General features: G+C 60.9%; 14 protein-coding genes across 33 annotated transcripts in view; 5 read left to right on the forward strand and 9 right to left on the reverse strand.

The window, feature by feature from the left end:
• The first annotated feature begins 8,751 nt into the window (after nucleotides 1-8,751).
• On the forward strand, nucleotides 8,752-18,320 carry RHPN1 (rhophilin Rho GTPase binding protein 1). 4 transcript variants are annotated; one of them, XM_030876268.2, is made up of 15 exons: nucleotides 8,752-8,930; nucleotides 11,843-11,958; nucleotides 12,969-13,097; nucleotides 13,442-13,517; nucleotides 14,129-14,206; nucleotides 14,517-14,641; nucleotides 14,741-14,907; nucleotides 15,149-15,342; nucleotides 15,688-15,844; nucleotides 15,919-16,032; nucleotides 16,379-16,573; nucleotides 16,939-17,015; nucleotides 17,228-17,374; nucleotides 17,473-17,634; nucleotides 18,003-18,320. In XM_030876268.2, exons 1-15 carry the CDS (start codon nucleotides 8,850-8,852, stop codon nucleotides 18,165-18,167), a joined length of 1,983 nt encoding a protein of 660 aa, XP_030732128.1. In that variant the 5' UTR covers nucleotides 8,752-8,849; the 3' UTR covers nucleotides 18,168-18,320. The 4 variants fall into 4 exon arrangements, with proteins under 4 accessions (XP_030732128.1, XP_060143240.1, XP_060143239.1 ...); XM_060287257.1 differs by having other exon boundaries at nucleotides 14,592-14,641; XM_060287256.1 differs by having other exon boundaries at nucleotides 13,032-13,097.
• A 38,901-nt stretch (nucleotides 18,321-57,221) lies between these two features.
• Nucleotides 57,222-58,513, reverse strand: MAFA (MAF bZIP transcription factor A). The gene has a single exon (XM_030876226.2). The coding sequence runs from the start codon at nucleotides 58,281-58,283 to the stop codon at nucleotides 57,258-57,260; it is 1,026 nt and encodes a 341-aa protein (XP_030732086.2). The 5' UTR covers nucleotides 58,284-58,513; the 3' UTR covers nucleotides 57,222-57,257.
• A 7,584-nt stretch (nucleotides 58,514-66,097) lies between these two features.
• ZC3H3 (zinc finger CCCH-type containing 3) lies at nucleotides 66,098-147,581 on the reverse strand. Its single transcript, XM_030876055.2, has 12 exons — nucleotides 147,482-147,581; nucleotides 144,751-146,068; nucleotides 143,396-143,592; nucleotides 118,125-118,278; nucleotides 93,470-93,657; nucleotides 87,965-88,007; nucleotides 87,729-87,890; nucleotides 87,577-87,646; nucleotides 85,579-85,710; nucleotides 68,947-69,131; nucleotides 67,971-68,359; nucleotides 66,098-66,272 (listed from the first exon to the last, which is right to left on the reverse strand). The coding sequence occupies exons 1-12, from the start codon at nucleotides 147,567-147,569 to the stop codon at nucleotides 66,241-66,243; spliced, it is 2,958 nt and encodes a 985-aa protein (XP_030731915.2). The 5' UTR covers nucleotides 147,570-147,581; the 3' UTR covers nucleotides 66,098-66,240.
• A 6,959-nt stretch (nucleotides 147,582-154,540) lies between these two features.
• Nucleotides 154,541-159,665, forward strand: GSDMD (gasdermin D). Of its 2 annotated transcripts, XM_030876148.3 has the most exons (12): nucleotides 154,541-154,772; nucleotides 154,923-155,016; nucleotides 156,056-156,315; nucleotides 156,499-156,691; nucleotides 157,357-157,525; nucleotides 157,641-157,743; nucleotides 157,985-158,038; nucleotides 158,336-158,407; nucleotides 158,532-158,707; nucleotides 158,850-158,991; nucleotides 159,087-159,160; nucleotides 159,291-159,665. In XM_030876148.3, the coding sequence occupies exons 3-12, from the start codon at nucleotides 156,099-156,101 to the stop codon at nucleotides 159,528-159,530; spliced, it is 1,440 nt and encodes a 479-aa protein (XP_030732008.2). In that variant the 5' UTR covers nucleotides 154,541-154,772; nucleotides 154,923-155,016; nucleotides 156,056-156,098; the 3' UTR covers nucleotides 159,531-159,665. The 2 variants fall into 2 exon arrangements, with proteins under 2 accessions (XP_030732008.2, XP_030732007.2); XM_030876147.3 differs by lacking the exon at nucleotides 154,541-154,772 and having other exon boundaries at nucleotides 154,884-155,016; nucleotides 156,095-156,315.
• A 2,882-nt stretch (nucleotides 159,666-162,547) lies between these two features.
• MROH6 (maestro heat like repeat family member 6) lies at nucleotides 162,548-167,938 on the reverse strand. Its single transcript, XM_060287278.1, is given in 14 exon segments — nucleotides 162,548-163,664; nucleotides 163,799-163,864; nucleotides 163,976-164,078; nucleotides 164,335-164,454; nucleotides 164,706-164,873; nucleotides 165,044-165,217; nucleotides 165,278-165,421; nucleotides 165,531-165,645; nucleotides 165,760-165,897; nucleotides 165,983-166,167; nucleotides 166,353-166,470; nucleotides 167,056-167,210; nucleotides 167,380-167,532; nucleotides 167,687-167,938. Coding segments are annotated over 14 exon segments (2,133 nt in total). The 3' UTR covers nucleotides 162,548-163,422.
• Nucleotides 167,939-169,642: 1,704 nt separating this feature from the next.
• Nucleotides 169,643-173,096, reverse strand: NAPRT (nicotinate phosphoribosyltransferase). Its single transcript, XM_030876173.3, has 13 exons — nucleotides 172,816-173,096; nucleotides 172,599-172,726; nucleotides 172,437-172,519; nucleotides 172,052-172,182; nucleotides 171,829-171,944; nucleotides 171,373-171,569; nucleotides 171,156-171,296; nucleotides 170,778-170,862; nucleotides 170,610-170,690; nucleotides 170,413-170,515; nucleotides 170,173-170,327; nucleotides 169,963-170,070; nucleotides 169,643-169,876 (listed from the first exon to the last, which is right to left on the reverse strand). The coding sequence occupies exons 1-13, from the start codon at nucleotides 173,039-173,041 to the stop codon at nucleotides 169,790-169,792; spliced, it is 1,641 nt and encodes a 546-aa protein (XP_030732033.2). The 5' UTR covers nucleotides 173,042-173,096; the 3' UTR covers nucleotides 169,643-169,789.
• A 1,188-nt stretch (nucleotides 173,097-174,284) lies between these two features.
• EEF1D (eukaryotic translation elongation factor 1 delta) lies at nucleotides 174,285-188,815 on the reverse strand. Of its 5 annotated transcripts, none has more exons than XM_060287253.2 (10): nucleotides 188,675-188,796; nucleotides 184,998-185,011; nucleotides 181,504-182,585; nucleotides 179,500-179,620; nucleotides 179,035-179,106; nucleotides 175,396-175,495; nucleotides 175,217-175,317; nucleotides 174,844-175,062; nucleotides 174,507-174,701; nucleotides 174,285-174,382 (listed from the first exon to the last, which is right to left on the reverse strand). In XM_060287253.2, exons 3-10 carry the CDS (start codon nucleotides 182,583-182,585, stop codon nucleotides 174,344-174,346), a joined length of 1,929 nt encoding a protein of 642 aa, XP_060143236.1. In that variant the 5' UTR covers nucleotides 184,998-185,011; nucleotides 188,675-188,796; the 3' UTR covers nucleotides 174,285-174,343. The 5 variants fall into 5 exon arrangements, with proteins under 5 accessions (XP_060143236.1, XP_060143235.1, XP_060143237.1 ...); XM_060287252.2 differs by lacking the exon at nucleotides 188,675-188,796 and adding an exon at nucleotides 186,197-188,478; XM_060287254.2 differs by lacking the exon at nucleotides 188,675-188,796 and adding an exon at nucleotides 185,164-185,265.
• Nucleotides 188,816-189,210: 395 nt separating this feature from the next.
• On the forward strand, nucleotides 189,211-194,193 carry TIGD5 (tigger transposable element derived 5). Its single transcript, XM_030876188.2, has one exon. It carries the CDS (start codon nucleotides 189,211-189,213, stop codon nucleotides 191,137-191,139), a length of 1,929 nt encoding a protein of 642 aa, XP_030732048.2. The 3' UTR covers nucleotides 191,140-194,193.
• On the reverse strand, nucleotides 193,101-199,201 carry PYCR3 (pyrroline-5-carboxylate reductase 3). Its single transcript, XM_030876240.2, has 6 exons — nucleotides 199,052-199,201; nucleotides 197,456-197,520; nucleotides 196,828-197,007; nucleotides 196,291-196,503; nucleotides 195,870-195,962; nucleotides 193,101-195,676 (listed from the first exon to the last, which is right to left on the reverse strand). The coding sequence occupies exons 1-6, from the start codon at nucleotides 199,149-199,151 to the stop codon at nucleotides 195,494-195,496; spliced, it is 834 nt and encodes a 277-aa protein (XP_030732100.1). The 5' UTR covers nucleotides 199,152-199,201; the 3' UTR covers nucleotides 193,101-195,493.
• Nucleotides 199,202-199,920: 719 nt separating this feature from the next.
• GFUS (GDP-L-fucose synthase) lies at nucleotides 199,921-206,463 on the reverse strand. 4 transcript variants are annotated; one of them, XM_030876230.2, is made up of 11 exons: nucleotides 206,356-206,463; nucleotides 205,171-205,327; nucleotides 204,741-204,855; nucleotides 203,527-203,655; nucleotides 203,380-203,453; nucleotides 203,049-203,182; nucleotides 202,864-202,928; nucleotides 202,434-202,500; nucleotides 202,196-202,275; nucleotides 201,886-201,985; nucleotides 199,921-201,711 (listed from the first exon to the last, which is right to left on the reverse strand). In XM_030876230.2, the coding sequence occupies exons 2-11, from the start codon at nucleotides 205,314-205,316 to the stop codon at nucleotides 201,656-201,658; spliced, it is 966 nt and encodes a 321-aa protein (XP_030732090.1). In that variant the 5' UTR covers nucleotides 205,317-205,327; nucleotides 206,356-206,463; the 3' UTR covers nucleotides 199,921-201,655. The 4 variants fall into 4 exon arrangements, with proteins under 4 accessions (XP_030732090.1, XP_030732089.1, XP_060143258.1 ...); XM_030876229.2 differs by having other exon boundaries at nucleotides 206,345-206,456; XM_060287275.2 differs by lacking the exon at nucleotides 205,171-205,327 and having other exon boundaries at nucleotides 206,345-206,460.
• A 15,259-nt stretch (nucleotides 206,464-221,722) lies between these two features.
• ZNF623 (zinc finger protein 623) lies at nucleotides 221,723-244,406 on the forward strand. Of its 3 annotated transcripts, XM_060287261.2 has the most exons (4): nucleotides 221,724-222,378; nucleotides 229,796-231,109; nucleotides 242,909-243,028; nucleotides 243,298-244,406. In XM_060287261.2, the coding sequence occupies exons 2-4, from the start codon at nucleotides 229,883-229,885 to the stop codon at nucleotides 243,349-243,351; spliced, it is 1,401 nt and encodes a 466-aa protein (XP_060143244.1). In that variant the 5' UTR covers nucleotides 221,724-222,378; nucleotides 229,796-229,882; the 3' UTR covers nucleotides 243,352-244,406. The 3 variants fall into 3 exon arrangements, with proteins under 3 accessions (XP_060143243.1, XP_060143244.1, XP_030732059.1); XM_060287260.1 differs by having other exon boundaries at nucleotides 221,723-222,378; nucleotides 242,909-244,406; XM_030876199.3 differs by lacking the exons at nucleotides 242,909-243,028; nucleotides 243,298-244,406 and having other exon boundaries at nucleotides 221,729-222,378; nucleotides 229,796-233,932.
• Nucleotides 244,407-244,415: 9 nt separating this feature from the next.
• CCDC166 (coiled-coil domain containing 166) lies at nucleotides 244,416-251,474 on the reverse strand. 7 transcript variants are annotated; one of them, XR_009559531.1, is made up of 4 exons: nucleotides 250,322-251,474; nucleotides 249,264-250,230; nucleotides 248,973-249,095; nucleotides 248,003-248,333 (listed from the first exon to the last, which is right to left on the reverse strand). XR_009559531.1 is itself a non-coding variant. In XM_030876269.2 (2 exons), the coding sequence occupies exons 1-2, from the start codon at nucleotides 250,760-250,762 to the stop codon at nucleotides 249,334-249,336; spliced, it is 1,338 nt and encodes a 445-aa protein (XP_030732129.1). In that variant the 5' UTR covers nucleotides 250,763-251,474; the 3' UTR covers nucleotides 248,003-249,333. The 7 variants fall into 7 exon arrangements, 1 of the variants encoding a protein (XP_030732129.1); XR_009559532.1 differs by lacking the exons at nucleotides 248,003-248,333; nucleotides 248,973-249,095 and adding an exon at nucleotides 244,416-245,595; XR_009559530.1 differs by lacking the exon at nucleotides 248,003-248,333 and adding an exon at nucleotides 244,416-245,595 and having other exon boundaries at nucleotides 248,973-250,230.
• Nucleotides 251,475-259,774: 8,300 nt separating this feature from the next.
• MAPK15 (mitogen-activated protein kinase 15) lies at nucleotides 259,775-266,354 on the forward strand. The gene is given in 17 exon segments (XM_060287081.2): nucleotides 259,775-259,976; nucleotides 260,263-260,348; nucleotides 261,543-261,641; nucleotides 261,940-261,969; nucleotides 262,076-262,166; nucleotides 263,056-263,186; nucleotides 263,290-263,419; nucleotides 263,422-263,452; nucleotides 263,638-263,721; nucleotides 263,723-263,775; nucleotides 264,493-264,556; nucleotides 264,831-264,968; nucleotides 265,086-265,191; nucleotides 265,316-265,493; nucleotides 265,608-265,741; nucleotides 265,830-265,966; nucleotides 266,080-266,354. Coding segments are annotated over 17 exon segments (1,869 nt in total). The 3' UTR covers nucleotides 266,255-266,354.
• Nucleotides 266,355-268,464: 2,110 nt separating this feature from the next.
• The window catches only part of FAM83H (family with sequence similarity 83 member H), a 9,753-nt gene continuing 5,912 nt past the window's right edge, over nucleotides 268,465-272,305 (reverse strand). The window contains exon 5 of the mRNA XM_030876038.2: nucleotides 268,465-272,305. This exon is cut by the window's right edge and continues 9 nt beyond it. Coding sequence (XP_030731898.1) covers nucleotides 269,578-272,305 — 2,728 coding nt within the window. The 3' untranslated portion in view covers nucleotides 268,465-269,577.

A 272,305-nucleotide genomic window follows, 5' to 3' on the forward strand; every position in this document is an offset into this window, starting at 1 on the left:
AAAAACAGGACATTAACAGTAAATGAAAGATTCAAACCTGGTCTTTCCCACATCTTCCCTGATGTTTTTGGTTTGGCTCCTTCGGGTTTTCTAGGTTCATCTGGTCAGTATTCTCCCTCTTCCTTTAACGAAAAACAAATTTTAATGCAAATCCCTAGGGAGGAAATGTAAAGCCAACACTGAAACGATGTCTGTGTCTGGAAGAAACACAAGCTGCACAGAAAGGCGACAGGTCACCCCGCCCTCTCCCTCTCCAGCCTGACGCCAGACTCCCTGCTCGACACCACCTGGGCCATGTCTGTGTGCACACACTCTTCCCATTCCATTTTCCACTAGTGCAGGGATGGGGTCAATTAGACTAGGGCATTTCAAGAGGTGAGCCAGCTCGTTAATAAAAATCACAATCCGGGCTTCCCTGGTGGCGCAGTGGTTGAGAGTCCGCCTGCCGAGGTAGAGGACATGGGTTCGTGCCCCGGTCCGGGAAGATCCCACATGCCGCGGAGCGGCTGGGCTCGTGAGCCATGGCCGCTGAGCCTGCGTCCGGAGCCTGTGCTCCACAACGGGAGAGGCCACAGCAGTGAGAGGCCCGCGTACCGCAAAAAAAAAAAAAAAAAAAAAAATCACAATCCACTAAGCAAAGGCCCCTTCTTCCCAAAAACATTCAGTCACCTTGTGAGGGCAACCTCACCCTTCACCGAGAATGGCTTCAAATCGGACATTTGACCATCTCCCATAGCCTCTTCTTTACCTGTAATCGCGTGTCTCCAACTGTGAGAAAACAGAGCTGAGACGCATCAAAGAGGACCCCAGGTAAGGAGCAGGTCAGGCGGAAAGGAGGTGAGCCTGGGCCCATGTGCAGGGACATTCTATGGCCTGTCATGCCTGTGGCTGGTGGTCCCACTGGCTGAGTCTACATCTAAAACAGGTCAACAGCTAACTCACATCAACCCACGACTAAGAGAAGAGCAAAGGCCCACCGTTCACAAGGTCTCTATAGAACAGGCGCACCAGGAGATGCGTGTCACTCTTGACCTCATTACTACAGAAACAGTCTCCAAGAACAGCTTCAGGGCTTCCCTGGTGGCGCAGTGGTTGAGAGTCCGCCTGCCGATGCAGGTGACACGGGTTCGTGCCCCGGTCCGGGAAGATCCCACATGCCGCGGAGCAACTAGGCCCGTGAGCCATGGCCGCTGAGCCTGCGCGTCCAGAGCCTGTGCTCCGCAACGGGAGAAGCCACAACAGTGAGAGGCCCGCGTACCGCAAAAAAAAAAAAAAAAAAAACAGCTTCAGTTAACAGGTCCCGAGCATTTTGCCGCATTTTATGTATCATCTTCTTTACATTTTGAAACGTCACAATTAACTATCTTGAAGGCAGGCAACAGCTGCACTGAAAATAGCCTGTTTGCCAATTCCAACTGAGTACTTATGGCTTTAGATGCATCAGACCAAAAGGAAAAAGGAAAAGAAAGCTGTAAACTCGTGGTGTTAACGAGATGAACGCCAGCAGGTGGTAAAGACAAAGAAGGCAGATCAGAACTCAGGCAATGGGGCGGGCGGCTCCACGAGGAGGGCAACCCAGGCCCTAAGGCGGATATTCGGGTTCCAGGGCGGCCTCCGGCGGGGACTGGAGCCCGGGCACCGAGGGATTTGCGTGCGTCCGCGCCGGTCCACGCCCATTTCCTAGGGAGCTGGTCAGGCACAGGAGGCCCCGCGGGCCACGCTGGATCGTGCGGAGAAGGGGAGACTGGGGAAAACGTCCCCCTGGAGAAGGGGAGACTGGGGAAAACGTCCCCCTCCGGGCCCCACCCGCCGCGCGTTCCGGAAGTCCCACCTGTGGCTCCTCGAAGCCTCGGGTCCGCAGCGAGCGCACCGTCTACCGACGCGCCATCTCCTGCCGTCAGGTCCGCGCGTGCGCGGCGCCGTCACCACCACGTGCCGCGCCTCGGCGCCGCGGGGGCCGCCGGGAAGGAAGGAGGCGCAAGCGTGGGGCGGGGCTCCTGCGCGGCAAGGCAGGTGGGGGTCTGGGGCGCGAACTCCCAGTCGCAGGCGGCGCGGGAGGTGGGGGGCGCAGAGCTGGGCCCTGGCAGGGTGGGTAGGAGCGACGAGGGGGCAGCCCAGGGTCAAGGGCCCCGCGGGAGATCTTGGCCCAGGTGTGTGAGCGTGCATGTGTGAGCGTGCACGTGCACCTGCGTGCGCGGGCTGGGATTGGGGAAGGACCGACGGGGCGTGGATGTGATGGTGCAGGCGGAGGGGGGGCGGGGACTGTCAGGTTAGGAAAGACAGCGTGCTCCCATTGCATTTAGAGGGATGAGTGACCCTCAGTGGGCAGGACAGTTCTTGGGGCAGAGAGGCCTGCGGGAGACGCAGTGCCTGTTTTCCTGGGAGACGGCAATGAGGTCGGCCAGCGGAGGATGGTGGAGGTGGGGACAAGAGGAGTTGAGGATGACACCCAGGGTTCCAGTTTGCATGGTTGCGTGGGTGGGGCTGTCCTCTGACCCTAAAACCCCATCACAGGAAAACCGTCTAAAAACATACCTCTGGTGAAAACAGAGGAGGCTATTACAAACATGCTCCTTACTTTACAATTTGGTTGTTGTTTTATAAGTTCTGGTGCTTTTGTTTGACGTTATTAAAGATGCCATTTTCCTGCCTTCTTAACAAATGGACGTTAGGTAAATGGCTGTTTTCCTGCTTTGGTGAATAATGGCCAGACGGAAGCCTTCTGTCGTGTCGACGGCCTCTCACTGCCAGCCCAGTGTGTGCTGCGGAAGCTTTGCATAAAGATGGCATCGAATCTACAATTGCGCCTGGATTTGCTGGAGCCCCACGGAGGCTGAACTCATTTTGTTCAGAACGCCACGGAACGATAACCAAAAAAGGATACCATGAAGGCAACATCTATCATATGCTTCTTTAAAAACCCCATTGTCAGCATCAGTGACAATGGCATTACCGCTCAGTCACTGAGATTAAAAATTAGTCATACGTGGAAAATAGAAACAGGTTTTCAGGGAAAAGGAAGCTTTGGTTCCACTGAATTATGCCTTTTTTTTGCTTGGTAAATAAAGGATGCATATTTTCCAGTGATATATATTTTCGAGGTTAGCTATGTCTAGGTGGTCCCAGATTTGGGGTAAGAGCCTTGTTGTCAGTTGACTGACTGGGCAGGTGTCAAAAACACTTTATAGGGCTTCCCTGGTGGCGCAGTGGTTGGGAGTCCGCCTGCCGGTGCGGGGGGCGCGAGTTCGTGCCCCAGTCCGGGGGGATCCTGCGTGCCGCGGAGCGGCTGGGCCCGTGGGCCGTGGCCGCTGGGCCTGTGCGTCCGGAGCCTGTGCTCCGCGGCGGGAGGGGCCGCGGCGGTGGGAGGCCCGCGTACCACGAAGAAAAAAAAACAAAACACTTTATAACTTATATCCAAAACCGTCTGGCAACAAGGTATTCAGTTGTGACATCAGAGTTACCGCCATCCAGAATCTGAATCTTTCTGGATTGGGTCACGAATGAGTCCTTGGAATGACGGGTGTTTTCCTTCTCTTAGGTGTCGCAGCCCATCAGTGAGGCTGAGTGTGCAAAGCGTCACTCGGCTGCCTGCGGCCTCTCACCCCCTTAAACCCTGGTGAAACCGAGCCCTCTGCCTTCCGGGCAGCCACATGCCAGCTGGGGCCCCCGCCCCACCGGGAAGCCCCACCCCCCTGTCCTTAGCCATCCTCCTCCTTGCCTCCTGTGACCTCCAGCACCCCTCCTCGGCCCACTCTCAGCGGGGGCCTTGCTTCCTATGTCATCGACACATAGAAACAGCGCACAGGGAGTGTCCGCACCCTCCCAGCCCCACGTGTGCCCTGCCTGTGTCTGCCATCCCTCTGCCTCCTCCTGTCGCTGTGGTTGGACTGTTCGAACCTCTGTTGAAGGCTCTCAGCCCTCCCCTGACCCCACAAGCACATGTCCCACCAGTTCTCTGCCCCCCGCCTCCTGCCAAGCAGAACTCCCCAGACGTGTGTCCACTTCCCGTCCTCTGGCTCACTTTTGATCCCCGTTAAGGCAGCCTTCTGTCCCCACACCCCACTGAGATGGCCCCCAGCAAGGTCTCCAACACCCACCACCACCTTCCCTGGCCTTATCCCGCTGACCATCAGCAATGTGGGATGATGCCTCATTCACGGGTGCTCCTCGGACCGTGTCCGTCCCCAGGTTTCTGGGGGGCATCTGGCCCAGCTGCTCCTCCTCTTCCTGGCACTGCCATGAACTGCCAAGCTGTCTGCCCATGGCTGCCCCACCACACGTGGCCCTGCCTGCAGCCCGCTCCCCACCTGGCCTCACCTGGCCTCCACTCCTCCAGAGCCCAGGGTGGTCCTTCGGCAGCAGGATTTTCTGCAGAAGGTCGTGGGGAGGCCTCAGTGGGGGAGAACATGCAGGTGCCTTCAGCCGTCTGCCAGGGATCAGACCAGTAAACACCACACTCTGGGGAGCCCTGGGCATCCTCACCTCGCACTGTTCAAAGGATAAAGCTAGTTCCCCAAAGTGGCCAGAAAAATGTCCATGGAGCCAGGCCACGATGCCAAACTTACAAGGACAATGATTTGTACCCACCCCCTTTCCTTGGACCTCATTCCCGAAAAGCGCCATTTCCCCAGAAGCCACCGTCCTTGCTTGGAGACAGACCTCTCCCTCCCTCCCCACGTGCACCTCTGCGTCCAGGAGGGGCGAGAGCACAGACGTGGCTCGGGAAGGGTCCAGAGTGTGGTGGGTACTCAGGGCCCACAGGGCCCCTCCCACCAGGGCCCTGGGCTGGGCGCCCTGAAGAAGCCTCTTCTAAGGCACTCTCTCTGCTCCCAGGTGGCTTTTCCAGGTGCCCTCTGCAGCCAATGCTCTCAGTGGCTCTTTTTTTTTTTTTTTTTTTCCCCAAATGACTGTCAACTTGCCTTCAAATAAGAATAAACATGTGTGTCTGTTCCCTGGGCCTTTGACAGCCCTGAGCTGGCCCCGTGACTTGGGTGGGATTGATGGCCCGTCTCACTGAGAAGCCAGGCGCATCTTCTACTAAAGGTGGTTTCCAAATGATGAATGGCTTTCTCACGAACACAAAATTGTTGATTGTGTTTACAAACGATTCCTTTTTCACGTTCCGTTGATTCTTCTCCAGCGTCGGTCCCTCAGTGACACCCGCACGGCTGATGCATTGGTGGCTATTACCTCCATTGATTAAGGCTTCCTGTGGTCCCGCAGTGCCTGGTACGCCCTTTGTCACAGACAAGCGGCTTGCACACAGCAGTATATCATGCTCCCTTCGGGCTTCACGGTTATTTATTCTTCAATTTATGTTGTGTACCCTGTAAGTACAGGCGCACACCAAAACTCCAAAATCTTAGCATGCCACAACAGTGAGCGAATACAGGAGTAAAGGAATTCTTTGCCAATCCCGTGCCTCCAGAGCCTGACTCCTCTGCCCCTCATTCTGAAAAAATGCAAATGTAAATAAACAGTGTCAGCACTGTCCCTAATTGAGACTTGGGACCAGAGAGAAGGTCGACGGAAGTGCCGCCACTTTTCACCAAGTCATTCAGCATTTAGCACGGAACCAAAAGACCCCAGACCCAAATTCTTCAGCACCTCCTGGGGACGAGGCAGCCGTCAAAATGGCCCAATCCAGGCCAGGTGGGAATTTTCTAGAATCAGCTGCTTTCTCTAGGTTTCTCTGTCCCACCTCCTCCTCCTGATGGCATTTTTGGCTCACCCGGGGCATTCCCCACGGTCAGTCCCTACCAGGAAACGGGCTGTGTGCAGAGAAGGTGCTGGACGCTGCAAGGGTCCTGGCTTCTCTCCGGCCACTGGGTCTTGGGCAAGCCGGTGACACTCCAGATGGCCAGGCCCTCCTCTGGAACTTGCAGAGGCTCAGAACAGAGCCCAACTTTCCTCCCAACTCGAAAACCTGGGTGTTCACGTTCGCATCGATAGCCTATCTGGCTCATAGTTGCAAAGTGTCGATCAGTATAAAAGTGTAAGTCAGAGCCCATCGGCACTTACCGTGTACTGCCGTGGAGAGAAATTTACCTTCTCACAGTGCGGGAGGCTAAGTCCAGGATCAAGGTGCCAGCTTATTCAGCTCCTTGTAAAGACTCTCTTCCTGGTTTGCAGATGGACACCTTCTCACTGTGTCCTCACGTGGCTAAGACAGCAAACTCTGGTGTCTCTCTTTCTTTTTTTTTGGCCATGCCACTCAGCTTGTGGGATCTTAGTTCCCTGACGAGGGGTCGAACCCAGGCCCCCGGCAGTGAAAGCAGGGAGTCCTAACCACTGGACTGCCAGGGAATTCCCTGGTGTCTTTTTCTCTTACAAGGACACTAATCGCATCATGGGGTCCCCACCCTCATGACCTCATCTAACCCTCATCACCGCCCAAAAGCCCCACCTCCAAATCCTATCACGTTGGAGGTTAGGGATTCAACATAGGAATTTGGAAGGTGGAGAAAATTCAGTCCATAACGTAGCTTAACACTAGCTACCTTACCAAATTATCTAATTAGTTCTAATAGGGTTTCTTTTTGGTTGAATTTCTTGGGATTTTAAATTATGCAATCATGTCATTTGCATATAATTTTGTCTTCTTTCCCCTAGTATTTAGTTTCCCTGCATTATTTCCTTAACTAAAAGTTACAAACTACTCCTCCTGTGGGGCTCTCCCAGGGGCCCTCTGAGGATCCCCCCTGCCCAACTGGCCACAACTACATCCTGAGCCCATGCGTGTAGGCCTATGGATGGCTAAAGGAATGGGACTAAGATGACCACTGTGGGTCACTGTGTCCTGCCGATGTTTGGGGCTGGACAGTGACTGTGCAGGTGTGCCCTGGCGTCACGGGCATTTATTTATTTATATATTTTTAATGTCTCTTTTCTTGCTTTGCATTTTTGAAGATGATCTGGGTTTTTAAAATTTTATTTATTTTTAATTTTGGCTGTGCACAGGCTTTCTCTAGCTGCGGCGAGCGGGGGCTACTCTTCATTGCGGTGAGCAGGCTTCTCATTGCAGTGGCTTCTCTTGTTGCGGAGCACGGGCTCTAGCCGCATGGGCTTCAGTAGTTGTGGCATGTGGGCTCAGTAGTTGTGGCTCGCGGGCTCTGGAGCGCAGGCTCAGTAGTTGTAGCGCACGGGCTTAGTTGCTCCGCGGCACGTGGGATCTTCCCGGACCAGGGCTTGAACCTGTGTCCTTCGCATTGGTGGGCAGATTCTTTAACCACTGCGCCACCAGGGAAGCCTTCTAGTTATTTTTTAGGTAATGTGAAGTTAGTGTTCTTTCTTCTATTTCAAACCTTGTTTAGAAATATCTTCTCACTTCCAATGGTTACCTTTTATTTTGGATGTTTTTTGTTGTCCATTTCTAGACATCCACTCTTCCAAAACTAAGCTTTGGGATTGCTTTGTTATAGAAGGTGCAGAGTTTCACCAACCTTAGCTCTACAAGACCCGATTAGCCAAACAGGAGCCTCCTCCAGTGCCCTACCGCCCTCCCCAGGGGCGACCTCTTGTAACTCTTTGAGCTGCCGATTTGGTATTGAATTCCACAGTTCCGAACAACATACTTCTGCATCCGGAACTCTGTTTTCTAACTGAGGCCTTACCTACTGACTTTGCCTCAGGAGGATGAAGCTTCAGCTTCTCTCACCCACTTCTTCACTCTTCCCCTCTCCCCTCTTCCTAACAGAAACTCGTTATAATGGTCCTGAGGTCAAGATGCCAGGACATCCTGAAATACACAGCTGAGTCAGGTTATATTCTGTGGTTACTTTTTATTTTCCCAGGAGTTAACAATTACCTTATTTTGGAGTTGTTATTGTTGCAGATGGCCAGGGTGGGCCAAAGAGCTTAGTTTACAGGATTTAGCACTGGGGAACTGCTGGATCAGGCGCACACGTTTGGAGAGAAGGAGCCTAGGGCTCTGCACGGAGGGGAGATGGTGAGGACGGACAAGCTGGAACTTTATCGGAACTTGATAAACTAGAGCTACTTATTACTCTGGTGTTCCTGCCCCTACAAACGGTGTGTTCTTAGGTGAGGTGAGCCCCACATGAAATTTGAATGCATTGCAGAGTCACCATAACTAGAGAAATTATGAAAGGACCTGGACAGAGGCACATCGCTGGGGCAACCCTGCAGGGAGAGCAGGTTACGGAAAGAGTCCAATTCTGGAAGCAGGCTGGTCCTGGAGGCAAGTCAGGTAAGATGATACTGGAAGCAGGTTGTGGAGGTGGGTTCTGGAGGAGGATTCTGGGGTGTGGGCTCCAGAGGAAGGTTCTGGAAGCGGGTTCTGGAGGTGTGACAATGGACGGCCGACCATGGCACCTCACTGGAGCCAGGCCGGAGCCTGGGTACCCGCGCGGAGACAGGAAAGCGGACCTTAAGAGCTGCACGGGCGCTCGCGCTAGCAAAACCGTTAACCCCATTGCGGATGTTTTCGGACTAGCCCCGCGGAGGCCCCCCAGCCGGTGCGGGTGAAACCCGCGCAGCCCGGGGCCCTGCGCGGCGCAGTGTTTTTCCCTTATCCGCCGGCCGGCGGTTGCCAGGGGCGACCGCATTCCCCCGGGGCTCCGCGGGCGCGGGAGGGCGGGGCCTAGCCTCGGACCCACCTCCTTCGCACCCTGGTTGGCCAAGGCTGCTGTCCGTCGGAGTCTCCGTTGCCGCCGATTGGGCAGCGGAAAGTTTCGCACGCTCGGCGCCCAGCGCCCCGCCCCGCCCCTCCAGCCGACTGGGCCACGCCTCCCACCCGCTCCGGGAGAGGGCAGTGTGGGATCCCGTGCGCCCGGGGTTCCTGCGCCAGCGTTGGCTTTCGGGCGGCGCGGCCCGAACGGCGGGCGGCAATGGTCCCTGAGGGGAGGCCGGACGGTGCGGGCGCCGGCGAGGAGAGCGCCCGGCTGCAGGCGGCGGGCAGCGTCCGCAAGGTGGGAGTGCCCCAGGGCGGGGGGCGCCGGGAGGTGGGGTTGCCGGACCCGACGTGCTCCTGTCGCCATCTGACTCCGGCGGGCGCGGGACTGCCGGGTCGGCGCTGGCTTCTCCCGTCCGAGCGCGCCGCTAGACTCCGGGGCGAACCCCGCATCTCGCTCGCCCCTAGAGGCAAGGTGGGCTTATCGCTGGGGAAGCTGGGGCCCGGTGCGGAGCCAGGGCCCAGCTGTCTGCCTTTGCTGGGCTCCTCTCTAGCCCGTTTGGGGACCCCTCCTGTGCCGAACAGGAAAAGGTGGGAGTGCAAGTCCACCTCTTGGTTTTCTCCAACGCTTCAGGACCCCCTTCTGTGACAGGTGTTGGGCTCTGGTCAGTGACAGCCCGTGGCCCTAGTGTTTGTTCCTGGTGCCCATCATTCCTCCTTTTCTAGCTTTGCCCTCTCTCTCCTAGGGCTGTTCAGCTTTGCCCTGGGCACCCAGCTCTGTGTTTAATGAAACTTTTAGCAACAGGTGGCTGAAGCCTCGTGGGTACAGGAAATGGCTGGAGGATTGCCCAGCTAGGTGGTTTGTCCCTCCTCACCTACCCGCACCTCTGCCCCCTCCTGAAATCCCTGACCCCACGCGCTGTGGACTGTGGACCATTTCCAGGACGACTGGGGAAGCTCTGGAAGGGAGGGGGTGTGGAGACATTCAAGTCTGTGCCTGGGAAGGAGAGGGTGCTCTGGCTGCCTCCCTCTGCAGCCCGGGAGCCCAGTTGTCCCCAGGTGGTCAGCAAGAGGCTGCCCCAGTGTTTATGCCAGGCCTTGGGCATCCATGTCCCCAAGGGTTTTCAGTCAGGTGCCACCAAGCATAGGTGGCACCTGCACCCACAAGGGTGTGAGGCCTGGCCCTGCTGACCATCTTGCTGATTGTTCCCAGGCCTGTGCTGGCATAGTTGCCCCCACACGTAGCCAGTTCTGGACACTGCCCATGCCATTTCCTCCTGCGCTTCTGGGGGATCCGCTAGACCCATGCCATCAGGGCCATTGCAGGGAGGGTGTGGGGGGTTGCCCCTCTTCTCCGTCGGAGTGGAGGTTCTTCCACAGGTGGGCGAGCTGGCACATCCCTTTACCACCTGGTGCGGAAATGGGGGCGAGTGTGGCTCTCAGCCCGCCCAGCACTGCGGACTGGGCCGTAGGCACACCTCCTATCCAGGTCACACAGCCAACCTGCCTTCTGGAGGGAGCGTTAGGGTCACAAGGCCATGGGGGTGCTGGCTGCGGAGCTCAGAGGGGACCCTGGCTCAGAGGCCGTGGTCTCCCGCCTCCAACACATCTCTCCGGGAGCACTTGACATTGGAGACAAACGAACTGTGTTGATGGGGACAGCCCTGCGGGGCTGGAGGTCTCTGCCCGGCACGTGGACCACCCCTCCCCAGGCAGACAGCTGTGCTGCTCACCCAGAACCCTTAGAACCTGCTGGAGCTTTGCAGTTGGACCTTCAGAGGGATAGGGATGTAGCTTCGGCTGTGGCCTGCCCCTCTGTCCCCAAATTCTCAGGCCTCCTGGAGGGGAGACTGCTCACATCCTCTGCTCATTCCCTTTTGCACCAAGTGGGTATGGGAGGCACTACGGAGAAGAGGCGCAGGCTAGTGGGAAGACAGACACTCAACAAGCAGAGCGGAGAGAGGAGAGCCGTGTTTTGTCTTGTTCCATCCTGGTGCCACCCTGACACCAGCCCCCTTCCCATCTACAGATGAGGGCCTGCCCAGGGTCCCACAGCAGGGAGTCCTCCAAGTTGATTGCTCTTTCTCCCATTGTTCAATGTGGACAAGTCCCCTCTCCCCAGTTACCTTGAAGCCTTCTATCCTTCAAGTCCCAGAAGAATGCCTCCTCCTGCAGGAAGTCTTCCCTGATTGATCTCTCCTGAGAATACTGGAGTGTGGATGAGATGTTGGGCCATAATCCAAGGTGGCTATGCACCAGGAGCCTTGTCTGTGCAAGGGCGTGAGGCCTTCTTTAGGGTGCCCCCTGCACAGGGCTGGGACAAACTAGAGCCCCCAGAAGGTGGGAAACTGCCCTGTGTGTGACAGTGGGGGCATGCTTCCTCAGATTTGCGGAAGACAGTGGCCATTGTAGGGAGGCCAGCGTCAGCCCCGCATGAATAAAACTTCCCCTGTCTGTGCCATCAGGGCAGGGTCCTGGGAGGCACCGTGTTCTCGTCCCTGCTCCGTTTGGGGGCCAGGTGATCACCTGAGCCTGAGAGGACGTTGCCCAAGGAAGTACGTTCTGAGAAATCCTTCCCAAACTCTTGGGCTGGTGACCGACCCAGACGGGAGGGTCCTTAAATGGCCAGGAGGAGGTGTGGCAGCTGCGGCTGCACCACTCCCACTGGGGCCCTGAAGCCCCTCCCCTCACCAGAGGAAGCCTCTCACCCTCGGAACCTGCCGCAGGGCTCCCTGCTTGGGGCCCGGGACGTGGGCAGGCTGGCAGGTGGCCCATATGCAGTACAGAACCCGCGCAGAGGCACTTCGGATGGTGGCCGTTGGGAGGCCTGGCCTGCTGCCTGTGAGCAGAGGGACCCTGGGCCTGCGGTTTGGGACGGAGCCCGGCAATGTTCAGCGTGGCCCAGGGGAGCCTCCTCTCCGTTAGCGCCCCAGCGGGAGCCGGCTGGGCATCCCCTCCAATTAAACGTGTGTGGCCTGGCATAATTGTGTGGGCGGGATGGGTCGTGGGGGTTACAGAAGGAATTCAAAAGTGCAGGAGGATGTGTGGTGAGTAATTGGCCATCTCCCGGTGGGAGCTCCAGGCTGGGCTGCTGAGACCCAGAGCCACACTGGACAGGCCCAGATTCTTCCCGGGGCCCCAGTCCCAGCCACATCCCCCCCTGCCATGTCCTTGCTGGCCCGGCCCCCGTAACCTGTGGCCTCTCGGCAGGGCTGTGACCTCCTGGCAAATTCGCAGCACGGCTGCCTGCAGAGCCGCAGGGCCCAGATCCACCAGCAGATCAACAGGGAGCTGAGGATGAGGACGGGCGCCGAGAACCTGTACAGGTGCGTGCTGGCTGCCTGGGACACCTGCCGCCGGCCGACCCGTGGGAAAACAGTGCCGTGTTCCCCGAGGCCCCTGCGAGGCAGGTGCATCCCGGGGCAGGGCAGTGACCCAGGTGGGTGCCTGGTCTTGTGGTCCACATGTGATTCCGTGACCGTGGCCTCCCATTCAGGCTCCTGAGAGGCAGGGCTGGGCCTCCCACTGGGGTCTGGGGCAGTCATGCCGCTCAGCTGAGACCCTCACAGGTGACTCAGGCCCCCACCTTGGTGGCCCAAACTGGCAAGGGCAGGCTCAGGGCCAGCCGAGTTCTGTTCCGTGCGGGACTGGAGCAGGGCTTGAGGGGATGTCCCCACTGCTGTGCAGTGTGGGAGCCTTTGAGATGCACATGGTGACCAGCAGCTGTGTGCTGACCTTCACACACGCCAGTTCTACTGGTGATGGCCCGAGGCCCAGGGAGGAGGCCTGGCCTGCTTGAGTGCAGACTACCAGTGAGTGCAGAACCAGCCCCAGGGCGGGGCTCGGCTGGGCCTGGGCCACTCCTTTTCCTTAGCAGCCCTGGCCCCCTGTCCCTCCCATCTGTAGGGCCAGCCCTGCCTTCCTGGACCTGTGGCCCCACTGGCAGGCACAGAGAGGGTCTGATCCCCGCCCCTCCAGGGAAGTTGGCTTCCATTCGCTGTGGAGGGCAGGCTGAGCTGTGTCCTGGGGGGCGCGAGAGGTGGCGGAGGACACTTACACCCTGGAAGCTCAGGGACCAAGGAGACGTGCTTGGGCCAGAGTCACGACATACCCGCGTGGACAGGAGTCTGCATGAACCATGGGGGCTTGCAGAGAAGGAGGAGGTCATCTGGCGGGCCCTGGACCCCACTGCTGCCCCCCAAGGGGGCTGGGCCCGTCAGCACATCACCGTGGGAGCAGGCTCCAGAGCTCAGGCTAGGGCAGGGGCTGCAGCGAAGCCCAGGGGCGTGGGGCCGCCTGCAGGGCTAGGGCTTCACCTCAGCCTGGCCTCCCCTAGAGCCACCAGCAATGCCCGGGTGAGGGAGACTGTGGCCCTGGAGCTGAGCTACGTCAACTCCAGCCTGCAGCTGCTGAAGGAGGAGTTGGAGGGGCTCGATGGCAACGTGGACGCCGACCAGCCCCAGAGGTGTGTGTGCACGCGTGTGCAAGGACACGGACTGGCCCCAGATGTGCGTGTGTGCATGTGTGCAAGGACGCAGGCTGGCCCCAGAGATGCATATGTGCAAGGATGCGGAGCGGCCCCAGAGGTGCGTGTGCATGCGTGCGCAGAACAGCACCCACCACGTGTGTGTGTGGGAGGATGTGATCCAGGACAGGGCGTGGTGGGACGTGTGTGGTGTGCAAGGACATGTACCATAATCAGAGGAGAGGCGTGTCCCGTGGGGCGGGAGTGGTAGCGGGTGGACTGCGTGGCCACTGGGGACAGCAGAGTCCAGCCTTAGAGCCCAGACTCGATGCTTCTGGTTCTAGCGAAGGTATCACTGTCCCCATGATCCCCCTGGGGCTGAAGGAGACCAAGCAGCTAGACTGGGCCACGCCCCTGAAGGTGAGTGCTGGCCTGTGCACCCTGGGCTCGGAGGGGTCTTTGGGGCTTCCTAGTCCAGCCGTCTCACAGAGATGAAGACTCTGAGGCCCAGAGAGGAGAGGGGTCTGCCCTGGAGCCACTTGGCCTCCCCAGGCTATGGGGGATTTGGATTGGGTGGGCTTTGCAGACAGGCACGCACCCTGGGATGGGTGTCAGCAGAACTGGAGGCCCCAAGACGGCTGCAGGGTCCTGACTCTCACTCTGAGGGTCCCTCTGGCGGGGGCCACCTCTTCCAGTCAGAGCCTGTGCTGAGAAAACCCGCTGGTTCCTGGGGCCTTGTTGGGGCTCGTGAGCCCGGCTGCCCTGGCTAGCTCGCCACTCCGGCCAGGCCGGCAGAAAGGTGCCTCGCCTCTCGGCCTCAGTGTCCTTGCCTGTCAAGTGGCAGGTAGCACTTGCCTCGTGGGGTTAATGAGGGAATTCAAGTAGAAACATCACCAAGTCTCCAGGCCCCATATCTGTGGTGGGGGGCACCCATGTCAGTGTGTAGACCAGGGCCTCCCCTCGCTTCGGGTCTTCACCCGCGTCGGGCTGGGAGACTTCAGGGAAGCCCAGCGCCTGTCCCTTCGAATCAGGAGCTGATCTCAGGGCACTTTGGAGAGGACAGTGCTTCCTACGAGGCTGAAATCCGGGAGCTGGAGGACCTGCGGCAGGTGGGTGGGTGCCTCCCAGTCCATAGGTGAGAAGACACAGGCTCGGTGCTGCTGGCCCTTTGGGAATGGCTACTCTGTGCCTGTCCCCACCCCAGGGACCCTGCCTGGGTCTCTTGCCCCAATGCCCTGCACAGTCTCCTGGAGTGGCACGTGGTCCACAGCAGCCCCCAGGAGGGCAGGTGTGACCGTGTCTACCCCTAGGCCCTTGGATGCTCTCCTGGGGCTGTGGCATTCAAGGGGATTCCCAGGGCGGTGTGCATGCCATGAGGTGGGCTGGGGCCGTGGGACCCTGCTGACTTCCACCCGGCAGGCCGCGCGGACCCCTAGCCGGAGCGAGGCGGGCCTGGAGCTGCTCACGGCCTACTACAATCAGCTGTGTTTCCAGGAGGCGCGCTTTGTCACCCCTGCCAGGAGCCTGGGGCTGCTGTTCCACTGGTAGGGGCGGGGCGGGGCGGGGCGGGGCGGGGGGCGGCGGCCGCTTCTGAGACCCTGGCTTCTCGTGAGGGCTCTGCCCAGCCTGACCCGACCCTGCAGGTATGACTCGCTGACGGGGGTTCCGGCCCAGCAGCGGGCCCTGGCCTTCGAGAAGGGCAGCGTGCTCTTCAACATCGGCGCCCTCCACACCCAGATCGGGGCTCGCCAGGACCGCTCCTGCCCCGAGGGCACCAGCTGTGCTGTGGAGGCCTTTCAGAGGGCTGCGGGTGAGAGCCGCCCAGGGCTGGCCCCCCAGCTGTGCCTGCGTGGTCCTGGCTTCCAGGCGTGAGGGGCAGAGCCTTCTCTGTGGCCAGAGCTAGGGGCCCAGTACGATGGCCCCCTAGCCCGAGGGGTCACACGCACAGGCCCTCTGTGGGGCGCAGAGGATGTTCCCCAACCAGGGCCGAGCACACGGGGTGGGGGTGGGGTGGCCCCGCCGTGCCACCCTGAGCCCCCTCCCCTCCGCAGGGGCCTTCAGCCTCCTGAGGGAGAACTTCTCCCACGCACCCAGCCCCGACATGAGCCCCGCCTCACTCTGCATGCTGGAGCAGCTCATGACCGCCCAGGCCCAGGAGTGCGTCTTCGAGGGCCTCTTGCTGCAGGCCCCCGTGGCTCCGCGTGACTGCCTGGCCCAGCTCCACCTGGCTCAGGAGGCCGCCCAGGTGAGGGCGGGGAGCCCGGCCAAGCTGCGGTGTCTCAGTGAGCAGCAGGGCCTGGGTCGAGGGTGCCGGCCGGAGCTTAGGAGCAGAGCCAGGATCTGGGCGGGGGGCGGGTACAGGGCCTCCTGTAGGGCCCCAGAGCCGGCTGTCAACCCCGAAGTCCTGAGTCCCCGCCTCTGGGGCAACACCAATCAGGGCAGGAACCGGGGCCCTGCCCCTGAGCTCAGCCTGGCATGGGGCAGGGCCGCTGGGACTTTGGTCGAAGCCAAGCCCCAGGGTGGGGAGAGGTGGGGGCCCAGGCCGCTGGGCTCGCGGGAGGCCCCACCATCCTGCCGTGTGCGCCAGCAGGTGGCGGCCGAGTACCGGCTGGTGCATCAGACCATGGCCCAGCCGCCCGTCCAGGACTACGTGCCCTTCCCCTGGACCACCCTGGTGCACGTGAAGGCCGAGTACTTCCGCGCCCTGGCCCACTACCACGCGGCCTTGGCCCTGTGTGACGGCGCCCGTGAGTGCCCCGCCCCGCATGCCCGTGTGCCGGCAGGGCCCCGCCGGCGCCTCACCGCCCTCTCTGACCCACAGCGGTGGCGGAGGCGGAGCTTCCAGCCCTCGAGCAGATCTTCCTCGGGCTCCCGGCCTCGTCTGAGCCCCGGGGCCCCGCCCTGCCCCAGGAGCAGGAGGACCGCCGGAAGCTGGGTGAGGCGGCTGAGGGAGGGGCGGGGCGCTGGGGCCTCCGCGGGCGTGAATGACCCACTCCACCCTGTCATCCCCAGCCCTGATGCCCCGGCGCTGGCGGGTGGGGTCCCCAGCTCGCCCGGAGCAGGGGCCCCAGCAGTGCGGGCGGCGTCGGGAGGGGGCGGGGGCAGGGGGGACGAGCCACACACGGCGGCAGTTCTTTCACGGCTCAGACCTGCCGTCGGGCCCTCAGGATGAGCCCAGAAGCCCTCGCTTGCCCTCCTCTCGCAGCACCTGGTGGTGGGGGAGCTGGGGCCCAGCCTGGAAGGGCCAGGCAGGCAGCGTGTGACAGCTCTGTCCCGTGCAGGCAAGGCCCACCTCAAGCGGGCCATCCTGGGTCAGGAGGAGGCCCTGCGGCTGCATGCCGTGTGCCGGGCCCTGCGCAGGGTGGACCTGCTGCAGGTCGTGCTGGCCCAGGCGCTGCGGCGCTCTCTGGCCAAGTACTCGGAACTCGACCTCGAGGACGACTTCTGTGAGGCCGCCGAGGCCCCTGACGTTCGGCGTGAGCAGCCAGGCCCCTTGGGTGGGTGTGTCCTGGCCCCAGGGGGGCGGGGGGCGGGGGGCGGAGGCCTCCTGGCGAGCAACAGCCATTTGCCACAGAGCTATGGGCCCTGGAAGGAGGAGCGGGGCACTTGGCGGGGGAGCCGTGACGGCAGCTCCACGCCCCCCTCTCCCTGCACCTGGGACCCCCAAGAACCACCCCGCGGGGCTCCTCCTGCTGGTGGCCCACAGAGGGGCCGGTGTGCACGGGCTGCATTCGGGTCACCCACTCCCGCTCTGGCCGAGCCGCACCCGGCTGCTTCCCAGGGTTCTGGGGCCGAGAGCCTTGGGCTCAGCCACGCCCTCCCTCCCCCTTCTCCCTTTCAGCTAAGACGCAGCGGAGGCCGGAGGGCAGGGCGCCCAGCTTCTCCCGGGTGAAGGTGGCTGACATCTTCCATCGTCTGGTGAGCACCTCCCAGGCCACCCCCACCTCGGCTCTGCCCTGCGTTCTCAGGCAGGCCCTCGATGGCGGCCCAACCCTGCCCGGCCCCCTTGCAGACCCTGCTGGTTTCTGTCCCCAAATGTGGAGATCGGGGCGAGGGTGCTCCAGGCCGGGGCTCCCCCGAGGGCAGCAGCCCAGCCAGGCCTCTGACCTCTGACCTCTGGCCGCCCCCAGGGGCCCCTGTCCGTGTTCTCAGCCAGGAACCGCTGGCGGCTGGCAGGGCCCATCCACGTGGCCCGAGGAGAGGGCGGCTTCGGCTTCACGCTGCGGGGCGACGCGCCCGTCCTCATCGCGGCTGTCGTTCCAGGGGGCCGGGCCGCGGTAAGGGGCCCCGCCCCGGGGCTGACTGCGGGAAGGGGGAAGATGGGACTGGCCAGAGGTGGAGGGGTGCCCGCGGGACTCTCCCCGCCTCCCTGCAGGCGGCCGGCCTGAAGGAGGGTGACTACATCGTGTCAGTGAACGGGCAGCCGTGCAGGTGGTGGAAGCATGCAGATGTGGTAGCCCAGCTGAAGGGCGTGGGCGACGAGGGCGTGAGCCTGCAGGTGCTGACGCTGCTGCCTGGTGCCGAGCCGCCTGGCTCGGTGAGCCCCGGGGCCCTGGGGGGGTGGTCCCTAACTCCTTGTCCCGCCCCGGCCCTGGGCCTTCCGCCAAGCCCCCAACATCCGCAGATGCCAGGAGGGCACTCGGGTGACCTTCCAGGCAGCAGCCGCCTATGCTGCGGCCTCCACCTGGTAGCAGCTCCTGCCCTTGACAAGGCCCCAGCCCACCCCTCAGCTGGCCTCCACCCTCCTGGAGGCCCCGGGGTGCCCTGCTGCATGGCCGCCCTCCCAGGGACCCCGCCATGTGCCCCCTGAATACCACCCAGCTCGTCCCTGTCGCACTCACCAGGCTGGCCACAAGCAGGCCAGGCCAGGGTGCCGACCGATACCCATTTCCATCCCGAACACAGGGGGACCGCCGGCCAGCCCTGGGGGCGCTTCTGAGGAGCCAGAAGGAGTGTGGCTGGGAGACACCAGGGCCCGCACAAGCCAGCCCCAGGCCCCTCCTTGGCTGGAACCGCAAGGCCAAGAGGGGCAAGGCTGGAAGGAGGCTGTCCCCAGCCCCACACCCCTGAGCCGGGCTGCCCAGGCCGGCAGCGAGGGGCCAGCTCTCCCCACACCCCAGCCCCAGCACAGGCTCCAGCTGACTGGGGGTGAGGACCCCATGCACGCCTTCCTGACCCCAGAGCACCTTCGGGCCAGTCTGCTGCCCCACCCAGTGCCCAGAGCTGCCCATTAAAGACGTTGTGACATGAGGTGTGTCCGAGCCCAGTGATGTGGGCCAGGTGCTGCCCCCCCATACGGGAAGTGTCACAGTCGCCTCTGGACCCCAACTCCCAAGTGCCAGGAGGCTGCCCCTGGGCTGCCCTGTCCTCCTGCGCCCCGGGTGCCCACTTGAGGGCAGCTTCCCGGGTGGGCGTGTCCGGCTGCCCTTCTTGGATCCTGAAGGAGCCGTCCCCAGAGAGCCAGGCAGGCTGGGGTGACGTGTTGCCAGCGGGTCCCTGCAGCCCAGATGCCCCCTGCCCCCCGTGCTGGGCTCCTGAGGCCCCTCAGCTGAGCTCTCCCCATCCCCCCGCCCCCCCAGCATGCCATATCTTGTCCACACCCTCCCTCAGGACTGGCTGCGCCCCAAGCCAAGCTTCTGTTTGGCCCCCAGTGATTCCTTCTGGGCACCCCTCCCGCTGGCCCACCTGGCGCCCAGCAGGCTGGAGAAGGCTCAGCTGCCTTCCCGCCCTGCCCCTCCCTCCACACAGCAGCCTGGAGTGCCCACAGCACTGCCTCCCATCTGGTCGGGGTCCCAGCCAAGGCCAACTACTGCAACACCTTTTACTGTCGCTCCGTGGACAGAGCGGGGACCCATCCCTGCTTCCGTCCCTCCTGTCCCCTCATCCTGACCCCTTCTGCGTCGAGGGCCTAGATCTGATCCCAGCCCTGCACCTGCAGTCCAGTCCTTTACCAAGCTGCCAGCCAGGCCCATCTCCCGCCCTCACTTCCCATCTGGCCAAGCTCCACCCGCCCTCACCCTGTCTCCGCCCTCACCCCGCCAGGCCCCACCCCATCCTGCCAGGCTCGGCCCCACCTGTCCTCACCCTGCAGTCGAGCCTGGGCGTCCGAGGCCCCTGCTCCAGCCTCGGGCAGGTGTCTGTGGGGCCGTTTCATCCTCCTGCACCTGAGCCCAGCACTGAGGGGTGCCCCCAGCCCACTCTAGCCCCCTTGGACTCCTCCCCAGCCCCTTTGGCACTGAACTGGGCTCTTCAGACCGTGAGCCTTCAGTGTTCCCCCCCAGCCATGCGTACTGGTGGACGGCCCCCAGAGACCACGGCGGCCACACTCTCCTGGGTCCCGCGGTGGTGTGGCTCAGGATCTGGCCCCAAAAAGAGGAGTGAGAGGTGGGACAGGGTGCCGCCTGCAGCCCTAGGCAGGGTTGGGGGGGGGGCAGGGGTCCCCGTGGCCACCAGGGGGCAGCCGCTGCCCGCTTAAGTGCAGTGCAGGTTTGGGGAAGGGCGAGCAGCAGACGCAGGAGAGCAAGGAAGCCCCCCTGCAGACCAAGGCCCAGCCACCCCCGTCTCCGGGCATCATCCCTGTCCCCTCTGTGAGGTCCCCAGGCAGGAGCAACCCTGTGGGGGGGCCAGGCAGCCCTGGCCCCTGCCATCCACCACCTTCTTTAGCATTACTGGGGCAGGGGAGTGAGTGGGCGGGGGGGGGGGGGGCGGTGAGAGTGTGAGGGAATGGGTAAGTGGGTGTGATGAGGGCATGCAGCTTTCGGAGTGGGATGGCAGGGCTGCGCCACCTGCCGGAGCCTAGGGACAGGGCATCCAGGTGCGTCCCTCCCCGACCCACCTGCCCCTCCTGGGAGAATGCCCCTCTCAGCAGAACCGGCCAAGGTCACCTCCGCACTTACTAATTTGATTAATAAAACCGTGCATCAAGGAAGCATTACCCGCTAATCGGGGACGACAGGGCTGGCAGGTCCTGTCCAGGACTCAGCAACTTGCCTGCTTCCAGCAGCCGATCTGGACCCAAGAGGGGCTGGGACTGGGCACGGAGCTGCCACCTGCTTCTCGCCCCAGGCAGGTGGGGAGGGCCCCTTGCCAAGGACCAGACCCTCCCCATGCGGACAGCCGGTGGTGCACGCCCCACCAGGGCCTTCCCAGCCCCTCCCTTGCCCTGCACAAGTGGCCTGCCTCCCGGCCCTCAGGCAAGCCAGGGCCTTTGCTCCCCTGGGCCAGGTGGGGCTGGGCATCGAGGGGAACTCCAGCTCTCCAGGAAGCAATGAACCCACTTTCCAGATGGGAAAGTAGGTGCTGAGCGTGGGGCACAGACCAACTGGCATCCCACAGGGCCAGCGGAGGCTCTGCCCACACGTTTCAGCTGTTCCTGGACGCCGAGAGTACTGCCACCCTGTGTCCAGCACACCTCAGCACACAGCATACGGCACACGGCCCACCCAGTCTCCCTGGCATCTCCCTAGTGTCCCTGGACGGCTGAGTTGGCCACAGGCGGAGTCCTGGGCTGGCTCCAGGAGGCCTTGGGGATGAGGTCATGGACACGACTCTGGGCCTGGCAGGACCCCCGGCGGTCAGTCGTGGCCTGACCCCCACCATGAGGGCAATACTGCACCCCCGTGGGGGCAGGACTCAGAACAAGCTGGCAGTGGCCTGTCTGGCACCCGAGGGTGAGTCCCGCTACACACATCAGCCTGGGGTTGTGTGAGCGCCTGGCCCAGCCCAGGAGTGAAGCAGGCGGCTGAGGGGCTTCTCCGTGTGTGCCAGGGGACTGTCCAGGCTGGGAGAGGGGCTATGCCCTGAGGGCCCACCTGGGCTGAGTCCTCTCCCCAGTGGCAGCGGGCTGCCCTGACGGGCTGGCGCGTGGGGATCCGCACACAGTGGGGCTGGGGGTGAGAAGGCGCACGCCTGCCCGGCCCATCCACTCTGCCCTGATGTGTCTAGGGGCTCCGGCCCTTCCCAGATGCCTGCCCCGTAACAGCGCCCCAGCCCCATTCTGCCCTGTGCTCTCTGCCCCCTCAGTTCCAAGCTGGGATGTGCTCAGCCTTCCTCAGATGTGGCCACGTCTCAGGTCGGTCACGGCTCTAAATCCCCCACTTTCCGGTCCAGCCACATCCCGTTGTCGCGATGCCCCGGATGGGCCGTGAGCCACAGACAGGGACGGCGCCGGCTCCTCCACAAGCTCCACAAATACCTGGGAAGGTGCAGCCGCCTGGTGCGAGTGTCCCGTGCATGTGCCACCCGGGGAGGGAGGGTGAGGGCCGGGAGCTTCCGAGGCGGCAGCGGGACACTGTCCTTGTCCCCGTGCCCAGCGCGGGGAGGGCCCGGGAGGACTTGGGAGAGCGTGGGGCTGAGGGCGTGCGCTGAGCAGCGTGCACGCGGAGCTCCCCGGCACGCGCCCGGGCCGCCCTGGCCGCCGCCCCCGCCCCACGCAGGGACGTCTCATTTTCCAGAGCGGTCTCGCGCTGCGCGGGGAGGTTGGGCTGAGTGCACGCTGTGATCGTTTTGCTTTGCCAACAGAAAACTGCCGCGAGGGGAAAAGGCAAACTCCCTTTCGCTTGGGTCAGCAGTGAGCGCAGCAGATTAATGTGAGGAGAGGCGTGGGCGCGGAAGGAAGGGAGCCCCGAGGCGGCGGCGGGAGGGCCAGGGAGGGGGTGGGGCGCAGGGGTCACAGGGGAGGGCCAGGTGGAGGACAGGTGTCAGGGCCGCCGGCTGGGGGGACTCGTCCTGGCTTCGCTCTTCACCCGTACCCCCTCGATTCACTTCTCCCAGGGCTCCCACCGCACCCCACCCCCACCCGCACCCAGCCCAGGCCCATCCACCTCCGCCCCAATCCCCCAAAAGGCAGGCTTGGCCCAGGAGCCTCCAGAACAGGACCTGGATCGATGGCACACTCCAGCCGGAACCCCACTAACCATGACCACGAGGTGGTTCCCAGCCTTCACCCCACTGGACACCAGCCCCTGGGGTGAGCCCACGGGAGGTAGCACTCGGGGACCCAGGGCCAGTGTGAGAGGCGGTGCGGCTCACCAAAGCTGCACTGCCGCCGCGGGGGTGGGGGCCGCCAGGGTGGTCCCAGGGCCCTCCGACCCCCGCTCCGACCCCGAGCTCCTGGTGGGGCCGAGTCCCCGAGGCCCTGCTGAGAAGGCTGGGTTAGAGGTCTGCCGGCCCTCATGGAGGCCGGGAGGTAGGGCTCCAGCGTTGGGGTGTCCCGTAGGGACCCAAGCCCGAGAAGCCCGAGGCACACGGCTCCCAGCATCCCGAGACAGAGCTTTTGTTGGAGAAGCTGAACTTGCTGCCTGACCGCAGAGGGCTCAACGGTGGCCCCCAAAAGATACAGCCACCCAGAACCTGCGAACGTGCCCTTGTGTGGAAAAAGGATCTTTGCAGATGTATTCAAGTTACGGATCTTGGGATGAGATCATCCTGATTACCCGGTGGGCCCTGAATCCACTGACACGTTTCCCAGTAAGAGACAGAAGAGGAGAGGCCGTGTGAAGACACGGGCAGAGACTGGAGTGCTGAGACAGCAGCCTAGGAGCACCTGGGGACACCAGAGCGGAAGGGACCAAGAAGGGTCCTCCCCTCCAGCCTGCGAGAGAGCACGGCCCTGCCGACACTTCCATCTCAGACTTTTGGCCTCCAGAACTGGGAGAGAACGAGTTTCCGGTGTTTTAAGCTTCCGAGTTTAGGGTAATTGGTTAGAACAGCAGCAGGAAGCCGATAAGCCGACCTCACACAAGTCCCCATGTTTCTGGGCCTCAGTTTGTCCTTCCGTAGGATGGACAACAGGGCCTCAGGTGTTGGATTAGAGGGGTGGGCTCAGCCCAGCTGTCCAGGAGAAGCATCTCCCACTTCTGGAAAGCCCGCCCCACCCCCAGATTCTGAAGCACGTGGCTGGGGCACTCGGTCACAATGGCCTGAACATCTGCATTTCGGGACTGTCCAGCTAGAGGCGGACCGAGTGGATGAGGCAGCCACAGACATCCCCCACCCTGCTCACCTCCCTCAGCCTCAGAGTCCTGGGGGCTCAGAGCCTTCTGTGGCTGGCTCCCAGGTGGCTGTGTGCCTTTGAGGCATCTCACCACCCCTCAGATGGGCCATGGGTCCTGAGTGCTGCCTCCTGGGGGCTCAGCCCCAGGGGGAGGTGGGAGACCGTTCTCTCGGTGGCTGGTGAGGCCCTGCACAGGGCCGTGGGGTCGCTCAGAGCCCGTGTGAAGCAGCCCGGCCACGCCCCTGGCTGTGTGTGTTAGGGGGCTCTGAGGCCTGGGGGGCTGCCCAGGCTCAGCCAGCACCCCATCCACCCCCCCCACCAGGGCCAGGCACCCTAGCAAGCTTTGCCCTCTTCCCTGTGGCCGGGGTCTGTGCGTTCAGCTGTCGTGCAGGTGAGTTTACCTCACCGAGCTCCTGGGGGGGCGACGGACCCAAATATAGTTGCCCCCAGGCTCGACTGGGGCCGTCCCAGGAAGTGGAGTGGAGGTGACTTGGGTCAGGGTCAGTAGTCGGTGTGGCCGCCGAGGGAACGGGCAGTGCACGGGTTTAGAGGACACTGAACCCCGCCCCCGCCACGAGCCCCCATCTCCCAGCACCAGGGGTGAGGGTCTCCCCGGGCAACCTCGGCCACCCCTTCTGTGGCCGCGTGCCTCCTGGTGCGAGGGAAAGGAGAGCCGCCCTGCCCCTGCGGGGCAGCCCCGAAACACCCCTCCCCTCCCTGCACCTGCCACGACAGAGCCACCTCTTCAGGGGGTGCTCCTGGAACCCCTCGGCGGAATCCCGGCCAAACATCTCTGCCTGGCCAGTCTCCTGGGACAGAGGGTCCCTGGGCTCATAGCCCAGGAGGGACAGGGGAGGAGTGGAGGGGACCAGAGCACACCCAGCACTCTGCTCTGACGGCTGGGAGAAGTCCTGTGCCTCTGGCCTGATGCATCGCTCTCTGCTGACTCTGGGCCGCCAGCCCTGCCCCGCCCCCCGCAGCTGTGCCAGTGTCTGGAAGCCTCCTCTGCTTGCTCCAGTGCAGCTTAAGCTCATGAGAACCCCCACTATGGCCCTCCCCCTCCTCCCCTCCCCCTTCCTCCCTTCCCCAGCCTCCCCTCCCCAGGGCCTGCACTCTCTCAGTGGCACCTAGCTCCGGGGCCAGGTGCGCATGGTCCTCACCTGCCCCTGAGTGGAGTTGAGGCAGGATGTGTGCGAAGGAGGGCAGGTGGGCTCCCAGAGGGGGCGGGGAAGGACGAGACAGAACTGCCCAGCTGAAGCCCAAGGCCCCACTTGGAAGGGGCTGTCCCTGGGGCGCCCTGTCCCAGCCTGCGAAGAACGCATCGCTGGGTCTCAGTTTCCCTACCTGAGAGCTCAGAGCCCTGCTGCGGCGGGGTGGGGGGCAGCGACGTCTGGGAGTCCTGCGTCCCTCCCGGAGCGGACGTGCCCGCCGTGACTCCCTCCTCTCCGGACGCTGACTGTGGACTGAGCCGGGGTGGGGGTGAGCCCAGCCACCACGCGCTCACACACACACAGCCACTCCTCCCAGGCCATGCAGACCGCGAGGCCGGCTCCAGGTCCCGCACGCTTGGCCCAGGGCACCACCAGGGAGCGCAGGAGGAAGCACCGGGCCGGGAGGGCGGGGTCAGCCCCGGAAAGGCAGGAAGGACCCTCCTCACTTCCTGGATCCCCTCCGAGGCTCCTGGGCCTTCAGAGGAGCAGAGAGGAGCCGGCCTCCGCCCACCTGCTGCCCCTCCCCTCCCTTCCCCTCCCCTCCCCTCCCCTCCCCTCCTCCCCCTGCCAAGACTCCCCTTTGCCACCTTCGCCTGCTCCACTTGCCCCATTGCTCCAGCCAACGTTCGGACCAGTAACAGCTCCAGCACCGTGGCCGCTGCCGGCCAGTAGCAGCACGTCCACCCCCACCCCGTCCCCACGGCCGTCAGCACCGTCACCTCCACACTGTCCCCGGCATCCACACATCATGTCCCCCGTACTGCGTCTCCGTCACTTGACCAGCAACACCATCACCGCCGTGGCCGACAGCCACATCAGTGTCACCGCTGACTCGGTCTTAATTCCCTCAACGGCCACGACACGCCACCTTTACAAGTCCCTGGCCAGGCTCTCCTTCACCATCGTCCCTTCTTCTGGACAGAGGACCTCGGGTTGGGGCCAGTCAGTGCTGGCATGATGACGACAGGGTCCAGAGCGCGCCTAGGATCAGCTCAGGAGGGCCGCCAGAACCCCGCTCAGCTTGCATCACTGAGCTGCGCTCTAGGCACTAAGAGGTGAAGCCAGGCCCCGGCCCTGGGGGGCTGACCACTGATGGGGCTGAGACACGCATCTCAGGGCGGCGGCAGCGACAAGCGCAGGGAACTTTGGGAGCCCAAGGGGCCTTCACCCCCCCCTTGCCCAGTTTCAGGTTGGTCCCTGGGGACAGGGGGGATGAGGAGAGCCTAGAAGGGGCAGGAGGCAGCTTGGCAGAGAGAGGCAGGGCCGAGGTGCCTGGGGTGGGGCTGGGGGCCGGGACTCACCCCACCAGGTGGGCCCCTGCCTGGGGGAGGGCGTAACTCCAGGACTGCACCCCACTCCCGGAGGGCCCCCGGCGGCCTGAACACTGAGGACCAGGGCTCACAGGTCCAGGAGCACATCTGTGAGGCCATGTGGCGGCGCTGGGCCGGGTGTGCTGGGGCTGTGGTTCCAGGAGCACATCTGTGAGGCCATGTGGCGGCGCTGGGCCGGGTGTGCTGGGGCTGTGGTTCCAGGAGCACATCTGTGAGGCCATGTGGCGGCGCTGGGCCGGGTGTGCTGGGGCTGTGGGTCCAGGAGCACATCTGTGAGGCCATGTGGCAGCGCTGGGCCGGGTGTGCTGGGGCTGTGGGTCCAGGAGCACATCTGTGAGGCCATGTGGTGGCGCTGGGCCGGATGTGGTGGGGCTGTGGTTCCAGGAGGACGAGCAGGTTTGGGTGGGTCAGCTCAAGGTGGACCCACTGGACTTGGGCTGCCAGTGGGCACAAGGAGCGTGTCCAGGGAGCCGCTGGGCATGGTCTGGGGCTGGAGGGAGAGGGTGGGTTGTGGGGGAGCCCTGGAGGGTTACCTGAAGCCCTGGGAGAGGGTGGTGGGGCTGGAGGAGTGGGGGACAGCCTGGAGACCCCATAAGAGAAGGCTGGTGGGAGAATCTCGAGGGGGAGGTCAGAGGGGAGCAGTGCCCCAGAGAGCAGAGGCGGAGCGGCTGAGGGGAGGAGAGGAAGAAGAGGAAGTAGTCAGCTCCCTCCCTGCCCCCAGCCCAGCCAGGCCAGCCCTGCTGAGGGGTGGTGGCTGGAGCGACAGGCCCTGGGGGCCCTGAGGTCTCTCTGGAGGATGCAGGTGGGCATGGAGTCCAGGAGGGGCAGGGGCCCCTGCTGGTCAGGCAGCCCAGACCAGGCTGGGGTAGGCCCCCGGTATTGGGGTGGGAGGGGGGCCTGAGCTGGTGGGAGGAGGATGGACAGAGGCCTGGGCAGGTCCCTGTCAAGGTCAGCCCCTCTGGGGCCAGAGGTCTCACCTTACCTTGACCAAGAGGAAGGCCTCAGCAGGCCACCCCTTCTGGGAGTGGGGGCTCCTGCCTCAGTTTCCCCCCTTGTCTCACACACTATCTCTGTCCTGATGCGGGCTGTGCCCTCTCCTCAGCAGCCTGTGGCCTGCAGGGGGTCCTGAGGGCCGAGGCCCACCCTGGGAGAGGGCCCCGCAGGGCGGCCTCCCCAGGCCCATGCATAATGCAGTATTTACCTGGGGATGATTGGCAGGCCCCCAGGCTCCACGCTCCCCTCCCCCTCGGCCCCTGGACGGGTGAGCCAGACGTGCATTAAGACAAGAGTGACTTATCGAGCTGTCAGGGGGAACGTTTTAAGACAGAATTATAGGGGAGAGGAAAAAGATTTTTACCAAATTAATGAAAAATCAATCTGGCCTCAAAAATCCATTAGCCTTCATAATGCGTCGGTTACAGGCCGAGCCGCACGGTCCGACATGGCTGTTAAATACTGCGGCCACCACCCCCATTCGTTACCCCACGGTGCTTACTGCTGAGAAGACACCTGCCTCCCCGTCCCCCAGGCATTCAGACTCGCCTGGTCCAGGGCTCCTACCTCAGGGCCCCTCGGAGGCCCCAGCCCTGGACCCCAGTGTCCAGCTGAGTCGGCCAGGGGCTCCCCCGGCAGACCCAGGGGTCCCCGCACACTGAGCAAGGGAGCAGTACGGTGAAGGTGGGGTAGACAGGAAGGGGGATGCTGCCCGGGGGGTGTGCTGTGATGTCGGTGTCCACGCAACTGGCCGCGTGGGCAGAAGACTGGCTGTGGTCTCGGCAGGGCTGCCCGCGGTCTGTGGCCGTGAGGGTCAGTGTGGCTGGCGATGGTACTGCTGGCTGTGGAGACAGGCTGGTGCTGCCGTGGTGACCGTGCTGAGCTGGGTGGTGGGAGGTGCCAGGCCCGTGAGGGGGAGTGGGGAGCTGTGGGAGGGGCCGGAGGCCCTGCGCTCTGTCACTCCACGGAGGCCTCAGGGGCCAGGGGTCGGGACAGCAGGAGGGTCCTGGCTGACCCCAGACCCGGGTACTGCCAAGGAGACTCCTTCCCCACTGAGAGGAGGGGACCGTGCTGTCCGAGGTCCTCCATGCCCGACAGGTGGCCTGCACCGGGCCAGGAGGCTGGGCTGCTTGACTTTACATTAAATCGGCACATCTCTCCTTCTCTCCCCTCTCTCCTGGAGCCCTGCCTTAAAACTCTCCTGCTCCGCCAGCTGCATCCGTCAGCGGCCCGTCTCCCTCTGATCCCTCTAAGGAGGTGCAGTCAGCACCCCTCCTGTCACCTTGTCACCCACCCCCCTGGAGGGGCTCCCTCGGGCCCGGCCTCAGGCGGGCAGCACCCCGGGGAAAGCCCAGGGCCTAGAGGGCTGCCCCCTCACCTGGCGCTTCTCCCCGGGACCCCTGCCTGACCTGCTCTAGTGACGGCCACGTGGCCTCGCCCACCGTGTGCCCACACCCCACCCAGACCCTGGTGTCTAGTCATTCCGAGCTGCCACCCCCCTGAGTCTTCCTGGGGCTCTGCTCGCCTCACTTGTTCACCATTCATTCATTTGCACGGCTCCGGAGCCTGTCCTGCGGTGCCGCCCGGCCGGTCCCCGCTGCCCAGACGGGGCTCAGTCCCGGTGCCTGCCCCTGAGAGGGGGTGGGTTACGGGAGGCCAGGCAGGTAAGGGGAGGGCCCACGGGTGTGGGGCAGGAGGCCAGCCCCGGGGTGGGTTTGGGGCAGATGCGGTGCTGGCCCGGGGATTGGCCCTAACGGTGGGTGCTGGGCGCAGCAGAGGGTGGTGCCGGGGGCCGGCCCGGGGCGGGGTGCAGCCCCGGGGGGCTGAGGCCGCTGGAGGAGCCCCTCAGGGCCTGCGAGCCCACCTCCCCACCCTGGGCCTTGCTGCAGGAGATGGCCCACGGGGAGCGGCACGCTCAGGGGGCCTCCCCGCTGCCTGGCTGTGGGGACCCTGGCCCAGAGGGGTGGCTGCCCCGGGCCCTGAGCAGGCGGGGCAGCGGGCCCAGTGGGCTCCGGGCCTGACTCCGCTGCCCGCCTGCCCCTCACCCGCCCGGCTGGAGCCAGACAGTCGCGCTGTGGCCGGCTGTGATGTTGTGGATCAAATCCCAATTCATTAGCGGTGCTGGCCGGGGCGGGAGGGTAATTGTGGGCAGGGGCCGAGACCCTGTCTGCAGTTTTCCGGGTGGCCTGGCCGCCTGGCTCCAGAGGCTCCCAGACCCCACCAAGGGGACCCACTTCCAATAATCGGTCGGGGATGGCGCGTGCCAACCGTGAACCCCTCAGACAGTGCGGCGAGCGGCCCAAGGTGACCTGAGCCTGGTCCCGCCTCTGAGGGGCGCCCAGGAGCGAGCGGTGGGGGCCCAGGTCCCGGCCCAGCCCTTTCTCTGTCCTGGTGTGTCCGTTGCCCCCCTTGTATTGGTCTCTCCTCGGGGTCTCGGCTCCCTTCTGCTCCTTCCATTCCTGGCCTGTCTCCCAGGTGCCCCTCTCGTTCTGGTTCTCGTGCATGCATGCCCTCTCCGTCCGGGCACCTGTCACTTCTCTGCCTGCACCCTCATACCTGGGCAGGTCTGGGATGCCCAGGACCAGCCAATGCAGGAGGGAGCCAGGCCCTCCAGGTCAGAGGGCCCCTCAGTACAGGCTGGCAGTGTGCCTGCTAGGGTTCAGAGGTCACAGCCAAGTTCCCACTTTGGCTGGGTCGAGGGTCTCCCTGCCAGGTAAGGACAGTGTGTCGGGGTGTCTTGAGCCTGCACAGGGCCAGGGGCTGGCCCGCTGAGGCCACGGGAACTCTAGCTCCCCACCGCCGGCCAGGCCTCAGCTCTGCCCACTGGGATGATGCCAGGGCAGCATCCAGATGCCCCGGCCTGGGCTTCCCTGGTGGCGCCGTGGTTGAGAGTCTGCCTGTTAATGCAGGGGACGCAGGTTCGTGCCCCGGTCCGGGAAGATCCCGCATGCCGCGGAGCGGCTGGGCCCGTGAGCCACAAGTACTGAGCCTGCGCGTCTGGAGCCTGTGCTCCGCAACAAGAGAGGCCGCAGCAGTGAGAGGCCCGCGCACGGTGATGAAGAGTGGCCCCCGCTCGCCACAACTGGAGAAAGCCCTCACACAGAAACGAAGACCCAACACAGCAAAAATAAAAATAAATTAATTAATAAACTCCTACCCCAACTTCTAAAAAAAAAAAAAGATGCCCCGGCCTGAGGGTCAACCAAGCAGAGGCTGGTGGCACGAGGAAGGGAGTGTCTGCACCTCTACGCCCACCCCCTGACCACGCTGCATGGGCGGCCCCCCGCCTCCCCTGGGGCCCAGCCAGGCCAGCATCTGTCTGATCTGACATCCTGAGCGGGGCATGGATCTGCTGACCCAGGCCAGCCTGCCGCATCCGTCCCATCAATAGCAGGTCATCCGGTGCTGTGCTGCTCTCAGCCCTCCAGGGAGCCTCGGCAGGACGATGGCCGGGCCCTGCAGCCTCAGTGGGGCAGGCCCTGAGAGCGAGGTGGGCAGGTGGGCAGTCACCTGGAGGCTCCTGGGCCTCTCCACCTGCCCGTCTCCCTGGTGGCCTCCAAGCCCCAGCAGAGTGGGCCCCCAAAGCTGCCTGGGGGCCTCCACGAGGCCTCACGCCCAGGACTCCTGCAGGGCTTTCAGGACAGCTGACCCCTCACTTCTGAGGCATGGCCTGCTGGGTGGAAGGGACAGGCACTGGGAGGAATTCCTGGGCCAGACTACTCTCAGTTTGGAGAACTTTCTACGAGGCAAAGCTGTCTCAGATAGTGGGGGGCCGTGGAAGGCTGAGCTCCCCGTCACAGAGCTGTTCACGAGGAGGCCTAGTGGCCCTGACGGCAGGCAGCCAGGCCCTGTCTGGTCAGAGGCTCCACCACCCACTGTCCCCAAGAAAGCGGGCCCGAGCTCCCCACGCAGCGTTCACACCACGTCGTCCTGCACTTCTGTGAGCACCCTGACCCGCCAGACAGGGCTTCCTGCCCAAAGAACAGGGGCTCCAAGAGGAGATTAGCCAGCTGGGGGCAAACCTGGCTCGAGAAGGCTTGGCAGCCTGGCCCACCAACGGGCCGAGGGCCAGTGAGGAGTGGGTCATGGCCGGGCAGCGGAGCAGTTGGTCAGAGGCAGTGGAGGGTGGGCAACCTGAATCAGCAGCCCAGGGCCCCTCTACCACCGGGACCACCACCCCTGGTCCTTCAACCCACAGTCTCCATGGTGACTGAGCGACCTTCTGTCTGCAGGCACTGGTCCTCCAAGCCCTGGACCATGACACAGCCTCTCAGGTTCATGGGGCAGGGCTTGGACTTCTGTTGTAGTGCCCAGAGAGGTTCAGAGACCTGTCCAGTGTCACATAGCATTTGGGCAGAGTCGGTGGACCTAGACACTCACCTCTGGGCCTGTTCAGAGCAGTTTGTCAGGGTCTGACTGGGAGCCCCGAAGGGCAAACCCACCTTCTGTCTGCCAGTGCATCCCCTGCCATGGGCGATGTGCACAGTGGGGGTGAGAGGAAGCAGGGCGGGGCCCCTGCACTCTCTGCCCTGGAGGGAGGTTGTGTGAGGGCATCCAGCTGCGCCCCGCCCCCCCCCCCCCCCCGTGGCTGACTTGGGAGGGGGGCTGGGTTCACCTGCTCTTGGAACCGGTGTTTATGAATATTCCTAAAGAGGAAAAATCAATCAATTATCCCGGAATGTGGCCATTTCTCTAACTGGGAGAACATGCAGTTTTATACACCTTGGAAGAGACGCCGGGGTGGATGGATGGCGGAGCGAGCTACCCTTTAAATCCTCTCTGGGCTGGCAGCTGCGCGGCCGGCCTCCGCAGGCAGCCTGCCATCTCCCCGCCCGGCAGCAGCCACACTGCCAGGTCAGCAGCCCTCACCTCCCGCTCGGCAGGACGGCAGCTGTGAGCCCTGGGGTGGCCAGACTGGCCAGCCTGGGACAGAACCTCTCCTTACGGGCAATCTCAAGGGCCCCTGCCCAGGTCGCCTCCCAGGCCTGAGGGCCCCCCACCTACACTGTAGGCACAGCTTGTGGCCAACGCGGGGATCTGTGAGGAGCGCCCCGCGGGGTCGGGCCTGCCCTTTCCCAGCCGGGCATCCAGATGGTCTTGTGCTGAGGCGAGCGGCCAGCCTGCCCTGTGCAGGCAGAAGGGGGCGGGTTAAACGCAGAGTTGAGAAACTCCAACAGACCAGCTAAAAGCTGCCCTGCTTCCTATCATCACCGCCCTAACCAGTGTCAACGAGAAAGTGCCCCTCCCTCTGGAGGACCCTCCCCTGCCCCCCTGCCCTGCTTCCTTCAGTCCCAGCGCTGGTCCCCAGCTCTGCTCACCGGGACAGCCTGGGGTGCCCTCCTGAGCCTGGGCTTCTCCTTGGGGGGCCCCAGGCCCAAGCTGGCCTGGAACACCAGCCTCCCCAGCCCCCCCTCGTCCCTGCCCCCTCGGCCACTGCCACCCCACCCACGACAGTCCTCAAAGGAGGGCCTGGCTAGCATGGGAATAGAAGGAATACGTGAAATTTATGTTAAGTATATTATTTTAACATGGTAAAAAAAATCTGTATAAAATCTTAGCATTTTTATAAGCACAGTTCAGTGGCATTAAGCACATTTATATTGTGGTACAACTTCCACCACCTTCCAGCTCCAGAACTTTCTCATCTCCCCAAACTGAGATTCTGCCCCGCTTAAAGTCCCCCAACCCCTCCCCCAGCCCCTGGCCCCCTCCCGGAGAGCGGACACATCCCCCAGGCTCGGCGGCGTCATGGCGTGTGTGCCCGCAGCTCTGGAGGAGGGCAGGTATCCTGCCCAGGGAGTGGCAGGCCTCACCCAGGGCAGGGAGGCGGGGGAAGCCAAGGGAGACCCCGTGGGTGGAGGGTCTGATGGAGCAGGCACGGGGGAGGGGAGGCGGCAGCGGTAACGGTAACTACCGTCCAGCAGCAAATTGATGTCTCCAGGCGGCCAGAGGCGGAGAGGGTTTTTAATGGTCCCTCAAGCCCTCGGTCAGCCGGCAGCGCTGAGCTCAGCATTCCCCCGTGAGGCTGGGAGGGGGAACTGGCCGCCAAAGAACTCAAGGAGCGGCGGGCAGAGCCCTGTCCTGTGGGTCTTCAGACCGCAGTTCTGACCCCTGCCTGCCATGCCGGAACTGCCCTGCCCTTGGGGGCCCTGTTGGGGGGCAGGGACAGATCGGAAGCTCCCCCAGCATCCTCCATCCTGTGTGTCAAGGGACCCATTAGGTGCTGACAGCTGCTTCCCCGTCTGCCCACCTCGGTGCGGGGCCTCGGCCCCCAAACCCCATCAATCATGGACCCTGGGGTCTGCAGCCCCCTCCACCTTGGTCTGGGCCGGGGGCCCTCAGTAGGACTGTTCGTTCGGGAAGGGCACCGTGGAGGGCTTGGGAGCATGTAGCGGGGAGGTAGCTCCCAAGCCAGGAGGGGCAGTAGTACAGCCAAGCCCCGGGTGGCTGGTGGCCAGACCAGGTGCCTGGCCTGGAGCGTCCGGGTCAGACCGGTCACAGCCCCGCCCCTAGCGGCCCGTCCTCTGGAGGGGGCCTGAGGCTGACAATGCTGGGTCTCTGGGCCTCTGGGCCTCTGTTTGCCCATCACCTGGGCTAGAGGGTGCATGGGAGGCCAGTCAGCCCCCAGGAGGGTCCAGCCGCTGGTCTCATTGGGCTGAGCCACCGCCGGCATGGGTGCTGGGCCAGGGAGAAGGAAGCCACCGGGAACGCCTGGCAGCTCCTTCCCTCTTCCAGAGGCTGCGTGCAGGCCTGGATGCAGGTGATGGCCTGCTCAGGCACACCAGCTGCCCCGGTCAGGACCGCCCAGCAGGCTGTGGTTTATTTATATGACGAGGTTTATTTATTTATAGGGTTCCCACTGGGCAGTGTCCAGCCATGACTGGGGACTCCCAGCTGCCAGAGGGGCCTGAGCCCTGAGATACTCAAGGCCCCACTGCAGAGAGGCCCACTGCAAAGGTGGCTGGTGTCCACCCCCAGCACGGGGAAGCAGTCCCCAAGGGGCCTCCCGCCTCCTTCTGGTGGGGAAGCAGCGGTCACGCAGGTGAGGGTCACCAAGGGGTGTCAGGTCACAGCCGGGCTGGACCGCGATTATGACAACAGTCCTCCAAGACCACGTTTCTGGAGCGCCCACGCCCTGGACCGGCTCTCGGCTTCTTGGTGCCCTGCTGGTCATGACTGTGGGAGGCCGGTGGGGATGACTGGGCCTGGGGCGGTGTGGGCCCTGCCAGGCTCTGGGGTCACAAGGCTTCCCTCCTGCCTGTCCCGTGCTCCCTCCCCAGGGTCTTCAGGTGAAGCCCAGGACCCAGGGGCATGTGCATTTTACACAGGCAATGAATACTTCTTAGTGTCAGTAGTCCCCAAATCGAGCATGGGGCGCACTTATAACTCGAATTGTTAAGCTGTTGTTGATCTGAAATCTGACTGTAACGGGGCCTCTTGGGTTTTTATTTGCTAAATCTGGCTGCCCTCCAAACACCGGCCAGGCAGCTGTCTGGGACCCCCCTGAGGACAGAAGCAGCCCCACCCCCGCAGAAAAGGGCCCTGAGGGCCGGCTGGCCAGACCTGTCCCTGCCCTGCTTCCTCATATTTCAGCCTCCACTTGCCCTGTGCCCACACCCCTGCGCCTGGATTAATTGGGGAAGGACAATGTTTATATTAACCATTCATTTATCGACGTCTGCTTGCTGGGTCAATGGCCAAATTTATTGTCTCACAAGATGGGCCTCACTGAGCCGTGTACGCACCTCCCCCCGCAGCCCTGGGTGGACAGACACTGTCAATCACAGACAGCTGACCTTGGCCCTGCCAGGCTCTGCTGGGGGCTGGGGGTCTCCCGGGAGAGGCTGCAGGAACAGGGAGGAGAGCAGGTGGGGGGGTTCACCCCCAGACCCCACCATCGCTGTGGCCCCTTAATCAGCTGCACCCTCCCTCATGGATGGGGGTGGCACTGCCCAGAGGCCAGGGCTCTGACCCAGGCATGGAGAGTTCAGAAGCTCAAGAGGATGGGGGACATCAGACCACAAGCCCAGTGGGCACTGCCCAGTGATGCGAGGCCCGAGGCATCAGTGCGTAATTACACGTGGCACCTCGTGCCCAGAGCCTGCGGGGAGGGCCCAGGGCGGGGACGGGGCAGAGGAGCCAGGGGTGCAGAAGGCCTGAGAGCTGGCCACCCATCCTGCTGCCCGGCTGTGTAGACGGCTGGTGTAGACACCTGGGTCAGCGCTGAGGTCCTGTGCAGAGAGACTGGGGTGTGTGCAGGCCTCAGGGACGCCTGCGCCTCCAGGCCCGGCCCGCCACTGGCTGAGGGGGAGGGCGAGGCCCGCTCTTGTCCTCCCTCTGTCTGCAGAGTCCTGCGGGGCCTACAGACTGGGCTGTTCTGGGCAGGGGACCTGCCAACTCCAGGGTCCGGAGCAGGAGGGGCAACAGGCGGGGGACCAGGGGCCAGCAGAGCCCAAGGAGGCTGTTCAGCTCAGGCTTCGGCAGGGCCGTGAGCGGTGAGAAGGTGAGTTCTGGTGTCTTTGAAGGACGATCACGTGGGTATGAGAGAGCGGGGCCTGGCGCTGGCGGTGGGGTCTGCACACTTCCGGGGCAAGGAGCTGGCTGGGGGTGGGGGAGAGGCGATGCTGTGGAGCTGCTCCTGCCGGAGGTGTCCTCCTGGGGCGCAGCCCGCACGAGCCCCTTCCAGGTCCTCCCCTTTCCCCCCACCCCCTGCACTGTGCCGCCAAGGGGAGCTGGCGGGTGGACTCATTTGTGGGCAGCGGGTGGCTGACGGGCCTGGGACAGCCTGGCGCTGATGAAGATGCCCCTGGAGTTACGGCCTCCTGGAAACAGGGGTGATCCATCGGTCAGCTCAGCTCGTCCAGGGAGCAGGGCCCAGAGGCGGGAGAGACGGGGATTGGGTCCGTCCCCTTGGGGTAGGTGGATCCCAGCCCCTCAGAGAGGCCCCTAGCCCTCCATCCCTTCCAATGGGGACAGGGTCATACCAGGCCCACATCTTTTTTCTGTTTTCTTTGATAGATAGATAGATCGATCGATCGATCGATAGATAGATAGGTGTAGATGTAAAATTAATAGACTTTTTTGGGTTCCAGTGGTTAAGACTTGGCGCTTTCACTGCCGTGGCCCAGGTTCAACCTGTGGATGGGGAACTAAACCCCACAAGCTGCGCGGCCAAAAAAAAAAAAAAAAAGCATGTTTTTGAGCATTTTTATATTTATGGAAAACTGAGCAGGCAGCACAGCGTTGCCACATCCACCCTCAACCCCTTCCCAACGCGTTGCGTTAGTTAGTGTGACACTTGATGAGCCAACGTTGATACGTTATTATTATTGACTAAAGGCCATAGCTTTCCTTCGGGTTCCCTTCGGTGGGGCATTGTACGTTCTGTGACGTGTACCCACCACTACAATGTCATACAGAAGAGCTTCCCTGCCCTAGAAACCCCCTGTGCTCCCCCTGTTCTTCCCCCCTCACCACACACACCCCTGGCAAACGCTGGTCCTTTTACTGTCTCTATACTAGTTTTCCCTTTTCCCAAATAGTCATAGAGACAGAATCACACAGTATGTAAGCTTTTCAGATTGGCCTCTTTCATTTAGTGATATGCACTTAAGGTTCCTCATGCCTCTTCATGGTTGGTAGCCCATTTCTTTCTTTTTCTTTTTCTTTTTTTTGGTAGCTTTGAAGAAATCTCTCTCTCTCTCTTTTTTTAATTGAAGTGTAGTTGGTTTACAATATCATGTTAGTTTTAGGGGTACAGCAAAGTGATTCAGTTTCATACACACACACACACAGAGCTATATATCAATATATAGATTCTTTTCCAGATTCTTTGCCCTTATAGGTTATTACAAAATATTGAGTACAGTTCCCTGTGCTACACAGTCGGTGCTTGTTGGTTATCCACTTTCTACGTAGTAGTGTGTGGATGTCAATCCCAACCTCCTAATTTATCCCTCCTGATAGTTCATTTCCTTTTAGCACTAATATTCCATCGCTTGGATGGACCACAGCTTATCCACTCACCTACTAAAGGACATCTTGGCTACTTCCAGGTTTGGGCAATTGTGAATAAAGCTGCCATAAACATCCAGGTGCAGGTTTTGTGTAAACATAGGTTTTCAGCTACTTTGGGTGAATGCCAAGGAGCAGCAACCCTGGATCCTGTGGTAAGGGTATGTTAGTTTTATAAGAAACCACTAAACTGCCTTCCAAGTGGCTGCACTATTTCGCGTCCCGTCCAGCAATGGATGGGAGGTCCAGTTGCTCCACACCCTCGCCAGCACTTCCGGCGGTGTTTTCTCCATGTTTCCAAATAATCTGTGAACGTGGCTCTCTTGATCTTTCAGCTTTAGTCGTCCCCAGTCCCTTCCTCCTCAAAACCAGGGTCTCCAGCCCCTGATTTGTTCACATCCTCATCATTGCCAGCTGTGGTTAGAGCACCGTTTCTGGTTGGTCATTACTGTGGCAGTGTAGATCTGTCCACGGCTGACACTGTGTGTCCTACAGCCCACAGGATCCTGGAGCCAGTCCCCCTCCCCCTCCCCACCCGCCCCCTCCTCCCTGAGGCTCAGTGCCCTCCCTACGTGGCTTCCCCCCACCCCTGTCTGCAGGGTGCCCGCGGCCTGGGATGACCTTGCCACTCCTGTGGCTGCTTCCCTGGGCCTCTCTCCTATGCCGGGGCCCCCTTTCTGGGGACCCATGTCTTCCCCCTCCCTGGCTTTCTCTCAAGCTGCTGTCTGCTCACTTCCCCAGGGACACTGCAAGGCAAACCTCTGGGGTCTTTGCACACCTTAAATTGTCCTGATTCTACAACCCACCTCAAGAGGCAGCCGGCCCAGGATTCTGGTTGCAAGTCGGCTGTGAGGGGACGCTCTGCTGTCTTCTGACTCTTCCCCTTTCTGCTTTTCTTCTCTGTATGTGACCTGGGCCACCCCCTCCCCCAGTCTTTTAGGAGATTCTCTTTGTCCTCAGGTTGGGGAGTTTCATAATGATGTTTGGCCTCTTTCCACCAGGTGTCAGAGCAAGAGCTCATGGTCCAGGAGTGGGACGTGTTCCACCATCCACAGGCCATGACGGGCAGCATCCCTCCTCCGTGTTCTGGGAGTCGAGCGACGGGCACCGTGGGACCCACTGGGGAAGACCCCACCTTTCCACACAGAAGAGGGGTGCCCCCCTCCCCAGGCTGCTGTGCCCCCTGCCTGCCCCCAGCAGCTTCAGCTGCACTGCTGCTCCACCACTCACGGCCTAGCAGGGGCCAAGGGAGGCTGAGGTATAGGTGGGCAGCCAACTGGATGCCCAGGCAGGGCAGGGGCTGGGAACCTGGTGTCCTGGTTGGCAAAGGGGAGGCTAGGACAGGCTGGAGGCTCTGGGGGTGTCCCCACCCCCCAGGCTGAGGTCACCTTCCAATCTCAGCCAGCTGCATTATTCATGTCGCGGTGGAGTGGCCTGAAACCCAACCCCACAGCTCCAGTTCCCTCCGCAGAGCCCAGAGCCCGACGGGAGGGCCGGGAGGGCTGGCCCACTGAGGATGCTGTCCATCACTGCCCACCAAGGGGGGCCATCACTGGCCAGGGCAGGTGAGGTGAGCAAGGGAGAGGGCAGAGGGGGTGGCGGCACTGCTTACAGTCACCTGGCCGGGGCCCTGTCCTCTCCATTCCCTGGCTAGCCTCTGGCCTCTCTGCCCTGGCTGCAGGTCACCTGTGAGGTCATTTCAGTGCCACCTCCTCAGGAAGCCCTCCCTCCCAAACACTGTCCCTCCTCCTTCCAAGGCCCTTGTGATCAGCCATGTGATCCTGGGCCCTAGGAGGCCCTCCCCAGACTCCTGAAGGCAAATTCTGGGTGGGTCCTTGGCCCCTGGGCTGTTCTGCCACCCTGCCCGCGACCCCTCATCCATGGATGTCCCCCCCAGCAAGATCGCCTCTCCTTTCCAGCCCAGCTTGCCCCCTCCCACCCCAGCCCAGGGTCTGGCCTCCTACATGCTTGGCCTGATGCCAGGTGTCCCCAGCGGAGTAGGTGGCAGGATCTCTGGGGCATCTGTAAAATGCAGATTCCCAGGCCTGCCCTCGGGCCTTGGGATCCCCAGGGTGGGATGGGGAGTATGCACCTTGGACTGCTCCCGGTGCTGGGTGGGCACTGTGGAGGGGGCCGCCATCAACCACACGAGGTCGGGGACCCCTACAGAACTAAAGCCTCCGGAGGACAGGAACGTGTGGCCCTTCTCAGCCTTTGAGGACCTCAGCCCCACCAACACGGGTTATTTACGACAAATGTATTCCACTTTGGTTAAATAGATTTGATTAGGAAAACACCTTAATTTCATTGTTTTGAGAAACATAGCAAATGCAGGTTGGAATGAAATTTATTCGTTTTAATAAAAGTGCACGGAGCCTAGTGGATTTTTTCTCTTTTGGGGGTGGGGGGCCTAGTGGTTTTTAAAAGAAGGCCACAGGCCGGAGCCTGTCCCAGGTCCTCACACCAGCCGTTTGCCTCCGGGCTAAGCATCCCATGCCCTACCCCACGCTCACTCCCGTAATTCCTGGCTGGCCACTCCTTCCAGGAGCCTTGTCTGAGGTGCCCCGTCGCAGGCTGCAGGACACCCCGCTCAGGACCAGGCGCAGGAAGAAGTCCTCAGACCCTCCAGACCCTTCTGCAGCCTGACCCCAGTGACCTCACCCCGCTGCCCACAGTGATCCCTGGGCTGCAGCACCACAGCACCATCTCCTCCAGGGCCTGGGAGGCGCTGCCCCTCTGGGGATCCCTGCCACACTCCAGGCCCCGCCCCTGGCCGCCCCTCCCCCACCCCTTTGCCTGCTGCACCGGACTCAAGGCGGCGGGAGGGCAGGGGGCCCCCTTCAGCGTGGGGACCCAGCAGCCTGGCCTGGCCTCCCCGCAGGGCTGGACAGGAAGCATGCTCCTCTCACAGCAGCCCTTCACACACCTGCCTTCACTCCAGGGCGGTCTCAGTTATTCACAAGAGAGCCAGCTCCTGGGACCTCCACCTCCTTCCCGGAAGCCTCTTCAGCCCCAGGGGACAAGGCCGGAGGTGAGGCTGCGGGGGGGGGGAGCAGACCCTGGGCTCCGGGAACGCCGGCCGCTAGCTCTGCCCTGCCTGCTGCCTGCCGGGGAGCTGCGAACTCCTCCTCGGTCTCCAGCACCCGCCCCCACCAAACTGGGGGCCTCACAGGTGCTCACAGGCTGGCTGCAAGAGTCAGGGGACCTGCTTCCCCTGGGCCCCTAGAGCCACCACACGGGGGCAAGGCCACTGTCCGGGGACTCCCACCCTGTCCTGTGGATGTCCCGGGCAGTCATGTGCTTTGAGGCTGTGTGCCCCCCACTGCCCCCATACTCATCCTCATCCTGGGAGTAGCCGGCCTGGAAGAAGCTAAGATGGACCCAGAGGGCCCACCAACCATGCCCTGAGGGTGCCCTTTAAGCTCCGTCCTTGGCGTAGGGCTCTCCGTGGGGAAAAGCCCCCAGGAAAACCGGGGTGTTTTTCACTTTCTGACAAGGAGACAAGGGTGACTGGGGTTCAGTTCAGCTGGGCCACGGGAGCTTCTTTTTGTTGCTGCATCTCCTCTTCTTTTATCTTAAGAACGTCTATTTTCTGCCTTACCTGTGGGTTTCCTGCACAATACCTCAAATCGTTATACGGCCCCACGCCCTCCTTACCCCCAGCCTGCGTGGAGAGTGAACAGCTCACCTGGGCCGCAGGGTCAGCTCCGGGCAGGTGCCATGGCACAGAGGCAGTGAGAGCCCATGGGGGGATGCGAGAGCCAGTGAGAGCCTGTTGGGGAACGCGAGGGACAGTTAGGGCGCGTGGGAGGGGTCACAAGGGCTGGTCCCCGGGCCGCCCGCCCCGCCCTGGGAGCCCCGGCCGCGCACGCGCACTGGCGGCCCGGCCTGGCGCCGAGCAGCTGCGAGGAGACAGCTGCGCCCGCCCGCGCGTTCCCACCTCGCCCCGCCGGGGCGCGTCGGGACAGCCCCGGGCACCGGCGGTGGCAGCTCGGCGTGTCACCTCTCCTGCCACCCGCGCGGCGCAGCGGGCACGCGGCCCCTCCAGATGCGCAGGGCCCAGGGCCCCAGCACGCTTCCTCGGCGGAGGCGCGGGTCCGCCCGGGGCGGCACCATCTGACGCCCCCCTCACCTATCCGCCCACCCCGCCCGCTGCCATCTGTCTGCCGTGGAGCCGCGCCAGGCCAGGGGCCAGGGCCCGGAGAGCGCCCCAGCCCCTCCTCACGTCCAGCCGTCCCCCGTCCCCACGCCGGGCTGGAATGCAGAGCCCCTGCTCGTCCCGGATGACGCCCCTGGGGCCGAGGGCGAAGCAGGGGAGGGAGGGTGTCGAGAGGTACGGGTGCCCGGACCTCTACCCTCTACGTGGAGCCAGAAGAAGAGCTACTGGGATCCTCCTTCCCGGGAGTCTCCACTGCGGGGCTCCTCAGCTTCAAGCACTGGCCTGCTCTGGCCCTCACCGCGCCCCGGGCCCTGCCCACCCCCACCCCCCGGCCCCCAACCCCCTGCTGCCCGGCTCCGGCTCTCCAAGCGCCCCCATCAGGTTCCTCAGGTTGGAACCTAGTTTGCAACCGCCGACATCTGCAGCCCCAGAGCAGCAAGGAGCCTGGAGGCGACTTCCTCCTCCACTGGTTCACTCTGCATGGCCCCTACTCAGGACCGCTAGCAGTGGGGGCTCCCCTTGCCCCCGTGGCCATGCCTCCTCTCTCCTCGCCAGGGAATCAGGCTGATCAGCAAAGAACCACAAGGGGGGCCAGCCCCATATCCCTGGAGGGAGGCCTGTCATCACCACCCACTTTACAGATGAGGAAACTGAGGCTTAGAGGGAGTGTGGCCATCCTTTGGCCGTTCCACCCTCCTCACCTGCCCATTGGCTCCTTCAGGGAGAGGAGGGGTGTGGTCCTCCTGTGGCGGGGAGGGTGGAATCCCCCAAGCCTTACTGCAGTGGAACACAGGCATTGTGAGCTGCACAGGGATGCCAGGAAGTCCCTCAGAGGTACCCCAATCCCTGGGCTCCCCACCCACCCCCAGCCTCCCCTCTCTCCCCCTTTTTCATCAGCCTTCCTACTCTCTACCGCCTCTCTACTCACCCCCATGACCCAGTGGGGAAGGGGCTTCAAATGTATGGGGGCCTGGCCACAGTCACCTGCCTGTTAGGCCACTGTGTCCACGTCCCCTGTAGGTCTGTGGCTGCTTGGGGTGAAGGGAGGGAGAGCCAGAGTCCAGAGGACCCCAGGTGGTCACAGATGGGCCAGGAGTCTGGAGAGGGGCAAGGGCCCTGCCGTGAGGTATGGGCACGCTGCCCTCATGGCCAGGAGCCACGGTCAGTGCTGGTGGCTGGAAGCCCTAGGACACATCTTCCCTGGGAAAGCCATCTCGAGAGGGAGGGGGCTCTCTGTCACTGGATGAGCTAGTCCTTTGGGCTCTCCTCTGGGCAGGGGTGCTGAGGGGGAAAGAGTGGCCAGGGGCTGATCCGTCTAAGGTGGTTGGAGAGGGACAAGAGCGGCCATGGGGGCTGTCTTGAGGGTGAGGGCCTCAGGGTGGGGGCCAGGCTGGGAGACTCCAGCTGGGAGAGAGCCAGCCCTGCGGGGAGGAGCACCACTGCCAAGGTTGCCCTTCACCCTCCTCCAGCCTCCATCGAGCGGCTAATTAGCATCCTGACCACCCAATTAATTAGGCTGTGCGGGCTTAATTATGACGGAGTGCCCGGTGGGGGCGGGGCGGCACCATCAGCCCACAGCCCCAGGCCCCCAGGAGCTGAGGTTTATTGACCAGAAAAGACATATGAGGAGACCCTGGCCATGTGCAGCAGGGTGGGGTGCGGGGTGAGTGGAGGGGTAGGGGAGGGAGGCGGGAGTCCCGAGTGTGTGTGTGGGGGTAGGGGGCACTCCCATATCCTTAGCCCGGTTCCTGCCCAGGTCCCTGGGGGCGAGTCCTCCCCTTTCCACATCTCTGGCCCCCAAGTTTCTACCCATACCTGCCTTGCCTGAAGACAGCAGTTACCTGAAGTTATCCCAGGCAGGGTGGGTGTGTGGCCTGGAGCCCCCAGAGTGGAGGCCACACCCCTGCCCAGCCCTCTTCTCTTGGGGCCTGGAGCAGGCGTGTGCCCTGGGCCAGCCGGGACACCTGGTGTGCTCACCCCAGATCTGTCTGCTAGGCTGTTCAGCTCATCATGTGTTCTGCCAGACCGCCAACCAGAGTGGCAAGGCTCCAGGCCCTCCCAGACGACCCCAGCCCCAGAGACTCCTCCCGGTTTACTGTTCTGTGGGCAGAGATAGTCAACTTGGCATTGAGTTTTCCTCAGAAATACAAGAGGTTGTGTGTTGTCTCCCAGCTAGATGGCCGTGACTCTAGCGAGGCCCACAGTAGGCACTGATAGCGCCTAATGAGGTGGTGATAGTGATGCTGGTGGTGCTGGTGTGTTATCTCCCAGCTGGATGGCCGTGACTCTAGCGAGGCCCACGGTAGGCACTGATAGCGCCTAATGAAGTGGTGGTAGTGATGCTGGTGGTGCTGGTGTGTTATCTCCCAGCTGGATGGCCGTGACTCTAGCGAGGCCCACGGTAGGCACTGATAGCGCCTAATGAAGTGGTGGTAGTGATGCTGGTGGTGCTGGTGTGTTATCTCCCAGCTGGATGGCCGTGACTCTAGCGAGGCCCACGGTAGGCACTGATAGCGCCTAATGAGGTGGTGATAGTGATGATGGTGGTGCTGGTGTGTTGTCTCCCAGCTGGATGACCATGACTCTAGCGAGGCCCACGGTAGGCACTGATAGCGCCTAATGAGGTGGTGATAGTGATGATGGTGGTGCTGGTGTGTTGTCTCCCAGCTAGATGACCATGACTCTAGCGAGGCCCACGGTAGGCACTGATAGCGCCTAATGAGGTGGTGATAGTGATGATGGTGGTGCTGGTGTGTTGTCTCCCAGCTGGATGACCATGACTCTAGCGAGGCCCACGGTAGGCACTGATAGCGCCTAATGAGGTGGTGATAGTGATGATGGTGGTGCTGGTGGTGCTGGTGGTGGTGAAGGTGAGGTGAGGGGACCTGCCTTGGGACGTTTCTCACAGGCTTGAGTGGCATGTGTCCTGAACACAGCCTGGCGAGGCTGAAGGAGGACGCCCTCATCTAGGAAGGGCAGTGCAGGGTGTGGGCCCCAGGGGCCTGGGAAGATGTTTGGTAGAGGCTGGAGGTCCTCAACAGAGACTCAGTGGGCTCTGGGGTTCCTCTGTCTCCTGATGTCACCATTTGTGTGGGGAAACCCAGGGTAGAGCTCTGCCTGATCTCTGACCTCTATCCCAGATGGCTTATCCCAGGCACACAGTAAGGCCACACTGTTGAGGACCCCAGTGCCTTCTGCCCAGCTGGGCCTCGTAGGTGACAGAGACCTGGAGGCACAGGCATGGGGAGGAGAGAGACTGGCAGTGCTGGGTCTGGGTGGGGGCAGCGGCTAGAACCCTGGGGGTGTCCAGGGCCTCTGAGGAGGGTCTGAGGGGTTGGCAGCAGCTCCCTAACATGTGGGGCTGGGGCAGGGTCCCCAGGTGTCTGCCCGGCATGACCCTGCAGTGACCGAGGCTCCCCCAGTGTGTGCCTGCGCCCCCCATGCAGCCAGAGTGGGCCTGGAAATCGCTGCTGGAAGGTCACACCCCAGCAGATTCAGAAGCCCACCAGCCACGCCGTACAGCCAGGAGGCCCCACAAGGCCCTGCGGGGAAGCAGGGAGGCCAAGTGAGCCCCAGACGGGGGCCCGGGGCGCCCTGGCGAGGGAGAGAGGGGGTGCGCTGTCTTGAGGCGTGCAGCCTCATCCTGGCTCTAGTCGGGGTGCCCTGGGCCCCTGGCCCACCCTGGGAGGGAGGCCCCACCAACCCTGGGGAGCTGAGAGCCTGGCGTTCCCCAGACAAGCGAGGCCAAGGAGGACCCCTGCACCGAGGGGTCAAGGGCTGGAGGTCGGTCCCAGGCAGAGGGCAGAGCTGTCCCGGCTGAGAGGGCCAAAGGCTGGTACGCCCCCGCCTGCCCATCCCTGCAGCCATGGTGGGCGCTGGGAGTCAGATACAATTACTCACTCCGTGCATCATAATTACCGCAAATAGCCCATTAAAGGAAATTACCATCAATATGATATTAGCAGACAGCGGGGAAATGAAGAAAGAAAAGTGCTTATTCTCCCATTGTCCCCCTAATGGGGACAGGGGATGGGGAGGCAGTGACACCCCCCTTCACTGACCTGCAGCCACGAGGGAGCCTGCAGGCCCAGGGCCGAGGCCTCACACCTGCCCAGCTGCCAGAGGCTCTGCCCGCCCCCTCCCAAAGGCAGCTGCAGCCGGACCTGGCTGGCTCAGGCCGTCCTCCACGGGCCTCCCCAAGCCCTTTGCTAGGGCCCTCCCACTCTCCCACCTTGGGGAAAGCCCTGCAATCGGAAGGGTCTGAGCTCTGCGCAGCCTGGCTCAGTGTGGAAACACCAGGGCCCCGTCAAGTCCTGGGAGCCCAGACTTCTGTTAGACATGGCGGTGAGGGCAGGGGTGTCACCTCTTGGTGTCTCCCAAAAAGTGACCAGAATGACAGAGAAACAATAGAGAGAGAGGTGGTCCGTGGGACCAAGAGCACAGCAGAGCCAAGAAAGCCGGAGAAGGGACGCCCAGCAGGAGAGAAGCCAGAGGTTCTGCTCTGGGCCTGGGGCACCATCTGTGGTCAGAGCCACTGGCCGCCCTGTGGCCTCTGACAGCCACAGGGGACCAGAGACCTGCTGTTGGGGAAGCTGACTGTGGGCACGGATCGGGGTGGTGGTGGTGGTGGGGCGTGTGGTGAGAGGACATCTCTGTTTGCAGAGCACTGAGTGTCCCCTGTCTTGGCAAGCAGAAGGGACGTGATGACTGATGGCCAGGAGGCCACCTGTACCCAGGAGGTACTTGCAGGATGAAGGACCCCATCAGCGGACACAGAGCAGAGAACTGGCCAGTGGGGGGTGGCCTGACCCCGTCCTGGGCTCACTCTGGTGGTAGCAGGTGAAGCGCGGACTTCAGTCTTGGGGAGAGATGGCGGTGGGCGGGGGTCGCAGACGGACAGTGGCTCAGGGCGCCCTCAACGCTCAGAAGAGGGCGGGGATCGAGAGGGAGGGTCTCAGCACTTTTTTTTTTTTTTTTGCGGTACACGGGCCTCTCACTGCCATGGCCCCCCCCACCGCGGAGCACAAGCTCCGGACGCGCAGGCCCAGCGGCCATGGCTCACGGGCCCAGCCGCTCCGCGGCATGTGGGATCTTCCCGGACCGGGGCACGAACCCACGTCCCCTGCATCGGCAGGCGGACTCCCAACCACTGCGCCACCAGGGAAGCCCGGGTCTCAGCACTTCTTGAGCAACCCAGGCTACCTGGAGGGAAGCAGGAGCCAGAGAACAGCTTAGGGGGCAGCCGTGTGTGGGCAAGGTGATCTCTGTACGGAGAAGGAACAAGGGGCTGGAGGGGGGCCTTACAAGGTCAGTCCATCTCGCCACCCCTCTTTCCTTCGTTTTCTCCTTTCAACACCTATTTATTAAGCACCCCCTCTGTGCCAGGCACTGGTGTCAGCTCTAGGAAGCCAAGAGTGGAGTCACACAGACCCCGCCCTCCTGAAGCAGATATTCTGTGGTCAAGAGAGACAGTAAATCGAGCAGTAGGTATATTAGAAGGTGACAGGAGTCCAGAGAGACGCAAGCGTGGGAGAGGAGAGGGGAGCATTGGGCGCCCCAGTGATGATACAGGTTTCTCGAAAATGCAAGTGCAAGATTTGAGGAGGGCTCTGAAAAGAGGAGAGAAGGGGAGAGATGTGAGAAGGTTCTGGTGGGAGAATAATAGTTTGGAGTTGCCCTGTAGCTTTCTACAGCATCCATGTACCTATCCAGCCACCCACCCACCCACCCAGCCATCCATCCACCCATCCATCCATCCCCCATCCACCCACCCATCCATCCATCCCCCATCCACCCAGCCATCCATCTATCCATTCATCTATCCCCCATCCATTCATCACTGTATTCGTCCACGCATCATCAACCATCCATAGATCCTTCTATCCAGCCACCATCCTTCCATCTTGTCACCCGCCCATCTCTCCTTCCATCTTCCTAGTCACCCATCCAGTTTTCTGTCTGTCCGTCCAGCCAGCCAGCCTACTCATATTTATCAAATGTCTTCTCACTCCAGGTGGCCAGTCCTGACTCCAGGTTCCAGCTGCTACCCCAATAGTGGTCTGGATTGTGGTGGTAGGAGTCTTGGGGTCTAGACCTGGACCCTGGATTGTGGGCCTGTGGCTAAAAGTCATGCTTTCCTGGATCATAATCTCGACATGGCCCTAAGTGCCCTGTCCATGCACCAGATTTTCTGAACTCAGCTTAATTCAGCTCCCCAAACTCAGTAGGAAGTGCTGAGAGATGGGAACGGGACTGTCCCCCAAGAATAACCCCTGGTGCACAGGTCTGGACAACGGCAGTGGAGGGACAGACCTAGATTGGAGGTGGAGGAAATCTGAGGGGCGGACGGCTGGGCACCTCTGCGTGTCCCTCCTATGCTTCTTCCTTCCCTGCCCACCTCCCACCAGGACCAGGAGCCTGGCGCTAAGCTCCTTCAGGCGGTGGCTTCCACAAAAGTGTCTATGGACTGGGGACAACCCCTTCTGCAAACCCTGCCCCAGTGCACCTGGAGAGGCATGTCTTGCTCCATGCCCTCCCTTCCATACAGCGCCTCCTCTTCCAGGAAGCCTTCCCAGACTGACAGAGAACTTGCCTTTTCTCATTTGTCCCTCACAAGGACCCTGTGTGGGCAGGGGGAGCTCTGTCCTTTTTACCGATGAGGTGACTGAACCCACAGAAGTCACTCCCTCCCCCCACTTCCATCTGGTGAGGGGCAGAGCTGGGAGTAAAGTCAGGCCTGGCTCCAGCCTTGGTGTGGATGGTGACTGGGGCAGGGGAGCCTGCAGAGGTGTCCCTCCAACCCAACCCGGCCTTTAGGCCGGGCCTCTGCCCACCCCAAACTGCCATGACCCACTTCCAAGGCATGGGCAGCCCCTATTCCACTCTAGAGAAGGGTCACTGAGGCCTTTTCTGGCTCACCCACCCCAGGCAGAACCCTCCACACCACCCAGTGCTTCCTGAGCCCTTGGAGTGTCATGGTGCTGGTGGGCTGTCTCCAAGAGCCCACAAAAGTGCCCGAGGGGCTGCCCTTCGGGGGCACCCAGACCAGCCTCCTGCCTTGGCTCTCTTGGAGGGCTGGTGGGATGGAGGGAGGGGCTCTGATCACTGTGGGGGTGGAGGCTCTGGGGCCAAAGTTAACCTCACTACACCCATGGGGGATATCTGTGTCACCCCCAACCACAGAGGAGACTGACGCTAGAACGGGGCAGCCGTTGGCCCAGGTCTCACCCCAGGCAGCCTGGGGAAGTGCATGCCCTAGTGCAGCACCCCCAGAAACCGGAGGGCTGAGATGATGGCCGGTCAGGAGGAACAAGAGGCTGAGGGGACCATCCACGCCCCCGCCGTGGCTGTACCTGCCCCATTTCATCCCCAAGCAAACCAGGGGAGCAAGTTCTATTATCATAGTCCCACGCTCCCGCTGCGAGGACTGAGGACTCTTGCCCCTCTGAACTACAGCACAGGGGAGGGAGAGAGAACTCAACGGCCTGGCCAGCCTTCTCCCTGCACCTGGTGGTGGCCTCCAGCTCCATCCCCCAAGATCTGTCCCTAAGGACGAGAAGCGGTTGTGGGGGGGGGGCAGCCTTGCCCTGTTCCCACACCAACCAGGCTTCTGTGACCTGCCCTGCTCCCTCTCAGCCCTCCCCCAGCCCCTCCCCTGCAGCTTTGTGGGCCCCACCTCCCCTTCAGGCCCAGCCAGGCACCTCTGCACCTGGGCACCTGCTGCTTCCTCTGTCGGGAGGGCTCTTTCCCTCTCCCCTCCCCCCCGCCCTCCCCTCCCCCCCCCCCCCCCCCCCCCGCCTCCCTTCTGCTCCTCCCCACCCAGCTGCGCTGTCTCCTGTGCCTACCTCACCTCGCTCTCTGACTTACTCTATCATTTACTTATTTAACTTGCTGACCGGCTCTCTTCCCAATAGAGCAGAGCCCCCCCCCCCCAGCTCTGCCCCTGCAGCTCGAGGTGGCGGCAGTGCTCACACCGGTCCACCCTGGAGTAACAGGTCCCAGGGCTGTGCTTCCACGAGCTCTGCGTACTGATCCATGTACGTGTCCTGCAGTGACCCAGCCAGAGCGTCTCACCCACTGGCACACATCTGGAAGGGCCACTTTTTGACACCTTCTGCCACTCACACCCACAGTCACGAAGTCACGTGCCCCACCCTGGGAAGGCGTGGCTCCCACCCCCACGGCAGCACTTGAGGAAAGCCTCGGGCCGGTGGTGGGTGCAGGCCAGGGAGCCCTGCCACCTTCCTCCGGTGCCCCTCTGGCCACGCCCCAGCCCCCTCCCAAACCGCAAACGATGGGGTCCCCCGAGGATAGGGAGGTTTCAGCTGTGTGGCGGCCCCAGGCAGTGGGGGTGGAGCTGGGGCTGAGCCCACTCCATTCACCACCGTATCTGGGGTGGATGAGTGTGGGGCCAGCAGGAGCTGGCAAGCGGGATGCTGGGAGCAGGTGGGAGTTAGCGGGAAAGGTGAGGAAGGAAGAGGCACCTGGGACAGGAATCAGAGAGCCCTGAGGCCCCAGGGCTACAGTCAGATCCCTCAGGAGTTGGGGGTGAGGGCACTGGGGAGCCACAGGCGGCCCCTGCCTGGAGTTGAAGAGGAGAGACCAGAGGCACGAGGGAGAAGCTGGGGTCAGGTCTGGGTGGACCCTAACCATGGCCAGTGGTGTTTAAAACCCCTTGTGTCTCAGGGAAGTAGTGGGCTGTGCCCCCTGCCAGGGCCAGGTCGTCAGCTGCTCGCTGGGGCACCTGTGCCCTGCAGAGAGCTTGAGGGGGCCTCGAGGGGACCCCGCCCCTGTCCCCTGGGTCTGACACTGCGGGAGAAGGGGCAGCAGAACTCTCCTTAACAGAGGGACTGGCCATTGCATCCTTGTCGACTGGCCTCTGGGGTCCAGCTGGGCCCTACTGAGCGACCTTGAGGACAGTCCCTCAGCCCAGCGCCCATCCAGGACCATTCCCAGGAGACCATCGGGCGATCTGGAACCTGGCACATGCTGGACACTCCACCGTGGCATTCCTGGGCCCCTCTCTGAGGACAGGGTGGGAGGGAGGAGAGTCAGGGGAAGGCCCGTGGGAGAGGAGTGGGGGGCAGCCTCCTGGGGGCTGGGCCCCCACTGAAGTGATGCAGGTGTCGAGGTGGAGCCCGCAAGGGACACGGCCGAGGCCACAAGGCAGAGGCCAAGGCGCCCGCCCTGTGGGGACCGGGAAGGGAGGGAACGGTGGGATGGGGGGCAGAGGCAAGTGGGGGGGCGGCAGAGCGTGGCTATCTGGGAAGGCAGTGGCCCAGCGATGGGGAACAGTTCCCCTTGAGGCCGGCACGGCCGATCCCAGCTGGCCTCAGGACACCTAACTGGGGCGTCCGCCAGCAAGCGCTCCAGAGGCAGGGAGGCCAGTGTGGAGGAAGTGGCAAGGCTCGGGGTAGTGCCAGGGCCGAGAGGGCTAGGAGGAGGCTGCTGTTGCAGGCAGCTGGAGCACGCCTCCCGCACGCTGCGCCCATCAACACTGGGCCGAGGTCCCACACCCACAGTCTGCTTCTTGCAGCACCACCCCCTGACTCCTGGGGGCGTCTCCCTGCAGCCCCTCCATCCTCCCAAACCTGTTTCCTCCTGCGATCCCACCCGGCCCCCAAAGAAAACCTTCTGGTCTCCACACCCCCTGCCCTGTGGCTTCAGCCCCGAGCGCCCTAGAAATGCTGGTTCTTGCCGCCCTGAGGTTCAGGGCGTCTGCATTTTAGCAGGATTCTAGCTTGGCGCCCGAGTCCTGAGAATGTTCCCGACCCGTTCTCCTCCCTAGGCGAGGACGCCAGGTCAGCCCGGAAGCTCCCTGAAGGAGGGGGTGGAGGAGGAGACGGGGGCGGGAGAGCGCGCCCGGAGCACTCGGTCTGCCCCTCCCCTGCGCCTGCCCCTCCGCGTCCCCTCCTCCGCCCCCGCCTGCCAGCCTTCTTTCCTCCGGGGTCGCGGCTAATCGGCTGTGACAACTCGAGCCCTCAGCAGCTGAGCGGTGTCACCGCGAATTAGGCCGGCGCTGAGCCCGCCAACGGCAAATTACTCGTCGCTGCTGCGCTGGGGCCGCGGGCGAGGTTGCGGCGGTGGCGGCGGGAGCCTCGTGAACGGCCCAAGGGCAGGTGTGCCGGGAGCTCGGCGCCAGCGAGGGTGTGGTGGGAGTGAGGGGTGCCCCACAGCGGCCCTGCCCGCCTTGCCCTGCCCTCCCCTGCAGCCCAGCGCTCCCAGCACTGCAGCCCCCGCCGGTCCGGTCCTTCGAGCTCCCGCCCTGCTGCCTTCCCCAGCCCCGCGCCCTCACCCCCAGATCCACGCCCACCTTCTCTAACTTTCTTCCCAGCCCCGTTGTTGATCTGCTCTCCTTTTAGCAAAACTTCCCCCACAGTGACCTGGGCCCACTGTCCCACTTCCCGGGCCCCAGCGCTACCCCGCCGGCTCACCAGCAGCAAACGCAGGATGGCCCTTCCGCCTCCTCTGCTGGTCCGGCCCCCAGGCTGGAGGGCAGCCTCCCACCAGAATAGGACCCCCAGGCAGTGGGCTGTCTGTCCTGTTCCCAGTTCTGTCCTCACCTTCTAGAATAGGCCTTAGCACACAGCAGGTGCCCCATGAATAGTTCTGAGTGAATGAATGAGTCCCCTCCCCCTGGAGGAAAGGCAGACTTTTCTCCAGGCTGGCCCTCCTTCGATCCGGTGTGCTGTCCCCGTGGTGGCCAGGCGGGCTGGGCTTGTATCTGGGAGAGCAGGGGTGAGACCAGCCTCCCTGCACCCCAGCAGGGCCTCCCTGGCCCGTGGCCAGACTCTGTGGCCTCAGGAACTGCTGACAGTGTAGCTGGGCCCAGGGAGGTGACAGAGCTGGTCCTGTGGAGTCAGAGCCGCAGGCAGGGCTACGGGCTGTGCGGGGGGGCAGCTTTGGACCTCCACGGGACTGGTGGCCCTTCCCTGTCCCCCACTGTCCCCTCAAGTGCTGGGGACAACGCAGCCTGTCGTCTCTGTGGCCAGCTCAAACCTGCCACTTGTCTGCTTCCCCGAGTGGCTAGAGGTGAGAAGACCCAGGCCCACTGGGGTCTGGGTGACTTGTCCTGATGCCCAATGCTCACCCTGTCCCAAGTCCCTCGGCCTGGGGCCAGAGAGTCCCAGGGCCGGTGCCACGGGGTGCTTTGACCCTTCCTTGGGCCCCAGGCTCCCAGCCCTGCCTGGTGGGCAGGTCACACAGCCCCGGCCCCACCAGGTCCCCACAGGTCAGTCTGCAGCTCGGAATCCTTCACAGCTCCCTGCGCCCTTCTAGGCCAGGCCCGCCCGGCATCACGCAGGCCCAGCCCGGGTCTGGACCTGGTACCCGCTGAGAGAGTGAATTCTGGACATGGAGCCCCCAGTCCAGTGCAGCTGGTGATGGTTCCCACTGGGGCAGGGCCTGGCCTTTACCACATGGCGGGGGACGCGAGGTGAGCCTGAAGAGGGCTCTGCTCTTGGTCCAGGCAGCGGGAGGAGGCCTCCATCCGGGAGGGCATCTGGAGCCGCACTAGTGGCACGGAGGACCCAGGCTGGCCAGAGGGAGAGGACAAAGGGGCAGGTGGGGCAGCCGTAGGGCCCGGAGCCGGGCAGTAGCGGAGGGTGGCACTGCCCTGGGGTGGCCAGTGTCAGAGCTCACGAGGTCACAGGGCCTGGGCCTGGGCCAGAAAACCCCCGCGGTCCCGTGTGTGTCTGTGCAGGTCCCGCGTGTGCCGCCATGGGTCCCGGGGTCTGTGTGCTCCCGGGCACGTCCAGTCCTGTGTGTGCGTGTGTACGTGGGCCTGTGCATTTGCACGTGTCTCAGCCACGCGTGTGGCCGTGTCTATCTGCGTGTGCGTGTCTGCGTGCGCCCATCCTGGGGAGGGGGGAGGCCAGGGAAGAGGACACCTTGGCCTTGGCCGGCCCCACCCAGGAGCAGCTATAAATAGGAGGCCGGGGAGGGGCCAGCGGACAGCCATCGCTGCAGAGGGCTGGGCTGGTGTGGAAATGGAGAGAGGCGGGGGAGGGGGCGCTGCCGACTGTGAGCAGAAGTGGGGGCCCCAGTACCGAGCAGCCCTGGGCATCCCCTAGGGCCAGCAGCTGGGGAAGGGGCCCAGGGCCCGCCTCGGTCCCCTCGAATCCCAGCTCAGGGTTTTTCCCGGAATCCTTAACCAGCTGGAGGACGAGGGCAGCAGCTGTGCCGTGTTCGCATGTGTTCGGGGTATAGGGATCCTTGCACGAGGGGAAAATGAGGCCTAGCTGGGTGCTCTGTGTGTGGGGTGAGGGCCTGTAATGCAGGGGCGGAGCAGGGCCTGGATGGGGTGTGGGGTGCTGGGGCCTCAGCTCAGGCAGCCTCCCTGGGCTGGGAGCTGGGGCTGTCGGTGCAGGGGTGGCCCTGGGGATCCCAGCAGTCGGCGGTGAGCACAGCTGTGGTGGGCCAGGGCGGGGGAGAGGTGAGGGAGGGGGAGAGGGACTCCATCCTGCCACCCACCATCCGCAGTGGGGCAGCCATGCAGGGGAGTGTGTGGAGTGCACTGAGTGCGTGTGTGGGAGCCACAGCTGCACTGTTATCTACACGTGGATCTGTGTATGTCGAGTGTAAAGAGTGTGCACGTGTCCAGTGTGTGTGTATGCTGCCCTGTCCTCTCCAGGGCCACGGGTCACAGTCCGCTCACTCAGCCCCCAGGCCTCCGGAGGGCGACTCCTGGGCCCTCTGGGAACACGACGTCCTCATGCTGCCTTCCAGGCTGCCCCAAATCTGCTCTAATGTCCTAGACCGCCCCTACCCCGAACCGCCACCCCCTCCTTTCCTCCAGGCACTCAGCCGCTGCTGTGTGTGTGGGTGATTGTCTCTCCCTTGGAATGCCAGGTGAGGGCTGTCCTTTTGGTCCCTGCTGTGGTCCCCACTGGGCCTGGCACAGAGTTGGGACTCCAACTGAATGAAGTAACGAAGGAATGAAGAAGGGATCCCCCCAGAGGCAGGGGCAGGGGCAGGGGGTGGCCAGGGTGCTTGGGGCCCCAAGGCCGCTGCTGCAGATTCTGCCTGTATGCTGGTTCTGGGGAGCCCCCTCCCGGAGGGCAGAGGATGGAGGTGTGAGCTGACAGCGTGCGAGGCTCTGGGATGGGCCCTGCCAGGAGTGACCAAGGCAAGGGCACCACCATGGCCCCCTGAACATCCAGGCTGGCACAGCAGCCCAGGGACCTTGGCATTGAGTGGAGGCTTGTCCTGCAGCCTGGACACTGCAGTCACCCCTACCCCAGGCGGGGGCCCTCGCTGCCCCGCCAGCTCCCTCTCAGACCCGTCCAGGTGGCTCCAGGGATCTCGGTGCTGCCAGTGCCCTCCCCACACCTACAGGGACACAAGTCCCATCACACTCATACAGGCAGATAGAGACACACCTGAGCACTGGCTGTCACACGCCCGAGGTCCCCCTGCTCTCGCGGCCCCAGGCCCAGTGAGGTGGAGTCGCTCCACCACGCACCTCCCTCTCCCGCCCCCAGCACCTGCCCGACGGCGCCCGGCTAGGAGGAGGGAGCAGGTAGGGGGCTAAGCTCTGCACTCCTGGTGGACTCAGAGGTGCTCCAGGGGCTCAGAGATGCTTTCCACAGGCTGGCTGCTTTCCTGCAGGAGTTCCTGAATCCCCTGAAAGCTTTTCGGAAAAGATCTGTCTCTAAACACAAAAATAAGCGCTCCTCCTGCCTCCCCCAATAACTTCCCTGTCCTCCGTGTTCATTTGTCTTCTCCATCTTATCCTAGAGGGAAAACCAGAGGAAAGAAGAGGTGGGGGAAGAAAGGAAGGAAAAAGAAAGAGGGAAGCAGGGAGGAAAAAGCAAAAGAAAATAGAAGAGGAAAGGGAAACCAAACCCAGCGCTCAGCCCCTCGCTCAGGCCCGCCCTGCAGAGGAACCCAAGCACTGGGGCGCGGGGGCGGGGGTACTTCCCGAGCCTCCCCGCCCCACCCCAGCCCCACTGCCCGGTCCAGGCCCCGAGTACTGGGCTCTGAGAGGCCTGGGGTGCTGGAGGGAGAGGGATGAGCGCGGCTCCCTGCCCACCAACCCCTCCCCGCAGAAGAAGACCGACCGTCAGGCTGCCCGGCCCTCAGCCCTCCATCCGCTTTCTCTGCCCGGAGGATGGCTCTCCAACGGCCCCTCAGGCGGTAACAGTGGAAACTAAGGCGCCCTCATCTAAACCAGCCAGAGGACCGGCCCTCGCGCGCACCCGGACTCCGGGCCCCTCGCGTCGGCAAGAGTCTGAGCCGCGGGGCGTCCTGAGGTTGGCTGGGACCCGCCGCGTGCTCCCCACCCCCTCGCCATGCTGCAGTCTCCCCAACTGCTCCCCTTAACTCGCTCCCCCACGCCCACACTTCTCCTTCTCTCTGCACCAGCGTTTTTGCCCGCGGAGAGGGCAGCTTGCTCCCCTCCCTGGGGCTTGGAGGACTCAGCCCCTGGGTTTGGGGATTTCGCTCAAACCCTCACGGAGACCCAACCTCTCAGTTCTAAGTTTCATTCTAAGGCAAAGAGGGAGGGGGCAGCCCCCGGCTTTTCTCTGTCTTGCAGACAGAGGCACTAAAACAAACTCAGGCGACATCCTCGCGGGACCTGCAGCTGTCCCGGCCCCGAGGAGGAGCCTTGCTGTCCCCAGACAGAAAAGCGGGGAGCTTGGCAAGTTCCGTGGCAAGCTCTTCTCCAAATGTGCAAACCGCAGACTTCACCGGACTCCACCCCCTCCCGTCGTGAACAGAGGTAACAGTCAAGTATCTTACGGCGGCCCCAGGTCTCAGCGTGAAGTTCCCAGAGGTGCCGCCCTCCCTGGTGCCCTTGCAGTCCAGGCCTCGGCCCTTCAGGTGGGAGACCGCAGGCTCAGAAGAGCTGAGGACGGCACTTGCCACCAGGACGCATCGGCGCTGTGTGTGGGGTCACCCCCAAGGACGGCCTCACGCACCGGGCCGCGTCCTGCCTTAGTGGGGCCGGGGCCGCCCTGTGCGGCCCTCCTCCCAGTGGGGCAGCCCAGGGGCGGCAGGGCAGGTGCCTGCGGGTCGGGCCCTGACAGCAGCCTTTTTTAACAACTCTGGTCAGTCTCTCCCTGTCGGCCCAGGCGGGTCACCCAGAGCTAAGGCAGGGCCCAGTTCAGGGACCTCCTTTTCTTTCTATTCAGGAAGAAATATGGCAAAAACGAAAGCCACGTAAAAACCAGCCAGGCTCCAGTGATTTTTGGATCTAAACCGATTTATTTTGTGTGTGTTTTTCTCTTTCTTCAGTTTCGTAGCAAAAGGAAAAAGAACCCAACGAATACAACAACACAACGAAACTTGCAACGAATTGGAGTCTCCTGCGCCCAGCAGAAGCAGGTGCTGGAGGAGTGCAGGATGGGCTGCGGTCCGGGGCCGGGGGCCTGCAGGGGCCGGAGCACCGGCCTCCCCACCCCCTCTTCCGGCTACTCCAAAAAGTGATCAGCTCTTAAAAGAAGAATCCACAAAAAACGAAACACATTTTAAATTAAAATAAAAACACTTTCTCCACCCGCCCCCATGCCAGGAGATTCAGGCGAAACCTCCTCTTTAAAAAAATTGTTTTTCTGCTAGAAATACTGTGCATTACTTTTTTTCTTTCACTTCTCTTGAGGGTTAAAATAAGATATATTTTCGCGGGAGTCATAAATACGATCTGGTGCATAGAGAAATAGCAGCTCGGGAGTCTGGGCCAGCTCCCACCCCCCTCCCCCCGTGGAGTACAGTAGGGCAGCAGGACTGAACACAGCATGGATAATGCTCCTCGGCTTCAATCTCTAGGGGACGCCAGTGGCAGGGTGGGGGGCAGGCAGGCAGGAGGGCAGGCAGGGGCCAGGCCCCTCCGATCGAGCGACACATGCTGGGACACGCGACGTCCGAGGGCAACCCCGGCCGGGAAGCAGGGAGCTTCCTCTAAGGGTTTCTTTTCTAATCACCGAACAAAACAAATATAAATACTTCGAAAACAAGACCGCTTTAAAAAGGAGTAGAAAAGGGCAGGGTAGGGAGGCCAAAAGGAAGTAAACGAAGGAGCGCGAAGGAGCGCGGGGCGGCGGCGGAGGCCCTCGCGGCGGTCCGGGTGAGGTCGGGCGCAGAACCGCATCTCACGTATGTACAAGCGGACGCCAGGAAGGACTTCGACCCGGCCCAACTCTCCCGGGAATCGCCGCGCTCCGAGCAGAGGAGTCGTGGCAGCGTCAGGACGGTCACCCGGTAAGGTGCGCGGGCCGGGAGCGAGGAGGCCGCGCCGCGGGAAGGGGCTTCCAGTCTGGAGCCTGCAGACGTCGCAGCGGGTCTCGCGGGGCCGGCCCGGCCGGAAGGCGGCGGCGTTAACGCGGGCGCGCGCGCGCGCGCGGCGGGCGCCTCGGCCCGGCCATGCGTCCTCGCCCTGGGCCGCGGAGTCCGAGCCGAGGCCCCGGGCCGCCCGCGCGAGCCTCATCTCGGCGGCGGCGCGGGCTCAGGGTCCGGTGCTCACAGGAAGAAGTCGGAAGCGCCCTTGGCCCCGACTCCCGGCGAGGACTCCCGCGGGAAGCCGGCTCCGCCCGCGCCCCCGGGGCCGCCCCGGCCGGCCAGCTTCTCGTATTTCTCCTTGTACAGGTCCCGCTCCTTGGCCAGGCGCCCCACCTCCAGCTTCAGCTGCTCCACCTGGCTCTGGAGCTGGCACTTCTCGCTCTCCAGAATGTGCCGCTGCTGCACCCGCTTGAAGCGGCATGACTGAGCGTAGCCGCGGTTCTTGAGCGTGCGCCGCTTCTGCTTCAGCCGGATGACCTCCTCCTTACTGAAGCCGCGGAGCTGCCTGTTTAGCTCGCGCACGGACATGGACACCAGCTGGTCGTCGGAGAAGCGCTCCTCCAGACGCACGTGGTGGCCCGTGCCGCCGCCGCCATGGCCCGCGCCGCCGTGGTGGTGGTGGTGGTGGTGATGGTGGTGGGCGGCGTGGTGCGTGCCGTGGTGGTGGCCGGCGCCCATGTCGTCCGCGCCGCCGCCGCCCGCATAGCCCTGGCCCCGGAAAGCCTCGTAGGCCGCGGCGGCCTCTGGGTGATGGTGCGCACCGTGGTGCCCGGTGTGGTGGCCGCTGCCGATGAGCGCCTCCACCGCGTCCTCAGGCGTCAAGTTGAGCGCCTCGGGGTTCAGGTGGTGCTGGTAGCCGCTCATCCAGTACAGATCCTCCAGCGCCGGCTTCCCCGAGGCGCCCCCGACGGCGCCGGGGCCCCCGCTTGCCGGCCCCGGGGCAGCCCCGGCCTGCGCCGCGCCGCCCCCCGCGCCGCCGCCGGTGCCCGGGCTGGGCGCGCAGAAGCTGGGCGAGGAGGGCACGGAGGAGCAGGGCGTGCTGAGCGGCGTCGAGGATAGCGAGCCGGGCGGCAGACGGTGGCAGAAGCGCTCGGCCTCGGGCGGCTCCTTCTTCACCTCGAACTTCATCAGGTCGAAGTCATTGACGTACTCGATGGCCAGCGGGCTGCTGGGCAGCTCAGCGCCCATCGCCAGCTCCGCGGCCATCGCCCGGGAGGGCCCGCCGCCTCGCCCGGCTGAGCCCCAACAGGAGGCCGGGGGGGGAGCCACGGGCCTCTCCCCCCCCTTCGCTCCCCACTGGCGGCGGGTCCCTGCGGGGGCGGCGGCGAGGGCGCGGGCTCCTAGCTGAAGCTCGCGGCGAAAAGTTTCACGCAGCCAACTCAGGGGTGGCCACCGGGGACGCCGCCGGGCAGCCCTGGGTCGCTCCCCGGCGGGTGCAGGCCGGCCGCGGTCCCCTGTTCCCGAGCCGGCGGCCGGGCGCTGGCCCGGCGGGTGGCGGTGCGGCCACCGCCTCCGGCTGCTCGGGTTCCCCTCGCTCCGCCCGCGTACAGCCCGGCCCCGCCTCCACCGCCGAGCGCCGAGCTGTGCGCTTCCCCCTTATAGTGCCGGGCGCCTGGGCCCGCCTTTATGGGAGGGGTACGCGCCTCCGGGCCAATCGGAGCCCCAGACCCGTCGCTCTCATTTGCCTATCCCCATGGCAACCCGGAGCCCAGCTGTCAATCTCCTGCGGGGAACAGCTGTGGGAAGGGGTGGTGACCCGCCGCCAGGGAGAGGAGGGGCAGGGCCCTCTGGTGGCCGCCTCGGGGGACTGCACGGGCAGAGGGCGCGGGGCGCGCGGGGGGCGCGGGACCGGGCCCGAGGCCTCCGAGGCCTCGCGTCCGCGACGGGGCGGCCACAGAGGCTCGGGGAGCAGGGGGTGCTCCTCGGTGCCTCCTTCCCCTGCAGTCCAGCTGGCCGTGACCCAGCAGCCTCTTCCCAGGTTTCTTTCCGGCCGGCCGGGAGCCCGCGTCCAGCTCCGCTAGCGTGGTGGCGCCGGGACATTCCGGTCTCCCGACACAGGTGACACTGCGCGGCCTGGCCGGGCGCTGCGCGGGAGCGCCGGTTATTTTTAGCTCCGCGGTTCAGGCGGGTTCAGGAATTTAGTCAACAAAGTTGCTGGCACCTTCGTGCGGCGGGATCCACCGCGGGACGCCCGACTCCAAGGGTGTGCGGCGCAGATGGGGAGGGAGTCGCGCGCAGGCCGGCGAAGTGGGGGCGCCAGGGACCCTAATACCGGGGCCTGAGCCGCGGGACGGGTGAGGCCTGGGGCTCAGAGGGCCGCTAGGCTCGCACCGCATTAGGCGTCCGGGCTCCAGCTGCCCACCTGCGCGGGTCTGGCCTCTTGGCAGGGTTGTGGCGCAGAGCTGGGCGGGGGCGGGGATTGGGGCGGCGGAGGTGGGGAGCCTCCAGTGCTAGGAGAAACCGGGAGGGCTGGGCTCAGGGAGCGGAGGTGCGCCTATTGGCCAGGGCGTGGTGACTAGGTAAAGAACTGTGGAGCAGTGGGTGCGCCCAGAGCAAGGGGCGGTCCCTGCCACGGCCCTCCAGGGTCAGCTGAGATGGGAGGGCGTGACCCAGAGAGGCCCCCCAATCCTCTATACTATTATGTGACTTTTATAATTTAAAAACTCAGTCTTAAATGCAACCATGTATGCGCATAGAAGCAAAGGTCTGGAGGGACTGTGGGCAAGACGTCACCAGGGACAGCCTAGCCACGTGCTGGGGGCGTTTATCCCCCAGGGTTTTTACCTTGTTCCTGGCATGAGTATCTAATATTTTATAATAAGAAAAGTGTCATACAATGGGGAGTGAAACCGCACCTCTTAAGATGTCATGGGGGTGACCCGGCCCCATCTGCACAGTGGGCATCTCTTACCCCTTCCTCCTTTCCCCCACGTCCCTCTGGGTGGGGCTGGGCTGTGAGGCAGGGCCATGCGGAGAACAAGGACCCGTCCCACAGGGATGGCCCAGCAAGTGGCAGAACACAGGCCCCAGGCGGGGGGTCTGGGCTCTAGGCCAGATGCGTTGCCAGGTTTGGGGCTCCCTTTTAAGCCCTCGGCGTTCAGAGGGAGGCCACAGCGCAGAGGGGTGATGGCGAGCTGGCGGTACGTCTGCCTGTCCCAGGGGGAGAGCGCGTCTGCATTGGGCTGCTGTGTCTGGACACCTGGCCTCTGCCCCTCACACCGTGGCTCCAGCCAGGCCGCTGGACCAGCCACGGGTTTGGTCCCAAGCTCAGAAGGGTGCTGGGGTGGAGCCAGGCTTGTGCACGTGGGGGCCCTCCTCACAGCTCCTGGCCTCAGGCCGAGGGGCACTGACCTACAGCCGTGCCTGGGCTCTGTGGCACCCCCAGTCCCACAGTCGTCTTGTCTTGTCCTGAGACATGCAGTAAGGCCCATCCCAAGCCCACCCTGAACCCCCTCGAGTCCTCTGCTCAGCCACACCAAGTCAGGGACAGTTCCCGCCACATCCAGCCCCAAAACGTGATGCTCGAGGATGCTGGGCCCCGCCCCAGCCCAGAGGCAGCCAGCCCCTCACTCAGTCACACACACAGGTCGTTCATTCACTTCCTCCACTGGGGGAGGGGACCCAGTGCAAGGCCTGCTGCAGAGACGGCATTCAGAACTGGGGAGAGGCACGGGGGCCTTCGGGGCAGCCTGGGACCAAGTAGGGTACCCATGTCCCTGACGGGCTTAAGCACCCGGTAAGCTCCCTGGTCCTGGACTTTGCCTCGGGGTCGGACTGGCTTCCTAGAAGGTCTGGGCCAGCAGGCCTGGCCTCAGCTCCTGGCGGTCCCCAAGCCTGGGGAGCCCTCAGTCTGCTCCCTGACTCTGCACGGTCTCAGCTGAGCTTTCGTCTCTCGTTAGTCACAGCCAGGCAGGTGGGAAAGGGGCCGAGAGTCCCCGTATGCAGGCCTTGGAGGGCTCGCCGACCACCCAGCGCCCTGCACGGTGGGCAAGACAGGCTCTCCCAGCCCAGGGAAGGGGCCGCCCCTTCCTGACTCAGGTGGTGGGCTCCAGGCTGGCTCCTTTCTCTTGAAACTCCTCTTTGCCACTTGCTGGCCTGGGGTGGGGCAAGTTCAAGGAGGCGCTCACAGCAGAGTCTGGGGAGCAGAGGCCGCAAGGGACCAGGGTCCATCCTGTCTGCCAGGAATGGCTGGTAGAAGGCCACAGAAACAGCATACAGGTGTGCTGTGTGCCCTGGCCGTGGCTGTCGTCTCAGCTCCCTGGACGGTGGAGGCTGGGAGAGATCACGCCAATGCCATGTTGCCCAGAAAAGGATCACTTTCTTCCCATCCACCACCACCACGTCTTCTGGGGGCCTCTCACACCCACCAAACAATCAGCACCTGAACCCATGGAACTCCACAGGGAGCCCCGTGGGGCTCGTCATTAAATGCGCCCCACGAGTCTTTACTGAGCACATTCTGTGCGCCAGGCTGCCTGCCCGCGGGCAGTGTCCACTGCCTTTCACCAGGGAGGTGGCCCTGGTGTGTGGGAAGCGTGATGCAGCCAATACTGTGCTCATGGGCTCTGCAGTGGACGTTTCTCTCTGACCCCGACAGCTGGGAGGACTTGAAGGCTAGAGCGACTGGACAGCTGACAGCTGGCAGATGACGGGGGCTGTAGCTGGACTGGCGCCTCCACACGGCAGCTGGCTGGTTGGGCTTCCTCGCAGCATGGTGGCTGGTTCCCAGCGGGAGTGTCCGAGAGCCTGGCGGACATGCCTGGCATTTTTGTGAGGTGCGGCAGTGCTCAGCCCACATCCCATGGGGGCACAGACACAGTCTCCTACAGGTCACGTAGAGGAAAAACACTACACTGGTACAGCATCTCTGGCAAATACAGTCTACCAGCGTGGGGATGAGAGCAGGGGGTAAACCATAAAATAATAAGCAAATTATCTGTTTCCCACTGCTGTGCAGGAAATCACCACAAGTCCAGCATCAAACGGCATCTTTATTGTCTCAGCGCCGTCGTCAGGAAGCCCGCGGGCCAGGGTCTCAAGGTCGGGGGTGCGTGCGTGTGTGCGTGCGTGCGTGTGTGTGTGTGTCTCTCTCTCTGGAGGTTCCAGTCTGGAGGTTCCTCTGGGGAAAGAGACCCCCAAGTTCCCTCAGGTTGTCAGGACCATTTCTCGGAGTCTGAGGGACCAAGGCCCCGGGCTCAGGGGGCTGGAGGCCGCCCTGGCTCCCTGCACCCCATGACTGCCCCAAGGTGGCCAGGCCAGCGACAAGAGCCTCTGGAGGAGCCCCGCCCACCCGATGCGGAGGGGCCACCACAGCAGGTGAGAAAGGGGAGGGTCCAGGGGGCTTGGCCTGATGTTGGGGGTGGTCAGGCGCCTGTGGGCCACCTCTGGGGACCACAGGGCCGCCCATGGGCAGTGCTGCGTCAAAGTCCCAGCTCAGCACCCTGGGCTCTGGGCAAGCCCTGTTGCAAGGGTTAAACGCTCCATCACAAAGTGCGGTGCTGCAGGGTCCGCACGGCCTGCTACCGAGCTGCCTCACGGAATTCACAAGGTGAAGCCCCAGGACCCCCGTCCCCGAACAGCTGGCCCAGGCTCTCCAGGCTGGGGCCAGAGGTGCCGCTCGGCCTGGGGCAGGGCGCAGCTGAAGGCCTCTGCTCAGCCCCACTCCCTCCCTCCAGGGATTTCTTCCTGAGCTCAGAGCGCTGCGGGTGCTCTCCCCACCCAGGGCCTCACCAGTGCTCAGTGAGGAACAGGGTCGCATACTCTGCGGGGTGGGCGGTGCCTCCCTGGGGAAGGGCTCAGGCCGCCCGAGCGCCACACACGCCCCCTTCCAACTCCTCCCAGCCCCCAGGAGAGGCCGGGCCGTGCCCAGGCAGCACCTCCTCCGGACTCCACGTGGGAGCCACGTTCGCGGCCCCCAGGCCTCCCCAGTGCACCCCCACCTCGGATGCCTCGCCTCCCCTGGGGCTAGGGGCCCAGATTCTGAGGACCCTCGTGTGGTGGCCCAGGCCCATGCCACCTGCGGGTCACCTGACCTCAGGCCTCACCTAGAGGGTCTGCCCGCCACGGCTCCCTGTCCTTGGGGCCATCATCTGAGAGGCTGCACGACCTGCCTCACTAGAGCAAAGGGCAGTTCACAGGGTAGCGGGCGGGGGGTGCACAGGCCTGAAGAGGGCAGTGGGCTCCTGACAAGGCAAGAAAGGCTCCAGGAGGCCCTGCCTGGGCTCCACAGCCCTCACGCAGGCGGGGCTGCTGCTGGGCAGTGGGGCGGCAACCCACGCCTTCAACCTCGGGGCGCCCAGTGGCCTGCCCCTTAGCACGAGGAGCCCAGAGTGACCACTGCCCCCTCCTCCTGCCTGGGAACAGAGACTGACCAGGCTGAGCCTGAGGCTGACAAGGTCCTCAGGGGGTCACAGGGGCTGGAGGGTCCCCAGGACACGGGCCCAGAGCAGCCGCTGGTGGGGCAACTCCTCTTCCCGGGGTGCCCAGCCCTTCCTGAGCCTTCCACGGTGGCCTGCAGCTGTCAGAGCGGCTGCTTCCGGGCGGTGGGCTGTACCGTGGGCAGTGGGGCCAGGGCACAGGTATGCACGTGGAGGAGAGAGCGGCTGGGGAGAGTAGCCTCCGGAGAGCAGTGGCAGTCCCAGGCAGGCGGTGGGCATCCAGCTGCCCACGGGTCTGTCGGGAGCCCCCGCCATGGACACACCTGCTCACCGCCTGTCCAGCTGGTGCCCACCTTGCAGTCTCAGGGGCGTGTACCCTCTTTTACCGTGGAGGGAAGTACAGGGAGGTAGTGAGCAGGTGAGGGTCTGAGCCGGCCTCTCAGATCAGGAGGGACCAACAGCTGTGTCCCCGGTGGTCTCCTATCTGCCCAGGCGGAGGAGGGAGGATTTATCCCCCGCCCTCCCATCATCGAAAGTTTGCCCGCTGTGGTGGCGCTGACTGTGGGCTTCAAGAGGGAGCCTGGGGAGGATCGCCCATCCTAGCCAGGAGGAGGAGCCGGGCAGCGGGGCAGGTTGCATCTCCGGCTCTTGCAGTCTCCCCTTTGTCATCACTTAGCCCAGGATCCTTGGCCCCCGCCGCACCAATCCACGTCTCCTCCAAGGCCCTGGGCCGAGGCCACCACCGAGAGACCCGAGGGGTGGCTGGATGAGGATACGGGCTCTGCCAATATCTGCCCGCAGGGCCAGGCTGGGGAAGCTAGCTGGCCCACAGCTGGTCCACTCAGTTCCCTGACGGGCTGGGGGCCCTTTTGTATAATTAATTAATTAATTAGTTAGTTAATTATTTTTCTTGGCCGCATTGGGTCTTCGTTGCTGTGCGCGGGCTTTCTCTAGTTGCGGCGAGCAGGGGCTACTCTTCATTGCGGTTTGCAGGCTTCTCATCGCGGTGGCTTCTCTCGTTGCGGAGCACAGGCTCTAGGCGTGCAGGCTTCAGGAGTTGTGGCACGCGGGCTTCAGTAGTTGTGGCACACAGGCTTAGTTGCTCCGCGGCATGTGGGATCTTCCTGGACCAGGGCTCGAACCCGTGTGCCCTGCACGGGCAGGCGGATTCTCAACCGCTGCGCCACCACGGAAACCCCTGGGGGCCCTTTCTTCACAGCTGGGTCTGACTCCAGAATCCACCATCCTGCCGAACTGGCAAACGTCAGGCCCCAGCGATCAGCACGAGACGACAGGACCCCTGCTCTGCTAGACTGAACAGCGCCACCGCACGCTGACGCTGGGCAGGACCCTTGCCACGAACTGGCCTTGGTTCTTGTCACCTCTGAGCTGCTGCAGGGGCGCGCCATCACACAGACGAGGGCTGGTGGAGAGCAGGACCCCCGGGTGCTCACCCTGGCCTCCCGGGGCGGAGTGTCCGTCCCTCCCGTGCCGGGGCTGGGCCGAGGGGCCTTCGTTGGCCAATGCGAGGCACTGGCCATCGAGGATGGAGTGTGGGCGGAGGCCCGAGCTGCACCCACACGGGTGGCCCTCTTACCCTTCAGCCAGCGCGGCCCTTTCAACCTGGGCCCAGAAGGAGCAGGTGGAGGACAAGTGGCCGTGCAGCTGACCCGACTCCTGGCAGAAGCGTGAGGCTGCAGGCTGGGGAGCAAGGGGCCCCCAGCACACGGGGTGGTTTGTGATGTGGATCCCAGGGCGGCCGCCCCAGAAGGGGGCTGCTGGCACACGCTCGCCAGCGGAGCACAGCTCACTTCCCTGGGGGTGAGGGGTGAATACCCTGAGTGGCCATGCACCCCTCGAAGCCTGGGCAGTGGCATCCAGCAGGGGGCCAGGCCCTGTCCGAGGCCCCCGTGCTCTCCGCCAGGGCTCCCCAAGCCCAGGGGCCAGAGACGCTGCCTCCTCCCTCGGGCCGCCCTGTCCCAGGCCAGGTGCCAGCTTGGGGCAGGTCCTCTGGCCCCAGGCGGTGGCATCCAACATGCAGGCAGGCCCCTCCTGGGTCTCTCCCAGCCACAAATCACACTGGCCTAGCCGTGGGGGACAGGCTGCCCCAACCCTCTGAGCCATCTAGGGGCGGCAGGGAAGTGGCCCATGTTCCTGCCCGAAGGCACGGAGGGGCTGTGCCTCCGCCTCACCAGGGCCAGGCGGGCAGGTGGAGAATGAGTGGGGGGCCACTGGAGGGGGGTCTGTGGCCTGCCCCTCACCTTCCCCTCAATCTCAGGCCTCCAGGCCACCCTGGGGTGGCACCCCTGGGGACGCTCTGGGGCCTCTGGGCAGGCCGGGCAGCGGTGGGGTGGCAGTCAGGACAGCCACGAGGACACAGGACAGAACCTTTATTGCTGAACGCAAAACACCCGCCAGGGAGGCCTGCCCGGCAGTCCCTCCCTGGGCAGGAGGTCTGCGGGGGGACCGGCGTGGGGGTGGGGGGCGCATTGCATGGCCGCTGCCGCACCCACAGTGGGGACGGGCCTGGGGGTCAGCCCTGCCGGGCACCCCTCGGGGCAAGGCTGAAGAACCCGGGGTGGGCGGGTGGGTGGAGCCCAGCCCGAGGGAGGTGAGGCCTGGGCACTGATCACGCAGGGCTGAGAGCCAGGCGGGCAGAGCGACGGCCCTGCAGCCCCTGGGGGGCGCTCTGTGGCAAGCGGTCCCTCCTCTGGGGCGGTGGCGGGCAGTCTCCTTCCTCTCCAGGGATGAAGGGCTGAGGTAGGCGTGGGCCGGCTCCCTGGGCCTCACAGACGGGGTTTGATGTGCAGCGATTTCCCTGTTCCGAGAGGGGCAAAGGTCAGGCACCAGGAGTCCCCCAGCCAGGAGGAATGCCCCCCCTCCCAAAGCTTCTGGGTCAGGGACCGCTAGCAATGGGGAGAGGGGCTTTGACACCATCGTCCTCTCGTCCACCACCCACTGCCCTCCCTGGGGTCCGGCGTCTAGCAGGGTGCAGGCCTGGCCTGTGGGGCTGAGAGCTCCCCTGGGTGGGGGAGCAGAGGCCTGCCAGGTGGGATAGCCCCTGGGGAGTGGGTGGGTCACGGCGGGAGCCACAGCAGTGTCCAGGCTGAGCTATAAACACCAGGTGCAGGCCGCCTGCACGCACACACAGCACAGGCTCGCACCTGGACAAGTCTGAGGCTGCCAGACGGAGCCCCTGGCGTGAAAAGCCAGGGTGGGTGTGAGCAGTTGCTGGGTGAGGGGCGGGGCTGAGGCCCCTGTGCAGGGTGACATGCCGGGGCGGGAGGGGCGCGGTGGTAGAGGCTTCCCACAGCAGAGCAGGCTCCTGCCCTGTGTGGCCCACGCTCACTGGGTGCCAATGCCCCTCCCCTCCTGTGAACACTCCAGGCCAGCAGCCCCGCTGACCACAGATGCCTCTGTGTGGCTGCCCATCGGCACGGCACTGTCCACGTGCCCCCTGCCAGCCCGCCTCTCCTCCTGGGACCCCACTTCAGGGCCGAGGACCCCAGTCACTGGCTCAGCTAAGCCAGTGCCTAGAGGTCAGCCCAGCCAGCCAGGGCCCCCGGCCTGCAGACTCCACCGGCCTCTGCTCGAGGGCCTCGGCCCCCCTCTGCCTGTTCTTCCAGCTCCTGGGAGGTCAGCAAGGCCTGAGCAGGGAAGGAGGCTGATGGGGGCCCCCAGGACAGTGGGGGTCTGCAGCCTCTCACCCACCCTGCCTGCTTCCTCTGATTCTGGGGCTGGTTGCAGGGCTCCTTATCTTACTTTAAAAAAAAAAAAAAGAATTTTCAAAGGTGGCTGCCTCGGGCTGTCTGCTCCCTCCCCCCGTGCCCCAGTGTGTCCTCCCGATGGAAGGAGCTGGTGACCAGCCAGGCAGGGTGGGCGGGTGGGGGGCCCGGCCGCAGCCTGGCGTCTGGGACGCGGTGGCTTGAGCAGGCGTGAGCGAGCTCAGCAGAGCTGTTAGCAAAGGCTGCAGCAAGCGTCTTCCATTAACGCTACGGCCGTGAAATATGACAATAAAATGACGGCCGTATGGTCGCAAATTTGCAGCCCGCCGAGCTGCGTGGGGTTTATCGTCACTCAAACGCGCAGAGAGCTGTAAAATGTTTACAGAAAGCGTCGTTTGCAGCCATAAAATCCTCTTTTCTCTCCTAAACAAGGCTGAGTGGAGCCATTTACCAAGCCCCAAATGTTCATCGGGGGAGAGGGAACATCTGTTCTCTCCAGGAGCCTGCAGTGATCTTTCAGAACAAATGAACAGAAATGGGTGCTTTCTAATTAAATCAGCCCTCGGCTGGCGCGGTCTGTGCAGGCGGCGCTGCTGTGCTCGCACCTCGCCGGCCCTGCCCCTGTGGGCCCCCGCAGGTGCACACCTGCCAAGCCAGGGACAGGGCACGGCAGCGCCCAGCCCACGCCAGCTCTCCGGAACCATCCAGGCCCCGCCTAGAGATTCTGACCCAGTGGGTCTGAGGCGGGCACTGCAAGAGTGCAGCTGCGCTCCGGCGGGCGGGTTGCCTACCTGAGTCCTTGGTGGGGCTGCTCCTGGGGGTCGGGGTCCTGGGCTGGCCTCCTGGGCTTGGCGAGGACTGCAGGGAGATGAAGGAGGGCAGCCTGCAGAGGCTGCCGGAGCCCGTCCCCGCCGAGGCAGCCTCCTCCGGCACAGACAGCTCCTCCAGGTCCAGGGGCAGGGAGGCGGAGGGGGAGGAGGGGGAGAGGCGGGAGGGGGAGGACGGGGGGGAGGAGGGGGAGGGGGGCGAGGAGGAGGAGTGGGGGGAGGAGACGGAGGAGGAGGAGGCTGAGGCTGCAGCTAAGAGCCGTGGGGAAGGCGGGGTGGAGGCCGAGCCGGCTGCCGCGGAGGTGGGGCAGCTGGACATCTGCCTGGTGGGGCGATGGGCGGCCAAGGACTTCCTGCGGGAAATGAAGGGGAGCAGAGGCGTGAGGGTGGGCGGCCGGCCGGCCACCTGTATACTGCCTGTCCCGGCGGCAAGGCTCCCGGCGCCGCCCCGCCCCGGCAGCCATCAGGCATCACCGTGCGGGTTCAAGGCTGGCCCTCGGCCCAAGGACAGGCTGGTGGCGCTACAGGACCTGCAGCAACGCCACGCTGACCCTGTCCTCACTTTCTGCAGCCTTCCTCATGCACACGGGCTCCCACATTCACAGGGGGGTGAGCACAACAGGGGCCCCAGCCGTGAGCATCACCTGGGACCCTCCCCTCTCCTGAGGACTTGGAGGGGGCAGCTGAGAAGCCCCCACCTTCCTCCCCAGGGCGGGGGCTGGGCAGCCCTGCATGGCTTGGTCTGGGCCAGGGATGCCCTTGGCTCCGCCCAGTCTGGGGACCAGTGGGTGGGACACCTCGAGGTCACTTGATCGGCTCTGGACTGAGGTTTCTTTTAGGGTCTGAAGCCCACAGAGCTGGGTGGCGGCGGGGTGGGGGGCTCCTTCCTGACCACCCCCCACCCTGCGCTTACACATGCAGCGCCCACTGTCCCCGTCACCTGGGCCCGTGGCTGGTGGAAGCCCTGCTCCTGGGGGGCGTGATGTTGGGCTCCGGGGCCGGGGCTGTGGCTGCCCGCCGGCCGAGGTGCCTCTGGTTGCGGTGGAGCAGCTGGCACTGGGCGTCCCGGGGGCAGACGCCCCTGCGGGAGAAGTCGGGACACAGCAGCGTGTGCTTCTTCTTGCACTGCGGGGAGAAGGGGTGTGGCTGGGCAAGCCAGTGGAGGCCTCTGCGCCACTGGGGTGGCCCTGCCTGCTCCGCCCGCTGAGGCCTGGGCCAAAGGCTTCCTGTTGGGGGACTGAGGCCCGAGGGCCAGAGTGGCCCCGCAGCCCACGCCCCACCCATCAAGAAGGGCCCCTGAGCAGCCCAAGGGTCGAGGGCGCCGCCCAGTCCAGCCCTGCGCCTGGGCTGAGGGTCCTGTCAGGCTGAGGTGGCGATTCCCAGGGCGCTAACTCCTCCTCCTGACCACAGCCCACCCATCCTGGCAGAGGACCAGGGTGGGGGCGCTAGGCCTGGGGGCCCAGGGTGGAGGCCGGCTGCACACCTGATCCACCACACCTGTCACGGTGCTAATTACACCCCGTGGGGGCGGCCTACAAGCAGCTCGGGCAACAGGCAGCCTCAGCTCTGCCCGCCAAGCCCAAGGCCTGCCTTTCCTCGGCCCTCCTGCCCCCAGGACTGGGGCTGCAGGGCCCAACTCCGCAGCCGGGCTGTGTCCCACTTCTTGCCTGGCTCTTCTAGGGGAGGGGGTCCTGTTCTTCCCCACACCCAACAGCTGGCTTAGGGGGCCCGACCCAGCAGGAGAGAGCCAGGTACAGCAAGCCTCATGGGCCAGGTGACAGGCGATATGCTGGAGACAGGCCCGGATGGGAACCACTGCAAGCAGAGTCCCTGTGAAACCCACCCAGGGGGGAGTTTAAAACCAGCCCCGGTGCCTGAGCAGCTCGAGGGTGCCCACCGGCACAGCCACTGGAAACACACGGCAACAGCCTCGAGAGCGTCTTCCTCCCGGGCCCCATTGCCTCTCCCCGGGCACGTGCCCCGAGAGTCCCTGATCTTAGCTCTGCTCCCAGCACCCAGGACAGAGCCGGCCGAGGACCCCACGGGGCGTGTACCCATTCTGTGAGCAGGATCTGGGCATTGACCCCATTCTTGGCCCCACACCTGGCTCCCCGCTGCCCCCAAGGGACCAGAAGCCCCTCACACTGGAGCCTGGGGGCTGGCATGAAGACAGGCAGGCAACAGCCCGAGCACCCCTGCACCACATCCCTGTGCTGGGCAGACTCAGCCCTGCCCCCGAGCAGAAGGCAGCCTCAGGCCAATGCCTGCTCTCCCTCCCTCCCTCCCTCCCTCCCTCCCTTCCACAGGGCCCTCTGCCCTGGGCCTGGCCAGTGACACGATCCGGAACCCAGTGGCCCCGCCCTCGCTGTTGCACACATAAAAGAGACACATGGAGACGCTGGGGCCATGCAGGGCTGCCCCTCGGGGTCTCCTGGGGAATAAGGGGGTCGGGGCAGGTAGAGGGGACAGGAAGGACCTTTGGGTGGAGAGGGCCCAGCACCGGGCTGCACACAGAGAGATGGCTAGAGGGCGCTGGACCTGCACTGTCCCGCGGTGACCACGAGCCCCGCGGCTGCTCTGAGCCTGGACGGTGTGACAGGTGCAACGCACAGGGGGCCCCAGGTAAAAGGCGGCACAGAGCTTTCTTCCCTGGTCGCACGCTGACATTTGTGATCTGCTGGGTCAAATAAACTCATCTCACCTGTTTCTGTTTCACTTTCTTAAGGTGGCTACTAGGAAATGTGAAATCCTGCGTGGGGTTCACATCTGGCTGACCTTCCTACTAGAGATGGCTGGTCTGAACTAGCTGAACTAGCTCCCAAGAACTAGTCTGAACTAGCTCCCAAGAACAACCGAATCCTAGGCTAGAGTGTAAAGAACTTTCTCAAATCGTCCGAGAGCTATCGAGAAAGTGAAATGATGGAGGAAAATCTATGCAGAGATGTGGTGGACACAGGGCTAGTCTCAGGTCTCAAAGGCCCGACGTCCCCCTTAGACCAAGGTCACTGAGGAAGGGGCAAAACCAACCAACCACACAAAACTCCCTGCAGAGCTGGAAATTAAGAAAGTCACCGCTAAATAATTCATTGGTCAAACAAGAAACAATGGAAATCAGGTCATATTTAGAACCAAATGATAACACCAAAACAACCCATCAAAATTCGTGAAATGCAGCTGAAGCAGCACTTGGAGAGAAGTCCTCAGCCTTACAGGCTCATGTTATTAGTAAAGAGGATATACCTCAAAAGTTAGAAGTCTGGTCCACAGAAAAGGAAAGCAGAGAATACTTCTCAACGTAGTTTATTGGGCCAGAATAATCTTAGAACCAAACCCTGACCATAACTAGATGATAAGAGAACATTTAGGGACTTCCCTGGTGGTGCAGTGGTTAGGAATCTGCCTGCCAATGCAGAGGACATGGGTTCGAGCCCTGGTCCTGGAAGATCCCACATGCTGTGGAGCAACTAAGCCCGAGCACCACAACTACTGAGCCTGCGCCCTAGAGCCCGTGAGCCACAACTACTGAGCCCACGTGCCACAACTACTGAAGCCCGTGTGCTTTGAGCCCGTGCTCCGCAACAAGAGAAGCCACCGCAATGAGAAGCCCATGCACCGCAACAAAGAGTAGCCCCCACTTGCCGCCAACTAGAGAAAGCCCGCGTGCAGCAATGAAGACTCAACGCAGCCAAAAATAAATTTTAAAAAAATGAAATTCAGCATCAATTCAAAGTTTAGCAAATTTGTGATAGAAGGGAACTTCCTTAGCTTAATATAGAACCTTTCAGAAAGCCTCACTTGCCAAGGGGCATGGCTGGAAGCCCACGGCCATGACGAGTCAATATCACACTGGGCTTACAGGCAGGGCAGAGAAAGAAAGAAAAGGCGTTTAAACTCAAAGGAAGAAAATATGGTCGTTACTTCAAAAGATACGACTGTTTATGTAGAGAAACCCAAGAGAATCCACCCTATGGATGATTCACTACAATTACTAATACAGTTTAGCAAGGTTGCTGGAAACAAAATCAATATTAGAAGTTGTATGTCCAGGGCTTCCCTGGTGGCGCAGTGGTTGAGAGTCCGCCTGCCGATGCAGGGGACACGGGTTCGTGCCCCGGTCCGGGAAGATCCCACATGCCGTCGAGCGGCTGGGCCCGTGAGCCATGGCCGCTGAGCCTGCGCGTCCGGAGCCTGTGCTCCGCAGTGGGAGAGGCCGCAACAGTGAGAGGCCCGCGTACCGAAAAAAAAAAAAAAAAAAAAAATTGTCCATACACCAATGAGCAGTGAGAAGATAACATTTAAAAATGTGTTCTTGATAAAAATAATAAATGTGACAGGAATAAATCTAACGAAGATAAGCAAGAATTTTATTAAATGAAAAGCTTTTGACAAAATTCAACACCCATTTATGATAAAAACTCTCCAGAAACTGGGCATAAAAGGAACCTACCTCAACATAATAAAGGCCATATATGACAAACCCAGAGCAAACATTCTCAATGGTGAAAAACTGAAAGCATTTCCTCTAAGATCAGGAACAAGACAAGGATGTCCACTCTTGCCACTATTATTCAACATAGTTTTGGAAGTCCTAGCCATGGCAATCAGAGAAGAAAAAGAAATAAAAGGAATACGAATTGGAAAAGAGGAAGTAAAACTGTCACTGTTTGCAGATGACATGATACTATACATAGAGAACCCTAAAGATGCCCCCAGAAAACTACTAGAGCTAATCAATGATTTGGTAAAGATGCAGGAAACAAAATTAATGCACAGAAATCTCTCGCATTTCTATACACTAACAGTGAAAGATCAGAAAGAGAAATTAAGGAAATAATGCCATTTGCCTACATATCAAAAAAATTAAAGAACCTAGGAATAAACCTACCTAAGGAGGTAAAAGACCTGTACTCAGAAAACTCTTAAGACACTGATGAAAGAAATCAAAGATGACACAAACAGATGGAGAGGTATACCATGTCCTTGGATTGGAAGAATCAATACTGTGAAAATGACTATACTACCTAAAGCAATCTACAAATTCAATGCCATTCTTATCAAATTACCAGTGGCATTTTTACAGAACTAGAACAAAAAATCTTAAAATCTGTATGGAGACACAAAAGACCCCGACAGCCAAAGCAGTCTTGAGGGAAAAAAAACAGAGCTGGATGGAATCAGACTCCCTGACTTCAGACTATACTACAAAGCTACAGTAATCAAGACAATATGGTACTGGCACAGAAACAGAAATATAGATCAATGGAACAGGACAGAAAGCCCAGAGATAAACCCATGCACCTATGGTTAACTAATCTACGACAAAGGAGGCAAGGGCATATAATGGAGAAAAGACAGTCTCTTCAATAAGTGGTGCTGGGAAAACTGGACAGCTACATGTAAAAGAATGAAATTAGATCACTCCCTAACACCATACACAAAAATAAACTCAAAATGGATTAGACACCTAAATGTAAGACCAGACACCATAAAACTCTTAGAGGAAAACATAGGAAGAATACTCTTTGACATAAATCACAGCAAGATCTCTTTTGATCCACCTCCTAGAGTAATAGAAATAAAAAGAAAAATAAACAAATGGGACCTAATGAAACTTAAAAGCTTTTGCAAAGCAAAGGAAACTACAAACAAGACGAAAAGACAACCCTCAGAATGGGATAAAATATTCGCAAACGAATCAACAGACAAAGGATTAATCTCCAAAATATATAAACAGCTCATGCAGCTCAATATTAAAAAAACAAACAATGCAATCCAAAAATGGGCAGAAGACCTAAATAGACATCTCTCCAAAGAAGACATACAGATGGCCAAGAAGCACATGAAAAGCTGCTCAACATCACTAATTATTAGAGAAATGCAAATCAAAACTACCATGAGGTATCACCTCACACCAGTCAGAATCGGCATCATCAGAAAATCTACAAACAACAAATGCTGGAGAGGGTGTGGAGAAAAGGGAGCCCTCCTGCACTGCTGGTGGGAATGTAAATTAATACAGCCACTGTGGAGAACAGTATGGAGGTTCCTTAAAAAACTAAAAATAGAATTACCATATGACCCAGCAATCCCACTACTGGGCATATACCCAGAGAAAACCATAATTCAAAAAGACACATGCACCCCAATGTTCACTGTAGCACTATTTACAATAGCCAGGTCATGGAAGCAACCTAAATGCCCATCGACAGATGAATGGATAAAGAAGATGTGGTACATATATACAATGGAATATTACTCAGCCATAAAAAGGAACGAAATTGGGTCATTTGTAGAGATGTGGATGGATCTAGAGACTGTCATACAGAGTGAAGTCAGAAAGAGAAAAACAAATATCATATATTAATGCATAATTGTGGAACCTAGAAAAATGGTACAGATGAATCGGTTTGCAGGGCAGAAATAGAGACACATATGTAGAGAACAAACGTATGGACACCAAGGCAGAGCGGGGGGAAGTGGCGGGGGTGGTGGTGGTAGTGGTGGGATGAATTGGGAGATAGGGATTGACATGTACACACTAATATGGATAAAACAGATAACTGATAAGAACCTGCTGTATAAAAAAATAAATAAAATAAAATTCAAAAACAAAAATTTTATTAAACGACATCAGAGGAGAACCCTGTATAACTAGAGACGGTGTGCCTTGATCATGGGCAGAAGACTCACTGGAGAGACAGATACCAACTGTCCAAGGAAACCTGACTACAGAGGGGCCCATGACAGATGCACAGGGCAAAGGGGCTCTTCAATGCAAGGTGTGTGGGCGAAACAACACCGGTCCCCTACACAGACACAAAATCACTTCCAGCTGGACTGGTGGGGAACGTCTTAAATGGCAAAGATCCGACCACAGGATGCAGTGGGGAAGGAGGTCTCATACAAGCACAAGAGGTGCAAACTGTAAAGAGAGATGAATAATAATATTTCCATTAAAATTAAGAGCTTTTGGGCTTCCCTGGTGGCGCAGTGGTTGAGAGTCCGCCTGCCGATGCAGGGGACACGGGTTCGTGTCCTGGTCTGGGAAGATCCCACATGCCGCGGAGCGGCTGGGCCCGTGAGCCATGGCCGCTGAGCCTGCGCGTCCGGAGCCTGTGCTCCGCAACAGGAGAGGCCACAACAGTGAGAGGTCCGCGTACCAGAAAAAAAAAAAAAAAAATTAAGAGCTTTTGTTCGTCAAGATACATCACAAAGATGGGACTTCCCTGGTGGTCCCAATGCAGGAGGCCTGGGTTCGATCCCTATCAGGGAACTGGATCCTACATGCCGCAACTAAAGACCCCATATGCCATAACTAAGACCCAGTGCAGCTAAATAAATAAATATTAAAAAGAAACATCACAAAGAAGTAAAAAAATAAATGACAAACTGAAGATACTTGCCACTAATGTGAATGACAAAAGATTAATATTCAGAATATTTTACATTGCTACATATAGATATATATTTTTTAATTTAAAAAAATATTTATTTATTTATTTTTAGCTGCATTGTGTCTTTGTTGCTGCGCCTGGGCTTTCTCTAGTTGCGGCGAGCGGGGGCTACCCTTCACTGCGGTGTGCGGGCTTCTCACTGCAGCGGCCTCTCTTGTTGCGGAGCACGGGCTCTAGGCACACAGGCTTCAGTAGTTGTGGCTCGCGGGCTTAGCTGCTCCATGGCATGTGGGATCTTCCCGGGCCAGGGCTCGAACCCGTGTCCCCTGCATTGGCAGGTAGATTCTTAAACACTGCATCACCAGGGAAGTCCCACAATGATATATTTTTATGTTCACATTTATATTTTATAAATTTCCCATGAGTCAGTAAGAGAAAACCGACACACTGGAGAAATGTCTCCACATTCACTTAAAAACAAAACAACAAAACCCCAGCTATTTTTCAGAAGAGAAGGCACAAGGGGTTTAAACATTAGGGAAGACGTTCTGCTTCATTTAAATCAGAGAAAGGCAAATTAAAAAATGCAAGGTAGCTTTCAATCCTTAAAATGATCAAAAAGATAACAGAGGGCGCTGTCACGATGAACGTGTGGGCACAGCCTCTGGGAGTCGCCTGAGGTTCCGACTACAGCGACCTGCCACACACTCCGTGCCTGTGGCCGTCGCTCTCCAAGGGCTCTAAAGCCCTGGTCCCCTCGGGGGCGGCAGAGCCCGCGGCACAGACTGTCCCCAAGATGCCAGCCTGCCCTCCCGAAGCCCTTCTGCAGGGGCGAGGCCAGGAGGACCACTGAGCCGCACACCTGAGCTCATCGCTCAGCCACCACGGCTCCTGGGGGCCACTCTGTCCAGGGCACGGCCCCGCTGGCCGACTGCGCCAGGCCTGGTGGTGACTGTGGAGGAGCTGGCGTGGGGCTGCGGGTCCTCTCCTCCTTGGCCAGCAACATGTCGGACTCTTCCATCTGGCTTGTCCACAGCAACCCCACATGCTGGTGCGGCCCAGGGGCCGTTGGCCCTCACACTCTACCTGGGTCCCGCCCACTCATTTCCGCCCTCCCGCGGGGGCCAGGTCCTCCCTCAGGAGCCAGCAACACCTCCACTGGGGGGCCCATCAACGTCCCCGGTGACTCACCAGTTTCCCTTCCACCCCCCAAACCAAAGCTGCCCCCTTTTCCAGCTTGGAAACCCCCTCCCCCTCCCCCTCTGCCCACCACTGGCCCCTCTGCAGGCCTCTCGAGCGCGCCTGCTCTTGGCCACTGTCCGTGGGGGCCCTGCCTCAACCACTTCATCATTCATTCCAATACTGGCACCCAAATGCAGTGTGATATCCTAGAACAGAGAACAGAAACTAGGGGGAAACCGGGTAAAATCCGAACAAAGCCTCAAGTGAAGCTGGTGGTAACGCACCAGCGCTAACTTCTTAGTTCTGACAGACAGTTACAGCTACGTAAGACACTAGGGTCTTCCTGGTGACGCCGTGGTTAAGAATCCGCCTGCCAATGCAGGGGACACGGGTTTGAGCCCTGGTCCAGGAAGATCCCACACGCCGCGGAGCAACTAAGCCCGTGCGCCACAACTACTGAGCCTGCGCTCTAGAGCCCGCGAGCCACAACTACTGAAGCCCGCATGCCTAGAGCCCGTGCTCCGCAACAAGAGAAGCCACCCAATGAGAAGCCTGCGCACCGCAACTAAGAGTAGGCCCCGCTCGCCACAACTAGAGAAAGCCCACGTGCAGCAACAGAGACCCAGCGCAGCCAAAAATAAATAAATAAATATTTTAACTAACTAACTAACCAAATAAATAAATAAATGGCACTTACCAAAATGATATTAAAAAAAGACAAGATACTAGCAGTGCAGGAGCCTGGGTGAAGGGTGCGCGGACCCTTCTCTGCACTATCTGCAACTTGTCGGTAAGTCTACACGATCACAAAGAAGATGCTTATCACACGATACATGACGAGCACTCTGTGCCGGGGCCCATGCAGAGAACAAGCCGCCCCCTCCCAGTCAAGGTGCCCGCTGGACTCCTTCTGAGGGCATCAGAGGCCACTGCGAGACCAGGGCCCTGCAGCAACAGAAGCTGATCCCAAGGGTGAGACCTGTTGTCTGAAAAGGACAATTAGATGGGCAAGCCTCGGGCGAGACAGCCCAGAGAAAAGGCGAGAAAATGCCAAGTAAATACAGATGGAAAAGGTTAAGAGCTCAAGATGCAATGGGGAATGTTATACACACAAAGGCACACCAATACATTGAAAACCTCGATAAAACAGATCAATTTCTGGGGGAAAATAAGTCAAAACTGGCAAAATAAGAAATAGAAGGGACTGCCACTTCCTGGAAGACGAAGGAGACATATTTGTCCCTACTCCTCCACTAAGCACCACCAAAACCCTGACAACCGCAGGAAGACCATAAAAGGTGGAGAGGAGGCAGGCCACCAGGGACCTGGGGACCCAAGAAGTGACGCGGTGGTGGCTCTTGGGACTTCCTGTTGCCTCGTCATCCTGACCTGGAGCAGAAGAAGTTGACAACTCGGAAGTGTCAGTGGGTGCGGATAAGGGGTGGCTCCCTCGCACCCGGGCCAGCAAAGGCTGAGTGGCGAGCCTTGACCCTGGCATCCCTCCCTGCCCTGCTAGGATGGTGCCGGAGGACGCTGAGTGGGAAGCGAGTACTGCCATCCACCCGGGACCACCAGGGAGACCCCTCCGCAGGGGTCAGTGAAGGCCGAGTGGGGGAACCAGGATTTCTACCTGCACGCCCCCTGCCCACCTCCTGGAGTGGACTCAGGGGAAACCTGCTGAAACAGAAGGTTTAAATAAGATCCAGACTCTCACAACAGCCCAAACATCCAGGTTTCAATAGGAAACGACTCATCACACCAAGAGCAGCTGGCAGGGAACCACGTACACGGAGGAACAGCTGTAAAGTTGTATGTGGATTTTCAACTGCGCCGGGGGGTGGAGGGTGTTGGTGCCCCTGACTGCCCCCCGCCGTGCTGTTCAAGGGTCAACTGTATAGTGCAGAGACTGAATCCGTAATCAAAAGCCTCCCCACAAGGAAAAGCCCAAGACCAGATGGTTTCAACAGGTGAACTCTACTAAACATGTATAGAAGAACTGATAACCTATTCTTCTTAGATTCTTCCAAAAAACTGAAGAGGCAAGAATACTTCCTAACTTACAACAGTCAAAACAATCTATGAGGCTAGTCTTACCTTGATTCCAAGACCAGACAAAGACACTACAAGAAAAGGAAACTACAGATCAATATTACTTATGAATACAGATGTGAATCCTCAACAAAATACTATAAAACTCAACTAGTGGCATATTAGAAGGATTATACCTCGTGATCCAGTGGGATTTAGTCTCGGAATGCAAAGATGGTTCAACATCCAAAAATCAATCAATATAACTGTGACTGATCAATGTGATCAATATGTTTATTGACCAGCTTAATAGAATGAAGGGAAAAACCCCACATGATCATCTCAATTGACACAAAAAAGATTTGACAGGACTCAACACATTTTCATAATAAAAACACCAAATAAACTAGGACTGGAAGAGAATAACCTCAACATAATAAAGGCCACGTACGACAAGCCCTTAGCTAACAGCATACTCAACAGTGAAAGACTGAAAGCTAGGATAGCCCCGTTGTTCACTTTTATTCAACGTACTACTAGAAGCTCTAGCCGGAGCAATTCGGCAAAAAAAAGGAAGGAAGAAAAGAAGGGAGGGAGGGAGGGAGGGAGCGGGGGAGGGAGAGAGAAAAGACTAAAAGGCATCCAAATCAAAAAGGAAGAAAATTATCTCTGTTAGCAGATGACATGATCTTGTATGTAGAAAACCCTAAAGAATCCACAAAAAAATTGTTAGAGTTAATAAGTGAATTCAGCAAAATTTTAGGATATAAAATGAACACACAAAAATCAACTGCAGGGGCTTCCCTGGTGGCGCAGTGGTTGAGAGTCCGCCTGCCGATGCAGGGGACACGGGTTCGTGCCCCGGTCCAGGTGGATCCCACGTGCAGTGGAGCAGCTGGGCCCGTGACCCATGGCCGCTGGGCCTGCGTGTCCGGAGCCTGTGCTCTGCGGCGGGAGGGGCCACAGCAGTGAGGGGCTCGCGTACGGCAAAAAAAAAAAAAAAAAAAATCAACTGCATTACTATACATTTATAATGAATGATCTAAAAAGGAAATTAAAAAACAATCCCATTTAAATAACATCAAAAAGTATAAAACACTCAGGATTTATTTATTTACTTATTTAGTTATGGATGGCTGCACTGGGTCTTCGTTGCTGCGCGCGGGCTTTCTCTAGTTGCAGCGAGTGGGGGCTACTCTTCATTGCGGTGCGGGGGTTTCTCACCGCGGTGGCAGAGAGCGGGCTCTAGGCGCTCGGGCTTCAGTAGTTGTGGCACGTGGGCTCAGTAGTTGTGGCTCGTGGGCTCTAGAGCGCAGGCTCAGTACTTGTGGATCACGGGCTTAGTTGCTCTGCGGCATGTGGGATATTCCCGGACCAGGGCTTGAACCCGTGTCCCCTGCATTGGCAGGCGGATTCCTAATCACTGTGCCACCAGGGAAGCCCAACACTCAGGAGTAAGTAAATTTAACCAAGGAGGCAAAAGACTTATACACTGCAAACTACAAAATACTGCTGAAAGAAATTAATGAAGGTCTAAATAAATGAAAACACATCATGCATTCATGTACTGGAAGACCAAGTATTGTTAAGATGACAATACTACCGAAAGTGATATACAGAGCTAATGCAATCCCTATTAAAATCCAAAAGACCTTGTAAAAAAAAAAAAAAACCGAAATAGAAAAACCCATCCAAAAATTTACATGGAATCTCAAGGAACCCCAAATAGCCAAAACAACCTTGGCAAAGAAGAACAAAGTTTGAAGGATGCATATTTCCTGATTTCAAAACTTATTATAAAGCTATAGTAATCAAAACACAAACATATAGACCTATGTAGTAGAAAAGAGAAGCCAGAAATAAACCATCCCAAGTATGGTCAATAAATTTTCAACAATGGTGTCAAGATCATTCAATGGGGAAAGGACAGTCTTTTCAACAAGCAGTGCTGGGACTTCCCTGGTGGCGCAGTGGATAAGACTCCGTGCTCCCAATGCAGGGGGCCTGGGTTCGATCCCTGGTCAGGGAACTAGATCCCACATGCATGCCACAACTAAGAGTTCACATGCCACAACTAAGGAGCCCGCACACCACAACTAAGGAGCCCTGGTGCCGCAACTAAGGAGCTCGGCTGCTGCAACTAAGATCCGGTGCAACCAAATAAATAAATATTTTTAAAAAAGTGGTGCTGGGAAAACTGGATATCCATTTGCAAAAGAATGAAGTTGGGTCCTTATTTAATACCATATGCAAAAATTAACTCAAAATGGACCACAGACCTAAACTTTAGAGCTAAAACTATAAAACTCTTATAAGGAAACACAAGGGAAAAGCTTCATGACATTGGACTTGACAAAAATAAGTTAGATATCACACCAAAAGCACAGGCAATAGAAAACCAAATAAATAAATTGCACTTAAACAAAATGAAAAACTTCCGTGCATCAAAGTACACTACCAAGAGAGTGAAAAGACAACGCACAGAAGAGAAATATGCAAATCATATCTCCAATAAGGGGTTAGTATTCAGAATATATAAAGAACTCCTATAACTCAACAACAACAAAAAACTCCCAAACAACCCAATTCAAACGAGGGCAGAAGGGACTTCCCTGGTGGTCCAGTGGTTAAGACTCCATGCTTCCAATGCAGGGGGCACGGGCTTGATCCCTGGTCGGGGAACTAAGATCCCACGTGCCACGGGGCACAGCCAAAAAAAAAGGAAAAAAGGCAAGGACTTGAAGAGCAATTTCTCCAAAGAAGATAGACCAGTGACCAAGAAGCATGTGAAAATATGTTCAACATCATTAATCTCTAAGGCACTGTGAACTGAAACCACAGTCAGATGCCACACGCCGGATGGCTATTAACCAATGAGGAAGGTAAGTCACGGGTGAGGATGTGGAGGAAGCGAAACCCTCGGGCGCTGCTGGTGGGGACGCGAACAGTGCAGTCATTACGGAAAAGTCCAGTGGTCCCTCAAAGAGCTAAATACAGGATTATCGTATAATCGGCAATTCCACTCCTGGTGCCTCTCTACCCAAAGGAAGTGACAGGAGTAACCTGAAGAGCCACTCGTACGTTGATGGTCACAGCATGCAAAAGGTACAACCCCCGTGTCCATCCCCAGAGGAGGGGACAGACGAGTGTGGTCTGGACGCACGATGGGCCGTCGCTCAGCCACAAAAGGGGTGAACCCTGAACGCGTGGTGCTCAGCGGGAGAAACCTGACATGAACGGACGAATACTGTAAGATTCCACTTATGTTAAATATCTAGAAGAGGCAGATTCATGGAGACGAAATGTAGATCTGTGGTTGCCAGGAGTTGGAGAGAGAGGGGGGACAGGGAGTCACTGCCGACTCTTTACAGCGATTCTGTTTGGGGTGATGGAAAAGTTTTGGAAATAGACAGTGGGTGTTGTACAGTATTATAAATGTAATTAATGCCACTGAACTGTATACTCAACAAGGGCAAATTTTACGTTATATTTAGTTTACTACAGTTACAAAATTAAAAATGTAATACACCAAAAACCACTGTCCTGTGCACTTAAACGGGTGACAGGGCTGGCAGGTGCTGGCAAGGAGGTGACAAAATGAGACCCTCACTCATTCCTGGCGGGAGCTGGACCGGTGCAGGCGGCTATCCCTGCAGGCTGTGTCCACACTGAGACCCGCAGACGCTCACAGCAGGCTCACTCCAACAGCCCCACTGGCCACAGCCCAAGTGCCCATCCCCCGACGAGCGGAGAAACAGAAAAGCGGTCTCTGCACACAGTGGAGGGCCGCTCGTGTGCTGCTCGAGACCACAGCACGGCGATCCTCAGAAACACGTTCGCGACAGAAGCCAGACGCCGAAGCCTGCATGGTAGGACTCCCTCGCGTGCGCTGCCCACAAAAGACTGGTTCACGCAGACGGAGGTACGTTAGTGTGTCCTGGGGGTGGGGGGGGCAGCAGAGACAGGACCGACCACAGAAAGGGTTGAGGGAATGTCCTGGGGTGACGGAAACGCTCCAGCACCGGGGGGTGGTGATGGCTGCACAACTTCGTAAACTTACTAAAACCTACTGAATCGTACACCTGCCCAACAGATGAACGGGGCGATATGTAAACCGTACCTCAATAAAGCTGGCTTTAAAAAGTGGCACCACAAATCAGAGAGGAAAGAACGGACAGCTTAGCATGTATCTGCGGGGAAAGGCTCACTACGTGGAAGAAACGAAGCGAGGTCGCACCTCACACCACAGGCTGGGTAACAGGGACACCGGAGCCTCCCTGACACCCCAGGGCCTGCTCAAAGGGCTGTGAAGCACTGCACTAATGTATGTACGTATGTACGTATTTACTTACTTACTTATTTATGGCTGCATTGGGTCTTTGTTGCTCCGAGTGGGCTTTCTCTAGTTGCAGTGAGCGGGGGCTACCCCTCGTTGCGGTGCGCGTGCTTCCCACTGCGGTGGCCTCCCTTACTGTGGAGCACAGGCCCTAGGTGCGCGGACTTCAGTAGTTGCGGCACGGGGGCTCAGTAGTTGTGGCTCGCAGGCTCTAGAGCGCAGGCTCAGTAGTTGTGGCACACGGGCTTAGTTGCTCTGCGGCAGGTGGGATCTTCCCGGACCAGGGTTTGAACCCGTGTCCCCTGCACTGGCAGGCAGACTCTCAACCACTGTGCCACCAGCGAAGCCCCCTGCACTAACGTCTTAATCTTCACAAGCTTCCTACGTGGTAAGTACTACCGTTATCCCAATTTTACAGAAAGGAAACCGAGGCCCAGAGGGTGAACAACTTGTGCAGGGCCACGGCCGCGAGTGGACTGGGGTCTGAGCCCCAACCGGAGCCTCACCTCCACCCCGCCTCACTGCAGCTCGTAAAGCCAAACTGGAGAAGGTACAGGAGGGGCGCGTGGCCTTGAGTGGGGGCAGATCCTGGAACCAGACCCACATGGAGAAAAATGGAAGGACGCTCCCATAAAAACAGGAAGGATTTCAGCCTGAGAAAGGGTACCCGGGGCAAGTTATCAGGCGGTGACAAGGAGACGCTGTCTGTGACTCCAAAGACTGATATGCCAGGACAAAGAGCCTCCGAAGGGCAGGAGGAAGCAGGGGACAGGGGCGGAGGGGCCTCTCCAGCAGGCAGAGCGCCCCTGGAAGCCCGGACCCTGACACACGCAGGGGCAGGGTGAGAAGGAGGTCGAGGAGAGTATGTGAGGGAGCACAAGGGCCGGGACGCAGCCGGGCGGGGGCTGTCGGTACAGAGGTGGCCGCGAATGAGACTGCACGTGAGCTGCAGCAGGAGGCGCGGGAGACACGCGACACCCCAGCTGCAGTGAGCACCCTGACCACAAGCTGTGAACACAAGGAAGAGGAGCCAGGGTGCCGGGAGGGATGGCCGTTCCAGGGCGGGGTGCGTGTCCTGCAGCGCCAGAAGGCACCCTGGGGACCACGTGAGCAACTGGACAGCGACAGTGAGGTCCCGGTGGGAGTCGCGGAGTCTGCACTGCTACCCACTCCCGGTGGGTGCAGGCAGGGAAGGGGCACTCTCCCTCTGAGGGCAGCGCTGGTGACGGTGCTCCGAGTGCGGTGGACAGAGCAGCAGGGCTGTTAGCGCCGCGCCTCACAGTGGCGTCCCCCACAGCACGCGCATTAACAGCTGCTCCACGGACCCGACAGCAAGGGACCAAGGCGACCCCACCGCCAGCGCCAGGAGTGACGGGACTCGGGGCTGCGCAGAAAGCTCTGTGGCGGTGACCCTGTGACATGTGGCCATTGGACCACCCGAAGTGACAGGCGTCCTACAGGAGGACGCCGTGTCCCCAAGTGTCCTGAGTCCAGAGGGACAAAGTGAGGAGACACGAGGGGCTGACCTCTGAGCCTCAGGCCCAGGAGCAGCACCCGGCACCCGGAAGGGGAAGGGGCAGAGACCTACTCCGGACCTAAATTATTCCAAGAAAAGGGAACGCGCCTCTTTAACAAGCCAGCGCTTTATGAAGCAAGGTTAACAATTCCACTCGATTCGGTGGAATATTATAAACTCTCTGGGGCCCATCTGAGGACTTCCACTTCAGGAGCAAGGTGACGACTCAGCACTTTTTATATTATTTAGAATAAAATTAACCCTCGCCGGCCCAGGCTGCTGCTTCTGCTCCGGCGGATCCGGCCTGCTCAGCGCTTTTCCCACCTATAATTACAAGCTGCTATCCATCACGGGGCAGCCTCGCAGCCCGAAAGGGACGCAGTAAGCACTTCCACTAATAGAGGCAGACCTTAAAGACCGCTTTGATATTGTCATTTAAATGGAATCTCTAACAATAATCATCCCCAGCCTCTGGGGGTCCTGCCCCACCCCCCACCTGGGCTGCTCTGGAGCTGCCTGCTGGGCCCCGCCCCCAGGAAGGGCCGCCCTCAGGGTCACCACTGGCTCTGCTTGGGGCCCAGGGTCTGTGGAGCCGGCCCAGCCCTTAGGCTTGGGGCAGGAGGAAAAGGATTCGGGGAAGGGCTCCACCGACTGCAGAGAGCCGGGCACAGGAAGGGAGGGGTGCGGTGCGCAACGCGGGGGCCGGGGCCGGGGAGCTGGCCCCGCACTGACACGCGATCCCCATGCCCAGGGCCCAGGCCTGGTCCCCCACGGCAGACCACGGGTCCCCGAGGCAGGGCGGTCACTCACAAGTGTGTGGGGAAAGGGTGGCAGCGGGCCTTGCTGCAGCCCCTAGGCCAGTGAGGAGGCTCCCTCTCGGGGCACCGGGACCGAGGAGGCCTCTCCGGGGTCCCCCACGGCCCGTGCAGCCTCCCCCCAGCCCCGCAGGCCCGTGGGGGCGGGCCCTCCCAGAAGGAGCTGCGGCGCCGAGGGCTGCTCAGCTGCTGGGGGCTTTCCCACAACGGCAGCCCCGGTGCTGTGCTGGGCTGAGCCCACAGGTGAGCGTGACGGGCGAGGACACACCCGCGAGCCCCTCCCACCACCCACGCCCCTCACCTTCGCACCCAGTGGGCAGTAGCCTTTGAGGAAGTCGGTGCAGACCTCCGCCTTGCGGGACACGTAGACGTGACTGTAGGGACAGTTGCTGTTGCTGCAGATCCCTTTCAGGAAGTAGGAGCACACAGGCATCTGGGGGGGTGGAAAGGCAGTGAGGCTGAGGGCAGGCCACTTCCCCCGAGCCCCCCTCCTCACCCCACTTCACAGGCAGGAACGCCAGGATCCCAGGGCCCCACCCAGGGCTCCACCGCCAGGCATGAGCCACACACTGACTGTGGAAATAAACACAGCGCTGGCCAGCAGGAGGGGCCGCCCACCCTGAAGTCAGACCCTGAGCCTCCCCAGAAGGTGTGGTCGCCCGGGCAGAGCTCGTCTGCCCTCACACGGTCCAGATGAGGATACTGAGACGGGGGACCCAGCCCAGCAGGCTGGCTCAGGCCCTGATGTGCTGTCACCTGAGTCCATCACCTGCCCCGAGCCTGCCTGGTTTCCAGGGTGTAGGGCTGGGGTGGCATGGGCCAGGAGGAGGTTGGTCTAGAAGAGCAGGGCTAGGGGGTAGGAGGGAGGCGGTGCATGGGGGCTCTAGGTGGGGTGTCAGCCCATAGGGCCTGAAATCCAGCAGAGTTTCCAGCTGCCTGATGCGTGGACACCTGGCAGCGTCCGTGAACTGGAGACCTGACTTGGCCTGGTGAAGCCTGGCCACGGGGCTCTGCTGAGCACTGAACGCAGGCGGGCACTGTGGAGGACTGGTGCAGGGGGCAGGCGCCCAGCACCCTGGCCCGTCGGCAGGTGGGTCCAGGGGAGACCTGGTGGGGGACACAGGGTGGGCAGCCCCCCTTCTCCCCCCGTGGGGGGACTGAGGCCTGAGGGCCAGCAGACAGCGGGAGGGGAGGGTGTGTGCCTCTGAAGTCGCCCAGGCTGACTCCTCGGTTGGGGCCCCTGGGGTGAGCCCTGCCCCTCCAGCGGGCCAGCCTCCTGGCGGGATGGAACCTTGCCAGGAGCTCACACGGCTGTCACCCTGTAGGTCTCACACCTTCCACAGGCCTGATACCTCTCGGGGGCCTCCTCCCTCCGCTGTCAGACCTGCCTGCCCTGCCCACGTGGTCCCCGGGCACCCCCCACTGCTGGCCTCTCCCGGCCGGACTCCTCACTGCACCCCACTGGACTCCCGCCTGCCTGCAGAGGACACACAGGAGCTTCAAAAAGCCACTTTTCTGGGGAGAGGTGTGGGGTCGGGGGCAGCTGAATACGACTACAGCTGAGGAGGGAAGGAGAGAAAGCAGAGAAACAAAGGGTGATTTAGCGAGGAGACTATTTTTAATTGTCTTTTAACTGCAGCGCAGAAGGGAGCGGGGAGCGGCGGCCTGCGGCCGGCAGTGCTGCGGCTGCAGACAATTCCCTTAATGTGCGTTTTGATACAGGACCCAAATTAGCGCTAATAAAAAGGGGTAATAAAGCCAACTCTTGCACCAAACGGAACTCCTCTAGCTGTCAGCATCAAGAGGAAACTGCGTTCTCATTTCAATTAACCTTGTTTGCACCCAGCACGTCCACACAAATAACAATAACATTAATTCAGGGCGCTGGTGCGGGGCTTCTGCGTTAGACAGCTCAGAGCCTGCACCAGCTTTGGAGCCGGAGCTAATGAACCCGAAACTCGACGTGAATTTCCAAATTGCTCACAGCAGAGTTTCGAAGCTCTACTAGGGAGAAAAATGCTGATTCTTTTCAAGTTCCTCAAGGGGAAAAGCTGCAGCAGCAGCAGCGCCTCCGCCGGATCCCGCCTCCTCTGACCCGCTGCAGCCCCCCGCTCCGCGCGGTGGGTGGCCCTCCGGCCAGCACTGACCCCTGACCTCAGAGCTCCCCGCACTGTGCGCCCCCCTCCGCCACGGCCCGGCCCTACACCTAGGGGCCACCGGGCACGTGGCGGGACGGAGGGGCAGAGCCTCCAGGTCCCACCCCCGGCCCCACGGGCGCAGGGGACAGGGGAAAACTCACCTTCTCCTTGGAGACGTGGTGGGAGAAGGGGCAGGTCCCGTCCGTCTTCTTGCACGTGCCCCGAACAAACCTAGGCAAACAGGGAGGGTCTGAGGGGCGAGGAGCCCGGGGAAGCCCCCACCCCACCCGCAGGGAGGCCCCAGTGGGCGCACCTGGTGCACACGGCCACCTTCTCGGGGTCGTGGATGTAGGGGCAGTGCTCGCCGCGGTTGCACCTGCCGAAGCGGTTGTAGTACATGCAGTACTCCTCCTTCCTCCGCCGCCGCCTCTGCCGCGCCTGCCGCACGATGGCCAGGCTGCGCTGCACGGCCCGGCTGGGGAGGGGGCAGACGTCCGTGAGCCCCGGGAGGACGGGGAGCACCCCCGCCCCCAACCCCAAGGGACTTACCTGGCCAGGGAGCGGCTGCAGCTGCTGGCAGGGTCCAAGCGGCCTGTGGTGGAGAGAGGCCGGGTCACTCCAGGCCCACCGCCCCGGCTCTGCCCTCTCCCTGCTCACCTGCCTGGCACCGGCCCCCTGGGATGCCCCACCCTCAGCTCAGGCACTGCCACCCCTCCAGGAAACCGCTTGCCCTCCTGGGCCCCTGCCAGGCCCCCTCCCAGCCCTGTGCAGGGGAGAGGCCGAGGCGAGACAGCAGAAGCGGACGGGGACGAAGGCTCAGGGACCAGGTCTGGTGGCACAGCTCCTCGAGGCCACCCTGGTTGCCGGCCAGTGGTCTTTGTTTTTTTAATTAATTAATTAATTAATTAATTTTTGGCTGCGTTGGGTCTTCATTGCTATGCATGGGCTTTCTCTAGTTGCAGCGAGCGGGGGCTACTCTTCGTAGCGGTGCGCGGGCTTCTCACTGCGGTGGCTTCTCTTGTTGCGGAGCACGAGCTCTAGGCACGCGGGCTTCAGTAGTTGCGGCACGCGGGCTCAGTAGCTGTGGCTCACGGGCTCTAGAGCGCAGGCTCAGCAGTTGTGGTGCACGGGCTTAGCTGCTCCGCGGCATGTGGGATCTTCCCGGACCAGGGTTCGAACCCGTGTCCCCTGCGTTGGCAGGAGGATTCTTAACCTCTGCAACACCCGGGAAGTCCTTGGCCCGTAGTCTTGCCTCAAGGCAAGTGGTCCCAGGAACAGTGGGTGGTGGGGCTTCCCCGCCACCTCCCTCTGCCTGGAGGAGAACCCAGGGACGCGTGACCTGAGTGGGGTCTGGGAATGCCACCTGGTTCTGCAGTAGCTAAGAATAGCTTATTTAAAGCGTCGTAAGATAAAAACAAAAAAGATGTGTATGGCCACAAATCCTGAAGTCCTCACTCCCAGGCCCTGAGGAAGCCATGTGCCGACGGCGGCCTGTGTCGTGTGGCTGGAGGCCCTGGCGGGTACCCGCTCCGCACAGTTTCGGAGGCACCGTGTAAGACACTCCTCAAAACCCCAAGGGCACAGACCAAGCAAGGCCTCTCTGAGGTCACCGATTGTGGCCTGAAGGGGAGTTGCTCACAGAGTGGTCAGTGGCGACAGGAAGGGAACAGGTGGACGCGCAGCCAGGGCAGCTGGGGTTTGGGTGGGGCTGGGCCCTGGGGGCAGGGGATGCGGGGCAGGCGGGTGGCACTGTCTTCTGCAGTGTGAGCTCACCCTACAGAAGGGGCATCCGGGCTAATACACGGCTCCCGCCTGCCTTTTTGATACCAGGTCACTCCCCAGGACCAAGGCGGGCCGGGCAGGGTGAGAGCTGCTCAGGATGGCCACAGTTCCTCAACACACACATGACCCTTCCCAGACCAGATCCGGTTTCCCACAGGCAGCTGCTGAAATGGATCCGGCAGCAGGAGGCACGAGTGACATCACTCAGAAATTCTAGGGACCTGAGGCGATGACAAAGCACCCCAGGTTTAAAAAGGGACGCCCCCAAGCTGCTTGGCCCTGAGCCCCCCCCCCCCACCGGAGCCGGAGCCGCGTGGGAGGCCTGGGCAGGCGGCCCTCCTGTCACCTGTAGGGCCCTCTCCCTGGCTCGCCCCAGGGCGTCCTTTCCCAGGGCCCGCTCAGCTTGGTCTCCCGAGCTCCACACCCAGTCACACCAGTGTTCTGACACTTCACTCGGCCTGTCCAAACCCAAACCCCTTTGCGCCCCACAGGCCGGACCCTGAGACGCCCTCCTCCGCAGCCCACCCTCTGCTAAGCCCTGCCGCTCCCTGGACGCTCTGTGAGCCCGTCCTGGGCCAGTGCCCTCTGGCCAGTGTCCACCCGCCTCTGAGCCTCGGTCTCCTCAAGTTAAAAAAGGCGGCTCCAGGGCTGTGCCGCGAGACCCCCGCGGGAGGGAAGTGCTCTGCACAGCGGCCCAGGCGGCTGCGTTACTGTGTGTGAATGGGGGAAGGGAACGCGATGACACAGAAGGGAGAGAGGGGGCTCAGAGCGTGAGGGCTGGCGGGGAGGGGGTCTTAGGACGGCTCCAGGCCATACTGGAGTCTGGTTTCCAGGCCGGGGACACCCATCCTCGGGGTGGCAGTGGAGGCCAGTCCAGATGGCACGCAGTGGCCCTCCGCCTGCCAGCCTGAGGGTGACAGTGCAATCTGATCACTGTCGGTGAGCGCGGCTTCCGGGGCAGTCGCCCAGGCCGCCAGTGACGCCGTGGCGCCATCTGCTCCCGCCAGGGGCCACTGGCGTCATGCGCCTGCCTGTCAGACCCGCCCGCAGGCCTGGCCTCTGGTCGGGGCGGCAGGGCGGGGGGGGGGGGGCAGGGGGGTGCGGGCAGGTTTACTCCTCTGTCCACTTCTGCTCTTACAAACATGCCAGTGCAGGGCCCCGCAGGAGTTTTACAAGCACAGGCGGCGCCTCTCCAAGTACTCTGCAGCGCTACAACAGGCACATGAAGTAGCTGTTCGAAAAGCGGTGTGGAGGCGCTGAAAGGTTCAGCGGAAAACCCTTGGCCACCGCAGAGCAGGAGGCACTGAGCCTTCTGGAGAGCTTGCACTTCCCAGGGGTCTTCCCAAAACAGACTCAGGCGGTGAGGCAGCCCCCGCCCAGGCAGTGACTCAGACCGCCCCCACCCCCACCCCGCCCCGCACTACCTGCCCAGGGCGCGTGGTGGCAGGTCAGCAGCAGGGAAACTGCCCACCACAGCCTCCGTCTGCCCCGGTCTGGGGCCTGGCGCTCAGAAGAAGCCTGGGAGCCAGGCCTGCAGCCCAGGCTGAGCAAGGCGGCTCTGGCAGGGGGACTCGTGGCTTCTGCTCCACCGCAGGGCCCTGCTGGCTCTGGGGCCGAGGCACAGGCCAGGCCCAGTGGAGCCCCATCAGAGCCCCCGCCTGGGAGGACCCCCGCCAGGTTCCAGGCCAAAGCATGTGGGGGGGTGGGTCCCAGGGTTGGGCCCTCTGGGTGGGCAGACCTTAGACCTGGGAGGAAGTGCTTGGCCCCAGGGTTCCAGGGAAGCAAGGTGTGCCTGCTAGAAGGCCCTGCCCCTGGGGCTCGGGAGCTGGGCAGGGCAAGGCTCTCCCCAACGAAGCCTGGGATGGATCAGGCACCCCAACCAGGGGCTGATGTTGTCCCAGAGAGGCCGGCAGCCAGGAGGAGGGGGGGAGCCCCCGCACCCTCCCAAGGAGGCCTGCACTTTCTCGCTGGAGTCAAAGTTCTGTCGACTCCGGAGGAGAAAATTTATTTCTTTAATTATCATTCACCTAAGTGGGTTACTGGTCCACAGGCATTCCCACAGCTGGGAGCAATCCACCTTCCTTATAGCCAAGAATCGGCCACCCGTATGGGGGTCCAGGCAGCTGGTGCTGTGTTGGGCCGGCCTCATGCCCCCAGGACAGGCTGCCCTGTGGTCTGTGCTCCAAACCCCACCTCCCTGCCCCGACCCTGAGGCGGGAGGGCTGAGCCCCAGGGCTGCCCCTTGGCAGCCAGCAGGCTAGTCAGCAGGGTATGGGCAGCTGTGGCCTGCAGGGGCGGGTCAGCAGGGAGGAGCCCCCCCCACCCCTTCCTCACCTAATCGCCCAGAGGCTGGAGGGCTGGGGGGAGACGGGTGGGGAAGGCCAGGGCGCTACCCTGCAGCTGTCCTGTCCCTGCTGCTCTGTCTGAGCGGGGAGGTGGGATTCTGCGGAGCTCAGCACTTGGAGGGCAGCGGGCTCAGCGTGGCATCCTCCCCGGGGAGAAGTGTCGCAGCCCCCTCCCCGGCCAGCTGCCAGCTCAGGCGGCAGGGCCGTGCCCCACAGTCCCTAACGCCGGCCCCTCCCACCTGCTCTGACCGCACCCCGGGGCAGCAGCCGGCTCAGACCCGGGGCCCAGCGCCCAGCAGGCGGCTCGAACGTGGGGCCCCGCGATGCCTGTGGGCAGGCTGAGTCCAAACCCGCTTCTTCCTCTCAGCCTCCAGGCGCCTCTCCTCCGCCTGGATGCAGGCGTGAGGGATGCGAGGGGACGCAAGGAGCCCAGGTGGCGGGTGCAGCCCCGTCCCACAGGCCCACCGGCCCATTTCGGATCAGGCTCACGTGCAGCCCAGGGTCCTGGCGAGGGCCAGGACAGCCCCAAACCACAACCTGTCCAGCCCAAGGGAGGACAGCAGGGAGCGGAGCGGGGGTCCTGCCTGCTGGGCCGGTCGTGAGGGTGGGGTGGGGGGGCTCGGGCATAGCTGGGGCCAGAGGTCGGGCCCACGGAGAGGCTTGGTCCCTCGGGCCGCCGGATGGCCACTCCGCCGAGCGGCCGCTGCAAGCCCTGTGCGTTTCTCTGGATGTCTGGGCACCCACGGCCCTGTCCAGCCCGCCAGCAGGCCTGGCTGCGGCAGCCCTGGGAGGGGCCTGGCTCAGGGGAAGCAGCAGGCTGGAAGCGGCCATGGACAGAGGAGGTCTGAGGTCCCTGCCCTCTGAGATGCCCACAGCTGCGTGTGGGCCCCACAGACTACGAGCACACGTGCTACGGGCCCGCTAGGCAATCCGGGTGGGACAGCAGATCTACCCGCCTTGCCTCAGGGCATCCCCTGACCCAAGGCGGCAGCCCCTCGGGGCTGAGTCTCACCAAGGCCCCTGAGGAGGCCCAGCCAGGCCTCTGCACCTGCTCCTCCACCACCAAGCTCTCGAGGTCAAGGCAGAGGCCCTGAGAGGTCACACAGCCCAACCCCTCAAGGTAGGAAACTTCCTCCAGGCAGGCGCAGAGCGCCTGTCCTGGGGAGCCCGGGGCACCTGGCCTGGAATTAGGCAGCCAGGCGCCCCAGGCCAACAGACAGAGGCCCTGGGAGAAGAGAGGGAGGGCTTCCAGGAGGGTCACCCACGCCCTGCCTCCTCCCTGGCCTGGGCCTCTTCTCCCTCCTGCCCCTTTGGGCGGGTCGGGCTGGGGGCTGGGGTAGCTGGGCCTGTGCAATCCCCATACCACCTGCAACCTCTCCTCGTTTTTCTCCCTTTTCGACAGCAGAGGAAAAGAGTAAAACTGGACTGAAACCAAACTATTTTTCTAGTTAATGTGCACAATAAGCAAATCCAAAGCATCTCCTTCTCTGCGGCCTGTTTCCCAGGCCGCGGAGGCGCACGTGGTGGTGGCGGCCTCCAGGCACAGCGGGGCGTTGCCAAAGCGATTAGGCACCGCAGCCCCAGGTGTTCACTCGCCCAGGCCGTGTCCACCATACCCGGCTCACCTCCTTTGTCCAGGAGCAAAACACAGAAAATCAGAGGCGGCTTAGCCAAGCAAGAGGCAGGGGCACCCAAGCCGTCCCTGGGGGGCCTCCCCATCGTGGCCGCTGCCAGCCTTGTGAGGGGCAATTGCTGAGGCTCTGCGAGCAGGAGTGAAGTGGCCCTGGGGCTGGGGCGCTGTCTGGGAAGCCCTCGCTTGGGCCTGGGCCGGGCCGGCTCCGGGACAGCCCCAGGCCTGGGGCCTCAGACAGGTGGCCGGCCTGGAGCAACCGGCGCACGCACAGCCCTCACCCGCCAGGACCCTCACCTGCGCGCAGGAGGGGCCTGCTGCCCCCGTCGCCGCCGGGCCGGCCGTAGGTCTTGGAGAGCTTGTTGGCCGACACCTTGTAGAGGACACCTCCGATACAACGGTAGCCTTTGTTCCGCCACCGAGGGGAGCCGGGCTGGGCTTTCCCACCCGCTGCAGCAGTACGCAGGCCGTTCAGCACCAAGGACCTGCAAGGACAGGGAACGCCTGTCAGCCCAGCCCCAGGGCCCGCGGTCGCGGAAACCTGTCTCCCGCCCTCCACTGGCACAGGAGGGGGCACCCTCAACCCCACCAACCAGGCTGGGACTGAGCCTCCCCCTCCGACACGCACGCCTCTGCGACACGGCTTCGAGGGGGCTCCTTTGTGCCCTGGGCGCTTGCACTAAGGTGGCCCTGAGGGTCTACTCTAAGGCCTGTGGCCATCACCACTGCCCGGGAACACCTCCTGGGCGCTGCCCCAGTGGTGCCACCCCGGCTTTGGGAAGGCCGTGCTGTGGGGTCAGCAAGCTCCACTGCCCGCCCTCCCTGCCTCTCTTTCCATTGCACAGAGGGCCCTGCATGGAGACTGGGAGGGGACAGGCTCACAGACCCTGCTCCCGCCGGCAAGCTGTGGCAGGGGAAAGACTGAAGTCTCCTCGAGGTCAAAGGCTGGCAGAGGACTGAGCCGCCTGTCCTGGGGTTAGCGGACGCCCAGGCCAGCCCAAGGGCAGACGGGTCGGGATAAGTCCCCCGACAGACACACAGCGCGCAGCGGCCACACACACCCTGACTCAGGTCCCACAGATGGTGGGCCTGCAGCTGCCCTGGTGGACCTGCTCCCCCGAGCTGCCACGAGGGGTCCAAGGCCCTCCCGCTGCCCAGGGCCTCAGGGCTCCAGAAGGACTTGGCCTTGCACCGCCCCCCAACCCCGTGCGTTTCAGCAGGAATCTGTTTATGCAACTTGAGCTTAATTCCCTATGAGCTCAGATTCTGCTAATCACGCTGTCCCCACCCAGTGTACATTCGGGCCCCACTGGCAAACCTGGGCAAGGGAGCACCAGCTGTCGCGTGAGCATCACCTCTACCCGAAGATGGCCCCCAAGCAGCAGGAGGGGCGGCGTGTGAGGAGGGTGGTCCTACTGCAGGCAGTGCCACCAGCAGCAGCCTGGGGCCCAGCAGAGGAGCCAGCTGAAGTCAGGGCCCGCCCTGGGGCACACATGGCACCCTCCCTCTGGGTTCTCCAAAGTGCTCCCGCTGAGGCTCCTTCCCCTGGGAGCATATGAACCCCAACTCCACCTGGGCAGCAGCACACCCTTTCCTGGCTCCCTAGGGCCAGGGAGGGGGCCCAGACCTGGGTCTGAAGTGCAGACGGGACGCGGCAGGCCTCCGGGCCCACCTCTTGGCCCCCATCTCTCCATCTGCGAGTTGGGGGTCATTCTCACCAGCCGAGTGAGCCGGGTGCTGGGGACCTGAAGCAGCACCATGAGGCGGGAAGCTGAGGAGGCCCGCCAGAAAGCGCACAACCCCGTTTCCCCTAATTAAAACTTAAGTTCACAGAGACCGATCTTGGCGCGAAGGACTCCTGCCAAGGGTCCTCGGCAGCCCGGCTCACGCTGGCCGTGCCGACAGGCTCCAGCTGCCCTCTCACGGGGCACGTGGGCATCCTCTGGGGGAGGAGCCAGACCTCCAGGCTCTCCCGGACCTTGGGACTGCAGATCTACCCGCCTTGGCCTCAGGGCATCTGCATGTCCAGCGGGCACCTGCCCTGTCCCCTGGGCTCACACCAAGGCCAGGTGGAGGTGTGAGGAGGGGGCAGGGCTGGGTGGGGTCTCCTCCCCTCACTGCAGAGCGCTGTCAGCCTTGGGAGCCCAGGGCCCTCTGCAGGAGCTGTGGCTGCTGCCCGAAAGGCACAGCTTGGCCTGAGCCCTGATCTCCAAGGTTGAGAGCAGAGCCCAGGCTGGTGGTCACCACAGCTCACTTAGCCCGAGGCTGAGAGGCCCCCGACAGCCCCGGCCCCCAGCCCCGCACCATCCCGAGCCCTCAGAGGTCTCCCCGCCCACAAACCAGCTGCCCTTTCATCTGCCAGCCCCGGGCGAGGCGCAGCGTCGGGGCCCCCCACTCCGCAGCCCCCATCTGTGCACCCAGGGTCGCCCCCAGCGCGCCGGCTGCTCGTGGCACTCAGGCCCTCACCGTGGGGTGGCTGCTCAGGGACAGCCCCCAGCCTCCCACACAGGCTGTGCATTGCAATCGTGTGACTGCGCTTGCCAGGAACAAAGACGCGCTCAGCCGCCCCTCCCATTACCAGGGGCACCCCCTCTCCCACCTGCCTCTCCCTCCGCCCAGGGCGCTGGCCCCCATCAAACGTGAGAGACGGTGGGGAGGAAGGGAGTCAGGCCCTTCAAGAGGTGAGGAAGCTCCCCACCGGTGGGCATGCGCTCCTGGCTGAGGCTGGACAGGGACAGACCACCGCCCCCAGAGGCAGCCACGCAGGCGACGCCGTGGGCCGTGGGATTCAAGCGGCACGTGGCAGCCCAAGGAAGAGGAGGCCCCGCCCAGGCAGGACCCAGCAGGGTGGAGGCCGGCAGGTCCTGGGGCCAGAAGGAACTGGAAGCTTCAGGGCAGAGCGTGTGCCGGACCCCTCAGGCGGCCCTCCCCCCCAGGGCCTGCGTCCCACAGCTCTGCACACAGAGAAGCCTCAGTCTGGGGCTGTTGTTGGCCACCCCCCACCCCCAGGAGAAGTGGCCCCGTTAATCACTGCCTTCTGCGATTTGCTCTTACTGCTAAAACGCCCGTCTCAGGTGACATTTCTTTCTCGGGACAATGTTGATTATTCTTATGGATGAATATGACCAACCGATCCATCGCCTTTCCGACCCGAAAAGCCATGCCCCTGGGCTCTGGTGCAGTGGTGGGGCAACTGCGGGCCTCCGGGAGGAGCGGAGGCGCAGCAGGCCTCCTGCTCCGAGGCCCCGGCTCTGTGCTCACAGTCTGTGCTCACACCTGGGCCCGAGGACCCCGCGTGCCTGGGTGCAGGGCTGCAGCACGAGAACAGCCCTGGAGCCACAGCTCCCTGGGGCACCCCAGGAGCCTGGGAGCCAAGCTGGGAGAAGCTGCACTCCCAGATGGTGCCCTGGGGCTGCCTGGGGGAGGTGGATGCACCCAAAGAACTCGGGGAGGGCTGGCGAGGGCTGGGGAGGGCCCCCAGCCCGTGGAAACCGGCCCGGCCTGCAGTCTCACAGAGCCGCCTCTGCCCCTCCCTCTCCCGCTGGTCCCGCTGACTTTGGACCTGTGGCCTGGCAGATGCCGGGCAGGCGGGAACTGGAACAGTGGGCTGGGCCCCACCCCCCGCCGCCCCAAACACCTTGTAGCCTTTCATTGCCGTGGGTGTCACAGCACTCCAGTAAATTGTTACCCTAATGGAGAGGACAGCCTTTGGAAACGAACTGTATTGAGAAGAGGGGATAAAATTAATGAGATAATAGCAGGGCCAAGGACCCAGAGAACGCGCCTGCCCTCGCAGCAAGGGCCTGTAATTCCTTTTCTACAACAGGAGCCTCAGATCTAAAGGCTGCTCCCATCCGTCCGGCAGGCCCATGCCGCCAGGAAATTTCATTAAGGCTGGAAAATAGGAAAGGTATTAAGCGAGGATAATGAAGGCCGGGGAGGGAACCTGCCTTAAGATAGTCCTTTTTCTCGCCTTTGTGATGGGAGGCATGAACTTTCCCTTCAAATCCATTTCTAATCCATTTGAAATACTACAGCAAATTATCTTTCCTTCAGCCCGAAAGCGGCCAGCCAATTTACTCCGAATAGCAGTGACAATGCCCCAGGATTTATCACCATAACCTTGACTACTCTGGGGTGAGGGCTGGGCCTCCCCTCGGCCCCCTGGGGGCCACGAAGGACAGGTGGGGGGGAGATAACGTTTTAAATGAAAAGCGGCAGTAATGGGGAGAAAGACACACACGCCACAAAAGTAGGTTTAAAAAGAAAAGCAGCCGTGTGTCCGCTGCCTGGGGAGCAGCTAGAAACTTCTAGGCCCAAGGCCATCCAGGAACTCCAAGGGGCTCTGCCCTCTGAGGCCCCTCTCACCTGCTGTACCCAGGAAGTGAGTAGAAAGTCCCAGGGAAAATGGACCCCGAGAGATGGGGCATCAGGGTCTGGGTAACACAGGAAAGCTCTCCCCAGGGAGCCAGGATGAGCGTGACAAAACCTCTGCTCGGCCTGCGGGGCGCACTGCCGGCACTGGCCGAGTGCCCAGCCTGCCAGGGCTCCCCCACTCCCCAACGGTTTCAAAGGCTGGCCCTGGACACCCAGGCTCCCTGCACGCTCCCTGGCCACTGCCCAAGCAGGTCTGTGCAGCCCCCAACACCATGCGCAGGGCGCCCCTGCTGCGGGTCCGCTTCTCGGGCTGCACGGTTGAGACGGGCCCACCCAGAGCATCCTGGGCTAAGCAGCCTGGCAGCCTGGGGCACAGGTGTGCGTGCACGGAGTGCCAGGCAGACCAGCACCTGAACGCCACGCACCTCACCTGCCCCAGCGCACCCAAGACCCTGGGCCGAGGACAGGCAGCCTGCCAGGCCACGTCACCTTAAGGCCCACAGAGTGGCTCCTCCTAACGGAGGGCATGGTCAGGTGCAGGGAGGCAAGGGGCAGGGAGCCGGCCTGGCCCTGGAGACCCTGGAAGCAGACCCAGCCTCCAGGACACCCTGGGCAGGGCGAGCCTCACCCTGGAGCTGTGCCCGGGTGCCCAGGCCTCCTCGCCAGGTCCACTGGCCTTTAAACTGACACGGCCTCAGGCCGCCAGCACAGCCCCGCGGGCTCCTCCTCGGCTGTCACTGCTCAGGTGGGATGGCAGGACCACACTGGAGCTGAAGGGGCCCCGCTCCGGCGTACCCACTCCTGAGGGCTCCAGGCCTCTCAGCACCCAGTCCTAAGGCAGCCTGGCACAGGCCCCGTGGACCCAGAGAGGGTGGGACAGAGCCTGCTGGGGACAGGGCCAGGCCCAGGGAGCCCGCGCCTGGACAAGTTGCTGGCGGAACTGGCGGCTATGCTCCAGGAAGGCCCCTCAGACACAGAGCGCTTCGCTGGTACCTTCCTTCCAGTCCCCACAGTCTGCTCCCCTCCTCCGCACGCCCCGCACGCCCCGGGATGGGGACGCAGCCCGGACCTCTGTCACTGGTACCGAGGAAGTGGCCCTCTCGCCCCAGAGGCAGTCTGGGGTCCTGCCCTCATTCACGGCTCCCTGGTGGGGTCCCCATCCCATCAGTTGGTTTGAAAGCTGCACGTCTGCTCGAGCTCCCCGCGCTCCACCTGCCCCCCCTGCAGGCGGGTCTCTCGGGCCCTCAACGGCCACTGCGACCCCCCTTGAGCCAGGCCTGTGCACGTGCCATCCCTGTGCCTGTCACACAGGTCTACCTGGAGACCAGGTCAGACGTCAGGTCCCTGGGAAGCCTCCCCCAAACCCCGACGGCACAGGGCTGTGTCATACCTGGGAGCGGGCACCACGGGGCGGGGGCCGTGCCGGTGAGCGGGGGCTCCAGTGACCCGTGCTGGGTGAATGCACACCAGGAGGGAGGCTGGGGGGCCACCCGGGTCCCGCACACCGGGATGCCCTGAGGTGTGAGGGGAGACACACAGACGGGAGACCTCGGTGGGCGGGAGACAGGACACGTGGGGCACTTACACCAGGAGAGGCCCCTGGGCTCAGCTGGAGGGACTGAGGCCGGGGCTGGGCAGTGCAGGGCCAGGAGGCAGGCAGGCTGGCCGGGAGCAGAGAAAACAAGTGGGGAAGCATTTTTCAGGAAGTGGAGCGGCTTCCACGCAGCTCCAGGCAAGCGGGGAGTGCGCCGTCAGCAGAAGGGGCACCCGGGGAGGCGGCTGCGCGGCAAATCCCAAGTAGGTCAGGCTCAGCCGCTGCCGCCACCGTGACGGCTGCAAACTGCTTAAGCGGGCTTTCCACGGAAACGCTGACGGCCTGGCTCCCCGCCACAGGCTGCGCCCTCCCAGCTGAGGCCTCACTCGGGGTCCTGGCCGTCGTGCAGGGCATCCTGTCACGCAGGTGCTGACAGAACGTTCTGGGTTCTGGGGGCGAGGGACAGAGGCCCTCGGGGGCTAGGGTCCAGGAGGGGTGGCAGGGCAGGCTCCCGGGAGCCAGGGACTCAGCGGATGGACAGACGGACGGACGGACGGTGCAGGCCTCAGGATGACTGGGGCCACCTGGCTTCCTGGGACCCTCCTCCCGGCGTGTGACGTGCTCCTCCTGCGTGTGGCCCCGGCCACCCTGGGGCAGGGGTGAGGTGATGGCTCGGCTTCCCAGGACACACCTGCTCGCAGTGGATGCGGGGCTACGGGTCCGGGTGGGAGCTGAGGCCTGAGGGCCCTGGTGGGTCGCGACAAGGACAGGACAGCCCTGGAGAGAGCTGGACGGCCCAGGGCACAGGCTGAGCACTTGAGGGTGGAACTGCGGGGGCGGGGGGTGCAGGCAGGGGGCTGGCTGCCACGGGCCCCCCTGACCCAGCAGGACACCTGGGCGTCGTCTCTGAGGGTGCCTCTCCTTCCCAGGGGGTCCCCGCTAATGAACAGAAATGATTCGGGGCGCCCCTGGCCAGCCGGCATCTGGTGGGCAACACTAATCGTGCTGCCCGCAGTACGAGCGCCGGGGCTGCATGAGGGGGGCTGGGTTGTTTTATGTGCTCACATCTATTCAATCGGTATTTCGATCAATGCATGCATTACAAGCTTTCCTTTTAAGAGCCTAGTAAACAACAAAATAGAAAGTAAAATTCTCCATAAAATGACACTTTTAAAAATCCATTTCAGCTGAAGCTATTGGTGTTTTGTATGTTAGCTGCAAAAAACAGGTTATTATTGGGCCTTAATGGCCCCACTCCAGAGGGCAGAGTTCAGCTCGCTGGGCTGAGGGGCTGGGGGAGCCCAGGATCAGGCAGCCGAATAGCTGGTGTAGCCCAGGGCGGGACCTCGGTCCTCTGCACCCAAGGGTCGCCTTCCATGCTGGGCTGTCGCCCAGGGCTCCCCTGGCCCCTGACGGCTGGTGAGGGGCAGGGCGGGCCCTTCCTCTGCTCCCTCGGCCCCTCCCATGTCGCTCTCTCTTGCCCACCAACTCCTCCCGCCCCCCCACCCCGGCCCTCACCGGCTCACTGTGCCCGTGAACTCCAGCCCACCCATCCCAGCCCTCTCCCGCAGGGCTGCATCGGCGAGGCGCTCCACGTGGGCAATAGACAAGGGAAGGCGGCTCAGGCAGTAGAGCGCCAGCCCCAGGTTCTCTGGCTCCCTGAGGACACCCCCAAAGGAGCCCTGTGCCAGTCGCCTGGCTCGTCCGGTCTCCGGCCCTTGCACCCGAGGACGCCCCCGGGCAACATCCCGCGATGCCAGGGTTTCAGGTCCAGCCCAGCCTCCACGTCCCACCCCGAGCCGAGACCTCAGACTCCGCCCACCAAGCCCCGAGGGCGCTTCCTCAAGCTCCCTCCTCAAAGCTGGGCCAGCGCGTCAGCCCCTGCTGCCCACACACCATCCTCAGAGCAACCCCTCCTCTGTGCCCTGGTGCCCACTGCTCTGACCCCCATCACCAGGGACGCGGGGACCAGCGCCCAGAGAGCCCAGAGAGCGCCCCCACGGAGCCCTGGTAGCGGATGGGCCGAGGCCCCAGTGAAAAGCCAGGCCACCTAACCTCTGGCAGCAGAGGGCTCGCGCTCCTTGGCCAGGCCTCCCATCACCTACCTGCTCGGCAGCCCATCTCGGGGCCTCTGCCCTCACGCTGCCCCGCAGTCCTGCTGGCTGGCGCTCGGCGCGCTCCACCTTACAGCTGGCCCTTCTCGGGACGCGGCTCGCAGCCTCTCACTCGCAGAGCGCCACGCGGCCTACTGCTCAGGGTTAGAGGGCCCTGGCCACCTGCACCCCTCCCCGTCTCTCCAGCTCCCCTCCAGCCCCAGAGCCAGGGCTGCCATCTGCTCGGCAGGCACCTCGCTGCATCCCCGCTGCACCTCTGGCTCTCACACCAGTCGCCCGTGTCCCTCTGGTGACCCCCAGGACATTCACGCTTGCATGTACGTCACGAAGAGGCCCCAGCACCTGGACGTGGCCGAGCTGAGAGACGCTGGAGGGCAGCCCAAGCGGGAGCGTGTGACACAGTGGGAACACGACCAGACCCCTGAATGCTACAAGCCCCGGCCCTCAGGGACCCGCATGTCACCGCTACGTAAAGAGACTCAGGAAGAGAGGAGGAGGGGGGGCAGGTGCCCCTCCCGCACAGTCCCCAGTGGGACGGCTCCTCCGAGAGTCACACGTGAGCACAGCCTGGCTCCCCGGGAAAGGGGGTGGTGGCCGCGCAGACGCGGGATCCAAGCAACTCCAGGGAAAGGCCCACGAGCTCAATAGCAAAAGTTCCTGAGAGGCAGAGGGTGAGCAGGCAGCTAGCTGCAAGGTGAACACACGCCCGTCAAAGCCTCCAAGACACCAGCAAGACTGGCTGGGACCACAAAAAAAAGCAAAACAAAACACTAAAGGCGACACCTTGGCAGGTGTGCCCGCAGACAGGCAAAACCCACGCGACACCGTTTCTGCAGCACCGAGACGAGGCAAGCCCTGCACAGAGGGCAGAATGAGAAGCTTAAGTGCAGGTGGGTGGGTTTGGAGGCTGGTTGGCTGCGGAAGGCTGAGAAACTGAGCCAGTGTTGCTACGGTTCACCTGAAGAATACGGAGGCCAGACACACAGTCTCTGGCTCTGCATTTTGGTGGGGGGAGGGGCTCGTCTCAGCAAACGTCTCTGTGAGGAGACAAAAAAACCTTGACCCCCCACCTCAGATGGCGAGTAAAAGTTAACTCACGAAGGATCGTAGGCTGAATATAAATGCTAAAATAGCCAAGCTTCTAGAAGAAAGCGTGACCTTTCAACTATTCTTCAACACGACACAAAGAGCACTACTCATAAAAGAAGACTGATAAATTAGACAGCACTGAAAGGCAAGCCCCACGCTGTGAGAAGATATCTGATAGAGAAATGTAGCCATAATATATAAAGAACACTAGCAAATCAATAAAAAAACAAACTAATACAAAAGTGGGCAAAAGACTCCATAGGGCACTTCACGAAGGTCTGCCAAAGTGGGAGAAGACGCTGGCACCGTGAGTCATCGGGACGTGAGATGCCACCCTAGCCCCCGTGACCGGAGCACCCTCACACTGTGGCACAAGTGCAGGCTAGGACAGCCGTGGGGGAGACCGGCCTTCCCTGCTACAGCCCAGCATCCATCCACCGCTGAGGCAGCAGTTCCATAGAGAGGAGGGCTCCTTGTCACTCGGCAACATGCCCAACAGGACAGAGAGCAGCAGAGCCTGGAAATAACCCAGACGTCCATCGAGAGCAAACGAGCACAGCGTGGCACACCCTGAGAGGAGTGCGGCACAGTGAGGGAAAAGAAGACGCCTCTGCTGCACACGGCACCACCTCAGCTGGCTCAGGCTGCCGTAAGGCACCACAGACGGGCGGCTAGGTTGGCCCACAGTTCTGGAGGCCGGAAGCCCCAGCTCAAGGCACCAGCAGGGCTGGTTCCTGGTGAGGCCTTTCCTCCTGGCCTGCAGGTGGCGTCTGAGTGCTCAGCTCTGGCGTCTCTTCCTCTGCTTATAAAGGCACCAAACCTATCAGGTTAGGGCCCCACCCTAAATGACCACATTTAACCCTAACCACCTCTGTAAAGGCCTCGTCTCCAAATATAGCCACACTGGGGTTCAGAGACTCAGCCTATGAATTTGGATGATTCAGTCCACAACAAACGGTGAGCAAAAGAAGTCACACACAAAACAGTACCTACTATGTGAATCCACTGGTATGAAGTTCAAAAGTTTGGAGACAGAGCTAGTCTAGAGGCCAGAGGCCAGAGGAGTGGGACCTATGGGTGGCTGGCTGGGGACGTGACGGGAAGGAGCATGTGGGAGCTCCCGGGGCAGGAGACGGGCATACCCCGACCTGTGCGGTAGGCACGCAAGATGAAAACCCACAGAACTGACCACTGAAAATACAAACCACCACAAATGTTTTGCAAAGGGAAATCAAAGAGAAAGATCTGTCCAGAAGGCCAAGTTCAGGAACAAGATCTGTACATGACAAAAGTGACATTTTTAAATACTGGAAAAAAAGTCTGAATGTCTAGTGGTCCAGAGACAACCAGGTAATAAGCGTTAAGCAAAATTAAATTTGACCTTTAGTCTTACACCATGTCCCCAATAAAGTCCAGGTAGGTTACAGTTTTAAATGCAAACCTTGAAAACATAGCACTAGAAGAAAATAACTGAACTCATGTAATCTTGGGATGAGGAAGGCTGTTCTAAGCAAATCAATATACTAAGTCTTAACAGACTGACAGTTTTAAGAACACAGAAAAGTAAAAAGTTTGTTAAAAATCCAAAAGGGTGCCCCCCACCCCGAATACTTAGAGAGTCTTGAAAACCTGTAAGAAACAGGCCAGAGACAAATGAACACTACACATAAAGAATGCTGAACTTGACAAAGAGTATGAATAAAACTGAAATTAAAAGAGTTCCCTGGTGGTCTAGCAGTTAGGATTTCACGCTTTCGCTGCTGTGGCCCGGGTTCAATCCCTGGTCGGGGAACTGAGATTCCCACAAGCCACGTGGTGTGGGGGAAAAAAAAAAAAAACTGAAATGAAAACTGGACAGCATTCTCCTCCAGTAAATTGTCGAAAAGTTTCTGGCAGTGGCAGTTAACGCCAAGAAGGACACGAGAAGATGCAAACCAGCACGGCAGGAGGTGCCCCCCTGGCTCTCCCTAAAGCCCAGAACCAGGGCGGCCCCTCCTGGGTGGACCGACCTCAGTGAGGTGGACAAAAGAGGCACAACTTCAACAGCCGGGTCAGGCTGTAGCCACCTACGCGGCAAGCCAAATGTTGCCTCGGGAACACATCCGGGCTGCAGACACCACGGGGCAGAGCCATCTGTGGGAGGGAGGAGGTGGCGGCAGTGCGGTCCCATCGGCGCTGGGTCTCACACGGCAGAGACCTTGCTAGCACCTGCTGGTGGAGGATGGTCCAGGTGGAAAGCGCTCAGCCAGGGCCCGGCCCCAAGGAGGCCCTAGGGGTGGGGTGGGGGGAGCCCTGGAGGGCAGAGCGGCCAAGCCCACCCTCCTTCCCAGGGCCAGACACCGGAGCCCAGCAAGGCGGGGCGGGACAGGTGGCCTGGCCACGCCCACATGCAAGCCCCGAGCTGGGCATACCCACCTGGGCCCCTACCGGGCAGGTGGGCAGGGCAGGGCGGACTGGGAGGGGCCTGGCGCACCCCCTCTGCCCTGCCCCACCCCCAGAGGATCCCCCTTGCCAAGGGGACAGAGCCTGGGCCATAATTCATGCTCCCCCGCCTATGCTTTATGGCCTTCTTAATTCGGCTCCTGCTACTATTAATGTAGTTAATGCTGAGATTATATCTATTTTCTGGCGTCAGACGGTGATTTATTCAAGCCATTTTTCCGGTGGAGGCTCCCACGCTGTTAAATCAAGCGCCTTGCCAATTAAGTGCTGACTTGGGAAGTGGACGCAATCTTAACAGACATCTAACCGCAAATTAAACCGGGGCTCCTTACTCTGGGGAGTGGGTGGGGCAGCCACAGAAACCTTGCTGACTTCGGAGAAAGTCCGAGGAAAATAAACCGGCTCTGCGCCCGCCTGCTGCTCTGGCTCCAGGAGATGGGAGTGCGGGCCCAGAGCCAGGCTCAGCCGGAGCTGGGCTCAGGGTCCTGCCTGGCCGCGGTGACTGCCCCGCAGAAGGGGTGGCCGGGGCAAGGGCAGCCGTCAGCGGGCCTGCCCCAACTCACAGAGGTCTTTGCAACCGCAGCCCCTCCCACTTGGGACAAATGTTTAAAAGGAGACACCCCACGATTCCTCCACTGTCCACCAGTTCGCACGTGCAGTGGCTGGAGAGGCCCTCTGACAGCCTTAGCAGGGTGCCAGGGGGGAGAAGATGTGACGTGGACGCCCCAGCAGTGGGTGGACGACATTCTGGCTCAGCAACCCCGGTCCTGGTTGGAGCCCTCAATGGCCAGGGGTGGAAGAGGGGCGAACCGAAGGCCCACCTCTGAGGACCCACATGGCGACATGCTGGGGGTGGGGGGGGGCTAAGTGCCGAGCCATGGCAGGGGGAGGACATGCCCACCCAACCCCCCAAGGGCCCAGCAGCTACTTGGGTGCCCCTGTGCCCTTTGGGAGCCCCCTGCCCAGAGAAGCTGAGGGTGACGCGGAGCAGGGCTGATGCCACAGGGTGGGGCATGGGGATGAGGTGGTGGCCAGGCTGCCTGAGGCCCACCAGGGGCCTGAGCGGGCACCTGCTTGTGGGAGCCCTTTGGGCACGGTCCCCAGCAAGGGGAGCCCCCCGGACCCCACAGCCAACGCAGGGAGCCCATTTCCCTGAGCTACCCAGACCCCTAGAACAACGCCTCCCCCCAACCCATCTCCAGAGGCCCTGGCTCGGCCCCGAGGGGAATCGTGCCGTGGGGTAAGCTCAGGCAGGAGGCTGGACGTACGCAAAGAGTTAAATACGGTATTGATTATTTGAACGATGCTTTACTACCGCCTCTAAGCCAGGATAAAAGTGGCATTTCAAACGGCGTTTGACTGTGGAAGGCACCCAGGAAGCACTGGTGGACAAGGACGCTTTCTGTCTCCCCGTCGGGGGCAGTACTTTCAGCTGCCCCTGCTCCTCATCCCCCGGGACACCGACACAGACGCACGAGGGCCCACAGTGCAAGGTGTGGCCAGGGCCTGGGCACCCCCGAGGGCCACCTCCCACAGGGCCCCACGGGGAGGGACCTCACGGGACCTGCCCAGCTTCCTTCCAACAGTCCCGCTGCCTTCGGAACAAAGCTTCCCCCGGGGCGAACGGCAGGGATGCTCTCTCCAGGTTTATCCTGAAACACCCAACCTGGCCTGTCCCACTCTTCCTCTGTGAGTCGCTGTACTGTCACCAAGCGCACGGGGAGGCCACACCGTGGCCTGTGCTCTGGCCGTGGCAGTGGCAGTGTCGCACGGGGCCCTGCAGGGTGCTGTCCCGTCAGCGCTGGCCCACAAGGAGCCAGGCCCGGGCGAGGCTCCTGCCTGCCTGACCCTTTTCCACGCCGGTCTGGAGGCTGCTGGGCAGGGCTTGGCCACACAAGCCAGCTCCCGTAGGGCAAAGAAGCCCCCTGCACGTCTCATGATCAAGACGCAGTGCGCTACGGCAGGCGAAGCAGGCCCGGCCACAGGCAGCAGAGATGGAGGGTGGCCTGGGAGAGCCCTTCCCCGAGGGGCAGCTACAGCGAGGCGCGGAGGCTGGGGGGTGGCGCTGGGCCACGGGGTGGCGCCGGGCGCGGGCGTTCTAGAGTAAGAGCGCTTCACAGCCTGCCACCGCCGGGGCCCCGGCCACTCGGCACGCCCGCCCCCCTCACCTCCCTGTCCCCGGCACCACGCGCACGCCTGAGGCGCCAGGGAGCGGCGTCCCACACTGCAAGAGGAAGGGCACGGGGTAGTGGGAGCAGGACAGAAGGGAGACACGCGCACGTCCGTCCATGGAGAGAAAGACACCAATGTGTGGAGGCAGCGACAAAAAAGCAGGGCCAAGGGATGAAGCAAGAGGGCTGAAGGCTCGAGGGCCCACGAGTCACACACAGACGAGGCACCAGCAGGGCTGGGGCTGGCCAGACGACAGAGGCCGTCCCAGGAGGGACCTGCGGCAGAGCGCCCTGGCCTGCTCAGCGGGCCGCTGTGCCCTGCACCCCGGCCTTGGCCCCAGCCCTGTGCGGCAGCTCCTGCCTACCAGCATGGCCCTCAGGGACACTGACCCAGGGGTGCACCCTGGGCCAGCGAGCTCCGGGCCAGCTCACCACGGGCCCGGAGAGGGAGGGACCATGGCCACGGAACAGCAGCCCCTGGCCTGAGACAGAGCAAACGGGGGCTCCAGTGTAGGCCGCCAGCCTCCGCTCCCACGCCGCCTGCAGATGGAACACAGGTGCCACCTGTCAATGTGGTCTCGCCACAAACACTCCGGCTACAGTGCCTGTGACCCTGGGCCCACGCCAGTGGTCCCCATGGCCAGGGAAGAAGTGGTGGCACAGAGCTGCGCTGGGGGGCAACTGTCACGGGGGGCTGTGTGGCCACTGGGGAGGACGGGCCAGAGGCTCGGACTGATGGGGAAGAGGCACGTGAGCCCCACCCGGCCCCACCCCACACCAAGTACCCGCACACCCCATGTCAATGCCCCCGCAGTGCCAGCACAGACAGCCGAGGAGGAGCATGGCTCTGCCTCGCCCCTGCCTGGGAGCACACGGGCCGCGTGGCACTGGGGTGGCCCGGCCGAGCACAGCCTCCCCTCGCTCAGGGCTCCAGACCCTTAGTGCTGACTCCCTGCAGCGCTGGCCATGTCCCCCGACATCACGGGTCCGTCCTAGAGCTGCCCACACGGGGCAGGACGGGGACTGAGAGAACGAACAGACCCTGGACCCAGAGGGACAGGCTGGCCTGGTGCTCGGCTCCTAAGGGCAGGGGGTTCCACGTGCCAGCCCACACCGGTGGCGGTGCTTGACAGAGAGCACAGAAGAGAAGGAAGGCAGCAGGGCCACCTCGGCCTGTGCACCTCAGGGTCCTGCATCCCAGGCCAGGCCCTGTCAGCGAGGGGCTGAGCTCTAACGTGGCCAAGAAAGGCCCCACTTCTGGACCAGGTTCCGGAGGGAGAGCGGGTAGTCCTCAACGTCCCAGCCTCAGGGCCGACAGGGGACAGCTGTGCCCTGGCAAGGCTGGTCTCCTCCCTCACCTCCCCGAAACCATCAAGGGGGTGAGGGGTCAAGGCCCCACATCGTCGCCCGAGCCCCAGGCCCTCCCCAAACCCACCGGGGAGCGCAGGCAGGCATTCAGGCCTCAGGGCTGCTGACAGCTGAAAGGCCTGCTAGACTCAGGCAGAGAGAGAAATAAATAAGCAAGACGCGCTTTGAACGGACTTCCAAATTAAGAGTTGCATCCTTGCTGTCAGGCCCCTGCCAGCAGTTTCCGCGGCACCTCCCGTGCAGAAACGCACCTCAGCCCATTTATTAAAATGATGAGGGCAAAGGGACCTACAACTGCACTCCTTCCTTAATGAGCAGCCGAAGGGATCGGTAAGCATAATTTCAGAGGCCAGTAATATTTTATATAATCGCAGAGTGGTTTAAATTGAAAACCCCCAACTGAATCAATATTTACTGCATTGAAACGAAATGAATAGTAATAAGTCACTAAGCTCTCTGTCCTGTTTCATAAAATAAAAAATTATAAAAATGAGCCCAGGCGCAGGGAGGCCATCACATTAACTTTTACAGCACTTGGGGAGCCGTAACTGCCTGTTCTCATAAAATAAAATTCTAAAAAACCTGCCAGAGGAGACCTGCTTCAGCACCACGTGGGGAAGCAGGCGGGGGCGGGGGGCAGGAGGGGAGGGGGCAGGGTCACCCCAGGTCCCTCCCTGACCCCTACTGGCGCCCACCAATTCCCTTAAAGAGGTCCCACCCTAATCTCTCCAAAGCTCAGCACCAAGAGCTGGGTCACACCTCCCTGTCACCCTCAGGCCAAACTTCCTGCTCTGATTTCTTTTCTCATAATCCTTTTTCTTTTTTAATAAATAAATTTATTTATTTTTGGCTCTGTTGGGTCTTCGTTGCTGTCCGTGGGCTTTTCTCTAGTTGCGACGAGCGAGGCGCTACTCTTCGTTGCGGTGCGTGGGCTTCTCATTGCGGTGGCTTCTCTTGTTCCGGAGCACGGGCTCCAGGCACGCGGGCTTCAGCAGTTGTGGCACATGGGCTCAGCAGCTGTGACGCACGGGCTTAGTTGCTCTGCGGCATGTGGGATCTTCCTGGACCAGGGCTCGAACCCAGGTCCCCTGCATCGGCAGGCAGATTCTCAACCACTGCGCCCCCCTGAGGGAAGTCCTTCCTGCTCTGATTTCTTTACCTGTTTCTTCCAATCCCACCCTGAGGGATGCCCTTGGCTGCTCCTGGGGCACAGGCAAGGCTGTCCTCTGACCACTCCCAGGCCCGGGGCTGGTAAGGGGTGTATGTGAGTGAGGGTGGAGGACAGGGTCCAGCACAGAGCAGCAGCCTGCGCTCCCCGTGGGCCTGGAGAGGTTGAGAAAGGCCAGGCTTCCCCTCTGGGGCTCCAGGTCCCCCAGGAGACTCAGGCCTGCAGGGTTCCCTTGGGGGCTGGGGAGGCGATGCTGGCAGAGAGCAGAGCCAGGTGAGAGCCTCCGGGGGGAAGGGTCCTTGACCTCACACTCTGAATGCGGGGCGGAGGATGGCGGCACAGCAGCCACGGGGCACAAGCCCCCCAGAGGGCCGAGAGCCCCCGTGGACCCACCACCAGACTCCTGGGCAGGAAACAAGGCGCTCATTCAAGCTGAGGCTGACTTGGCCAGGAAAGGCGCGGACACAGAGCCTTGCACAAGTGGACCACTCCCGCAGCTCAGGAGCAGGAGACAAACCAGCAATTAAAAACGGGCAGAAGATGTGAGCACAAAAGAAGACACAAAAGAACACAAGAACAATCCCGTGCCTGAGCGGTCAACATGACTGGTAATCAGGGAAATGCAAATTAAACCACGACGAGATGCGATGGGAACTGGAACAGTAAGGGGGCGCTGCTCCGGGAGGGGACCCGGGTCTACACAAAGAGCCCTGCGAGAGCGGGGAGCCGCCCGCCCTCGAGAGCAGGGCAGTCAGTAATCGCTGGGGGTGGCTGCAGGCGGAAGGGCCGAGTGTGCACCTCCCCTGCGGCGTCTAGAACCAGCCAAAAGGACCACAATGAAAGCGGCCAGAAGAGGGCTCCTCAGGGGAGTCACGAGGGCACAGGGGGAGGCGGCCTGAAGCAGCAGCAGCAGCAGCATGGAGACAGCTGTGCGCACAGGTGCGCGGACTCTGACCCAGGAAGGCCTGCAAGGAGGACGCACCCCGCTGCCCGGACCCGCTCGACATGCTCCCGTCACCCCTTGGCACTGTTGACGAGACCCTCGGCAGTGCGGCTGCGAGCGGCCAGGAGCCACTGTGCTGCCAGGAGCCAGGGTCCGCAGACGCGGCTGGTTCCGGGCTGGAAGAGGGCAAGTCCCAGGTGAGCCTGGAAGCTTCCACTGGGCAGGTGAGGGAGGCTCGGTGAGTGACAGTGCCGCGTGGAAAGGAGACAGGACCAGCCCAGAGGGGGCCTCCGTGGGCCAGCACCATGGCCGACGAAGGGTCGAGTGAATCACATCAACAGATTATAGCCTGAAAAGTAAGAATCGGGAGTCCACACCATTATAATTAAATGAATATACGAGGCAACAGGAGATGAGGGACAGCAGTTCCTTACAGGAACCCGACCAACCGATACGCAAGGAACGAGGGGCTGGAAATCACTAAGGGTCTAGGAGGGGCGGGTGAGGCTCAGCAAGGAGCAGGACGCCCACACAGGCTCGACGCCACGATCACCTGGAGGGGCCCACAGCGCTCCTGCCCAAACGGCGAAGCTGAGTCTCGTCACAGCCGAGGAGACCTCTGCTGCCCTGGTCAAGGGCACCGAGGCTGCAATGTCCTCACCAATGGCCTGTGCAGAGAGTGGAGACAATACAGCAGACGCGGCACGGTTCAAATACCCGGCGGATTTGAGTGACGAAGACACAGCAGCTCCACGCACTACTTCTGCAACTCTTCTGTAAGTGCAGAAGCACGGGAAATAAAGTCATCCCCCAAAATTACACGCAAGACACTGATTAGGAGGGACCGGGAGTGAGCCCGCAGCGCACGGCGACAGCCCCCGGCTCACAGCTCTCCTGGGGCTGAGGGGTGGTCAGCAGCAACAGGGCGCTGCCCCCAATGTGCTGACATAGAAGTGGCCCACTCAGGCCACAAGCCACAGGGCAGGGCTACAGCCCAGTGGCGACCATCTGCAGGGCCAGGCAGAGAGAGTGGTGGTCGGTGGGCAGCAGGGCCCTGGGCTGCAGCTTCCAAGCAGGCAGGGGCCTGACACAGGACAGGCCCTCTACGGACACTTGGGGAGCGAGTGGACTGGCTCCTCTTCCGCAGGCCCAGGGGCAGCTGGGAGCCACTAGCCACCCGCCTGGGGACTCCGCCTGTTCTGCTCCACCAGGCCTGAGCTGCAACACACAGGGACCAGGCAAAGAAAATGCTCAGGTGCCACCCAACTGAAAGCCACAACCCCAACAACCCCAAGCTCCAGCCCGGATGGAAGGCCCTTCTCCCGGAGGGGACAGCCCCGTCAGGGCAGAGACCAGGCTCCACAGAACGTGTTGGGGGACCCCTCCTGTCCCACTCCTCCACTCTCACTGCCCCCAACCCCGGGCACAAGCCAGGTGGGGGCGGGCGGCGGGGAAACCCCGCCTCTGACACGAAACCAGGACAGTCCTGACTGCCCGCTGCCGACGGATCAGGCGGGGCCCGAAGCGGTCATCCGGGACCCTCAGCCCAGGGGGCGTTCCGGTGAGACCAGGGGAACGTTCTCCTCGCTTGAGACGGGCACTTTCTGCTGTAAAAGAACCAGTCCAGAGCTCTGCTACCCATTCGCCAAAACCCCTTCAGCCCCTTCACAGGCAGCCGGAGCGGCGCTCGGCCCGGCAGCCTCCTCGGCTGTCAGTACAAGCTGCCCACGGGCAGAGCTGTCGTGGGGCAGCTAGAGGCACAGGGCTGGACGGAGCCAGGCGCAGCGTGCAGCTCCCCAGCCTCCACATCAGAGGCAGGCGAGCACCCCCAGGACCATGCAAGCCAGGTCAAGGTCAAGGTCGGCCACGGTGTGTGCCCAGGGCCTGCACACAGCAGTCACAGCCTGGGAAGAGGGGCCACCAGGAGGAAGGGTCGCAGCCCCCACCGACATCTCCCCAGCCCCTGCGGGTCCAGCAGCAGGGCCCAGGTCCCACCTTCCACACCAGCCTCCGCTGCCCTCTGAGCAGACATCCCGGGCTCCTTCCCAGCCCCCCGGGAAAAGCCCTCACAATGTGGCCCACACGGACCTCGCTGGCCCCAGCCCCAGAGGAGCCTTCTCTGGGCTCCTTGGTGGTCCGTCCACCCTGGGTGAGTCTCAGCGCTTCCCAGCACTCGCCACCCCGTGAAAGTATTCGCTTCATCCTCTGCTTGCTTCCTGACCCTCTGCCCGCTGGGAGGCGAGTGCTGCGGGCAGAGAACTCGCCCGCTGCAGGGGAGCCCCGCTGCCCAGCACTGGGCACCCTACTAGCTCCGTCACAGGGTTGCGGCCTGGGCTGAGCTGGGAGGGGTCTCTGCACACCATCAGGCTGGGGCCTCGCCAGAGAGACAGCGGGACCCCGGACTCTGGCCATGGTGGAGGCGACTGGAAGGGAACACTGCTTTCCCAGAAGGGTTCTCCCCGGGGTCCCTCTAACTGCCACACCCTTCAGGGCAGGGCAGAAGGCTGTGGGGACCCCAGTTCCACTGGGCTGCACAGGACACTCCCTTCTCTGACTGAAGCCTGTATTCCCCCCTTCAATTCCTATGTTGAAGCCCTAAACCCAGTGTGATGCTGTTTGGAGGTGGGGCCTTTGGGAGGTGATGAAGGTGAGATAAGGTCGTCAGGGTGGGGCCCTGTGATGGGATTAGTGTCCTCATTAAGACCCCCGAGCCTTCTGCTCTCCCTCCACACATGAGGACACAGCGAGCAGGTGGCTGTCTGCAACCTGGAGGATAAATGGGCCCGGCCAGCACCCTGACCTCAGACGTGCAGCCTCCAGACTGTGAGGAACACACACCTGTGGTATAAGCCGCCCCGTGTGAGGCGTTTCGTTACGGCAGCCCGAGCTGCCCAACACCCCGATAACCAGAGGTGAGAAGGAGGCCGAGCAGGGCCAAGGCTGGCCTCCTGCTCTCCAGGGAGTCGGCAAGGGTAGGTGTGAAGGGAGGACGTGGAGCCGAGGCCACCCCACAGGGACACTGCCCATCCTCGCCCCGAATTCCTCTTTAATAATGACTCGTGGGCTTCCCTGGTGGCGCAGTGGTTGAGGGTCCGCCTGCCGATGCAGGGTTCATGCCCCGGTCCGGGAAGATCCCACATGCCGCGGAGTGGCTGGGCCCGTGAGCCATGGCCGCTGAGTCTGCGCGTCCGGAGCCTGTGCTCCGCAACGGGAGAGGCCACAACAGTGAGAGGCCCGCGTACCGCAAAAAAAAAAAAAAGAAAAGAAAAATCGCAGCCCAAACCTCGTCAAACTGCCCAGAGATTACTTAAGATTTACCGCACAGACACAAAAATAAAATAAAATAAGGCAGCCCAGCGAGCGGCAGCCCCTGTGACAGCACCATTTGTAGTCGGGATGGAGCAGCCGCCAGACTCATCTGCTTAAGCACAGGGGCTTCTGTTTATTCTGCACTTTCATGTCAAATGAATTTGGAAAGAAAAAAAGTGACAGGCAGTTTAGGGATAAAAGTCGCATTTCAGCTTCAGTTCAGATTAATGAACTTGTTGGAAGCTGGCGAGGACACAGGCAAATCCACAAATCTTAGAACAAGAAAAATTAACGCCTCGCTTAGTGTGTGCCTCAGCCCCGGGGTGTGCTCGTGGGCCCCCCTGCTGCCCAGGTCCTGGGAGCCAGCTCTGGGCAGCGGCGCTGTGCAGTCCTCGAGCCCCAGCCACGCCTCCTGGGGCCCTGGACCCGGCCTGCCCGGGCCAGCTTCCACGCCCCCTGCACGCAGGCAGCCCCAAAGCCGGAGCCGTGGTGCCGAGGATTCTGCCCCACTCAGGCCACAGTCCTTCCCAGCAGGGGCAGCCACCCCCCACCCTGTGTGCCTCCTGCTCCGGCCTCCACACGCTCCCCTGGCCAGGGCAGCGGCTGCCTCATCCGGCCCATGGCTCTCAATGGGATGGGCAGTGCCCACGGCGTCCAGGAGCTGCTGCCCGGCCGTTTCCCACCTTCCGTCTGCCCCAACGTGGACGAGGGCTGACCGGCCGACAGAACCTACGGGCTAACCGCCCTACTTCCAGCTGACTCTCCTCTCGGGTGTTTCTGGAGTCAGGGCCTCACCACAGAAGCACCAGAACCTCCTCCACCTCCAGACCAGACAGCTGGTGGGGGGAAGGGGACCCCAGGACTCCTGCTGTGAATGTGGGCTACCATGTGGCCCCTCAGCTCCCCACATATTAGGCCAAAACTGACGTGGGGCTCAGAGTAGGTTTCTGTCTAAACCGGGAAACAGTGCAAAGCCGCCTTGCGAGGCAGACGTGCAGCCTGCCGCCCAGGACAGCAGTCAGTGGTGGCCACACTGCCACGGTGGCTCAAGTCATGGTGCGGAACACGGGCTCCCGGGAGGGGAGAGGCCAAGGACCCTGCAACCCTCTGCCTCTTCCCAGACACTAGGAGCCAGGCCTGGGGATGCCCACCTCCCGAGCCCCCCCAGAGCAGGGAGCGGGCAGGGAGCCGTGCCGCCCCTGACCCAGGGCCAGCAGGGTGGGGAGGAGAGGAGAACGCTGCAGCGTTCAAAGGCAACGTGCCTCTCCTGAGGCTGCCGGCTCCGCCCCAAGAGTTTGGAAGGCGAGGGGCCCCAACATGAGTGAGGGCCGTGCTGAGAGTGGAGGAGGGGCCTGGGCAGCGCCCTGTTGCATCCCTCTCGGGAGAGGGCTCACAGCAGCCCCGCCACCTCTGAAGTCTTTCTAAAGCCAGGCCCCTCGCGGTGCGGGACTGAGCGTGGCGTCGCACAGGGAGGGCAGGGATTTGCCAAGGCCATGGCCGTCAGGCGCGGGTCTGGGCTGAGCCCAGGGTCACACGCTGTGTGCCGCCTACCGGGGGCTCCCTGGGCTCCCCCAGGCTGGCAGCCCCCGCCACGCACACACAGCTTCCTCTCTGCAGAGACTCACAGTGAGGGGTCTGCAGGGGGCTGGGGTCCAGGGCCACCTCACGCTAACACTGGCACTCAGCTGCTGGGCCACCCGCCTCACCTCCCACCTGTGTCCACCAGCCCCCAACTCTGCCCACTGAGATTTCCAGAACTGCTGGGGCCTGCCTGCCAGCCCGCCCCTCGGAGGTGTCCTCTCTCCATGGGGGACACAGATCGGGAGGCCCAAGAAGAGCCTTTGGTTCCTGGGCTCAGCCCCGCTGCCTGGTGGAACCGCCCTGCTTTCTCATCACTGCAGCAGCCCGTAGCCCACACTGGCCTCAGTCCAGCCACGAGCCCCCCACCCCCCTTCTGCCAGGGAGAGCTGAGGAACCTGCCGCTTACAGGACAGAGGCCAAGGCCATGGCCAAGGCCAGGTGGCCCCAGAACCTCTCTGGGACCTGCTGACCATACACAGGCAGCCCCAGCTCTGATGGAGCTGAAGGAGGAGGGTGGGAGGGCATCAGACTGGCCTCCGGCCCTGGAGACAAGCCCTTCCTGCTGCCTCGACAAGCTGAGCCTGGCGTGTACGGCCGACGGCAGGCTGGGCAGCTGGAGGGTGGCAACTGCTGAGAAGGCAGCCTCACCAGGGCACAGGTGGCCTTGAGCATAGGAAGCCCAGGCCACTGGCAGCCCAACCCACGCTTCCCAGGGCGTCCTGGCCGCTCGGCCCTGCTGCCCCGCAGACCACGTCCAGAGGCCAGGCCCTCAGGGTCCAGGGCTCTGGGTTCAAGGAGCCTCCCAGATGCGTGGCGACGGGTCAGGCAGGCCTGCAGAGAGGCAGGCGGGCGGAGGGAGGCCTCACCGAGCACAGCCCACACATGCCCTCAGTGCACACGTGGCCATCCTGGCGTGGGCTCGGCTGCACCTCCATGCCCAGGGAGGGCACTGGGGCCTGGTGCAGCTGGGAATCTGCCTCAGAGCGCCCAGACACCAAGCACAGGCCAGGGCCGCGGGGCCTGAGCCATCGGGCACTCGGCACGGCCCTTGGCGGGGCTACACACAGCCATCTAGGGGCACGCCCTCCCCATAAGGCCCGGTACCACCTTCGCTGGGAGCTTGAGGCAAGCAGTGGCCGGGCGGGGCTGGCAGCTGGGCTGGGCCTGTCCTGATGGCCCATCCTATCCACCTGACCCGAGTGCGGACCTCACACACCTGTCCATGAGGCAGCCCCCACCTGTCTCCAGAACTGAGGGGAAGGCACACCCCCCGCCCTGCTGCTGACCGGGCTGTTCTCGGCCTGATGGGCTCGACACTCCGGCTGAAAGTAGGAGGCGGCTGCTGCCTCGGGGGCGCCCCCAGCCACCGCCCTCCTCGGGGGCCCTCGACCCCTGAGCCTGGCACCTACTTCTGCTCAGTGGCCACATCAGGGCCTGGCACACTCAACACTGGGCCAGCTGGGCCCACACCTGGGCTTCCGTGGCACTCAGAGGCCAGGAAGGAGAGGCCCGCTGGGAGAGGCGGGGCCAGGCCAGGGCTGCCGACGCGGGCAGGAAGGCCGACTGCAGGAGGGGGAGAGAGGAGCAAGAATCAATAAATCTGAACCTCATTCACGAAGATCTGCGGCTCTTATTAAGTAAATTAATTTAAGTTAATTTAGCTCGATCACGACTCCCAATCACAGTGATTTAGTGAGGGGGAAATTGCGTTAGGAAAGGCCATGCTCACCAGATAGGAGAATGGAAGAAAATTAGACCCACTTAGCACCGTGAATTAATATGGAAATAGAAGGTGTAAATTTAACCTCATCGAGAGAGTGAAAATTATCTTCATAAATTTGTAGAAATAGCCCCCAAGACGCTTATAAATCTATTTAAAACAAAAATACTACAAAAAGTGCCGTAAAATTAATTTAAAATATACTTCCAGCTACTGCCTCCAGAAAAGTCGGTAGCAGGGCCACGTTTCGTGTGGCCTGGTGGGAAGGGAGGAGGGCAGTGGCCACCGCTGACCTCCGGGCACACCTACCATGGGCCAGTAGGCCAGCACCTCCTCTCCCACGTCCAGAGAGTGAGGGGCCCGTGGGGGGCTGGCAGGATGGCCCCTGCCCAGGACTATAGCTGCTCTGCCCCGTGGCCCAGCCCTTTGGGGCACAATGGCCCCCTGGCCCCAAGGCCTGAGGCCATGTGCTCTGGAGTGCCCAGCACAGCCAGCTGGAAGCCCACACTGGGCCAAGGGGCTCCCACACCGCTCCCCAGAAGGACAGAGGGAGGGGACCTGCCACTGCCTGATTCCAACCCACCGAGGCTGTCACCCCTTCCCCTGCCTCATTGAAGGAAGGAGCCGCACCCCAACCTCTGCAGCCCTCCTGCTTCTGGGCCCAGGGGACCCAGAAAAGAAGAGGGAGCCGACCGCACCACACATGCCCTCCAGCAGAAGCAGCCTGGAGCGAGGCCACAGCGCTCAGCGTGCAGGCCAGACCCTGGTGTGGGCGGCCGGAGAGGCACACAGCCTCACCCCACCCCCGTAACAACCAGTACAGCGATAGTGAGATGGCCCAGCCTCTCTCACCAGAAGCTTCTCCCTGAGGGACACCCAGGCGGTGCGGCTGCTCCCAGACCACCACCCCACCCCCCGCCCCAAGCTGGCAGCTGGCTGCTAGCGGACGGGGAGCGTGCGTGTCTGCGTGAGTGCACGGCACACACAGGCCGGCCACACGTCTCGTGCAGAAATTGCTAGACAGAAAAATTAGCCCATTCCCCAGCCAACAACTGTAGACCAAGCACTTCTGGGGGTGTGCTCGGTCCTCAGGCCCCGCCCTGCACTTTGGAGCCCAGCAGCCACAGGCCTCCTACCTGGACAGGGAGAGCCGCAGTGCCCGCCAGGAGGGCGGGGCCAGGGGCCCGGGGGCGGGGCTGAGAGGTGAGGCCTGGGTCTTCTTGACGATGCGGTAGCGAGTCTTGATCACTTTGCTGGTGGGAGGGGTCCGCTGGCCGTGCAGGCTGGAGGCTGCAGGGAAACCCAGACACGGGTGGTCAGTGGAGGTCGGTGGGGCCTCCCATCACCCCCTGATCCAACCCCCCGCCCACTCCCGGAGAGCAAGCGGGGCGGGTGCGGCCAGCTGCAGCAGCTGGCGTGGCAGGCCGGTGCTCCCCGTGGGCAGTGAGGGTCCGCGAGGCTGCGGCGGGAAGCGCTCGCCGCCCCCTCTGGGAGCCCTCCCCGGGTGTCCACGCAGATTCATGTGCGTAATCACTCCTGTTTTCAGAACACTTTGCAGGGTGATGTACACCACAGCTCTATTTCTCGCTGAATGTTTCATGCAATTAGCAGGGATCTGTTCTGCCCCAGCTCCCTTCCACTTGATACCCAGCAATTTCCCCATAGCTATGAGGAACGCATCTAATTGCGCGGCTTTCATAATATACAGCTCTAACTGCCCAGATAACTAAAGCTAACGCAGCATGGGAACACGGGCGCTGCTGCCTCTTGGGGCCGACCCAGCACCCCAGCCCCTCAGGCCAGGCTGCTCGGACCCTGGTTCCCAAAGGCGCCTCCCTGTGGCCCCACCTAACCTGCCTGCACGGAGCCCAGGGCTCTGCTTGGAAGGGGGGCCCCTACCAGCCACCCCAGCAGCAGACAGCTTCTGGGCAGCACAGCCAGGCAGGGGGTGAGGGGCGTGGGGGGAGGGTGAATGGGAAGGGGCAGAGACAAGGAGGCCAGGAAAACACACACGTGCTCTCACCACCAGAGCTTCGGCACAAGGACAGGCCTATGATCCCTGGGCAAGAATTAGCTGACCCTCAGCTGAAGGCCGCCTGGGGTCCAGGGTGGCCCAGGAGAGGGAGCACAGCAGGTGCACGGTGGCACCAGACACGCAGGTTCCCACACTCCTGGCTGCTCAGGGCCAGCCACCCCGCTCTCTGACAGCACAAACCGGTGCTCCACGACCCGAACCTGCTCCCCGGGGCCCCAAGGACATATCCTCCCAGCACCTGCAAACTCCACGAGAAGCGGTGACTGCTCAGTGAACAGTGGCAGTAACACTGGGTAGAAGTCACCTTCCAGAGCCCTAAACACAACAGACCACCAGCCCACAGCCAGGCCCTCCCCCAGTCAGCAATCAGCACCTTGGCCCAGATGCCTTCTCTCCAAGGCTCACCCAGCCTGATGGGCGGTGGGGTGCGGGGCCTGCCTGGGAGCAGGCAGGACAAGTCCGCCCCACGGGAGCTACCGCACCTGCACGGCCATCAGGACAGCACTATGCCTCCTTGTCCAGATGCTGGAAGAGCCCCTCCCTCAGGTGTCCCCAAACCCATCCCTGGGGCACTGCAGCCTCTAACAGGGCTCCCGTGCACCCACATGAGAAGGCCAGGACACAGCACAGGCTCAGAGCCCCCCCGAGAGCCCCCAGACCACAGGAGCAGCATGTGCAGGCTCCACGCACCCAGCCGGGGTCGGGGTGGACATGGGGCTGCAAGGCCCAGGGAGTGCTGAGAGCAGAGGACGCCTCTGCCCCCGGGACTGGAGGCAGGGGCCCACAGCGGCTGCCCGCCAGGGGTCCACAGAAGTTCGCGCCAGGCCAGGCCAGCACCCCACAGTCTCCATCTCCGTCTCCGTCTCTCTCTCTCCTTCAAGGGTGGCAGCTCAGGGGGCAGTCAGGGAGAAAGAGGGAAGCTCGGCAGAAGCACCGGGCGTCACCCGGGATGCCTGATCCTGCTGAGTGGCCACAGCGAGGGACTCTGGCTCCAGGCAGCCCCCACACATTTGGGATGCACGGGAGAGCCTAGCACACAGGCGGCATCGGTAAATAAATGTTTGTTGAATTGAATTTTCAAGGTCTTACAAGCAAGAAGAGACCAATGAAAATGGCTAACAGCTTGTCCCAGCTAAGCACTCAGGAGCGCAGGAATCCCTCTAAGTCACTGCCAAGCCCCACGCTGACACCACGGCCCCAAACCCACTCCCTGCTCCCACAGCCTCTGCACCTGGACAGCCCACCTGCCTATCCCCTCCGCCGCCGCTGGGGCCACCCGCCCTCGGCCCCCTTCTGAGGCGGGGAGCTCCCACACCAGCCACCACCTGCCAGTCTGGGCTGCGACACGCACCCTAGAGCCCCAGGGCCCTGGCTGTGCAGCTCGGGGGCACCAGTGTGCAGGGTGGGAAGGAGGGCTGGGCTGTGCTGGGGCAGGGCCCCTCCTCAACAACTTTGTTTTCATCCTGAGCGCCGGGAGCCCCAGGCCTGGCCAGCTTCACCCCCCCTCGCCCAGAGGCACAACATCGGCTTCTCCCATCCCCCTCCCTGTTCCACCAGATGCCACCTCCTCCAGGAAGCCCCCAGCCCCCAATGCCCAAGGGACTGGACTCTGCATTCCGCAAAGTTCCTCTTGGGACATACCACCTCTGGGCCTGGCCCTCATTCCTGCTATTAACGGGCATCAGTATTTATAACATTCCTTTGCAATGCAGCCCCACTGTGAAATTTAACTTTTCACTAACTTACTGCATTTTACTTATTAGTACCTGATAACCACTTCTAAGAAAATACAAAGTAATAAAGTAGGCCCCCCTCTTAAAAGGCTAAGTGTCACCTCCCAGACTTCGGCCCCCGTCAGACCCCAGCCCCCGCGATCCCGAGTGGCAGAGGGGAGGGCACAGCAGCCCATGCCCCGCCCCCCAGAGTGGGGCTGTGACCCTCACAGCCTGGCCCCGCAGACCCTCCTGGTCTTCCCCACGAGCAGCCTGGCTGTGGGGGTGGAAGCACTCAGGACAGCGGCCCTGCAGAGAACAGGCCAGGGTGCCCACGCTGAGGGCACAGAGAGCTCAGCAGGGCGGACAGATGGCTGGTGTCGCCCCCCATCCTACGGCTGATAGGAGTGAGAGCTCCTCAGACCACGCATGGCACACAGGGACTGGAACCTCGAACCCAGTGCAAAGGCAGAGCGGCAGGCATGGGCGAGCTCCCCGTGGGCAGGGCACCCGGCCTCCCCCCGGCCCTGTGGTGCTGGAGGGTTGCCCCGGCAGCAGCCCCGGCAGGCAGCAGTCTCTCCCCTTCCTCCTGGCAGGCTGAGGGTTTGTGTAGATAATCATGTTATTTAGATAGGATGTTGGTTTAATTCCCTTCATTACAGACTCCCAGGGCTGTAATTTTTTTCTCCGCATGATGTATTCCCCGTGGCACGTTTCACTCAAATCAAACCCTTCGCGCCTTTATTGCCAACGACGCTCGGGCGCTGCGTTATCAGGCTCACACACACGCAGCCCTCTCCGCCCTGCCGTGCAGAGGTCACTTCTAATGACTAATCGATCTCATTAGCTTCCCTAATTAAAAACTTTACTACCGCAATGGAAGACAAACTACAAAAAAACTGCTGGCGTCATATCTGAATGGGATGTGAGCCCATCTATCAGCAGGGCCCGGCTCCTGCATGAGCGAGCTGGGGAGGGAGGCCACCGGCCAAGAGGCGGGGACTAGACCGACAGCAGCAGAGCCCAGGCGGTCTGGCACTCAGGCTGCGGAACTGGGGAGAGCGCCAGCCTTCCCGGGGCCTGTGCAGCTCGCGTGGCCGGTCAGGCGGCGCTGTCTGCAGCAGCCCGGCCTCCAGCTGACCCCGGCCCCGGCCTCAACGAGCCACCACAGATGGCAGAGCCCATCAGACGGAGGTCACTGCTCTCGCTGTGTTTCACCGCGACTAGGGGCGTTGAGAGGGAGTTCAGGTTTTTATGGAACTTCAAAGGGAGAGAACTAGAAGAAGGGGTGCTGCCGATCTCACCACTGCATAATGAGTAAGGAAGAGAGGGAGCCAGGACCCCTCTGAGCAGAGACTGTCTGGGGCCGCCGGCAGGAGAGAGGCAGCTATGGGACAAGCCCCAGGAGCCCAGCTGCCAGCAGCCCCCGCAGCCGCCCAGCTGTCTGTCCAGACACACCGAGATCGATTACCCATCGCCAAGCATCCCCACCCCGTGCCCCAGGGCCCCCTGCTCCTCCCCTCTCCCGGCCTTAATCTCCACCAAGGCGATGGGCCAGCCTGTGTCTTCAGAAGCCTTGGTGTTTGGCTTTATGGCTAAGCGTGTGCCCCACAGTCAGCACAGCCACAGTGGGGAGCTGAAGCTCTAGAACTGCTACGGAGGCCTCTGGCTCTTGGCCTCCCCTGGGGGTGGCTGCCCTGAGCCTGTCCTTCCCCTCAGTGCCGTCCAGGACATTTACAAAGGACAGGCGACCCCACGGGCCTCCCGAAGACCACTGCCCCACATGGCTAGAGGGCAAGAACGACCACGTAACCCTGGCTCCCCTCCTGCTGCCCCGTCTCCAGCTACCGCCGCAAAGGCCCTGCCTCCTGATGCTGCGCCAGCTCTCTCACCCCAGCCCTGCACTAGAGGCTTGTGGGCCTGGTCGCAGTCCCCCCGTCCAGTACCAGTCACCGCAGTTTGGGCCCCCCTGAGCACAGAGCCTGAGAGTTTGGGGTACAGACGGTGTATCTGGAAGGCAGCAATTTTGGAAGCAGGCGAGAGGGAGCAGGGAGACAGGAGAGCAAAGTCAGTATAGAGTTGCCGCTGCAAGTGTGCGGGGCACGACAGCTCCAGGACCGTGACCGCTGAGAGGCTGCAGGAGGCGTCTGGGATTGTCCATCAGAGCGAGGGAGATGGGACACCTTGCTCCCAGACTCTGCGCCAGCACAGGGACAAGGACAGGCCGGCCGAGGGGGACAGGTGGGTCTGGACAGCGGGCAGGAAATGAGCTCACAGAGCCTGAGCCAGGGAAGGGTCCCCAGAGAGCCAGTGGGAGGGACTGAGCCCAGACGGGCCCCTGGTACCCAGCTCAGAACACATCACACAGCCCTTCCAGGGCTTCACCTTCCCACCCATCTGACAGGGAAGCCGGGCCTGCCGCTGGACTGTGGGGGCCCAGAGGCTCCTGGCCCTCTCGGCAGCAGCAGGCGGGCCTCACACAGGACAGGAAGCCACAGGCAGGAGGCCGGCGCGCAGGACCCGGCCAAGCGGGGGCCAGGCAGCCTCTCTCCCACCGTGGCCGAGCCGCCCTCTTGGGCAAGTGGCCACAGGGGAGCCGGCGCACATTTCTGAGAGGCTCCACAGCACCTGCAGGCTCGCTGCCCATCCGAGCTGTGTGCAGAGCCCCGGGCCTGGCAGGATGGCGCCGACCACGACTGGAGCCAGAGCAAAGGCCACGCGAGCGAGACGCTGCATCTCCCGATGAGGGTGCACTGCTACTGGGTGGGGAGACCCTGCCAGACCACACGATGAGGGGCGTCGCCCTCTCTGGACACTGCCCGTCTACCAGGGCATTTCCGAAAGTCAGCCCCATCTGAGCTGTCCCCTCAGTGACACAGTCCTGGAGATAGCAAGGCCACAACAGCATTTGGGGGTGAAAAGCGCCCTGGGGCTGAGGAGGGGCGAGCAGACCCCAGGGGCCACAAGGAGAGGCTCCGCCACCATCAGGAAGCAGCAAGAGGAAGGCCGAGGCAGGCGCTAAGGCGGCCACACAGCCAGAGCAACTGCCAGAGTGGTGGTCCCCAGCAGGTGTGTCCAGGAGGTGGGTGGTGGATGGGGACGGCAGCCCCCCCGCGGGCCCCTCACGTCTCGTTGAAGGGCCGGGCCAGGAGCGGAGCCGGGCGAGACACCTGCTGGGAGGACCCTGCCACTGCCTGCGAAGAAGCGGATGAAGCCAGTTCCCCAGGGGGCTGGGCCCTCATCCTGCCCAGACCTCCAGGCCCCTCCACTGTTTACAGGCAAGGACCCAGGGAGGACTGGCTCTGGCCGGCTCAGGTGTCACCTCCCTGTCAACAGAAGTGAGGACCCTCCGTCCCTGCATCCCCTTCGCACAGAATCCACAATGCCCACCGCACAGCAGAGCTGACGGGGCACGTCAGCCCCCCGGTGAAGAGATCAGAAGACTAAGGCCTAGAGAAGGAAAATGACCTGCCCACCATGCCCAGCAGGATGGGGCCCAGGCTGGGCCAGGGGGCACTGGGCCAATGGGCCTCTGCTCAGGAGTCTCTCAGGAAGGACAGAGATGGACTCAACTCCCACTGACATCAGCCTAGAAGACACACACCGCTCCGTCCCATAAAGACAGCTAGAAACACACCTGCAGACCTCCCCTTGCATGCCTAGACCTCTGTCTGTATTCTCACACGGGCGCACTGCTCACCTGGTGCCAGCCCTGGGCCCACTGCATTCAGTGCTCCGGCACCCAGCCAGCCCCTGCCCAGGCCCTGCAGGTGCAGGGAGCACGCAGGTGACAGGGCTTGGCCGTCCTGCTCCCACCCACGAGAACACAGTAATATCATGACAAATCCCCAGCCCCGTGAACGGTTCTTCACGTGCTTGCAGACGCCTGTCCGTTTCTCCAAATGAGCAGGGATGGCAGCCGGCAGGAGGAGGCAAACGCCCCGCCCCCGCCCCTGCCACGCGGGAGCTGCCAGGGACCGCGCTCTAACAAGCTTCGCGCGTGGGATGACTGGGATCGCAAAGTATGAATTTTTATGAGTCTAATAAGTCACTCCACTTTTCCTGCGCTTGATGGTTCCCGACACTGCAAACACGGAAAAGCCCGCTGCAGTCAGGCGGCTCAGCCCTCACCTCCGGGGGCAGTCACAGAGGAGGCGACGGGCCAGCCAGAGGCCCCTCCTAGGCACCCAGGACACCCCAGCTCTGCACCCTGGGCCACTGGAGGCCAGCACTCATGCAGGTCCCTCAGGAATGGCTCGGGCGGCCCGTGGAGAGACCCTGCCAGACTCCGACACACAGGTGGCTGCCTGGGAGGATGAGTGGACGTGCTCGCTAACACACACACACACACACACACACACACACACGGTGTGCACACATCTGCAACGGGGCGGGGAGGGGACCCCAGGCCCTGGGAGGAGAGGTCTGGCCCTCGAGGGAGAGGGAGTGGCCCCCGGCCCAGGGCCTCACCCTGCTGGGCTTCCGGCAGCACTGCTGTCTGAACTGGGGACCAGCCTCTGACACACGTTTACCGATTACAGAGACTCAAAGCAGCCAAAAATAAAAAATAAAATAAATTTATTAAAAAAACCACAACGTTTACTGACTACTAAGTCACAGTGGCAGCCCGACAGGGCCATACGTCACGCAGCAGCGGTCGGCACCGCTGCAACAGGAGCGTGGGCCGCTGGGTGATGACAAAGCGCCGCTGTCAGCTGCCGGGCCCTGCGGCCGCCTCCTCTGTCACCCCGCAGTACCTGGTGTTTAATGACAACACCGTCAGCCTGAGACACGCAGTGCTGGGACTGTCGGGGCCCTATTAGAGGAAAGATTGAGACCCTACTCTTCTCAAACTCACTCAAGCGACACATGCCGCTCGTTCCTATAATTACTGTGCGCGAGCCATCGATCGCGCGACGACACTGACCCGTCTGTATGAAATGGGAGTAGTTTACTCCCTGACAGTCGCTGTACATTATGGGGGTGGGTCTTCCCTCCCCTTTTAACCATCCCTCTAGAGGATGGAAGAGGGGAAAGCGAGCACCTCCCAGCCCCCACCCCGCCTGCAGGCCTTGGGCCCAGGGGGAGGGGAGCCCCAGCACATCCCAGGGAGGCGCGCCCCAGAAGACAGCACAGCGTGTGGCTGGGAGATCCAGGTAGGGGGCAAACTCGCTGAGCGGGGCCCACAGGAGCAAGAGGCGGCTGCACCCCAAGGCCATGAGCCCCAAGCAAAGGCAGGGAAGGCAGGGTCCGTGCCAGGCAGACAGCGCGCCCTCCCAGGACCGCCCCCCAGAGACAGGACCAGGCCTGAGCGTGCTGCAAGCAGCGCCCACGTGATGCAGGCTCGCCCAGGGGCACGGCTGGCGCGCACCCCTTCCCCAGCAGACCAAGCAGCCCCTGCCCGCTTGGGGCCACACCCTGCAGGCACCGGACTGTGAGCCAGCTGCTCCCCCCAGTGCCCCATCTGACCTCAGCCAGAAGCAGCTACGACAGGACATCCTGGGACTGGGTACTCTACCCTGTCCGCTTTCACTCAGACCCCGATGAGCAAAATCCACCTCTTACTGAGGACAAAAGGCAAACCCACTTCTGGCTCAGCAGCCCCGGCAGGGCTCCAGGACCCGCGGGCACGAGAGGTGCCAGTGTCCAGGACAGCGCGTGGGGTGGCCATGGATGTACCGATGCGAGCCCCCAGGGCCTCACAGGTGAGGGCACGCACGTGCATGTTAGAGACAGGAATCTGCCTTCAGCGGGGGGCAGGTCCTAAGGCTCAGCTCCAGCCTCCAGAGACGGAGCTCACAACCGGGGGGTCCACCCTGGACCCTCCTCCCTTGGCCCTGGGTCATGGAGGACTGTGCCTTCCTAGGCTCCGAGCCCAGCCCTGACCACAGCGACCCTTGGGGCCCCTTGGCCCTTCTGCGGCCTACTGGCCACTCCTGCTCACCTGCGGCCCTCTGATCGGGCGTCCCGGGCCCAGGCCCCCTCACTGGACCCACGCTGACAGTGCACGATGCTAGGTGATCAGCCATCTGTCTGCAGCCCGACACCGAGCCAGGCCTGCCATCTCACAGCCTCTTTTGCTTTTGTGGCCTGAGGTCCACTTGTTCCTTACGTGGAATCAAGTGACCAGGGACGTGAAAAAGCTTAGAAAGAAAACAGTGAAAAAAGTGTTTTAAAAGCAACTGCAGACCATAGAGGAAGCCAGAGAGGGAACTGGACCCTCACGCTTGACAAAAGCCACCCCAGAGGCCAGAGGGCTGAGGAAAGGATGCCCAGGCAGCACCAGCACCAGTGTGCCCCTTGCACAGAGCTCGCTCAGTCAGTCAACAGACATTTGGCGAGCCCACTGCATGCTGGCCTCTGGGCTCTGGGGAAGCAGCAGGGAGCACAGCAAGCGCCCCTTCTCAGGGCAGGCAAGTCCCCTCAGCTCCTCCCGGGAAGGGCAGGTCCCTCCACAGCACGCTGGAAGAGGCAGAGGCAGCACCTCATACGTTAGCCCTGAACACGAACAGCGTCCGCACCGGCGTCTGGACTGGGCAAGCCCTTCCTGCCCAGGGTTTCAGGGGCTCTGGAGGGCCAGCACCACCGGAAGCACCTAAACTTCTCTCAAGACGGCCCCCCTCCGTGCCGGTGCCCAGGGGCTCAGATGACCCCCTGGTCCTGCCCACCCGAAGCCAAGGCTCTCTCTCCACCTGCTGCAGGTCTCCCTGCCTGGCAGGGCCCAGCACCGGTGGCCCCGAACTCCCTGAGAGCCAGGTGGGACGAAGCACAGAGCTGCTGGCTGCCTGCGGGGACCCCCATCCAGGTAAACACGGAGCCAGCCACAGTGCCCCCGCCCCGGGCACGGTGCTCAGCCCAGCTCCCTGCACCTGCCAGGGGACAGGAAGTGAAGCTAGCCCAGCAGGAGAGGCCCCCGAGCAGGCCAAGACCTCACGCCGAGGCCTCTCTAACCTACGCTGTGCCTAGGGCTGACATGCTCAGACGCAGAGGCCAGAGGCCTCTGACTGCCCAGGAGGGACCAGGTACCAGCCAACACCTACCCCGCACTGGGTCTACTGGCGTGTGTCTCTGCCCTCACAAAAGGGCAGTCCTCCGTCATCACTATGTCCCTCCATTTGAGGGCCTGGCCCATATGTGCCAGGAGGGCTGGAAGGGGTATCCATTCCCTTACCGGGCTGAAACTCTAGAAGGCCAGAGCCCAGGGGAGCAACAGGGGCTCCCAAGTCCCCAAGGGAGAATCGAGGGGCCTTGTCCACACTCCACCGACAGCAACGGGGCCTCCACACGAGCCGGGCCAGCCCAGCTGAGGGGACAAAGCCCAGCCTGTGAGGTGAAGGCCCACCCCACCCTGGCAGCTTCTGCTGGGGGCTTTCAGGGGCGCAGAAAATTGCCCGCGAGTCCCAGGTGGACAGATACCCCACGTTCCAAGCCACGAGAGACGGAGAGGGACCAGTCCCTGTCCCTGAAGGGGGTGCTGCAGAACACACCTCGTCCCCCCCCGGCAGGTGCTGTGACAGTAACGGGGCACCACGGGATGGGCACCGACGAGCCTGCCTCTGCCCTTCTGACCCCCAGGGACACCCCCATCCTCTCCCACAGGGGCGGGAGCACAGAGGGGGGCTTCCCCCAGCAGACACAGGGTGGGCAGCACAGCCCCGCAGGTGTCTGACAGACACTGGGCCTCAGCCACCCCAGGGAAGCCCGGCTCCACCACGTGGCCCAGAGCCGGTGGCCCTTGTGAGGGCAGCACTCCTGCTGGCCACAGCCTAGCCTCTCAGGATCGCTGCCCTGCTTCCTCGGAGTCAGGGCCAGAGAGAGACGCTTTCAAGAGAGCCTGGAAATAAGCCCACTATCAAAAGCAGCGGCCACGGAGAGAAAACCACGTACCCCTCACAGGCTCCGGGATGCTGGGCTCTCCGGCTGCTCACCCGTTCCTTGCTGGTGGCCGAAGGGGCAGGGCTGCAGCACAGGGGCAGCGAGCAGGCCGCGGAGGGGAGCCTGGGTGTGGGGGGGGCCCCGGCCTCACTCAGCCCTACAGCCAGCCTGCCCGGCGCCGGGCGCTGCGGCGGCAGAAGGAGGACAGCGCACGAGCACGGGAGCTCGGGCCGCATCCCTGCCTCCCCACCCTCAGCTCCGTGGAGGCCACAGGGAGGAGCCCGGCCTTAGCTGTGGCTGCAGCTGCGCTGGGCCAGCAGACTCCAGAGTGAGCCTTCCGCTCCCCTGCCCTCCCCTGCCCTCCCCTCCCCTGCCCTCCCCCTCTGCCTTCCCTCCCCTCCCCTCCCCTCCCCTCTGGGATCCTCCAGTCCCTGCACAGGATGCAGCCCCTGAGCCGGCAGCAGCACCCGCCTCAGGGTCAGTTCCCAAGCACACAGCCGGCAAAAAGTTCCTGCTGGGGCCAGTGTAAGGCTGGGGGCAGCTGGGGCCATACGGGTGAGGACCAAGGGCCGTTTGGGGGCCCCTGAGAAAGGGGGCTCAAGGCAGCCCCACCCATCTGTGAGAGCTGGGGCTCCTGCAGAAGACAGGGTCTTGGCCCTCTGTGAGAGGAAGGAGGGGGAGGGGGGAGGGGAAGGGGGAGGAAAGGGGTCTGAGGAAGGGCTGTGGGGCACAGGGCTAGCCCGGGCAGGTCAGGCAGAGGCCTCCCAGACTCAGGGTGGTGGGCGCCCGCAGGCCACTCTGTTGTCTCTCACGCACAGGGCGCCACACCTGATGCACATGCCATCTGGTGGGGGAAAGGGAGCCCCGAGAAACTCAACAGAAGGAAGAGAGGGAAGCAAAGGGGCTCCCAAGAGAAGGCCTGGGGCGCAGGCTGCCCCCCAGTGCTGACGCCCCAGGTCACGGTGCCCACTGGCACAACGGCCTGGAGGGGCAGCCGGGGTGCCTGAGCTCAGCCGGGCAGGTCCCGGGGTCCAGCCCGTCCCCCATTTCAACATTCCAGACCCCCACGCGGGTGGAGAGCGAGCAGTGACGGGAACACATGGCGCTGGTGATTTGCTGGACCACCGTGGGCTCCAGCGGGGCTCACCCCAGACACGCTGGGAGTTGGTGGGCCCGGGCCTGCTCAGACCCCCGGTCTCCCACCTCGAGCAGGGCCTGGCACAGAGCAAGCTTCTCTCCTCGGCCTTCCCAGACTCTGCGGCAGGCCCGGGCCACGGAGTTCAGCTTCTCTCACAACACCAGGCCTGCCTTCCATCTCCTGCAGAAACAGGGAGGTGCGCCCTCTCGCCCCGCCGCCCCGTGCGCCTCCCCCGGCCCGTGGCAGTTCAGGGTCTGGCGGCTGCCCTGCTGCAGCCCAGCGTGCGGGGCGCGAGCAAGCCGCTCTGAAGGCACCCCTGCAGTGAGCCGTCCTTCGCGCTACAAGACGTCTCCTGCCAAGCAGGCTCACGCCCCTCTCCGCACCAAGCACGCGCTGCCTCACAGAACGCCACCTGCCGGGTCGGGCAGCCACCTGCTGCCAGCGGCCGTGCTGCTGCGCCCACTCTCAGCTGCCACCTACCCGCACGGCCGCTGGCACTGCCAGAGCCCATCAGGGATTGGCACAGCTTGGGATACACCGTGAGAAGGAAACACAACAGCTCCAAATTAATTTAGAAAGCGCAGCGCCCCGAAGAATGACAACAAACGGCCGGCAAGTGCTGGGGGCAGCCAGGACGGGCCCTGCCCACCGGCCCATGGCTCTCCTGGGCAGAGCCAGCCGGGGGTGGAGTATCTCAGAAGTCTCCCCATCCACAGATGGGCAGGAAAGGCAGAAGCGGCAGCACGTCCCTTAGGTCCCTGCCACACCCAAAAACTTTAACGAGACGGGAGGGGGCGAGTGTGCCAGGGACAAGACCCCTGGGCCGGCGCCACAGCCTGCAGACGCCCCGAAGCATCCCAGGATGGGTCCCGGGGCAGAGGCAGTCAGTGACCCGTGCCCGGTCCGGAGAGAACGCTGGCCCCGGAACCCACCCAGGCCTCTCCACGCACAGCACCTGAGGGTTCAGCCCGCGGGGGGCACAGGAGGGCGTGGGGAGGGCAGCAGCTCGCTTCCACGCTTGCAACCCCATGGCAGGGGACCTGCCACCTCCCTGAGCTAGACACCTTGTCCCAATGCTGCCCGGACCAGCCGGCAGTGGGAGCAGGAACAGTGCAGACCCCTGGGGACCCCTGGGCCAGACGTAACCAGAAGGGCCAGGGCTCCTCTTGCCAGGCCTGAGACACTCAGGCAAACCAACAAATGAGGGCGCGCCTGATGGTTAGAAGCTGACAGGTTTACCGTCGTGCGTGAGGCTGCAGATTTTCCTTGCAAATTCCATCAAGTCCATGCCTCAGGGCCAAAGCTTCAAATCCGAAGGATACCTGTGGCCGCTGAGAGCCCCGGGCCACACAGGTGATGCCTAGGTGGTACCAGCAGGGCCCAGCTGGGCTGTGGTGCCTTCTCAACCTGGGATCTGCCTGGAAAGGGCTCAGTCTTGGGGGAAGCACTGCTCACTTCCCATGGACACGAGAGGGAAGGCAGGAAAGCAGGAGGGCTACGAAGAGAGGGCCCCACGGACACGGCGCCTCTCCAGGGTCACGCGGCCTGTCCCGAAGCCCCCGGCAGAGGCACACACGGCCCCGCCCTTTCCAGGACAGCTGAGCCCACCGCCCTCGGGGCCCCCCTCGTCAGAGCAAGTAGCGGGGCTCTGGCAGGGTGGGAAGCAGAGGGTCTCAGCTCAGAGCCTGGGGGAGGCCCATCCTTGGTGCCCACCCTGACTGGGCTCCCTCCGTGTCAACACGCTCCCAGGAGGACACAGTGGCGGGAGGCAACCAAGGGGACACAGCCGAGGGGGCTCCAAGCGAGTGCACCGTCGCTGCCCACCGGCTCTGGGGCAGCAAGCCCTGCCTGCCCACGACCCTTCCCACCCCCCTGAGAAGAGAGACGCGGCCTCAGGTACAACAGAGCTGGGAGCCAAGTGTCACCAGGTCCTGCTCCTTCCCCAAAGCCAGCAGCTCCAGCCCACGTGAGCTGCAGGAGCAGGGAGGGAGCTGCTGGGACGTCTGAGCCCCACCGGCCCAGCCTGCACGCCCTGCGGGGCAGAGAGACACCCACCCTCCCAGGCTGAGGCCTTTCCATGCTCAAGCGGCCTGCCCGCCCGGGCCCAGAGAAGTGTGCCCCGAGGCGGTCAGCTTGTCCAGACCAGGCTGCCCCACTCCCTCGGGCAGCCTGTGCACCAGGGCCCTCTGCCGGTGGCCGCCTCAGAATCCAGCGCTCTCCCTGGATGTCACCGGAGGCCCTACAGACACAGGCACCGCCACCCCAGCTGTCACGCAACCCCACTGCAACTCTTCGCCCGCCCCTGGGCAGGCAGCACCCCTGGCCCCTCACCCGGCCTCCATCGCCTGTGCCCAGGCCTGCCCAGCCCCTACAGCAGGCTCTGCATGGGGAGGCAGGCAGGGCTGCCAGAGGCCCCTCCCAGGGCCTGGAGCGGAGGCGGGGCAAGGCCTACAGGAGCAAGGCCATGTGCAGGAGGCCCACGGGCTGCCCCATCTACCCCACACCCAGAGACCTCTACTTCTCAGAGGCCACGGGTCAGTGAGCCCCTCCTGTCCCCAGCACACAGGTTGCTGGGGGTTGCAGGGAGCCTCCCTTCTTCCCCCACCAAGCACACACTGGGGACAGGTGGGCAAGTGGGCTCCCACCACCCCTCCCTCGCCCTGCTCCTGCACAGACCCTGTTCTGCAGGCCAGCCTGCCGGTGCAGTGAGCCCGCCCCAGCGTGGGGCCCTCCCTGGGCAGGAAGTGCCTGGGCACTCTCACTGCCCACACTGCCCTGACTCTGTAGGTCTGCTCCCCCAGGGGCCACACACCCTGTCTGGGGGAACATGACATCATCTGGCCTTGAATTAGCTCCAGAACTCCATACACAACGTCCACCACTCGATACAAAATAACCAGACATACAAGCAAATCACACTTGACACAAAACTAAGAAGGAAAAAAACAGGCAATGGAATGAACAGGGATCCAGATAACTGGGTGGTCAGACACGGACTTTAAAAACGATTAATATATTCAAGGGCTTAAAGACAAGATTGCAGAACTTCCCTGGTGGCGCAGTGGTTAAGAATCCGCCTGCCAATGCAGGGGACACGGGTTCGAGCCCTGGTCTGGGAAGATCCCACAGGCCGCGGAGCAACTAAGCCCGTGCGCCACAACTGCTGAGCCTGAGCTCTAGAACCCGTGAGCCACAACTACTGAGCCCAGGTGCCACAACTACTGAAGCCCACGCGCCTAGGGCCCATGCTCCACTACAAGAGAAGCCACCACAATGAGAAGCCCACGCACCACAACGAAGAGTAGCCCCCCTGCTCGTCACAACTAGAGAAAGCCCACGCGCAGCAACAAAGACCCAACACAGCCAAAAATAAATTAATTTAAAAAAAAAAAGACAAGATTGCAAATTTTGGCAGAGACCTAGTAACTATTTTTTAATAGAAATTTTAGAATTTAAAAGTCACTAAAACTAAAACCTCAACGGATGCGTCTTGTAGCAGATTATACAAAGCTGAAACGACAATAACTAAACTAGAAAATAGGTTAGAAGAAACTACCCAGATTTAAGCATGGAGACAAGTCACAGAAGACACAGAGAAGAACACAGGAAACATGTAAGATGTGGTGAAAAGGCTCAGTACAAATGCAGCTGAGGTCCCAGAAGGAGAGGTGGGGATGGAGCAGAAGCAATGCTTAAAGACAGAATGGCTGAGATTCCAAAATTGATGAAAACCATCAAGCCACAGATTCAAGAAATAGCACCAACCCTAAGCAGGATAGATAAATGTACAGGAAGCACCATGGCACACCTGCTGAAGACCAGAGACAGAGAAAGCCCCACAGCCAGAGGGGGGAGAGCCACGCCACCCTCCTGGGAAGGACAGCTGACGTCACCAAACGCCGTCAGCTGGCGATGGGGAGGGTCTCTCCCCAGCACTGAAAGCCCCACAGCTTCCCAGGCAGAAACACTCTCCAGAGAGTAAGGCAAGAACAAGGACTTTTCAGATAAACATCTATTGAGAGCAGTGGTCCCCAGCACACCTGCAATATTACAGGATGTATTAAGAGGTGTTTCTCAAACAGACAGCAAGGAAAGGAGGAAGAGAAAAGGGAGAATAAGTACATAGTCTAGGTCAATGCTGACTGTACACAATTTTTTCTAGGGTCTAAAATATATGGAGAATTAAAATCATGGCAGTTCCCCACGTTTGATGGAAGAGAGGAAAATAGGGTTTAAGTACTCCAAGTTTCTTACGTTGTCTGGGGAGGGATCAGACAGTAATTTCTAAGTACCAATAACAGTGAGTCAAGAACACACAATATAACCTCTGGGGAAACCACCAAAAGAAGAATAAAAGAATGCATAATAAGCTAATTGAGGAGAAAATGGAATTAAAAAATACGCATCCAAAAGAAGAAGAAAAAGAAGAGAAAAAAACAAAACAGGTGCAACAAAGAAAAAGCACAGAGGAAGACAGCAGATTTAAACCCAATACCCTAGTAATTGCATTAAATGTGAACAGACGAAACCCTTTTTTAGAAAAACAGTTTCAGATTGCACTTAAAAAACAACTATTTGCTAAATACAAAAAAATCTAAACATAATAACGGATGAAAGTAAACATGTCTGCACATGTCACACATAAATACATTTGCATAGAGAGTGTGTGTGTGTGTGTACACGAGTATATACACACATTTTGTGACACTAACTAAAAGGAAACTGGCCTAGCTATACCTGCTTCAGAGAAAGTAAATTTTAAGGCCAGAAGCTTTACTGGAGATAAAAAAGGACATTTCGTAGCAGTAAAAGATTCAATCCACCGGGGAGATATAACAATTCTAAGTGTTTACACTCAGTCAAATGACCTCAAAATGCTTAATGCAAAAGTGACAACTGGAGAACAGTGGAAGATCTTAACACTCTCTCTCTGTGACTGGAAAAAGCAGACCCCCTCCCTGTCCCGCAAAATCAGAAAGTATACAGAAGACCTGAACACACAATTAATACAACTTACCTTACAGAGCCCCAAACTCCCCAAGTGGAATCATTCTAAGTACACACAAGAGCTTTACCAAAACTGACCCTAAGCTGGTCCTTAAAACAAGTCTGAGCAGACTTCAAAGGACTGAAATCACACAGATAGCTAGCTGCCCAGTGGAGTGAAGCTGGGGAGCGGTCATTACAAAGAAACTCAAAAGCCCCAGGGGTCTGGAAATGAAGCAATCCCCTTTGAATAACCCTGGATCAAAGAAAAAATTACAATGAAAATTAGAAAACATTTTGGAGGAACACAAAAATAATTAACTTGCAGAAGACAGCTAAGGTTATGCTCAGGGGAGAATTTATAAGCTTACACCTGCATATTTCAGGAAAAAAGAGAACCTGGAGGTCAACTGTCCAGCCATCTGGTCCTGTTGCGCTCCGTCCAAGCTCAGACCCACTGGCCATGTGGGCAGCTCTGACCCTGGACAGCAGCCCCCAGCCCCGGCCTCGGCTCCCCGGCTGCCTGTCTCCCCACGTGCTGCCCCTTGGGCCACTGTCTCACGGCCCAGAGTCAAGGACATACACACCCGGGCCGGCCCCAGGGTCAGGGCAGCAAGAGGGGCAGTGTGGCCCTGCAGTCCCTCCCCCTGCTGCCCTGCCTTCCCAAGCCGAGGGGACCACACAGCATGGAGGTGGCAGCCTGAGACGGATGCCGACCACAAACCCCCACCCCACCTGGCATCTTCCCCCTTTAAAACGCAAGCCGTAAGGGGAGCCCGGCTAAAGAGAGCTCCACAGGGGAAACGTGTCTTTGGAGTTCCTTTCTGAGATGACTTCTCTGGGCCCAAGCCCAGCTGCCCACCTCGGCGCCCCCAGCTTCACTCAAAGAGAGGGCCAAGGAAGAGCAGCTCCAGCCCAGACCCCGGCTCTGAGTCTCACAGGGAGCCCACTGCATCACTGGCCGCGCTGGCACAGGGCCAGGCCGAGGTGTGCGGGGGAAGGGGTGCTCCGTGACGTAGCCCGGGGCGGGCTCCTGGACTGGGACCATGGGAGCATGGAGGAGTGGGACCTGGGTCTGGATGGGGTGCCCAGCAACATGCTGAAGCTGTGGAGAGAAGGTGCCACAATCCAGGACCTGGAAGGCCATGGCCCACCTCCAGCAGGTAGGAGCTCCCACGCCCCCATCACCAGGTGGCCCCCACTCCCCAAGGGAGGAAGGGGCTGGGCCCAGGAGAGCAGGTGGGACAGACCACCTGAGGGGCCAGCGGCAGCCACAGGGAGAGCACTGAGGGCCCAGGGGGAGGCTGGGCGACAAAGCAGCCCTAGAAAGACTCTGCCCTGCACCCCGCGCCCACGGACGGGTGGGCTTCTGAGAGCGCACCGGCTGAGGGACCCTCGGGCCGGGCCAGGCCCAGCTGGCAGAGAGGCTGGGTTTAACTCGGTCAGCCAGGACACAGGGGCGGGCCACCCTCAGCACACCGTCTACACTCGTCGGACACCTGGAGACCCTGGCCCACGAGACCCCGGGGCTGCAAGCTCTGGCCATCGTGAGAACATCACCCCTCCTTCCCAGGGGAGGAGCGGCTCCCAGGGCTTCAGCCTCATGGAGTCACTCAGGTGCCCCTGACTCCGCGGAGGTCACAGCTCCCCTAGAGGCCCCACGCCTGGCAGGCGCCACACAGGCAATGTGCATACGCACTCCCACGCCAGCTCTTGTGGAAGAATTAATTAGCACGGCCATGACGAACGTAAAACTGGAGGCCTCCGCCACGCCTGATCATTTATGCAAGGCTCAGGATCGCTGCGGCTGCCTTTTGCAGGGCCTACTTCAGCATTTTCATTTTCCCTTAGGAAGCAGGGCTCCAGATTGAACTGCTCTCACGCCCTTTACAGCGTCTGCCGTAGTAAAGCTAAACAACCCAACTGCACGCCAGCGAGTGATGATGGACCACAGACTGCTCCACGGCGGGAAACTCCAGCAGGGAGAAGAGCGACAGGAGCACCATCACCCGCCCAGCCGAGACCCGCCAAGCCGGCCCCACCCCCGCAGCCCGCACAGAAAGCCCCGAGATGGCCTTCCACGGCTGTGGGGACAGAGCAAGGCAGCGCCGGCGCCAGCCTGGAGGCTTAGAGCCAGGGCTTGCCCACACCTCAGGACCGGGACCCAGGACCAGAGCACTGGACACGACGGGGACACCACAGGGGCCACCCAGCCCCGGCCCTGCGCCCACCCCTCTGGGCCACAGCAAGCCTGCCTCCTTCCTCCCACCTGCCCTGGCTCCTGATCTTCCCAAAGTGCTCCCAGTGGGCGCTGGTGGTGAAAAAACGCTACCGATGAACGCGGAGACCCAGGGCGAGGCTTCACTGTGCTCCCTCTGACCACTGGCCCTCCCGCGGTCCTGAGGCCAGCACAGGCCATGCACAGGGCTGCCCAGCGCCAAGCAGTGGGCTCTGGGCTGCCTCCCAAGAGTGAGGCTGCCATGTTAGTACCTGGCCCGCCGCCTGCCCGTGTCCACTGGGTACATCTGGTCAGAGGGGAGGCGGGGCCTGTTGGGAGAGGCTTGGGGCGTGGTAAGACGGGCAGGGCCCAAGACCACACCTACCTCTTCTGCCGATGACCCAGGATGAGTGGCCGCCCACTGCAGCCAGAAACAGGTGACAGCAGATCCTCCAGACCGCGTGGCTGGCACGGCAGACTAAGGGACGTGAGGGAAGCGCCCGCCACGTGCTGGCAAGCTCTGAGCCAGAGGCAGGCGGCTGTGTGAGGCCCGGCTTCAGTGAAAGCCTCGGCAGCGCTCAGATCCACACCTGACGGCACTGTGAACACTGGGCCCTTCCTGTCAACCACAGCCCTGCCGGCACAGCCCTGAGCGACCCGCCAGGCCCACACCCCCCCCACCGCGCTGGCCACTTGTCTGTGCAGAGGCAGGCGAAGGAGAGGTGGGTGGGCTCTCGCCACACATGCACTGTCCTGGGCAACCCCTGGGAGGCGAGGACGCCCCTGCCCGCACACCCGCCCGGGGCTTTTCCTTGGCACCTGACAGCAGACCTCTCCAAGTGACTGGGAGGAATCACGTGGCCTGTTGCTCCCAGGAAGCCCCCTAGCCTGGGGCCGAGTGTGCTGGGTGGGCTGCCAGCCCCCAACAACTGCAAGCGTTGTGCTGGGTAGGTGTGGACCAGGCAGCACCCTCTTTGCACACACGAAGCCTGTCACCTCAGGGCAGCCCGAGTCATGGCGCTGGGCCCGCTGTGGCCGGGGGAGAGGAGCCCCGGAGCTGGCCCCGAAGCCCCAGGTCTGCACTGGAAAGCGCACGTCCACACCGCGGGCTGTGACGACTAACTTCCGCAATCGAACGGGTGGCCAATCGGAAACCATCTTTGAGGTCTATGAAAAGTTCTCTTCTCTGCTGCCTTCTCTGGGGTCTGTCGGCACTGAGGCGGATCAAGTGGGGCCTCCGGCAGCCAAGGTGCGGTTATCCCCCCAGGGAGCACGGGGTGGGGTAGGGGTGTCACGTGGGGACCCCCAGGGACCACCTGCCCCACCTCCCAGCCAAAGTCTGACTCTAGGCCCAGGGAACTAGGTGGGAGGGTCAGACGGCTCGGCCAGAGAGGGCCGGTGGGGGGGCAGAGCGAGAGGAGGAGTCCGGCTGGAATCTTTGTAAGGTCAGGTCCCCAAGGCACGAGGCCACAGGCCTGCTGAACATGCAGTTTCGAATTCAATTAAAGCGATTATCTGCTGTGTCAAATAAACTGTGTGCAGCATATATCGGGCGGCACTGTACACCTCGGGCTCATTATTCCCTAACTGTTTCCTCCTGTTTACGCGCCCTCAAATTAAACTGCTGATAGTATGAGCCCAAATAAAAAATGAGCGCACCTTGTCCCGAGGAAATGGATTCTCCCTTCCCCTGGACCGGCGATTGCCAGGTTTTATATACTCTGCTCCTGGTGACATTAGTAATTCAATTTTCTTTTTATTAGCCCCCTTATCTGCTGAGCAATACAGTGGCAGAGCTGACCTCTTTCGCACGGGTAAATGTTTAAAATCTTTTCCCTGATTAATTTTGCTAGTTAAGAAAAAGAGGAGAAATGGCCCGGCTCTTAGCCATCACAATGAATAAAGCTTAATGTTGATTGTGATGGAATTTCTAATGCCAGGGAGATTGATTGAACGCGGCAATTACACTGCAATAGTAACTCAAGGGAGACGGGATCGCTTTCTCCTGGCCATAGCCTTTTGGTTATTTAAAACAATCCAATTTGCAAGGATAATTACGTATTAGTGTTTTATCTGCCACTTGAAATGAACAGGGGAGTTTCGATACTGGCCCAGCACTAGCAGGTTATTGCTGCAAATTACTTGATATCTGCTTTCTTTCACATAAAGAGGAAATTAGGCAATCAATTACCAGAAAAAGGTGGATGAAGAATAAGAAGGGCAAGTGCGCCCTCTGCTGGCCACCAGGCTGCACAGCCGGCCTGAAGTGGGGACCCCAGCCGGGGAAGCCCACCTCTCCCTCTCCCCCTCCTCAGCCCTCCTGGCCTCAGCAGCGAGGGCGTCCCAAAGGGGTCAGGTCTGACACAGCTCCAAGCGGAGGGCTGCATCTGGCACTAAAAGTCTGTGTGGGAAACAGGGCAGAGAAGCCTCAAAGCAAGTAGATGCAGAGACAGCCTCTGCCCCCATTCCCAGGGAGGCCCTGCCAGTGGCCCGTAGGTGGGGTCTGCACTTTCCAAGAGACGGGGAGAGCATGCCCTGCACACGCGCACGCACGCACGCGTGCACACACACACACACACACACACACCCTGCTCAGGCCCACCAAGGGAGGGCGGGCAGGCAGAGCTGGGAAGCGGGAAGCCGGGTAGGCCTTTCGAGAGGAGGGGCCTGGGGGAGCCGTCAGCCCAGGGAAATGACCTCCACCTGTCCCGGCCTCACGACGCCGGCCCAGCACACTCGCCTCCGCCAGCACAAGCCTCTCCAGTGAGCTCCCTGCCGTCAGGTCCCAAGGATGAGGACCTCACCCCTCAGCCTGTAGTTCAGTTGCCTCACCCGCAGTCTCATCCTGGCTGCTGCCCCTCCGGGACCTCTGGACATTCCTGGGGCCCCGACGGGGCCACCTTGTGTCCCTGAGCACACCCATGCAGGCCCAGGTGCCTCCACTGTCCCTCAGGGGCTTCCCAACAGAACCCCCTTTTCCTTGCTGTGGCCGAGCACCACTTCCCATCCCTGGTCCTGCCTGCCCTCTGGCCTCGGCCCCTCCCACCCTCCAGGACACCGGCCACACAGGACCAGTCTCTGCTCCTGGAACAGGCAAAGCTCAGCCTACCTGTGACTTCGCCTGCAGAGGTGTGCCCACGCGCCCCTTTCCTCACGCAGGGCTCGGTTCAGATGTCACTCCTCAGAGACGTCCCCGCCGCCCACCCTCCCCGAAGCTCCCTGCAGCACTGCTGCCTGTCTCCTTTTCCTCAGAGTGCTTCTGCCACCTGAAAGCAACTTTTCTTTTCTTTTTTTTTTGGCCGCGCTGTGCAGCCTGTGGGATCTTAGTTCCCTCCGGGCCCCCAGCAGTGGAAGCGCTGAGTCCTAACCACTTGACCGACAAGGAATTCCCCTTGAAAGCAACTTTTCAGTCTGTTTACAAGCACCCGAGGAGCCGTTTGTGTCCAGCAACGCAGCACGGCCCCAGCACACACACACCCCAGGAGACAGCACACTGCCCTGCACAGCTGTGCAGGAAACGGGGAGGGGATGAGGGGGTGGAGGACAGAGGATGCATGGGGGGATGGACAAGTGGCTGAGTGAGGGGAAGCCTTCTGCAAGCCCTTCCCCCAACAGGACCCTCTCCCCTCCTGCAGGGCATTCTGTGCGTGGTTATCACACTGTCTACAACTATGAGCTGATTCATCTGCCTCCTAGTGGAGAGGAGCGTGAAGGCAGGGACTGTGGCAGCCCCACTGGCAGGTGCCACAGTCCCCACCTGACAGCCCCACACCCAGCGGTGCCCTCAGCCTTTCTCCCCCTCCCACCCTGCCAGCAGGCGGCAGCCACCACCGTCCCCAGCCTGCACCCCACTCTGCTCTAGGCCTACAAAGGGGCCAGGCTATTCACAAGTGCAGGTGCAGCTCCAGGGACGACACACGGCACCTCCTCTCCCACCTGGCCTGGTTACCGCATCTGCAGGCCCAGCGTCTGTGCCCCCGCCAGCCCCTCACCCCTCTGTCCACCCCGCGACCGGGTGAGCATCCCAGAACATCTCTGGCCCATGGCCCTGGGACGCTGCCCACAGGCCCCTACCCAGCTCTCCAGCTCCCCGGCCGCCCCTTGGCCAGTGGTTCCTGCAGCAAGGCTGCTGCCAGGCTGTTCCCGTGCCTGGGGCAGCCCTCACCCCAGCCCCCAAGCCGCACCAGAGCCCCCCGGCCTGGAGCCAGGAGAGAGGGCACCCAGGACCACCTGGCCGGCTGGTGGGAAAGCTTGGCTCTGCGAGGAGAGCTCCCGATGCCACTGCTGCCCACCCATCCGCAGAGGGCCCCTCGGTCCGTGGGTCCCCAGCCCACTCCTAGACCGCGTGGCGCTCCTTCCCTGGGGTGCCCACTGCACAGGCCAGCAGCAGCCTGCCTTGGGCCTGTCGACCCCCAGGCCAGACTCCTTGGAGGCAGGGGCAGCACAGGCCTGGCAGGGACAGAGACAAGGCCAGTGTGCGTACCTGCATCAGGACTCAGCACCCCTGGGTGGCAGGAAGGGCGCCAAGAGGCCCAGGGCCCTGTCTGCCGCGACCATGCCACACTCAACACCTGCACAGCAGGTGCTCCACACACACACCTGCTTCCAGGCCCAGCAAGGGGGCCCGACGCCCAGCAGACGCGCGCCAGATCCCCCAAGAGCTCTGCTGTCAGGAAGGGCCCAAGAAGGCAGGACAGGGCCTTAGGGCCTTCCCAGCACGCTGCCCCGGCTGGGACACTCCTCCCCCAAGCCACCTCCAACCACGTCCGTCAGTCAAGCCTCGCTGAAATACTACCTCCACAAGGGGCCCTACCTGGCCACCCCCTCTCTGTCGCCCCGACACCCTGCTAGTGGCAAGTCACGATGGGAATGTCTCAGCAGCTGGCCAGCTCGAATGCGGGCACCAGAGGGCAGGACGGACCACCCCTGCCTTGGGTCTCCTGGACCCCCAGCACCTGGACTGCCCACTTCCCACAGCCGGCCCTGAGCACCACCATCATGGCCTGCACGCTGCCATCCCGCGTGACACCTCATCTGTGGGGACAGATCTGTCTGCAACTTCTCTGCACACCCGACATCTCGGCCGGCTAAGACAACACCGTGACAGAGAGGATCTGAACAGGGGCCATGAGTCCCCACAGAGGCCCAGATGTCCACAGACACCACCTCCTGGCCTCTCCCCCAGCTGCCCCAAGAGGCCACCTGACCCCCCACCTGCCCTCAAGCTCCCTGGGGGCGCCCCCGCCACCAGTCTCTCGAAGCGAGGGGCATCTTCAACTCGTCCTCTCCGGTCAACCCGCGGCAGCCTAACCGCTGGTCACCTTCAACCTCTTCACTCCCAGCCAGTCCTGCAGCCAAGGCCCGCCCCCCAATCCAGCCACCTCGCAGGAACCAGGAACCACTAACGGGGCTCCCTCTGCTCTGTCACCTGGCGTGAAATCCACACTTGCCATGGCGCACGGGATACGGCCAAAGGAGAATGGGTGGGAGGCCGGCACCCTCCAGCCTCACTTCCCCACAGCCCTCTCGCCGCCCCGCTCGACCCTCTGCCTGGGACCCCATGGCCCACCCTCCCACGGCCGGCTAGGCGCAGATGCTCAGCACAGCCCAGGCACCAGCTCCTCCAGAAGCCTTCTTCAAAGACTCCCGGCCAGGCCAAGGACCACGCCCTCGGCTGGGCTCCCCAGGCACCAAGCGTAGCACAGTTTCTAGAGCACGAGGCCCCGGCTGGAGCGCCCAGCGCCGAGCCTGCCCGGCCCCAAACCCTGTCACCTCCAGATCTCATACGGGTCAGTCTAGAAGCCGCTGCCGCACGTTCACCCCGCCGCTCAGAGGGGCCACCTCAGGACCAGGCACCCAGGTGAAGCCTGGCTCTGCAGCCTCCCCAGAGCACTGCCATCGCAGCAGTGGGGAGCCAGCCTCCTGCGGGGGCCACGCCCACAGCACTCCCCGTTCTGTTGCTGGACTCCAGGGACTCATTAAGAGGGCAAAGCCGACCCCTCCCAGGCCAGCTCAGGCTTCCCGAAGAAAAGGCAGCGCCAGCAGGGAGGGGAGGGGTAGACCTGTGGCCCAGGCAGTGAGGAAAGGAGGGAGAGGCCCTGGGCGGCACAAGCCACGTCTCCTCCCACTTCAGGGCTGCGGGGCTGCCACCCTCTCATCTACCTTCCCGCTCCTCCTGCCAAGAGGGACTCGGCTGCACATACACAGAGGGATGTGCTGAATAGACCACCACATGCCTGCCTGGAAGCATCTCTCCGACCCAGAGTGCAGGGCACGGTACCCCGGTTCTTCTCCTTCTCCACTCACTAGCCCAGGCCACCCACTGCCCGCCAGGCTGAGCGCTCCTGGGCCAGGGCCCCACAATGCAAGGTGGACGGCGAAGGTGGGTTCCAACAGGGAGCAGAGCCGTCACAGGCCCAGGGAGCCCCTCCTCCTGGTCATACCTTCCTTGGTGGGGAGGTGGGCCCGGCCAGGAGGCAGGCAGCACAGCCGGTGCCTGCTGACCTGCATCAGGCCCTTGTTGGGCGTCTTCTTCAGCACAGGGCTGCTCTTCCCCCGGAGGGCCTGCCTCCGCCGCAGGCTGAACTGGCTCCTGGCCGTGGTAGCAGGTGGGGGGCTGCTCTTCTTGTCCCCAGGAAGGCTGCAGAGACAAAGAACAGATGGCTCCTAACAGGCTCCCCCCCACCCCTGCCCGCCCAGATCCCAGCAACATGGACTCAGCCCCCGGAGGGAACCAACCTCAGCAGCCGTCAGAAGGCTGCTCCCCACCCATCCCCCCACGCCACCCCCTCCTCCTCCCCGCCAGGGCCAGGCTCGCAGCCACAACCCTGGAGGATCCCAGAGCCAAGGCAGGCGGAGAGCCCAGGAGAGCAGCCTCGACCCCCACCCAGTGCTCCACAAGCACCTCCTGCACCGCCCCAGGCCAGATGAGCCCCCGCCTGGAGCTGGAGGAGAAGAAAAGCAGGCAGGCCTTGTACGGAGGAGGCGCTGCCACCAGCCTGGTGACCCCCTCCCCACACTGGCGGAAACAGAAAAAGTGAGGAGGGCAGGGAACCCGAGGAATCCAAGACAGCACCGATCGGGGAGGGCAGGGCCCAAGACCAGGTCAGACAGCAGGAAGGACCTCTGGAGTGGGACTTGCTGGGAGGTCAGCGAGTGTCACCACGTCTGACGGCAGAGGCAGGCCCTCTGCCCTTGCCACTGGCAGCCACCACAATTAAGTCCCTGACCCCAGACGGAGCACTGGGCCATGACACCGTCCTCGAGCCTCCTCTAGACCCGAGAGGACAGAGGGCGGGGAAGGTGACATGGGTCCAGTGAGGCCGTGACTCACCCTGTCACCCGGCCATCAAGGGGCAGCATTGCTCCCCGGTGGAAAGGCGACCCCCTCCCACAGAGACACTGCGCCCTGGGTTTGCTTGCCCTGCTCCTGGCCTGGGCACAAAACCTGCAGGCCCAGAACAGAAACCACCCAGCAGTCTCTGGTCTCTTGCCCACAGGAGAAAGGGTGGGATGCTGCCACCACCTCCACCTGGCCCCACCTGGCTGGGGGCCCCAGGCCAGCCCCCAGCCAGGTTGAGCCCTGTCACTCAGCTGTAAGAGACAGCAGTGACCCTGGCCTCATTCCTACTGACTATGGTGACACCACCACAGGCAAAGCTCCGCGCTCAGGCCCCGTCAGGGGTGATGCTTCCTCTCCACCTCCCACACCCCTGCGGGCGGGCCCTCCCACCTGCTCTGCATACAAGGCGGAACCTGCCTGGCCAGACAGGGCCGGGGGCGGGGCAGGGACACACACCTAGCACTCCCCCGCCTCCGGATGATCTTGGTGCGGCTCTTCACTTTGTAAGCCGAGAGCGGGGTCTCACTGAAGAGGGGCTTCAAGCTGCTGGGTCCCACTGCTGGTCTGTCCCCTGGGGGGAACCTAGATGGGACTGGGGAGAGCTGGGAGGCATGGTCCTTGCTGCCGGCCTCTGACTGCCAACGGAAGGAGGAGGCCGAGGAGGCCAAGGGGCTGGAGGCCTTCCACTTGTACTTGCTCGGGGAGGCCCCAGGCACGGAGGCTGCGGCCGACCTCCTGGGCTTGGCATCCAGGTCGCCTCTGAGCTGCGGCTTCTCCGTTCGTTCCGCTGCAGAAAAGGGGGCCTTGCACACATTCTCCGCCACTGCTCTGGGACTGAGGGCCCTCCGAGGGGCCCGGGGACTCTTCGCAGAGGCAGCCACCCATTTGTAGTTGTTTTGCCGGAACTTGTTGCTTCGACAGGACACCAGCAGCAAGGGCTCCCGGGTCTGCCTGGGTCCAGCAGCAGGTCTAGCTGGGCCTGCCACCAGGCCAGAGGCAGCTGACTGATCTGCATGGCCGGCGTTCGCTCTCCCGTCCCCAAGGAGCTGTGTGCCGCAGTTGGCCGCAGGTTGTGAGCCCACCTTCCGGCCCAGGGCCGTGCCGCCCCGCTGGGGCGGGCTGGAGGGCGGGAAGCGGGCCCTGGCCGCAACTGCGCTCTCACCGACCATCCGCCGGGGCTCCGAGGGGCTGCTGCTCACAGTACTCATCGACTTCACCACCCGGGGCTTGCCAGGCTCCTTCTGGCAGACCAGAAGGGGGTCCTCCTCACTGCAGCTCCCCTTAGCTCTTCCTGGCCTTGAGGGCTGCTGCTGCCCACCGGGAAGCTCACCCTCACCTTCCTGAGGCCTGTGGTTGCTCCAGGGGGCATCCCCGTATTCTTCCAAGGAGCCCCGCAGGACCCCTGCAGTGCCAGCTGAGCCCGGCTTTGACGGTGGTTTGACATTGATGACCATGTTCTGAGCCGGACTGAGCTGGACCTGCCTCTCCAGGATGTACTGCTGGGGCTCGGGACCCTGGCTGCCCCCAGCCCCAAGGGGCGGCTGCGCAGCACAGTCGCCGGGTGGGTCCGAGGATCCCAAGGGCCGATTCACAAGGGAGTATTTCTTGCGCCACACGGGCCCATGGTTCGGGGAGAAGCCCCTCCGGCTCAGACGAGGGCAGCGAGCACCGAAGGCCCTGCCGCTGCTGTAAGCGGGCGGCTGCCACTGGGAAGCGGTGGAGGTGCCTGGGGCAGAGGCATTGCCATGGAGGTTTTTGTAGTCATCGATCAGACCTGAGGAGACAGGAGCACAAGCCCCATTAACCGGAGGGTGAGTAAAATCAGTGAGAATTCCCTGGAGGGGCATCAGCTGACCAAACACCCCGCAGACCCCGGTGGATCCTGTCACGTCCCAGTGCAGGAGGGGCAGCTGCCAGTGCGTGAGAACCACTGAAAGTCAGCCCAAATTCCCTAGGCCAATCTTCTCCGTAAGTCTTTTCCCGTCAGTTCTATTTCAATCCTATTTCTAGTTGCTTATCCTTAAAATGTATCCCTGTGGCATATTCCCTATTCTCCAGGAATATTATGCTAGGTTCACAATCCTTTGAGAAGAAGTGTCACTCAGTATGAAAAGACCAGCAAGGCCCTATGCTGTAATGCCTCAAGAGACATGGAGGCCCTCTGGCTTGCCCACAGATAGAAAGGGAGCAGGGCTGCACCTCAATGAGCTCCCTGCCTGGCACACAAGGCAGTGACGGTGAGGTAAGTGACACCCCTGGGTACTCCACACTTGACAAGAATGTCACACCATCCTCCCCTGAGGAGAGGAGAGGCCTAATCATCGGGAATCGCAGTGCAGTGGACCGCCACGGGGCCTTGCCAAGGAAGCCCCTGGACAGCTGTGCCCGTGCAGGTGGGGCACAGGCCTCGGCTGAAACAACCCAAGCTGTTACAACTCAGCCAACAAGCCCCACCGTTACAACGCTCCCCCACCATATGTCCCGCCCCCAGGCCCAAAGAGAGCCAGGTCCAGACCTGGTGACACCTCAGGGCAGATATGATGGAAGGCCAGGAAGTGCCTGGAAGGTGGGCTCAGCCCACCTGAACTCTCCCCCATACACACTTTCCAAGTCCTTAAGTCTTCTCTTTGTGGGAATAACTTTACAAGGGGAATTTTTTTTTTTAAGTATAGCAAACCACATTAGGTCTAAAAATGGAAAAGTTTGGAAACTGAAGACTGGGGAGTCTGGGCCGGGAATATCACGGAGAGTGTGACTGTACGGACGGAAGGAGCGTCAAAACGGGCTGTCCAGGGAAGAAACACACACCTGGCCCCGAGCGGGCTTTGCCACTGTCGGGCGCGGGGAGCGAGGGAGCGCCGAGTACGTGCCCGCGCGTGGGGGTGGGGGGCCCCCTCCCGCCCGCCGGTTACTAAGCGACCGCCCCGCCGCCACCAGCCGCAGCGCCGGAAACGCTCGCACCCTCCGTCGAAACCCGAGCTGGAGGTGACCCAGGCCACTCGGGACGCCCCTCCGGGTCCCCTAGGCCCAGCCCGACCCCACCTACCTCCCCACCCGACCGGACCTAGCCGCCGAGACCGCGGGCGGAAAGCCACCCCCTTAGGGGAGGCGGGCAGGGGCCCGCTGTGAAGAGAAGGGGAAGAAAGGGACGCGCGACCCGGGCCCGACCCGACCTGACCTGACCCACCCTGCAGGAGACGGATCTGCCGCCGTAATTGCTCCTTTTCCTCCATCTCCAGAGTCCGCGACGCCCGGCCAGGCCCCCGCGACGTCATCGCCGCGCGACCGTTTCCCCGCGGGCTGGGCGGAGCGCGGGGAGGTGCCGAGACTGCGCACTGAGGCGAGGCCTGGGCGACTGCCGGGCCGCGGGGAGGGGGAGCAGAAGAGATGAGCCCGTCGCCCTGGCAACGGCTGGAGAGGCGGGGTCACGCATGCGCAGAGCTGGGGGGTCGCGTCACTACGGAGCGCCGGGAAGTGGACTCACCGCTCGTGTGAAGGGGGCGCTGCGGTAGGTGGTCGCCGCCCTGGAGCGCTCTGGCCGCGTTCTTCGCCAAGAACTCTCGTTCCTTGCGGGACTGGGCGAGGGCCGAATTCCAGACCCCACCCCAGCGGCGACCTGGTGGGATGAGGGCCCAAGAGACTCTATTGTTGCGCGGGCCAGGACAGGAGAAGAAACGTCCAAGATCGAAGAGGCCCTACAGAGACGTGTTAAACCTCTGAAAACTTGAAAGATTTTGGTGTATCAGTGGAAACAAGTATAAAACCAGGTGTGTAAATCCCTCGATAGAGCTGGGGCGTGTAAAATGGTATGGCCGCTGTGGAAAACAGTCTGGTGTTTCCTCAGAAAGTTAAAAACAGAATTAGGGTTTGTCCCAGCACTTCCACTTCCGGGTATATACCCTGAAGAAGTGAGAACTCAAACATGTGCCAGTGTTGGATGGAGCATTATTCGCAGTAACCAAAAGGTGGAAATAGCCCAAGTGTCCATGAGGATGGATGGATAAACGGTGTATATCCGTACAATGGAACAGGATTTAGCCTTGAAAAGGAATGTAGTACTGATCCATGCTACGGCATAAATGAACCTCAGAAACATTACGCTAAATGAAGTAAGCCAGTCACAAAAGGACAAATACGGCAAAATTCCACTTATATGACATAGCTAGAATAGGGAAATTTATAGAGACAGAAAGTAGATCAGAGGTTACCAAGGGCTGAGGGGAGGAGGAATGGGGAATTAATGCTTTTTGGGTAGAGTCTATGTTTGGAGCGATGAAAAAGTTTCGGAAACAAGCAGTGGTGATGGTTGCACAACATTGTGAATGTACTTAATGCCACTGAAGTGGACACTTTAAAATGATTATATAACAATTTTTATATATTTACCACAATAAAAAAAAAGTGGACAGAATGTGTCTGCACAGACCTGAAAAATAGGAAATGTTAAAGGAAATTCTTCGAGCTGAAGGGAAATGATACAATATGGAGACAGAGCTACATGAAGAAAGAGGACAGGAAACGGGAAATATGTTAGTAATTTTTTTAAATTCTCATTTCTTATTTTCTCTAAAAGACAAATAGATACAGCAAAAATAATAAAAACGTACTGTGGGTTTATAACATATGTAGAGGTAAAACATATGCCACCAATGATTCAAGGGGTCACGTGCTCTGTCTCCTGCAGGTGAGGATGCAGCCCACAGCCTCTTAGGTCAGCACCTGAACCCACCTTAGGGAGTCAATGTTACTCCACTCAACATACAGCAGTGGGCACCCTGGGATTTCTTTGGCGGAGGTGGCCCCAGGCTAGGAAGACCAGACAATAGAATGGCCCCTGCACTCAGGCTGTGAGATGGGGTGAGCCACAGGTCGTGCCCCACCAGCTGAACACTGTGTAAGACCCTTAGGCCTTGGCCGAACTCTGAGGGCAGCGTAGGGGAGTTCTCGTGGAATGACGGAATTTCCCACCAGGGATCTTGAAAAGCACTTCTTTGGACTTGCCCTGTCTTGCTTCTCTTGAGAATCCTGCAGCCATCACCTTATGAATGAGCCAGGGCTGGCCTGATGGAGGATGGACAACACATGCCTAGTTAATACCACTGACCCTCTTGACAGCCAGCCGTCTGCCAAACAATGAGGCCAGTGGTTGCCAGCTAGCCACAAAATCGATGAACCCAGGTGATACCATGTGGAGCAGAGATGAGCCTAAATGTCATAATTTAGGGCACCTCACGTGATTATGAGCAAACCAGGGGATGTTTGTGTCACTAGGTTTTGGGGTGATTTATTAGCACACACTGATGGATTCATGGGTCTAGCGCTGAACTTGTCTTCTGTGCCCGACAAGCTCTCTGCTCCTGGACTTCAGTCCTGGGGTGGTGGAGCGGAGAGCCCAGCCACTTGCTGAGAGGAGGCAAGGTTTGTGGGTTTGTCTCCTGGAGTTGTGAAAGTGTAAGTGGGATGTAAGTGCTGTCACGATTAACTCCTTAAAACTGACCTTGACAGTTACACTTAAAACTCTGATGCCCATCAAGCTGGCACCGATTAAAGCAGCCTGCCTTCAGTGTTCGGGGCGAGGGCAAGAGACTCCACTGTTCACTTTTTGGATGTTGGCACAGCCTTTCTGAAGGGCAATTTGCAACACGTGCCAAGACCCTGAATACCGTGTGAGGAATTTCACTTTTCAGAATCCCCCCAAAAGAGATAATGAAACACGTGCAAGGCCTTATGAACAAAAATATCAGGTGCTGGGGGGAAAGGGATGGGGAGGGATAAATTAGGAGTTTGGGATTAGCAGATACAAACTACTGTATATAAAATAGCTAGCAAGGTCTTACTGTATAGCACAGGGAACTGTATTCAATATCCTGTAAAAAACCATAATGGGAAGGAATATGAAAATACATATGCATGTATAACTGAATCACTTTGCTGTATACCAAAAACTAATAGAACATTATAGATCAACTATACGTCAATAAAAATTAAAAATTTTAAAGTCAGGTGCTGAGTTCTTTACATGGAACAAAAATATTGAGCATGTTTACAGCCCATTACAGTGTGCCAGGCCCCCCCTTTTTTTTTTAAAGCACAGGTCTGTGTTTGTTTGTTTACTTATTTATTTATTTGGGCTGCGCAGGCTCTTTGTTGCAGGCTTGTCTCTAGTTGCAGCACATGGGTTTAGTTGCGCGGCGGCATGTGGGATCTTAGTTCCCTGATCAGGGATCGAACCCGCGTCCCCTGCATTGGAAGGCAGATTCTTAACCAGTGGACCAGCAAGAAAGTCCCTAGGCCCCATTCTAGTGTTAACACACATTAATGCATTGAGTCTTCACAACAACCCTGTCGTTTCCAACTTAAGGATGAGGAGACCAACACAAAGGGGGTCAATCTCCCATCCCAAATCACAGGGTAGCCTCACCCTCCCCAGACTCCTGCGCGTCCTGGGCCGACTACTTCCAGGCCATCTCTCTCCTCCAGTGGTCTCTTCTTGCTGGCTGCCCACTCTCCGAGTGATCTCTTCTCTGCCAATCCTCTCTCTTCCCCGCAGTGGACCTTCCCATAGGGCTGCCCAGGTGCAGGTCTGGGGCCATAAAAAGGACTCCATTACTGGCATTCAGCAAACAAGTGCTGAGGAACAGACATACCTGTTGCTGGAAGGCCATTTCCATGGACTTCTCCCTCTCTCCCCTCACAGGGGAGTTGTCTCCCACCGCCACCCCTCACCTCCCTCTGCTCTCCTCCCTCCTCCCACACCCAGCTTCCTGCTCTTTTCACCACCCTAGCCCAAGCAGCCTTCCTGAGCCGCACGCTGTTCCCCCGGCCACCCCACCCACATCTGCCCTTGGCCTTGCACACCCCCCTTCTCTCCAGCCCCACCACATAAGGCTACCCCAGGCACCAGCCTCTCTGAAGGGGGTGGGAGAGTAGGAAAGCAATGCAGCTGTACCGAATGCACTTATACCAGGGCACGAGCACAAAATGTCAAATCCTTCCTGAGCTTGTTACCTGTCTCCTTGTTCTGTGGCCTGCAAAAGTATCTGCGTCCCCCCTCCACCAACCCAGCCTGCACCTCCCTTGGGGAATGTCCCCCTCCTGCCATCTCCTTCCCTCCAGGAGGTCTGCATGCGATGGGAGTCAGGCACCCTGACTCACCGGGCCCTCACGTGGGAACAGGTGCTTGGCTGGCTGGGACCGCTACCCCATGGATACCTCCTTGCCTTTTATCCCAGAGGGAGAGAGGCAGGAAGTGAGTGTAGAAGAGAACTACCATTGAGGGCTCTGTGGGTCCCTCCTTCATCCCAGCCTCCAATCCCCCACTTGACCCCCCACCCTCACGGCAAAGCATGAGCCTCAGAACCAGATCCTCTTGGGAGAAAACTTGATTAATCTACTGTTTCCTAGATGGCAGCATTTCCACGAGGCTCTCAGGGACCACGGTGGATGGATGGTGTGAATCTCACCTCCACAATTTCCCACATGCCCTAGTACTGGGCAAGCCTAACTAGGTGGAAGAGACACCCCCCCCCCAGCCCAGCAATGCCTGGATCCCAGCAGTAAGAGCCCCCTGCAGCTGGGGCAAAGTGAAGTGAGGCTCAGAGCGTCGGAAACAAGAGCCGCTTCCCTCTGCAGAGGACCAGTTGGAGTGGGGCAGGGTTCTGAGCCGCTCCCCCGACCCCTGTCAGCAGAAAGTGCCGAGCCAGGCAGGATGCCGCAGGCCTCCGGACCGAGGACCAAAAGGAAACGAGACAGGAGGGCCGCGCGGGGGAGGGGCGGCTGGAGGCGGGGCGTGGGCGAAGGGAACCGCTAGTCACCCGCGCCGGCCCCCAGGACGCACCGTGAGCCTCCGCTGATCCTGACCTGCGGGGAGTAGTTTCCTCGCCTGCCTCTCCCCCACCCAGTTCTGCCGCCCCTTCCTGAGGCCTATGCCCCTCCTGACTCCCGGGGCGCCCCTGGATCCGAGACCGCCCTGCTCTGGGGCCGCCCCGTCGCCCAGCGATCCGCCGAGCGTTGATTGAGCGCCTGCTGGACAGGCGAGCGGGGGGGAAGCCCCGGGGGGACTCAACTCGCAAAGGAAAGGACTCCTGGGACTTCAGTGCGTCTGGCAGCCTCTCGGCCCCTCGCTCCGCGTTCGTTCATTCCCGGCCAAGCGGCTCTCGGGCACACGGGGCCCTCCGGGGCGCCTCTTGCCCGCGCGGGCTCCTGGGGGCGCGGCAGCGCGGGCCGCGGCTGCCGACATCCTGGGCGCCGACTTCCGGCACCCTGGGAACCCCCAAAGTGTCATTGGGAGGCGGGCACAGGGTGGAGCCAGCCCCCTGAGCTGCACCACCCACATCGCAGACCCAGATGAGCCCGAGGCCCACAGCTCCCCCTACCCCTCCCTGGACCCTGGCCGTCCCTGATGCCCGATGGCCGGGGCTGGGTGGGTTCCTCGGGCCGACTACCCCCTAGCCCCGTCTCATGCGGTCCTGGCCTCCACTGTCCCTGCCTGGAGGACAGTGGACACCCTCAGGCCTCCTCTCCCTAAGCCCACTCTGCCATGTCCTCTGAGGTATCCCAACCGCTGCCTCCAAAGGGCTGTCCTGGTTATCTTCTGTCCTTGTTCCTCCCAGGGGCTCGGCCCTTCCAGGGTAGAGGCTGTGGCCTCCACTGCCCAGTTCCCAGCAGTGCCTGGCCAGCCCTGCCCCTCACCGGGTGGGTGGAGGCATCGGATTGCGGTGGGCTTCCTCTTCCTTAGAACTCTCCCAGAGGTGCTAACCCTTCCCCGCACACAGCCAGAAGCCCCCTCCCAGGCTCCCATCCCTGGTCACGGTTCTCCCCCCAGGGCGCGGTGTCCTAGCTGGCTCTGGACCCCCAGGGTCTGCCCAGACGTTGCGCAGGGAGGCCTCACCCACCCCCATATCACAGAGTGGCTGTGAGGAAGACGGGAGGTTGCCCCAGACTTCCTGGCCCTGGAAATGTCCGAGTGCTCCCCAGGCCTCCAAATGGGGAGGGGGAGGGGGTGCAGGGCCAGCCCCAGCCACCTTCCTTCTGCTTTTTCTCCCCAGTGGACTCACTTCCTGTCATCTCAGGCTGACTCTGCCCTCAGGAGCCTAGGGACACAACCACTCACCAAGCCCAGTGCCTCTTGTTTAGGTTATTGCCAGAGAACTGAACATGTGAACGAGGAGTTGCTGCAGCGATGCCCTGTCCATGCTTCATTCAGCCCCGGGTCATTGCAACATTCCAAAACACCCCCCCAGGAAGTCACTTTCCCTGCACTGGCATCGGGGCCGCTGCCAGCGGCTCTACCTGGAGGGGCCCTTGTCCCTTTCACGGCCAGAGCCCTCATCTGCAGGAGCACGTGGCGCCAGGTGCTGATAAACACTCATGGCTCGAATTAGTGCATGTGGCGGAGCCTTCGGGGTGAGTCTCAGGCCAGCCAACTGGCAGGGGCCCTGGTGCGGGCTCCAGAGTGTCACAGGGCCCAGAGGCAGGATGTGGCGGTGGAGCGGTGGAGAAAAGGGGGCATGGGGCTCCTGGCTGCCTTGCACTGGACATGATCCGCAAGCAGCCCAAGAGAGTAAGGGTGTTGAGAACCTGAGACAGGCCTGGCTTCAGCTTTTCAAAGTAACAGCTTTATTGAGATACAATTCACATACCATACAATTCACCCATTAAAAGTGTGGAACTCTGGGGCTTTTAGCGTATTCAGAGTTGAGAACATTTCCACTCCCCAAAAGAGGCTGTGTCGCTCCCCATCCCCCTCCCCGCAGCACCTGGCAACTACTAAGCTGCTTTCTGTCCCTACGGTTCGCCTGTTCTAAACAATTTGCATACATGAATCCCGTGAGATTTTGTCTTTCACGTCTGCCTTCTTTCACTTGGCATAATGTTTTGAGGTCCATCTACGTTGTGCCGTGAGTCACAACTTCGTTCCTTTGTATGACTGAGCACCACACCATCCTGTGTCTTCCATCGTATGCACTGACCACATTGTCTGTGCTTCCACAGACGGACATTTTGCGGTGCTTCTGAGTTTTGCCTGTTAACAATAATGTTGTGGGAACATCCATGTGCCGGTTTTTGCGTGAACATATGTTTTCACTTCTCTTGAATACACACCTAGCAGTGGAATGAATGCGATCTAATGGTAATTCTCTGTTTAACTTTTTGAGGAACTGCCAGACTCTTTTGCATCCATTTACATTCCCAGTAGTGTGTGAGGCTCCAATTTCCCCCATCTTCCCCAACACTCGTTACTTCTCTTCTATACAGTTATCTATGGGGTGCGAAGCAGCATCTTCTGCAGTTTGATCTGCAGTTCCCTGGCAGCAAATGGCGTGAGCATCTTTTTGTGCGCTTGTTGGCCATTTGTAGCAATACATTTTCTTTGAGGAAATGTCTCTTCAGACCCTTTGCCGTGGCCCAGAGTTTCCAGAGAGAAGGACTGAAGAAGCGCCCAGCAGTTAGTGCCCAGCAGTTGGAGGCAGCAGCGGGTGAGGCACGAGCTGGCGCACCCTGACCCTCCCCCACCCTCGCCAGGCTGGGGCTGCGGGGGCGGGCTCACGGGGGTTTCCGGGCTGTGGCTGCTGCAGGCCGGCCGAGGTTTCACTTTTGGATCTGGGAAACTTTGGGTTGTGTGCTAGCTCGGCAGCTCCGGGGCAGAGCCCTCCGACCCCAGCCAGCAGAGCGGCCTGGCTTCAGCTCTGTGGGCGCAGGCACGCAACAGTCACGGTCACGGTGAGCTGCTCCCCGCCCCTGCGCGCCGCACCCCACTGCCTGCCCTGGTTCCGGGGGGGGCTCTCCCTAGTGCTGGGTGGGGGGAGGCCAGCTCCTCTGTGTGGAGACCTGGTCCGGGCACCCTTCTGCGGCTTCCCCAAGCCCCCCAAGGACTCGCAATCCCAGACAGGTTTGGGGAAGCCCCAGGCCTCTGGGAAGGGGGTGCCCTCCCCAGCCCGGCTGGTTTGGGCTTAACTCCAGGTAGGCCCTCTAGGTGCTCCTTGGGCCACTCTCAGACTTCAGACCATCCCTGAAGCTCAGAGGCTTCCTAAGGGCTGGCCCCCGTGCCTGGAGCCCAGATGTCCTGGGTCCTGAGTCAGGCCCACATTGGCTTCTGACCCCCGAAGACAGACTAGTGGCTCACGGAGCTTTGGGCGCAGAGAAAGCCCTGGAGGACACGTCTAGGAGCTGGGGACACTTTGGCTGGGCCTTGCTGTGGGCCTTTGCACCAACTGCCCAGGAAGTGATGGCTTCTGATTCTTCCCCCGCCCTCTGAACACCTCAGCCAGCGGGGGGAGCTGCTACAGCAGACAGAGCAGTGGCTCGGGGTCACTCCAAGGCCCCAGCCTTGCCCTGCTCTTCCTCAGTGGCTGCTTTTCGTGAGCAGCCCTAAGCCTTGTTGAAGTGACAGAGGGACAAGAGGCCTTGGTGGGTGGCCAGGGCTGCCCCCCCCGCCCCAAGCGCTGAGTCCCAGGGCTTTCTCGGGCTCCATGTGGGCACTCTGATCACAGAACAGCTGGTGTGCGTGGCCTGAGTCCCACTGAGGGCTGTGAATGACGCCCCACCCTGGAGGTGCTCATGGCCCCTTGGAAAGATGGACTAGTGGATGCCCGGGTGTGCTTCTGCTTGTCTTTGTGTTGGGTGATAGTCAGCAAGCGCCTTCTGCCAGTCAGAGCATCCCAGGACTAGCCAAGCAGGACTGCTTTGGAGGGAAAGAGCTCCCCATCACTGGAGACGTCCAGGCACCTACCTTCCCCCTCTGCCGCCCGCCCTCTTCCAGCCCTGCGGGTGCAAGGCCTGACCCAGCTGCCCTCCTCAGGAGCATGGCATCGGCCTTTGCAAGGGTGGTCAGGAGCGTGGTCCAGGAGCTGGACCACGGTGGGGAGCTCACCCCTGTGGACAGCCTGCAGAGCTCCACCAGCTTCCAGCTCTACTGCCTTTTGGGCAGGAAGTCCTCGAGTTCACGGTTCTGGAAACACCGCTACACACGTGTCAACCTGTCCATCAGGGACATCCTGGAGCCCGACGCCCCAGAGCCAGGTACCCCACTTGGCACTGTCAGAGCCATGGGTCGGGTCGGGGGAGGAGGGGGCAGGCCCGCTGCCACCTGCTCTGGGCCTCTGGGCTCCTGCTTCCAGAGGGCAGGCACTTTTCAGAGGCCCCTCCGCCCGGGAGGAAAGGCGGCGGATGGTGGGATGGGCCTCAGCTCTGGTCTTGCTCCAGCTGTGGAGTGTGGCAACACCTTCCATTTCCACGATGCTATGGATGGGAAGATGCAGGGCAGCGTGGAGCTGGCGGCCCCAGGACAGGGGAAGCTGTCAGGCGGGGCCGCGGTGTCCGGCAGCTCCAGCGCCTCGATGATCGTGTGCACGCTGCGAGTGGCGCCCAACACCTGGGAAGCCATGCATCGAGAGAGGTGAGCCCTGGGGTGGCGGGGCCCTGCTGAAACTGGGCAGCCTCTGGGTCAGGACCTCGGGGCAGCAGGAGTCGCAGGGGGTCTCTGCCAGGCTGAGGGAAGTCCCAGAGGCAGGGGCATGCTGGGACCAGTGGGCAGGGAAGGGGGCTGCAGAGGTCCTGGGGGCCTGCATCCTGCGGGCCAGGGCGGCCAGGCAGGGCCCTAGGGTCAGGGGTCAGACCAAGTCCCACTGCGAGGGGGCTGGGCTGCTGGGGTGGAGCAGACACAGGGACCCTGGGGAGAAGGACCATTAGCTCAGAGCGGAGACATGAGATTTGAACCCTGGGAGCGGCAGGGAGTGGAGGGAGAGAGCAGCCAGGTGAGCAACCGGCCAACAGGGTGGGCCCCTCCAGAGGTCTTCAGGTGTCCACCCGTCCCCACTGGACCTTGTCTTTTCTTCCTGCACCCCACCCACTCACAAACATTGTCGGGAGCACCAGGGAGGGAATGATGGGTATCCCGTGCCTGGGCATCCACAGAGCTCTCGGTCTCCTCGGCCGTGTCACCGCCCCCAACCCCTGTGGCCACAAAGGCTGAGGTCCAGGGAACGGAAGCCCGCCCCATGGCAGGGGGAGGGGAGCGCAGGGTGCACCGCTGCGAGCTTCCCATTGGTCTGCTCACCACAGGCGCTTGCGGCGGCCTGAGCACAAAGTCCTGCAGCAGCTGCGGAATCGTGGGGATGACGTGTTCGTCGTGACCGAGGTGCTGCAGACACAGCAGGAGGTGGAAGTCACCCGGACCCAAAAGCAGGAGGGCTCCGGCCAGTTTGCACTTCCGGGAGCCATGGGCTTGCAGGTGTGCGGGGGCTCGGGCTGGGGAGGCAGAGTGGGGCAGACCCCTGCCACCAGCACCCTGTTACGTCTGGCCCCACGACCCAGAGCCCAGTCCTGAGCCCATATCCATCTGTCAGGGCAGAGGCGAGGGCCACCTGAGCCAGAACAAGATGGTCACCATCCCCGCGGGCAGCATCCTCGCCTTTCGGGTGGCCCAGCTGGTTATTGGCTCTGACTGGGGTGAGCCAGGATCACGGTGACTTCTGGGGCCCAGACTCCATGGCAGAGAGGCAGAGAGGCCTGGAAGAGCCCCCAGGGGTCACTGGGGGCATCTGGGTCGGGGTGGCCGAGGGTCCCTTGCTCTGGCATTTGGGAGGTTGGGGCACAATGGGGGTACTGCACAGGGGGTCCCAGCTTGGGAGGGAGATGCCAAGTGCCCCGCCAACCTGCTTTCCCACCTCTGCTCCTGTCTGGCTGCCAGACATCCTCTTCTTCCCGGACAAGAAGCAGACGACCTTCAGGCCACAGCAGGAAGGTGAGGCCTGTGGACCTGGGCAATGGGATGAGCTGATGAGGCATTCTCCTGCCCAGCACAGCACAGCCGGGGGACGCACACACGCGCGCGCACACACACACACACACACGGGTGACACGGTGACAGGCTGACACCAGCCTGGTTCGACCTTGCTCCCTGTCCCGGGCTGCCAGTACTGGGGTGGTGGTGACAGGCTGTGAGGGCCGAGGGGAGGCCTCAGGCCTCTCTGGCTCGGGGACCCAGCCCTGCGCTGACCAGCCCTGCCTCGTCCAGACTATAGGCCCTCCTACATTGCAGGTGGCCAGCTGCAGCGGTCCTCCTGCCTCACCTCCACAAAATTTCTCTCTCTCCGCTTCAAGTTCCTGTCGGGTCAGTACCTTCTTGGCCACCCCCCTGGTGGGCTCCCCTTCTGCCCCCCTGTGGTCTGCCCTCCATAACCAGGGCTCCCCGGGGCCACGTGGGTACCTGGGCAATGGCAGCCCTGTCCCCACAGATGGGCCCATGGAGGACCGGTGGGCGACCACCGAAGGCTTCCAGGGCCTGCAGGCAGAAGTGGAGGCTTGGGCCGTGGGCCTGGAGGGCTTGTCCAGGGAGCCTTGTCGGCAGCTGCTGGGGGCCCTCGGGCAGGTGCTGCGGGACGAGGCCGCCCTGCAAGCCCTGGATGAGTCGGTGAGAGAGCTGGGTGGGGCGTGGGGGGCGTGCAGGGGTGGTGGGTGGGTGGGGGGCGAGCTGGGGCGGGGTGGGGCGGGCAGAGCTGGTGCCTGCGCCCCGCCCCCGCGCTCACCCACCCGCCCCACGCCCTCACCCCCAGCTGGAGCACGGCCTGCGTGGCGGGCTTTTGGAGTCTCGGGATGGTCCGGTGGGTGCTGTCCTCGAGTGCCTGGTGTTCTCCTCCAGAAGGCTGGAAAAGAGACTTGCCGGCCCCGTCTTCTACCTGCTGCAAGCTCTAGCTGGTGAGGGGCTCCGGGGGTGGGACAGGCAGGGAGCAGGAATGTGGGCTTCCCTAGCTGGCCTTCCAGAACCCCTCTCACCCAAGGTCTCTCCCCAGTGCTGAGTGCAACCCAGCACGTGCTGCTGGCTGAGGTGCTGGAGATGGGGGCCCTGTCAGGGGCGTTCAAACTGGTGAGTGGGCCCAGCTTGTAGGGGAGGGGCTGTGCCGGAGGTGCGGACCCAGTGCATCTGGGCTGGGGTGGTGTGGATGGTGCCAGAATCCTGGGGGCCCCTCTGACAACCTCCCACCCTGTTCTGCCAGGTGGAGAGCCTTTTGGAGCAGAGCACCCCATGGCAGGAGCACAGGGCCGTGTCCCTGCCGCACGAGCTCCTGGGGAGCAGCTGGGGCTCAGAGGCACCCACCTGGGTCCTGCTGGAGGAGTGTGGCCTTGAGCCACAGGTGGGCGCCCCCCAGGTGTGCTGGAAACCGGAGGCCCAGGGCTGTGCGAATGCGCTTTACGCCTGCCTCGCACTGCTGTTCAGGCTGAGCCGGCTCTGCTAGCCTGCAGCCTGCCCGCAGGGCAGCTCTCTAGTCGGGGCAGAGCTCATGCCCACCCAGCTGCCAGGAGCCACACCCAGCCATGTGGGCAGCTCCCCACAAGGCCTGGGAGTTGAGGAAAGACAATAAATGTGATGAACAAAGGGAAAATGCTCACTGAGCTTTCGAGGGGCCCTATGTCAGGGGTCGGGCAGCGATGGGGATGGGGCCTCATATGGGGAGGGACCTGGGGGCTGAGAGCAGGCATCTCTCCCGTGGGGCTGAGGGGGCGTTCCCTGTGCTGCACCGGATCACTCCAGAGTGAGCAGCCACGTGGCCGGGCTCCTGGCGCCCTCCCCCAGCCGGCTGGCCTGGAAAGAACGGGACGGGGCGATTCCAGCCCTCAAGATGGTTCTCTGTCTGCCTCAGGGAACTTGAGAACGTACTGATGCAGGGAGCGGGGGCTGTCCTTGCCCTCCGGGGCGCAGAGAGGACAGAGAAAAGGTGTACGGACAGGCACACAGATCTGCACTCCTGGGGCTGCACTGGGGCCCCAGGGAAGTGACCCGAACCAGAGCAACTGGCCTTTGGGGTATGTCTCATCCAAATTAATTCGCTCAAAGGTAAGAGTCTCCCGAGAGGAGGGCTCTGGGCCCCTGAGTCGCAGTCCCTGGGCCTTCGGCAGGGCTCAGAGCCTCCCTGGACCAGGGTGCCTGAGCCTCCCTGGGGCGTGGGGGCGGGGGTGGAACGGCCCCACGTGCAAGGAGAGATAGTAACTGATTCAGCCAAGGACTTATTCTCATCTTGGAGCTTGAACAGCCAGGAGAAATTCGCCTCTCCCCGTGGGAGCCAGTCTGCCATCCTCCGCTTGGCGGAAGGCGGGGGAAGCCGCGCTCCCCTCCTGTCAGGCTCACACTGCCCTGCAGCCTCAGGACTGGCTAAAGAGAAGGGATGATCGGCCCTGCCGTGGTTGGGACATTAACCCCCGAGAAAACTCAGGATTGAGGCCAACAGTAAAATTAATATTAAAACAGAGTGTTTGGGTCTTCCCTGGTGGCACAGTGGTTAAGAATCCGCCTGCCAATGCAGGCGACGCGGGTTCGAGCCCTGGTCTGGGAAGATCCCACATGCCGCGGAGCAACGAAACCTGTGCGCCACAACTACTGAGCCTGCGCTCTAGAGCCCGCGAGCCACAACTACTGAGCCCGCGTGCCACAACTACTGAAGCCCACGTGCCTAGAGCCCGTGCTCCACAACAAAGAGAAGCCACCACATGAGAAGCCCGCGCACTGCAACGAAGACCCAATGCAGCCAAAAATAAATAAATTTATAATTAAAAAAACAAAACAAAATCAGAGGGTTCCCCAAACATCCCAGATCCTGGTACAGAAACTGCTAGAAGGGACCTCCCTGGTGGCCCAGTGGGTAAGACTCTGTGCTCCCAATGCAGGGGGCCCGGGTTCGATCCCTGGTCGGGAAACCAGATCCTGCGTGCGTGCTGCAGCTGAAAGGTCCTACGTGCCGCGACAAAGATCACGAGCGCCGGACTAAGACCTGGTGCAGCCTAAATCAATAAATCAATGTTTAAAAAAGCAAACAGAAACCCCTAGAGATCTACCCCTCACACAGGGAGAGGAGAAGTTGGACACCTCTCAAGCCTGTTTGTGTTCACCAGGGCCCACGCCCCTCCTTTGGGAACCACATTAGGGGGACTTGAAAGGCAAAACCAAGGGGGACGGGACTGGAAGAGCCTGGACAGCCTGGACACTCAACCAGCGATGCTCGCCTGGGAGCAGGGCTACGGCAGCACTGATCCACCTGGAGCCTCCCTGAGGATCCCAGCAGAGAAATCCCCGAGAAGGGTTACACTCCGAGGACAAAGCAACAGGCTCTGAGTGAACCCAACACCTGGCAAGCAGGGAGTCTAGCAGGGCTTCCAGCGATGGGGCAGGGGACCACGGCAAGGCAGTCTTGCACACAAGACTGATCATCCAAGAGAAGCCTGCACTCCAACTGGCCTGCTACAGGGAGGAGTACGGGCTCCCAGGCCTAAGAAGCCCAGGCATCACGGAGGTGTCGCGAGAAGAGGGGGGGTGCTGCCTGCCCGAGCCCTCATCTGAGGCTGGGCTCTCCTTTCCAGTGGGCGTCACTGTGGGGGTTGCCACTAGCCTGCCCAGCTGTGCTCTGCAGTGGGACAAGCGTGTGCCTGGTGGGGGAAATGGGCATCCAATGCTCACCCAGCTTCTGGCTCCTCGGCTGCAAGCAGTGGGGGCCAGGCTTGCTTCTGCCCATGGGGGCTGCCACTGAGGTCCGCCAGGCTCCTGCTGAGCCCAGGCCCAGACCCAGACCAAGTCGGGCGGCTGTGAGGGTGCTCCTCGTGGGCCCCACCTGCAGCCATGGAAGCTGAGGAGGGACCCCCAGGCCTGGGAGCTGGAGCCCCCTTGATGGGTGACAGGCTGAAGAGCCCCCTGAGGACATTCCCCCCAACCTCCCTTCCTCCCGTCCTCCTCTCCTTCGCGGGCGTCTGACAGCCTCCTGGCCTCTCCAGCGTGTGCCCCGATATATTTCTTGTAGCTTAATCCAGTTTGGGCATCTGCTTTGGAGAAGCCGAACCAATACCCCAAACCATGCCCCTGGCTTCACACAGACCAGTGCCCTCGGCCCGAGCCTCCCCTGCCCTGGGAATGACCTACGAGGAGACCCCAACCCCTTCCTGCTGAGCCCCGGCCCCATTGGCTCGGCATGCGTAGGCCCAAAGCACAGCTTCTCAGCTCAGGGTGGAACCTGCCTGGCCTTCCGCCCACCCCGGAGCTGACCCAAACTCCTGGCTACGTGCTGTCTTCCTTGTAATCTCAGCCCCAGCCTGATCTCGGACCAGGCCCAGCGCATCAGAACCCAGCCTTGGCCCAGACCCAGGCCCCAGACAGACGCTGAACCCCTAGGATCCGTGTGTTTATTTTAAACGCTTTCCACAGGGATGGGCAGGACCCCAGCCTCCAAGAGGCTGTGTGAGTTGAGGCCTCCTGCTCTGAGGAGGCAGCATTGGGGGGGCCCTGAAAGGGCAAGAGGACACCTCAAGGTGGGCACTCCAGGTGGAGGAAGCCGCCCGTCCAGGGTCTGGATGGATTGGGTCACGGCCTCGGAGCCGTCCTGAGGGCCCTCTTCCCCACATGTCCAGTCACGCCTCCATTCACCCCTGAGCAGGGTGCTGGGGTGCCGGCGCGACAGCTCAGCCTAGTGGGGTGCGAATGCTGGCAGCCCACACCTGAGCCCGCAGGTGTCATCTCGGGTCCGTGCTGTCCAGTGGGGAGGTCGGGGACAGCTTCCGGAGAAGGCCCAGGTGGGGTCTGACACGGTAAGTGCGGGGGAGGGGCAGGAACGGGGCCAGGCTGTGGGGCAGCGGGTGTGGACAGGAGGACAGATCAGTGCTTCTTGGCCAGGAACCTCAGAACCTCAGGCCAGGACATGGCCAGCCAGGAGTGGAGCACGTGACAAGGAGTGATGGGCTGCTGGGGCGGCCGGGAGGGCCCAGGCAGAGGGCGGCCTATCACGGCGCCGGCTCCCAGGGCTGTGTCAGCTTCACAGTGGCCCCCACCAGGCCTCGGCCCGGGAGGTCAGGTGTCATCCAGGCAGGGGGCTGAGGGGGGACAGATGGACTCAGGGGTGTACGAGGCAAGAGGCTGAGGGCGAAATGGTGCTCCGTCAGAAGGTGCGTGCCCCCTCTAGGTCGTAGGGCTGTCTGGGGGGGTGAGCTCCCGGAGAGGGGTCTTTGTGTGCAACAGGCCTTGCGTGGCTCCGGGGGGCAGGCATTGGTGCCCAGCACCGAGCCCAGGGTGCCCCTCAAGGGGGGGCCTCTTCTGCAGATGTGCCCCTGCTAAGACTGGCCGCAGAGCGGTGGGGGGCGGGCCAGTCGGGCTCAGCCTGGTCCTAAGCAGCCCCAGGGGCCAGCGGGGCTCTGGTGGTGCTGGAACGGGCTGTCTCTGTAGACTGGTGGGGGCCGGGCAGGGTGGGCGCGGCGCCGGCCCGGGCAGGGAAGGCGCAGGAGGCACCCACGGCAGGGAGGGTGCTGCGCCTGAGCCCGCAGCACCACCTGCTGGGTGGACGCTTGTGCCGCTGCCACCACAGTGGGCTCAGGGTCACTCTGCAGCTGCCCCAGGTCTGTGGGGGACAGGGCAGTTCATGGCGCGGGAGGGCCCCAGGGCCCCAGCTCTCCATCCACCCATTCCCATCCGCTCCACCCTAGCGCCCACCACCTTTCCGGAACCCCATGCCCCGGTGAGTCGGGTCCTCACCCTGGAACAGATTGTCTAGCAGGTCCTGGTTGATGCGGCGGGGGCTTGAGTGATGGACCAGGAAGCCTGGACCAAAGCAAACCCTGAGTGCTGGCCCCCTGCCCACAGCAGGGAGGGGCTGGCCCAGCTCCCAGAGCCCTAGGTGCAAGGGACAGTGTGACACCAGGACTGCCTTACCCACGAGCACCACAGCTGCCCAGCGCAGGGAGTCCTGTGGTCTCCGCAGGTAGCCCTGGGTCTGGCTCAGGAAGCGGGGCACGTGACTCGGGTACCCCTAAACCTGGGGACAGAAGGGCTCATAGCAGGACAGGAGGGCCAATTCTGCATGGGAAGGAGGCCGCAGAGGTGAGTCCAGGGGCTGAGGGCCCTGGGGATCCCCCGGGACATGGCATCAGGACCTGAGGCTTTAGACCTGCCACCACCTTGACTGCAAGGGTGGGAAGGCTCAGTTTGGGGGGAGTGGCCCTGGTGTATATTGGACCAAGCGGGCAGCTGACCATATACCCCATCATTGTCACTGTCCTCCCCCAACTGACCAGGCGGTGGCAGATGCAGCTTAGGGCCTCAGGGCTGTTGCAGTGGGCCACGGTGACCATCTCCTCCAGTAGGCCCCAGCGCAGGGCCTGGTCACAGAGGGTCAGGGTCCACTCTGAGCTCTGGAACAGGGGAAGGCAGCAAGGTTAGGAGCCCAGAAAGTGGCAAGAAATGGCCTGGGAGGGGGGAGGTGGCCAGGATGAGGGGTGGAGGTGCAGGCGGCCCAGAAAAGACCAGGAACCTGGCTGCGCATGTCACCTGCAGCTGAGGTCCTGGGAGAAGTCCCCGACCTGTAATCTTTGGAGAGGCAGCTGTCGTGGGAATGGGTGGGGCTGGATGGAGACAGCCCTGGGACAGTCTTGGGGGGACTGACCTCATTGGTGTCCCGGCTGGGGTCATACAGTCGCAACAGCAGCGGCACGAGACTCTGCAGCACCAGCTTCCGCAGGGGGCCGCGGAGTCCCACCCGGAGCCCGCCCCAGCCGCGCCGCACCAGCGTCCCGAGGAGCCCGACCGCCGAGGCGCGGACCGCGTCCCGGGCCTGCATAGCAGGGCGCGGTCAGGGCGGAGCCAGCAGAGAGAGGGTGTCCGGAGGGCTGCCGTCTGGGGGCGTGATCTGGGGGCCAGGAGCCCCCTGGTTGGGGAACCCTGGGAGAGCCCGGGGAGGGGGTGGTGACGGCGGGAGGGGCGGGGCCGGAGGGGCGGGCTCACGTCTTCCACAAGCGGTGGGAGGAGCGGTCCCAGCTCCGCGCCCAGGAGCCGCACCGGCGCCCGCGGCCGCATCAGGACCCTCCGCAGCGTCCCCAGTGCGGCGCCCACGAGCCGCGCGCCACCCTCGCCCAGGGCGCCCAGGAGCGCGGGCAGCAGCGTGCTCACGTGACGCACCTGCAGGGACGGGGACTCGTGGGAGACCCCGCCCAGACCCCGCCCAGTCCTGCCCCTCACCTTCCTGCGGTTCAGCGCCAGGTGGCCGAGGCCCAGCAGGCCCAGCCAGTGCACGGTGGGCTCGGGGTCGCCCTGCCAAGCGCAGAGCCGGTCCAGGATGACCTCCTCCCGCAGAAGCCGTGTGGTGGGCCGGCTCTGCAACAACTGGGCGGGGGGACACAGGGTCAGCACGCTCGCGTTCCCGTGCCGGCCCGGCCGCTTAGGGGCCAAGTCCATGGTCACCCCTCACCACCCATCCTGGAAGCGGGCTCACTCCGCTGAAGAAGGCCATAGCCGTGAGGCGCTGTGCGTCTTCCGCGCTGCGCAGCTGGGGCAGCAAGTCCGCGAACAGGCCTCGCAGGTGGTGGTCGGCGTGCGCCACCATGGCACTGTGATGAGGCGGAAGTGGGAGCTCTCCCTCTGCGTCCGGCCTCGCCCCTCACGAAGCCTCTACCCAACAACCCCCATGCCCCTGCCTCTTATCCCACACCCCTGCCCTGCACCTGGCCAGCAGCAGGACACCCTCCAGGTGGGTGTGGGCTCCCACCAGTCTTCTCCAGCGTCCAGCCTGCTCCATGCACGTGACCACCATGCAGCAGCTATCCCCAGTGAACAGGGCCTTCAAGGCCTCCACTGTGCAGCTGGGGGGGGGCAGCAGACGAATGGGCAGTGAGGGCCAGGAGGGCACTGGCCCAGCCCTCACTCCCCCCGGTGTGCACCCCTCACCTGGCGTGGCTGTATGGTAGCCCTTGGTGGGATGGGGCCCAAACCTTGGGGATGTCAGTGGGGCATGGGTCCCGGGCCAGCTCATGTAGCTGTGTGACCAGCACAAGGAGAAGATGCGGGTAGAAGCCCTGCGTGGCACCCACGCAGCCTGACACAGCCAGCATCTCCCCAAGGGCACGAGTGGCCTATGGAACAAGGGGCTCATTCAGGCTCAGACACTGCAGACAGGGCGAGGACAAAGCCTCTATGCTTGAGAGACGTTATGGATGGGTGTGACTCAGGTGAGAGCCTGCTGATCCCAAACCCCTGAGCCCAGACGCTCCTGTCCCCTTGGGCCAGGGCCAGGGGAGTCCCTGGCAATACCACCTACCACCAGTGCCTCCAGCTGGCATCTGGCCGAGCCCTTTAGCACCCACAGCAGCTGCACCAGCACCTGCCCATTCACGCGCTGGTTCTGGCTCAGGCCACGCCAAAGCTCGGCTGCCGCCCTGGGGGCACGGGGCGTGTGAGCCAGGGCCTGGCGCTGGGATGAGGGGCGTCTCCAGGTCAGGGAGGCGGCCACTGGGACTCCAGCAGGAGGAGGGGCAGGTAATCAACCCCGCAATCCCAGAGAAACAAAATAAGTGGCATCTGTGCAGAGACCACAACGGAGCCAAGTCTGCAGGATCAGCTGCCCGGCGGGACCACGCAGACCCTGTTTGGCCAGTAGCGGTGAGACAGGCCTGGCATCACGAACAATCACCGTGGAGAGTAAAGCCACAGGTAGCTCTCCTGGGGCAGACTCACCAAAGAGCCATGGGCACCGGGGTGCAGCAGCCACCTGGCTTGCTCGGAAGCACACCCCGCCGGGCTGGGCTGCAGGAGAGGCCTGGAGAGAGAAGGCAGGCCCCAAGCCTGGAAGCCAGCCCTGAGGACCCTCAGTGGGTGAGAGGCAGGAGTGGAAGGCAGGGAAGGCCCTGCCCCGCTGTGACCCACCCCACCCTGGGCCAGTCTCCACAACAAGCCGGAAAGGGGAGGGAAGCTGCGTCGGGCCGCGGGGGGGATGCGGCGTCTGGCGGGGCGGGGCGGGTTACCGGTCCGGGGACAGTGAGCACGGCAGCAGCGCACACACCACAGCCCGACAGTGCTCCAGGGCCAGTGTGCTCAGCACCTGCAGGGCCGCCCGCTGGGGCCTCCACTCTGCCAGGCTAGGCACCTGTGCCAGCGGCCCTCGCACAAGGCCGTGCACCTGGCGTGGAGGGGCGGACGTCAGTGGTCCAGTCTCCGTGACCCCTGCACGTTACCCTCAGTACCCTGACCAAGCAGCTGCGGCCTGAAGGGGGCTGCTCCCTCTAGCCCCCAACCCTGGAGGGGACCAGGCAGGAGACTCCAAGGGCAGGGAGGGGACGGGGACTAACCTGGTCCTCCAGCCACTCCCCCCAGGCCTCCAGGGCTGAGGACAGGGTGAGTGCTGTCGCCTGCGTTCCCGCAAAGCCAGCCTCGTCCAGACAGGCAGCCGTGTACGACGCCAGGTCTGCGAGGGCCCCCTCTTCCAAGGAACTCTGGGGAGTCTGGGAGTGGGGGCGAGGGGAGACTATGAGACCCCCTTGCCTCTCACACTCTCTTCCTCCCCACCCCGTCCCAGCTCTTGACAAAACCCCCGTGGCCTTTCTGTTTTTTCCCAGCTCCGTCCCCCTTTACCCCCCAGGCATCCCTCCTGCTCACCAGATGCAGACCGGGTCCCTCAGGGACTGGCTCCTGGGTAGGAGGCTGGGAGAAGGGCTCACTGCCAGCTGGGGAAATGGCGGCTGCCCGCCCAGGCTCTACCCCGCGTTCAAGCTCAGGTTCGGGCTGAGGGCCGGTGGAAGGGGGTCCCGGGGGCTGCCCCTGGCTGGCCCGGATCCCTTCAGCCAGAGCCGTCAGGGTTAGGGCTCCCACAGGAGCCCCCTGGGCCCAGTCCCGCGCGCCCCCAGCCATGGCCGCCGCACACACTGAGCTGCTCAGCCGGGCTCAGCCTGCAGCACCCGGCACTGGTCCTCCCAGAAGCCGTGCCCAGGCCTGGCCTAGAAGCAGGCCCCAGGCAGGCGGGCCCAGGGACAGGCGTGGCAGCGTGTGGGTGCATGTGCGTGTGCATGCTCTGTGGGGGCGGGAGGTCGGGGAGCCACACGGGGGTGTCCCCAGGTGTGGTGCCTGCAGGGGCTTTTGAAGGGTCTTCCCGCCCAGACTGTTGTTGGTGAGTGGCCAGCCTAGGCTCTGCCCACCAGGACCTGGGAAAAGGGCAAGGTCCCTGGGAGACAGTGGATCTGCAAGGGGCGGGGGGAAGGGTCCCTGACCCTGACTTCCGACCCGTCTGGGCAGGGAATCCTGGGCAGGTGTAGACAGCTCTGAGGAGGCCCCAGCACGTTTTAGAAGTCTGGGCCCAGCCCTGAGCTGAGGCCTCGCCTGATTCAGCCCTAAAGAAGCAGTCAGGTCCAGGCTGCACTTGCGGCCGGGGGCTGGGCTCTCCTCTCTGCATCCTGACCCGGCCGGACATCCCGGGCATGGGGATGATTTGGAGCAGCCCTGGGGGGGAGCCGGAAGCAAGAGGAGCTGCCCTGTGCCTCCCAGGTGCCCTTGCAGGTGACTGACATCACTGGATGGATCACGGTGGGTGGGTGGGGGAGTGTCTGGGTCCTGGCACTGAGAAAGTGTAAAGCTCAGAAGTGGTGACCTGTGGGTACCTGGGGCCTGGTGCGTGTCCTGATATGTGTGTGGCGGTGGCGGGCGGAGTCTGTGTCTCTCTCCGAGCCTCCTGCTCCCCAGGGCTGGCCTGACCGGGCCTCTGCCCCAAATCCCCGCTGTCGCCCTCACCCAGCAGCGCAGCGGCCACTGCCCAGCCTGGTCCAGGGGAGCCAGAAGAGCTGGTCTGGCCAAATACCTGGGCAGGCAGAAGTGCTCCGGGAAGCACCCTGGACAGTCGGCACTCCCCCTCGTCCTGGCCTGCTTGTGTCCCCCGCCCAGGCGGGAGAAGCCCAGGCCCCGCCCTCTGTCCCGCAGGGCCTCCAACCTCTCCTGAGTGGCTCCTCCGGAGGCAAAGCCGGTGGAGACCCGACGAGCCTGCTCGCACAGGGGCAGGGCCAGCCCAGGACCCTGGCCAGGTGCCCAGAGCTGAGCCAGTCCCTGCTCCCTCACCTCCACCAGCTCTAGTGCAGGCAGGCCCCGAGCCCTCCTCTCCTTTCCCAGGACTGCAGGGGCGGGAGCTGGGTCCCCAAGGCCCAGGCCTAGTCCGTGCCGTGACAGATGCCAGGGCCGACAGGGAGCCAGATGGGTGGGGCCCAGGGGTACAGGGTCCCACAGAGCTGGCAGCAGCAGTGGCAGGGGACACCCAGGTCTCTCCTTGGCTGGGGAAGCTTGAGGCGTCCACCGAGCCTGCCCCGCCCGGGGGGCATCCCGGAGCTCCCCCATCTGGGCTGGATCCCCAGCCCGCCTCGGGCCTCTAGCATGGAGCGGTCTTCCAGTAACCAACCCCCCCAGCTCCTAGTTGGGCACCAAAGCCCCCTCCCTTTCCCCACAGCCCTGCCCTGTCCTGCCCGGATCTGCTCCTACAGTCCAGCTCCCCAGGCCTCAGATACCGACCCCCACCCCACCGGCCTTAGCCGACCTCAGGCCTCAGCACGGGGCTGCCTACCTGCCCTGGCTGGGCTGGGGTCTTCCCTGGGAGGATGAACCCTCATGCTGATTCCTGACTCCAGCCCACCCTGGGAAGCCCTGGGGGTCCAGTGAGTGGCAGGCTGGGTGAAGAAATGACACATGACAAGCTGTGGGGATAGTGAGTGACTCATGTTCATTTCAGGCAGCTCCCAGCAGGGGATTCTCAGAGGGCACCTCTGCACTCAGTCTGTCCACCAGGGCCCGGAGCTTCTCAGACAGCGCCACCTGCAGGGAGGAGAGGGGGGGACCATGGGTGGCCATGGGGGGAGAGAGGGCACAGGGCGGGTTGATGATGTGGGCCCTACACCCACCTGGTACAGCGCAGGCTGCTCGAGCCACCTGTGGGCAGGACTCAGACGGCTCAGGGACTGCTGGGCGAAGGCTCTAGATTCGGCCAGAGATGGGAGGGGCTCACACAGCTGGGGGGAAGAGGGAGGAAGGGGCTGGCTCGAGGTCAGATGTCCGAGCTTGATTTGAGTTGAAGGTGCAGGCTAAGGGGGTGGGTGGCTAGGGGCGGTCACCTGTCCCTGCTGGACCCAGAGTCGCAGCAGCGGCTCCACGTGCACCGGCCTCACGGTACAGGACTCCTGGGTCCCTCGAGGCCAGACTCTGAGCTCCTGGCCAGCCTGGGGAGGTGGCTCCTCTGCTAACTGCAGCACGTCTAACAGCAGAGCCCCTGCGTGGGTGCGCATGTGAGGGCGCCAAGCATGCACGGGGCCTGGGGCCTTGAGCTCAACCGCGGAGGGTGGGCGGGGCCTCACCATCGGAGCCCAGGAGCCGGAAGGCAGCCTTGCTTCCAGGCAATGTCTGCTTCTCGGGGTCCTCGGTCAGCTTCATCCGCGGCTGGCCTCCCACGGACACCAGCTACGGGGACAGGGTGCTGAGCTAGCTGGACCCTTCTCCCCGGACCCATGGTCCATCCCCAGCCCATCCCCACTGGGCCCCGGACTCTCTCCACCTTGTAGACACAGCCCAGGGAAGGCTGGCGAGGGCAGGTGACCACGCTAGTACCGATGCCGATGACGTTCACCTCACTGCCCTGGGGGGGAGGGGAAATGAGCTCGGCCAGCATCTGCAGGCCCAGGGCCCGCCGAGCCACCCTCTGGGCTGCCCCTGCCCCGCCTACCTTCTGGGACAGCCTGGCCAGCTCCTGCTCATCAATGTTGTTGCTGACAGCAATGGGGATGGACTCCAGCCAGGGCACCCGGAACCTGTGACGGGGGCAGCCCTCAAACGCCCCTGACTCACCCGGCCCCCTCCCAACCCAGTCATGCCGTCTCCCCGCCACCTGATAATCTGCCCTCAGCCACACTGGCTCTATGGGCCCCTGAGCGAGCCCACCCCAGCTTCTTTGCCAAGGCTGCAGTACCTCTACTGAGGTAGCAGCGTATCAGAGAGCCTCACGGTGGGAGAGGCACGGTCCCTCCCTCCCTCTGTCCCATCCCAATATTCCTGAACCAGAGGGGATCTCTCAGAAGGCAAAGCCCCTGCCAGGGGAACTCACTGGGCCGCCACTGTTCGGAAGACGCCACGCGTCTCCTGAGCCTGCTGAAGCAGGTCGCCACTGTCCAGCCTCACTCCCACTGCCTGGTAGCCCAGCTCCTCCAGTGCCAGGGCTACAGCCAGGAAGTTGGGGAGACCACTCCTGCAGGTGGGGACACGGGAGTAGGGGGTCTGCTGCTGCTCTGCTGAGCCCACCCTGGGGGATGCCCGGGCCTCACCTCCGCACACTGTAGGTGTCCAGCAGGCCCTGGAAGGCCCGGGGAAAGGCCAGGGCATAGGCCACAAAGGCCGCCCGCTCACCCCGGTGTGTCTCCTGCACCCCCAGCCCCAGGTGGCCACACACACGCTCCAGCCACGTCTCCACGCAGGCAGCCAGGTCCACCCTGGGGCCCTGACCAGCCGCTGGAGCCAACATCTATGGAGAAGAGTTGGTGAAGGATGGAGGACCCAGAGCGCAGGGTGGGGACTGGTTCAACCCCAGCAGAGAGTCTGAGCCACCTGCCTGCCAGCTTCCCAGTGCCGCACTGAGACCACCTGCCCGGCGTGGCTTGGGTGGGCCAGGCGTGGTATCTGCCTGTGCACAGAGCAGGGACTGGCCTCTCCTGCTCCCTGGGAAGGGCTCGGCTTGGGGGGTCTGCCCTCTGGAGTCCAGCTGGGGGGACAGGGGTACTGACCGGTTCAGGGGGCACCTCGGTGCCTGAGAAGGAGGTGATGAAGGAGTGCGCCAGGGTCCCGGCCACCGGCACGCCCCGCAGCTGTCCTGCGAGCACGTTGCTGCTGCCATCGAAGCCTGGGGTCAGGGCATCAGGCAAAGTTGGGGGACTTCAGGCACTGAAGGGGGTTCTCAGGGCTGGCCTCCTCCTCCCCCAAACCAGGCCTCCGTCTCCTGGCCCTCACCGCCCAGGTAGCTGTAGGTAGAGGCGGTAAGACCCCCGTCGGGGCCCTGAGCCCGCCGAAGCCCCAGCTCCAGCAGCCGCTTCTCCGGCCCTGCGATCAGGCGAAGCCGCGCGGCGTTCGTGGCGACGAGGCTGCGGGAGCAAGGGGGCAGGGGACCCGCAGTGACGGCCGGGAAGCCACCCAGAGCGCTGCCTCTCCCGAGGACCCGAGCAGCGGGAGCCGAAGGCCCCTGCCAGGACCCCGGCTCAGCGCTCCGCCCCCAGGGGCCACGCCCCACGGGTCCGGGCCCGGAAGTCAGCCCTCCTTCACGGAGAGCCCAGGCTTCCGGCCTCGGGCGGGAGGCGGGTGTCCCGCCCCAGGCCCCACCTGGCGCCCCGGGCCCCACCTGGCGTAGCTGACCAGGCAGAGGAGCGGCGTCTCCAGCAGCTGCACCACCAGGAGCGGCCCGGACACCTGCAGCAGCGGCACCTGCGGGGCGGGCTGTCAGCTCGTCGCCACCCGGCCCTGCTCTGGCCCACCCCCCGTGCCCCGCTCCCCTGGCACTCACGCTGGGGAAGGCGAGGGAGCCCTCGGGCAGGGCCCGCACCGTCACCCCGGAGCAGTCGAGGGCACGAAGATGCTGGAAGAACGCGGGGTCTGTGTCTGGGGGCAGCACCGAGGCCAGGAACTGCACGTCTGGGGGCGACAGAGGCCGTGGTGGCGAGGGCTCGCCGGGGCTGCCGGGGGCGGGGGGCTGGCGGGGTGAGGGGCCGGGGGTCGGCTACCTGCGTCCGTCAGGCGGAAGTCGCGCACGAAACGCACGCAGTCGCGCAGCCCCGCGGCCAGGGCGAAGGCTCCGCCGAACGGGCAGCGGCGGAAGAAGAGTTCGAACTCGGCCGCCTCCTGCGCCCGGCCGGCGCGCCAGTAGCCCAGCGCCATGGTGGCCTGGTACAGGTCGGTGAGCAGCGGCCGCGCCGCCGCGCGCCCCTCGGGGTCCTGCTCCGCCGCCATCGGACTCTGGCCGCTGCCCTGGCGCCCCGGACTCTGGCCGCCCCGCCCGCGTGACGCCGCGCTGGCCAGGGCCCGCCCCGCCAGCGGGTTGGGACACCGTGGAGCCACTGCCTTTCCTGGCAACCAGAACCGTCAGGGCGGGCCGCTGGCCTCCGGACGCTCTCTGACAGCCGGACCGTGGCTCGAGGTGGGGACTTGTGCTCTCGCTGGTCAGCCCAGCTCCCCCTGGCCCCTTGGAGCATGGTCTGTCCTGCCCCAGGCCGCGCGGCCAAGTCCGGGGAGCGCGGGGAGACGGTGGAAGAGGGCAATTCGAACTCCACGTCCAGCTGGACTCCATCCTCGCCCGCCCAGAAGCCACCCCAGGCCTGGGCAGGGCAGCTCGCGGCCGGCACCACACCAGGGCAAGGCCCACGCGACGCTGTTCGGGTAGCAGCGCGGTGCCGACAGAACGAGGGGGCGGCTCATCCACCGCCAGCTGGCACCGAAGGCTCTCGGTCTCACACGCTAAATCCCACATGACTCCTGCGGGCCCTTTGAGGCCACCAGCTCTGACCAGAGTAACCACAACCCACTTTCTCACCAGCCACGCTGGGTCCAGGGCAAGAACCACTAGTGACACAAGTCCTGCCCAGACTGGGGAGGGGGGTGGGGGCCCAGGCAGGACAGTGGGCACAGTTCCACAGGGCAGTGTGTCATGGGATCTGTCAAGGGCCCAGGTCTCCAGCAGGCAGCAGGGGCCTCAGGGCTAAGGGAAGAAGTCCAGCCTCCTTCCTAGAAACGGTCGGCTACCCGGCAGGGTTTTGAACAGGCCAGCCCCGATGGGGCAACGTGACTGTAGTCACAACAGCAGGGCCAGGACGGCCGCTGGGGCCTCTTCCCTGGATGGTTCTGGACTGTCACTTCTCTACCCATGGGGACGGCTCAGCGAAAGAAGCAGAATGGAGACGGCAGAAGGCTGGGACGCCTCCCACAGTGAGGGAAACAATGTACACTGTTAGAGGTAGACCTGGACGTCCCACTTGCAACTGAGACGTGAGTGAGTCAGGGAACAGGAGGGGCAGAGGGGTGGGCCACACGGCCACAGGAGGGCTGTGGAGAGACCCGGAATGGGGAGAAGGGCAGTGGCCACTGGTGCAGGAGCAGAGCGTGAGATGCCCGCCCAGTGTGAGGCTGGGGGCCTGGCAGAGTGCGGCTCACTGAATGCGCCCCCCCGCAGGGCCCAAACCAGGACAGGAGCCAGAGGGCTGGAATCTCAGTCTTTATTGGCTGCAAGGCTTCCCACGCTCAGGCCAGTGCCGGGGCTCAGATCTTGTTGAAAGCAGCAATGTCAACGCTCTGCACCTGTGGAGAGGGAGGCTGGTGGTCACACGGGGCCCTGCTTCCCAAAGGCCCAAGCGCCCATGTGCCTGGCCAGAGGCTCATTTGGACACCCCAGGCCCCTACCCTGTGTGGGCCCCTCACTCACATGCTCCTCGAACTTGGTGATCTCCTCTTCCAGGAGGTCCGTGCCCACCTTGTCGTCCTCCACCACACACTGGATCTGTAGCTTGTGGATGCCGTAGCCCACGGGCACCAGCTTGGAGCCCCCCCAGGTCAGCCCATCCAGCTGGATGGAGCGCACGCAGGCCTCCAGCTGGGCCATGTCCGTCTCGTCATCCCACTGGGGAGGAGAGGGGAGGAGGGCTGGGTCAGAGCCTGCTCCCGCCATCAACACAATCTGAGTCTACTCCTGCCCTGCCCGGCACTGATCCCTCCAGGACCACAGGGCACCGCGAGGGGAGGGTCAGAGGCGAGCCACTCACAGGCTTGACGTCCAGGAGGATGGAAGACTTGGCCACCAGGGCAGGCTTTGCGGCCTTCTTCTCGGCGTACTGCCGCAGCCTCTCCTCCCGCAGCCGGGCCGCCTCCCGGTCCTCCTCCTCGTCGCTGCCGAACAGGTCAATGTCGTCGTCCTCGTCGTCCTCTGTGGCGGTGGCCACCTTCCTGGCGGGGGGCTCCACTTGGCGCATGGGAGACACGTGCTGCCACACAGGAGGGGAGACTGGGGCCCGTGCAGCCAGGACACCAGGCCTCCAGCCCTCCACCGCTGCCTGGGCCACAGCCCACATGGGGGCCGCCCGCGGCCTCCCGCTCCTCAGCGCCAGGTGTGGGTCCCCGGCGGGGAAGGGCCCTCACCTGGGTCTGCGGAGCTGTGGCCCGGTGGGCGGGCGAGCTCTTCTCTAGCGCGCTCAGCCGGGCCTCCAGCTGGGAGACAGCCTGCTGCAGATCCTGCACCACTGCGGGGGCAAAGGGGATGCTGGTCAGGCAGCAAGTGCTGGGGTGGGGCCCCCCGCCCGTCAGGCCCAGGGCCTCACCCCCTCGCAGGCTCTGGTTCTCCACTTCCAGGCTGGCAATCCGGATGACCAGCTCACTGTGGTCTCCGCTGGGCCCGCTGGGGGCCCCGGGGCCTGAGCTCTGCAAGGCAGGGGGAGAGGAAGGGCTCATACCCTAGCCTGCTCCTTGGGGTCCCCCCCATTCACAGCCGTACTGAAGCAGAGCCCTAAGCTGGATGAGAAGCCCATCAAGCCCCATGGGGTCCGCTGGCCATGCTCCACCCAGGCGAGGGGAGAGGAAGCCCTGCAAGCTGAGGCCACAGTGGCATCCTCAGCCCAGCACGTGACACGAAGCAGGACCCCAGGGTGGCCCTAACGTGGGGGCGGCGCAGAGCTGAGCCATGGCTGCCACTGCCTGGGGGGTGGGAGGAAGCAAAGGACTCAGCTCCAGGGGCAGCCAGACCCAGCAGCTCGGGAGGACCGGGCAACACAGCCTTGAGCTGGACACAGGAGGGGACAGCACTGGGGGCAGCCACCCCGCAGCAGCCAGGGCCACACACCTGCCTGCCTTTGAAAGCTCTGGGTGACCCAGGGACCCTGGCCTGGCCACCAGCCTCCTCTGGCTCCTCCCTGACCGGGAGCCCCCGTCATCTGACCCAGGCGGCACTGCCCAGGGAGCTCAGGCCCGAGTTACACCCCAGGAGCCTGCACGCAGGCCGTTCAGCACCCCTACCCCCCACTGCAGTGGCTCCAAGGGTGGGGTTCAGTGCACCTTGCCCTTGCCAGAGGGCTGCTGGCCCCCTCCAACGTCCAGTCAAGATAAAGGCCTGGGGCCCACCCACCAAGCAGCCACAGGGAAGCCACAGGGGTGGCCTCCTCCCCTGGTCTGCACACCCCCAGGGCACTACCAAGGTGAAGGTCTCCAGAGAGGACAGGCTGACACATGCCTGGCTCCCTGCCCTGGGACCCATGGGCAGTGCTAAGCTGACACCGTCTCCTAGACCCACCAGCTCCCACTACACAGAACTCCCAGCAGAGCTGGCCAAGTGGCACTGCGTGGCTGCAGAAGGAGCACTGACCAGCCCCCAGGACCAGATGGGCTCTGCGCACGCCACCGCCCTCCTCAGACCAACCCAAGTGTCCGCCCCATCTCCTACTCCGGCTAGTAAGTGGCAGCCCTCCGCCCACAGCTGGCCACCCCGCCGAGTCCCAGCCACCACCACCGGCACGCGACCTCCTCTCCAGCCTACTTCCCACGGCTCAGCTCCCGGGCCATTCCCACCAAGAAGGTCCCACGGCTTCCGTGGCACAGGGATGAAATCCAGGACCAGCTGTTCCCCACGAAGCCCCGCCAGCCCCCGCCAACCTGCACTCTCAGGCCCCACCCCCTCTCAGCAGGCTTCCCCAAGGCCGTCTCTCCCCGTTGATCTGTGCCCGCTAAGCAAATGAACCAGGTCCCGGTGGCTCAAGGCAGGCTGGAACCTCAAGCCTTTGCCCTGCTGTGCCTGCTGCCTGGCCCCGGGGACCTCCCGACACAGGCCCGGCACCACCACCAAGTGAGGACCAACTGTGGACGGGTCCCGAGGCTGCAGGCTCCGGGCGGGCAAGGCCCCACCTGCTGCAAGGCCAAGACAAAGTGGCAGGGGAGAGACCAGGCTGTTAGGGGCCATGGGGTCACCACCGCTCGGCCCAGAAAGCACCAGGCCACTCCACGGTGTCTAGGCCCTGGGCCCACCCTGCCCACCGGGACTGAGAAGGAAGCCAGGGCGCTCAGTGAGGCAGGCCCAGGCTACCCAGTCCAGTCTGAGCTCCCAACAGCAGGCCGCAGGCAGCCACCTGGTGGCCTCGGGGGCGGTGCCGTACCAAGGTTCCGAATCCAGAAGCCTCCATCCCGGCCTCCAGCCCTGTGCCTGGCACCACGTGCAGTCCCCAGGAACCTCTGGAACCCCAGTGTCTGCTGAGCCCCACTCTACCCAAACCCAAGCATGGGGCTGGGCCACAGCACCCTTCCCGGGGCCGCCGGCAGCTGAATGATGTTCCTCTGAAGTTCACGTGGAAGCCCCTGCCGCCAGGGCCCCAGAGTGGGAGATTATTTGAAAATGGGGTCTTCACACTGGTAATCAGTCACAATGACATTATTAGGGTGGCCCTAATCCAATGACTGGTGTCCTCGTGTGAAAAAATTTGGACAGAGAAAACACAGGAAGAAAACAGCCATCTACCAAAGAGAAACCAACCCCACCCACACCCTGATCCTGGACTTTGAACCTCCTGATCGTCAGAAGATAAATTTCTGTTGTTTCGGTCACCTGGTCTGTGCTGCTCCATCATTACAGCAACCTAGGCAGACCAGTCCCCAAGCCCTAACAGCTGCTCAGGTGAATTCCCTGAAGACCGGGACCCCAAAGCTGACCCCAACAGCCAGGGCCCTGAGGCCCGGTGGGGGAAGAGTTCTCACAGCCTAAGAATCTCCAGGGCCGCAGCCCCAGAGCTGCTGAGCCCCTGGCTGCAGCCTTCTGAGCACTGGAGCCCGACGTGCCCGGCCTGGGTGCGAAGACCTTGCGCCACCTCGATCCCGCGGCTGCCTGGCCTGAACTTGCTCCGGCAAGCAGAGGGTGGCAGGTGGGATTTGGGGCTAATGGGCAGAAGGCAAGGCAGGAGCATGTGGGGGCCAAGTATAAAGCAGGGCCTGCTGGGCAGACAGTGGTGGCAACGCTTCCTGGGGGACACCCACCCAGGGCCGCCCAGCTGATGGCCAGGAGCCAGTATATCCGAGCCGGCTGTGGCAGGCAGAAAGTTCCCAAATATGACCCCAACCCTGTGAAAAGATGACCTCACGTGGCCAAAGGGACTTTGCAGATGTGACGAGGCTGAGGATCTGGACGTGGGGAGGTTACCCTGGATGACCCAGGTGGGCCCAGTGTCATTGCAAAGGTCCACATAAGAGAGAAGCAGGAGAGAGAAAGAAACGTGACAGAAATAGATGTCAAAGCTCGTGACGCTGCTGGCTAGAAGCCATAGGCCGAGGGATGTGGGCAGCTTTCTGAAAGGTAGAAAAAGCAAGAAAATGGATTCTCTCCTGGAGTCTCCAGAAGGAACACAGCTCTGCTGACACTTGGCCCTCGAGGCTGGGACACCACTCTGTAGCCCAGACAATCCTCTGAGAAGGAAGGTGGAGCAGCAGGGCTGCCACTGCGAGGGACACACTCCCCGGCCAGGCCAGGGACACACTGGACATGACCGTTTCCCTCTCCTGATCTCACGTGGGACCTTGAGCCCGAGGTGGGCTGCAGGGCCCCTCCTGGGCCTCAAATTCAAGATCGTGGTGACTCTATGCCTTGGGACTCGGCACACCCTGTGAACCCATCTCACAGAGGAGGGCCACGCCTAAGAGGGAAGGGAGGAAGCGCAGCACGCGCCAGCCCCTCACACTCTCGGAGCAGGGAGCGAGCAGGAAGGAGAAGGCCTCAGGCCTGGTACCACAGGAGCAGCCGTGGCAAGGCGGGGAGTCCCGGGTGACCGCCAGCAATCCCAGCAAGGAGCGAGAGGAAGGACGTCTCCTCTGGCCGTGTGGGAACACAGCGCTGCACGCCGCACCCTGACTTTGCTCCAAGGGGCGACGTCATCAGCAGCACCGGGGGAAGCGCCGGGCACGCCGTTTGCCACGAGGGCGGTACTCACCCCGGCCAGGGACTTCTGGATGTTTTCTCTGGCTCTCGCGATGTCACGGAGGATCACGCTGGCGCCGTTCTCCTGCAGATGGTGCAGAAAGAACAACGCTTTCATTTAAAAAAAATTAAAAAGGCAGCCTCCTGTGGAGAGAGCAGGAAAGCCCTGCACAAAACAAAAGCTCACGGGCCTGCGGACGGAAGAGGATGGACTCCTGTGGCCCTGACGACAGGGCCTGAGGCGCACGTGGCCTGCAAGCCCAGCCGGGCCACGTGTCGCAGGTCCTGATGGGCACCTAGAGACGCTGTGAGCGCCCTGCCCACATGTGACACGAGAACAGCTCCAGCTCCTCGGGAGCCGGCCAGCCGCCCTCCGAAGAACCAACCCCAGCACCTGCAGCAGCGCCACATGGGCCAACGTGCGTGTCCCGCTGTGCTGGCACAGACACCCCGAGACCCCAAGCGCAGCAGCCCCTACCTGGCGTGAGGAGCCGGCCACGGGCCCGTTCATCTGCTCGTAGAATTTCCTTTCTGCATCGTCATATTTGAACTTGTCAAACCAGATCTTCTCGTGCACTATAAAGTTTGTGGCCATTTTCCTGTTGAGAGGGGAGGAGAGACTAAGACAGCCTGGCCGGGAGGAGGGGGCACCTCCTCGCAGACCCCAGGGCTGGCTTGCACAAGCGCCCCTTCCAACAGCCCGGACCCCGAGGGTACAGGGCAGGCCGTCCCGGTCCTTGGGTAACAAGGGCTCCAGGGCCCAGGGCAGAGCACCAGAGGGTCTCAGCACGGACCACAGCAAGCCTGCGAGCCCCTCCCCCACACCACGTGGGCTTCCTTCAGTGCTAAGGCGGGTGGCCCCCAGGCCAGTCCCCAAGACCAGTGGCTCTCAAAGCATGGCCAGGAACCTCTGGGGGTCCCCAAGGTCCTCCCCTTTCCAATCACACAACTGTTCAAGGCTGGATTTGTCGGACAATATACACCAACAGATAATGCACAAGCAGGTTTAAGAATCCAGCTGCCTCCTATTAAGCCAGACACAAGACTCGCAAAAATGTAAAACAAGGCCACTTAGTTCACTGACCTTTTTTGTTACAGAAAAGTTATTTCTTGCGTAAACGTCATTAACGTGTAACAAGCTTGTTATTATTTTTCAACAAATAAGTGCTTCTGCATTTAATTACTAATATAGGAAAAATTAATAAACAAAACAAAAGCTCTCTTAGCATCACAAGACCAGCAAGTTTGAGAACTGCTGCTGTAGACCAGGGCCTGGCAAACGCCGGCCTGTGAGCCAGATCCCGCCACTGTCCGTTTTTGCAAATCGCTGTATTGGCACGTCTGCAGTCTGCTGCTTTCTCACTACTCGGCAAGGCGGGGGAGCTGCCACGGACCTGGGCCCAGAGCCCGAATTCTCACAGATGACAAAGTCTGCTGACTCAGAACCGCCCTGTCCCTCACCAAGTGCAACAGAAAAGGACCCAACCTCACCAATTCTCTTTGCTGAGGATCCCAGGCCATCACTGGACCTCACCAAGTGTACCCCCGTGACAAGGGAGGTTGAGCCCTGTAACTCTCCTCCACCCCAGCTCGAAGAGGCATCACTGAACAGTTTCAGTTCCACGCCACCCCGCACGCACACGTACTGCCTGATGGGGAACGCCCCCCTCCCCCCGGCGGTGGGCCCCACACCCTGCCCCTCGCACCAAGGCCAGGATCCCGTCAAAGCAGCACATCCAACCCCACCGAGGAGCCGAGGGGCTCCTGCCGGGAGTCTGGGGTCCAGGGAGGCCCCTCCACGCCCCCTCTGGCCCGGCCTGCGGCCCAGGGCCTCTCCCCACTGGGGGGCCCCCAGTCTGCCCTGAGTCCAACGGTCTCTGCCCTCCTGCCTGAGCCCAGTGGGCTAAGGGATCCCTTCCATGGCCAGGCTCTGGCCTCCAGCGACCAGCTGGCACTGCATAAACCGCTCTGGGGGCCAGACCCCTGGGTCCACAGGCTGAAGGCAAGTTGGCCTCATCCAGTGGGTGTCTTCCAGACTCAGGCCGCTGGACCGGCCGCGTGCTAGAGCACCTGAGACGCCCACCTCACCTCAGGTGGTTCTGGACAAGGAGATGGGGGAGACAGCAGGATGGGTCGGCAAGCGGCCCAGTGGGGCTTGGGGGCCGGGAGCCTTCATCGCTCCCCTGTCCCATGAGTCAGGGGAGAAGCTGGAAGTTGCCTGGCCAAAGGGGAAACCTTGCGCAAGACAGATTCAGGCCCACGTGGACCCCTTCCCTCCACCAACTTGGTGGGGGTGACCCCAGAGGCTGCAATGCCCCAGGGGCAGATAGCTATCCCAGCCCGACCCGAGCCAGCTTCCAACTCAGCCGGTCCAGGAGTCTTGGGAGGAGCCCCGCCAGGGGTGGGGGCAGGGAAGGGAGCACGCCGGCCACCCAGCCCGGCCCGAGGAAGCCCAGGCACCCGCCTGGCACGTTTTCCCTACTTGGGTCTCAGGCTGGACATGGAAGGGCCAGACCGGGCGCTGGGTCGGTGAACCAGGGACGGAGCTTCAAGGCGCCAGGCCGTGCGCAGGGCCTCGGCGGCGTGGTGGCGGCACTCTGCGCTGTCGTAGGCCGGCTTGCTGAGCCAGGGGGCCTCGGCATCCTTGTGCAGGAAGTACCGGTAGGGCAGGGCAGAGGAGGCCTCCCCGTCCACCCGCCGCGGCCCGAGCCGCCGGCTTCCCACGGCGTTGCGGCCCCGCCGGTCTCTGCGGCCGCGCCGGGCGCCCTCAGCCTGACCGGCTCGCTCCTGCAAGCGCACCTTCCCAGGGGGGTGGCCGTCAAACAGGGCCTCGTAGAAGACCCTCTCGGCCGCGTCGTAGCGGGGCTTCTCCAGCCACACCTCCCGCACCAGCGCCTGCAGGCTGCCCAGTGGGGGCTGGCCGTTGGCTGGCGGGCTGGGCTGGCGGATGAGGTGCAGGTCGGGGGCGGCCGCCCACTGGCCCGTGTCGGGAGCCCCCTGCCCGCCGCTCCCCTCCGCAGCCAGCAGCAAGGCCTGAGACCACTCCACGAACGCCCGCTCAGCCTGGTCAAAGGAAGACTTGTTGACCCAGACGCCCCAGGTCACGTGGTGGCAGGCCACCTGGCTTCCGAGGGCGCAGAGGGCCCCAGGGGCCAGGGCGGGAGGCCGGGCTGCCTGGGCGGCCGCATCTGCCAGCCTCTGGTGGTACGAGCTCTCCGCCTGGTCGAACAGCGGCTTGTCCAGCCAGACGTGGTCGGCTGAGAGGCCCACGAGGGCCAGGTCCCCCTGGCTGAGCCAGCCCCTCGGGGAGCGCTTCCTCGGCTTCTGCAACGGCTTCTTCCCATTGTGGCTCTTGCCGGGCTCGCTGCTGCCGCTGCCGTTGGGGGCGCCCGCCTCCTCGGCCTCATCCTCCCGGCCCGGCCCGTTCACTGCCAGTGCCTCGGCCGGGAGCTGCTGGGCGGCGGCTCTCATGGCCTCGTGCTCGTAGAAGCGCCGCTCAGCTTCCCCGTACTTCTGCTTGTCTTCCCAGACCGTCTCCAGGGCACAGGAGGCCTTCCCGCTCATCTTCCACGCAGCGTTAAAAAGCAAGCACAAAGGGCAGTTGCAACACCGTGGGCCGTGGGCAGACGGCACCCCCGCCCCTCCCTGCTCGGCCGCCCGGATGGGGTGCCCCGGGGCAGCATGCACGGGGAGCTGGGGAAGCAGTAAACACGCACGAGCACGTAATGCGTGGTGTGGTTGCACGTGTGTATCCTCCTAACCGCAAAACTTGCCTTTTCTCATCCAACATGCACCCAGGCTCTCCAAGGGGGCCCAGAGAACACTTTCCAAACCTCTTTGGCTACAGAAACCTCTTCGGTGAACCCCAAGAACAGCGGCCAAATAAACACAGGACGCGCTCAGCTAATTCAACTTTTACGTCAACAGCAAATGAGTTTTAGAACAAGTGTGTCCCGTGAAACATTAGAGCCTCACTTATTCTGAAAAGTTAGCCGCTGTTCATCTGAAACTTTAACTGGACGTCCTGCGTTTTTGCTAAGCCTGGCCACCTCCCTGAGGCACTCGGGCTTCTGTTTTATAGAAGTGCACTTGGTGGTCTCAGAGGACGGCCCCGCTCCTGGCACATTCTGCCTGATCTGAGTCCCCCACCTGCACGGCCACACCGCCATCCTGAGCAGTGCATGTTCCAAGGGAAGCTAGAAGATCTTAGCTAAGGGGCACCTGGGAACAGAGGGTGGAGCACCCACCCCTGCGAGGCCACATCAGGGGAGATGCCAGGGAGTGAGTGTCTAAAAGGGAAGGAAGGCAGTGGCTCTGGCAGTTAAGAATCAGGTTCCTTGGTCAGCGGCCGATGCCTCCTGACCAGGAGACAATCAACTCACACCCGTGGGTGCACCTAAACTAAAGGAACCATGTGGGAACCTCCGAGTCCTGTCCTAGGACGCGAGATCCTCCCTGCACTCCAGCGCCTTTTGGTGTAAGGGGCTCCGCACACCTGCCACTGTGGCTACTGGATAAGCCTCTGTCCAGAAGCCTGAGCTCAGAGTAGCCCTCGTCACCTGCTGCCCCCGTGCAAGACTGAGGGCTGCTGGGCCACAGGGCGTGCGCAAACAGCCTCGAGGTGATGGTCTCGGCCCTGCCGCTGGCACAGGGCCCCCCATTCTGCTCCCGGGCATGGTGCCCCGTAAAGGCTAGCCCCATTGCTGGGCAGCCCAGAATTCTACAGCAGACCCTATTCAGCAGAACCAAGGGGCCTGGGCCACCGCAGCCTCCGGCTAGAAGCAGCTCAAGCCCAGAAAGCCCTGGAGGCCAGTCTGCTCTTAGGGTGCACCTAGGGGTCCCCGAGCTCACACCTGGCTGGCCTGTTCTAGAGGACGGCCTTGACTAGCACAGGGACTCCTCCCCTGAGACCCTACTCTGGACCCTGTGCCCGCCCAGAAGCAGAAGCACCAGGCCGACTGCCTGGGGCTAAGCAGCTTGCTCTCAGGATGGCCCCAGTGTCTCCTGCTGCTGCGAGGTCACCTGGTGAAGCCTAAGCGAGGGCAGACCTGCTGGGCCCTCACCCCAGGGAGGAGGCCCCCCGAGGGGGCAGACTTTCACCCCGGGACAGCAAACCCTTCCTGCCACTCACCGCAGGGTCTACAGCCCCCCGACCAAAACCAAAACCCAATTCCAATCACCCCGGGGCGTGTGGGCCAAGTCCCGACCGACCTGGGACTTCAGGGAGACTGCCCTTTGTGCTCTGAGGGGCTCGCCGGGGTCTCTCACAGCACCCGATGCAGGGGCGGAGGCCCAGGCTCAGAGAGGTCCCTGGCCACCCCCTTGAGCCTCCCTCCCCGGGGCCAGCAGCACTTACCAAGGCCAGGCTGACTGCAGAGGCAGTGCTGGGGGGCGGGAGCCCATGCCCAGGAGGCGGGGCACTGTGACATCACTCACTGTAACCGAGGGCTGCAGGCCTACCAGGCTGGGCTTGTCTGCCCTCTGACCTCTCTGGCGGACCCTCACCAAAGCAGCGCAGCGCGGGTCAGGGCTGGTCTGGCCCCTTCAGCCCTGCCCACCAGGCTGACCCCCCAGTGCGGAAGCCCTACGTGAACCTAGTGGCCTAAACGCTGTCCTCGGCTCCTGACATCAAACCAGGCTCTGCTCAGAGCTCTAAGGGTCACAGTTCGGGGGAGGGGAAGCCCCCTCTCAAGATGCCCGTGAGCAAGGGACAGGGCCTGAGACCAGGGGCTGGCTGGGGCAGCGGCACCCTGCCCTGCCCAGAGGTGTGGAAGCTGCCCACCCTACTGCCGGGGCAGGAACTGGCTCAGCCCAGGAAGGTGCTGAGGCCACACCCAACAGGTCCAGACAAGGAAACCGAGGCCGGCAGCCTGGCCCCAGAGGTGTCAGGACTCGCCGGGCGTGGTGAGGGCTGGGCTGGGGGTCCCCTGGCTCGGGTGAAGGGGACACAGGAGCCTGGGACGGGCGAGTACTTACTTCGCTTTGATCTCCTAGGACAGCATGAAGAGAAAGCAGCAGAGTTAGAGGCAGTCAGACAGGGCGGCCCGAGCAGGCTGGGGGGCCTTCTCAGAAGCTGCTCGGTGAGGCGGCGTGGAGGCGAGTTTGCTGGGGAACAAAGGCGAGCACCGGAGCCAAGACCCACCACCAAAATCCCAGGGGGCGGCCGCTGCTCCTTCATCACTCGAAATGCGCAGATGCTGGGCTTCCTGTTAGCCGGAGCCAGGCAGCCCTGGGAGGCCCCATCTGAGCTCCTCGCTGAGCTGAGCCAACCTGGGGAGGTGAGCCAGCACCTCGAGTGCCCCGCTGCCCACGTGGCTCGCCCCAGCCCCGCACCGCCACTGGGTCCAGACCGCTGGACCACGTGTAGGACGACAAGGACCTGGCAGAAGGTCTTGGCGGCCACCCAGCCCCAGTGCCCACGCCGGACAGGCCTCTCCCTCAGCAGGGCCACTATGGGGGCGAGAGGCCAGGTGGGCAGGGTGTGCCGTCCCCGCAGGCCGGCACCGGAGGGTGCACGAGAGGACAGACGGGGTGCCCAGCCCTGAATCCACAAGAGGTGCCACCAAGGGGCTGAGGACCCAGTCAGCCCTGCCACCCAGGCCCCTGGCCTCCCGTCTCCCCCACACCGCGGCCAGCGCGCCAGCATCAAGTCACCCCGGGACAGGGTGCGCGAGGCGTCCTGCGGGGCGAACAGAGAGGCTAGCAGGCAGGAGGCAGGCGTGCACGGAGGTCCCAGGCAGGCTCTCCGCAGACACCCACCATAGGGGCTTCGTGTGGCAAGGCTCTGGCGGGAGGAGGACTCCCCAGAGACACCACACAGGAGCGCTGTCACCTGGGGAGGCGACCACAGACAGCTGAGGGCTGCCTGGTAAAGCCAGTGCCAGGATGGGGCCAAGAGCACCCCCAGGGCTGCTGGAGGATGAGGCCCCAGGACAGCCGGCACAGCCCCCGACGTCAGAGGCAGGGGCCCACCTCTCCCAGTAGAAGAACCACTCTGAGCCTGAACACTTTCCCGCGAGAACGCCACCAGGGAAGCACAGAACTCTCGGCTAGGGGCCGGGCGTCCTACAGGAGCAGTCGGGCCTCCACCCCCCCCCCCCGCCCCCCGCAACACTGGAGCACACAGGGGGCAGAGCCAGGACGCAGAGGAAGCAGTCCCACCCTGTACTCCTCACCTGCAGGGCCAAGAGCAAGCCGCCTGCCACTAAGGACCAGCCCTGGGGCATAAAGCATGTCAAGACCACTCCCATAAGAGGGGGCACTGAGGCGTGGGAGGCCCTGGAGGGATCACGGCCCACCCAGCCACCAGGATCTGGGGCGAAGGCAGCGAGCAGCTCTTCCTCTGCAACTCCCCCAGCCCAGCGTCAGTGCGAATCAGCACTCCTGGCTGTGCTGAGGGACTCTGGGGGCTGCGGAGTCCTTCTCAGCCTCTGCTCAGCTAGGAGGGCAGTTCTTGCAGTGCCAGTACAGGGAACCTGGCAGCACTCCCTGGCCAGGATACTCCTGGCTGGAGGCTCCTGAAGGTGAGGACGTGGCCTGGCAGAGCGGTGCCCACCAATCCGCCAAGAGGTCCCCGTGAGGCTGGGTGAACGGGGAAGGTTTCTGGGAGGGGTGAGGGTTGCCCCCTCCCCCGGCTCCATCCTCCACACCTCGTTCTCATCCTCCAAACGGTCTCAGGTAACCAGGTGCCCATGTGACCCCATCGCAGTCACACACAGGCAGGGGCTCCCAGGTCATCCACCCAGAGGTCACAGCTCTCTGCCCCCCTTCCACAGGAAGTGGGAATCGGTGTGCGGTGTGCGGAGATGGGGCCCCTGGCTGGCGCGGCCTGGACCAGTGCTGCACAACAGAGCTTCCACGCGTGCAGTGTCCAAGAGAACGCGGCGAGCACTCAGCACGCTTCAGCCGATGAGAACGAGCCAGCAGTGGGGCAACTGCACGAGAGGGCTGCCCTCTGATTTTCTTTAGAGGCGAACTCCACAGCCCCCAGTTCCTACTCAGAAGCTTCCCCACCTCTGACTCCTGGACAGTCCGGCCCCACTCAAAAATGCCAACCTGTCCTGCTGGCGTGGAGGGGGGCCCCTGCACCCCAAGACTCAGCACTCACACTGCGGCTGCCCAAGTCACCCCACCTGAGGCCCAGCCAGCTGCATGACATTTGTGCTACAATGCCATGGCCGTCGGTTCTATTTCTATCCCAGTCTGTGGTGCCCTGGTCTATCTACCCTGACCGCCAGGTGCCTGCGCCCCCTTCCCTCGGGCGGCTCCAGCACTGCACGCGCCTCCTCAACCATTCTGAGTACACCTGACACCTCACACCGCTGGGAGACGGGAGTGGGGTAAACTGAGGCTCGGGGTCGGCGAGGTGAGAATCTGGGACTCCGTGTCTCATTCTGACGCCTGTCCTTCACACAAATGTCACACTGCCCCCCACTTCAAAGTCACACGTGCCATCTTCAAACAGGGCCACAGGGCCAGGGCTCGTGCCGGCATTTCCTGCCTGCAGCCCTTGAAAAGCTGACACCAGAGCGCGACGCACCGGGGACGTTCTTTGTGGCCGCCTATTTAGGATCACCTTCAAGAAACCTTCATCCACAAAAACACTGGTCAAGCGTGTTTGCCCCCCAGGCTCCTCTAGGGGAAGGCACAGCAGCCGCGCTCCAAGGTGAGGAGATGGAGAGCTGCAGGGCACCCCGGCACTGGCACAGGGCCCAGGCCCGACTGCCCCGCAGAGGCGGCACAGGGCACCTGCTCCTCGGAGTCTGTGCCAAGCTTTCTCAGGGAACCCCTACGTCTGGAGCTAAGCACGGCGGTGGGGCTCAACCCACTTATGGTTGAGGGCTCCCTAGGAGCTAGGGGTGTCAGAGCTGCTTCTGAGGCAACACCGGGTCCTTCCCCGACCCAGGCCAGACCTACTCCCTCACCAGTTACTTGTCAGAGTCAATCTGCTCTCGCGACAAGCAGGGACCACCCCAAAGTCCAGCCACACAAACAGCTCTCTTGCTCCAGGGTGGCCCTTCACTCTGAAAACCCTGTCGTGCTGGTCCCCGCCCCATGCCACCCCCCTGGCTCCAGGACAAGGCTTTCCCTTCTTCGTTCCACTGAAAGTGCCCACTTTTCAGGAAGGTATCCTCCTCCCCTTCAGAGTGGCTTCGACATCGCCTCCTGCCCGGATCACCTTATCCAAATCCAGACCCTCCATCCCTCTCAGAGAACACTGTATTTCAGTCACCCAGCAATCACATCCTTATTCTTCCCCGAGTTCATGAGTCTCCAGGTTCCACGAAGACTGGGTCCGTGCCTGTCCCTCAAGCCCAGAGCCGACATGAAGGAGGTGCTCCACAAACGTCGACAAAGAAACGGGGGGACTACAGGCCCGGGTCACAGGTGGGCAAACATCCTTGTCACCCACCGGGGCGGAGACCAGCGCGGCCCCGACATTCCCGCAGCCGCCCTCCCGCCGGGGCAGCCGCAGGGGTCCGGCCGGCACGTGGCCCGCGGGCTCCGCCCCTCTGCGCGGCCGCGAGCCCGCATCCGGCCCCGCGCCCCGGAGCCGGCCTGCCGGCGGCTCTCCAACCAAGTCCCTGCCGGCGCAGCGCGGGCCGTCCCTTCCCCGGGCCCCAGGGCCTGGCGGCGCAACCCTAGGTACTCACACGCCAGCCAAGGACGCGGCGACCAACGTTGAGGGATCGGCGGCGCGCGACGGCAAAGAAAAGGGAGGGCCGCGCTGGCCGCGCACGGGAAGTGAAGCAGCGGGCTCTACCACGCGCCGGGACGCGGGGGACGCGGCCCGCGCGCACGGCCCGCTGCGCTGCCTGGGCCTTCCGCGCGACTTTCCCCGCGCGTGGACAGAAGACAGTGGGAGACCCCCGCGAGGCTCGCCCTTTCCCGGAGGAGCTGGAGCAACCCGCCGGGCACAGCGCCGCCGGCTCCCGCCCCCCTCCGCTGCAGCTCCGGTGGACTCGGCGGGCCCGGGCGGAGCAGACCGGCCGGCACGTGCCGGGTGACGTGCAGCGCGGGGTGGGGCCGCGCGGGGCCAACGCGCCTGCGCGCGCCGAGCGGGCGAGACAAAGGGGAGGGCCCGGCCGGTCCCGCCCCCAGCGCCCGCCCAGCGCGGCCGGCCGGGCGGGCGTATGGCCCCGGTTCCCGCGCCCCCGCTGCCGCTGCCGCCGCAGCCGCAGCAGCAACCATGTACCCCGCGGGACTCCCGGCCGGCCCGGCCCCGCGCCGCGGCCGCCGCCCCCCGCCCGGGCGCCCCACGCAGTCGCCGCGGCCCCCCGCGCCCGCCCCGGTCGCCGCCGCGCGGCCACCGCCCCCCGCGCCCGGGCCGCGGCCCCGCGTGGCTGTGAAGATGGCCTTCCGCAAGGCCTACTCCATCAAGGACAAGCTGCAGGCCATCGAGCGCGTCAAGGGCGGCGAGCGGCAGGCCAGCGTGTGCCGCGACTTCGGCGTGCCCGGCGGCACGCTGCGCGGCTGGCTCAAGGACGAGCCCAAGCTGCGCTGGTTCCTGGAGCAGCTGGGCGGCGAGGTGGGCACGCAGCGCAAGAAGATGCGGCTAGCCAACGAGGAGGAGATCGACCGCGCCGTCTACTCGTGGTTCCTGGCGCTGCGCCAGCACGGCGTGCCGCTGTCGGGGCCGCTCATCCAAGCGCAGGCCGAGGCCTTCGCGCGCCAGATCTACGGGCCCGAGTGCACCTTCAAGGCCAGCCACGGCTGGTTCTGGCGCTGGCAGAAGCGCCACGGCATCTCCAGCCAGCGCATCTACGGCGAGGCCGAGCCCCCAGCCGCCGGCCCCGCGCCCGGCCTGCCGGTCAAGCAGGAGCCCGCGCAGCTCACCCGCACCGGCCCCCTGCCCGACCGCGCCCTGAATTCCCCTGCCCCCGCCGAGGGCGGCTACGGCGACGAGCAGATCTACAACGCCAACGTCACCGGCCTCTACTGGAAGCTGCTTCCGGAGCAGGCCGCGCCCCTGGGCGCGGGGGGCTGTGGCCGTCGCTGGCGGGGCGACCGGGTGACGGTGCTGCTGGCCGCCAACCTGACCGGCAGCCACAAGCTGAAGCCGCTGGTCATCGGGCAGTTGCCGGACCCACCCAGCCTGCGCCACCACAACCAGGACAAGTTCCCCGCCTCCTACCGCTACAGCCCCGACGCCTGGCTCAGCCGCCCGCTGCTGCGCGGCTGGTTCTTCGAGGAGTTCGTCCCGGGCGTCAGGCGCTACCTGCGCCGCAGCTGCCTGCAGCAGAAGGCTGTGCTGCTGGTCGCCCACCCGCCCTGCCCCAGCCCTGCGGCCAGGATGCCCACGCTGGAGGAGAGCGAGGAGACCCCCAGGAGGTGCCGGCCTGAGCCCCTGGGCCCTCCGGAGGAGCTGCAGACCCCCGACGGGGCGGTGCGGGTGCTGTTCCTGTCCAAGGGCAGCAGCCGGGCACACATCCCGGCCCCACTGGAGCAGGGGGTGGTGGCCGCCTTCAAGCAGCTGTACAAGCGGGAGCTGCTGCGGTTGGCCGTGTCCTGCGCCGGGGGGTCCCCGCTGGACTTCATGCGCAGCTTCATGCTCAAGGACATGCTCTACCTGGCCGGCCTCTCCTGGGACCTGGTGCAGGCAGGCAGCATCGAGCGCTGCTGGCTTTTGGGCTTGCGGGCTGCCTTCGAGCCCCGGCCGGCGGAGGAGTGCGCTGGGCAGCCAGCTGGCCAAGCCGAGGAGGCCGCGGAGCGCAGCAGGGTGCTTAGCGACCTCACGCACCTGGCAGCCCTGGCCTACAAGCGGCTGGCGCCCGAGGAGGTGGCCGAGTGGCTGCACCTGGACGATGACGGGGGGCTGCCCGACGGCTGCAGAGAGGACCCAGGCCCCAGCCGGCCTCCCGTGCTGGTCCCTGGGGCCCCTCCGCCCCCAGCCAGCTTGCCCTCTGTCGCAGCGGGAGGAGAGGAGGAGGAGGAGGCCGCCGTGCCCTCCGCTGGGGAGGCCGTGCGGGGCCTGGAGACAGCTCTGCGATGGCTGGAGAGCCGGGACCCCCGGGAGGTAGGGCCGCTGAAGCTGGTGCAGCTTCGCTCCCTGATCAGCATGGCCCGGAGGCTGGGGGGCATCGGGCCCTCTCCTGCAGTCCCTGATGATGGGGTGTGACCAGGCCAGTCCGAGCAGCCCCCAGTGGCCTTTCTCCTGCGGCACTTGGAGGGGATACACACAGCCTCCCCATCTCTCCTCCCCTCCCCTGGGGTGGCCTCCCCCCCTCGCTCGGGGTTGCAGGGATCCCAGCCGAGCCTGGCTCAGAGGAGCTCTGTTGGTGAAGGGCCGTCCCCTCCACTGGTGCCCGCGTTTCATGTGGGAACAGAACAGAGGCCGCGGGCGCCTGCTTCCCCTCCCTGGGCAGGCGCGCACGTGGGGTCTGCGGTCTTAGCCAGGTGCCCTCTCGTGCAGGCCTGGCACACACACCACAGCACTTATCAGAGAGCAGGTGGCTGTGCTCCCACCCTGGCCCCTGTGGGGCTGAGGCCTCCAGCCATGTTCCTGTCCACACCGCCCAGCACTTGTACCGGACGAGGGCCCGGCGCTCCCATCCCTCCCGACCGCAGCCATTCGGTTGGTCGTCTCAATGGGAAGCACACCACTCGTTTTGTTTTTAGCGCGTTAAGTCTGTCTTTAACAGATACGCTTCAGGGACCCGGGGTGGAGGGCTCCGTGGGCTGGAAGGGAGGATGGTGCCCGGCACGCGGGGCCTCCCAAGGTTCTGGGTGCAGCGAGGGCTGTAGGTTTCTGTTCCACTCGGATTTTTAACTTTCCTTAAGAAAACATTCTGAACAGCTCTCTTGTTCCGTGGGGTTGGCGAGCACTAGACCTGGGCCCTGGTGACAGACCAGTGGCCGGGCCAGCGCCCTGTGCCCCCACCAGCCACAGGCCACTTTGTCCAGCCCCAGAGCCCAGAGCCATCCCGTTTCCCCGGAGCAGCCCTGGGGCACTGACGGCCATGCCAGGACAACCCTCAGTGCCTTAGCTCCCCTCCAAGGCTCCCCTGCCCAGCCTGCCCTCAGGTTTCTCTCCCGTGCCTGGCGCTGCCCAAGGCGTGGCTGAGGGGCTGCTTCCCATGGCCCCATCAACTGGGCTCCTAGATGGCACCGTTTGTAAGGAGAAGGTAAGGGCTCTGTAACTGTCCAGCTCTGGATTCAGGATCCTGCTGGTGGCCTGAGGCCGAGAGATACCCACCCGGCCTCCCAGAGGCTGCCCTGCACAGATACCCAGAGCTCTTGTGAGGGGCAGTGGGGCCGGATTTGAGGTGCTGCCTGCCTCAGCGCTCTGCCCTCATCCTCACCTGCCCCATCCTCCTGGTGGTCTGAGACTGCAGAGGCCCCAGACAGGTGCTGTGTTTGTGGGATGGGAGGGCTGTGCCCGGCGGTAGGACGGCTGGGCACCCCCAGAGCAAGGACATAAACTGTTCCTTGGAACCCCCCCCCAAAAAAAACCACATATGTATGTGTATGTCAAATCTGAAAGCTGAGGGACAGTATGTAGGATTTGGAAACAAGAGAAGGGAGGCTTGGCTAGCCAGGCCCAGGCAGCAGCCTCCAGCCGCAACTGCTGGGGCCCACCTGGCACCTCCACTTCCATCTGTGTCAAGCCTGCACACCTGCAGGAGCCTCTGGCGGTCTCCGCTGGCCCTGGGTCTAACCAAGCAGCTGCACGGGGCTTCAGGATGTCTCGCATGTTACACCACCTGCCTCTCCAGCTGGTGGCGACCCGGGGACCCAGGCCGGGAGCTCCTGGTCACGATGGCCAGCAGGTCCTCTGCCCTGCCCGCCTATAGGGTCCTGTGGAGAGACAGACCTCAGAGCCCAGGTGGGCACCGGGCGAGGGTGGCCTCTGGTAGCATCAGCAGCACTGCCCCTCTTGCCAAGTTTCCTGTCTCAGCCTTTAATCCTCTTGTACCCCAGAGCCTGGGCAGGGGGACTGCAGTTGGCATTGAGAACCGGCTAGCAGGACAGGACCTCCCACCTCCTCTCATGTGGCTCCAGCCTCGTCCCCTCTGGAGAACCAAGGCTGCACCCCAGGAGGTGGCTCTGCCCGGTCTCCAAGGCCCTGGATGGGCAGCGTGGAAACGAGGCACAGCGCGGGCTGGCCTGGGGCCTTGAAGAGTTAGGGGGCCCATCAAGGGTGGGTCTGGGAGCCGCTTCGCTTTGCTGGGCTGGGGACTACCTCGCCCAAGGACCTCCGAAGGTGTCCTCTCTAGAATGGGGGCACTGGTGCCACCGGGCCCTGCACACGAAGAGGGTGGCTCTGGCCCCAAACGCAGCCCCAGCAATGATCCTTGTGACCCCGGGCCCCATCGCAGCTCTGGCACGAGGTCACCCACCTCCCTGGGCTCACCTCACTGTGAACCACAGGGCAGAGTCTTCCTGTGGGAGACGCCAGCTTTTCTCTGCAGAATGGGTGAGGCCTCACTGCCGACACCTGCTGGGCCCGGGGCATCTAAGCCGCTCCCCGGTTTGTGCTGAGGATAAGGCGGTTGATGGCAGAGGGAGGGGTCTTAGTTGCTGCCTGAACTCCTTCAGCAGCCCTACCTGCAGAGTGCTGGGCACCATGCTGGAGACTGGGTTTCTTGCCCTCAAGGATTACACGTCTCTTGTGAGGGTGTGGGACCCCTGTGGCCTGGGAGGTGCTCAGGGACACAGCCACCATGCTCTCCCCATCCTGTTCACAGCCCTCTGACAAATCCTCAAGGCGGTAAAGATCACTGATTCCAAAAAGCAGCCCCTGGTCAGTCACTGTCAGGGCTGGCCCCGTGGGCTTGGTGGTAGGCACAGCAGGAAAGCACTGCGGGTGGAAAGGGGAGCTTGTGGCTTCTGCTGAAGCCAGCCCAGCTGGGGGCTGGGAGGGCAAGACCAGGCTGCAGCATCAGAGGCAACCCGTGTGAGGCCAAGCTTGCCCGAGGGGCCTCACGCTTGGGAATGAGCCCCCAGGTGACAGCTGGAGCACGGGAGCGCGGGGTGAGAGGAATGGGGCACCCTCCAGCAGGGGCTCGGGCCTCCTGGGACCCCCAGCCTGCTGGCCCAAGAGCCCCGGGGGCAAGGGTGCTTGCCCTGTCGAGGGACCCTTTCACAGCCAACCTCACTGACAGCAGAGGTCGCCGGCCAGATAGGCCCAGCACGCTTTCTAATAAAGGCTGGATGCGCCAGCGTCACATGATCCCTGTTCTAGTCTTATTTGTGTAACTGTCTAGTGCTTGGATCCAGAACACCTGATTTGAAAAAGTGGGGAGGGTACAGGAAAGGGACAACGTTGATGAAAAAAGTTCACATCCAGCAGCTTCTGAGAAAAGTAATTTTAGCTTCGCAGTATAAGGTGAAGGGACTTGGCCGGCCAGTGACTGGGCTGCAACCCTGCCCGCCCCCACCCCAAGCTGCCGTTCTTGGGTCAGGCCCTCTTCAACTGGCATTTCCTGTCACGGGCCATCACCAGCTGGGCTCACCGGGCACCTCACATTCAGGAGGTGACCGCCTAAGGGCAGGGCTGGGCAGAGGTGCATCTTCCACTCCCCAAGCCGAGCCCTGCCTGGTCCTCAGGGATTCTGTTGGAAGATACGTGGCGGGGACCCATGGACGTACAGCTGAGGGTGAGGTTGGAGGGCTGGGCGGGGGCAGGGGGAGCCTACCCTTGCAGAGCTCTCGCGTGATGGGAAGCCCTGTGCCCAGACCACCTACACCCACAGCTCCGAGTCTGGGCCAGTATCCTGGGCCTTGCCAGAGACGTGCTTCCAGGCACTTGGCATTGGGTTTGACCAGCCTCCAGTTAAATATTGCTTGCTCCGTGCTAGAGGACAGCCGCGGTTCAAAAGTGAAAGAAAAGGCGCCGAAATGGACTCAGGCTGAGCCTTCTAGCAGGTGGAAGGGCCAGGGTCAGACGGACAGTCGCTGGCTGAGGGCCAGCCGCCCATGAAGGCTGGAGTGGTGGGGGCTCAGCGCTGTGCGGGCAGTGAGGGGCAGGCTGCCGTGTAAGCCCTGTTCACAGCCCGGGGATCACTTTGCCGCGAGCCTCACAGCTGGCGGGTGGAAGGAAGGGGCTCCAGCACTAGGGCCCATGTGGGGTGGGGAGGCCCCTGTGAGCCTTGGGCTGCAGGTAGTCTGCCCCGCACCCAGAGGCACCTCGTCCTTGCTTAGGGCCCTAAGTTGCTGGCTTTCCTGGCCTGTTGGTCCTTTCACAGACATGCTAAGAACCAAATCCTGCAGTCAGAGGCCAGGCCATGGGACCCTCCAGGACCCTTGACCCAAGGAAGGGTCATCAGGACCAGCTCCACCTGCCGCTGGCCGCGAGCTCAGGGTCTGGAGAGGGGCCCACAGCCCGCTGTGATCCCCGCTGGCCAGGACCTGTTCTCCACCCAGCCTCCCACACCTCAAGCAGCTCCCCCACTGGCCTGCAGGCTGGAGAGAACCCGAGTCCTCGGGAAGGGGCTGGGGGGTGGCCACGGCCTGCACCCAGTGCCTGCGCCCTACTTCCTGCTGAGTTCCCGGGCCCGGCAGGTGGCAGCCTCCACAGCGCTCATGGCCGCCGCCCGCAGCGCGCCCTGCTCCAGCGCGTGGAGCCCATAGATAGTGGTGCCGCCGGGCGTGCACACGTCAGTCCGCAGCTGAGCCGGGTGCTGCCCCTTCTGCAGAAGCATCTTGGCCGTGCCCTGGGGAAAGTGGCATTGGGGTGACTCGGGGGAGGCCAGCAGCCCCTCCTCGGCTCAGCCCCACCCCCACCCCCGCCGCCCCGTCTCAGCCCAGGCTGCTCAGGCCTGCCCTCTCCCTTCCCACAGCTCCCAGGAGGCGTGCTGCCCCCTCCCCTTCCACACGCTCCCCCAGGACCGGGCAGCAGGGTCTCACCAGCAGGGTCTGGGCGGCAATGCGGTGGGCCAGGCCACTGGGCATGCCCATCTTGATGGCTCCTTCGGCCAAGGCCTCCGAGAAGGCACACACCTGTAGCAGCGGGGGGCGGGGACAAAGCCAGCACTCCCTTGGACACAGAACCCAGCCTGGAAAAGGCTGGGGACCCTCAGGAACAAGGTCCTGCACACCAGCCACCAGAGCCGAGGCCAGAGCCCAGGGGTCTGCCAAGGGGCCGGCCTCAAAGGCCCAGGAAGGCACAGATAACAGGGGGTGGGTGGCGCACACGGGGAGCTGCGGACCCAGCCGGGGAGCCATGGGGCCAGGGGCTGTCGGGGGGGCTCCACAAGGCCCCACTTTGCCGAGGGAGGGCCGGCCTGTGAGGGCAGGGGTTGGGGTGCGGGGACCAGACGACACTCACAAAGGCCACACCGCTGCCGCTGAGGCCAGTGTGGACGTCCACCTGGGCCTCGGGCACCTCCTCGCACTGCCCGCAGGCCTCCAGCAGGGTCCGCAGGAGCCCGGCCTCGCCACTGCCAGCATGGCGGCCCCGTGCCATCACCATGGCCCCCTCCTGGACCACGCAGGGCAGGTTGGGCGAGACCCGCAGCACTCGCGCCATCGGGGGCAGCAGCTGGCGGGAGAGAGGCTGCGATCAGGGCGGCTGTGGGATCAGGCTGCCGGGCAGGCACACGCCGGGCCAGAGCAGGCTCCCCGCTACTTCCCGGGCGTGGTGCCCTAACCCCAGGTGGGAGGAGCCCTAACCCCAGCCCCCTAGCCACCTGGCCGCCTGTGCAGGCCGGCTGAGAGGCTGTCTGCCCCCCAACCCACCCATCCTGGTTTCTGGAAGGGCTGGACCCAGGCTGCAGCCGGGCTGGGATGGCAGGGGTGGGAGGCCAGCAGAGCCCACCCTGGGGTCAGAGCCTCAGCCCCCACTGCACCCCGACAGGCCACTCACCTCCTCCAGGGTGCTCAGGGAGACCCCAGCAGCCACAGACACCAAGATGTGCTCAGCGGTGACCACAGGAGCCACCTCCACCAGGACAGCCGGCAGGATGTGGGGCTTGGTGGCAAAGAAGACGAGCGAGCAGCTCTGCAGCACCTCCCGGTTGGAGTGGCTGGTCTGGCAGCCCAGGGCCTACAGCAGGGTTGCCGGGACCAGGCCCACGTCAGCGGGCATCCTCCCAGACCACGGCCCTCCCTGCCGGAGCCCACCCTGCAATCCCACGGGCCCCCCATTGCAAATGGCCCTAAACTAATGCCCATGACGCGCCCAGACCACCCGTTCTCGCTCAGGATCCAACCTCAGATGGCCCTGGTGTCAGCACCTCCTCGAGCTCTCTGATCCCAGTGAGTGCCCGTGACATTCCCGCCCGTCCAGCATGCACACGCACACGCACACCCCTTTACCCCACCCGGGCCCCCCACAACCTTGACTTTCCTTCTGGCCTTTGACCTTCCCTTCCCCAGCCCAGCCCAGCCCGTCTCAAAACTTTAGCTAAGTAAGCAGCACTTCCCTGGCCCCAAGGAGCCAAGAGCCATCTGAGCCCTGGGAAGCCTCCACTCAGAGGAGCTGCCCGGCTCACCCGGAAGCGGCAGAGGTTCCTGTCCGTCGGTGCGCTGGCCAGCACGTGCTGAGCTTCCACTTTTCCTGGAAGGAAAGGCAAAGGCGGGTAGGAGGTGTCAGTGAGGATGTGGCGCGGGGAGAAGCCAGCCTGGCAGGCCCCTTACAGCAGGTCTCAGCCACACCTGGGCCACGCGGAGCCTCTCCAAGAAGCCAGGTGCTTGGCGGGGCCGCTCCACTCGGCTGGGACCAGGCAACCAGCTTCACTTGATTCTACTCAGCAGTCATCGCTGCCCACCTGCTGCTGCTGCTGAGGCCAGACGCCCTGCCGGACACAGGGGCCGGGAGCTTGCCTTGTCTCGTGAGGACACAGATCCCAGGGACCCCTGCCTCCGGGAACGGTTAGGCTGGGGAGGGGGCATGGTGGGTAGGGAGGCTGGGGTGGGGGATGAGCTTCCTCCGGAGGGGGGGTGCATCTGTACGGGGACATCCAAGCAGAGGCTCAGTGCCCGTTTGGTAGAAATCGTCTACAGATGAGATTTCTGTGAAGTCTAGCAGGAAGGCAGAAGTGCACCCCACGGCCTCCAGAGACGGTGGCAGCACTGTGGGACTCCGTGCAGCAGGGGAGGCAGGTGATACTCCAGGTTTTACAGGTTTAAAACACCTGAGACTTGCAGTAAACTGTTTTCTGATGATTTTGACCTTTCTAGACCTTGACATATGGCTGAAGGCAGAAAACCAGTCCATATCTACATATAAAGGTTTCTAAATACTGTGGAACCTCCATCCCTGCTATAAGTGGTGCTCGACCGAGGATGATTTTGCCCCCCCCCCGGGGACATTGACAGTGTCTGGAGACATTTTGGCTGTCACAACTGGGGGTGTCACTAACACCTAGTGGGGAGAAGCCAGGCAAGGGGCTAAAGAGCCTACAATGTGAAGAATGGAGAATGATGTGGCCCCAAATGTGCACAGTGCCGGACACCAGGGGTGCAGCCGGCGAACAAACAGAAAGAAGAGTCGGAGGCTCAGAGCGGTCAGGCAGCTCGACCGAGGCACGAGGTTAGGACGTCGGCAGGAGATCCCGCGCTCTAAGCTAGGGCTGTCCAAGAGAAGTATCGCTCGAGCCACACACGTAACTTCACATTTTCTAGTAGTCTTATTAAACAAGTAGGAAGAAACGGGTGAATTGTAGTACATTTTATTTAACTCAAGGTAGCCAAAATGTCACTCTTCCAACACCTAATCAATATTAAAAGTTACTAAGATACGTTATTTTTTGTTTGGATGATAAATCTTCCAAATTCGGCGTATATTTTATTCTGTGCACTCACAGCACATCTCAACTCGGACGTGGGGACGGCCGGCGCTGAGCCTCTCCACCACATCCCCTCCAGCCGCGCTCCCAGAGGAAGCAGAGACCGGAGGCACAGGGTCCGCGCGCGGCCCTGGCCCACGCCCGCCGGCCAGCCCCACCCTGGGGCCCCTGCGCGGAGGGCCCCGTGCTGCCCGGGGCTCCGCGGGGCAGGTGAGCTACGGAGAGGTAAGCCCGTCCCTCCCACACAGGCCGGTGTCGGACGCCCTCTAGCCCGCGGGCCCGGGACCCCACGCGCCCCACCTGCTTGGATGAGGCCCTGCGCGATGGCCTCCGCCATGCGGCCGGCGCCCACGAAGCCCACGCGCCTCGGGCCAGACTCCGCCGCAACCGCCGCCGCCATCTCGCCACCGCCCCGCGCCGCGCCCCGCCCGCGCCCTCAGCGCCGCCAATGGGCTACACCGCCCAGCACCTGCCCTCGTCCATTGGCTGCCGAGACCTCACGCTCCGCCCCCTCCCGCGGGCTCCACGCTCTATCGATCGCTAGCAATTGGGCTCACCCCTTCGCAGCTCATTGGCCGGAGAGATGTAGGGCGAGGAGGGGTGGGCCGCGGCGCGGCGGCCACGATACTGTGTTGGCTTCTGTCCCGATGTGTGAAATTTCCCAAAGGGCAACTTGAGCTGGTCACTTAAAGGCGAAGGGCAGGAAAGAGTGGGGGCTCCCCTGGTCTTGTCCCAGAGGTGGGCGCCTCAGGCCGCTCGGAGCCTGCCAGTGGACCTGGGTGTGGCGGACAGGGTGGCCTGGTCAGGGCCTGTGGTCAGCTCTTCCCCAAGCCGCAGTGGGTCTGGGTGACAGCATAAAATTGGCACAGCCAGTGAAACGTGGGAGCAGGGGTCTGCTTTTCTGTTAAAGGAGGTCCTCAGGCCAGCCTGGATTCTGGTTTCTGAGGGCCTCTCAGGGAGCTGCAGGGGAGACCTTCATGAGGCCTAGGTCCCCAGCGGAGACCTGGCCCCTCTTGCTGGTTCTGTGGGCGATGGAGTGCTTCGCCAGGGCCAGGGCCCACCTTAGAGACTGAGAGGGGGAGGGTGGGTGTGGGTGTGGGCTGTGCTTGTAATTTTTGATTGACATGGGAAAAACAAGGTTGAAGAACTAAGATTGCAGTTTTTAAGACTGAATTTTAAAGATGTTATTTTCTTTAAACTCTACTTTGACACGTTCAGAGCTCTTCAACAATGAGATCCCTTCATTCCTTCAACGCTGCCCCTTCAGCGTGGGGGCCCTGCTCTGGGCTGGGAACGAAGGGCACACAGCAGTGGAGTGCACAAACCCCCACCCCGCAGACTTGCATTCTGGCTGGAGAGACAGCCCCTCTACGATAAACACACACCCCATAACCCAAGGGACAAGTCAGGACACACAACCACTACTTGAGGCCAGGCACGTCCAGGCCTCTCTGCCCCGCGCAGGGCCTCCTTCCCCCCATTCTCACTTGGCTGATCCGAGCTCCCACTCAGGGACCACCCCTCCCCCTCTCCCTGAACGCCCACAGGGGCAGACCCTTCAGATTCACAAAGGGCTGGCACCCAGGGGATACAGCATGAAGGGCCGACCAGGTCCTGGAGCTCCAAGCCCTGGGGGGTGGGGGAGGGGAGGTGTTTCCAGAGAAGCAAGCAGGTGGGGTGGGCCTCAGTCAGCAGAGACCTAAGAGGTGGGGAGGCACTGATGTGAGAGGGGCAGGACTGGCCCCTGGAGAGGCCCGTGGGCCGGGGTGGTGGTAACAAACGCAGTGAGGGATCAGCTGGACACGGGACGGAGGGTGGGGCTTGCATGGCTGGCACAGGGAAGGCAGCCCATAGCGCCTGAATGAACAAAGCAAGTAAGGAACGTGGCAGGCACACCTGGGGCCAGAAGAGAGCTGGGAGTCACTGGTGTGAAGACAGCAAAGGGTACCCCAGGGGAGGTGGGCCCCGGAGCCAGGGAAGGTGCCTGGGTCCTGGGGGAAGCACACCCGGCACTGACTGGCTAGGCGGGGGCCGGTGGGTCAACCGGTCCAGACTTTCCTGTTGAGGATGGGAGGCCTGTGCCGCTCACCGCCGTGCCCGCCAGGCCCACTCTTGCGTGACACCTACTGCTGCCCATGGGAGAAGGGCAGGCCAAGCCCCAGCACCCAAGCTGCTACCTGAGGGCTAGGGAGATGAGGGGCCAGGCCTGACCTGGCCAATCGCCACTGCTCTCCTCAGATCCATCTGTGTGCCTGCTCAGCCTGTCCAAATCCAGACCCAGCCTCTTTCCCCAAAGTCCTGGGGATGGGGGGGGGTAAGCCCGGGGAGTGCAGGTTACCCAGGCCTGCACCTGGCTGTGCGTGGAGAGGCTCGGCTCTCCCCGCAGCCGGTGGGGACTGCCGCAGGTGCCTGCCCTTTGTCCCCGCCGGCTGACAGTCCAGCCTCTCCTGCCACCTGCCCACACACCCACCTCTCCGTGTCTCCGGCCACTGCTGCCCTTCTACCCCAGGGACAGTTGGCCACCGTGGCCCAGCAGCTCTTGGGGGCTGGCCAGGCTCAGGAGGCAGTGCTGGGGCGGGGGAGATGGGGGGCTGATACAGAGCTGCCGGGGCCAGGCCTGTGGAAACGCACTTTATTGGCTCCCAGGGATCAGAAGTGTACATGCTCTGCGACTGGCGTCGGAGAGCAGGGTGCTGGGCCTGGCCAGGCCTTGGCTTCCCTGAGGACGGTGTGAACGGTGGCCTCACCGGAGAGTCAGCCAGGTCTGCCCCGGCAGAGGGCGTGGGGCAGGGGCCGGCCGCCACGAGGGCAGTGCCCTCAGCCCCGGCAGGTTCTGAGTGGCTGCCGCTGGGCTCTGCTGGCTGAGCGCCGGGGAGAGGGCGGCACCCGCTCCCGCCGCACGCTTCACTTCCGGGCCTGCTCGTAGTTGTCAGTGAACCAGGCACAGGTCTCCTGCACGGCTGCAGAGGCGGGCGGGTGAGGCCCAGGGACGTAGGGCAGTCACCCCGTGTCCTGCCTCCACGGTGAGGGTGTGGAGGCCAAAGCTGCAGGGCGTCCACCCCCAACTGGCAGTAGGGAAGCTGAGGCCTGGGGAGGGGCCGGGCGGTCCTGAGGGATGGGGTGGGAGGGCTCACCCTGCTTGAAGGGCGTGAACCGGAAGTCGGGCAGGTAGGCCCGCAGCTTGCCATTACTCGCCGTCTTCTTAAACTGCCCATCCGACTTGGTTGTATCAAACTAGGCACCTGGTCAAGGGCACAGCAGAAGGGGCAGCCCACCCTTCCACCAGCCTGCCCTTGAAGCTTGTCTAGCCTTCCCAGGGGGAGCCTCCAGGAGAAAGGAGCAGACACCCTCCCCCCCGCCTGCCAGGGTGAGTGCCATGGGTGCGTCACACCCACGGCCTCCTGCAGGGAGGCCCACGGTCTCCCGCCTAGAACCAAAGGATACGGTGACCTCCCCATGGAAGTCCATGGCCTCCACCACGGCCTCAGCCACCTCCTGGATGGACACCTCATCCTCCTCACCCACTGTGGGGACCGAGGGGCCAGTGGCCAGGTCAGGCCTCCTCTGCCTGGACCCGCTGCCGCCCAGCCCCACAGACGTTCCCGCTGCCCTGCTCAGCGGCTCTCAGGACAGACGGGTGTCCTGCCCCACTGCAATGGGGGTGGGACTGCAGGGCACCCACCTGACAGGATGATGGGCTCCACCTCATCGTACTCCCGCAGGACCCAGATAAAGAGCCGGGCCAGGTCCTGGAGATCAGACAGCCAGGGTCAAAGGCCACAAATTACGGCCAAACGGGCCCAGGTCACCTCTCCCAAGTGCTCCTGCTTGGCGGGGTGCAGCCCAGGCTTGGCTGGGGCCCGGGGTACCCCCTTTGGGCAGTGCTTGGCCAGCTCAGCCCCAAGTCCTTTCTCCTGATGAGCTCAGAGCTGTACCCAGCAACGTCCCTGGGGAATGGAACGTACACGGACCCAGCAAGAACCAGTGACTGCTCCCCTGGGGGCTCAGCCTGGACACCCGGCCCTTCCTAGGCTCCCTCATGCCTCCCCACAGCCAGCACGGCAGCTCCAGGAGACGTTCTGGGGAACAGCTGTGCCCCTCGCGGCACCAACCAGTGAGTAGATGAACTGCCTCCGAGGCCTCCCTGTGCCCCACACTGTCAAGGCTGAGCCGCGACCTGCAGGGTGGGGAGGGCAGGGGTCAGAGGGGACGTGCCAGCACCGCCCCTCCTCCCCGCTGTGCCCCAGGGGCCCCATCAAGCAAGCACACAGCTGTGCCATGGGTGGCGGTCACTCACTCTTGGCCAGATGCACCTTGTGGATGAGGCCAGGCAGCACGTGGCCGTCCTCGATGCTGAAGTTGTCATGGGGCCCGAAGACATTGGTGGGGATGACAGCGGTGAAGGTGCAGCCGTGCTGCTGGAAGTAGGCCCTGCGGGGCACAGCATCCCCTCTGGCCCTCATCCTCGGATCACGGGCGAGCCCCACCCCAGCCGAGGCTAGCAAGGAGGGGAGCCGAGATCTGAGCGCCCTGCCAGGGCGGCCCCCTGGGCCCACCCACCACAGGGCGTCTGGGGCCCCCTTCCCCGTTCTTGGCTGGCTTCAGCCTGGCACGCGCGGGAAGAGGACCTGTTCTGCACGTCGATCATCCTCTTGGCGTAAGAGTAGCCAAAATTGCTGCTGTGCGGGGGTCCGTTGTGAATCTGGGGGAGCAGAGGAGCCGCTGCTTCTCAGCCCTGCCCCCAGGCCAGGCCCCGCCCCAGCCCCGCCCCTCACCATGGTCTCATCGATAGGGTAGCTGGTCTTGTCGGGGAAGATGCAGGTAGACAGGCAGGAGACCACCTTTCGCGCCCCCACCTCGAAGGCCGAGTGCAGCACGTTGTCGTTGATGTGTATGTTTTTCCGCTGAGGGGGCAGGGGCAGGGCAGGGTTCAGGCCCCAGGCACGATGCCAGCCCTTACCTGCCCCTCCAGGGACAGAAGTGCGGACACACCTGGCAGGCAGTACCTGGGCCAGCGGTTCTACCAGCTCCCAGGACCCACTGTCCAGAAACCATGGCCCCCTCCCAGCCTGTTAGTCCCACCCCCAGAGCTGTAGGAGGGTCCAGGCCTGCCTACTCTGAGGCTGGGGGAGGGCCCTGAGGAGAGGGCCACACCTCTAAGCTCAGGGCTGAGCCTGCCCACAGGGGCTGCTGCGGGCTAGGCAGGTGAGGTGCGAGCCAGGAGCCCAGGGGGCTCCACTCCCACACCCCCAGGAGCTCACCCTGCTCTACTGCTCAGTAGCAGTGAAGCCTTGGCTGGCCACACCCCTCCTCCAGCCCCTTCCGGGGACTTCAGCTGGCTAGGGCATTTGGGTGGTCTGGGGAGAGGTGGTGGCCGGGCAGCCTGCTGCGAAGGCTGTCACTGAGACGAGGAGGGCCCTGTGGCGACAGGGGCCCCCAGGGAAAATCTGGTCTAAGCTTCTGCCATCCCAGGCCCGATGCAGGGCCAAACCAGGCCAAGGCCAATTTTAGAGATGATGGGCCAGCCCTCAGAGGCCTAGCCAGGCAGGGGCAGGGCTGTGGGCGAGCCCAGCTCTCCTCCTGCCCCTGCCCCACACGTGCAACCCCTCAGGGCACATGCTGCAGGCCCAGAGCCCAGCTCACGCACCTCTGCACCCCTGAGCACACTGTGGGCCTGGCTCAGTGCAGCTGGACCTCCTGGAACCAGGAGGGTCTGAAGGCCCAGGGGGCAGGAACCAGCCGGGGGTCACAAGGCAAACACTGGCTTGTCTCAGCTCCTCCAACCCCCAGGTTAGCTCTGAGGCTTTTCCTATTCGGCCAAATGCCCCCAGGCCCACCTGCGTGCCCCTCTACCTACAAATCAAGTGTGGGTCACTGGGGGCCCCTCAGGGACGTCCCTGGGCCGGAACAGGAGCTTGGGAAGTTGGCCAGGAAGTTCCCAGAATCCGGGGTCCTGGCTCCCAGTGCTCACTGGGGCCCCCTCACTTACCCAGAAGTCCAAATTGTATTTGATATTCCGGAACAGGCCCCCCACCATTGCAGCAAGATGGATGACATGTGTGGGCCGGACTTTTTCAAACAGCGCTCGGGTCTGTGCAGCATCCCTGAGGGGGAGCCGGGCCATCAGGGGCTGCTTGGAGGCCCAAGGGAACTAGCACCCTGGCTGAAAGCACTGGGGGCAGGAGGCAGGCGGGGCCGAAGGTGGGAGGGTCAGGCCCTGGCTGGCATGAGGGTGTGGGCTTCCAGGAAGAGATGGGAGGAAGTTTGCCCAGAAGCAAAACTGCACACACCCAGGCCAGGCCAGCCACCTGGCAGGGACGGGCCTGACCTGAGGCTACCAGGCCCAGGAACAGGCCTGGCCCGGAGCTCTCAGTCTGGAGAGGGCATGGTGGGGCTGCTCCAGGGATGAGCCCACTCACGTAAGATCAGCATCCTTGGAAGAAACAAACACCCAGTCCTCTCCGGGCAGCCTGGCCCCATCTGCTACCACCTTCTGGATGGCTCTGCCCACCAGCCCAGAGCCCCCAGTCACTAGGATCCGCATGGACCCCTGGGGCTCACCCATGTTGGCTGCACCTGCAGGGCCAAATGGTGTGAGGCTGAGGCCATCCCGCTCCCCCGCAACAGAACCCCACTCCCCTGAGATGCCCCAGCCTAGGGTCACTGCCCTTAGCACTGGGCCCCACTGTGATTTCCAAGGGCTGGCCTCGGGCAACGGGCACAGTATAAGGTCAGCAGCGCAGGGAGACTGCCCACTGGGGACCAGACAGACCCATCTAGCCTGAGTCATCCCCTCCTCTCAGCCCTGCTCCCCAGGAAGTCCTCTGTCTAGAGCTGCACAGGGGCCCTAGGACTACCACCCAGCTGGGAGAGCCAGGCTCTGCCCGGCAGGCCCAACCCTGACCCCCACTGGGCCAAGAAAGGGAACATTCAGCTCCCCTCTGTCTGACAAGAGGGGAGGCAGCCAACCTTGGGGCTGGGGGCTCCTGGCCCAGGTCGTTTGGGCTGCTCCCAGCCAAAGTCCATATGCTACAGACGGGGAAGGGGCGGTGCCTGTGTATGCAACCCGGTGCCCACCAGCGGCCAGCTGGTCCCAGCTAGCCTTCGAGAGCCTGGCTCCTTCTGGGCAGGTTGCGCTTCTGGCTAAGAAATGGACAGGCCTCGGGGCGCCACCACCTCTGAGGACCCTTCCTGGGGGCTGGAAATCTGCTCGAGCCGCTACAGGACGACTCTGACCCCGCTGCAGGGCCCCACGGGCAGCCCGGACAGGAGGGGACGCTGCCCAGAAATTCCGCTGCTCTCGAGAGCGCGCGCAGCGCGGCAGCAGGCCTTGGGGTAGACCCCACCACGGCCGGGCCCCTCCACGTCCCTCAGGCGCTTCCCACGCCCCCGGGTCCCCTTCCTGGCCCCACCTCCGAACCCACCGCATCTTGCAGCTGGGCCCCCTCCCACGCTTCCAGGCCCCTCCTACGCCCCCAGTTCCTGGTACCCCTCAGGCCCCTCTGGCTGTCACGGGGCACCCACGGCCCAGGCCCCGGCTCGCCACACCACGCCCCCCGTCCCAGGGTCCCCTCGTGCCCCGCGCTGTCTCACCTGCGTCTTACCTGACCTGCCCGGAGAGCGGCTTCAGGCGCCGGCTGAGAGTCCTGCCACGCGTTGGGGTTAGGTGGAGGGAGCGGGATCAGGTCGGGCCCTCCCGCGGAACTCTGGGAAATGGAGTCCTGGCGGGGCGCCCCGGGCGTTGCTGGGAAATGGAGTCCGGAACCGCGCAGCAGCCTGGGAAATGTAGTTCTTCCGGCTCCTCCTCCCCTGGGCGGACCCCGACCCGCCCTTAACCCAGCCTGGCGCTGGGCGCGAGCCCTTGCTGGAGAGCGTGGGGGCGTGGGAGAGGAGGAGAGGCAGCGCGTCTCCGAAAGCCCGCAAGCTGTGGACCGAGGAGAGGCGGCAGAACCAAACACCGTTCTAAAAATGGAGAAGCTGCAACTCCTCAGTGCTTTCCTAGGGCAAACACTGCATTTGTGAGAAACAACTGCAACTCTGTTACTATATTCGGGACACTGAGGGGGCAGTATATAAAATATACTTTAATAAATACATTAAAAAGACAAACACGTTTCAGGAGATTATTAAAAGCAGGAGACCACTTAGCGGCCACTGCTGTAGTTCAGGTAATGAGGACTCAAAAGAAGTTTACTGCCTTAAGCAACATCGAGGTGGTAGGATTAACGGGACTCATGCTTCACCAGCCACGCAAGTCATGGGAGCAAGTTAGGAACGATGCCTGGTGTGACGGCTGGTGTTAGGTGTCAACTTGGCCAGGCTGTAGCACCCAGTGATTCAATCAAACACAAATCTAGGTGTTGCCAGTGAAGAGATTTTGTAGATGGTAACATCTTCAATCAGGTGACTTTAAGAAAACGAGACTTTCAGGCTTCCCTGGTGCGCAGTGGTTGACAATCTTCCTGCTAATGCAGGGGACACGGGTTCGAGCCCTGGTCTGGGAGGATCCCACGTGCCGCGGAGCAGCTAGGCCCGTGAGCCACAACTACTGAGCCTGCACTCTAGAGCCCATGAGCCACAACTGCTGAGCCCACGTGCCACAACTACTGAAGCCCGTGCACCTAGAGCCCATGCTCTGCAACAGGAGAAGCCACCGCAATGAGAAGCCCGCGCACCACAACGAAGAGTAGTCCCCGCTCGCCGCAACCAGAGAAAAGCCCGCGTGCAGCAACAAAGGCCCAATGCAGCCAAAAAATTTTAAAATAAATAATAATAAAAAAATAAAATAAAACGCCTGTAATTGTTTTAAAAAAAGACAAAGAAAAAAACTACATGATCATCTCAGCTGATGCAGATAAAGCATTTGACAAAATCACACCCTTTCATGATAAGAACACGCAACAAACCAGGAACAGAAGAGGACTTCCTCAACTTAATAAAGGGCATTTATGAAAAACCCACAGCTAACATCATACTCTATGAATGAAAGACTGAAAGCTTTCCCTCTAAGGTAAGAAATTAGACAAGGATATCCATTTTTGCCACTCCTGTTAAACATTGTACTGGAATTTCTAGCCAGAGTAACTGGGCAAGAAAAAGAAAAGGCATCCAAATTGGAAAGAAGTAAATCTATCACTATTCACAGATGACATGAGATATATACACACCTTTTCCTTCAGTGATGGACTGGAGGGGAGGGTCTGATTGCCTTAGCTTCCTCCCGGGTTGACCAGTGGCCACAGGAGGAGGTGCACCCAGACTGAGACCACCACTGTGACTTCCTACAACAGATCCTAGGAAGTGCTGCAAACCAAAGGTGAGGTGCTCTTACAAAAAGAAAGAAGGAGGGGATAGATGTGGGATGGGCTGAAACAAGAGCTGTTCATTACAATCCACTCCTTGAAAACCTGATATCCACATAAGCACATTTTCTCAAAAAGCAATTTCAAAACTTCCTCTCAAACCATTCCAACATAATGCAATTATTACATAGCTCTAAAACTAGGATTTCAAAGGCGTTTAGAACCCACCTATGATGCAAATGGAGACAAAGACCTACGTTTTAAGTTTCAAAAATAAAATCTGGATGCACTTGAAAATAGCGACTTTCAAACCATCAACTTGCCCAAGAAGTACCACAGCCACGCGGAATCCAGCTGCCGGGCGGCGCCCGCCGGGGCGGGCAGGCCTGGGCCACCCCCGTCGTGGGAAGGACCCGAAATGCACAGGCTGATCGCGGGTGGAGAACAATCCGGTCCCTCGTGCTGCTCTCGCTCTGGCACTGCTCCACGTGCCCGGGGACATCCTTCCGGGGCGCTCCTTGGAGTAGCAGCGAGTCCCAAGCTCTCCCCTCCAGCGGCTGCTTCCAGAGCTTAGCTTACAGAGGTCCACGCTGCCTCGGTGTGATTTCTGGTGGTTCCGAAAGCTGGACTTCCAGATGAAGCTCTTCCCGCACCTCGCGCACCGGAACGGCCTCTCTCGGGTGTGGATCCGCTGGTGCTGGGCGAGGAGGGTGCTGTAACTGAAGGGCTTCCCGCACCACTGGCACCCGAAGGGCTTCTCGCCGCTGTGGACACGTGGCCGCACTGTCCGCAGGTGTGCGGCTTCTGGCCCGCGTGCGCGCTGCGGCGCTGCGCCAGGTGCGAGCGCTGGCTGAACGCGCGGCCGCACTCCCGCACGCGTGCGACTTCTCGCCGCTGTGCGTGGCCCGGTGTCTCACAGGCGCGAGAGGTACCGGAAGCTCTTGGCGCACGTTTCACACGTGCGGGCTCGCTGCCGTTTCATGTTTCTCTCACGGGCCCCAGGGCGCGGGCTGCGGAGAAGTTCGGGTCCCCATTTACCGCCTTTCTGGGCACCTTCTGCTTTGGAGATGGTCCAGTAGGTTCTGTGTGGTTGTCTCTCCCGGAAAAGGAAGTTCTCAAGGCTCCCTAGCCTGCCCTCGTGCCCGGCGGCCTCTCTGCAGACCAGTGTTGGAGGCCCACCCCCTGAGAACCTTCCAGATGCTTCTGGAGGCTCTGAGGCTTGAGTCATTTTCACCCTCGCCATCACCTGCTTACGCAAAGACCCCCGGCTGGAATCTGCAACGAAGAGAAAGGGCCTCTGTGTTACTCTGTTTGAGAAGGTCCACCTGGGGCCCCCTCCGTGCCCGGGAGCACGGACTCCACGCGCCAGCCCTCTCCGTGGGGTGTCTCACAGGTGACACCAGGTTCACTGGCTGTGCTCATGTGCTCACCTCCTCCACGGACCTTCCCCTCCTATGTCCCGTTTCCTCCCCACCTTTTTTTTTTTTTTGCGGTACGCGGGGCTCTCACTGCTGTGGCCTCTCCCTTTGCGGAGCACAGGCTCCAGACGTGCAGGCTCAGCGGCCATGGCTCACGGGCCCAGCCGCTCCGCAGCATGTGGGATCTTCTCGGACCGGGGCACGAACCCGTGTCCCCCGCATCGGCAGGCGGACTCTCAACCACCGCGCCACCAGGGAAGCCCTCCCCACCTTTTCTGAGTGGAAGCTCATAGCTGACGCTGCCAGCACACTATGCCAGGCCCCCTGCCTCTCTCGGATTCCGGCCTCCTTGCTGCAGCAGACAGCTCTGCAGAGCTCTGACTGCCCGCATCCTCTGGGGTACAGGTGCACCTCAACCCCTCCAGAGCTCCATGCTGCCAGCCCATGCTGCGTGACAGGTACCACCCCGGGGTTGGGAATAGAGGACAAGTATCGCATCTCCCTCGCTCTGATGGACAATCCCAGACGCCTCCTGCAGCCTCTCAGCGGTCACGGTCCTGGAGCTGTCGTGCCCCGCACACTTGCAGTGGCAACTCTATACTGACTTTGCTCTCCTGTCTCCCTGCTCCCTCTCGCCTGCTTCCAAAATTGCTGCCTTCCAGATACACCGTCTGTACCCCAAACTCTCAGGCTCTGTGCTCAGGGGGGCCCAAACTGCGGTGACTGGTACTGGACGGGGGGACTGCGACCAGGCCCACAAGCCTCTAGTGCAGGGCTGGGGTGAGAGAGCTGGCGCAGCATCAGGAGGCAGGGCCTTTGCGGCGGTAGCTGGAGACGGGGCAGCAGGAGGGGAGCCAGGGTTACGTGGTCGTTCTTGCCCTCTAGCCATGTGGGGCAGTGGTCTTCGGGAGGCCCGTGGGGTCGCCTGTCCTTTGTAAATGTCCTGGACGGCACTGAGGAGAAGGACAGGCTCAGGGCAGCCACCCCCAGGGGAGGCCAAGAGCCAGAGGCCTCCGTAGCAGTTCTAGAGCTTCAGCTCCCCACTGTGGCTGTGCTGACTGTGGGGCACACGCTTAGCCATAAAGCCAAACACCAAGGCTTCTGAAGACACAGGCTGGCCCATCGCCTTGGTGGAGATTAAGGCCCGGAGAGGGGAGGAGCGGGGGGCCCTGGGGCACGGGGTGGGGATGCTTGGCGATGGGTAATCGATCTCGGTGCGCCAGACAGTGAGCAGCTGGCCAGGCTGCTGCTTGACTTGTAGAACCAGGAAAGGCCAAGAGATGGGGAGGGGAAGGCTAAGATGAGCCGCCATGCTGGAGAGCCCAATCCCTCACCCAGATCTGGGCAGTTCTCAGACTGGGGCCCGCTGACGAAGGGGAGGCTGGGTCCCCTTGAGACAAACCTCCTGCAAGTTAGCACAGCAGATACTCTCCTTCCCACAGAGCTGACCACTGGGAAAAGAGGGATGCCCACACCTGGCAGGCTGCTGGATGCAGCATTTGAGCCGACACTGAAAATAGGGCCCCAAAATGCCGTTAGAGTTGGGCATATGGAGGCTGGGTGACAAAAGGGCTGGGGAACCAAGTCACGGACCCACTTGCAGGGCCTCGTCGGGATGGATGCACTTGGCAGCGGGGGGAACCCTCTCATCAGTCTCCGGACCTGAGGGGTAAGAGCCATTACGTTGGGAAGGGCCAAGTGGAAGCCCCAGTGTAGTGGAGTAACTGAGGACATGGAAAGGAGACGTGACCCATGAGACCACCCCCCCCCCCAGCAAACTGGGGGCTGGCGAATAAGCCAGAACTGCAAACAGTCCTGGTTGCTTTGAGCACCCCCCCCGCTCCCCCCCCCCCCGGCAAACCAGGGGCCTGCGAATAAGCACTGAGTGCTTTGGGCACTGATCCATGAGATGTCCTCAGTGTAATCAGAATGGTGGGAACGCAAGGAAGTGTCCTTGTGCTGCTTCAGTATAATCAGAATGGTGGGAACGCAAGGAAATGTCCTTGTGCTACTGCAGTATAATCAGAATGGTGGGAACGCAAGGCAATGTCCTTGTGCTGCTTCAGTATAATCAGAATGGTGGGAACGCAAGGCAATGTCCTTGTGCTGCTTTTGCGCTCAAGGACGAAGCACGGCATGTCTTCAGGGAAGCCCATTGTTGCCTGTATAATCAATAAAAGCATATGTTGCTGCTCTGGCATTTCTGGAATGTTAAGAAAACAAGTCTTAAAATGTAAACCTAGATAATGCTTAAATAAAAGCCACCACGGCAGGACAGACGGCGCTGTTCTGCCTGAGCAGGTGGCAGCCCTCTACTGCTGTGCTTCGGCACAGTTCATCTCGTGGGATGACCTTGCTTTCGGCCCTGTCGTAAGATAAACTACAACACCCCAGAAACTGCCCCCAGCCCCGGCCAAGGTCCTCGACCAGCAGCGGTGCTGTGCGCACACGGCCACCTCAGAGCAGAGGGATGCAGGGACGGCGGCTCCACCACAGCCCCGTTCGGTCCACCTGTGTGGCCCATGAACCACCGGATGGCTCACGCCTGCTGCTGGGAACCACTGGGAGCTTGCCCAAGTGTAGGCTTGGCTTCAGCTGCTGGGCCAGAGGCGGCGCCTGTGATGGGCAGAGCAGCAGCCCCTTGCACTCGGGAAGGGACACTCAATTTGGCAAATGTGTTCATCCACAGCGGGCCGGCGGTCACTGTGTTGATGACCTCATGCCAACTGGATGCAGTGAACGAACTAAAGTGTTACATGCTCCAGATACCCTAGAGAGATGCCTGCACGGCAGAGGGTGGGGCAGAACCTACAAAGGGCCAGGGCCACGTCGAGTCTATGGCGAGAGGCCCAGGTGACCTCGCCCTCCTCGCTCCGGGAGACATGCCACACGGGGGAGACTGCTCCCACCTGTCGCTGAGTGACCCAGAGGCTGCCAGTGTCGAGCAGGGCCTGGAAGAAAGCCAAGGCTCTGCCTCAGGTCTTGGCTGCGAGGGGACAGGAGCCACGGGACCCTGCGTGGAGTCCCTGGCCAGCTGTGCCACGCAGAGCCCTTAGATTCTGGGCAAGGACACACTTGCCATTTCAAAAGTGGTGTGTGATGTGCCGCTGGCCTCTGCAGAGACCGGACAAGGGACAGAAAATGACCACGTGGTCAGAGCGGCCACCAGCAGACAGGTTACAGGCACATGCATCTAAACAGGCCTGGCAGGTCCAGAAGACATGATTAGTCATGGGAGTGAGGGCCCAGGTCCTCACGTCACTCATCTCTTTGACACTAGCAGCTGTCTCAGCTTGTCCCCGGGGCCTCCCTGGGACCCCAACAACCAGGTGGTCCAGGGCCCACTACCTGCCTGGGTGGGCTCCAAACCTGGCCAGGGATGGGGCCATCTCCCAGGGGCAGAGCTCGGGGCAGGGTGCCTGCTCGCCAGCTCCGAGGTGAGGATGCAGGTGAATCCCAGGGCAAGGTCACACCTGGGGAGAGGCGTGCGATGGACGGTGTACAGATCCATTGTGGGGAAGGCACTCAGGGACCAGGGGACAGGACGGCCTGTCCTGTGCATATCAGCTAGCCTCTGTCCTTGGTCACCAGAGCTTGAACAGGTGAGCCCATGGGAAGAGGAACCCCAGTGCAGGGAGGGGACGTACATAGCTCCCTCTTGTGGAAACCCCTCTAGCTGCTGTCCCCACTGAACGGGTGGCCTGTCAGCAAAGGCTGACTCCTCAGTGTGAAGCCTGCAGGAGACTGACCGGTGCTTGTGGGCAAGTTAATCACACAGGACCTTCCATCCTGGAGGAGACAGTGGCTGGTCCCGACCAACACTGACACCTACTCCAGACACAGGTCTGCCGGAAGCACCTTTGCCAGCACCCTGCTTCTAGGGCCCACCCCGGGTTTCTGAACGTCGAAGCCACAGGTCACAGCTTTAGATCAAGGGATCCGTTTTGTGGCAAAGGAGATAAAACAGGAGGTACAGGGCCTCCAGAAACACTGGTCCTCCCATACATGCATCAGTAGAGGCAGCAGCCTGACGCAACCTGGCAAGGTTCTGCTGAGGAACGAGCTGTGGCCCTCCCTGGGGTGCACAGGCACTCAACCAACGGCAGGTGTACGAGGAGCCGGGGCCATCCGCCCTGGGACAAACATGCAGCATTTTTGCTTCCGCTTACTAGAACCTTTGGCTCTGCGACAGAGACTGCGTGGCCTGCAAAACCTGAAACACTTTCTGTCCTAGCCCCAGACCTCCAAGGAGGGGAGAAGGGCTAGTGACCGGGTTCAGTCCCCAGTGGCCAATGATTTGATCAATCACACACATGCAGTGGAGCCTCCACAACCACGCAGAGGGGTTCGGAGAGCTTCTGGCTTGGTGACCACGTGGAGGTGCTGGGGAGTGAGCGCGCCTCGAGAGGGTGTGGGAGCTCTGCACCCCTTCCCCAGACCTTGCCCTGTGCCGCTCTTCCACTGGGCTGTTCCTGAGTTGTGTCCTTTATAATAAACCGGTAACTCACCAGTAACTGTTAAGTACAGTGTTTCCTTGAGTTCTGAGCTGTTCTAGCGTATTACTCAAGCCCAAGGGTGGGGTCGTGGGAACCTCCAATCCACAGCTGGTCGAGCAGCACAGGTGCCAGCCTGGCCTTGTGATTGGCACCTGAGGTGGGGGCGGTCTCGTGGGACTGAGCCCTTCACGGGCAGGGTCTGCGCTAACTCCGGGTGGTCAGTGTCAGAACTAAATTGTAGGACACCCAGTTGATGTGCAGAGAGGTGGAGACTGGTTGGTGTGAGGAACCGCCCTACATTTGGTGTTGGAAGCGTTGCTGTGAGAAATAGAGAACAGAAGTTTCTGTTTAACAGCAGGTGGACAGACATGTCCTGATGGTGCGATGGTCACCAGCGGGCCACTACCACACATGGCCAGCAGCCGTCCTTGGAGGCTGGATGTCTGACCCAACCAACGTTAAATATTCTGGCTTTCACCCCTGTGCCAACGGCATCATTCGGAGCCTGAGACCCACAGTGCAGAGAACCAACCCCACCCCCAACTTTCAGGACTTGAGCCAAGAGCCTCCCCGCAACTTTGGCCGGTTGGGTTGGGTTTTCGGTTCCTTGCAATTGAGGGTTCTGACTGATAGCTCGTCCCACGGGGACGACCGTGTGACTGTCCTGTCTGACCGTTCACGACACTGGCTGTGTGTACTAAGCATATATACTGAACAATCTGAGGCCCGCGGCACCCCTCATTCACCTGTGCTGGGGTCTCCCACGGTCTCTCCTTCCTGGGCCCCCAGCAGGTCTGAGCCCCAGGGCTCCTTTCCTTGCTCCAGCTGGGAGATCAGATCTGGTTTGGATCCTGGAACTCCTGCCCGAGGGGAAATGGGTGAACTGAAGCGCTACGGCACCCTTGGCTTCCCGTCCCAGGGGTAGCGTGGGACTGGGGTTTAGCTGGACCCAGGATGCAGGCTTAGAAACAGGGGGTCTCCCCAGGAGGCTGAGGGGGACAGCAAGCAGGGCAGGGATGTGGGCGCAGCCGAGGTCCACAGCTGTGGGAGAAGTGGGCACTCTAGTCACCCAGCAGCAAAGTGCTGGGAAAGGCCCTGCCCCGGGGATGGGTCCAGAAACCCCACCTGTCCCCTGGGCCTGGGAGCAGAATGTCCTGGCTCTGGTCCTGGAGTCACAGCCAGCCTGACCCCTCTGGGATCCCACCTGTGCTCTGAGTGTGGGCTGGGAGTGGGGAAGAGGGAAGGCGTGGGGCTGAGACACCTCACCCAGGGAGGCCAGGTTCCTCTAAGTCTCCAGCATCACGTCTCTATACAGGGCCCTCTGCCCCGGGTCCAGACGTGCCCCTCCTTCCTGCGTGAAGTGCACAGCCATGTCCCTAAAGGTCAGCAGGCGCTGAAACAACACTGGTGCTGCCCGTGGGGTCACCACCTCAGGACGGGGTGGGGGAATTCAAGGTGGGGGAGACAGAAGGCTCACTAGCAGGCGTGTGGGACCCCTGGATCCCGTCCCAGGTACCCTGCCTGCCAGGGGACCCCTAATGACAACCCTCAACCCAACATGTCCAGCTGGCCCTACTTCTCTCCACCCTCCATCCCCCAACCTGCTCCCTACAGTCTTCCTTGGTGAGTGTCCCTCCCCAGCCGCAGGGAGGCCCCGGGAGAAAAAAGGGGAGGGACGAGGGACGCCCCAGTGAGTTCCCTCCTCCTGGAGAGGACCTGGGACTCAGGTTCCCAGGTGCGGCGGGCTCCGCGGAAAGATCTTCCGGGTCGCAAGGAGCCCAGGTCCGGGGGGCAGGCGCCCTCACCTGGGGCCCGGCGGCCGGGGAGCTGCCCACCAAGCCGGCTTCCGGTCCCTCCGAGGCGAGGGCAGAGGGCTGCGGAGAGGAGAGCCGGCAGGGGAGGGCGGCGGGCCCGGGGGGTCCGGACCGAGCCCCGGCCCTTCCGCGGCGTCAGCTACGAGGCTGGCCGGGACAGGTGCCTCCCGGGGACGCCGACGCTCTGCGTTGACGTGAGGACCCGGGCGCGCGGGTCAATCCATAATAAAGCAGGGGAGCTGGATGGGCGCCGCGCGGGCAAGCGGGATAAGCCCACCCACCACCACTCCACCCGGCCTGCCTGGGGCGAGGCTACAGCTCCCGGGCTCCGCGGTTCAGCGGGGTCGGAGCGGCGCCGCGCCGGACTCACCGCCGAAGCCCAAAGCCCGAATCGGGCCGCCCCAGCCCGCGCACGGTGAGCGGGCCGGCTCCCGCCCGGCTCCTCCCCCTCTTTGTCTCTGCAGGCCCGCCCCGCCCCGCCCTCGGACAGGTTCTCAGGCCCCGCCTCCTCCAGGCCCCTTTCCTCCTCCCGGGTTGCGCCAGAGGCACCATTCCCTGCAGCCCCTCCGCGCGTGCGCGCCCAGGCCCCGCCTCCTTCGGTTACTTGCGCTGGCTCACCTGGGACGCTTGCAGAAGGCACAGGTTTCGGGCCTTTGCCGAGGGAGTTCTGGTTCCGTGGATCTGAATGAACTTGGGAATCAACTTGAGACTCTTTCTAAGGCAGACTTAGGAACCTGTTCCGGACCCTCCTGTTCCTAGGACAGTCCGCATCCCCTCCACCGCCTGGCGGGTGCCGCCCTGGGCCGCGACCTCGGAGGGCCTGATAGTCACACACAGGCACCTCTGTCTCCCAGGATCTGGGCTTGGCATTGACACAGCTCTGTGTGTGTTTTTTTTTAATTTATTTATTTATTTATTTTTGGCTGCATTGGGTCTTCGTTGCTGCACACGGGCTTTCTCTAGTTGCGGAGAGCGGGGGCTACTCTTCGTTTCGGTGCGGGGACTTCTCATGGCGGTGGCTTCTCTTTCCTGCCCAGCATGGGCTCTAGGTGCGCGGGCTTCAGTTATTGTGGCTAGCGGGCTCAGTAGTTGTGGCTTGCGGGCTATAGAGCACAGGCTCAGTAAGTTGTAGCGCACGGGCTTAGTTGTTCTGCAGCATGTGAACCCGTGTCCCCTGCATTGGTAGACGGATTCTTAACCACTGCGCCACCAGGGAAGTCCCACAACTCTGTCTTTAAAAAAAAAAAAAAGCGATTGGTCCAGATACCAGGAAGGTTTGTGGTTGTGACCAACTGGTGTTGGAAAAGTACTGCTTCCAGGTACAAGGAGGATTGGAGCAGTGGAGGTGCTGCTTAGGTGGGAGGAAATACAAATGAGTTACTTAGCTCCTTGGCGCGCAACTGATCCAGCATAAGGAAGCGACAGTTGGTAGTAGTGAGGACCATCCCTACTCTTGCTTCTCTTCTGTAGCAATCACGCTGCGGGGACAGAATAGACCCCACAAAAAAATTGGTTGTGATGTGGACTTATGATGCCACACACACACCAAGAAGGTATGAAAAGATTTACTACTTACATAAGGAGGCTTTTCTGGGGACAGCAGGGCAGCCCTACGAAAATGGCTTGAGAAAGCAAGCAAAGAAGACTAGATAATGAGAGCAGTGTTTGTGTCTTTAGGATTCGGGGGGCATCGGCTGGGCAGAGCCTTGAGGGAATTTTCTGGGGCGATGGTGATGCTCCTTACGTACATCGGGGTTTGAGTGACACAAGGGTCTGCATATGTCAAAGTTCACGCAAGGGTACACATAAGACGTGCATTTCACTGTATAAATTTTACCTAAAAATGTCTCCTCTAACTATATTGAACTCTAGTTAGTTAGTGATCTGCATGCTGAACTATTTAGGAGTGAATTTTACTAATGTCTGCAACTTACTTTGAAATGCACCAAAAAATAAGATGAATGGGTAGACAGAATAGGTATGCAGATGAATAGAATAAATGCATGATAAAGAAATATAGCAAGGCAGTAACAGTAGAAACGGGATGCTGGGTACATGAGTGGTCACTGTACAATTTTTTAAAATAGTTATAATTAAATATGGACATTTTTCACTTATATAATTTTTACAATTTATTTATTTTATTTTTGGCTGAGTTGGGTCTTTGTTGCTGCGTGCGGGCTTTCTCTAGTTGCGGTGAGCGGGGGCTACTCTTCGTTGCAGTGCGTGGGCTTCTCATTGCAGTGGCTTCTCTTGTTGCAGAGCATGGGCTCTAGTAGGCACGCGGGCTTCAGAGGTTGTGGCGCACAGGCTCAGTAGTTGTGGCGCATGGGCTTAGTTGCTCCATGGCATGTGGGATCTTCGCGGACCAGGGATCGAACCTGTGTCCCCTGCATTGGCAGGTGGATACTTAACCACTGCACCACCAGGGAAGCCCTATATAATTTTTTATTGTACATCTTTATACTCATTAAGTATAACTTATGGGTTTTTTGTTTGTTTTGGGTTTTTTTGTTTGTTTTTGTTTTTGTTTGCGGTACGCGGACCTCTCACTGTTGTGGCCTCTCCCGTTGCGGAGCACAGGCTCCGGACGCGCAGGCTCAGCGGCCATGGCTCACGGGCCCAGCCGCTCCGCAGCGTGTGGGATCTTCCCAGACCGGGGCACGAACCCGTGTCCCCTGCATCGGCAGGTGCTCTCAACCACTGCGCCACCAGTGAAGCCCTATGTTTTGTTTTTTTAACTTCAACTTTTTATTTTGAAATAATTTTAGACTCACAAGAATTTGCAAAGTACTACAGAGAGGTCCCATGTTCTTTTCATTCAGCTTTTCCAAAAAAAAACCATCTTACATTGTCAAAACCAGGAAACTGAGGATGGTATTAACTCATGTACAGACCTTAACCGGTTTCATCAGTTTTGCACGCACTCTTTATTTGGGGAGGGGGTGTGTAGTTTTTTGAAATTTTGTCACATGTATGGTTTCTTGTAACCACCACCATAATCAGGACACAGCCCTGCTCCATCACCACAAAGAAACGCCCTTACGGTGCTTCTGCATAGTCACACCTCCCCACAACTCTAACTCCTGGGAACCAGCCTGGTTCTACGATGTCATCACCGCAAGAGTGTCGTATAACTGGAACCATACAGTATGCAGCGTTTTGAGACTGGCTTTTGCACTCAGTATAATGCCCTGTAATCCGCCCACGTTGCATCAAAAGTTTGTTCCTTTTGGTTGCAGAGTTGTTTCCCACGGTGTGGATGGACCTGGGTTTGTTTGTTCATTCACCTGTTGAAAGACAGTTGGCAGCTGTGAATAAAGCTGCTATGAACATTCAGGTGCAGGCTTTTGTGTGAACATACCTTTTTTTATTTTTGTAGGATAAATACCCAATAAATGCAATTGCTGGGTCATGTGGCAAGTATATGATTAACTTCACAATAAACTGCCTAACTCTTTTCTAGAATTCTTTTTTATGTTCCCACCAGCAACGTAGGAGTGATCCACTCCCTTACCAGCATTTAGTGTTGTCACTATTTGTATTTAATTTTAGCCATTCTGAGAGATGTGTTCTGATAGATATTTCATTATGGGTTTAACTTGCATTTCCTTTTATGGCTAATGATGTTGAGTATCTTTTAATGTGCTTATTTGCCATCTGTATATATATATTTTGGTGAACTGTGTGTTCAAATCTTTTATCCATTTTCTGATTGAATTATTTGTTTTCTTACTATTTAGAGAATTCTTCATATATTCCAGATACAAATACGTTGTCAGATATGTGATTTGCAAATATTTTCTCCCAGTCTGCAGCTTGCCTTTTCATCCCCTTAAGAGAATTTTTTAAAAATATATTTATTTATTTATTTTGGCTGTGCCCGGTCTTAGCTGCGGCATGTGTGATCTTTAGTTGCGGCATGTGGACTTCTTAGTTGTGGCAATGCAGGATTGAACCTGGGCCCCCTGCGTTAGGAGCGTGGAGTCTTACCCACTGGACCACCAAGGAAGTCCCCTCTTAAGAGAATTTTTTGAAGACCACAAAGATCTGTGGGTTGTGCAGGGGAAGTTGAGCAGTGGAGGCACTTAGCTATGAAAAAAGATAAATTAACTAATGGGTCAGATCTTTCTTGCTGTTCTTCCCGTTCCAATCTATGATTCCAGCAGTACTCAGGAATTAGTGCAGTACTTGCAATAGTGGCTGAGAAATATTTTGTAATATTAATTCACACTTCTCTTGAATTCGCATATAGGTTGGTCTAGATGAAACACTCATTTAACTTAAGGAAAGGACTGAAAAAAAGAAACTTACCATTTTAGGCATTGATTTAAAAAATTACCGAGGGCAAGTAGGTGCTACTGGCACTGACATGGTTAGAGCCGGTAAAGCTGTGTAGAAGTCAGGCTTTTGGCAAAAAATCTAGAAGCATTTTTTTCTGTTATGTGTCATGTCACTGGGAGACCTGACCTCAGTTGTGCTGATCATGATAACATTCTCTGGAACAATCAAAAGATTATATGCAAGATTTTCTGGATTCGCCCAAAGATGAAACATCTTGGAAAAACATGTCACATATGACCTTGTAGCTGCCCTTGGACATGTGATGGGAATGCTAAGTGCTTTAAAGAAAGTAGATTTAATTTAGATTCTAGAAGAACCTAAAATGTTAAGCAAAACAACGTAACGTTCTCAAAGAGCAAATCTTGGTCTTGAGTAGAAAATGAAATTTCTCTTGACTTTGCGCCACCCACAGGTATTTGAGAGGGACTGCTGCTTATTAATAATGCTGACAAAAGTTTAACAACAAAAAAATACAAGTTTGGCTGTTTTACTTTTCTTTTCTTTTTTTAAACAATTGATGAGCTGACATTGATACGTTATTATTAATTGAAGTCTCCATTGAATTGCTTTTGTACCTTTGTCAAAAGTCCTCTGGGCATATCTGTGTGGGATATGTGCCTGGTTCTTTATTCTGATCCATAGACCTAGGTGTCTATCCCCCCACCAATGCCACACTGTCCTGATTACAGCAGCAATACTGTAGGTCTTAATATCAGGTGGTGGTCCTTCCATTTTATTCTTCTTTTTCAAGAATTTTTAAGCTGTTCTAGGGCCTGTCCTGTCCATATACATTTTAGAATAAGCTTATCTGTGTCTACTAAAATTCTTTCTGTAATTTCGATAGGAATTGCATTAAACCTTTAGATTAATTCGGGGAAAATTAACAGTTTTACTATGTTGAGTCTTCCAGTCCATGAATACGATGATGTCTCCATTTATTTAGTTCTTCTTTGATCTCTTTCATCAGCATCTTTTTTTTTTTTTGGCTGTACGCGGGCCTCTCACTGCTGTGGCCTCTCCCGTTGCGGAGCACAGGCTCCGGACGCCCAGGCTCAGCGGCCATGGCTCACGGGCCCAGCCGCTCCGCGGCACGTGGGATCCTCCCGGACCGGGGCATGAACCCGCGTCCCCTGCATCGGCAGGCGGACTCTCAACCACTGCGCCACCAGGGAAGCCCTCATCATCATCTTTTAATTTGCAGCATACAGATCTTGTCCATGTTTTGTTAGGAGACATCCCTCTCCCTCTCAGGCCTCCTCCTCCAAGAAGCTTTCCCTGCTGTGCAGAGAGGTGTGTGTGTACTCCCGGTGGCGGCCAGGAGCACTTCCTCAGGGCCCAGGGCCCCTCTTTGGCACTGCTTATTGTAATGACCCCCTTGCTTGCTCCTTGCATCTCACCCCCTGACAGAGCTGGTGCTTGTGAATACTGCCCTTCCCCAGGTCCAGCTGGATTGTGTTTTGCTCGGCTTTGGGTTTGGAAATTGGAGGCATGCTCTTCCACCCGGGGGTGGGGGGCGGGAATCAGCGGGATTTCCCGCGACTGTCCCCAGCGGCCATTCCTGCTCCCGCAGGACCAAACGCACGGCCGGGGCAGGAGCGTGGCCCTCGAGGCGGTCGGCCTGGCCACCCACTAGCTGTGTGACCTCGAGGAAGTGACCTGGCTTCTCCAGCTTCAGTCCCTGGTCCGTAGAAGGAAGATGTTGGAGGACATTCCTCGTGGGCTTGGAGTGAGCCTCTGCGCGAAGGCTCGGGAAGCGCTGCCCGCCACGGGAAGGAGGCGGAAACCCTCGGCGGCCCGCGCCACACCAGGCCTCGCCTCTGTGAGGAGCGGCCCCCGGCCCGTGCCCGAAGGTGCCCTGGGGCCCGGGGCCGCTGGGCGCCGGGAGCTCCGCCTGGTTCTCAACGCCAGCATTTACAGCTCCCGGAAGACACAACCCCTGTCAGCCATTCACACTTGGCGGGCAGGCGGCGCTCAAGGCTGCGGGGCCGCGGGAGATGCCGTCCTGCTCTGCCCCTGCCCGGCTCCCTGCCGGGCTCCCTGCAGCCCGCGGCCGGCCGGAGGTCCGTACCACCGAGAGACCGGCTGGTCTCTGCGCGGCTAGAGCGGCACCGGAAGCTCCCCGGGCGGGGCCTCGGGCCGATTTCCGGCCGCACCGTGCGGGCGGCCGTGCGGCCTTTGTCAGCAGGCCAGCGGGGCGGGCGGCCAGCGGTCCGCGTGCGGGGCGCGCGCCGTCCTCTCGCCGCTGGGCGCCGGGTGAGTGGCGCGTTCCGGGCCGCGGGCGGGGGCGGGGGCGGCAGGGTCCTCCGATCGGGCGGACGGGCGGGCTGAGCGCGGTCGGCCCGCACGGGGGTCCCGGAGCCTGGGCCACGGTGAGCCCGGCTCCTGGCAGCCGTCACGGCCGCCCCCGCTGGGCTGCAGTCCGGCCCGGGGCCCGCAGCTTCTCTCCCTAAGGAACGTCGTGTGGGTGAATACCCGGTTCCACTCTCTTGGTTCCTTTCTCTGGCTCCAGGGGTCACACACCCAAGCCGTAGAGCCTCCAGCTTCAGCGTCTGTGTCGCAGTTCTCAAGCCCACCAGCCCTTCCGAGGTGGCCTGGCGCGGGGTGGGGGGCACAGGTGCGGCTAGTACTACTGTTTTGCTCTAAGCCTGCCTCCTCTCCCAGGAGTCCAAGGGAGCTCTCCAAATGATGCTGGGGAAGTGGCCGGGGCCTCGAGCCTCTTTGTGCTGGAGGAGATGCAGAGCCGGCACCTCTGCCCTGGCGGGGGTAGAAGTGATGAACAGGATCCCCTCCAGCCCTGGTCCCGAAGGAGAACTCCCAGGTGGGGAGAGGTGATGGGCTGCGCTGTCCCAGCTCTCCCCTGAAGGCTCCCTTTCTAGAGTCGTATCTGAACCCGGTGGCCGTCTCTGCTGATGTCCTGGACGTCTTACCCCCTCATGCAGTGGCTGCATGGTGGTCATGGGATCTTCAGGGCCTGAGTAGCATGCCTGTGGTTTCCCAGGAATGTTAGCTGGAGGCCAGTTTGAACTCAGGCAGTTTGTCTGTAGAGCTCATCACGCTGCAGTAGCCTCTCTGCAGCACATCCTTTCCCCGAGTTCCAGCCCCAGTGAATGATAGAAATGTCTTTTACCCACCTAGGGTCTGAGAGATGCCAATCTAACCGAGTCTTCAGGCGATACCTTGCTCCTGTCCACAGAGGTGGGACTTTTTGTAGATGTAACATTGTAACGGTATCTTAATAATGGTGATAACTGCAGCATCCCTCTTTTGGAGAATACAGAGAGAAATGAGTGGGGAGGGGGTCTCTGTACTTTCACAAGCCAACTTGGTGGCTCCAGCCCTTCCTGGAGTGATGGTGATGGATTCCTGACTCTCCTGGAAAGGTCCTGGGGACGATGCAAGGCTGAGCTGAGAAGGCCCAGACCACATTCACAAGCCAGTGATGGAAGGGGTGCTCAGGGAAGCAGCTGACCCAGAAACAGGGCGAGGCCTTGAACCAGGTCAAGGAGGTGTCAGGCATGTCCAGTGCTGCCTCGGGTTGTGGAAGATGACTGTTGAAAGGGCACTGAACTTGTCAGGAAAGGAGACCATTGGCATCGTTGGGCAGAGCCTTGGGAGCAAAAACCAAATGGCCATGGGGTGGGGTGGGAGGAGGAGATAGCAGCTAGCAGCTGGCTCAGCCTTAAACGAGTCACCTCCCTAAACCTCATGGATGGTTGTGAGGAAAGAAGAAAAGCACACGCCAGGCACTCGGTCCCCAACACGGCTGCAGTGGCAGAAGCTCGGGTTGATGACAGTGGCGGCTGCAGGGCAGCACAGAGGTGCAGATTCTCCTGGAGCTCTAGTCCGTGTCTTCCTCGTGTGTCTTTTTACTCTTTTTCCCATTATTCCCAAGGGTGAAGCTTTGCAAACCTTCCTGCTTCCTTTCTTTAGGCTGTAAGCAGCAGACAGCGACCTTGGCCAGCTTGTAAGCCCAAGGCTGTAACGCCCTTCCACCAGTGCAGACAGCTTCTAGTGCCTGCAGCGGGCACTGCCCCCTCACCATCTCTGAGCCCCTCTGGGCTGCTCACAGGCTCCACTCCCAGGCTAAGCTTCCACTTCATTCGCAGCACTGAGGCTTGCCCCATCTCTCAGCATCAACTGTGTATTTAGACAGTTTCATGTTATATTTTGTCCAGCAAATTCTATATGTTATAACAGAAGAGTGGGCCACGTTAGCCTTGGATGTTACGGAACCGATGTCTGGCGTATTTTTACTTCGTTTGTTCATTTCATTCAGGTTTCTTTAAATGAAAGACTATCAATTTAATTTTGCTTGAATTCACAGAAGAAAAAGGAGCTAAGCAGAAACTGAAAGATTGCTGAATTTAAGATAAATGTTTATTCAAAGCAAGGTATATTTAATTTTTAAAACTTCCTCTAAAGTTAAAAAAAGTTATGAAAATCATGAAAAGGCATACATTTTTAAAGCTATATTCTTGTAAGTATATGCAAGCCTGTTTTCAGATGGTATAACAGTCATTTTGAACAAAAAAATCAGAAAATATCACCTCCAAAACAAAAAACCAAGTCTCCCCCCCCCTTTTTTTTTTTTTTTTTTTTTTGCAGTACACGGGCCTCTCACTGTTGTGGCCTCTCCCGTTGCTGAGCACAGGCTCCGGATGCACAGGCTCAGCAGCCATGGCTCACGGGCCCAGCCGCTCCGCGGCATGTGGGATCTTCCCAGACCGGGGCACGAACCCGCGTCCCCTGCATCGGCAGGCGGACTCTCAACCACTGAGCCTCCAGGGAAGCCCTAAGCTTGCTTTTATAATACTAATCCCAGCTGATCTAAGCAAAATATCCTGTAAAAGTGACATCATAGTTGGGAAGGGAAAAAAGTCTTCAACAGCGGGAAATGGGCAGTGGAGGTAGACAGGCCTGGCTCCGAACCTGAGCTCTGCCGCTTCACAGCCTTGGGTAACTGACTTGCTCAGCCTCTGTGAAGTAGAGTAAAGACTAGAGGTAACAGCTGCCTCACAAGGTTTGGAGGTGTCCCTGAGACCATGCAGGCCCGTTCAGCACCGCCTGGTTGGGGTTTGAGGGGCCCTCGTCAGTAGCACCCCTCCTGCCCTCCCAGGTCTGCGCCAGTGAGGCCCATGAAGAGCGAGAGGTCACCTCACTGTTGGTCGAAGCCTAGGTTGGAGTGACATTGGACTTCTCAGGCGAGTGCTGGTTAGACACTGTCCTGCCTGCTGGACACCTTGTCCAAGAGGTTGGGTGCTGCATGCCTAGTTATTCTCTCAAACCTTTCATTTGGCTAACTCCTTCCACCTGTCTGGGGAAGAGAAGCGGGCAGAATATGTCAGGGAGCATCCTTCCTCGTGACACCAGAGGCACAGGGATGGGCTGCCTGCGGCGCCTGATGTGTACTAGGGCCTCTGAGCGCCTGTGCTGGCGACGCTGCTGCTCAGAACGCCAGGTGCCTCTGTGTGAATGAACTTGAAGAGTGCCAGAAAGTGTTGCAGGTGGATGGGTATAGTGTGATCCCATGTTTGTATCTGAAAATCTTGTGTACCTAAGTAAATGTATTATTGTTTTTGTTTAATCAGAGGTCTGGATGAATGTGTATAAACTGAACAGCTAACAGTGGTTCTCTGTTGGATTGCTGGGGGTTATCATAGTCTATATTTTATGTTTACCCCTTGAAATATTTTTACAATGTGTATCTTATGTTTTTAATCGCTAAGAATTAACAAGATATAAAAGTGAAGTAAAACAGGATATGAGACTGAGGAGTGTGGTCCTGATTTCATAATACATTGGTGCAGAAAAGCACTAGAGGAAAAATGTCCCTGTGTAATCTGAGTGGTGGGGTTAAGGGTAATTTTATTGTTATTTTTTAAGTTTTTCTTGAATAGCATAGTTTACCTTCATACCTTGAAAAAATAACTAGTTAAAAGTAATTTTTATAAGCAGAAAATATTTTAAACCAAGTTAGTGGGCCTTTAACTCGGAAGAACATTCTCAGCGAACGTCGCCAGGCAGTGGTCGTAAATGCTGTGTCACAGGGCACCCCGAGAGGGCTGCTGCTCCCGGAAGCTGTGTTGCAAATCTCACACAGAGAGGAATGCCTCGCGTAGACTTGTGCTCAGCTTCTCATCCTCATTGCCAGCTCTTGGTGTGCGGGTTCAGTTCCTCTATCATCACAGGGAACGTTGCATCTGAATAGTCACGTTGTCTAATAGCCGTATTTAAGCATGGGTTCATTTTGCTGTAACAGAGATTCAAAAATCGTGTTTCCAACAGGAAACTTGGTTTCTCGTGTTCCATCTCACAGGCAGGTGGGTGGCTCTGCCCCTCCAGCGCCCTGGAGCCTACCATACGTCACTTCAGGTGGGCGAGAGGGTGGGAGACGGGTGGCATGCGCACATCCCTTCCGTTCCTGTCTCACAGCTGGAATCAGTCACAGGGTCACACCTCACTTCAGGGAACTTCAGGAAATGAAGTCATTCACTGCTGTGTGTCCACTAAAATTTCTGGAGGGGTTTCAATCACTCAGAGGAAGCAGGGACGCCGGGCAGTGTGTCTCTGCCACAGTTTACCCCATCGGCCACCCTGGGTCCCACACCAGGTCATGCTCAGTTACTGCTTCCCGCCCAGAGCCAGGATCTCTGTGTGTGGCCTTCTCCCGGCACCAGGGCCTCTTCACGTGGTCACAGTCTAAACTCAGACAAGTCCCGGCCTCCCCAAATGCTGTCTCCTCACCCACCACATAGATGCCCCCACTCAGGAAGGGGAAGAACCCCAAACCCACAGCAGTCGCTGGTCCACAGCGGCTGCAGTTCCCAGTGGAGTCTGCAAGGGCGGCCTGAACTGGTGGCCACTGAAGCGAAGGAGTCCCAGGACCCAGCGGAAATGAGCACCTCTGTCGACCAGAAGACAAGCACAGGACCAGTTATGGCAGCTCTGTCCCCAAGCCCGAGCTGCCAGCCCCTCGGTGTTGGTGGATAGGAGAGAGGAAGGCGCGCGGCGGTGTGTTCACGCAGTGGAGGCCGCACACCGTGAGGTCTGTGCCACACAAGTGGCCTCCCCAGTGCGGCGCTCAGCGTCAGCAGACACATGGTGGGGGCATGACAGCGCCCGGGAGGTAATTAGATAGTGTGGAACGTTCTACAACCTTAGGGGTATTCTAAAAAGCACTGAATTGTGCACTTTAAAATGGTGAATTTTATGGTGTGTGAATTCTATCTCCATAAAAAGTGGGTACATGTTGAATAAAAAGCAGACACAAAACATAACTGTATGATTCCATTTAATTGAAATAGAAAACATGCAGAATTCATCTATAATAATAGAGATGGTTCCCCTTGGAGGGGGAACCTCTGGGCTATGGAAGTGTTGGTGGTTAGGCAGGTGTACGCCAGGAGTTCATCGAGATGTGTGCACTTGATGCGAGCTGCCCCTCGCGAAGAAAAAAGAACAGCCTGTTGGGAAGAAGCCCTGCGGCCCTAGAGCTCGTGTTACCTGGTTACACCGCTTTCCTGCCCCCGGGCTGCTCCCCTCTGCTTGGCTGTGCCCTCAGGGGCACGTCCTTATCCTTGGCAGCCACGTTGGAAATGGGTTTTGGAGGGCATCGCTTTGTGGGGCTGCATAGCAACTGGTCTGCTTCCCACTGGTGCAGATTTGGGGTGAGAGGTGATCATGCAGGGTCGTCTTGGACGGAGCTCCTGGGAAGTGGGCGCAGCTGGGGGGCACGATCGGGGATGCACCTGTGAGGAAGGAGGGATCGGGCAGTGGGTTTGAAACAGGCCCAGGCACATCCCAGTGGAGCTTTGGGGCTGGGTGACCCTTCCGAGTTGCCCCAGGTGGAGACTGGGGTGCTCTGCGCTCTGTCGTGGGCTGGGCCCCAGCTGGGGTGTGGCAGGCAGGGTCCTGAGATGGCCCCGACTGTGCACCCCTCCCGGCTGCCAGGGAGGGCTCTGGCGGTCAGTTGACATAAGGTAGTCGGGAAGCCCTCGGAAAGCAGGCTTTCTGCAGCTGGTCACGGAGGAGAATCAGAGAGGGCGTCTGAGCTGCTCCTGCCTGGAAGGTGCGGGTGCTCCCGAGGGGCCACCAGCTGCTGATCGGGGACAGTTCCACAAGCGCAGGGGACCACCTTCTGCCAACAACCTGAGCGTGTGGAAATACGTTTTCCCAGAGCTTCCAGAAGAGATCTCAGCCTGGCTGACACCTTGTGCGACCCTTCTCAGGGGCCCCAGTCGTACCAGGCTGGGCTTCCGACCTACGGCCCTGTGAGATGGGAGCTGGGTCCCTTTTCTGTTGGAAGTCTGAGGTGAACTGTTACATAGCGATGGATGGCTCGCCACGGAGAGGGCGTGACTGCAACGGAGCTCAGCTCCGGGTGCGGGTGCGAGAATTCCAGAGCTGGAGAAGGGAGCTGGGCACAGCGTCCCAGAGACCATGGGAGGTTAAATAAGCACAGGCTTTTCCAAAGCAAACACACCTGTGGAGCGAGGCCCACGTGCAGGTCACCAGAACCCTGAGGCCTCCCTGCACCCCCTGCCAACCACGGTCTTCTCCCTAGAGACCATCGTTGACTCGAGTCTCCCACCACGGTTGGTTTTGTGTGGTTCTGAACTTTGTGTGAATAGGATCATACGCTATGAACTCTGGCTCACCGTTACATCCGTGAGGTTCACCTGCGCTTTTGTGGGGGGCAGGTCTTTTCATTGCTATGCATTCCTCCCTTGTTGGAGGACTCCTCAGTTTACCCTTTCTTCTGTTGATGGATATTTTGGTGATATGAACAGGGCTGTGGTGAACATTCCAACCCCAGACTTCTGCAGGGCGGGGCCGGGGGTGCACAGGTGGACGTCTTTACCTTGGATTCGATCAAAGACATTTAACCCTGGAAGGAGGGAGGGTGTGGTGTGGGCGCAAACACAGGTAGGTTGGTAAATGTGGGAGAAAGTGGGCATTCTTGTCTCATTGCTTCTGTTTGCTCACTGAAGGAAGATGCAAGGTCATCGTCCCTGAGAGGAAGGACGGCGTGTTGGACATTTGAGAGGAGAGGAGAAACCAGGAGATGATCTTACAGGGGAGTTGGCCGAGTGTAGAAATTGCCGGCAGCTCTCAGGGTCCGTTAGGCAACTGGTTATAAATGTAGAGAGAACTGAGTCGGCAGGGGTGCAGACACCGATCAGGAAGGAAGCTGAATTTTACTCAAGTTGGGGTTTTCCCGCACAAGTATGATAGAGGAGGGGAAGGGCAGGGGAGTTAGGATTAATATGCAAGAGAATGAGTGTAATATATACCCCAAATGAATATAATCCCATCGACCATCTAGGCTGGGGAAGGAGGGGCAGCGCAGAGGTGGTTAAGAGCAATCCATCTGTGTTTCTTTGGAATATGTCTTGATTTTTGAGTGGAGTCCAAGCCACATCCCTGCCCATCTGCCATCGGCCAGTCTGTCCCCTGGAGTTGGTGTTAGCGGTGGAGCCCAAAGAGGCCTTCGCCAGCGGAGAGGCCAGCGGGGTGAGCCGAGCACGGTGCTGGGCCGGGAGTGTGGGCAGAGGGAACGTCTTCCTCTCTCCCACTCCTTGGATATGCGTTTTGCTACCCGCCCGCCCGCTCCAGCAGATTCCCGTCTGTTAAGAAAGGGGAAAGATAACCGTACTCTCTTTGATTGCAGACTGACGGGTGACTAGAAGGTGACTCCAGAGCCTGAATTTCTGAGCATGGAAATCTGCAGAAGCCAGTGTCCGAAGCCCTCACAGTGATGGAGGTCGCTGCCCCTGCGCCTGGCGGGGGCCCTGAACCCAGATTGGGGGGGCTGTTGGGAAACCTGGACGGGCAGAGCCTGCGGAGCTGCCCCTCCCAGGAGGGAGGTTTCAAGCAGGTGACAGTTACCCACTGGAAGATCCAAACAGGAGAGGCAGCGCAGGTGGGCAGTAAGTCAGGAGGAAGCCCCGTCCTGAGCTCAAACCTCCTCCTGCTTCAGAGAGAGCTGATCGAAGGGGAGGCCCACCAGCGCGAGGCTTGCGGAAGCTTCCCATTTAATTCGGACCTGGTCAGACATCAGGTTTCTCAGGCTGGGGAGAAGTCTCACAGACGTGACGAGTGTGGGAGGGGCTTCGGCCAGAGCTCCCACCTCGTGGAGCATCCACGCGCTCACGGCGGAGACAGACTCTACGTGTGTAACGCGTGTGGGAAAGACTTCGTTCTCTACGCGGATCTTGTGGAGCATCAGAAAGCGCACGCGGGAGAAAGGCCCTTCAAGTGCGCTCAGTGTGGGAAGGCGTTCTGTCACAGCTCAGACCTGATCCGCCACCAGCGCGTGCACACCCGGGAGCGACCTTTCGAGTGCAAGGAATGCGGGAAAGGCTTCAGTCAGAGCTCGCTGCTCATCCGGCACCAGAGGATCCACACTGGGGAGAGGCCCTACGAGTGCAACGAGTGCGGCAAGGCCTTCATCCGGAGCTCCAGCCTCATCCGGCATTACCAGGTCCACACGGAGGTGAGGCAGTACGAGTGTGAGGAGTGCAGGAAGGCCTTCCGCCACCGCTCGGACCTCATCGAGCACCAGAGGATCCACACCGGGGAGAGGCCCTACGAGTGCAACGAGTGCGGCAAGGCCTTCATCCGGAGCTCGAAGCTCATCCAGCACCAGAGGATCCACACTGGAGAGAGGCCTTACGTGTGCAACGAGTGCGGGAAGCGTTTCAGCCAGACGTCGAACTTCACTCAGCATCAGAGGATCCACACTGGAGAGAAGCTCTACGAATGTAACGAGTGCGGGAAAGCGTTCTTTCTGAGTTCGTACCTTATTCGACACCAGAAGATCCACACTGGAGAGAGGGTGTATGAGTGTAAGGAATGTGGGAAAGCTTTTCTCCAGAAAGCCCATCTCACTGAGCATCAGAAGATCCACACTGGGGACAGGCCCTTTGCGTGTAAGGACTGTGGGAAAGCCTTCATTCAGAGCTCCAAGCTCCTCCTACACCAGGTGATTCACACTGGAGAGAAGCCCTATGTATGTAGTTACTGTGGGAAAGGCTTTATTCAGAGGTCAAACTTCCTTCAGCACCAGAAAATTCATGCTGAAGACAAACTCTATGAATGTAGTCAGTATAGGACAGAGTTCACCTCAACTCCAAACTTTAAAGGCAGCCAAGAGGTTCACCAAGAGGGACTCCCCTTGAGTCAGACCCCCATACATTTGGGTGAGAAGTATGTAGGTCAGGGGGAGCACACAGACTTGTAACTATTCTCCAACTCACTGAGTGATTGTCGAAGCGAGTGGTGTGAGCCCTAAGTCATGCGGCTTTGGACGTGTCACCATTTCCCAGAGTCACCGGCAGGGCCGCCTCTGGAGTGGGCTGCCACCTCCCACTTGGCTGCCCAGCCGGCCCGCTGTCTTCCTCCTCCGTTGGGAGCACGTGCCCGCGGGAGAGCCACGTGACTGGACAGCTGACTTGGAGCTGGACCAGCCTGGGGGGAGGAGCTCGGCCTCGGGAGAAGGTTCTTCTGTTTCATTGCACAATTACAATTCACCCCAGAGTTAAATCCCTTCTAAAGTAGAATTATGTACCTAATCGTATCACTTTAAAAGAGTATTCCTTAGCATTTTTTTCTTTTTTTCTTTTTTTTTTTTTTTTTGCGGTATGCGGGCCTCTCACTGTTGTGGCCTCTCCCTGTTGCGGAGCACAGGCTCCGGACACGCAGGCTCGGCGGCCGTGGCTCACGGGCCCAGCCGCACGGTGGCATGTGGAATCTTCCCGGACCGGGGCACGAGGCCGCGTCCCCTGCATCGGCAGGCGGACTCTCAACCACTGCGCCACCAGGGAAGCCCCTCCTTAGCATATTTTGATCTGTCAGAAAGGCAAGTTGGAGAAACATCCTTTCTTATCTAAAACCACAAATTGGTTCCCTGTCGTCCTTAGGATAAGTTCCAATCTCCCCATCCTGCATCCGAAGGCCTTTTGCTTCCTGCGGCCTCTTCTCCCGCCGGTTAACTCCCTGCCGCACCGTTGGCACTGCGGCAGCACTAACTGCTGGACGTCCCCACTTACCCAGGCCGCTCCTGCCTCCTTGCCTCTGTCCTGGTTGGAATGCCCCCTCTCCTCACCCGGCTGACTCGGCTCAGCCCGCTACCCCTCTGCTTCCGTTCCTCGGTGGTCCTTCACCTCTGTTGCTGCGCTTACTCTGATACGTCAAAATCGTGTTTCAGATCCTCTCTCTTTCCTTGTTACAGTGTTAACTCGTGGAGCACAGTGAGTGTATCTGATAGATTTATGTGTCCCTGGCGTCTAGAGCAAGGCAGTACAAAGCACACCCCCGTCCTTGTGTACTTGGCTTGTCCTCTCTATACTGCTCTTTAAAATATGTTTTCGGTTGCTCTTTTTGCTGTTGCTGTTTTGTGTAATCTGCTGGTCTGTCGGAAATACCTCCTCTCGGCCCTGCTGGCGTCTTCGGCTCATACTGCGTTCAGCACTTGCAGGCAGGAGCCAGAGTGAGATGGTGCCCCTTGTGTTTTTGCCTTCACGGCTTGTCCATGACTGTCCACTTGCTCTGGGGGAGGCTTGTCCTCAGTCAGTCATCCGTGTATCTTTCTGATTCATTCAAAGGGCACACAGTCCTGGTGCACTACATGACTTTTCCCGTCTCAGCCATTCCATGATTGAGCCAACGTCTTCCCCTTTCCCTGCTTTCTGACTCACTTTGTCATTGATTTGAAAATGTAATTATCTAAAAGGACCAGTGCTAAATACTGGGAAACCGAGAAGAATGAGACACTATCTGTCCTGAAGTCGTCCAGTGTCTGATGGGGGAGGCAGGAAGGTCACGGTATGCTGAGTTAAGTGTTGAAAGAGAAGTGTGTTCCCAGTTGTGCAGGAGCATAGGTAAGGAGGTGACTAATTTGGCATGGGGCAACTGGGACGGCTTCACAGAGGAGGTGACAGCAAACTGGTCCACAGAGATAAGTAGACATTTTGTCAGCTAGAGCAGAGGATGATCTGGGAGGGAATCTGGGGAAACGGCAGGACTGGTGGATCCCTCTCTGGGTACGGCTGTTCGAAAGCAGGCCAGTTTTATTACACAGCAGAACTGTTAGTTGTTCCCTCTGAATTGCTTTTATCTGAACATTAACAAAACCAGTTTTGAAATGCTGTGATAATGGAGTGCCCATGAGGGTATATCTTGAGTTCTTAAACTCCAGCAACCCTAGAAGCCTTGAGGGGGTAAATAATTCAAAAAGAGCATACAGTGCTCCATCTTTTGGAAAACTCACCATGACTGGAGATGTTTCAAATGGTATAGAAGCAGATATTACCAGCCCATTTTAACCAACTTTGTTTGGTTGAGGTCCAGTTGCCATACAGTAAAACACCTATTTTAAGTGTACAGAATTCTGACAAATCCATACGCCTGTGTAACCATCATCATGATCAAGGATAACATTTCTGTCACCCCAAAATGTTCCCTTTTGTCCTTTCCCAGTTAATCCCACCTCAGGCCCAAGTAACCACTTCCTGTTAGTGTGGATTCGTTACGCCTGTTCCGGGACTTCCTGTTAGTGTGGATTCGTTATGCCTGGTCCAGGACTTCATGTAAATGGATTCATATGGCATGTAATCCTGTGTAATCCAAACGTCTTTCACTTCGGCATGTTTTAAAGACTCAGCTGGGTAGTTCTGTGTTTCCATAGCTCTTTTTCTTTGTGAGTAGTGTTCCATTGTATGCGTAAGCATCATTTATTATTCATTCATCTGTTGATGGAAATTTGGGTTTCCAGCTTTGGCTGTTATGAATAAAACTGCTATGAGCATTTCCGTAAAAGTATTTATTTGGACGTGCCTCTTTATTTCACTTGGGTAAATGCCTAGGAATTTAATTGCTGGATTATAAGATACGTGAATTTTCACTTCATGAGAAATTGCCGAAAAGTTCTTCATCGTGATTGTAGACTTTTACACTCCTGCCCTGCCAGGGTTCCACTGGTCCACATCCTTACCAACGTGTGGTGTTGTCACGGTTCCAAACCCTCATCCGCTCCAGTGGCACAGAGCGATGCCTCTTTATGCTTCTAATTTATATTCGCCTGCTGAATGATGATGCTGAGCGTCTGTATCATTTTTTGTGATGTGTCTGTTCACATCTTTTGCCCATTTTAAAATTGGGTGGTTTGTCTTATTTACTTATGAGAGTCTTTTTTATATTCTAGGTCAAAGTCTCTTCCCAAACATGTATTTATTTATTTAGCTATGGCCGCACCACACAGCTTGTGGGATCTTAGTTCCCCGACCAGGGATTGAACCCGGGCCCTCAGCAGTGAAAGCGCTGAGTCCTAACCACTGGACCGCCAGGGAATTCCCCCAAACATATATTTATTATGAATACTTCCTTTTTTTTTTTTTTTTTTTTTTGCGGTAAGCGGGCCTCTCACCGTCGTGGCCTCTCCCGTTGCGGAGCACAGGCTCCGGACGCGCAGGCTCAGCGGCCATGGCTCACAAGCCCAGCCACTCCGCGGCATGTGGGATCTTCCCAGACCGGGGCACGACCCGTGTCCCCTGCATCGGCAGGCAGACTCTCAACCACTGTGCCACCAGGGAAGCCCATAAATACTTCCTTTTAGTCTTGGGCTTACCTATTTTTTTTTTTTTGACTTAAGAGACTTAAAATGATTTGGAGTGATTTATAGCATATAAAGTGGTATTTAGTCTTTAGTGGAGAAAGTTGCTAGTCACCTGTAAGAAAAAGAAGCATTGTGGGCATTCCTAAGACAAATGAAATAAAATCTCATCAATTTGGGCTATAACCAGGCTTCTCACCAATAACTATTAATTTTTCCAGTATTCAGACATACCCTAAAATATAAAAGAGGATGTCTGCTTCTAAATCACATCCAGTGTGAACTTGCATAAATGCAAAGCATAAATAGAGTTCTTATAACTCCACAGGCACCTGAAAGTTTTAACCACCCTTTGTGCTCACTTCATATTACATGAAGAATAATGGAAATACAGGGAACACTTCAAATATAAATATTTTACAAATCCTTACTATGTGGTCGTCTTATTCTTGTAATACTCCACTCTGGTGGCCTTTGTTTTTGCTTGTAAAATTAAGTTTAAGTAGCACATTAACCTTTCCCCTCAAATATGCCTTTTGATGTTCATTAGTACACCAAAAAGAAAGAAATTAACAACCAAATAACAGATTAAGATGCTGCAAGGGAAGAGATAAATGAGTTACAATTCCTTAGGTGTAAAAATATGTTGTTTCAAATTCAGAATAATTTAATAACTTTGTTATTTCATATGTGTCTGGAAATGGGACAGATACATGTCCTGATCCTGTCACATGAGGTAGAGTTCCAGCCAGCATTCGGTACAACGTTCCAAGATAGGGTTAAAGTGACATTCCTGTTTCCCTTGAGACCATTTCCGTCGTCAAAGAAAAAATATTTTTTTTCATATCTTTCAAAAACGTGACGTCTTCTACGTTTTTCAGCGTGATGCGCGAGACTTGCTCTGGTCTTTGAAGGTGGCGGTGATGAAGCAGCCGAAGGCCGGCAGCGAGTTCCTGGCTTACCTTTTAATTTTCTTAATGATGTCTTTTGAAGATCAGATTAAAATTTTTTTGATTAAGTCTAATTTATCAAAAATTTTTATATTTTACGCTTTTTGATTTCCGTCTTGGTTTTTTATTTTTATTTTTATTTATTTTATTTTTTTATTTTTATTTTATTTTTATTTTTTTTTTCCGTCTTGGTTTTTAAAAAGCCTTTTCCAGTTGTCATTGCCAGTGTGTAGAAATACATTTGATTTTTGTTAATTGACCTTGTATCCAGCAACCTAGATGAATTCACTTATTGGTTCCAGTAGCTTTTTTCTAGATTCTTCAGCATTTTCTATGTAGATAATCAAAGAATTTTACTTCTGCCTTTCTAGTTTGTATAGACTTTGCTCCTTTTTCTTGCTTTATTGCTGGGCATCTTATACAATTTTCTTTAGATGTGAGAGGACGTTTTGTCTTCTTTTGATATCATGGTAGCATTGCTCTCAAAGAGTTGTGAATTAGTCTCCCCACATCTATTTTCTGAAGTTGTTTGTGTAACGACATTATTTCTTCCTTAGACCTTTGATACATTTCACCAGTGAAACCCTGGGGAGTTCTTTGTGGGAAAATTACAACTTCAATTTCTGTAATAGATAAAGCACTACTCAGATTTTTCTATTTCTTCTTGTGCCAATTTGGTAACTTGTATCTTTCAAGGAATTACTTATTTCATCTAATATAACTGAGGCGTTGGCATAGGTTGTTGAAACATTTCATTGCTTTTGTGCACTGTACTTTACATTCTATCTTAATGAGTTATATTTAAAATATCTCCACTTTTCTTCCTGGTATTGGTGGTTTGTGTCTTCCTTCTGCTTTTCTGATCAGTCTAGCTACAGATTTACCAAGGTTATTAGTCCTTTCAAAGGAGCAGCTTTCGTTTTCCTTGATTTTCTCTATAGTTTTCTATTTCACTGAAATAGAACCATTTTATTTCTTTCCTTCTACTTTGAGCTAGATTCCCTTCCCTTTTCTAGTTTATTAAAGTGGAAGTTTGGTTCTTAGTTTTAGACCTTACTTCTTTTCTGATGTAAACATTTAAAGCCAGTAATTTTCCTCTAAACATTGCTTTAGCTGCATTCCACAGACTGACGTATTGTGTTTTCATTATTATTCCTGCGGCCCGGGAGTGGCCCCGTCGCCCTCCACCACCGAGACGAACTCCTAGAGGGGCGGAAGCCCAGCTTCCGGCGGCTGGAGAAGCACTTCCGCTGGGAAGTTTCCTTCTCGCTCGCGGGCCGCGGCTCTTCCAGATCCCGTCCTCGCGGAGGTCTGGTTAGGCTTACCTATAGGGGCCCACCTGTCGGTCAGCGTGCGCGCGCCCGCCCGCCTCAGGTCCCTCCCGGCGCGTCCTCCGCCTCGGGCCCGTTTCCTCTTCCAGCTGCGCCCTCCCCGGGCGGCCCCGTCCGTGGTCGTGGGCGCCCTCCACGTTTGCGAGTCCAGCCTGGACCGCTCCGGTGGGAGCCAGACACTGTGCCCAGCTGCCGGCTTAGTATGAAAAACACCCCGCTCGGGGCTCCTCCGCAGGTGGGAGCCGCGTCCTCCAGCCCCAGACCATCAGGCAAAGTGACTGGCGTTCTAGCTCCGTGGTGACCTTGAGTCTTTCCCGCCTGTCTCCGTTCCCACCCTCCACGTCTACCTCCGGGCCCCTTTCATCTCTCCCCTCGACCTCCTAAGTGGTCGGTGGTCGTCTCCCTGTCTCCCCGACCCGGTCTTGTCCTGCCGCCTTCTGATTGGCTCACCGCAGTGTGTGTGGGGGGGTCTTTCTGAAGTGCACGGATCACAGAGGTGTGGTATTAGACCGTCCCTCCCCTTTCATGTATAGCCATGGCCCAGGATGCCTTGGGTACTCCAGCCCTTGCCCACTTCTCTGGCCGTATTGAAACGTTATACAAGCCCCTGTGTCCTTCTCTTTTGAAGTAAAAGGCTGGCTCAAGAGTTAATGATTGGAAATGTGAAGATGTAGAAACAAAGAATAGCTGTTGGGCTGGGGCGCTGGTGACAATTTAGACTATAAATCTGCCACATAGAAGAATCACCGAACTCCCAGTTCCCTGAAAGATAGCGATAAAGGCCTGACGCGCGTTCCTAAGTTGTATTTACAGGAAGCCAACCCACCAGATGAAAACTGCTGATTGCAAGAACAGACCCTAGACTGCTTGAAACCAGAAGGTTGATGATGCTTGAAACTTCACCTTGATGCCAACCAATCCAAGAATTATGCACGAGCTGATCACACACCCTGCAGCCCCTCTCTCACACTGCTCTTAAGACCCCTTCCCTGAGAACCATCAGAGAGTTCAGGTCTTTTGAGCATGAGCTGCCCATTCTCATTGCTTGGTGCCTGCAGTAAGTGCTGCACTTTCCTTCCCCACAGCCCAGTGTCAGTAGATTGGCTTTACTGTGCACAGGCGAACAGACCCAAGTCTGGTTCGGTAGCAGTATCTCATAGAGTTCTCCCCCTTACTGTCTGCTTTCCAGCCGGCCAACTCCAGCCCATTTATACTCCATAGTGGATGCCCAGTGCAGGGAGCTCTTCTTATTTATCGCTGTGATCGTTATTAGTGGCTGGAGGAGCTCAGGCTCTCATGCTAAGCACTGCCCATGACACCTGTGCCCAGTGCACCTGTTCATGTGTTTATAGGCCATGTATATCTTTTTTTTTTTTTTTTTTTTTTTGCGGTACGCGGGCCTCTCCCATTGCGGAGCACAGGCTCCGGACGCGCAGGCTCAGCGGCCATGGCTCACGGGCCCAGCCGCTCCGCGGCATGCGGGATCCTCCCAGACCGGGGCACGAACCCGTGTCCCCTGCATCAGCAGGCGGACTCTCAACCACTGCACCACCAGGGAAGCCCGGCCATGTATATCTTTTGGTGGAAGAGTCCAAATATTCTTTCCTATTTTGAGTTTCATTTTTCTTTTTCTTACTGGTTTGTGAGAGTTCTAGTTCTGGATACGAGTCTTTTGTCAGATATATATATATTGGAAATATTTTCTCCCAGTCCGTGGCTTGCCTTTGTATTTCTTAACTGTCTTTTGATAAGCAGAGACTTTTAATTTTGAAAAAGTCCAATTTATGAATTAAAAAATTTTAAGGTGAGTGCTTTTGGGGTCCCACCAATGAAATCTCTGCTACCCCAAGGTTATGAAAATATTCTTCAATTTTTTTCTTCTAGAAACTTTATAGTTTCAGCGTTCACATTTAGGCCCAAGATCGACCTTGAATTAGTTTGGGGTATGGTGTTAGGGAGGGTGTGTTAAGGTTAATTTTCCCCCTTATTGTTCTGGCACCATTAATTGAAAAAAAATAACAACTTTTACCCTTTGAATTACATTGATGCCCTTGTCATAAAACACTTAACTGTATGTGTGGGTCTGTTTCTGCAGTCTCTGCTGTTCCATTGATCTATATCTATGCTTTTGCCAGTACTACACTGCCTTAATTACTGTAGTTAGTCTTAGAATCAAGGAGTGTAAGTCTTCCAACTTTGTTCTTCAAGGTGGGTGATTTGAGGTCATTTGCTTTTCCATATAACTTTTATTATCACCCTGTCTGTTTCTACAAACAAAACCCCAAAACAACTGCTGTGATTTTGCTTGGAGTGGTGTTGAATTTCTAGATCAGTTTAGGGAGAATTGACAACTTAATACCCATAAACAGGGGATATCGCTCAATTTATTTCCAACTTAATTTGCTCAGCATTGTTTTGTAATTCTGAGAGTAGAAGACTTGTACATCCTTTGTTAAATACATTCCTAGGTCGGATGTGTGGTTTTTTCCCACACCACCAAGCAGCTAACTGAATTATGACCGTCTCTACCTGGAGGTAATATCAGATCCCACAAGTTAAGGGCTCAGTCCAACAGGACTGCCCCTCTCCCCACACTTCAGACACCAGTCTCAAGTCCAGGCTGCCACCAGTGATTCTGACTGACTGGCTATAGATCTGCAGGTTCCCACAGCCTCTGCCTTGGGTTTGACCTGTTTGCTAGAGCAGTTCACAGAACTCAGAGAAACATTTTACTTACTGGATCACTGGTTCATGATAAAAGAATAAGGCTCAGGAACAGCAGGGGGAAGTTGCTTAGGAAAAGTATGGGGAAAGGGCCCGGAGCTTCCAAGGCCTCTCTAAACACTGCTCTCTTCTCACATCTCCACGTGTTCACCAACCTGGAAGCTCTCTGAATCTTTCCAGCCCTGGAGTCCCTCACTCCCGGGAATGGAGAGCAAACCAACCTTGTGTTTTGGGCATAAACTTGGTCATGACACAGAGCTCTTTCAGTAAATTGCTGTACTGGGCTTCCTAATGTTTTGTTAAGCATTTCTGTGTCTGCTTATGAGAGACACTGGCCTGTAAGCTTCTTGTCTTATGATGTCTTTCTCAGGTTTTTGTGTCGAGGCTTTGCTGGCTTCATGACACAGGCTGGAAAAGGTTTGCTCTTTGTCATTCTACAGACTTCTGAGGTTGGTATAGGCTTCTTTAAGGATTTGGTAGGGTTGACTAGTGAATCAGCTGGGTCTGGTGTTTTCTCTGTGACAGGGTTTTTTTCTGTTTTTTGTAAGTTTCATAACTTTGTGTTTATAAGGGAATTTGTCCATTTCATCTCAGTTGCAGAACTTGTTGGCATAGAGTTGGTCATAGTGGAAGTAACGGTACTTTTCACATCTGTAGGATCTATAGTGTGACCTTGTTCTTTCATCCCTGATGTGGGGAACTAGGCATCTTCATCCAGCTGGCCCCTTTCTCTGGGCGTCTTGGGAACTGTCCTCTTCTGCATCTCGGGGCTCTGCACTTCACCCAGGAAAGACACAGGCACTCACTGTGGCCGGAGACTTTGGGATCCTGAGGAGGGTGGTTCTGAACAAACCTGGGGGCAGAAGTAGGGTCTGAGCAGACCACGTCGGCACGGTTTAGGGGAGCTTGCTCTTATTCCCAGGACTTGGTGAAGAATAATGAAGCTCTGGTGGAAGAATTTGATTTGGGGGAAAGTGCCCGAGAACGTTCATGTGTGCACTGCTGCGGGCATGGGCCAGCCTGCTCCTGTCTCCTGGGGAAGCACACAGGGTGGGGTTTAGCCCCCAACTGTCCAATCATTTGTCTGCGGCTAAGCTGCTGGTTTTCAGCCATAAATGATGGTCTCGCCACCATTTGGTGACAGCCTGTGGCTTGCTCTCTGGAATGTCAGGGTCCATGTGTATGGGGGTGGGGGACCCAGGGCACTTACAGTGATACTGGCCCCCACCTGACCCCCAAATTCCCCTTCCATTATGGAGCGTGCATGGGCTTGTGTCACTGGTTTTCCTGAATCTCCCTTGGTGCACTGAGAAGGTTCAGGGCTCTTGGGGTCAGGTGGGGGCTTCAGGGCTGCAGCTCTCACTTTCTTTGTCTCACAGATCAGCCCTCAGCACCTGCCTTTCCCCAGAGGGGCCCACACGTCTCCCCAAAGGCCTCTGCTGTTCCCACGGATGTGTCCCCGGTGAGCACCACCTCCCTGGGCCCTGCAGGCTGACCAGGACCCCAGCCCCCAGCCCACCCGTGGGAGTGGTCCACCATGGGGGCTCCAGAGGTCTGTGCCTGCCTGCCTGCCTGCCAGCTCTGTCTTACGGAGCGGGGGGAGATGTGACTCAGTTACATTGAGACCGTAGTGGGTGTTACAGAAAACAGGAGAACGCACTTGCTACTCTAGGTGCTGAAGCTGCCGTAACTCCGCACACACGCATTTGTTGGTTGATTTCTCACAGTCTGGAGGCTGGAAGTCCCAGATCAGGGTGCTGGCATGGTTGGTTCTGGTGAGGGCCCGCTTCCTGGCTTGTAGAAGGAGAGAGAGAGGAAGAGGGTGCAAGAGTGCTCTGGTGTCTCTTCTTACGAGGACCCTAGTCCTATCGGATCAGGGCCCCACCCTATGACCTTTTTTAACCTTAAATACTTCCCTAGAGGCCCCACCTTCAAATGCAGCCGTACTAGGAGTTAGGGCTTCCGCAGATGAATGTGAGGGACACAGACATTCAGTCCATGACAGGAGCCTTCCCTTGAGCCTCAGCTTCAGGCCTCTTGAGGTTTCTTCTCCTTTGAGACCCCCTGGCCCCCCGCCTTTTCTTCCAGACACGTGCGTTTCAGCTTCTCTCCATTTACTGTCCTGCAGCCTCAGGAGCGGCCATGTCTGACGTCCTGCTCCTGGCGGGAGCTGTTTGTGTTGCAGGTGGCCATGCACTCCTCAAGGGAAGAGTGGTGGCGGTGTGCGGACCCTGGCCAGAGGGTGCTGGGCCGGGGTGTGATGCCGGCAGTTTCAGGAGCTCGGCTGAATTCAGCCTGCAGAGCCCATCCAGTCCCTCGATGGCGCCAGGGCCTCGAGTTCAGGCTAAGGGGGTGTGGGAGCTGGAGCTCTTGTCCTGTCTGTGGAGGGGCCGTCCTGCACCAAGTCTGGCCAAGGGCATTCTTCGTGCTGCCCTGGAGGCAGCCCCCTCTTCCTTCCTGAGACCCGTCCACTGTTAGACCTGGCCCCGCCGGCAAGGAGGGTGGGGAGAGCCTGTCGCGGTTTGGCCCTGGCTCCCTCCTCCCTGTCCGTCCTCTCTGCTTTGGGGTGGCTTCCTGGACGTTGCCCCCAGGGCTGGCCTGCACCCTCGCTTTGTCTTCTATACAGAAAACCACACCTCTTCTCTCCTTGGAGGATTTCGAGGCCCCATACCTGGCCGCATCTCTCGCCTGGAACACTGGGGTGAGCCGCGGGTTGTGGGACGGGAGAGACCCGCGTTTCAGGAAGTGCGGAGGGGTCCCCAGGGTCTCCCTCTGCTCCCAGGGGAGATCAGCGCCCAGCACCCACCGATGACGTTCTCCCCTCCCACTGGGACCGTGGGCAGGAGATGCTGTCTGACCGGACCCTGGAAACCCGGGCTGGCGCCCCGCCCCTGCACGGAGCGCTGCTCTGCTGCGTGCCGAGCCGGCGGGCGCCGTGGGTGTGCACAGCGGGGGGCCTGAGAGGGTGTGGGTGCTCCAACCTCGCGGCCGCCCCAGCAGGCGCACGCCCGGCATGAGGTCTCGGGCCTGACAGCCCTGCTCTGAGGGGCTTCGTGTGTGGCCGCGGGCAGGTGACTTATTCCTTGTGCTCGTCCCAGGGATGGTGAGGGCGCCTCCTGCCCTTACGGGCGGTGGTGACTGTGGTGGTCTTTTGTTTTTCATTTCAGATTCCCTCAGAAGTGAGATCGAGCAGACGTGTGGGAATGAGACCAGCCGGGCAGACACTGGGCTGTGAGGAGCCCCAAGACAGAGAGGGTCTCGGGTGCCAGGTTGGAGGGAAGCCGAGGGTGAGTGGTTCAGAAGGATGCGGGTCCCCGTCCCCGGCACCCTCCCCCAACCCAGGAGCGGGGGCTGGTTAGGGGAACTGAGAGCACAGTCTCTATCCTGACTGGTGTCTTTGTTCCTGTGTAAACACAAGTATGTAAGGTGCTACCCGGCTCTTTAGGTGACCGCCCAGCGTTACAGCCCTCCCTCCTACGGGTGACACCAGCGTTGACCTAACTGGCCTCATCCGGGTGAGCGTTTGAGTTCACTTTCAGCTTTCCACCATTTATAGTTTCAGCTCGTCTGTGTGCTCCTTTCTCACTGCTGGGCCACTTTCTTGGAGTGAATCCCTAATTAGATGGGAGTGAGCTGATGAGACACGTTGTGTGGATTTTCTCCTGTCTCGCTGCCAGCCTGTGTAAGTGCCTGTTTCCTCCACCGGGCAAGGGAGGCCCTTTACCAGTGGAGACACTGTAATCGCTTCTGGCAGCCCTCGAGCCAGGGGTGGGGTGGGCAGTGGCTTTGCCTTTGAGCATTTCCAGTGTGGCCGGACCTTCAGGCGGGTCCCGGACCTTCTGCGACACCAGAGGAACTACAGAAAAGAGCAGCCCTTCGGCTGCGAGGTGTGCGGACAGGCCTTCAGCCTGAGAGGCCGCCTGGGCCCGCATCGCCAGGCCTGCTTGGAGCGCGAGCCTCACCGCGTGGCGACGGCGGGAAGGCCTCCCTGTGCGGCAAGGCTCTGCGGGCCCCAGGGCCTCAGCACCCGCCGGAGCCGCTGCGGGAAGGGCGTCCACCATCTGGGCTTCCTGACGAGGCATCAGGGGACCCACAGGCGCGGGGAAGTGGAGGTGTGCGTGGGGGTCCTCTGGCCATGTTCACATCAGGGAGACTTGCGGGGAGAGGCGACTCTTTGTTCCAGACTCCAGGCGTCTTTGCTTGCCCAGCCCCGAAGTAAAAACCTGCAGAGTGGGCTTCTCTAGGGCACCGGCTTGCACTTGGAGACTTGGTCACTGGGCAGGACACCTGTCCCCCTTGCTCGTGGGAACGCTATTTCAGGTTATCCAAAGGCTTGGTGAAGGATTTTAATTTTTGTCTGAATTCCAGAGAGAAAAACATGGGGGGCCATGAGGAGCTAGCAGAGCCCCAGAGGCATTGCACTGAGGGACCACCTCTCCCCGATTTGAGCAAACCAGTTGTAAAAAGGCTTTTTTGAGACAATCATGGAAATTTGAACATGGATTGGGTATTAGGTGGTATTAAGGAGTTTGCTGTGATAATGACAGTGTGGTTCTGTTTTTAAAAGTCCTTAAGAAGGATGCATTCTGACAAATTTATGGGTGAAATGGCATAATGTATGGGATTTGCTTTAAAATTCTAATTAAAAGAAGAAAGACAAAACAGTATTGGCAAAATGAGTTGTTGAAGCTAAGTGATGAGTATGTTTGGAACTTTCCTACATTTTTTTTCTCATTTTACAGGATATTTATATTCTAAGTTCATTAATACATACTGAAAATAGCCATTAAGTTATCAAGTTACGAAGCTGTGTCAGTCTGCTCGGGCTGCCATAGCAACACACCACAGACCAGGAGGCTGACACGGTGGAAGTTTATTTCTCACAGTTCTGGAGGCTGGAAGTCGGAGATCAGGTGGCCGGTTCTGACAAGGACCCACCTCCCGGCTTGCAGACGGCACCTCCGCACTGTGTGCTCACGTGGGGAAGGGAGAGAGCGCGCTGGTGTCTCTTCCTTTTATAAGGGCTCTAATCCCATGACGGGGCCCCACCCGACAACCTCATCTCACCTCATCACCTCCCAGAGGCCCCACCTCCAAACGGGACCACACTGGGTTTAGGGTTTCAACACGGGATTTGGGACGGGGGATACAATTCAGTTTATAGCAGAAGCTTCTCTGGGTCAGTCCTGCCTACAGCCCAGCTGGGGAAGGGCCTTGCTGCTTCAGGGTGGCCCCATCATGGCCAGTGAGGCCTTAAGGGCGCGGGGCCCATGGCCCTCTGGAATAAATAGAAATGTGCCCTTTGGAACATCCGAGTGGCTTTTCTTATTTATAAAATCCAAACTTTTGTGCCAGTGCTTATATTTTCCTTCCAGCTCAGAGCTGTGAGCAGGGTAGTGCCTGGTTTGCTCCCACCCCACGTGTGGAGTGGTGGAGGCCTTCAGGTGGCCTTGGAGTGCAAGCTGGGATGGCCTGTCTTGGGTCTTTGGGCTTGTCCTGCAGCCCAGCTGGCCGTGCGTCCAGGTCGCCTGTTTCTGGCTTTTACTCCTTTGTGATGCTTCACCTCGTGCCGCCATCGTGTGGAATTAAGTGTGGACAACACAGAACTGTGCCATCAGCTACGCTCCATCTGATGACGATTATCGAGTGATACCAGTGGCTGCCGAACAGGGGGCACATCCGGCTCCCCTTGCTGGCTGGCTTGTCCCAGCCTGCAGTTTCCTCTGTGCCCGGCTGGGCAGGCCCTGGTGGCGAACGCTTTGAGGGAGTGGCAGCGGGCAGACGGCAGGGACGCAGCTGCCTCCTTGTGTCCTTGTGCACGGCTCCCTGCGAACCCTCTGCTGGATGCGGCACCCTGGGGGGAGAAGCGTGGTGGTGAAGGCGCAGTAAGGTAGGTCTGCACCTCAGCTCCCTGTCCGCACGTCCCCAGGGGCAGGTGTCCTTAGGAAGCACCAGCCTTCTCAGCAGTGGGCTGTCCCATGGCTGGTGGAAAGGGACGGGTGTGCCCCTGGTGCCCGAGGCGTCCACCCCTCCGCACACCTTCTCCCCGGATGCACCCACCACGTGCGATCTGTCCCTGAGCAGCTGCCGCGGGACCTGGCCCGCAGAGCAGAGCATCCCACACCTCCCATTTGGGGCCCAGAAAACCCAAGCCGGTGGGTCGTTGCTGCTTCGTCCCTGTCCTTCGTGACCCGCTGGACGCCCCTCCCCAGGAGTTCCTGTGGACGTTCACCCCAGGGAGAGGGGTGAGGTCCTGGCTCCCTTGGCCGATAAATCGGGCAACTTTTGTCTAGAAAAGGGAGCCAGTCGTATTGTTTTAGTGAGATTTATTCCAGGTTAGGGGTCAAATGAGCCTCACAGTAAATGAAGTATCTCCCTCTGGGAAACGGCAAAGAGCGAAAGACCCCCTCCCCCGGCCCGAGGGATGGTCTGCGGATGGCGGAGTGTGTCCTCAAGCGCCCGTCCTGTGCTGTGAAAATAAGCACGTGGTTTTGGTTTCTTGTCCTCAAAATAATGGACTCGTTCTCTCCACGTCCTTCTACGGGTGCTTTTGTCCATCTCTTGTGGCCCTTCCGCGTCCCCATTCTTCTAACAGCGTCGTGACACGTGTCCCCCGGGAGGCCACCTCCTGAGCTGATGTCTGCATGCATGGCTGTATCGGTCTCCTGGGACGGCCGTGACGAAGTGCCACAATCTGGGTGGCTGAGGACAACAGAACTTACTGTCTCAGCTCTACAGGCCAGAGTGTGAGGTCAAGGCACCAGCTGGGCCGTGCTGCCTCTGAAGCCTCCCTCTCTCCAGCTTCTCATGGCGCCGGCCATCCTTGGCACCCCTTGGCTTGTGGCCACAGGGCTCCAGCCTCGGCTCTGCTGACACAGGTGTGGTCCTCTGTGTCTCTGTCTTTTTTTTTTTTTTAATAATTAAAAAAAAATTACTTTGGGCTGCTTTGGGTCTCCGTTGCTGCGTGCGGGCTTTCTCTAGTTGTGGAGAGCGGGGGCTACTCTTTGTTGCGGTGTGTGGGCTTCTCATTGCAGTGGCTTGTCTTGTTGTGGAGCATGGGCTCTAGGCCCGTGGGCTTCAGTAGTTGTGGCTCGCAGGCTCTAGAGCGCAGGCTCAGTAGTTGCAGCGCACAGGGTTAGTTGCTCCACGGCATGTGAGATCTTCCCAGACCAAGGCTGGAACCCGTGTCCCCTGCATTGGCAGGCGGATTCTTAACCACTGCGCCACCAGGGAAGCCCAACCACTAATCTTTTAACTGTCGCCATGGTTCTGACTTGCCCAGAATGTCACAGAGTCGGAATCATGCAACGTGCAGCCTTTTTAGGTTGGCTTCTTTCATTTAGTGATTTGCATTCACGGTTCCTCCGTGTCTTTCCACGGCTGATAGCTCATTTCTTTTTAGTGCTGCTTAATATTTCATTTTCTGGATGGACCACCATGTATTTATCTACTCACCTACTGGAGGACATCTGGGTTGCTCCCAAGTTTTGTCAGTTATGAACAAAGCTGCTATAAACGTACATGTGCAGGTTTTTGTGTGGACGTAAGTTCTCAGTTCCTTTGGGTTGGAGTGTCATTGCTGGATCATATTATACAAGTATGTTAATTTTGTGAGAAACCACCAAATTGTCTCTTTGAGTGGCTGCAGCAGTCTGCATCCCCTCCAGCAAGGCATGGGGAGTTCCTGTTGCTCCACTTCCTCGGGGCCTATGGGGTGGCTCTCCTCCATCCCCACAGGCACCGTCAGCTGGCAGCCTGCCGGGCAGACCAGGGCTGAGTTTGAGCAGCTTGTTAAGAGGGAGATGCTGGAAAGCTGTGCAAGGAAGAAGGAACTACCAGAACCAGCCCAACAGGGTTCTGAATGTGAACTTTTTATCAAAGCATAACGTACATACAGATGTGTCCCAAATGCTAAGGATGCAAGTGGATGAATTTTCACAAAGAGTAACAATGTCTAATTTGTGGCTTAACAAAAGTCCAGGCAAAACTAAAATGTTGTTATAAGCCTTCCCTGGTGGCGCAGTGGTTAAGAATCCACCTGCCAATGCAGGGGACACGGGTTCGAGCCCTGGTCTGGGAAGATCCCATATGCCGCGGAGCAACTAAGCCCGTGCACCACAACTACTGAGCGTGCGCTCTAGAGCCCGCAAGCCACAACTACTGAGCCCACGTGCCACAACTACTGAAGCCCAAGCGCCTACAGCCTGTGCTCTGCAAAGAGAAGCCACCGCAATGAAAAGCCCACACACCGCAATGGAGGGAAAAAAAAAAAGAACCTATTGATAACAAGATTTCATTTTTTTGAATAGATTTATTTATTTATTTTTTGGCTGCGTTAGGTCTTCGCTGATGCACACGGGCTTTCTCTAGTTGGGGCGAGCAGGGCTACTCTTCATTGCAGTGCGTGGGCTTCTCATTACGGTGGCTTCTCTTGTTGCGGAGCACGGGCTCTAGGCGCGCGGGCTTCAGTAGTTGTGGCATACGGGCTCAGTAGTTGTGGCGCACGGGCTTAGTTGCTCCGTGGCATGTGGGATCTTCCCAGACCAGGGCTCCAACCGGTGTCCCCTCCATTGGCAGACGGATTCTTAACCACTGCGCCACCAGGGAAGTCCCTCAAGTGAACTCTTCTCAGAGAATTTGTGTTTGATGCTGCCAGCCCCCCACCAGCACTTCCAACCCAGAACCAGAACATTTAACTAAATTTCCACGGCAAGGTTGGCGGGGGCTGGGGGGGCTCTGTTTGAAAGCTGCGGTCTGAACTCCTCCCTCCACAGGGTCCAGGTCCATGGGCCACGGTGGCGCATCCGCCCTGGTCTCCCCCACGCTCCACCTCCCCAATGCAGCCGTTGATGAATGCAAACCACAGGTGAGGGAGAGCGTACTAACTGGCCTCCGTGCACTTGGACTGACAGCTAAATCAAAATTTAAAATTACCCTCCCCCCCGGAACTCCCTGGAGGTCCAGTGGTTAGGACTTTCACTGCCAGGGCCCGGGTTCAATCCCTGGTCAGGGATCTAGGATCCCACAAGCCGCAGGGCGCGGCAAAAACAAACAAAAAAACAATAGGTTAAACATAAAAACACCTGTGGCTCCCCGTGGCGCCAGAACAAAGCCCACGCCCCCCCCCATGGCTCTCTTGAGCAGCTCAAACCACGCTGGCCCTCCCGGCGCCACACGCAGTGGACCAGCTCCTCCCTGGCCCGCCAGACTCCCTTCTTGCTCTCATACTACCTGTCCATGCCCGTGATGTCCATCTCTGCCACCAGACTTCAGCCCTCATGGGCAGGACGATGGCGTGGCCGGCTCCCTCTGCCCCTGCCAGAGGTCAGCTGTGGGGTTGAGGGATGCTCAATCCTGGCAGACACACAGGGCACAGGACGATCAAGCTACCTTGCAGCTTGGAAACTGGGAGCCATAATGAGTGGTCCCTGCGCCGGCCAGAAATGCGGGACAGCGAAGCAGGCGGTGCCAGAGCGGAGAGGGGTGGGGAGGGGGTCACACCTTTATTGATAATCCACTCACCAAATCCGCGTCCTGCGCACCCCCGTCTCCCCCGCACCGTCTGGCCTCATTGGCCTTCCTCCGGGTAAGTTCAGGATCTCCCCAAGGCGCCTTCGCCTGCAGCGTCACATTCACGGTCTCCTTCGACTGGGGGACGGGAAGAGCCCGACCCGGGGACGGACTTCCCAAAGAGGGTGGTGTTCTGTGAGGCGGCACGCAATGAGGACCGCGAAGGGGCCCAGGAATCCAGGCGTGGCGGGGTCAGGGACGGGACTCGGGAGCCTGGGCGCGACAAGGTCAAGGACGGGACCCTGGAGCTCGCATGCGATGGGTCGTGGCATGGGACCCGTGATTCCGCCTTCGAAGGGGCCAGCGACAGGACCCTGGAGCCAACACGCGACGGGACCAATGACGGGACCCAGGGAACCGCGAGCTTCGACAGCAACGATGGGGCCCAAGAGGCCGCGCGCCACGAGACCTGAGACGGCTTCCGGGAGGCCGAGACTGATGGGGCCCAGGAGGTCGCGCGCGACTGGATCGTGGTGGAGGCGAAGTGCTCAGGGTGCGAGTTGGCCAGCGGCGGTTGCCAAAGCGGCGGGCCCTCGGGGCCCCGGCGCAGCCAGCTGTGCACGTGGGCCAGGTTCCGCATGTCCTCGTGCTCGCGCCGCAGCTGTTCACGCTGCTCCAGCAACTGGCGCCGCGTGTCGTGCAGCACCTGGGCCCGGCGTTGCAGCCGCAGCAGCTCCTGCCGCAGGCGCCCGTTGTCCTCTCTGATGGCCTGTGTGTGCGCGATGAGCGCGCGCGCCGCCTCCCGCTCCGCGCGCCACGCCAGGGACTGCACGCGCTGGCGCGCCTCGCGCTCGAAGGCTGCTTTTTCCTCCTGGAAACACCGCTTCATGCGATGGAGCAGCTGCATGTGCTCCACGCGCATATGCAGCAGCTCGCGCTCCAGCGCCCGGATCCGGGCCAGCTGCTCCAGCTGCAGCTCCTGCGGCGGGGCCGCGGGTAAGCTCCGGTCCGCGGCGTGCACCCACCTCGCCCTGCCCGCGCCCGGCCCTCCCGCGGGGGCGCGTACTGGCCTTGTAGGGCTGCAGCTCCTGCACCTGTCGCGCCATCTGCGCCGCGCGCGTCTCCATCTCCAGCAGCTGCGCGCACACCCCCTCCTCACGCCGGCGGTAGAGCGACGCCAGCTCTGCGCGCTGCCGGTGGATCTCCGTCAGGTCCACGCGGTTCTGCTCCTCCAGCCGGACGATAGCGTTGGCGCAGCGCTGCGCGCGCGTGCTCACGTAGCTGGCGTAGAGCCGGTTCTCCTCGCGCAGGCGCTGCGCCTCGCAGTCCAGGAAGGCGTTCTCCTGCAGCTCCTGGTCGACGCGCTCCTCGCAGGCGTCCAGCTGCTCCGAGAGCAGTTTGTATTCTCGCTGCAAGTACTGAGCGCTCTCCGATTGCGGCGGCTCGGTGCCCTCTCCTGCCGCGCCAGACCGGCCCCAGGCGCTCGGCCCGCGCTTCCTCTTGGGCACCATGGGTCGAGGCCTCCAGCCCGCTCCTCCAGCTCAGCCCTTCCCCTCGACCAGCCCGAAGATTCTGGCGGGGTTCGACGCGTCTCAGGGTCACGAGGTTGGGAGAGGCAGAATCAGGAGTTTGGGGTCAATCAAGGGTCAGGACATCGTCGCCAACCTTTACTAGGGGGCCCCTTCAGGACCTTGGCCGCCCGTCGGGGTTTGTCCACCTTTAGCTCTGTTGGCGGTCAGCCGAATGGTCTCCCTGGAAACAGAACTTAGCCGCCCTCCCCAACTCCCGCCCCGTTGCTTGCGCAACAGACTGCGAGGGGTCGGGGCCTGCTTTCAAGGCCGGGCCGGTCCTCCGCAGTCTCGGACCCTGTTCCTTCCCAGAGCACACCGCACCGTGGGCCGCCCCTGCCCCTCCCGGGCTCCTGCGCCGCACACATCTGTCGCGGGAGTGTCTAGGTCGACCTGGGTCTTTTAATTTCTGTTTCGAAGCAAGGCAACCGATGAGCAGAGGTTTTTAAATTTTAAGTCGTCCGGGCCTCCCGATTCCCCGGCGAGGTGTCCTCGCGTTAAAGCTCATAAACGCCTCCTCCCAGAAGAGGTGTGGCGAGCGTTTCGTTCTCCTCTGTCTCCGGATTCCTCGAGACCGGGTTCTTCCCGGCGGGGCAATTCCCGATTACGCAATCCGGATGCAATCGAAGGTGGAGTCCTGAGGGAAGCCACGCCACGCCACGCCCCCAGCCCCGGTCCCGCCCGGAAGACCTCCAAACCACGCCCAACCCGGGCTCGGCTCCTTCCCGGCCCCTCGCACCCCGCCCGGTCCGCCCCCCGCCACCAGCCGCAAGCGTCCACCTCTGCGCTCCCAGCCCAGCCCGGCCGCAGAGGCTGCGCTTTGCCTCTGCCCCGCGGCGATTAGAGGCAGAAGGGGACCTTGTCCCCTCCGTTTCCTCGGGCTCGATCCCCGCCGACAGCCACGGGGCGCGTGGGTGTTTCCGGGAGCAGCCCCTCTCCCAGGGAAGAGGGGGGCGCCCGGCCTGCAAGCGGGCTGAGATGCCCGCCACTCCGGACGTCCGGTGGCTTTCTCTCACTGTGTTGGGAAAGCGGTGCCTGGTGTCCACCAGGTCCCACCACCGCCCGCGGGAGACGGAACTCACCTCCAAGGGCCCAGATTCAAAGCCAAGTGTCACTCTTGATACTTCTCCGCACCCTTGGGGTCCTTCCCCCCTCCCTTCGTGAATGGCGTGGGGGTCTCTGTCCCTGCCGGGGCCAAGGCTGCAGTACCCTCGGACTCCGGCCGGGAGGCGTCTGGAGGGTCACTCATCTCTTGGCAGGGACACCGAGCTGGAAGGACACCGGGAGGGAGAGGGCCAGCAGTGTGCTCAGCTTCTGGCAAGGCTGCCCCCTCCCGTCCCCCTTCTCCTCCCACCCCGGCCCCTTCCCCCCAGCGGGCTCTGCTAGGGGCCTGCAAGGACCTTGAAGGCTGCGGCAGAACGTCCCACCGGCTTGTTCCTGGGATGCTGCCCTCACCACTCAGCCCCTGCCCCCAAGCCTGGACAGGCCGCCGGAGGGCACACCTTCCTGCCCTCACTTACTGTTCCTTCTGCCTCGGAGCCCTCCCTACTGAGCTCCGGAGACTTGGGGTTTGCGCCCCTTCTCAGGAGTCCCAGTGGGGTTGGGCTGTGTGTCTGACCCGGGGGGTGAGCACTTCCAGCGGCCTCTGCTCCCATTTCACAGATGAAGAAACAGGCAGAGTGAGTGAGCTGCCCACGGACTCCTGAAAGCACTGGGTCTGTGACTTGGACCTTGGTGGGCTCTTCCCACTGTGTGCACTGCCTCTCTGGCTGAGTCCTCTCCTGTCCCTGCCCTGTGCCCTGGGGCAAAGGGAGGAGCCAGCTGCTTTTAATTGAATCCCACTCCACGGCAGCCTGAGGCCACATGGCCAGTGCCTATGACCCTTCCACCTGCCAAGGCCAAGTGGACCTGTGGAGGTGGGGGTGGGTTCAGGTGATGCCAGAGACCCTGTCCTTGGAGCTCAGCCCCGGTGGGAGTCTGACACCACAGAGGCGGCCAGATGCTGAGCAGAGGTCAGACAAAGGGACCCTGGGGGCCTGGCAGTAGGGCTGCCTCAGCCCCACCCCGGTACCTTGTCCGTTGATCAGAAGCGCAGCGCTGATGGCGATCACCATGGCAAAGGGGAGGATGGGCAGGAATGTGAGTGAGGTCCAGGAGAGCCTGTCTATCCAGTGCGTCCTCTGGCTGAGGTCAAGCCCTGGAGAGCCCAGACCCAGCTGTTCTCTGTGCCCTGGGCAGGACCCAAGTCTGTCCCCTCCCCTATATCCCAGCTTGTGTGCTGCCTGCAGACCTGCCCCACCCCCTCCCCTCACCCCAACCTAAGCTGGCCCTGGGCCAGGCACCCTTCCTCCAGTGGCGGCCCCTCCACAGCCAAGTACCTTGGAATCGGTGCCAGACCCACACGAGGCTCACGGTCAGCCCCAGGTGGAAGGACCAGATCCAGGCCACGATGTGCGTCAGCTCCCACAGCCATGGCGCCCCTGGAGGAAGTACCCTGTCCAGACGCGCGGTGCAGTGAGGGACACGGCAGCACCGCCACCCGAGTCCCATGAGCCAAGGCGGGCGGGAGCCAGCGGGAGCCCCGGGGTGCGTGTATGTGCAGAGCACGTGCGGGCCGGCTGGGGCTCTGCGGTGACGCTGCTGCGGTGATCCGGGCCCTGGCCTCCTCAGGGTCAGCGGGGTCGCAGCTTCGGGGAGAGGCTTCGCTGGAGCCCAGGGCCTGTGGGCTTGGCTCCCCGGTCCTCCAGACCGGGGCGGCTGGGCCTCGGGGTGTGGTCCGGGTTGGTGTGCATGCCCCCCCTCCCAGGGGTGCTCCCCTACCTGTTTGTGAGGAAGAGGATGACAAACAGAAGGAGGCCCAGAGCCCTGTGGAGGCCCCGATGGCGATGCCAGCGCCCACCTCCACGGGCTGGCTCAGATGCCCCTGAGAGACAGCCACGAGGAGGCGCCCGGCTGGGGGGCGCACCCCCTCGGGGGACCCCCGTTTCCAAGTCTGGCCACATGATCTAGAGACAACCACAGCTACAACCCCGAGGTGCTCTCCTGGGAGGGGCCCAGGCAGGTGCCTGGAGTGACCTGGGGTACCTGGGTCCATAGCCCACACTGGGAGCAGGAGAGAGGGGAGCCCAACTTCAGAGACCCAGGTGCAGGGGAGCACAGCAGGTCCACCCCACAGGGTCGGGGGCTGCACCGGAAACAGGGTGAGCGGTGGGCTACACTGTGACACACATGGGGACACAGCTGATATCTACTCAGACTTGGACGCCGAGGGGAAGGAAGGGGTGGGGCCCATACTCAGACTGTGACACTCTGCAGTGTGGGGGGTGCGACCCCTGTGAGCTGGTCTCCAGGGTCATAAGGAGGCTGGTGATGGATGAAGCAGGAGGTTTAGGCCAGATCGTTTCAACCTGGGGGGTTTGACCTGCCACACGCCCGCTCCCCCTAACTCTGGGCCTCCTGGATGAGGCCCCCCAAACTGCGCATGATCTCCCCGTGGGTCAGCTAAAAATTAAATGCACAGCCCCCACACTTCTCAGTGCATAGTAAATACCCCGAGTCAACACCGCACTCGAAACTAAGGTGAAGGTACAACTGCACGCAATCAAACTGTAACTGACAACCGATGAGAAAATAAAAACTTGCCAAATTTACATCTGCCAGGATATTTGGACAAGGGAAAGCTGGACTGGGTAGAAATAATGGCCCCAAGAGAAAACACATAATAGCAGATTAAAAAATTACTAATGGATGAATCAAATGTCCACTGAAAATCTGATTTAATAATTAAGTAAATGTAATGAAGTTCATGCTGCAGAATTCCTTTTTTGCTGAAACTCACTGATTTGGGGATAATTCTGCTTAGGGCCACGTTCTTGGCGGCAGAATGGCAGGGCTGAGGCCTCCTTTGGCTGCGGGTTCCTGGGGGAAGGCAGGGAGAAGAGGGGCTGGCCTGCTAGCTGGCACACGTCCCTGCTGCTCCAGGGGCCAGAGGTCCCACTGCCCCCAGCAGCTGCGTTGGACTGCTCCGCGCCCCCCCGCACCAGGCCCCGCTCTTGTCCACTGAGTTTACTACGGCTCCCACTTGCCTTTCCTGCTGCCCGCAGCTGGGGGAACGCCCAGCTGTGCCTTCCGAGTCAAGCATGCCGACCTTCCTGGCCTCTCGGCCCGCTCCTCACCTCGGACCCTCCGTCGTGAGTCCAGCTGTCATCCCTTTCAGCCTGTCCAAGTGGTGATCAGTCCTTCCTCCATTTCCATCGATGGGCCTTCTGTTCTCTCCGTCCTTGTGGCCATAGAGTTTTTCAGTTTATCTTTATGTTTTTTTTTTTTTTTTTTTTTGTGGTACGCGGGCCTCTCACTGTTGTGGCCTCTCCCGTTGTGGAGCACAGGCTCCGGACGCGCAGGCTCAGCGGCCATGGCTCACGGGCCCAGCCGCTCCGCGGCATGTGGGATCTTCCCGGACCGGGGCACGAACCCGTGTCCCCTGCATCGGCAGGCGGACTCTCAACCACTGCGCCACCAGGGAAGCCCTTTATGTTTATTATTGATTATATTTGGGTAATACTCCCACTCATTCAATGGACTTGCCATCTCATCTAAGTTATCAAATGTATTGGTGGGAGGTTGTTGACAATAAACCCTTATTTTCAATGTTTGAAGGATCTGGTAGGAATGTAGTTTTTCATTCCTGACACTCGTAATTCCTCTGTTAGTTTTCTAATTTTATGTTTATTTTTATGTTCTGTATCAGTCTTCTTGATTACAAGATGTCAATAATATGAAAACATTTTTAATATAACAGAACATTTAATTACGTCCTCTTTCCATCAATGCACGAGTCATTTAATGATGATTATATCAGCCATTTCCGCTGGCAGGAGGCTTTCCACTAAAGGCTCCAGCGGTTTCCACGGTACCATGTTTCTCACCAGATTTAGTTCATTTCCAGCCTGAAGAATCCCCTCTCCTGTTTGGCCACTCTTCTAATTTTTTAACGCTGGGTTCCACTTTAACCGTACCCAGCTTCTCATTTGTAATCTCTTCTGTATGCTTTCGATACACTACATTTTTAGGGATTGGTTCGAGAACTCTAGATTCACATTTTTTCCCTCTGAGTACATTAATGATGTCATTGCTTTTTCTTCTGCTTTGAATTGTTTTTTTCTGATAAAAACTCTGCAGTTATGCTTATTTTTGTTCCTCTGCATGTAAATTTCTTTGGTTACTTTTAGTATTTTTTCTTTATCTTTTAGTATTTTTTCTTTATCTTTATTGTTTTCAGCAATTTAGTTACGAGTTCCTTTGTGTTTTTCCTACCTGGGCTTCATTTAAATTCCTGGATCTGTGAATATCTAATTTTTTCTTTAAATTGGCAAAAATTTCAGCCATTACTTTCTCAAACATGCTTTCTGCACCCCCCTTTTGTTGACACTGTCCCACAGGTCAGTGAGGTTTTTTTTTTTTCCTGTGGGTTTCAATTTGGATAGTTTATATTGCTGTGTATTTGAGTTCACTGATCATTTTTTCTGCTGTGTCCATCCACTGAGTTTTTCATTTCAGATATTTATTTTTCAGCTCTAGAAATTCCATTTGGTTCTTTTTAATAATTTTCCTTTCTTATTTCACTGTATTCATGCTTTCTTTATATCCACGAGCATACTTATGGTAGCTGTTTTTAGAGTCGTTGCCAATTCCATCATCTCTGTCCTTTCTGATTTCACTGTATTCACGCTTTCTTTATGCCCACAAGCATACTTATGGTAGCTGTTTTTAGCGTCACTGGCAATTCCACCATCTCTGTCATTCATGGGGCTGGCTCTATCAGCTTATTTCTCTCCTGGATACGGCTTCCTTTTTGCTGCTTCCTCCCAGCCTTGTAACTTCTTTTTTTTTTTTAGGTGAAATCACGTAACATAAAATTAACCATATTGAAGTATACACATTAGTGGCACTTGGTACTCTCACAATGTTGTGTAACCACCACTGCTATGTGGTTACAAAACATTTTCATCACCCCCAGAAGGAACCCTGTACCCATTAAGCAGTCACTACCCGTCTCCCCTCCCCTCAACCCCTGGGAGCCACCAACCTGCTTTCCCTGTCTATGGAGGTACTTATTCTGAATATTTCATTTAAGTGGATCACATAATATGCGACTTCCTGTATCTGACTTATTTCACTTAGCGTAATGTTTCCAAGGCTCGTCCACATTGTAGCACACATCAGTACTTCATTCCTTTCTACGGCTGAATTATATTCTATTGTCTGTATAGTTAATATCTTCTTTATCCATTCATCGGTTGATGGGCATTTGTGTTGTTTTCACCTTTTGGCTTTTGTGAAGAGGCTGTTGTGAACACGTGTGTACAAGCATTTGTTTGAATACCCGTTTTCAGTTATTTTGGATATATACCCAGAAGTGGAATTGCTGGATCGTATGGTAATTCTATCTTTAACTTTTCGAGGACTTGCCAAACCCTTTTGCACAGCAGCTGCACCATTGACATCCCTCCAGCACTGTATGAGTTCTGACTTCTCGCCATCCTTGCCAAGACTTTTTTCTGAAAGTCATCCTAGTGATTGAGCGTGGCCTCACGTGTCTTGATTGCATTTCCCCGATTGCTAACGACGTTGAGCATCTTCTCCTGTGGCGCTGAGCATCTTCTCCTGTGGCGCTGACCATTTGTATATCTTCTTTGGAGATATGTCTATTCAAATCCTTTGTCCCTAATTTTATTTATTTTTATTTATTTATTTTTTTGTTGTAAATGTTTTATTTGCTTAACAATATATCTTCAGTAACTTTTTCAGGGCAGTATATATAGATATAATATTGTAAAACACATTACTAGCTATGTGGTATTCTATATATAATAATAGCTGTATAGCATAATTGAAGTATGATTAATTTAACCAGTCTGATACTGACGAACACTTACATTGCCACCAACTTTTCCCTACTAAGACAATGCTACAGAAAACTATTTTTGCCCGCTTGTGAGATTTTTGTATGACAAATTCCTTTTGAATCAAATGATACATGCATTATACCTTTTTTTATAGAGATCGCCAAATTGTTAGTGAGCTATAAGAGAACGAAGATAGATAACAATACCAAGAAAACAACACGTGAACAAAACAAGAATTTCAACGAGACAGAAATCATAAAAAAGAACCAAACAGAAATTGTGGTGCTGAAGAATCCAACAGAAACGAAGAATTAAACACCCAGTGGAGAACTTCACCAGCAGGCTCGATCAATCAGAAAAATGAATGACTGAATTTCAAGCCAAGTCACTTGAGCTAGAGGAGGACAGTGGTCCGTGAGGCTCATGGCAGATAACATGGAAGCAACGTCCGCAAGCCAGAAGGTGCCCCAGAGGCAGCGTCGGGGCCACGCGTGTGGCAGGGAGGCCTGGGCTTTCGCCTCCCTCTGGTTCCTAGGAAAATGGCCAGCAGTCAGCGCAGGAGCGGCAGAGCAGAGGTGTAGGCTTCAGCACATCTTCCTCCCCCGCTTCAGCCTGAGCTGGGACGTCCAGGTCACCCAGGTGGCTGGAAAGGGGGTCAGCTGCCCAAGCTCGGGAATTCTCTTCACCAGGATATGGAGGCTCTTCAAGCACCAGGAGCACAAAGTTATTGTTGGGTGGAAAGTGCAAGGAAAGGATCATCCGTTACCGATTTCCTGTGAATGAAATGGTACATACATCCCCTTCCAATGCGCTTTCTCATTGGCTCCTTCCAAACCAAGGGCTTAAAGCTGTGATTGACATTTTTCTCATCATAAGTCCTCTCGGGACATTGTATAGCCTGTGTATAAACTAAACTCCAGACTTGATTCAAATTTCACCAGTTTTCCCACTGCTGTCCTTTTTCAGTTCCAGAATCCAATCCACGGTGCCTTTAGTTATCATATCTCCTTAGTGTTCTCTGGTGTGTGACAATTTCTGTCTTCTTTTGCTTTTCATGACCTCATTTATGTAGTCTCCTCTTGAGGTACTCATAGGTTGTTTCCAGTTTTTCACAATTGCAAGCAATACTGCCATGAACTTTCTGTATATTTTGTACAATGTGCTAGTATTTCTATGTGACTAAAAGCTTTCAGGTCCTTCTAGCTCTGATTTTTTCCATATTCCTGTTTACAGATGAGGATGCTGCAGAGTTGCAAAGTTATGTCACTTGTCCATTGTCACACAGTGAGTCCGTTCCAGAATTGGGATTAGAGGCTCCATTTCTTGACTACTAGTTGACCCAGTGCTCTATTACATATCACTGGGAAATTATTCTTGTAAAAAATTATATCCTCTAGAAAGATCATTCAGCATGCTATATAAAATCATATGACGAAGCATCTTCTTCACTGTATCTACCAAAAATATTTATTGGGGCCTAAGAATAGGGCACTCTATGAATGCTATAGGAGACGCTGAAAGACACAGGAAGTAGTTTTTTCCTTCAAAGTACTTGCGAATTTAGTTCTGCACATAATATTCATTAACTTAACAAATGCTTATTGGGCTGGTGGCACAGCGGTCAAGAATCCACCTGCCAGTGCAGGGGACACAGGTTCGAGCCCTGGTCGGGGAAGATCCCTCCAGCTTTGCCCACCGCCCCCTGCTGATACCTTGGTCTTCATCCCTGGGCTCCAGCCACACGGGGCCTCCTTGTGGCTCCAACGCGCCAGGCACACTCCCACTCGGGGCCTTTGCCTGGCTGTCCCCTCGGTGCTCCCACTTCCTTCCCTGGCTACCCCCGCCCGTCGGCCCCCTTACCTGGCTTCCTTTTTCTGCGAGCGCTTGACCTCTGCGCACGGCAGCCCCCTCTCAGCCAGTCTCATAGACTCCCACCGCCTCCAGGTTTGCTCTCCCAGCCGCTTGCCGGGACCCCCGTCCTGGAACTAACCCCTAGTTTCCTGGCGGTGCCTCAGCGCCTGCCCAGTTCAAGCGCTCGCACCCGCTGGGGATGGCCCGGCCCCTGCCGCCAAATGCCCAAGGAGTGGAGGGGCTGTCTGCGAATGACACCCTAACCGTCGGCACCCCCTTAGCAGAGACCGGAGAAGCAAGGCGGAGGGAGGAAAGAGCGTCCCGGGCGCTGGGCACTGCACGTGCAAAGGCCCGGATTGGTGGAGAGGTTCTGGAGGCTGCAGCAGGCTCCTTGGCCGCAGGTGGGGCGGGGGGCGGAAGGCGGAGAGGGGCACCTTCTGGGCTCTGGCCTGGGCCACGCGGAAGTGCGGTCGGCAAGGCGGCGAGGGTCCGGGGGCGGTGCCGAGGGGGCGGGACTGCGGGGTGGGGCTCCACGGCAGCCCCGGATTGGGCGGGGCTTGGGCTGCAGACCCCGCTCTGCCCGGCCCCGGCGCAGGCGCAGGGAGGGCTCCGCCGTCGGTTCCCAAGGCAACGGCTTTCAACAGTTCGAGCCCAGCTAGTGTCTGGAGGCCTCCTGGCGCCCACCAGCCGGCATATGCGCCGCCGAGATGGACCGTCACGTTGCCCAGCGATACCTGCTCAGGCTGCGGTTCGGAAAGGGGATGAGCTCGGAGGCGCCCGGGCGTCCGCCGGACCAGGCCACCTGCAGGGCGTGGGCAGGGCCAGTCGGAGGACTGTGGCCTTCCACTCTGCCAGGGACTCCTGGCCTTGGGTCCTGCCTCTTCCACGAGTTGGAGGTGTGGCCTGTTCCCAGGGAACTTGTCATCTGGCTCTGGGAGACAGGTGACAGCCAGGACCCCCAAGACCTCAGTTCGGACCCTGGTGCACCATCCACCCACCGTCCCCACCCACCACTCCCGGCTCCCGGGCTGCCCCTCCCGTGCCCACAGAATGCTCTAGGGAGACCGGGCACACGTGATCCAGTCGCTGAGGGGGAAGGGCCTGAGCTAGTAAACTGAGTGGGCAGAGTGGAGGCCAGAACCTTGTGTGAGCCCATGTGCATTTGTGATTGTGATTGTGTGAGCCTGTGGGACTGTGTGAGAGTGTATGTGTGAAGGTGGGTCACTGGGTGTGTGCAAGTGTGTGATGAGGGAGGGGAGAAAAGAAAGTTTCAGACAGTGCAAGCAGCAGTGCAAAGGCCCTGAGGCCAGGACCTGCTGGGCTGTTGGGAAACAGCAGGGTTGAGGTAACAGGATAGGAGTTCTAGGGGGATGGGCTTATCATGTGGGGCTTTGGGGAACTGCAAGGACTTTGGCTGCTACTGTGAGTGACACGGGGAGGGCAGCAGCCATTGGTACCACCTTACAAGGCTCGCCCCGCCCACTCTGTTGAGGATGAACAGTGGGAGTGGGTGAGAGAGAGTAGTTAAGAGATCAGTGTAGTGATACAGGCTGGAGGTGTCAGAGGCTCAGACCAGGGCGGGGGCAGCAGAGATGGTAGAAAGTCTTCGGATTCTGATGAATCCTGAATGTGGAACCAACAGGATTTGCTGACAGGCTGGATGAGGTATACGAGAGAGGGATCAGGGTGACTGTCGGAGAAGGGGCAGGCTTCAGATCCTGCCCAGGAGCTCCCTCCCATCTGTGACCTCATATCCTCCTGGGGCCTCCCCAGATACTCTCTGGTCTCCAATCCCCCTTTGTTCCTATCAGCCTCCACTGGAGGCCCCTCGGGGGCCTCGCCCCTCACCACACAGCATCCCTCCCCCGGAACCAGAGCAGGAAAGAGGAGGCTCATGTCTGCAGGGGGCGGTCTGGCCGGGCAGAGGATGGCCCTATGCCAAGCAGGCTGACCGCCCTCCTCCCCAGGCCTACAGCATCGTGTGGAAGGCAGTGGATCAGAGGACTGGCGAGGTCGTGGCCATCAAGAAAATCTTTGATGCCTTCAAGGACAAGACGGATGCCCAAGTAAGTGAGTAGGAAAGCGGTGTGGGAAAGGATGAGGCAGGGCTGTGGGGCGGCCCCCCTGCTGCCTTGTGGGAAAGGATGAGGCAGGGCTGTGGGGCGGCCCCCCTGCTGCCTTGTGGGAAAGGCGCAGCTTGAAGCCCAGTCACAGCAGGTTTGTGGCATTTCTCAGAGCACCGCCCCCTGCGACCTCGTGGGCCAGCGGGTGTGCAGGTGGCGAGCATCAGTCCCTTCGCATCCTCTCCAGACACGGGCTTCCTTCTTGCTCTGCAGCCACACTCACGTTTCTGTCTCCTTCCAGAGGACGGTCCGGGAAATCATGCTGCTCCGCGTGAGTGGCCAAGGCCGTCTGCCTGCTTCTCCAGGTGCAGTCTCGCCAAATAAGGGGGAAGTGTGGCCCCTTGACCCCCAGGACACAGCCCCCGCTCTCTCCCCAGGAGTTTGGGGACCGTCCCAACATCATCCGCCTCCCGGGTGTGATCCGGGCAGAGAATGACAGGGACATTTACCTGGTGTTTGAGTCTATGGGTGAGTGAGGCCTCCCTCAGACCCCAGCCCCACCTTTGTCCCGGCCCAGGATCCTCCCACCCACATCCCAGTGGTCTGGCTCCCTCTGTATGTTCCTTTGCTGCTTGGTCCCCGCAGTAGCCAGTGCACTCAGCTTGGGCAGTGTCCCTGTGGAGCTGGAGAGTGTCAGCCCCCCAGGCCTGGTGGCAGGTATCTTGAACCCTCTCTGTGAGGTTTCTGCTTTGTCCACTGCTTGCAGCTGCATTTGTTGTTTTTTAATTTTTAAAATTTTTATTCATTTATTTAACTTCTGGTCTTCGCTGCTGCACGCGGGCTTTCTCTAGTTGTGGCGAGCGGGGGCTACTCTTTGTTGTAGTGTGCAGGCTTCTCATCGCGGTGGCTTCTCTTGTTGGAGAGCACGGGCTCTAGGCCTGCGGGCTTCAGTAGTTGTGGTACACGGGCTCAGTAGTTGTGGCTCGCGGGTTCTAGAGCGCAGGCTCAGCAGTTGTGGCGCACAGGCTTAGTTGCTCCGTGGCATGTGGGATCTTCCCGGACCAGGGCTCGAACCCGTGTCCCCTGCATTGGCAGGCGGATTCTTAACCACTGCGCCACCAGGGAAGTTCTGCATTTTCTTTTTTCTACTCATTTGATAAAACAAAGGCAACATGAAATAAAGTATAAAAATAATTCCACAAACTTTTATTGCTGTGCCAACAAAGCCAGTGGACAAGCTTGAGAAGCCAGCAGGGGCTCCTGGGCAGTGCACACGTCCAGGACACGGCTCTGAGGCTGCAGTGGGACCTGAGGTCTGTGGGCATTGGGCAGGCTGAGGTGCCGCCATGAGGGCTCAAAGTGGGCCAGACTGGCCCGCTCTCCCCAGGCCCACCAGACTGACCTGCACACCCCCCAGACACCGACCCGAATGCCGTCATCTGCAAGGGCACACTGCTAAAGGACAGCCACAAGCGCTACGTCTTCCACCAGCTCCTGCGGGCCACCAAGTTCATTCATTCAGGATGAGTTATCCACCAGGACCAGAAGGTGCCGCCCAAGCCCTGTCCACTGAGCTCCACGGCCCACACCCCCACCCCAGGGTCCTCAAGCCGCCACCCATGTTAGCCCTCAGCCCACCTCTTTTCCCGAGCCATCCAACGTTCTCCTGGACACCAGCTGTTTGGTGAAGCTCTGCGACTTTGGCCTCGCCCACTCCCTCAGCGGCCTCCCTGAGGGGCCCGAGGGCCATGCCCTGACGGAGCACGTGGCCACGCGATGGTACGGGCTCCGGAGGTGTTCCTGTCCTCGAGCTGGTAACGGTGACCTACCCCCATCCTGCCGCCACCTCCCCCTACAGGTCCCCCTGTGCTCTCCTGCCCCGCCAGGGCACTTGGGCCTTCTTATGCCCCCAGTGTCCGAGACCCCCCAGAAGTACCTCCTCCCACCCCCACCTCCACCTCTGGGGCTCCCCCAACAACACCAGCCCTCCCTGCCCCAGGTACACCCCCGGGGTGGACATGTGGAGTCTGGGCCGCATCCTGGGGGAGATGCTAGCGGGGCGGCCCCTGTCCCCGGCACGTCCACGCTCACCAGCTGGGGCTGATCCTGGAGGGCATCCCACCACCCTCCGAGGACGGCGAGTGTGTGTGCGGGCACACTGGGCACCAGGGACACTGAGGGTCAGAGCACACAGCTGTGGGAGGGGCAGCACCTGCCGGACCAGGACTGAGAACGGAGGACAGCCCAGGAGGGGATGGGGGTGGGGACGTGAAGGTGGAGGGACGGGGAGGGTCCGGAAGCCTTGGGAAGAGTGGAAAGGGCAGGCCTTGCCGAGGGTGGACCCAGAGAGGAGCTGCTGGGGGTTTCGGGGAGCAACTGGACAGAGTCCACCGGGGCCACAGGGTCCACGAGGGTCAAAGAGTGCTCATGAAGGGTCCATCTGGGTCAGGACAAGGGCACTAGCTCTGCGGAGGGGTGAAGCAGGGGTCCTTCCTTCTCCCTGGGGGAGAGGGACGAAGGACAGCGTTGGAGGAGCCCTGTCCTCTCCCCGGGTTTCTGCTCTGGTGGAGAAGGCAAGGGGCTCCCCTGTGGAGGTGGGAGCACAGGGTATGGGGGACGCGTGTGCACGTGTGAGCGTGCAGCCTACGGAGGTGCAGGACTGGCGCACGTGTGGGTGTGCTTCTGCACGAGTGGCGGCGCCCGACCCGGTATTCGGGGTTGGAGCCCTGCCAGAGAGCCCTGCAGAGAGGAGGTCGCTCAACGGGTCAGAAGGGGTGGCCGGCGACCCCCCTGAGCTGCCCGCCCGACCACCTTCGGGACTCCTGATTACAGCGCCTTCGGCGCCCGCTCCCAGACCTCCTGGCTCTCGGCGCTGGCTCTGGCGCCTCGGTTGTGCAGCGCCTGGGGTCCCGATGAGTGCGGGGGCTTCGGAGCCAGCCCAGCGCCCTTACCGCACCTTCAGGGTGCCCAGCCCAGAAACTGTTGCCCAGGCTAAAAACGAGGAAGCCCCAGTGTGGGCGCAGCTCGCCCTGGCCGGCGGCAGGAGCTGCACCAGGCCTTGGAGAGGCGAGCTGAAGGGAAGCAGGGCTCTGACGCGCCTGCGCGCTGCCCGAGGGGGGTGCTAGGGAGGGAGCAGGGAGCAGGAAGGGGGGGGGCGGACCCTGGAGCGGCTGATAGGCCGGCTGCCCACAGGCCGGGCCCGACACTGGACGCCCTCCTGCCGCCCGACACCCCCCCAGAGGTCCTGGACCACCGCGAGTGACCCCTGGTGTTTGCCCCCGACAAGCGGCTCAGCGCGGCCCAGGCCCTGCAGCACCCCTACGTGCAGAGGTAGGGGAGGCCCGGCGGCCGGGCAGCGGTTGCTGTGGGTCGGAGAGGTCGCAGGGGCTCGCCCGCCGGCAGCCCAGGTCTCGCCTCTCCAGCACCCGCCTCGCCGGCGCCCCGCAGGTTCCACTGCCCGGCCCGGGAGTGCACTCTGGAGGCGGACGTGCGGCTCCCGGTGCACGAAGGAGCCCAGCTCTCGGTCACCGAATATCGCAGCCGCCTCTATCAGGTGCTCCGGCCCGCGACCCCCATCACCCCCCGTGCACGCACCCTCGAGGCCTCCCCCGCCCCAGCGACCCCCAACCCCCTGACGCCCATCCCGCGCACCTCCGAGCGCCTCTCGCCTCTCGCAGATGATCCTGGAGCGCAGGGGTAACGGCCGCGTCCCGAGGGAGACGGGCCTGGGCGGCGTCCCCACGCCCCCGGCGCCCCCACTCAAACCCAGAGCCGCGGCCAAGCTGCCCTCGGGCTCGCCTGCACGGAAGCCCGGACGCCGGCCTCGAAGTAACCCCGGTCACGGCCCCGCGCACGGTGTGTGGTCTGGCGGCCGCCCGCGCAGAGCTGCTGGGGTCCCTGCTGTGTGGGGCCACCAACCGCCAGCAGCGCGGGACCCCTGACTCGGGACTTGAGCTTCCGACCCCACAGATGTCCCCGGCGGAGCCAAGGACCCTCCCAGGCAGAGCTCGGCCCCCCTGCACCAGCCTCCGCCCCCAGGAGGTCTTGGGAGAGGGAAAGGGCCCCGCTGGGCGACGGCAGGGCTCCCCTCGGCATCCTGCTGGGTAGGTCGTGGGAAGGGGGGCACGGGAGGACCCCTCCCGCAGATCCTTCGCGACGGTGCCAGTGATCCTGCGACACACCCCTTCCTAGGTGAAGCCCAGCGGGAGGGGGGCGGCGCCCTCCTTGACCTCGCAGGCCGCCGCCCAGGTGGCCGTCCAGGCCTTGATCCGGAGTGACCGGAACCCGGGCCGTGGTGGCAACGCGGCCGGCGCGTGACCGGTGAGCCCGCGCCCCTCCCGCCCTCCCCTCCCTTCCACCTTCCTTCCCCGTCCCCCGTCCGCTTCCCTCGCCTCAGGTCGCTCCCTCCACGCCTTCTACGACGGTCCTCGTCTGCTTGCAGGTTCCTCCCCGGCCTCCCCGGAGGCCGGCCCGGCCGGAGGATGTTCAGCGCCTCGGCCTCGCAGGAGGCCCAGGGGGCCGCGCGGGCCGTGCTCGGGGGCTGCTCCCAAGCCTACGGGACCGTCTGCCACTCGGCGCCGGGCTGCCTGCCCCTGCTCCCCGGACCCCGCGCCTGAGCCGCCCTATGGGTCTTCAACCGGCCATCCCCGGCACCCAGCCCCGCGCCCCTCCCCTAGTCCCTGGATGGCCCCTCCTCCAGGCCTCCCGCCCGCTCAACACCACCCCCCCCCCCCCCCCCCCCCCCCCGCCCCAGACCCCAGCGCTCTCCACCCACCTTTTCCCCAACCCGCCCTCTCCTGGGCACATTTGAGTTCTGCAGCTTGTCCAGGCCTCTCTGGGGGAGTAGATGAGGTTCACACTCCAGCCTCAATCACCTTCTCCAGTAAAGTGTGGTCTGTGTGTCCCAGCCTGCCGACCCAACCTTCCTCCTCGGCTTCCTGCAGCCCACCCCTTTTCGAGGACACAGCCCTTGAGAAGCCTCATGGGCACCATATGCTGTCACCCTGGGCTCCTGTCTGGTCACCTTTGTCCACAGCAGGCCTGCCTGGCGCTTGAGCACATCAGATCCCAGCTGGGGCTGCTGCAGGCTGTCCCCAGGGTGGTCCTGGCAGGAGAGGGTCTTGTGTAGTGCATCTGTTGCCTGGGTGCAAGCTACCATGTGACCACATTTGTGGCCTTGAGCCAGAGCGGGAAAAGGGACAAGATGGGGCAGCGCCCCTGACTGTAGCCATTGTCAGTCACCCCAGCCCATGCCCCACCAACACAGTGACTGACACCCAGTTTGTCGCCAGGCCTTGGTTGGGGGAGGGGGAGAACAGCTGGAAATGTCTTGTGGGGCTCAAGGCTCCCTCCTCTGGTCATCACCAGGCAAAGGGCCTGGTGTGAGCCCAGGTGGTGTTGGGGCCAAGGAGGCGGGAGGGGCCCAGCGGGCGCTGAGGTGTCTCCTGGTCCCAGGCACGCCTCACACCGCGTCTGACCCTGGGCAGCGGTCAGGACACAGGGAGGCCACTTCCCGGCTGCCTGGCCGGAGGAGCTCACAGCCTAAGGGTTTCGGCCTGTGCGGTGCTGCCAGGAGCAGGAAGCTCTGCCCTACTGTAAAAGACACGGGCTGCTGCGGGGGAAGGGCGAGGCTTGGGCAAGGAGAGCTGCACAGAGGGTGGACCCAGACCTGGCAGCTACAAGAGAGATTCAAAGGCAGAGAGAACAGGGCTTGGGGGAAGGCTAAGCGTGGGGCCACCACAGTTCTGGCTTGGAGGTGAGCTATTCACGAGATGGGGACTGCCCGAGGGGCAGCTGTTTGCATTTCTAGAGCCTGAGGCATAGCCCCAAGTGATAAACAGGGGGACAAATGAGACTAGGATGAGTGCCACTGCCCAGAAAGGGGCAGGGCGCCCAAGAAGTCCAGCCCTGAGTGCAGAGGCAGTGCTGCTGGGACTGGAGGGCCAGGGAGGCCCAAACAACTGGCACCCAGGCCAGGGGAAGCCCCAGGCCGATGGGAGCTTCAAGACGAGGCTGGGAAGTGTCTGCTGGGCTAGGCAACCAGGGGCTGTGCCGACACAGAGGGCCAGGCGGCGGCGAGGATGGGCAGCAGGCAGCCAAGTGTGGCAGTGAAGGGAGGCCTGCACAGGAAGGGGCCGAGAGGTGAAGGGGGCTGTGTTGGTTAGAAGGTGCGCGTAGCGGTATGGCAGTGGAGAGGGGGAGGGGCCCTTAGTACACGCAACAGGGATGGGTGGTCGCATCCAGAGGGAATCGGAGAAGGTCATAAGGCTACAGGTTGCAGCACAAAGCTGGGTGATTGTGTGCATATAACTATACACACACACACACACACATTGGGGAACGTGCTGGAATATTTTGTGCCTTGTTTTATTAACACCAAAATGTGCAGCATCACATTTGAGGAGACGTCTTATTGAGCACGACGTGGAGGACGCAGGTGGCAGGCGCTGAGGGCCTCTGGCCTCTCCCTGGGCAGAACCTCCCTTTCCTGCGAGGGCCTCCCTCAGCGATAGGCCCGGCCAGGTCTGCTAAGAACAGCTGTGCACCAGGCCAGGTGAAACCAAACTCCTCAACAAGCACGTGAAGGCCCAGAAATGCCCCAGCTTGTCCGGTTCCCCAGTGACCTTTCCCATTCGAACCAAAGTCTCTGCTGTTACCCCTACCTGGGTGGTGGCTTTGGTAAACAGACTGCGAGCCGCCAGGGAGCAGGTGTCCCCCTACCCCACCTCCCCTCCGTTTACCAGCTACTCGGTCAGAAGTGCTGCCTCACTCAGCAGTCTGGTTCCTTACATCCTTTCCCAGCCAGAGCAATTAGGGTTCCTTATACTTGAAAAAAAAAAAAAAAAAGAAAAAGAAAAACAACCTATTTAAAAAGAAATAGCGCAAACACTAATTTACCAGTACTAGCACCTACTGTGGGGGGATTTTAAGCATCTGGTGCCCAAATGTGCCACTCCAGATCTACTGTCCGGAGGTAAAAGAAAAGATACAAGAAAGCTAAGGGGGGAGCCTTGGACAGATTTTGGGGGGCTTGGTGACAAAGGTGGAAGGAATGCAGAACAGGGTGGAGTTGGGGTCTGCTGGGCACCTGCAGGGCAAGGACCACTCCCACCTCACGGGGCATGGAGACCCCTCAGAGCAGTGGGCTGGGGCTCAGGTGCCACTGCACCTTGTCCTCTGCCCTCATGGAACAAGAGCTCCGCATCCAGCCCCTTTCTGCGGCATGGCTGGGGATGGCACCTGTGAACATGTGTCTGCCAGGGACCTTTGTGAGGGCAGCACCCACAGTCCTGCACAGGGCAGCCCCTCGGGGGCCACCTCCCCACGCTGAAGGGATGGGCCGCCAGGAGAGCTGCCAGGAGGGTGGAAAGGGGCAGGGCAGGAAGTGAACCCGGCGACCACGGATACAGGTGGGGAGGACAGGTCCTGAGAAGGGGGGAGGCCTTGAGAGAGGACGGGGCTGCCAGGCACAGAGGAGAGGCCGCAGCACAGCCAGAAGGCCACGAGCAGAGGGGACCCCTGAGACACAGACACCCTGAGACACAAGGACCCCAGAGAATGGGGGACTGAGGCACAGAGGCGGGCCCCCTGAAAGATGGGGGACTGAGGCACAGAGAGATGGGTCCCTGAGGTGATCCAAAGGGGACCTGAAGCCCAAAGAAATGGTGCAGTCAGACGCAGGTCAGGTGGCGCTGAGGGTCCAGAGACTGAGGTGTGAGAAGAGCGGGAACTGGGGAAGTAGGGCGGGGGGCAGCTAGGGGCTGGAGCCCCCAGGAAGGAGAGGCCAAGGGGCAAGAGGCAGGGAGGACCACCGGGTGCGCCTCAAGCGGAGGCAAGCTCTGGCTGTGCTCAGCCCGGTTCCGAAGGCTTTGGCTGAGGACCAGGTGTTCTGCCTGACCGTGATGCCGGCACCCCGACCTGGGCTGGTGGGCCAGGAGACTCACTTCTTGCTTTTGAACGTACCCAGGAGCTTGGGCATGAACTTGCCCACCTTGCTGTCCCTGGTGTCCTCCGCCGGGCCCTCCCCGGCCCCCGGGCCCCCGGGCTCCTCCTTTTTGCAGAAGACCTCGAAGCGGCTGTAGACGCGCTTCTCTTTGCGCATGCTCTCCATGCGGTGCAGCAGTCGGTCGCGCTCCGCTGCGCTGGCTGGCAGCGTGCGGTTCAGCCGGCCTTGGGTCCCCAGGCTGTCTGCGAGGAAGATGGCAGAACATTTGTCCTTGTCGGACATGTCAGGGGCCCGGCCGCCGGCAGCTGGAGGGTGGCTCAGCTCAGGGCTGCTCTGGGCCGGGGTTGGCGCGGGGCCTCCGCGGTGCTTCTGGCCGTGGGCGCTGATCTGCTCCAGGATGGCTTTCGTATCATCCCGCAGGTTGCTACTGTACAAGGCATTGGCCGTGGCCGAGGCCACGCACCCCCGCGGGCCCCGCTCATCTCCTGTGGCAGCCTCGGTGCTGTCAGCCCGGCTTGGCGATGGCCGCCGGGGGCTCTCAGGTTGCCCATTCTCCTGTGGCACCGGGAAGCTACCCTCATCCTCCACGCGCCGCTCACCCTTGGGGTTCAGCAGCTGCCGCAGCCGCGCAGATCCCCTGCGCAGGATCTCCATGGGGCCACCAGGCGCCTCCTCTGTGGGCCCGGTCTTTGGAGACTCCCCGGAGAAGGGGAGGGGGAGGCTGCCCCTGTGCTCCGGCACAGGGGGCACCGGGCTTCCCTTGTGCTCAGGGTAGGCAGAAGCGGGACTCCCCTTCTGCTCGGTAAATCCCGTGGTGGGCCTGTCTCTGCAGCTGGGAAACCCTGCAGTGGGACTTCCCTTCTGCTCGGGGTAAGCTGAGGTGGGGATCCCTTTTGGCTCAGAGTGGGGCGGCTGGTGCGCCCCAGGCCCCTCTGGTGGGGGGCTGTCCCGCCCTTGCGGGGAGGTGGAGCGGCCCTGGGTGGAGAGGAAGCAGGAAGGCAGCCGGTCAGTGCCGCCGCTGCTCCCGCCCAGTGTGTCCAGCAGCTGCGTGGCGGTGAGAGCGGCGGCTCCCGGCTGCCGCTTGGCCTCCTGGTGCAGCTGCTGCGTGAAGGAGTCGCGCAGGTCTAGCAGGCAGCTTTCGAGGCTGCGGTGCTCGCTCCCACCGCCCCCAGGTGCCGACACCTCCTCCCGCCACGCCTGGGACAGGATAGCCTTGCTGTGGCTGGCGACCGTGACTGCTGCCCCCATGCCGCCGGCGTCTCGAGTCGGGCCCTTGTATTTCTCCAGGAGCTCGGCCACCTTGGTGGAGACAGCAGAGCGCATGGTCTTGCCACCGGACGCCGGCATCTCGCTCACCACCTGCTCCTTCTCCGCGGTGGCCGCAGCAGCTCCGCCTGTGCCCTCCGCCTGTGACGCGCTGAAGATGAGCGAGGAGCGCAGCCGCGAGCTGCGCTGGATCAGTGGGTTCGGGCGCAAGCGGAAAGTGTCCTGCTTGGCCAGGCCGGCCTCCAGGCCCTTGGGCTCGGAGCTGTCGCCACCACCGCTGCCGGAGCCCGGGAAGGACGTGGGCACACAGAAGCTCGAGGTCAGCAGGTCCCCGGCGGCCACCCGGCCCCCAGAAACCAACACGTCGTCTTCATAGGCCTCGGCCTCCATGGGTGCGGGCAGGCCCTCGTCGCCAGCATCCTCACCGTGACAGCCGCTCAGGTAGGAGGCGAGGCGCCAGTGCCGCAGTCCCGCCCGCCCCTCGGGCCGGCCTCTGCGCTCTGGCTCTGGCTTGGGCACAGTCTCTGGGCCTAGCCTCGTCACCGCTTGGCAAGGGAAGCGCTGTCCCAGGTTGGGAGATGGGGCCCCGGCCGGTTCCAGACCGCGGAGCCTGGGCCCGAAGGCAGGGTCAGAGCCATGGCGCACCTCCCGTGAGGCACTGGATGGCACGTAGTCCAGCCGCTGGTGTCCGTCCGGGCCGAGCTCCGGAAAGCGCTGCCCGGCGCCCAGCGTGAAGTCGTCATGGTCCGCGAAGCCAGGGCGGCCAGCGCGCAGCTTCTCGAACGGGCCCTGTGGGCGCGCTGGCGCAAGCTGCGGATCCCACTGGTAGTGCTGCTGGTAGAGCTGGTCGCGGTGGAAGTGGCTGGTCTGGAAGCGTAAGTCATCACCGTAGCCGAGGAATGTCTGCCGTGACACCTGTCGCGCGGCAGCGAAATTCTCCACGGCTCCCGTGCCGTCGGCGGCCGCGTAGCTGTGCCTTTTGAAGGCGTCCATCTCTTGGTGCCGTGCCTGAAAGAAGCCCCGCGGGCCCAAGAGCTCCCCGCCTGGTCCGGCCTCGGTGTCCAGATGCCGCGACAGTGGCCACAGCCCCGTGTGCGGCTCCAGGGCGCCCCCCGGCATCCGCGGTGACTCCTCTCGACGGAGGGCCGACAGGAAGTGGCGGTCGGGGTCAAGGAATGAGGGGAAGCCCAGGCCTTCTTCCCGAGGCGGTGGGAACAGGAGGTGGGCTCGTTTGGGTAAGGAGAAAGGGGTCAACGCCCCGGTCACCTGGCCACCCATGAGGGGCCCAGCCCCCGCGTATGGAGCCAGGGCGTAGGCGTCCATGCGAGCTAGCGCCCCGGCGGAGGGTACCAGCGGCTCGGACTGTGCGAAGAGGATGCGGAATTCCTCATCGAAGCTGGAGACCAGCTCGCCCTGGAACACGTGTGCCAGACTCCGGTGGATCTTCTCGAAGGAC

This window comes from Globicephala melas, chromosome 17 (assembly GCF_963455315.2).
Source record: "Globicephala melas chromosome 17, mGloMel1.2, whole genome shotgun sequence".
Classification (NCBI taxonomy): Eukaryota; Metazoa; Chordata; class Mammalia; order Artiodactyla; family Delphinidae; genus Globicephala; species Globicephala melas.

Bases quoted from the DNA above. Each gene is read 5' to 3' on its own strand.
- ZNF623 (XM_030876199.3), top strand. From the start codon at position 229,883: ATGGAGGTCGCTGCCCCTGCGCCTGGCGGGGGCCCTGAACCCAGATTG.
- GFUS (XM_030876230.2), bottom strand. From the start codon at position 205,316: ATGGGTGAGCCCCAGGGGTCCATGCGGATCCTAGTGACTGGGGGCTCT. The intron at 203,656-204,740 runs GTAAGTGAGGGG...CTGCCCCCTCAG, and splicing joins AATACAATTTGGACTTCTGG to CGGAAAAACATACACATCAA. The intron at 203,454-203,526 runs GTGAGGGGCGGG...CTGCTCCCCCAG, and splicing joins ACCCTATCGATGAGACCATG to ATTCACAACGGACCCCCGCA.
- ZC3H3 (XM_030876055.2), bottom strand. From the start codon at position 147,569: ATGACGTCGCGGGGGCCTGGCCGGGCGTCGCGGACTCTGGAGATGGAG. The intron at 88,008-93,469 runs GTGAGGGTCCTG...TCTCCACCACAG, and splicing joins CAGGCCCCTCCTGCGCGCAG to GCCGCTTGGACCCTGCCAGC. The intron at 68,360-68,946 runs GTGACGGGGACA...CATTTCCCGCAG, and splicing joins TCCACCAGCCACGGGCCCAG to GAAGTCCTTGGCCGCCCATC.
- GSDMD (XM_030876148.3), top strand. From the start codon at position 156,099: ATGGCATCGGCCTTTGCAAGGGTGGTCAGGAGCGTGGTCCAGGAGCTG. The intron at 158,408-158,531 runs GTCAGTACCTTC...CTGTCCCCACAG, and splicing joins CCGCTTCAAGTTCCTGTCGG to ATGGGCCCATGGAGGACCGG. The intron at 158,708-158,849 runs GTGAGAGAGCTG...CCTCACCCCCAG, and splicing joins TGCAAGCCCTGGATGAGTCG to CTGGAGCACGGCCTGCGTGG.
- RHPN1 (XM_030876268.2), top strand. From the start codon at position 8,850: ATGGTCCCTGAGGGGAGGCCGGACGGTGCGGGCGCCGGCGAGGAGAGC. The intron at 13,098-13,441 runs GTGTGTGTGCAC...TTCTGGTTCTAG, and splicing joins GACGCCGACCAGCCCCAGAG to CGAAGGTATCACTGTCCCCA. The intron at 16,033-16,378 runs GTGAGGCGGCTG...TGTCCCGTGCAG, and splicing joins GGAGGACCGCCGGAAGCTGG to GCAAGGCCCACCTCAAGCGG.
- EEF1D (XM_060287252.2), bottom strand. From the start codon at position 186,254: ATGCTTTATGCCCCAGGGCTGGTCCTTAGTGGCAGGCGGCTTGCTCTT. The intron at 179,621-181,503 runs GTAGGGAAAACG...CCCTCTCAACAG, and splicing joins ATGTCCAGCCTGAGACCCAA to GAAAATGGCCACAAACTTTA. The intron at 174,702-174,843 runs GTGAGTGGCTCG...TCTCCTCCCCAG, and splicing joins TCCTCCTGGACGTCAAGCCT to TGGGATGACGAGACGGACAT.
- TIGD5 (XM_030876188.2), top strand. From the start codon at position 189,211: ATGTACCCCGCGGGACTCCCGGCCGGCCCGGCCCCGCGCCGCGGCCGC.
- MAFA (XM_030876226.2), bottom strand. From the start codon at position 58,283: ATGGCCGCGGAGCTGGCGATGGGCGCTGAGCTGCCCAGCAGCCCGCTG.
- CCDC166 (XM_030876269.2), bottom strand. From the start codon at position 250,762: ATGGTGCCCAAGAGGAAGCGCGGGCCGAGCGCCTGGGGCCGGTCTGGC. The intron at 250,231-250,321 runs GCCAGTACGCGC...GCCCCGCCGCAG, and splicing joins AGGAGCTGCAGCCCTACAAG to GAGCTGCAGCTGGAGCAGCT.
- PYCR3 (XM_030876240.2), bottom strand. From the start codon at position 199,151: ATGGCGGCGGCGGTTGCGGCGGAGTCTGGCCCGAGGCGCGTGGGCTTC. The intron at 196,504-196,827 runs GTGAGTGGCCTG...CTCTCCCGCCAG, and splicing joins CCCTGAGCACCCTGGAGGAG to CTGCTGCCCCCGATGGCGCG. The intron at 195,677-195,869 runs GTGAGACCCTGC...CACTTTCCCCAG, and splicing joins TTGCCGCCCAGACCCTGCTG to GGCACGGCCAAGATGCTTCT.
- NAPRT (XM_030876173.3), bottom strand. From the start codon at position 173,041: ATGGCGGCGGAGCAGGACCCCGAGGGGCGCGCGGCGGCGCGGCCGCTG. The intron at 171,570-171,828 runs GTCAGTACCCCT...TCTTCTCCATAG, and splicing joins CCGAGGTGCCCCCTGAACCG to ATGTTGGCTCCAGCGGCTGG. The intron at 170,863-171,155 runs GTGAGTTCCCCT...CCCCCGTCACAG, and splicing joins TTCCGAACAGTGGCGGCCCA to GTTCCGGGTGCCCTGGCTGG.